General features: G+C 45.0%; 4 protein-coding genes across 6 annotated transcripts in view; 2 read left to right on the top strand and 2 right to left on the bottom strand.

Moving 5' to 3' along the window:
* The window catches only part of SIAH3 (siah E3 ubiquitin protein ligase family member 3), a 76989-nt gene extending 41204 nt beyond the window's left edge, over positions 1 to 35785 (top strand). Inside the window, exon 2 of the mRNA XM_082435445.1 lies at positions 29529 to 35785. Within this exon, the coding sequence (XP_082291571.1) occupies positions 29529 to 30200 (672 nt within the window). The 3' untranslated portion in view covers positions 30201 to 35785. The remainder of the gene's footprint in view (positions 1 to 29528) is intronic.
* A 47892-nt stretch (positions 35786 to 83677) lies between these two features.
* Positions 83678 to 100641, bottom strand: CBY2 (chibby family member 2). Of its 3 annotated transcripts, XM_082434557.1 has the most exons (3): positions 94898 to 100641; positions 94507 to 94587; positions 83678 to 84915 (listed from the first exon to the last, which is right to left on the bottom strand). In XM_082434557.1, exons 1-3 carry the CDS (start codon positions 94970 to 94972, stop codon positions 83755 to 83757), a joined length of 1317 nt encoding a protein of 438 aa, XP_082290683.1. In that variant the 5' UTR covers positions 94973 to 100641; the 3' UTR covers positions 83678 to 83754. The 3 variants fall into 3 exon arrangements, with proteins under 3 accessions (XP_082290683.1, XP_082290684.1, XP_082290685.1); XM_082434558.1 differs by lacking the exon at positions 94507 to 94587; XM_082434559.1 differs by lacking the exon at positions 94898 to 100641 and having other exon boundaries at positions 93785 to 94616.
* Positions 100642 to 144343: 43702 nt separating this feature from the next.
* On the top strand, positions 144344 to 205892 carry ERICH6B (glutamate rich 6B). Its single transcript, XM_082434987.1, has 13 exons — positions 144344 to 149554; positions 159011 to 159384; positions 164804 to 164849; positions 168840 to 169163; positions 177500 to 177590; positions 178676 to 178999; positions 182594 to 182645; positions 182866 to 183049; positions 185296 to 185464; positions 193470 to 193555; positions 193707 to 193859; positions 200362 to 200587; positions 201238 to 205892. Exons 2-13 carry the CDS (start codon positions 159060 to 159062, stop codon positions 201544 to 201546), a joined length of 2289 nt encoding a protein of 762 aa, XP_082291113.1. The 5' UTR covers positions 144344 to 149554; positions 159011 to 159059; the 3' UTR covers positions 201547 to 205892.
* A 1715-nt stretch (positions 205893 to 207607) lies between these two features.
* Positions 207608 to 275156, bottom strand: COG3 (component of oligomeric golgi complex 3). Its single transcript, XM_082435373.1, has 23 exons — positions 271972 to 275156; positions 262514 to 262660; positions 260238 to 260299; positions 259023 to 259188; positions 258164 to 258238; positions 256947 to 257039; positions 256154 to 256279; positions 254800 to 254880; positions 250884 to 250927; positions 250291 to 250417; positions 249112 to 249203; positions 247888 to 248027; positions 246299 to 246459; positions 243571 to 243682; positions 235151 to 235275; positions 232089 to 232178; positions 229005 to 229125; positions 226094 to 226182; positions 225850 to 225984; positions 219970 to 220045; positions 215320 to 215447; positions 214404 to 214502; positions 207608 to 209558 (listed from the first exon to the last, which is right to left on the bottom strand). Exons 1-23 carry the CDS (start codon positions 272143 to 272145, stop codon positions 209529 to 209531), a joined length of 2493 nt encoding a protein of 830 aa, XP_082291499.1. The 5' UTR covers positions 272146 to 275156; the 3' UTR covers positions 207608 to 209528.
* Between the last annotated feature and the right edge of the window lie 13202 nt (positions 275157 to 288358).

Here is a 288358-nt window from a genome sequence, read left to right as displayed (position 1 = left end):
TGGTCTGCTTATACTTTCTATTTCTTCCAGGTTCAGTCTCGGAAGGTTGTGCTTTTCTAAGAATTTGTCCATTTCTTCCAGGTTGACCCTTTTTTGGCATATGGTTGCTTGTAGTAATCTCTCATGATCCTTTGTATTTCTGTAGTATCAGTTGTTACTTCTACTTTTTCATTTCTAATTCTATTGATTTGAGTCTTCTCCCCTTTTTTCTTGATGAGTCTGGCTAATGGTTTATCAATTTTGTTTATCTTCTCAAAGAACTAGCTTTTAGTTTTATTGATCTTTGCTATCGTTTTCTTCATTTCTTTTTCATTTATTTCTGATCTGATCTTTATGATTTCTTTCCTTCTGCTAACTTTGGGTTTTTTTTCTTCTTCTCTCTCTCTAATTGCTTTCGGTGTAAGGTTAGGTTGTTTGTTTGAGATGTTTCATGTTTCTTGTTTCTTGAGGTATGATTGTATTGCTATAAACTTCCCTCTTAGAACTGCTTTTGCTGCATCCCATAGGTTTTGGATCATTGTGTTTTCATTGTCATTTGTTTCTAGGTATTTTTTGATTTCCTCCTTGATTTCTTCAGTGATCTCTTGGTTATTTAGTAGTGTATTGTTTAGCCTCCATGTGTTTGTTTTTTTTCCAGTTTTTTTCCTGTAATTGATATCTAGCCTTACAGCGCTGTGGTTGGAAAAGGTACTTGATATGATTTCAATTTTCTTAAATTTACCAAGGCTTGATTTGTGACCCAAGGTATGATCTATCCTGGAGAATACTCCATGAGCACTTGAGAAGAAAGTGTATTCTGTTGTTTTTGGATGGAATGTCCTATAAATATCAATTAAGTCCATCTTGTTTAATGTATCATTTAAAGCTTGTGTTTCCTCATTTATTTTCATTTTGGATGATCTGTCCATTGGTGAAAGTGGGGTGTTAAAGTCCCCTACTATGATTGTGTTACTGTTGATTTCCCCTTTTATGGCTCTTAGCATTTGCCTTGTGTATTGAGGTGCTCCTATGTTGGGTGCATAAATATTAACAATTGTTATATCTTCTTCTTGGATTGATCCCTTGATCATTATATAGTGTCCTTCTTTGTCTCTTGTAATAGTCTTTATTTTAAAGTATATTTTGTCTGATATGCAAATTGCTACTCCAGCTTTCTTTTGATTTCCATTTGCATAGAATATCTTTTTCCATCCCCTCACTTTCAGTCTGTATGTGTCCCTAGGTCTGAAGTGGGTCTCTTGTAGACAGCATATATACGGGTCTTGTTTTTGTATCCATTCAGCCAGTCTATGTCTTTTGGTTGGAGCCTTTAATCTATTTACATTTAAGGTAATTATCGATATGTATGTTCCTATTACCATTTTCTTAGTTGTTTTGGGTTTGTTTTTGTAGGTCTTTCCCTTCTCTTGTGTTTCCTGCCTAGAGAAGTTCCTTTAGCATTTGTTGTAAAGCTGGTTTGGTGGTGCTGAATTCTCTTAGCTTTTGCTTGTCTGTAAAGGTTTTAATTTCTCTGTCGAAACTGAATGAGATCCTTGCTGGGTAGAGTAATCTTGGTTGTAGGTTTTTCCCTTTCATCTCTTTAAATATGTCCTGCCACACCCTTCTGGCTTGCAGAGTTTCTGCTGAAAGGTCAGCTGTTAACCTTATGGGGATTCCCTTGTATGTTATTTGTTGCTTTTCCCTTGCTGCTCTTTAATATTTTTTCTTTGTATTTAATTTTTGATAGTTTGATTAATATGTGTCTTGACATGTTTCTCCTTGAATTTATCCAGTATGGGACTCTCTGCCCTTTGTGGACTTGATTGACTATCTCCTTTCCCATATTAGAGAAGTTTTCAACTATAATCTCTTCAAGTATTTTCTCAGTCCCTTTCTTTTTCTCTTGTTCTTCTGGGACCCCTATAATTCGAATATTGGTGTGTTTAATGTTGTCCCAGATGTCTCAGATTGTCCTCAATTCTTTTCATTCTTTTTTCTTTATTCTGCTCTGTGGTAGTTATTTTCACTATTTTATCTTCCAGGTCACTTATCCGTTCCTCTGCCTCAGTTATTCTGCTATTGATTCCTTCTAGAGAATTTTTAATTTCATTTATTGTGTTGTTCATCATTGTCTGTTTGCTCTTTAGTTCTTCTATGTCCTTGTTAAACGTTTCTTGTATTTTCTCCATTCTATTTCCAAGATTTTGGATCATCTTTACTATCATTACTCTGAATTATTTTTCAGGTAGACTGCATATTTCCTCTTCATTTGTTTGGTCTGGTGAGTTTTTACCTTGCTCTTTCATCTGCTGTGTGTTTCTCTGTCTTCTCATTTTGCTTAACTTACTGTGTTTGGGGTCTCCTTTTCGCAGGCTGCAGGTTCATAGTTCCCGTTGTTTTTGGTGTCTTCCCCCAATGGGTAAGGTTGGTTCAGTGGGTTGTGTAAGCTTCCTGGTAGAGGGGACTGGTGCCTGTGTTCTGATGGATGAGGCTGGATCTTGTCCTCCTCGGGGGCAGGACCAAATCCGGTGGTGTGTTTTGGGGTGTCTGCGAACTTATTATGATTTTAGGCAGCCTCTCTGCTAATGGGTGGGGTTGTGTTCCTGTCTTGCTAGTTGTTTGGCATGGGGTGTCCAGCACAGGAGCTTGCTGGTCGTTGAGTGGCGCTGGGTCTTAGTGTTGAGACGGAGATCTCTGGGAGAGCTCTCACCGACTGATATTACGTGGGGCCAGGAGGTCTCTTGTGGACCAATGTCCTTAACTCGGCTCTTCCACCTCAGACGCTCAGGCCTGACACCCGGCTGGAGCACCAAGACCCTTTTGGGAAGTCTGAGGTCTTCTGCCAGCATTCAGTAGGTATTCTGTAGGAGTTGTTCCACATGTAGATGTATTTTTGATGTATTTGTGGGGAGGAAGGTGATCTCCATGTCTTACTCCTCCGCCTTCTTGAAGGTCCCCCCCATCCCTTTTTGTTGCCAAATTATATGCCATTGGATGGATATACTACATTTTCTTTATCCATTTATCAGTTGATGGGCATTTGGTTTTTTTCCAGTCTTTGGCTATTGTGAATAATGCTTCTGTGAACATCTGTGTGAAACTTTTTGTGTGGACTTAAGTTTTCATTACTCTTAGGTATGTACCTAGGAGTGGGTCATATGGTAATTCTATGTTTAATGTTCTGAGGAGTGGTCAGAATGTCTTCCAAAGCAGCTGTACCATTTTACATTTCCACACACAGTGTATGAGTGTTCCAATTTCTCCACCTCCTCACCAACACTTGTTATCTATCTTTTTTATTTTAGCCATCCTAGTGGGTGTGAATTGGCATCTCATTGTGGTTTTGAATTGAATTTCTCTGAAAGCTGATGACATTGAACTCTTTTTATGTGCTTATTGGCTATATATCTTCTGTTGAGAAATGCATATTCAAATCCTTAACCCATTTCTTAATTGGGTTATTTGTCTTTTTGTTGTTGAGTTGTAAGAGTTCTTTATATATTCTGGATATGAGCCCCTTATTGAATATATGATTTGCAGATAGTTTCTCTCATTTTTTGCTTTATCAAATATCTTTTCAACATCAAGGAAGATAATTATGTAATTCTTTTTTATCTATTTATATGGTAAATCATATTAACAGCTTTCTAATATTGAATCATTCTTGCATTCCTGATATGAATCCTTCTTAGCCAAGGGGTATTATTCTTTCAACATGCTGCTACCATACTCTATTTGTACTATTCTATTTAGAAATTTACACCAATATTCATAAGTGAGATTAGTCTAAGCTCTCTTTTTGTGCTATCTTCATTAAATTTCATTATTAATATTTTGATGGGTTTCTAAAAATCAGATTTCCTTTTAGTCTGCTTAACAATTTAAATATGATAAGGATCATCTGTTTGGTAAAGATTTGGTGGAATTCCTCTGTGGAGCCACCTGGGCCTGGTGGTTGCATCTTGGGAGGGTGTGAGAGAGGAATGACAGCTTCCTCTATTGCTTCTTAGATTTTCCATCTCTTCTGAGATTACTTTTGTGAACTCATCTCTTCTAGGGAAAATATACATACATTTGCATAGGCTGAAGTAAAACAGTGTTTTATAATTTTTACAAATTTCCTCTCTGCTTATTCTCATTTCATATTTGTACACTGTCCTTTAGTAATGACTCAAGGTGTTCTCTGGGGGAGAGGAGACCCCTCTGTGTGTCCCACCTTTGCCCAGTAACCCCAGTGGATCAATTTAAATGTGAGACAAGAAGTTAGATCCTGTTTGATCAACCCAGTCTCTCCATGCAGGACACTTGGTACATGTTCCACCAAGTCAAGAGCCATTTTCCTCTCCTTCTCATGAATGTTCTTCTCATTTCCCCTTATTCCCTTTGAGTGATTCCCTGAACAAATGTATGCTAATCAAGACTTAGGAAGTAGCTTATTGCTAAATTTGAATAAGGTCTGTAATTTGTTAAGAGCATTGCACCAATTTTATTTTCCTGATTTTGACAATTGCAAGATGGTTATACAAATTGTTAGCATTAGGTGAACCTGGATTCACGGTACATAGGAAATCTCTGAAATCTTTTTGCAACTTTTCTCTAAGTCTAAAATGAGTTCAAAATAAAAATATAATTAAAGAAAATACCTGATAGTGTACACAAAACTTGAATGTATGACTTTACAGCCTAAGATGGAGTATGTGCAATATAAAAAAAGTCTTTGCTTTTTACAAATAGATTCGTTTTAATTCATATGTATTTATAGAATATTAATATATTAATAGTAGGAATGGTAATAATGAACTTACCTAAATTACATATAAAGTGATTTTATTTTTTAAAATGTAATATGTAAAACCATTCTATTTGTAAAAGTTCCAACCACAATTTGCTTTCTAGGAATCGATCTGTTTTCAGTGTACAACTATATGCATCTCTAAAAAGGGGTGTATATAATTAGATAAAAATATACATTTTAACTGCTACTAACCTTATATCCCTCTTTACATCCCACCCCATCTATGTGTCAAATTTTTAGTAAGAAATTTGCTTATGTCAGCCTCTTCCCCTTCCCCCTTAAAATCCTTTAGTGGACCCACCAAAGCCTTCATGACAAGACCTGAACTCCTTAGCAGGGCATCCACAGCTCCATTGCCTCTTCTGTGTCATTTCTCATCATTCCCACCCACCTTGACCTTGACCACCTCAACTTCCCAGGCTGGCTGAATTATTTGTAGCCTTCAACTCTGTTGACATGTCCTTGCTTTTTGTCTACCTGAATGTCCTTTCCTTCTCCCCACAACCTGCCCTTTGCCAAGGTAGTCCCCACTTGTCCTTCAAGGCTGGGCTCAGCTATCAACTCCTCCATGAAACTTGCCCTGGCTGGACTTCTCTCCTTGTCTCTCCTCTGCTCCCACCACTTCCTGGCTGTATTTCTACCATAGCACTGACCACACATGTATTGTAGTTGTCTATTTTCTAGCCTGTCCCTCCATCAGACTGTCCTCTCTTTAGAGGGCAGACACTAGGCCTTATTTATCATTTTATCATCAGGATGTATCACAGTTCCTGGCACATGGAAGATGGTTGATAAAGTGTGCTGAGTGAATGAATGAATGAATAAAATGAAATCCATACACTCCAGCTTTAGGCAAATCAACAGACACTCTTGATCACCTCTACATACCCACCAGTGACCTGAGCAAGTCAGAGTTGTATAAAGTGCAGCCCCCATTTCAAACTACTTCAAAGAGTAAGTTGCTCCTGCCCAGACGCTACTGAAGAGGCTTTGTGATCCAAGGCTGCTCAACCCAGAACTCCTGGTTCTGCCTTCTTTCGCTTGCCTAGTGCATATTAATTGGGGACGGCAATGTGCTGAATGCAGAACTGGAGCTAGCAGGGCACTTCCATGAAGCTCTCCAAGGTCTCTGCTCTCTGTTTTAAAATAGTGCATCATCCCAGAGAACCCCACCCCCTATCCCAAAACATGAACCGTGGCTCCTAGTGACAGCCAATGTGACTCCCCAGTCTAGTGTTTGAATACCTTGGCTGAGAATCATACTAACAATCCAGAAGCTTTTCCCACTCTCCTTTCTGCTCAGGGACCATACTCCAAGATGCAAAAGAAAGATTAACTCAATAGTTCCTTCCCTGGCTCACCCCACTTTGCTCTGTAACCTCACCACCCTCATCATCAGGTCAGCGCCTAGTGGCTGGGAAAAAACTAGACTCCTGTCATTCTGCCACTTTATTGAACCTTAAACTCTTTTTTTTTTTTAATCAATTTTCTGGCTGATTCTTGATACTGGGACATTCTGATAATGTCCCAATCTCCATGAACAGCGTTTTCCCTTCCTGCTACCTGCATCTTGAAGAGTCATTATGGACCAGCAGAATCTGCTCCAAAACTCTCAGCCTCTCTGCCACTGTGACACTAGGCCCGTGTCTTTTGCTGCTGGCCTAGACCAATGCCTAGAATGTAGGGAATATCAGCAAATGTCATCAACTGGGTGACAAGTGCACTTGACCTTCCCTATATTCAGGATTACATGAGACACTAGGCATGAAAACACTTTCAAATGCTAAAGGGATGGTTTAAGGCAATAGTTCTTGACTGAAGAGAAGGCAAAACAATGAATAATGTAACGTGTTATTAAGTATCTGTTGAGCTCCTGCTGTGTGAAAAGCTCTACGCACACTATTTCCGTTATAATTTTCAGTCACTAATATTAGAAAGCATGGCATATTCAATACACCCTGTGTATCATGATCATGTATCCAGGATATGAAACCAATCCAAAGTGAATCCCCATGCTACCCCCGACCCCATCTTGCTCTCAAAGCTCTCGGTAATGTGGTCACACCTTTCTAATTCGGCCTTATTTCTCATTATTCTGCTAAGGCCTCACCAGTCCATGAAAAGACCAGCTCCTCACCAAGCTCACGCTGTTCCCTGGCCTCCACGAGCACTCTCTTCCCAACCCTCCACCATCCAGCTCTCATCCGTCATTTCTGGTCCATTTCAAGGGCCAACCCCTGCACAAGCCTTTCCCTATAACTCAAGCCATTTGATACTGGAGGGAACGCGGCCTGCATCACTCCACGCTCTCTTATATCACAGAAACATATGGCTTCACATATGGCTTGTGCTGGCAAGCCCCCTGATGGCCAAAACAGCGACGTCTCTGGGCGTGTCCCCTTCAACACATCACATGGTGTCCAGCATACTCTAGTTGCTTCACAGGCGCAAGCTGGTTGATAAGGACCCTGGGAGAAAATGGCCCTGAGCCTACAATCAAAAGTGGACACAGGGGCTTCCCTGGTGGCGCAGTGCTTGAGAATCTGCCTGCCAGTGCAGGGAACACGGGTTCGAGCCCTGGTCTGGGAAGATCCCACATGCCGCGGAGCAACTAGGCCCGTGAGCCACAACTACTGAGCCTGCGCATCTGGAGCCTGTGCTCCGCAACAAGAGAGGCCGCGACAGTAAGAGGCCCGTGCACCGCGATGAAGAGTGGCCCCCGCTTGCTGCAATTGGAGAAAGCCCTCGCATGAAGACCCAACACAGCCAAAAATAAATAAATAAATAGATAAAATTAAAATGAGTGATGTTGCCTATTAGTGAACTAAGGGTACACTTTAAGAGTTATCACCCTTTAAAAAAAAAAAAAAAAGTGGACACAGGCAGAATTGGCCCTTCTCGTGGGAGGGTCGCGGAAGCGAGGCCCCATCCCCCCTCCCCGCTGTGAACATGGCACCGGGAGAGGTCACCCACAAAGACAGTGTTCTACCTCATTACCAATTCAGTCCCCGTGGAGACCTTTGCCAGGGCCCTTAATTTCTTGTGTTAAAACAACACACGAGGTGACCCCAGCACAATCTCTAATAGGTAGCATGGGTCAACAATTATTCATTTGTACTACAGCTTTTCGCATGACGGGCTGAGATGAAAACTTGTCCTCTTCCTGGCAAGAGCTATAAATTAGTTTTATGCTACTGTTAAACCCAGAGGCAAAAAGGGGAAGGGATTGGAAGGGGTGGGGAGGGTCAGTGAATAAGGCCTGGCTGCTTCCAGGGACAAAGCTACTTCTTGGACCCTGTGGACAAGGGCGGAGGGGACAACAGAGGACAGTGAGATTGGGCCACAAAAGAAATTGATGCAGAGACTCTGAGACAAGACAGTGAACTCTTTGAAGATCTGAACTGAATCTTAGTTTCCTTTTTATGCCCAATATCTGGCAGGTCTGCTGAATGAATGAATAAATGATTGGATGCATGCAACTGTATCTCTCAACCAGATGTGCACAAAACCAATTATGCCACCCTCCATATGAGTCTTCCGTGAGTTCTCTGAGGCCAATGGAGCCAATAAAAATGCTGGTGCTAATCAACATTGTTTGACATGTACTGTATTGTTCCATAAGCTCTCAAATGGAAAAAACAGTGTACAAGACCATACATATAATATTTAGGTATTTATGTTGAAAAGGCATTGAAAAAAATACCCACCAAAACATTAACAGTGGTACCAACAGGATAGCACCCTTCTGAGTTTTCTATTTTCTTCTTTATACTAGGCAGAATTTTCTGAAATTTCTTTGACCAGAATACATTCCCTTCTGATCAGAGAAAAAAAAAAGTAAAACAAACAAAAAAAATCCACCACCAAGCCATAGTTAACTGGGCTAGAAAAAGAGAACAGTGGTGTAGATCATCTAGAAGATGGGGAAAGTCATCCACGCTTGACTTCGGAATATGTTACATGCATTTTTCCCCCAGAAGATTTATCTTCCTAATTATGCTTTGCTCTTTACTTAATATCAGGATTAGTTCTAAGTCCCTGAGTTCCCTTGCCAACTAATGAGCTGAACTGGATGGCAAGAAAAAGTCAGCTTGGAGTCAAATGAAATACGAGCTGCAGATAATCCACAGGCGGATACTTGAGCTTTGGCTGCACACAGAGAGGGGGTAGGAAGCCCTGGGGGGCTCTGTTCCCCGGCTCAGAAGCCAGGTTCCCAAGGATCAAAACCCAGCTTCACTACTGCTAACCCCAAAGTTATAGGGAGAGACCCTATCCTTTTTTTTTTTTAACATCTTTATTGGAGTAAAATTGCTTTACAATGGTGTGTTAGTTTCTGCTGTATAACAAAGTGAGTCAGCTATATGTATACATATATCCCCATATCTCCTCCCTCCTGCATCTCCCTCCCACCCTCCCTATCCCACCCCTCTAGGTGGTCACAAAGCACCAAGCTGATCTCCCTGTGCTATGCAGCTGCTTCCCACTAGCTATCTATTTTACGTTTGGTAGTGTATATATGTCCATGCCACTCTCTCACTTCGTCCCAGCTTACCCTTCCCCCTCCCTGTGTCCTCAAGTCCATTCTCTACGTCTGTGCCTTGATTCCTGTCCTACCCCTACGTTCATCAGAACCATTTTTTTTTTTAGATTCCATATATATGTGTTAGCATACGGTATTTGTTTTTCTCTTTCTGACTTACTTCACTCTGTATGACAGACTCTAGGTCCATCCACCTCACTAAAAATAACTCAATTTCGTTTTTTTTTATGGCTGAGTCATATTCTATTGTATATATGTGCCACATCTTCTTTATCCATTCATCTGTCGATGGACACCTAGGTTGCTTCCATGTCCTGGCTATTGTAAATAGAGCTGCAGTGAACATTGTGGTGCGTGACTCTCTTTGAATTATGGTTTCCTCCGGGTAGATGCCCAGGAGTGGGATTGCTGGGGAGAGACCCATCCTTTCTGTGCTCTAGTTTCCCGGGATGCAGATTGCTGGCGATAATGGTCCCCGCCTCCTGGAGCCAGAGGAGGATTAAAGGAGATGATGTGGGTAATGCACTTAGCCCAGGCCCTCAGCACGTGTCAGCCAGGACAGTTATGTTGGGGCACGATTTGCATCCATATAATACTTTCTTCCAAATGGATTTCACCATTTAAAACACATTTTAACATCTCCTTTCTATCCTCTAGTTGGAGGGCAGGTGCCAACATTCTCATTTTACAGTTATGGAAATGAAGACCTGGAAAAGTAAAAAGAGTTGCTTTGGGTTTTGGAAGGAGTGGAAGAATTGGGACCACGTCTCATTTCTTTAGGAGCCTTTATGGCCAGGTGCCCCTGTCCCCACCCCACCACACATGGTCGGGTGTTCAACTCTACGCCTCAGTTCCTTTCTTAGCCAACACAAGGAAATTTAAGTTTCCTCCCAAGGCTTGTCCACTAAGACTTGGGAAGATTAGCCAAGAAATTACTGTTAAGTGCTCGGCCAAGATCAAATGCTGTGGAAATGCCGAGTTCCAGTAATGGGGAGAAACTGAAGAGACTTCCATTCACTCTGACTCTTTGTCAGGAGGCTGGCACGTTAGCAGGGCTAGAATGGAGGACTCGTCATTTCTGTGTCTTATGGAGGAAGGCCTTTGTGCCATTATCAATTTATCTCCTTTCCGAAATATTCTCCAGCGTTAGATTCATGGAAGAATTTTCTGGCCACGGTGGAATGGGGGAAGGTACAGGGAGGAAGCTAAAGTACTTCCAAACCCCCCTGCCTTTGCAAGTAATTTATACAGAGACCAGACCCTTAGATTCTAGAGCGGATTCTAGCTTCTTCCTCACCTCCCACCCAAGGCACCTTCTTTTCCCTCTTACCTTCCCTCCCCTCCCCGTGGGTTCGACATTAAGAAAGGAGAAAGCAGAAAAGACAGGGCAGTTTGCACTCAGCTTCTCTCTGCAAGACACCGCACAGGGTACTGCCCTGATCATTCTCCTACAAATCCCTGCCTGACCCCTGTGAGCACGTGCTCTCCCTGCTAGGAAAGTCTGCTCTGTGAAGACTGGGACCACATTGTCTTGTGCACATCCCATGGCACACAGTAACAGCTCAATATAGATTTGTTGAATGAATGAGTGAGTGAATGAATGAATGAGTTCACTCCGTGACAGCAGAACGGCATGGCTATCAACGGACACTGCCGAAGAGGGTGATGCTTCTTTGTTTCTGTATTACTACTTAAAACTCGGAGGAGGAAGCTGCTTCTAAATTCTAAACATGAAAACCCAGTTAAACTAAATAGTAGGAAAAGTACAGGCAGCCATAAAAAATGAAGAATTTGTTAATTAAAGCTAAACTCGCTCCTTAAAAATGAATTGAAATACTGTGAAAAGAAAGAAGATAAACCAACTTCCCATTCTGTGCTTAAAAATTCCCTCAGAGCATGACATAAATCACAGCAAGATCCTTTTTGACCCACCTCCTAGAGAAATGGAAATAAAAACAAAAATAAACAAATGGGACCTAATGAAACTTAAAAGCTTTTGCATAGCAAAGAAAACCATAAACAAGATGAAAAGACAACCCTCAGAATGGGAGAAAATATTTGCAAATGAAGCAACAGACAAAGGATTAATCTCCAAAATGTACAAGCAGCTCATGCAGCTCAGTATCAAAAAAACAAACAACCCCATCCAAAAATAGGCAGAAGACATAAACAGACATTCTCCAAAGAAGATATACAGATTGCCAACAAACATATAAAAAGCTGCTCAACATCACTAATCATTAGAGAAATGCAAATGAAGACTACAATGAGGTATCACCTCACACCAGTCAGAATGGCCATCATCAAAAAATCTACAAACAGTAAATGCTGGAGAGGGTGTGGAGAAAAGGGAACCCTCTTGCACTGTTGGTGGGAATGTAAATTGATACTGTCACTATGGAGAACAGTATGGAGGTTCCTTAAAAAACCTAAAAATAGAACTACCATACGACCCAGCAATCCCACTACTGGGCATATACCCTGAGAAAACCATAATTCAAAAAGAGTCATGTACCACAATGTTCATTGCAGCACTATTTACAATAGCCAGGACATGGAAGCAACCTAAGTGTCCATCAACAGAGGAATGGATAAAGAAGATGTGGCACATATATACAATGGAATATTATCCAGCCATAAAAAAAAATGAAATTGAGTTATTTGTAGTGAGGTGGATGGACCTAGAGATTATCATACTAAGTGAAATTAAGTCAGACAGAGAAAGACAAATATGATATCACTCATACGTGGAATCTAATTTTTTAAAAATGATATAAATGAACTTATTTAACAGAACAGAAACAGACTCACAGATTTCAAAAACAAATTTATGGTTACCAAAGGGGAAACGTCGGTGGGGGGAGGGATGAATTAGGAGCTTGGGATTAACATACAGACACTACTATACATGAAATAGATAACCAACAAGGACCTACTGTAGAGCACAGGGAACTCTAGTCAATACCCTGTAATGACCTTTATGGGAAAAGAATCTGAAAAAGAATGAATACTTGTATATGTATAACTGAATCCCTATGCTGTATACCTGAAATTAATGCAACATTGTAAATCAACTATACTCCAATAAAATTTAAAAAAATAATAACACACACACACAAAAAATTCCCTCAGAGCTATGCCTCCCCCCTGCCCCTCCTGTGAAGTGGGTCCATGTTACCAGGCTCTGTCTGGGTACTGGGGACCCCATACGACTGACAAATCAAGCCGTTAACCTGCAGAATAGGGGAGCCAGATCACCTCTATTACGAAGATGCCCTCAAAGTTTGTTAAAGAATCAGAGACTTAAGAGGAATATCTGAGGTTCTTAAGGACCATCTATTTGATTCCAAAAGAGATGCCCAGTAGGATCTAAGCAGGCGGGGAAGAGCGGGCCTAGCCCCTTGCTCCTCAAAGTGTGGTCTGTGACCCAGCAGCTTTGGCATCCAGTTAGGAGTGCAGAATCTCAGCCCCGGCGCACACCTGCTGAATCGCAGTCTGCGCTTTCACAGGACGCCCAGGTAATTCGCATGCACGCTGCAGTGTTTGAGGACGACGGGTCTAGCCCACTCTCAGCGGAACAGTGAAAGGAGAGTTTTGCGCCTTATGAAACTGCAGGGGATGATATAGGACAGGGGTCCCCAGCTCCTGGGCCGCGGACCGGTACCGGTCAGCAGGAGGTGAGCGCGGGCCAGCGAGCGAAGGTTCACCTGCCGCTCCCTATGGCTCGCGTTACCGCCTGAACTACCCCGCACACCCACCGTCGGTGGAAAAATCGTCTTCCACGAAACCGGTCCCTGGTGCCAAAAAGGTTGGGGACCGCTGCTATAGGAGATTTATACAAGCGCAGGGCACGTGCCTTCCCTTCTACAACATCCCCTGAGAGCACTGGGAATGGCAGAGAAATAGGAAGCCATCCCAACCTCCTGGGGTGACCCCAGAGGGGACCCGCGCTGCAGGCGCTGTTCAGGCTGTTGCCATCCTAGCCTGCAGAGGGCCGAGCCAGAGCCTGGGGACCATCTCCTTCCCCTTGGGCCAGCTGGAGAGTTTGGGACCCTTGTAGAAAGTGACCACCCTCCAATGGGGGAAACGGGACCAAAACAGGACCGATGTTGAAATGCAGCCACGGTGAAGTCTGGAAAGAAATACGCCTCTGGGGACAATTCCAATTGCCTTGAAGTACATCGGGCTAATTATCTTTGCGGACACGAATAAACGTGTTCCTTAGAGACGCACGGTGACTGTCATAACTCAAAGATGATTATTGGATGAATGAGTTATTAGGGACCAGCCAGACTGCTAACCTCCCAGGCCCAGGGGGCAGCAATTCTCCTTTCTGCCTTCCCATGTCTGCCCCCTTAAGCCTAACTAAGATTTGCATTAAATATGTACGCAGCTACTGGGAGAGCTTTAGAGTCAATAAGACACCGGCCCCCACCTCGCTTAAGGGGATTGATTTGGAGCCATCAGCAGGGGTGGGGAGAGCCTCGCTGCAGAGACAGGAAGAGACATTTACTCAGCCAGGCCTCAGCCCGCAGCCAGGGGTTAGTCTCCTCTAATCCTTGGTCCTGCTGTGGTATTAGTTTCAGCCCTTAGCTCCCAGCCTAGTCTCAGGGAACGGCCTTCTGCCCCGAGGACCAAAGGGCTAGGCTTGCCAAACTCCAGGCACAGCTGTGAACACCTTCAATCCTTTCCTCTGGTTTCCAGTCTCCCTGGGAGTGTCAGCCAGACCCCATCTTTTAAGAGCAAGGATCTCTAACTCTCCCTGGATACTCAGAGCCTGTCTCAGCCCCATCCTCTGATCGCCCTAGTTATTAGCATCCGAGGCAACCAGATCACTAGAGGATCACATGAACACATGGGAACACGAAAGCAAAGGTTTTCTGGGTTCTGCCTTAAGCCCCGTGCAATCCGCCCATTTAACAGTGACCTGGAGACAAGAGCCATTCACACCCACTCTCCCACTCTCTCTCTTTTTTGTTTGTTGTTTGGCTTTTGTTTTTTCACGTATAGCGTGCAGTGAAGTACACAATCTCTAGTATATATCCCGACAGATTTTTACATATATATGCATGCAACTAACCACCACCTGGATCAAAAGTTAAAATATTTCCATCTCCCCCCCTCAGAGGTTCCCTCATGTCCCTTTCTAGTCAATATTCTCCCACACAAAGGTCCCACTGTTTAAACCTGTCACCACAGGTCAGTTATGCATGTTTTTGAGCTTCATACACATAGAATCATTAAGTATGTGCCCTTCTGTGTCTAGCTTTTCTTAATCAACATGTTTTTGAAATATATCCGTATGTGTAGCAGTCTTTCATTGTCTTGTGATAGCTGGGTAGCATTCCATTGTGGGAATATACTGCAGTGTATCCATTGAAAGGACATTTAGGTGGTTTTTAGACTTCTGGCTGCTATGAATTAATCCTTCTATAAATATCCATGTGTATGTTTTTTGATCACACAATGCTCACTTCTGTCAGGGGCTGAATGTAACCAAGACGGGTCTGAGATTTTACTCAATTTACAGGCTCACAAAGTAGCCTGCCTATTTCGTGGATGCTGGCAGAAGACGCAACACTCCTGGGTCAGAGATGAAGGGCCGTTTCTCACCCACAGCAAGAGCAGCAGCCAGAGTATTTGCAGTTTTGCACCAGTTCTTTGAGACCCAATCCCTAAAGGATAATTAATGCAGAGAGGGCCAAATGATGCCCACACACACAGTAGGGTGTATTACAAATGCTTGGGGAACCCAAATTTTTTTATAATGGCCAGTAAGCATGCCTGCCTTTAGTTCTGGAGGGAGATACAATATCTGTGTCCCAAGACTGTAAGCAAATCTGCCTTTTGCTAGGGAGACACTATCTCTGTATCTCAAGACTGTTCAGTATACAAACATCCTCAAAAACATAGTCTGGAACAAAGGACGTTCAATGCCTTGCTTACAAGGTGTACAGAAATGCAAGAGCCCAACAGAGAATTGTTTCCCAACAGGTAAATGCCCAGGAGTGGAACTGCTGAGTCAAAGGGGCTAGCCTGTATTTAGTTTTAGCAGATGCTGCCAAAAAAAAGGGTCCCAAAGTGATTGTACCAATTTACACTCCCATTAGCAGTGTCTGAGGTTTCCACTGCTCCAACACCTAGTATTGTTGATCTGTTTCATTTAAGCCAAACAGCCATACTGATCTGTTTCACTATGGCCATGCCTTTGTTTTTTTCAGGAACTCTTCCACATGGCAGATGTTTAGATGTTATTTATAATAGTGGTTCAGATCAACATGAATATTATTGCCTTTACCAAATTTTCATTTGTCAACTATATATTAACAGCCATATGCCAGGTGAGCAGTGTGCAGTGTAGATATGAGGCTCTAGGAAGCAGACACACAGGGCAAACTTCTCTCAGGAAACACACTTTAAAGACATAGAAAGTAGGATGTGGTTCCTAAGCAGGGGGAGCTGGTCTTAGGGGAAGCACTTCTGTTCAGGCCCGGCCACCATGAGGGGCCCGAGGAGACATGCTTGCTCAGTGGAGGAGAAAGGGGTGTGATGGCGGGAACACGGGAGGGCCAATGACCAGACCTGCTCACAGGATCACCTGAACTTTCTAGCGGGGCTGCACTGACCAGAATGCTAGTAGATGATGATGAAGATAACAGTCATCAGTTATTGAGTACCCCCTATGTTCCAGGCACTAAGCTAGGCTCCTTACACATATTAAATTACTCTGCACATTGCAGCCAGCACCCACTGGCCAGTGATGAGATGAAAAGATTTAGTAAAAGGCTTTCTGCTAGTGAAAACACTGGTCTTGGAGGAGAGCTGTCAGGGAGGTTTAAGAGAGATTTGGAAGGGCTTTGGTGTTTTTATGATTCCATCCAATTCAGTTACGTGTCTAGAAGTTACGTAGGGTGAATTTCCTTAGCTTACATCTCGATTAGCTAGCTATTCAATAACAATAATAACAATAATGATGATGGTGATAATAGTAATAACATCTTCTTACTCTGGGCTAGGCATGATACAATGTACTTTGTATTTCATTCAGTCCTTACTTCAACCCTATGAGATATTACAATTCCCATTTTACAGAAGAAGAAACAAGTATGGAGAGGTTAATTAATGAGTCCATGGTCTCACAGCTTTTAGTAGCAAAGCCAGGATTCATACCCCAGTGGGTCTGACTTCAAAAATGTTTTCTTTCTACTCTGCAGCACTGTCTTTCCATCTATCCTTGGTCAAACGACACGCTTCTTATTTTAGGGACAGGTTTATAGGAAGGCCTAACTTGCTAAGGATGATTATTGGGAATTAAGCCTGCCGTTGGAAGACGGATTTGTGTGTGTGTGAAATGACCTGGTTCTCTGCTCTAGATTTGTGCAGCTCTGGTTTTAGTGCATGGATACTAAGTTGACAATCATCCTGGGAAGGGCTGCTACATCCACGCCTGGGGGTAGACACGGCATTTCCTGACAGTGAGGCCATTCCCAGTCCCAATCATCCTCAGGCAAGTCCTCAGGGAGGAAACCAGAATTCTGAGCAGAGGTCCTAAGAAGACAGAGAGGGACCCTCTGCTTCTTTCACAGCCTTGTCGTCTTGGGCCTAGAAGATTTAAAGGAATACAGGTGTGTAGGCATGAGTTTGTCAGCGCTGGGAGATGTGGAGACAGACTGGGAACCAGGATGGGACAGTCTTGAAAGTCCTAGAGGCCAGGCCTCATGTTTACACAGTAAGCTAGGCCTGATCGCAAGCACTGGTCCAGGGTCAAAGTCTGGTCAGAGTGAGCTCAGGTTTGTTTTTGCTGCATTTACTTTGAATCTGCAAATCAGCAGGTCAAAGATACACCCAGGGTCAGGGACACACGTGAGTGAACACTGCTCTCCAGTGCCGCCCTAGTTCCCTACAGACACCAGAAGTTCATGGTCTCAGCAGCCGCAGGCTATGAGAAATTTGCCAGGTCAGCGTTGGACAAAACTCTGATGGGGAGACCTGGGGGCAGGGGATGGAGGGAGGGGGGAACGGGGAGACTCCCTGTCATATCAACATCCCAGTGACACGTGCACTTTACCCAGATTCTCTAAGATGGAAAAGTTTAAGACCCAAAGGAACTTATCCATTCATTCAAAAACAAAAAAACCTACTGAGCTCTTTTAGGTATCAGATAATGTTCTAGAGATACAACGGTGAACACAACCAAATTCCTAGTCCCAAGAAATATACATTGCAGTAGGGAAGACAGACGGTACACAAATAAATATATGACCTATACTATAATATAATGTTATAATTGTATAGAACTGATAAATACTAGGAAGTGAAATAAAGCAGAGTAAGGGGATTGAGAGGGTTTCTTTAATAGATAAGTGAAGGACAGCCTCAGAGTAGAGGTAGTTGTGGAGCAGAGACGTGAATGAAGTGCGAGAGTGAGCCATGTGGGTATCTGGTATTGTTCCAAGTAAAGGGAATAGACAGTGCAAAGGCCCTGTGGCAAGTGTGTAGACAGTGTGTTCAAAGAACAGCAAGACGCCAATGTGCTTAGAGCAGAGTAGCAAAGGGATGCAGGGGAAAAAAGATGAGGCAGAGAGTTAGCTGGGGGTCAGAGGATGTTGGTTCTTTTTTTTTTTTTTTAATTGAAGTATAGTTGACTTACAATGTTGTGTTTGTTTCAGGTGTATATCAAAGTGATTCAGCAAAGTGATTCAGTTATACATATAAGAATATATATATATATTTGTTTTCAGATTCTTTTACATTATAGGTTATTACAAGTATTGACTATAGTCCCCTGTGCTATACAGCAGGTCCTTACTGTTTATCTATTTTATATACAGTAGTGTGTATCTGTTAATCCCAAACTCTTAATTTATCCCTCCTCTTCTCTTTCCCCTTTGGTAACAATAAGTTTGTTTTCTATGTCTGTGAGTCTATTTCTGTTTTGAAAATAAGTTCATTTATATCACTTTTTTGGATTCCACATATATGTGATATGATATTTTTCTCTGACTTACTTCACTTAGTATGATAATCTCTAGGTCCATCTATGTTGCTGCAAATGGTATTATTTCATTCTTTTTTTATGACTAATATTCCATTGGGTATATATACCAAATCTTCTTTATCCATTCATCTGTTGATAGGCATGTAGGTTGCTTCCTTGTCTTGGCTATTATAGACAATGATGTCATGAACATTGGGGTGCATATATCTTTTTGAATTAGAGTTTTTGTCTTTTCTGGGTATATGCCCAGGAGTGGGATTGCTGGATCATATGGTAGTTCTATTTTTAGTTTTTTAAGGAACCTCCATACTGTTTTCCACAGTGGCTGCACCAATTTACATTCCCACCAACAGTGTAGGAGGCTTCCCTTTTCTTCACACCCTCTCCAGCATTTATTATTTGTAGACTTTTTGAGGATGGCCATTCTGACCGGTGTAAGGTGATACTTCATTGTAGTTCTGATGTACATTTCTCCAATAATTAGTGATGTTGAGCATCTTTTCATATGCCTATTGGCCATCTGTATGTCTTCTAGAGTATGTTGGTTCTTGATGGCATGGATAGGGAGCTTGTGTTTCATTCTGATACTGATGGAAAACTATTAAAAGATTTTGTGAGAAAAGTTACAGTCTGTACGAGGCCAAGAATGGATGCAGGAAGACTTGTGTATTCATTTCTCAGGGTTGCCAAACAAAACCACAAACTTGGTGGCTCAAAATAACAGAAACTTATTTTCACACAGTTTTAGAGGCCAAGATGGTAAACATCAGGTTGTCGGCAGGGCCGTGCTCCCTCTGAAGGCTCGAGGAGAGAACCCATCCCTGCTTCTGGTTCTGGAGGCGCCAGGCATTCCCTGGCTGTGGCAGCTTCGTTCCAACCTCCACCTCCATCTTCACATGGTCTTCTCGTCTGTGTCTGTGTCTTCTCCTCTTCTGTCTCTTCTAAGAACACTTGTCCTTGGATTTGGGGCCTACCTGGATAATCCAGGATGATCTCATCTTGAAATCCTTAGTTTATCTAGATCTACAGAGACCGTTTTCTCAAATGAAGTCACATTCTCAGTTCCAGGGGTTACAATGTGGACACACCTTTTGGAGGCCACCTTTCAACCCACTACATCTAGTCAGGAGGCCATCATAGTAGCCCAGAAAGGCGGTAAGGGTGACTTGCCTTAGAGTGGTGGCAGCCAGACGGTGAGAAGTGGTTGGATTGTATTAGGGTGACAGCTCAATGGAGAGGATTTACTCGTTCATCATCTCCACAAATATTTCTCGGGTTCCTACCATGTTCCAAGCACTGCCGGCACTGAGGATACAGCACGGAAGAAACAGATGCAACACTCAACCACCTGAGCTCACGTCACGGTCCAGCAGCAAAACACATAAGTGTGCTATGTGTCACAAAGGAACACGCAACAGACAGAGCTGCCCTAGTCAGTACAGAACACCGGAGGAATACAACTTAGCCAGGTCAAAGGGTACCCCGGGGGCGGGAGATGGGGAGGGTTGAGAGCCCTGGTGGAGAGAGCTGAATTTGTGGAGTTCCTGGTCACAATGTCTTTAAAGAACCAGACAAACAAGGGTGGCATGTGGCCTTGGGGCAGCCTGGCCATCAGAATGTCTCAGACCACCCAGGACATACCACTGTCCACTCGTAGCCTGCGAACATATCTACTTCTGAAGTTTGCATTTGCATGGATAACCATTTTAGCAACCCACCCCCTCCCTAACTTTATGGCCCCGGATCCTACCACAGCAACACCAGGTACATGAGCAAAATTGTTGCCCACAACCCGAGGTTACCCAGATCAGGTGAGACTGCTCCCAGCATGCGACATACGCCACCCTTGAGTCACCCCCAGGGTCCTAAAGTAATCCTACCCAGATCCCTGCAGTTAATGGGTCTTCAGGTAATTAAATCCTAACCTTTAAATTGCTCATACAGACCCTGGGTTTCACTTGCCAGTTGCAGATACAAAAGTCTGACTACTCAAAAAGTTGCTTTTAAGGAAAGGTCTTTCATCTGCAAGATTCATAAAACTCATTAGCATGCTCAAAACCTCGCAGATAAAAGGCAGAGTCAAAGAATAAATGGAAATGGAGCAGGATTCCTCTGCTGTGTGGTCTGACTGCAGGCCCGCCCCTAACGTTTGCGGGGCTCAAGGCAAAAGTGAAGGCGGAGGCCCACACGCTGCATGTCTAAACACTTAAAAGATCAAGGTAAGAGACTCTTAAAATGTGGCGTACCCTCCTCCTTTAACAATTACCCCTTCATAACGATCTGGGTGGCCACAGCCCCCAGTCCGCAACCTGTCTCACTTTCTTCCTAATGAGGCTTCATCCTGCACTGAAATGAGTCCCAGGCAAAGGCAAGTGGACACCCTAGCCCACACAGCCAAGCCCCAAATAGTCCCCCATGGGCCACACCTCATGTCTAACGGTCCGCCTTCTGGATGATGGATGCCAGAAATAGCACAGACTCCCGGAAGCTGACTCAGAGCCATTGGGTAGGGAATTCCAGGATCCCAGTTATCTGGAATGTGGTCTGGAAGGGTCAGTTCAGGGCACTAGGTGGGCGCAACCCATTAGTCTCCCCATCTTATGGGGAAGGGGAAAACTGGGGGAGGGCCCATAATCTTTGGTTGGATTGAAGTTATTTCCTGCTGATTGTTAACAGAAACTGGAAGTATGGGGGCATCCAACCTTTAGTTAGGTCACTGGTCCTGCTGAAGTGCCAGAGGGGAAAGCGGGCCTCGATCAATCTAAGAGGGTTAGATTAAGACAATCTAAGACAGTCTGCTGGATCCAGGGTTGATCAGACAACCTGTTGAAGGACAGCAGACTATCCTTCCCAAACAAATTGTAAGAAACAATCTGCTATTGATAAAGGGAATGCCTAAGACTCCGAATAATCTCTATACAAAGTAAAAGCAAAGAAAGTACCTCACTGGCATGAGAAGTTCCTTCTTCGAGGCTGTTATTTTACTTCCCATGATGGCAGCTGGGTACATATCCGTGTCCTGCTCCTGGTCAGGTCCCATTGTCCCATCACTGTCGAGTTCTGGGTGAGAAGCCACCAGGAGACCTACTTGATAAGCCAACAGCTATGGACACACGTGCACGTGCACACACATACACATACACACACCACGCCACACATATTTCTACAGGAAGGAAGGGTAGAGAACAGAGCCTCTGACTGAAGACAAGCAGCCTTTCCATGGATACAGTGCAGCACACGGTTCCATTTATGAATCGTTCATTCATTCATTCAAGCAACAAATACTCAGGGAGAGTCTAGTAGATGCCAGACACTGCACGGTGCTGGCATTGCCCATCACGGGGCTAGGCACTGGGAAAACTAAACCCTGTCTCTGCCCTCTGACTTCCAACCTAGCTAAGAAGAGAAAGCCACGCACTAGTGATTTTCAAAACGAGTTGAAATAAGAAATGAATTGTACAGACAGATCTTGACCACTGCTTGACTTCGCAGGTCAGGGAGGGAGGCAGACTCCCCGTCTTACAGGGGCTGATGGTCTCAAAGTGACAATACCAGTTGGGACCATGATGGAGGCACGCTGGGCGGCCATGGGCCAGGATCTAGGAACTAAAGAAAGGCCTGGGGTGCTTGAGGACTGAGTCATGTTTTTTGTTTTCACAATGTCGTCCACACATTTCTTCCCAGCCTCTCACACAGCCAGGGTCTGAATTTATAAGACGACCAGCTCAGTCACGAGCCTTTTGAGACCATAGGACCAGTGCCTGTGTAGACATCTGTATGAATCCCTTTCATTGTTTTTCACCCATGGACCTTGGTTTCTAAAAATTTGATCCAGGCAAATTTTTTTAATTAATTAATTTATTTATTTATTTATTTATTTATTTATTTATTTTTGGCTGTGTTGAGTCTTCGTTTCTGTGCGAGGGCTTTCTCTAGTTGCAGCGAGCGGGGGCCACTCTTCATCGCAGTGCGCGGGCCTCTCACTATCGTGGCCTCTCTTGTTGCGGAGCACAGGCTCCAGACGCGCAGGCTCAGTAGTTGTGGCTCACGGGCCTAGTTGCTCCGCGGCATGTGGGATCTTCCCAGACCAGGGCTCGAACCCATGCCCCCTGCATTAGCAGGCAGATTCTCAACCACTGTGCCACCAGAGAAGCCCCAGGCAAATTTTTATCTTCCTCTTTTCACAGTAATAACTCACTTTCCTCTTTTTTATTTATGGCATATATAGCTCAGGACTCAAGGCTTCTGTGTGTTTGCTAACAAGTGTCTCCTTGCTCAATTTACATAATTTTAATTGCCAGTGAGGAAAGTTTGTATGCAGTGATCTACCAGGAGCAAGATTCTGATACTCTTAGAGATGGTACCAGGCCATGGTGAGTCCTTGACTCAGTGGCCAGAGTCAGGAATAGTCAGGGAACAAGTTCCCGGGCTCGTCCCTAAAGTGCGGAATTCCTCTGAAGTGTTTTAAACAATCTTCGTAGCTTGAAAACCAGGAATTTCATCAAGGAGAGTTCATTTCTACCATCTACTATGCTGATTAACAAACTACTACTTTCACCAGTGGAAACCTCTGCGGAAATGTTAATTAGCAGCATCTGGTGTGGATCAGAAATATGGATACTAATTGAAGCAACTGTAGTCGTTATCTCTGGAGTGTGGCCTTTCGGATAAAATGTTAGGTGATCACCTTGAAGTGAGAATTCCTGATTAGGGAACTGACAGCCCCTGGAGTGTAGGTTAAAAATGTACACATTCCTATCACATTCTCTCTATGAAAGCGTTTTAAAGAAAATTACAGACATTATCATGCTGCCCACACGAAGCTCTCATTCATTCTGTGTTCTAAGTATAACCGTCCGGGGGGAAAGGAGCAGGAGACACATTTTCTAAGGAAGACAGTCTATCCCGGGCGATAAAAGCCCCGTTGTTGTTTTCTATCTCCGTGTAACTTATTTCTCAGCTGTTTGCTGGAAGCTTTCCAGAGTCCTCCTGGGTTTCGTGTGCACATGCACCGTGATGCTAGGTTTTCCGGAAGAGGGGTGGAGAGGTGGGCGTCCCAGGAACACTAAACCTTCAGCCTTGACCATCCTTCCGAGAAACGGAGGGGATTTTTAAAGACTACAGAGTGGGACCTGGAGCGGGTACAGATACTCTCCCTTCTCTGCAGACCTGATTCCCAACTAGGTTCCAGCCTCCCTTCTTTTTTTAACATCTTTATTGGAGTATAATTGCTTTACAATGGTGTGTTAATTTGTGCTTTTTAACAGTGAATCAGCTATACATATACATATATCCCTATATCTCCTCCCTCTTGCGTCTCCCTCCCACCCTCCCTATCCCACCCCTCTCGGTGGTCACAAAGCACCGAGCTGATCTCCCTGTGCCATGCGGCTGCTTCCCACTAGCTATCTATTTTACATTTGGTAGTGTATATATGTCCATGCCACTCTCTCACTTTGTCCCAGCTTACCCTTCCCACTCCCCATGGCCTCAAGTCCATTCTCTATGTCTGTGTCTTTATTCCTGTCCTGCCCCTAGGTTCTTCAAAACCTTTTTTTTTTAGATTCCATATATATGTGTTAGCATACGGTATTTGTTTTTCTCTTTCTGACTTACTTCACTCTGTATGACAGTCTCTAGGTCCGTCCACCTCACTACAAATAACTCAATTTCGTTTCTTTTTATGGCTGAGTAATATTCCATTGTATATATGTACCACATCTTCTTTATCCATTCATCTGTCGATGGATACTTAGGTTGCTTCCATGTCCTGGCTATTGTAAATAGAGCTGCAATGATCATTGTGGTACATGACTTTTTGAATTATGGTTTGCTCAGGGTATATGCCCAGTACTGGGACTGCTGGGTCGTATCAGCCTCCCTTCTTTGCAGACCTGATTCCCAACTAGGCTCCAGCCTTGACATTATCCCAACGTTCTGATACCTGCCCTGAAATGTTACTCCTCCCCGCTCTTCTCTCCTGTGTGTGAGATACATTGATAGCACGCTGCCTTTCCCCTTCCCCCCGTACTGAAAGCTTCACTTCATTAACTCTCACAAATAAGGGCATGAGCAAACTCAAAGCACTATGCCTGTCGTTTTTTTTTTTTAAGCTTTTTTTTTTTTTTTAATGTGGACCATTTTTAAAGTCTTTATTGAACTTGTTACAATACTGCTTCTGTTCTATGTTTTGGTTTTTTGGCCGCAAGGCATATGGGATCTTAGCTCCCCGACCAGGGATCGAACCCACACCCCCTGCATTGGAAGGAGAAGTCTTAACCACTGGACCACCAGGGAAGTCCCGCACATGCCTGTCATTTGAAATTGGGTGCAAAAAATCTGCCTTCAGCTGAAATGCATTGATTAGCATGGCACGGTTCCTGGAATCAAGTGGAAGGAGAGAGCAGTCCTCCAAGTGAGCTCGCTGACCAGAGGGAGCAGATGCTGGAGAAAGGGTCACGTGATTTTCCAGGGGCAGGTTTCCTCTTTGGATGCCAGGATTTGGAGGGATAGCCATTACCAACCATGGGAGTGTGGCTGATGAAATTAAGGGAGGCATTTTTAAATTCAATTACACCCTCAGTGGAAATGGTCTCACTAATGCTTGGGGAGAGAATTATACCCAGTCCATAAAGCCTAACATTTCTAAACCCAATTTTGCGAATTATTCTAAAGGTTAATTCAAGATCTCTCTTCCAAATGGGAAGTTAAATATGGCCAATGGAAGGAAGACATCTGCAGACTGGCTGAGGGGTTTATCAGCCTGTAAGAGTTTTAATTAATGTAATCACTAATGTTGCATTAACAGTTTAGGGAAGGAAAGTAATTACTCACACATCCACTGTATCAGATGGGAAGATTAGAATTCATTTTCCAAAACGATTAGCATTTTGCCAATTAAAAGAATCCCTTCTCCCTGCCAGCAGCCCTGTGACCTTGCTCACCCGAAGATCATTTAAATGAAACGTATTTTGCATCAGAAGATAGAGCAGGAAGAAATGGAGAATTAAGGCTGTGTTTATTCTTAGCGCCTTCTCAGGGCACAGCAAGCGCAGGGGTCTCCGCGAGTTTATAATGTCTCGCTTTATTTGCATAGTCATTCACTTCAGTCACTTTGGATTATGCCACTGGCTGCTCTGTTACCCTGCAGCAATTAAACAACGGAAAGGCCAGTGGAAGACGAGGCCAAAAGAAAGCAAGGGGAGAGTCTGGGTGGAATGACCAAGCCTAGGGTCCAGGGGTTGGACATGTGCCAGGACTCACTGTTGCCCCATCCTGAGTGACAGCTGGAACCGGCTATGCCGGTGGGCTTGGGCCATCATGCTGCCCGCAGGGGCTCCCTGAAGTGTGAAGCTGTGTCCCTTGGGCCCTCCTACGGACGGTCCCTGAGTGCTAGGTGTCATCTCCGTGCCAAGACTTTGGCAATATGGTCCCACTGCTCTCCAGCCTTTCTCCTCACCATCTCTGCCAGATCCTCTAGTGACAGCCACTTGGAACTTTTCATTTCTTAAAAATCCCATGGGTTTCCAGGTCCAGCTCCTTGGAACCTGTTATTCACCCCATCAGCAAACCTTTTGCCTACTTTGTTAGGCATCACCCTTCCTGCTTCGCCCAGGGTAACTGGCACTTGGCACTGACTAGAATAGCTACGGCCGCCACTCTGCACACTCAGAGCCCCTCTGGTCCTGCATTTTTGCAGTGTGTTGTATTATCCTAATCACAGTGAGCTACTGAGACAGGACCTGGGACCGTACTCTGCTCAGTATTCTCAGCCTGTGCTGAGGCGGTGCACATGTCAGCTGCTGTATCCATTCTTGTCAAATGGCTTAATGATTGTGTCCATATATTAGCCCTCCCTGCCTCCCCCCTATCAGCCTCATCAAAGCTCAGCCTAGGAGGCCCAGACTGGTCGGATCAGCTAACATCACAAAAGAGGGAATTGAGACATTTGCATGCAGGTGGACATTCCCTCTTCACATGTGCTCCTCACTGGTGAAGCACCATTTCCAAAGGGCGCTGACCCTCACTGAGTGCACCTCCTGGGCTTCCTGCTGGTAGGTCTCTGATTGCGTTTAGCCAATGGGGGGCACTGGCAGGAGATTGGAGTCGGGGAAGAAAGGGAGGTCGAGGTGTTTCTTCCTCATGCCCTCCTTACTCTGATTTCACGTCTCTGAGACTAGCTGCACAGAACAGGATGGAGAAGATGGAAGATGGATCTGGAGAAGGGCAGAGAATAACTAGCCCAGAGGCCATTTCTGAGATGGGAATTTCAGGACATTCCGTCATCATGCATCGGCATTGGACAGGAGGCCCCAGCCCAGTGCTATGCTGGGGTCTCCAGACCCTTCTGGTGGCCTATGTTCAGCCCAGAGTGCTGCCCAGGTGGGAGGGTCAGCTGACCCGGACCAAGGCAGGCAGCCTGAGGGGGAAGCCCACCGAAACGCTTCCTCCCAAACCGTATCCAAATGGAAATGCCATACTGATGTAATACTTGATGTGGTTATTAAAGCTGTTTGACAGGCACTGTTTCACTTGATCCCTTAACAACCCTATGAAATAAATATTTTGCTGATGGGGCAACTGACTTGATCAAGGCTGCCGGACAAGTAAACAGTGGAACAGACCAAAGTTGGCCAACATCCAGCTGGTGATCTTCCCAGGCTATGATCTATATCACCTTTAACTGATCTGGGCTCCATTCCCACCGGCACCCCTTATAAGCTGTGTGACCCTGGGCAAGTGACTCAACCTCTCTGTGTCAGTTTCTTCATCTAGAAGACACACATAGCATGTTTCTCTCGTGATTGCTGTGACCTAAATGAGGGTGGGGGGCTTCTCAGAGGCTGGGAGAGGGGACAGCGTTTGGGGCTTTCCATGAGAAGCCAACACCAGGTCCTCTTGAGCGAAACAGAAGAGGCTGATCTTCTGCCGGGCCTGTTGCGAGGACCTGGGAGGGGTCCTTGCACCTGGCTGGTGGAGTGTATGAGCCTGGGCTACTTGTATAATCCCAAGGGATCCTAGGAATTGGCCCCCCCCTCCTTCACCCATTGACTAAATGATATCAGCCACCAGCAAGCAGGTAGGAACTAAGCCAGATTTAACTTTTTTTAAAAAGTAAGAAAATTGATCTTTTCCATGAGAAATTAAATGAAATAATGACACAAAAAATATCTACCTTCCACAGCGCCTAACACTTAGTAGATGCTACATACTAGTTAATTCCCTTCCCCATATTTAACACTAAAGGCTGAGTCAGACTCACCACTAGCAGGATTCTGGAACACAGCCTTTCCATCAAGGGGAAGACACTGTCCCCCTTGGGACAGGTGGCTTGGCGGGTGTGCAGGATGGGTGACGACAGGCTGCCCAGTAGCTGCCACGCAGGAGCTACTGGAAGGGCCCTGTAGCTCACCCTCCAGGTCGGCTGGGCTCCCGGCGGAGGGGAGAGTGGGGCAAACAACTCCAGAACAGAGCTAGTCGGGCCCCCAGTGCGTGTGTATGTGTCCCTGGGTGCTCTACAGAAAGGGAAGCTCGCCAGGCCTCCATTCTCAGCCACTCTCTGAGCCCGGGGAGACAGAGACTGGCCGCAACAGTGGTGAGTATGAAAGACAGACCATCACCCATCACCCTGGTCCTCTACATGCTGGGAAGGAACCGAAGCGAGGAGGCAAGTGCCCAAAGGCACCCGAAGTCCAGAGGGGCTTGGAGAGCGAACCTGAGGGCAGCCCAGAGAAGGCTGCCACGTGAACGGCTAATGCCTGGAGCATCCTGAAGACCGGCCACCTCCCCTGCACAGCCCAGATCCCACAGACTAATTAAAGAAAAACACCTCAAAGAATGGGGGAGGGAGCTGGAGGTGGGATTATTGAGGGGAGGGCAGTTGCTGTGTTCAGAGTCATGAGGCGTGAAAATGAATCCCATCTTTCACTTCCCAGCTTTGTAACCTTGGGCATGTTACTACTGAGGACTGTTTCTTCAACGGAAAAACAGGAATCGCAGTCCTCGTGCCAGGGAGGAGCCTTTTCAAAACCATAATTAATTAGATACGTACTAACGTCTGTACCACCTACACGGAGAAACGCAGTGTTTATTTTGCTCACAGCTGTATCTCTAGGGTCTGGTCATGGCAGGTGCTCAGTAAATGCTTACTGATACCTGATCAGAAAGTGTTGTCACAGGTCCTGATGTTTTGAGGGCATTGGTGGGCACGCTGTCGTGAGGAACAAAAGGTCAAGAGAGTCTCAGGGTGGAAGCTGGCTAGTGGTGAGCCGCTGGCAAGCTGTTCTGGAACAGTGAGCCTAAAGCAGGACAGAAGTGTGCCTGGTGGGGCAAAGTCCCAGGAGTCATAGCTCAGGCTCCCTCCCTGGGGACTGTGGTCCAGCTGCACACAATCAGCTCGGGGTCCCATGGTTGCCTTACTACCCAGAAGGGCACCGCAGATAGCACAACCCCTGGCAGTACTGGAAGGACAAATAGGTATTTACCAAAATTTTGTTCTAAAAATAATAGTAATGATAAAATAGAGGGGAAAAAATCCATTGAGTTCCAGTGCCTGCACAAAAATATCAACAGTATCCAAAAAGCACAAAAAAATTAATTTCTTTGTTCTTTATGACTAATGACCATCCATGCAAGTTATTTGAAGGGGAAAATTGCCTATTTGAGTATCTAATTAAAGAATCAGAAAGGCATAAATACTGCATTTTCTTGGACTGAGTTTTCAGAATCTCAAACACCCAAAGCATCCACCATGTCCCTCATTGTTTTAAAGTTTTGGTTTTTTTTTTTTAATATACTAATACATTTGGAAAATCTCTTCTTGCAGGAGGAATCTCTTGAAGGAGCTTCTATTTCCGATTGGGTAAATTTACATTCTATACTGAAATGAAATGACTTGGAGAAGACTTCAGCATCTAAATCTGGCAAAACATTCAAAACAATGAATTTTGTCTCATTAAAGTATTTGTCAAAACAGATAATAACAAGTGTTGGCAAGGACGTGGAGAAACTGGAACTCTCTTAAATGGCTGATGGGGATGTAGAACGGTGCTGCCGTTTTGGAAAACAGTCTGGCAGGTCTCATTTTTTTAAGAAATAGAGCTTTCTCTACCTGTACGGGAGAGTCTGCTTTCCACATTCTGAACACCGCGGGGGAGTCTCAGCCAGGCTGAGAGACTGATCTCACCGCCACTAATGCTCTTCTCTTTCGCCTACAGTATGTGTCCGGCCGACGCGCCGTCACCCAGAGCGCCCCGGAGCCCAGCAGCTTCCCCCCTCACCTCCTCCCCCCACTCCTCCGCCACCACGCCCGCCAGCCCCACCTCCGCCACCACGCCCGCCCTCACCACCCCCCGCACCAGGAGGCGGGGCTACACGCTGCCCAGGTGACGCCCTGCACGTGCCCCTTGTTCTCCTGCCAGTGGGAAGGCCACCTGGAGGTGCTGGTGCCCCACCTGCGGCAGATGCACCGAGTGGACATCCTGCAGGGCGCCGAGATCGTCTTCCTGGCCACGGACATGCACCTGCCGGCACCGGCCGACTGGATCATCATGCACTCCTGCCTCGGCCACCACTTTCTGCTGGTGCTTAGGAAACGGGAGAGGCACGCAGGGCACCCCCAGTTCTTCGCCACCATGATGCTCATCGGGACCCCCACCCAGGCCGACTGCTTCACCTATCGCCTGGAGCTCAACAGAAACCACCGGCGTCTCAAGTGGGAGGCCGCCCCCCGGTCTGTCCTGGAGTGCGTGGACTCGGTGATCACTGACGGGGACTGCCTCGTCCTCAACACCTCGCTGGCCCAGCTCTTCTCCGACAACGGCAGCCTCGCCATCGGGATTGCCATCACCGCGGCGACGGAGGTCTGCTCCTCGGAAGCTGAGATGTGACACAGAGGCCCCGCACGGTCACGTGCAGCCGCCCCTTCCCCGAGGAACTCTGCCTGGGCCCTTGGATCTCCAAAGGCCAGGACTCCAGGCTCCTTTCTGTTCTTCTCCCTCCTTCTCTCCTTCCTTCCTTTCTTTTTTTGTCTCAGGTACTTTGTGGTATTTGGTATTTGTCTGCCATGGGCATTATATTACGTAAACATCTTGTGATGCAAGATGTTGGTGTGAGGTTTGTCCTGATTTGTTGGCATAGTTTTATAGAACACTTTTAATCGGATTCAGTCAGAATGGTGATTTCTCGCCACCCTCTCCTTGCAATTCCCTTCTCCGCTGCTTCTAAATTGAGCAAAAGTCACCAAGGTCACAAAGCAGACTCTTGGGGTTGAAAGGAGACTTAGTGTCCAAATCATTTCTTCCTTCTCTTTTTAATCTATTTCAGAGTGAGCTAACTCTGAAATGCGTGCCGACAGCAGATTAGGGAACGGGACCTGGCCAGCTCAGAGGTATGTATTTCAGACCAACTAGACACAAGTCTGCCACCTTCCCAGGAACCTCAGGGGCCACGCTGCCTGGACACAAGGAGATGGCGTCTCCTCCGAAGCCCAGGGCACCGGGCTGAAGGCACCATCACGCCATGTGTCCTCTGGATTGATCCCGGGGCTCTGGGGAGCGGGCAGAGGTCAAACCCTCTTTTGGCAGGCTGTTATGAGCTTGCTTTCAGCCCGGGCCATCTTTTCCTGCTCCGAAATCAAAGGCCTCAAGGGTTTGGTGCTTTCTGGAAAATCTCTTTGCCCTCTGTTGAGCAAGTCATGGAAAAGGATGGGCAAGATGCAGAGGAAGAGAAGCAGCCGAAAAAGCGAAGGATAAAATTAATCTCCCACCTCTGGGAGGGCGTTCTCTCCTGAGAGAGCTTTATGATCAAGTTATAAAATCCATCAGTCCTTTCCCTGGGGTGGAACACTTTTGTATCAGGCAAAGAGCCCTCTGTGCTCTTGACGGTTCATAGCCAGAACCACGATTCGGCGTCAAACACGAGGAACTTGAAGGGTGCAACCAGGTCCCTCTGACCTGAAGGGCTGTCCCCGTCACTCAGACACCTGAGAGGGTCCTCTTTCCTTCCCTTACTTCTAAACCGCTCCGAGGGCCCCGTTCAGCACACACACGCTGTCACTGGTCAGCATGCATCCGGCGCCCCGTTGCAGTATGAATGAAGAGGCCACGAAAATTCATACTGCCTCCAGGTAGATGGCCTTCTCTTATTCGGCTGTCAGAACAATCTGCCAACCTCTTCTTGTGGAAGTCTCTCGTGTTTTTGAAGAAAGTAAGCATGTTTAGTCGACTTTGTCTCTTCTGATGGAAGCTGAACACCTGTAAGCCTTCCCAGTAGGCCCTCTTCCCCCTCCTTTTTGTCATTTTTGTTCTCCCCTCGGCCAATCCCTGGTTGCAGCAGCTGCATGGGGCCCCCAAACCCCACACGACGCTCACCGGTGGACCTTTCGCCAAGCAGACGTTGCTCTCGGTCCCGTTCCCTCACCTGGCCATCTCGGCTGGGTCCTGGCAGGCCTCCCAGTGAGGATTTAGTTTCGGGCAGCTTTTGCCCTGACTGGCCATCATCAATCTTTTCTCTGCCAAAAATAATTGATCCAGAAACACAACACCCTTCCCCCAACAACTGGGTAATCCTGCAGCCACCTGAGCTGCCAACCCGCAGCTCCAGCTCTGCAAGGGCAGGGTCAGTCGATAGAGGAGCTCCGAATGCGGCCCCCTCTAGTTACACAGTAACCGCTGGGGCCTGGGATCTGAGGTTGTGTTCTCTAAGAGCCCTAAGGAGACCAGTAAACATCGTGTCACTGATTGAGGCAAAGGTGCGCAGTTCCAGGTGCGCAGTCCCAAGGGAAGAGTTGTAAGCTCTTTTCTCTTAGTGCTGTCAGAACATCCCACAGGGCACCAGCGTCCCCCGCCTAGAACCGCACCGCCGGCCTGGGAACAAGCTGAGGCTGGTTGGTCCATGTGAGGAGAGACTGGCTCCTTACTTTACCCCCCGGCCCTTCCCCAGAACCTAAGACCCCCCTTGGCTGTAAGTCTGATGCCTCCAGAAGCTGCATTTCTTTCATGGTTCCTGATTCTCCACCACTTAGAAAACATTTGTGTAGCGTCACAGGTGCCCCAGATAAACAAACAAACCAAACCTCATTAAGAGTATAATTACCATCCACAGGGCCTTAGGGCTCGTGCAGACACCACCTCTGCCTTCCTGTGGTGCCAAGTTAGGAGAGCCCAACTGAGAATAACTTCAGGCTATTAGTAGTGCACACAGGACTGTATTATGAATAAGTGATCCCAGGTAGGAACGGATATTTTTGGTTCCTAGAGACCTTTAGATTAAAGGGTAGAGGTGTGTTGTTTTCATCCATCTATGGTGCTCCCAAGAAGCCCTTCCTCTCTATAGCCATGTGTGAAGAATTGAAGAAAGAGGAGCAAACTAGAAACAATGAACAGGGATTAGAAAATGGTACCAACAAAGTGTGCTGTGTTGAGCTTTACAGTCACAAAGGGCTCCCTCATCTGAGTCTCTGTCAGATCCTTATCAGCATCCTCAATATACTAAACAAACAGAAGTTCAGAGACATGAAATGACCTTCCCAAAGTCACACACCAAGTGGCTGGGACCACAGCTTGAACCTGGCCCACCGACCGCAAACTTGGTGTTCTTGCCAGAGGAAGACGAACACAGAGCAGTCAGCATGTTCCCACCTCATCAGTGGACTGGGGTCCCAAGGGTCCACTGGGTCTTGGTTCGGGGAGCAGGGAGAGTCTGAAGTAGCTTTGCTTTTCGAGGCATCTCAGCTAGAAGAACTGGTCAACCTGGAAGCAGGGGGAGGGGTGGGAGGGACTCAGGCCCCTTCCTATATCACATCGCCCACTGCAGGTTCCTCATTTTTAGATTCCCAGGAGTCCGCTCAACGCAGAGCCCTGGGATCTGACTGCCTCATACACACCCAGGTGCTGACTTGATACCCACCCTCTAAGGAGTACAGTCAGCCCTCTATATCTGCAGGGGACTGGGTCCTCGATACGCCCCACCCCTGGACACCAAAATCCACGGATGCTCGAGTTCCTTATACAAAATGCCATAGTACAATCGGAACCCACAGATGCAGAGGGCCAACTGTATTTGCATTTAAAAAGTAGGCCTAGGGATATATGTGAAAAGAATCTTAAAAAAGAGTGGATCTATGTATATGTATAACAGATTCACTCTGCTGAACACCTACACAACATTTTAAATCAACTGTACCCCAATAGAAATTACAATTAAAAAATAAAAGTAGGCCTAGGGAGACAGCAGCCCTTAACAGCAAGAAATGAGTTACCAGCATTTGAACTTGAGGCAGGAGGTGTGAAGAGAAGGTCATTCCTGCCCTTGAGGCTGAGCCTGCATAAATGGTCAGTGCAGAATGGAAGTCAGGCCATGCAAAGATTGCCTTTAATTATCCTTCTCTCCATGTACTTGCAGCTGGGCTAGACCCCATCACTACCTGTGGCTATTGTGGACCTTTAAGAAACGGATCAGGTTAATAATAATAATAGTACTCATGGCTACCACTTACTGAGGGTTTACTATGTACCCTAGTGAGCTAAGTACTTTGAGCATATTATCTCATTTAATCCCCATAACAACCTTATGAAGCAGGTACTATTATTTCACCCATGAAGAAACTTAAGCTAAGAGGGATTAGACACGTTTAAGGTCACACAGTAAATGGTACAGCTGCGTCTGGAATTCAGCATGTCTTGCTCCAAAGTCCAGGCTTCAGACCAATACCAACTATGTCATTTCTAGAAATTCATGGACCCAAGGCTCAGAAGGACCAGTCATAAATTCTGAATGGCATACAGGCCTTTTAGTAGAGTTGTATTAAATGTGCCCTTTCATTTCTTCCCTTTCTCCCTCTTTTCCCAGGCCAAGACAGAACGGTGTGCTAGAGCTGGCTTGTGTAACAGTTGTTAAATTTTTTAGGAATTTTACAAACTGTTAAGCACAGCCACTATTAAAAATTAAATTATATAAATTTACACTTAAATAAGTTCTATTAAAAAGAAGGTAATAAATACTCAGAACTCATCACTTCCTAATTATTTCACTACTCTTTTATTTTCTATGCTCTCGAGATTATTTACCCTGACCATATGTGTGTGGTGAACATACTATATAATGATGTGCTACCAACCCCATGTTTGGTGACATCATGGTAACAGCTTGAAACTGGCCACGGTGGCAGTGTTTACCGCATGGAAATTGTCAATGTTATAAGCCAGGGTGTTTCCCACTTGGAGAACTAGCTGTGAAAACATTTACCAGCATACCACTGCCTGGACAGTTCTGATGTACATGGCAGGGTGGGGAGAGGGGACTTTGGAAGGAGAGACAAGATCCTGGTGGCCACACTGACAGGGACAGAGATAACAGCCAAGCTAGCCAAATAGCAAATTTTCGGGAAAACACAAATTGTTCCGGAGAAGGGAGTCTGAGGCCTCTAAGCAACTTCAAGGGCACTCCCTGCCCTATTCCAGATCCTTCCCTATTGCTGTTAGCGTGGGAAGTTCTATCTGATGACTTTCACGGAAAAATTGTGGCTTCATAAAACCAACCTACTGCAATCCCAATCCCAAAAGTAAGACCAAACGCTACAAAATTAGCATATCCCATTGCTTGTTCTTATAGGTCATTTTTCTTACCTCTGTACATAGACCAAAACCTAAAGAAATATTTTACTTTGCAATTAGAGATTGGAAATATCCAACATCTGAGAATGACACAGTGGGCAGTAGTTGCAAACATCACATAAAATGTATGACCACAGAAATAGAACCCTCACATCCTCAAAGCTGAAGGACAAAAAAGGGAACAGATCAGGGGATGTTACATGAAGAACAGAGCCTAGCGCTAATCTGGCTACTTCACTGCAACCCAACAAGTAGCCTGTTCACAATCCATAGCCTACCTAGACCAACACTCTTTCCAGATTAAGGGTATGGTTCCCACTAGGATAAAAGTCACAAGGAACTCCAGGCTGAGTGCCCTGTAGCAGGCAGAATCTCCAAGGTCAATAGTGAATCAGTTACTCTGATCCCAGTGGCTTCAACGTAAGTGAAAGAAGTGAGGCTTGTTGAAGCCTCCACTTGGATGCAATTTCTGGTGGAAGGGGAAGGGATCGTGGACTGGACATCAAAGAATTACGCTTCGATTAAAGTTCAGCTACAAATAGCATCAAGAGTAGAGTCTCCTAGTAGATTGTTAGACCTTCAGATTATTTGTTCTGAAGATTTCCTTTAAGAATTGGTGAGCTCTCTAGTGTGTTAACCTGGAGAATGGCCAGCCAAGAAAAACTTCACTCGAAAAGAGATCCAAGAAATCTGTCGTAGATAAGCATTGACTTGTTTCCCCCAAATCAGATTATCACATGGGTTACCTACATGGATTAGGGATTGTGTTTTCCAATATTGTATGAAAATATTTTACCTTGAGTACTGTACTATAAACACCCCCCTCCCCTTTTTAACCTTTTTTTAGGGTATTGAGATGAGACAGAGAAAGGAAATCGAGAATCACTTTACTTGATCTGAATTGATGTATATATAATTTTCTAGGCTTTCTTATGATGTTAAAGACAAGAATCAGCAGCAGATTTAGAATTCTACTTTATCTCTATTCTGTCTCCCATGAAAAATGTCATTAAATTGCATTTGATATTGTTTCCTTGAACCTTTGGAGTTGTTTGTTGTTGTTGGGATTTTCTTCTCTCCATAGGCTACTGTGCGACGTGAGGGAATAGAAATGAAACAGTGCAATTATCAGAAATTCACCAGCTGCCACGTTTGACTTATGTTTCATTATCTTCCTCCCCTTTTCATTTTTGCCTCCATTTTAAAGTCATAATTGGATGTAAGGGAGAAAGTACGGCTGAAGGTGAATAAACGCTGTGGCAGCTAATTTGCCCTCAGTACTATTTCAGCATTTGGTGCTGCCCTGAGAAGAGAGACCAAAGCCTCCCTCGCTGGCCTTCACTGCCCACCCCCTTCCTCCCAGTGCCCCTTATCTCAGCTCTCCCCTGCCTCTGCCTGACAACAGTGTCCCTGAAATTTACTTCTGGGCCTATCAGATCAGTTGTCAAGGGAGCCTTCATGGTTTAATTCTTTAGTTTCAGGCCACTGTTAGTTACTCGCAAGATCAAGATTGAGCAAGAGTTTTAATCCTATTGCCTGTCAAGTCATCTTAACCTCTATCTTCTTCCCTACGTTCTTAGTCCCAGAACCTGTTTTCTGCTCTCACAAAGGGTTTATAGAAAGCGCCTTGAATTGATCTGAGTGATCAAAACTGACCACAGGGTCAGCATGAATATTCATGAGCCGGGTTACTTTTCAGGCCACGGCCTTTCTTGGGACAGTTCTGCACACCATGGTGTCCCAAACACTTGCCCTTGCCCTAAAAATACACTCAAACATGCACAGTAAGGTTGCTGAGTGCCAGAGAGACACTCCACTGAAAGAAGGGGGAAACTCACCCATCGGAAAGTCAGCGGGGGAGGGAGGCCCACCCCGAACCCACTCTGGGATGCGAGGTTAGTTCTCAGACTTGAGTGTGCTTAAGAATGATCAACAGAACTTGATTTCTGGGCCCTAGAAACCAGAGATTCTCCTTCAGGAGGTCCAGAGTGGAACCCAGGGTTCTGATTTAACATTCTCCCCCAGAGGATTCTGCTGTAGGTACGTGGCTGAGGATTAGATTCTCAAATCCAGAACCGAGCACACTGGTGCTAACAGGGGCCACAGGAGACAATAAAGGAGCAGATAAAGCCACATGAAGAAGAGAGCCGGTCTTTCTGCGGGAGGACGGAAAGCAGGAAAGGAGGTGACGGGAAGCGATCACAGTTACCTTCAGATGGAGAAGCAGGAAACACTTAAATGGAGTCCAAAAAGGAGAGCAGAGGGGAATTAGGTAGGGGTTCCCTGTAACCGAGCGGCAGAGGGAACTCTATTCTCCTGTCATTTGGGGGCAGAGATGGTAGGTACAGAGGAGTGAGAGAAGGCTGGGCAGGCAGGATGCCGGAGCCGTGACCGGGGCTGGCAGACGGAAGCCAGCGTGGAAGGGTCCTCAGTGCTGCGTGTCACGCAGTGACAATCCCGGCAGCCTGGTGCTGATGAAGGGACTGTGTAAATCTTCCCCAGGAGCACAGAAGGGGCTTATCTTGTAAATCCCTGCCAGGTTGGGATGGTAATTCGTATTTAAATCTCTGCCCCCAGCCCTGACAGGGAGGTACCTCGCAAATCCCCAGGGAGGCATTTACTTATCCTGCAAATCTCCCCAGGATGCCTGAACAGGGGTCACCGTTTCAGGGACCTCTGTAGGGAATGTAAATTATCAGGCCACTTTTGGCAGCCACTCAGAGCTAAGCCCCATGTAAGCCTTGCCTACGGGGCGAGAGAAAAGGAAATCACTGAACTAGTTTCTTACTAGCCTAGAGGTAGACAAGATAAACTCTGTACACCCTCTCTGTAAGGGGGCCATTGGGAAAAGCATCTATTAAGGATAAAGTTGGGGGCATGCATTACCACCCATCCATGAGGTAGTTCAATCTTCCCTTCTCTCTGCCTCTTCCTGGGTTCCAAATCAACTTTTGTTAATACACAGAGATAGACATTTCTTGATTTTTACATCTGACTTGACACATAATTCTGGCAATTACAGAGTTAAAAAACAAAACACAATCAAACAGGAAATCAAGCACCCCAATACATCGAAATGTTAGGGAATCGTTGACAGAAACCGCTCGCCTTGGCCAGGCATGGTGATAAGCGCTTGAAAGACCTCATCAGGAGGTCGCAATGAAGAATGCTGTGCTGCCCAGGAAAGCTAACCAGGAGAATTCGGGAGGGGCCGAAAGGAGGAGGGAGAAGACAACATGCCTTGCCAACCTCCCAGAAACCCTCACGCTGGATCCATCTTGGCTGAGAGATGCACGCGGCACCGGGAAGCACCCTGAGTCAGACCAGCTACGGGCCAAGCAAGACGATTGGCCAGAGACAACCCGGAAACTAACCGCATTACCATAAAACCTGAGACTGCGAGCCGCGTGGAGAGCAGTTCTCCTGGGTTCCCTTACCCTGCTGCTCTCCGCTCGGGTACCCCTTCCCAATAAAATCTTTTGCTTTATCAGTACGTGTGCCTCCTCGGACAATCCATTTCCAAGTGTTTGACAAGAGCCCACTCTCAGGCCCGGGAAGGGGTCGCCCTTCCTGCAACAGAAATGCTTCCAGATCATTCAGAAGGTGAGCCCACCACCTACCTTGTGGTCCTGCTTCCTGCAAACAATGACAGAAGGTCGAGGTCAGTCAGCAAAACTCAAGGAAGGTCTCCTGAAACTCTGGGTCCATCCCCTAAACATTCAGATCTGCATCTTCACCAACCCGGGAAAGGTGCTCTGTAAAGAAAAGAGAATCAGGAAAACCACTGTCACTGGGGCTGGTTTAGTGATGTGGCCACATCCCGAGGGCGAGGCTCAGTTGGGGAATGGGCTCTAGAGGGGAGAGGGCAGAGGATAAGCCTGCTTAGTAAATAAAATAAAAAGTATTTTTATTGGCTAAATCTGGCAAACCTAGGAGGAAAGAGTCCATAAAGTGCATTTGTTTTATTGTGGGTGCAGGTTACTATCCACAGCAGGCCCTCAGGGGCAGTGTCCCCATCTTGCTAATTCTGCCCCTAATCTGGGGAGCCAAGTGTATGGCCGATTCTCTCCGGCCACAGGGCTGGTGGAGCTGTATTCCCTAGGCCCCGCTGCCGCATCCACGGTGGGCTGTTCTCTGGGCTCTCGTGGGCTGGAACTCGCCTCTGCTTCTTAACAAGCCCAGGATGGCTTGAGATCCCAGAGTCTCAGGGGCACTTGGGCACAGGGAAGCCATGGCAATTTAGAAATAGTAGCAATGTGCCATTAAGAAGAGTGCTTCAGCGGGCTTCCCTGGTGGCGCAGTGGTTGAGAATCTGCCTGCCAATGCAGGGGACACGGGTTTGAGCCCTGGTCTGGGAAGATCCCACATACCGCAGAGCAACTAGGCCCGTGAGCCACAACTACTGAGCCTGCGCGTCTGGAGCCTGTGCTCCGCAACAAGAGACGCCGCGATAGTGAGAGGCCCGCGCACTGCGATGAAGAGTGGCCCCCGCTCGCCGCAACTAGAGAAAGCCCTCGCACAGAAACGAAGACCCAACACAGCCAAAAATAAATAAATAAATAAATAAATTTATTAAAAAAAAAAAGAAGAGTGCTTCAGGACAGGAGGTAGGAGTGCCTTCAGCCTAAGCAACAAAATATTACTGAATGCCTATGTACGTTGGGCTTGCTGGAGGATACAAAGGGAAAAGAAGGTCTGGTCCCTGCCCTCAGGAACGTCTTAGTGGACTCAAGGAGCCAAAATAAATGCATTTAAATGTGCATCAAGCAACTCTCAAATAGTCCAGCAGCTCCTAAGCAGCAGCCCAGCAGCACTGGTTGGGTTGGATACATGCATCCATAGATTTGGCCAGAAGGAGACAACGAGCCCAAATGGGTTTAGACGATTTACTGTTCACAGTGAGAAGAACATTTTAGTCCAGGTTCCCTGAGCCCCAATTCCAAAAGAACAATGAACAGGTGTTGACTGTGCACAGAGTGGGGATGCATTCGGGGGAGGAACCCTGAGATCAGGAGACTCTGATCTTATACGGGGTTGCTAGCAAACCTGCCCATCCTCCTTTCTGGAGAGAGAGATTATTTTTATTCCTCTGGAATATAAGCAAATCTCTCTGAGGAGGGAATACCTCTATTTTTTACCACCCAGGAATGTAAATAAATTTGTTCTAGAAGGAGTCACTGTCTCCAGGCTTACACTGATATTCCTAAAAAGATAGTTCTAGAGCAAACGGGCTCTTCATGCCTAGACGAGTAGAAACACACAGCCTTAGATAATAAAGAGCTAATGAAATGATTAAGACTTTAACTGGGGCTTCCCTGGTGGCACAGTGGTTGAGAATCCGCCTGCCAATGCAGGGGACACGGGTTCGAGCCCCGGTCCGGGAAGATCCCACATGCCACAGAGCAACTAAGCCCGTGCGCCACAGCTACTGAGCCTGTGCTCTAGAGCCCGCGAGCCACAACTACTCAGCCCGCGTGCCACAACTACTGAAGCCCACGCGCCTACAGCCCGTGCTCCGCAACAAGAGAAGCCACCGCGGTGAGTAGCCCCCGCTCACCACAACTAGAGAAAGTCCGCGTGCAGCAACGAAGACTCAATGCAGCCAAAAATAAAATAAAATAATAAATAAATAAACTTTAAAAAAAAAAAGACTTTAACTGACATGGTTTGAGGAGGAACTTGATAGAAGCTTATATGATTTAAAAAAAATGCTTCGGGCTTCCCTGGTGGCGCAGTGGTTGAGAGTCTGCCTGCCAATGCAGAGGATACGGGTTCGATCCCTGGTTTGGGAAGATCCCACATGCCGCGGAGCAACTGGGCCCGTGAGCCACAATTACTGAGCCTGCGCGTCTGGAGCCTGTGCTCCGCAACAAGAAAGGCCGCGATAGTGAGAGGCCCGCGCACCGCGATGAAGAATGGCCCCCACTTGCCGCAACTAGAGAAAGCCCTCACACAGAAACGAAGACCCAACACAGCCATAAAAATAAATAAATAAATAAACCCAAAGTTTAAAAAAAAAAAAAATGCTTCATGGAGGAAGAAGAACTTGCTGTTGTCCCTGAAGAACTTGTAAATAATGTCCAGGACTCCAGCCCATTCTATCTGCTAGGACAGGGGCTGGCCAGATAATAAATATTTTACGTTTTGCAGACTGTATGCCCTCTACGGCAACTATTTAATTCTGCCATTGTGGTGTGGAAGCAGCCTCAGACAATACGTGAATGACTGAGTGTGCTGTGCGCCAATAAAACATTACTTACAAAAGCAGGCAGCAGACTGGATTTGTCCGATGGGCTACAGTTTGTCAGCTCCTGCACTGGAATACACAACAATGAACTTTAACACAGATGCAAGGGGATGATCAAATGTTGGAAATGGCAGAAAGGATTCATGCAATGGGAAGAGAGTTGGATGAAGAAGCACTGAATAATGAAGACAGTAATAGAGGAAATATCTAGATAAGGTAATTCCTAGGGTCCTTTAACACTCTGAGATTCCATAATTGTTTAGGGTCTTGGTAGAGTAACTATAAACTCTACAGGCATTTTGAGTTTTCTTCCAGATATAAGAATGAAGTTAGAGTCCTATTAGGATCTTAATCTATATACTCACCTCCAAAATTCTAGAAGAGCTAGAGATTCTAGAAGGCCACAGAGAGCCTTCCTCATGATAGCTCCTAGGTTCTCTGAAATAAATGATAAAGGGGACTTTGAGTCTGATGGTCAGTGACCTGTCCAAAACACCAGGATTACTGCTTCATTATAACAACGAGGGGGAATCCTTCAAGTAACTTCCCGGAAGCAGAGGACAATCAAAATACAAGGGTGCTGTCTTGGGAAATCCAGGTTGTCATAAGACATAAAGACTTTGGAATATAAGACTATCTAGTGCCACTCAAATACTTTCTTTCCCAGTGTTTTAAGATGCCCAGGATTTGTTTTAATCAGATATGATAAGATGGTAGACACAGAGACAACTACCTTTGAAAGAAAAGCTTATTACTTATAATTCCCCAGAGGAGGGGGGACCCACCATGCCACACAGAGCCACACAAGGAAGCACCAGGGTTGATCAGGAGGCAGGAGTGAGGGGAAAGCGTCATGGGCAAAAGCCATTTTTGGTACTTTTCTTGAGAAGGAATGGGTGAGGCAGAGGAAACACTGAGCAGGTTTAGAATTAGGTATTTGAATCTCAGTGGCCTCTGGGCTACAAGGATGGTCCCTCATTTGTTGGACACTTGGCCCCTGGGGTGATTTAGATGGGGGGGGCCTGATAAAAGGAGGAGGGTAGGGGTGTGGATTCAGGATTGGTTGGTTTGCATATCAAGGGCCTGCTCTCAGGCAAGTTGTTTGCTCTCTCTAGGAATTATCTATCTAACCTTAGGAGGGGCTGTCCCTCTTCTGGGTCCTCAAGGCCCCAAGATGTCAAAACATCATAAAAAATAAAACACATGATTAATACAATTTTCCAGGCCCTGGAAAATTTTGTTCTAAATGTCTGGACAGAAGAAACTATAGACTAAAAGAGTTTTCATTCCTTGGAGAAGGTCATGTGGGCTGAAAGAACGGTCATCTTTGTAGAAAATTCTCCCTTCACACTTGGGTGGCTACAGTACCAGCTGTGGAGTGAGACCCAAATTAAGGCAGTGGGAGCAGCAGAGCTTAGAGACTGACAACAGCCTTGCAGGAGAACAGCAGTTCATAAGGAAAAGGTGTTCAGCCTAGGTGAACGGTGCCCTCTGGAGTTGTGCAGTGCACCACCTGCACAGCTGTACACCAGAGGCCTGAGTGTGAACCACCCAGGACACACAGGAATGGGAGAGTATATCAGTCAAGATTTTTAGTTGTGGACAATAAAATCTACTGCAGCTAGTTTAAGCAGAAAATACATGAGGTAGTTCACAGGCAGGCCAGAGAGTCACAAAGTCAGGGACAGAGCAGCCAGAGAAAACACCCAGCCACTGCACAGAATTCTTCCAGCAGAAATACCATTGTGTTGACTTCTGCTTCTCGATACCTTGATGCTAGGAGGCCGGATGCTACGGTCAGAAACTCTGCCACAGCTGCTTCAGAAGGGTGAAGGCACCCCAAAGCAGAATACGGCACCCCAAAATGTGACTATAGGAGTTCAGGACATGCCACCCCAAAATATGCCACTTTGGTATATTGATTATTTTGAGCCCTAGGCACTCAGAAAATCCCAAACATTGTACAAGGAAAGGCTTTCTCTGAACTCCCCTTATCTGCCTAAAGAAGATCCCCCAGAAGGAACTCAACTGTCATAAATCCCCTCCCCGGGAGTTTCATCAACCAGGGAAGATGGACTCATCAGAGGAGAGAGAACTAGAAGTCGGCACCACACTCAGACAAACTTCGTCACAAACTACCACACCTCCCATCTGTTCTTCTAAGCGTCCATTCAGCGTTCCTAAAAGTCAATTTCTCCCCCTCCCGCTGCAAAGTTCTACACCCCCCTCTCCCTGTCCCTATTAAGATGGTTTTTTGTTTTTTTTTTTTAATAATTTATTTATTTATTTATATTTATTTTTGGCTGTGTTGGGTCTTCGTTTCTGTGCGAGGGCTTTCTCCATTTGCGGCGATGCCACTCTTCATCGCGGTGCGCGGGCCTCTCACTGTTGCGGCCTCTCCTGTTGCGGAGCACAGGCTCCAGACACGCAGGCTCAGTAATTGTGGCTCACGGGCTTAGTTGCTCCGCGGCATGTGGGATCTTCCCAGACCAGGGCTCGAACCCGTGTCCCCTGCATTGGCAGGCAGATTCTTAACCACTGCGCCACCAGGGAAAGCCCTAAGATGGTTTTTAAGCCTGAATTCTAAGCCACCTCTCTGAGTTACTCATTTTTCCTGGGTGTCTCCCATGTATACATGAGGTGTACATGTTAATAAACCGCTGTTTGTTTTTCTCTTGTCCATCTGTGTTTTATTACAGGGATCTCAGCTAAGAACTCAGAAGGGTAGAGGGAAAGTATTTTTCCTCCCCTACAAGGGCCAGATATCCCTGCCACTGTGTTTGCCAGGAGATCAAATCCCTAAATCATATGAGGAGTTCTAAATGCCAGGGAAACTAGGCAGAATTGGTCTTAGCTTTCAGGCTCTCTAAGCTCCAGAAATCAAACTGAAAGGGACCAGAATCTGTACTACACAAGTCAACTTACACTACCTGTCACAGTAAAGAATGAGAGGCTTAGAGTTCCAGGAACACAACTGGGGATTCAAAGCAGCTACCACTGGGCTGATCGCCTGAGTTCTGGCTTGTCCCAGTGCCGGTGTGGGCTGGGAAACAAGGGGTGAATAATCTGAAGTAAGAAGCACCAAAATCCTTGAAGCAGACTGCATTTTGCCAATAGACCTATTCCTGAAACAATGAACTAAATCACATACTAAGTGCCACATATAATATTTACTATTTAAAGAACCCCATTGTGCATCCTCTGCAAAGTGAATAACCGTACTTCTATATTTCTCTCACGCGAAGCTGGATTTAATATATTGAGCTTTCTTATATCAAGGTATACTATCCTCTTGGAGCCTTTAAAAGAACGGAACGTTACAAATCTCATGAAAGGAGGCCGTAAAGAGTCACAGTTTTGACATAACAGGCATGACATAACTGCAAAATGGAAACTGGCAGTTGGCAGTGCCGCCGTTAAGCTCCCTGCCTTCCAAATTAGGAGCTGGAACTCATCAGCTTGGACACGGAGGAAACGATCTGTGTGATCCTAATACCTGGCTGTGCCCACTTAGTAGCTAAAGTCCTCAGAGTATCAACTCGAACGCAGATCCTGGGTCCCACGTGCACATGTGTGCTATAAATACTCACTCAGGTGCTGGATGGGAGGCATAGGTGCTTAACGCTCTCATAAAAAGCAGCACGCAGATGGTAATTAACGCCTCACACTGTCCCCAACACGCAAAGCAGATTTGCTACAGTGGCAGCAACTCTGATTTCTGATTTCTTTTTTTTTTTTTTTTTTTTAATTTTTGCCCAGACAGCCGGAGGCCAAAAGCTGTACATTATGAAAGCTTTCTCTGCCAGTTCCCTCAAATCTCAGCACATAATGGAGATTGGTTCTCCTTAATAGATTCATGTACTCCTTCCCCAGTGCCTTGTCAAATAATAGCACAGTCCAAGCAATAAGAGAGGAGTCCACACTCACAGCCGGCTCATAAGTGCAACAGTGGGGAGGGGGCTTGTTTATTACCCTGTCTGGAGCAGAATCAAATTCTTTATGGACCATTTAGATGCAAATGTATCATTTCATTCAGCAAACACGCTGCATATGCAGACCGTTTAGCCAAAGAATGGATCTATAAGGACATCCCCCACTAATCTTCGAATATCAACTGTGCCTTTTCAAAGGGGATTTGGATTTTCTCTGAATTGATCAAACTTGACAAGTAATTTCTACCTAATGTCCTGGCTAGGCTCTTCTCTCTTCACCGGCTGTAGGTGAGAAATCCTATTGTTTGTTAGTGACGAGGTAATGAAAAAGGCTACAGACGCAAAGTTAAGGAAGAGGAAGAGGTGTTTGTGCCCAGGACTAGGTCATGGCAGAAAGTAAAACCTTTCTGCAGGATCTGTTTTGTTTGGTTGCCTTGAAATGACAAAACCTTTCCATTCGACACATGCCCCATCCCCCAATCAATTTACGCTTCCTGAGCTGTTGCAGGAGAGGAAGCTGTGAAGAAACCTAAGCCGTCTTTGTACAAAGGGAGACAGTATTCTCGCACACCGGCTCACAAGACCGCCTCAGTCCCTGCCTGGGAATTGTAAACCAGCCACTGCTGTTCCAACAACTCTCGGAATCAATGAAAACCACATTAGGGAAAAAGACACCAAATTTGAAAACTCTCCTCGTCCTGGAGTTTATTACCGAAACACCAGCTTGATTCAGTTGTAGTAAACAATTGGGTGAATAGGAGAAGACCAAGGTAATAAGCCCAGCAGGTCAGAGATGTAAAATGGGATTAGAAGAATTTTTCTACCGAGGGCTCGAAGGGAGGGGCTAGGGGGCTGTGTTGCCTTTGAATGAGCTCAAAGGTCAGCCTCTACGTATTCTAATCTCATGACTAAAACCTACATGAGTTTCTGTCCTGGTACCAGGCAGGTGACCTTTAAAAAAAAAAAATCGCATTTTTCTTTGTCCATGTCCAAATGGAAAAATACTTGTGATCTGCCCACTGTCTCTTCAAGGAGCCTTAGCCCCACAGAATCTCCTACCAATCCCAGGAGATCCTTTGGCTTGGTCATTAGAAAACAATAATTAAATTGCCAACACATCCTTTAACTACCCTCCGTTTTACTGGAAGGCCAGTCAACGCCTAGATTCAACTGACAATGATAAAGTGGTAATGATGTGTACCAGGAACATGGGGCCAGATGCCTTTGAAATTTTTTTAAGGAAAAAAAAAAAAAAAGCCTTGATATTGTTTTTTATTAATTCAACAAATTTTATAAAATGCTGGCTAGGGTATAATTCTCCAAATGCTAAATAGAACACATGCCAAATGAATAGTAAGTCCCCTTATCTATCCCACCCACCCCTAACACTAGACACACACACACACACACACACACACACACAAACACACACACTCTCTGTATCCAAACTAGTTTCCCACTCACCACTCCTTGCAACAATTCTTAAAACCTGCTGCTTTACTTCCTTAACCGCTAATGTCATCCTTTATCTGTGTTCTAGCTTCAACCCTCACTGCTGTAACTACCTCGGCTCTCTCACATCACAAGCTACTGCTTTATTGCCAAATTCAGTGACCTCTTGTTTTAGAGGGAGCGCTCATGGATTTCCGGGAAATTCCTGAGCCCTACCCAGAGAGGTCCACTGCGCGTCTCACACCCAGCCTTTTCCCAAAGTCAATGCTGACCTGCTTCCTCTACCTGCAAGGGAGCCACCCCACCAAACCTTCCATTCTTGAGTTCCCTCCTCCCGGTCACCTAGACTAGAAAGCCAGAGGCATCTTAACACCTTCCCTTATCCTCCCCTGGCTTTTCCAGTCTCCTTGGTATCCACTGATTCTTCCCCTACATGACTGGCTCTCCAAGAATTGTCCTGCACTTCAGAAAACCCCTCCAGGTATTCAAATCGCATGTAAAGAGCTCCACTTCACATCATGTTGTATTTGTGGTTGTCACCTCCACAGTGACTTTAGTGTGGGTGAGAATATCCGACTACTTCATACTGAAATGCATGTTATCTGATTATAAATGAATTTCTTGGTGTCTCTCCTTTATATTACACTTAGTGTATTACAATTTCTGAAATTATGAGAGTAGGTTGGTTAGATTATTTGTGAGCTTTATTTCAGGAGAGGTTGGTAAACACCTCTCTCTTGTAGAGCTAGTATTTAATCTTTCCTTTCCAGGCCCACTGGTCCTTTCCAATTGCTTAGCCAGATACTAAAATTTTCCTCTGTCCCCTACCCCATCATATGTCCAACTTCTTGCCTCTCCAATCCTCCCTCTGATCAGAAAGGTGATCATTATATAGCACACATCAGACTGTGTCACTACCCTCCTTCAATGCCTCCCCACTGTCTCGAGAGGCAATTCTAACTCTTGAGCACAGAGTGTAAAGCTATCACGAGGGGGTCACTGCCACATCTCATGCTGTGTCCCTCCACACATTCTATGCTTCTGACACTGGGGTGTGTTGACTCCTCTGGTCCTTCACTTATGCTGTTCTCTCCGCTTCAACTGCCTATCCCTCCTCCAAGCATCAGTACAAGAGTCACCCCTCAGCAAAACCTTCCCTGCACCCAGGTCCCCCACTCCTCTAAGCACGTTACTTAAACCCATTAGAGCACACAGTTCCTCCCTGCACCATGGTTCTGGTGATTACATACCTCTCCCCTAAGGTGTGGTCCCCCGAGCCAGGACTGTCTCATTTACCTCTGTAGCCCTTCTGATATAGTGTGTGCTCGAGAAATACTTCTTGAGTTCAGTTGAAATAGCAAGTCCTGCCAGAGCTAGAAGCATTTTTGGACAAAGATCATCAGTTGGGCAAGACCCAGGGGAGGAAAGTGTACATAGCCCTATTAACAAGGCTAAATGCAGGGCTTAGAGCCCCCCAGGAAAAGCTTCAGATATTTCCTTCCTGTTATTTTAATTGAAATTAAAGGCACATGTCAATAAAATAATAAGGAATAAATGCAGCATTTTCTTGGGACTTCCCTGGTGGTCCACTGGGTAGGACTCCAAGCTCCCAATGCAGGGGGCCTGGGTTCAATCCCTGGTCGGGGAACTAGATCCCACATGCATGCCGCAACTAAGAGTCCACATGCCACAACTAAGAAGCCCGCATGCCACAACTAAAAATTCCACGTGCCGAAGCTAAAGAACCTGCATGCCGCAACTAAAGATCCCACATGCCGCAATGAAGATCCTGCCTGCTGCAACTAAGACCTGACACAGCCAAAATAAATAACAAATAAAATAAATAAATAAATAAATATTTTTTTAAATGCAGCATTTTCTTAAAAGCCCATACTATCAGGACTTCCCTGGTGGCGCAGCGGTTAAGAATCCGCCGCCAATGCAGGGGACATGGGTTTGAGCCCTGGTCCGGGAAGATCCCACATGCCGTGGAGCAACTAAGCCCGTGCACCACAACTACTGAGCCTGTGCTCTAGAGCCTGCAAGCCACAACTACTGAGCCCGCATGCCACAACTACTGAAGCCGTCACACTTAGAGCCCGTGCTCCGCATCAAGAGAAGCCACTGCAATGAGAAGCCCGCACACCGCAATGAAGACCCAACGCAGCCAAAAATAAATTAATTAATTAATTTTTTAAAAATTAAAAAAAAAAAAAAGCCCATACTGTCAGGCCAGCTCGACTTCCAGAGCTCTGCTCCATAGCAACCCACCACCATCACCGTTTCTGCCCCAGAAGCCCCTCCCGGTGTTGCTGTTGGAGCTGGGGTGACTCTCCCGCCACTGCTCTTCCAGCCAAGCATGGAATCCACGCTCCTCACTCAGCGGTGGGCTTTGGGCCGATGGGGGAAACACTCCGTGCAGTCAGGTCTAAGCAACACTGAGGCACACGCATCTGCAGTGCCCAGCACGCAGCTCTGCCGTGTGCCCCCACGTGGACCTCCACGGTCACCCAACCCTGGTCTGGATCCTTCCCCCCACCTGCTATCCCTTCTGTCTCTGTCGTCTCTGTCCACCTGGCCCCCTCTGCCTTCTCCTCACATCACCCGTCTTCCCCTCACTCCATCCTCCTACAGCTCTGACCATCTTTCAGGCTCTGGGACCTGCACGGTGCCCCCTCTCTCTTCAAAGTCTTCATGTTGTTGCTTCTGCCTGGAACACTCTCCCTCCTGCCCATTCATCTCCAGTTATCTGGGTAATTCTCACTCTGCCTCGAGCCTCAGGGAGGGCTTTCCTGGCACCTCTGATTTAACGAAAGGCTCGCAGGGCTTTCCTGGCACTTGTAGTGCTTTGCATTTGCCTTCTTGTGTGTGTCTGTTCGCCACAGTATCCCCAGGGCCCAACACAGGGTCTGGCACACAGCAGCAAATCAGTAACTATTTGCTGAATTGAAATGAGCTGCATGACTGCGTGGGTCTTCAGGTTTCAGGGGAATATCTACCACAGACCAGACATTGTTCCCAAAGTGTTGGAGAACAGCTCTGAGCAAGGCGGGCAGAATCTCTGTTGTCAAGGGTCTTACACAGCAATGGGAGGAGACAGATTTTAAAAAGACATAAACAGATGAAAAAGGAACATGATTACTTCCAACAGTGATGTTTTTGAAAAAGTAAAAAGTAAAATCCTCCTTTTCTCTATTAACTTGCTCAAGTTGCCAAGGTTGCATACATTCCAACTCCCTTGAAGGCCATGATCACCCAATACCTGCACAATATTAGGGTGATGTCAGTAGGGAAGAAGCAAGACCGACGGCCTAGGGGTTGACAGCCAGGGGGCGGGCCACCTTCCCCCATGCCAGCCTCATCTCTCCTGTCCTCTCTGTGTCTATACCACAGCTCCAGCTCAGGTCCTCTTCGATTCCAGGGATTCACAAGCGTCTCTGTCTCCATTTGTGAACAGGAAGATAGGAACCATCACTTCCTCAACCCTGCACACTGCCCAGCCTACAGTAGGAGCTCAATTAACATCTGCTATCTTTGAAAAAGCTGAATTGGAAGGCTAGTGTGCAAAAGTTTAAGTATGGAGCACGTTGACTTTTGCAAACTCTGAAAAAATAATTCCACACCTCTTGGCCTTTCTGACAGGATCTACTGGGTCCCTGTCTGCAGATTTGAGGATTGGCTGCTGTGACATCAGTGCAGTTCTGTTGTCGCTCAGCTATCCTAGCTCTTTGGTCCACTGTGCTCCCTTCTCCAGGCCTATCCCCAGGCCCAGCGCCTATGTTGACAATGTGTCCTCTAGGGCCCACCAGGGACATGTTCTCTACTCATGCAGGTTTGAGGATGAGAAGCTGGTGACTCTGCTTCCACATAGGCAACCACCATTCCTCTATACGTCAGAGTCAAGCCTGGTGGTATGGGGACATTCAGAATGTGAGGCAAGGCAGGAGCACCTTGAGAGCCTAGATAAGCAGGCAAGCAACTTCTCCAGAACATGGCATCAAGTTGTCCTATTTCTCTGCCCCATATGGGAGGAGGGCCACCAGAGGGAAAGGAGAGGGAGACCTCAACCTTAGAGCTATTATTTTCATCAGCTACATCTGCAAGGGATGGGACACATTTACAGCTGCAAAAAGAGGACCAGAGAGACATGGCTGACTGCTCGGCCAATGGTCAGCTCAGGCAGGACAACACGGTCAAGGCCCTGCATTGAAAGTGACAGTAGGTTGGAGAAGACCTTGAAAGCTGGCACAGGGCAGGAATAGGGTGAGGAGAGTGAGGCATTCACTTCGGGAGCAAAATTTAAGGGAGTGCCAAAAATTAGTAATCGAGATAAGTAATATTTTAATGCAATATTATTTTAAAAATCAAAATTGATGCCCAAAAATTCCACGCAGAAAAGAATTATCAGTATTATAAATAAAGACCAGATGTGACCCTGAACTTTGTACAACCCTGAGAGTGAGTTCCTCACCTGGTCCAGCCTTGATTAGCTGGGCAAGAGACCTAGTGCCCCACATGTGGTGTAGGGACAAAAGGAGGAGGTGTGGTTCCCACCCTTCATAAACTTACAGGTTTATCCTGGTGAAACTAGGGTGCACTCATAACAGTACAACTGCTTGCTGGGCCAAAGGAAGTTGGAGCAATATTTAGGGAGGATAAAATGTCAATATCGCTCAAAGCCCTTCAAAATTCACATGCACTTTAACAAGCAATTCTGCTTCTAAGACATTATCTTAAGGAAATAATAACAGATATGTGCAAAGACATTCATCACAGCATAGTTTATATGAGAGAACTCTTAGAAGCCTCTTAAATGGCCCAAAATAAGGAATTGATTTTAAAACAATAACGAGATATCCATATAATAAAATATTGGGTTGGCCAAAAAGTTCGTTCAGCTTTTTTCCGTAACATCTTATGGAAAAATCCGAATGAATTTTTTGGCCAACCCAATACCATTCTGCCCTTTAAAACAATGCTGTAGAAAAATTGTTGATGACATGAGGAAAAGCTCATGGCACACTGTCAAGTGCGGAAAGTAACTGAATATGTATATATGAAAACCCTTGTTAAAGAGCTAAAAATGATTACCTTTGGGGGCAGTGGGATATATGGTGGTTTATATTATATTCTGTATTATCAGCATTTTCTGAAATGAATTGTTCTTATAATCGGATCTCAGCATACTCTATTTTTTAAGAAGCAAGGATCTATTTACAGATTACTAGAGGCCTGAGAGGAAGGAGACGCATCATTCCGGGGACGGCGATGGGCACAGGCAGTGGGGTTGGCCAGGCTGGCTGGAGCCGGGGACGTGCCCAGCTAAGTATGGTGTCCTCGGAGACACCCATGGAGGAACAGGGGGGCACAGAGCCTGGAGTGGAGTAAAGGTTCGCCAGACTCAGAGCAGGAAACAGCTGCCCACGTGGCTGCCAATTCCAGAAAGTCCTGATAATCCTAGATCCTGCACACAAAGGATCCAGTCAACCTGTTCCATCAGACAGGGAAGGAGCCACGGGCATAATTCAGAGCCGTGATGAAAGTTCCAGCAGCTCCTCTGATTAAAACTGCAAATCCACAATTCTCCACCTAATCCCTTGGTGAAAAGGGAAGATTAGCACAAGTCCGCAGCCCTGATAACTCCTACTACCCCTTTAAGTCCCATGTAAAATTTCAGGCATCTCCCTGGAGACCCCAAGCTGGGCTATTGCCATTGCTTTCCCACTAATTGGAAAACTATAATAAGAAAGGAAACATTGCCGATTCCATAATAACCTCAATAATAGAGCAGCTTGCCTTGTGCTCCCTGATTACTCTATCCGTTTACTAAATACACTTGCAGGGCTTGAAAGGATGAATGATGGAGGTTATTGTGAGCCCCTGATGTCACTGCATTTTTCATTATATTAAAACAATAACATTTGTACTGGGGGAGATCATTTGGTCCAGAAAACCTTCGGACTCCTGTGCGCTGGGATGGAGGCTTTGCAAATCTGAACGACTCCCTTTGGGGACATAAAGACATGCAGCTTTCTGTGCCCACACAGAATCTTTAAACCACAGCGGGAGGAGGGGGCGGCATGAGCACAGTGGCCTCAGTGAAGCTGTCGCTTCTTCCTCCCTTTTTGTTCCAAACCACTTCGCATCCGGCATCTCATGGTGTCTTAAGAGGCTATGGCTCTGAGCAGAGCAGGCGAGGGGGAGTCCACGGGGCAGGGAGAGGTTGGAGCAACTCCATGGGGGAGTGGACGATGCGTCCCCACCCCGCCGGCTCCCAAGCCCGTCACAAGGTCCAGAGAGCTGTGCAGTGGCTGTAGCCCACCTGCTGCTCCTGGGGAAGACCCAGCCACCGCCATGCCCTCAAAGAAACTGCATTCCCAGCCCTGGGTGGCCCTTATCAGTCAAATGACAACACAGGGGCCCAAGGACCCCGAATGCAGAATCCACTGACTTCCTATTTTCCCAACACTGTCTCTAAGGCTGTCCTGCTTTCATTGCTGAGTTCTATGGACTTAGTGAAGCGAGAGAATGGGACACGGCGGTGCAGAATACTGCAAAGTACGAGGATGTTTACTCTTCTTCAGTCATTCGACATTGCTGCTTCTTGCATTCACTGCACAAAGGTATTAAAACATTCCAGGGCTTGGTGGCACAGTGGTTAAGAATCCACCTGCCAAGGCAGGGGACACGGGTTCGATCCCTGGTCCGGGAAGATCCCACATGCCACGGAGCAACTGAGCCCGTGAGCCACAACTACTGAGCCCGCGTGCCACAACTATGGAAGCCCGCGCGCCCAGAGCCCGTGCTCCACAACAAGAGAAGCCACCGCAATGAGAAGCCCGCGCACCACAACAAAGAGTAGCCCCCGCTCACCGCAACTAAAAGAAAGCCCACGTACAGCACTGAAAACCCAACGCAGCCAAGAATAAATAAAATAAATTAAAAAAACAAACAAACAAACAAAAAACATTCCAGGGCTACTAAAATAGTGGACAATATTACTGGAAATACAATAGAATGATATGCTTTCAAAAGTATCTGATTCAACACACTAAGGAAAGGCATTAATGAAGTTTTAATGAGACGTCATCTTGCAGTAATTTTACAAGTAATGATTATCTTCATTCCAAAAAACCGTGTGAATAACTGTCTCCACAAGCGATGCAGGTAGTTAGGGAGGTATGTATTACTAAAAGAACCAGTCCACTACTGTATAGCAGAGGGAACTCTACTCAATAATCTGTAATGACCTTATGGGAAAAGAATCTAAAAACGAGTGGATATATGTATATGTATAACTGATTCACACTGCTGTACACCTAACACTAACACAACATTGTAAATCAACTGTACTCTAATAAAAATTTAAAAAGAACCAGTCCACAAATAGGCCACGATCGTTATTTTTGCACAAGAGTGGCAGAGGTGTTAACTGTGGGGCTGTCTCAGGCTTTACACAAAGGAATACACTTGTAAATGGGCAGCTGGTTTGAGAAAAAATTACAGGTGCACTTACAGAGGTAGCAAAGGAGGGTGCCTCTGACAATGTAAAGTAAATCTGCATGGTATGAGATATGGCAGATGACACCACTTCCTTCATCTGGAACAAGCACTGGACAATGGCCACACTTGTACTGCAGAGAGGAATCAGGCCCAGAAATAAACCAGGAGCCACGTGGGCAAGGCGTGCATTAGCCTGAAATGGAGAAGAGAGGCAAGGCTGAAGGATGGAGTATAGCGGGGCCAGGGGAGAAGATTCTGCTGGACAAGTGTGTGGCGGCCCTTGGCACTGTCCTTCGTTTGGCCTAATCCCCAAAGCCACCTCACTCTGTAAAACCCTGCATGTTGGGGCAACACACAATTTTTAGGAAGGGGTCTTCCCCATGCATGACAATTCTTTTCCACACCATAATAAGAGCTAAGGCTTACCAAGGCAGTCTTTCTCAAGTTTTTATAGGCACATGAATCACCTGGAGATTTTGTTAAAATGCAGATTAGGATTTGCTTGGTCTGTGTTGAGGTCTGAGATTCCTGCATTTCTAACAAATTCATAGATGTTGTGGATTCACCTGGTCCACGGACCACACTTTGAGGAGCAACGTTACGTTGTTACCGTGAGCCAGGCAGGCACTGTTACAGGCGCTTCATGCATAGTGTGTACTCATCACAACAAACCTCTTAGGTAGGTACCATTTTGTAGATGGAGAGATGTAAGCATAGGGAGGTTTTGCAACTTGGCTAAGGTCACACAGCCAATAAGGAACAGAGCCAGGATTTGATCCCTGGCAATCAAGTGCTAGAGTCTGACTTTTAAAAATCAGTGTTCATTCTTAGAGATATAATTCCTCATACACCCCTATCCCACAGTGAAGTCATATACACAGGTTCTGCTTTCTGCCTGTGGACATTTCTTCAACACGGTTATCTGACGACATTTACAGACCGAGTGTTTTGAGCCAGGCCCTGGGCTAAGCTCAAGTTTGTAGAGAGCCGGCCCTGCCTAGAGGAATGGGGGGAGGCAGGCAGGGCAGTGGGACAAGTGATCTGACAGCTCTAATGCAGAGTGACCCACCCTGGGATCACAAAATGCATTGGATAAACTCGCATAGGTTACACTGTTTTCTTCTCCCCAGGGTGGAAGGGAAGGGAAGGGAAGAAGAGGGAAACTAAGATTTTATTTTTCAAAAGCCTAATACATGATAAGCCTTGTACATGTATTACCTCATTTAATCCACACGTCAGCCTGAAATATAGGTGATATTCTCCCCTTTAAAGCTGTAACAGACCCTGCCCAAGGTCACAGAGCTAGCTGAGTAGGAGCTGGCATTTGAACTTGTCTATAACTGACTCCAAAGCTGGTATTTTTCCCGTATGCCGTTTTTCCTGTTATGTACGTATTGCTGTGAAACTACCCCAAAACTTAGTGGCATGAAACAACATCCACGTGATAATGCTCAAGGATTCTGTAGGACAGGAATTCAGAAAGGGCACAGCGGGGAAGGTTCTCTGCTCCACAACGTCTGGAGGACTCACTTCCAGGGGGCTTCTTGGCTCACAGGTCTGGTGCCCGAGTCAGGAAGGATGAGCTTGTCCAGCTGGGACCGTCACTTGGAGTGCCTTCCATGGGGTCACTCATAGCAGTCTCAGGATAGTCAGACTCTACACAGTGGCCCGGGGCTCCAAGAGTAAGTGCTTCCACCAGCAAGGTGGAAGCTGCATGACATGTAATGACCTAACCCTGGAAGGGTTAGGCATCGCTTCACCTTTCTCTGTTGGTACACCATGGTCACGGAGCGCCCCCGGATTCAAGGGAGGGGACATAGACCCCACCTCTTGATGGGGAGTATGTCAAAGCACTTGTGACCGTGTTGTAAAACCACTACAATCACTTTCACCCAGAGGAACCACCCTCACAGGTGGCCCTTGCCTTTTGGAACCACATCGAAGACTTTTAATAACTCAGCCCATGAGGAAGTCAACTAGCACAACATGGGTCTACTTGGACCCCACCCAAAAGAGTGAGTTACTGATGGCTGGAAGACATCAATGGGATGAGCTCACCTGTAATGCACCCTAGAGGATAGCTTTAAGGACTGCATTCACAGCGAATCATGGGCCTGGCAATGGCCACAGACCCTCCCCCATTAATGCCCAGCACTGCTGTTGAATGCTAGTGCAGAGGACATGGGTGATGAGCAGCAACGGTTTCCCACCCACCCACATCCTTCCTGGACCCACCTCCTCACCACAGGCAGCAGTGGCTCCTAGGTCAGCTGTGATGGTTTAAAGGCTTCCACATCGGCTTGGCGTCATCCAGTACCCCCAAGAAGGCCTCGGCTTCCAGGGGACACTTACAGTGGGGACCCTTGCCACCAGTAAGGAGATTCTCTCAATCTCTACAGGATATGTTCGCCTTCCACCCTCCCTGGAACTTTACGTCACAAAACCCGTGGCTCTGAAAGGCCAACAAGGAGCCACAGGGAGCCGTGCACCATTCAACATGGCGGACAGGCGAGAACACAGCAAGTAACTGATGGGGAGCTGATTAGACAGGAAGCCATTTAATCGACCTGAGCAGGCACTGCAGACCACTCACACAGAGCTCAATCAGAAACAGTCGGCGTGCGAGAAATACCTCCTTCACTGATCATCTGGTGCTCTTCCCCCACACAACATGGACTTGTATTGATTTCGGCTTAACAGCCTCGATCTAATATTTAGGGCTTCTAACAAAATGGAGTCTGTCCTCCTTCCTTCCTCCCTTCCCTCCTTCCTTCCTCCCTTCCCTCCTTCCTTTCTCCCTTCCCTCCTTCCTTCCTTCCCTCCTTCCTTCCTCCCTTCCCTCCTTCCTTCCTTCCCTCCTTCCCTCCTTCATTCCTTCCCTCTTTCCTTCCTTCCTTCCCTCCCTCCTTCCTCCCTTCCCTCCTTCCTTCCTCCCTTCCCCTCTTCCTTCCTTAACAATTTACTAGATAATCTAGGCACTAGGAGAAGATCAGTGACCAAAACAGACAAAAATCCCTGCCCAGCCCTCATTCTGGTTGGGAAAAGATAAGACCAATGAGTACACTAAACAGTTTATACATTATGCTAAAATGTGGTAAACGCTATGGGAAAATTAAGAAGACTGCAAACAAGTGTTGGTGGGATGGTAAAGGGTTAAATTGAGTGGTAAGGGAGGGAATCACTGTGAAGATGGTATCAGAGCAAGAATGTGAAGGAAGCAAGGAGGTATCCACGGGGCACAAAAGCATTCTAGGCAGAGACAACAGCCACCTCCGGGCGTTGGGGGAGGCCTGGCATGATTGTGGGACAGATTGAGCAACAAGTCATTGAAAATGAGGTCACAGAGGTATAGAAGGGCCTAATTATGGATTTTGGCTTTCATTCTGGGGGAAGTAGGGAAACAAGGAATTGTAGGGTCTTCGCAGCAGAGTCACATAATGTAACTTTTCAGAGGTTTACCTTGGCTGCTGTATTGAGAATGGACAACAGCGGGTGAGGGTGGAATCAAGGAGACCGCTTATGAGGGCACTGCAGAAATGCGCGCGAGACACGACGGTGGCCAAGACCAGAGCGGTATCCGTGCAGCTGCAGAGATGTGGTCAGATTCTGCATGCATCTGTTGAGTGAACAGAATTGACTGCAGATGGAGATGGGATACGAGAAGAAGAGTGGCACAGAAGAGGACTCCGACGTTTTGGACCAGAACGTCTGGAAGCATGGGGTTTTCATTCCCCAAGAGGGGAAGCATGGGGATGGAGCAGAATGGAGAGAAGATGAGGAGCCCTGTTTGGGGGCACGTTCAGTTAGAGACGCCCACGGGACATCCAAGAGGAGATGTCAGGTAGGCAGTCAGATGGTGTGAACGCTGACTTCTGGAGGAACCACCCAGGAAGCAGCCTTTCCTAAAGATATGAAGGTAATGATCAAGATCAGACAGCAAGTCAAGGTCAATCAGTCAATCAGCATGCATATCCTGGCCACCTGCCCTGTGGCAGCTCTGTTCCAGGCACAGGAGGGACGGAGCAGGAGACTCAGACATGGCTATTTCCTTCAGGGTATCTTTAACCCCTTAGCTGAACTGACACTTGAGTTGCACCCAAGTCGACGAATTCATAGATCTCCATAGAGCACAGATCATGTGCTGGGCACTGGAGGAAACACAGAGAAGTAGCAAGACACAGCCAAGAGAGTCATCCATAGTTAGAGGGGAAAGACATAAGCCTATGAAAATTTAAGGAGAGATCTAGGAAAAGTCACAAAAAAGTCAATGAACTAATGTAAAATAAAGGTAGAAAATGCCTAGCAAATGACTTCTTATTCTGGAGGCTTATTGGAGTTCTGAGTATAAATGTGGAGGAAGTGGGTACCTGCTTGAATTTCAGGAAGCTCTCTGCCCATGGTCAAGCTGTAGAACACTCCACCTCTGGTTTGCACAAGCCTTCAAAGGTGTGATGCTTCTCTTTGCCGATAATGGAGTTTAGGAACGATTTCATATGTGGACTCCACGTCAATGGTTTTCAAACATCAGTGTCTTGGGAATTTATAAAAATTCAGTCCTGGACCACACCTCCAGGGATTTTGATTCATTAAGTTATCTTTAGTCCGGTAGTCCCAGGCTCTGACAACTCACCACTGCAGCCATAGATGGGAATGAGCAGGAAAGCTACCAGGTCCCCCAGGATTAGACTTGGGGAGGGAGCAGTCAATAGAATCTAAGGGAAAGCCTTTGCTTTGATATTCATCTATGATACTAGTGATTCACTGATTTACTCAGAACTCATGAGTTCTGTTTCAACCACATATTGTTATACTTTTCACTCTAATGAAACAGAAAACAACAAATATGGTTTAAATCCATTTTCTGCAAAATGCAATGGAGTATATTCACCCAGCACTGCATCAATAACGAAGGAATAAAAGCAACCACTTTGGTTGGACTCTTCCTACTTTTGATGCATTCGGGTGTTGTAATTTTTAAAATCAGGCTGCTTACACTCAGTAACTCGACAACATCCTACCCCAACCCAGACTATTTTCATGTATCTCTCCTTGACAGGTTTTTTCAGTAGTGAGCTCTATTTTTTGACCCCCTAAATACGAACCACACATTGAAATATTTTAACTATGGTCCTTTGAAGGGGTGGGGGGGTGACAAGTTCATGTAAACCTATGTCTCCTGGGCTCCACATATTGCACCGAAGCAGAGCCGTATGGGTTCACTGCTGTAATAACCCTACAGTTTCTAAGATGTCAGAATCAAAGACAAGGTCATGGCAGCCTACTGCTTTCCTTATTTTATGTCTGTTTAAAGAGATCAGTTGACACTGAGTTGTTTAAGGATGAAGATCTGCCCAAGATCACGCACTAAAAAGTGGCACCGCTAAAATTTGAATCCAGGTCTGTACGACTCCAAAATCAACTCCCTTTCCCTTTTTCCCTTGTGGAGGACACACCCAGATCAACCACGTTTGCGACCAGCCTTTTCCCACAATCAGTCAAACTGAGAAGCAGTGACAGTTCTCTCACCTCCTCTGCTTAGGTCAATCCAGAATCAAATTTGATGGCAAGTTTCTGTGTGCTGAAGAGCTCTTATCTTACACACACCAAAAATAGTGCAGACGATATTAAAGGACTCCACCGCATGAGGGGGAGGGAAGGAGTCCCACAGAGCCCCCTCTGGTGAACACTTCATCAGCGGATAGTACATAAAATGTTTACAAATACATTCTTATTCTTCACCCTTTGCAGTCATGGTTTCATGCAACCCTCTAAATCACTATCAATAAAATCAGCTGAACAGCATCACTAGTACAATTTTGGAACCTGGCAGGTGGATGGGGGAGGAGGGGAGGAGGGAAGCAGAGAATAATGGATGGAGCAGTCGCTGAAGTCAAGAAAACAACAGGCTAAATTGAGTGCTTTCTAATCTAATGTATTTAAGTCAGACTCAATAAATCTTGGCACTGATCCCTGCTCACTGTGCTACCGCGATCTCAGCAGATTCTGATTAGTGTATTGGGCGCTTTCTGAAATCCTCTTTCTCGTGGTGGTTCAGACTGAGCTTCATGCAGGTTGTTAATGCTGTTTGGCAGTGATTGCTTGTTCTCCCCCCTTTCAGCACATATAGGAATTGCATTTCCTGGTCTCCTGTGCTTGGGTGAGGCCGTGAGACTAGTTTGGGCCCATGAATTGTGTTTCTTCCAGGCAGAAACTTTCATTGCAGGTGCAAGAACTTCCCAGGCATTCTTTTCCTCTGGCGTGGCAACTGCCAACTTCCAGAAGGTGGCTGCTCTGTCATCCTGGGTTCCTGAATAGTCGCTAGGAGCAGAGACCCCTCGGCAACCTGGGTTAGGCACGTAACATTCGAGTATCTTCCTACACGCCCATGACCTATGGCATGTATCATGCATGAAAAATAAACCTTTATTCGATACACATGAACTTATCTGCAAAACAGAAACAGACTCACAGACGGAGAGAACGAACTTATGGTTACCAGCGGGGAAGGGTTGGGGGGAGGGATAGTTAGGGAGTTTGGGATTGACGTGTACACACTGCTATATTTAAAGTGGATAACCAACAAGGACCTACTGTATAGCACAGGGAACTTTGCTCAATATTATGTAACAACCTAAATGGAAAAAGAATTTGAAAAAGAATAGATACACGTATATGTATAACTGAATCACTCTGCTGTACACCTGAAACTAACACAACATTGTTCATCGGCTATACTCCAATATAAAATAAAAAGTTTCATTAAATAAATAAACTTTTATTGTTTTAAGTCACTGAGATTTGGGAGTTTTGTTACTGCAGCATACTCTAGCTTATCTTGATTAATTCAGCAACCAAGCTTTTGAACCAGGAACAAGCAAGGAAACCGGGAGCTTTGAGATTGTAGGAAGGCTTTGGTGGCACCACCTTTGAGGAATTATGTTTCCCTAAAATTTTTGGTGTTCCAAGAAAACCTCTATTTCTGGGGTGCTGCAATATGATGATCTTAAAGCCCTGTTGAAGTCTATTTGAGTTTATAAACCCTCTCATGATTCTAGAGGGTATGACTTTCAATACGTGATATATACCCCGACTCCCTGTAGAGATACTCAATAGACATCATACAGACTGAAAAGCTGGGGCAAAGATGGGTCCAGCCCTTGCATCTGTGCCCCCCACTTTAACACAGTGTCGGGATTGCAAAAATGCACTCAGGCTGAACTGCTTTGAACTGGATAGTTTAAATCCCAACCCCATCATTTACTAGCTGTGGGCAAATTGCTTAATCTCAGTTTTCATCTGCAAAGAGAAAATCATACTACTGTCCACTCATAGCGCTGTTGTAAGGAATTCATGAATCGGTATAAGTTAAAGGCTTGGAAGAATGCCTGGCATACAGTAAGCACTATATATATATATATGTATATATATATAATTAATATTATCAATTACAATTGTATATTAATATACAATTAATATTATCAATTTATTGTTAATATTATCATTAGTCCATTTTTTCCACCATCTGTGAATTTTTTTTTTATTAGACAGGTAAATCTGAGGAAGCATATAAAGCTTTTTCCTGGCTGTAAAAAATATTTTTTAAGTGAAAATACGGATTTTAAGCATATTTTTTTCAGTCCCTAAGAATTTGCTAGCCATTCTGCTGCAATCATTCAGATGGTAATGCCTTGGCAGGCATCACTGTAAACACCGTGCAGCCATCAACAGGACACATGCACCGGCCCGGGGGTTTCTATGATTCACAAGGCCAATGTTCGTTATTGGGCTATTGGCCATAAGTGGCTATTATTTCTGGCTCCAGACACCATCATTTTAAGAGTTCTCCTTGCTGCACAGTATTCACAGGTCCCCATGAATATTGGGACATACTGAAACGTTCAGACCTTTTGAGATGGAGGCTTAATTTTTAACTTCTGATTGAACTCAGTGTTCCATTTTGTTGAATGATGATGGGCTTAAGAGTCGTAGGGAAGGAAGCTCAAAGGACAACCAAATGGTGCATCGACATTTTTCAGGGAACGTTCGGTCCCACTTGACTTTCTGTGTAGCTATCGCCAAAGCACCTAATACACTTGGAGGAACTCCCAGAGCTCAGCGTGCTCACAAACACAAGCGCTTACAGAACATCAAGCTTCCCTTGCTGGCCCTCCAGGTGCTCTCCGAGGTGCTAGGGACCCATCGCACGGCACTCAGAATGTGAAGCCCGTGGCAGCCCCATCCGTGCAAGGAAGTTTGGGCAGATAATCATGCCTGAGCCCTCAGTCCCACTCAACTCCTCCAGTTTTGGTCTCTTGCCCAAATGTGAGTCTGTTCTATGGGTTACACTGAAAAAGGAAGAAAATAAATTAACCCTTCTTTTGTCCCTGGAAGGTTTGGAGAGCTCTGCTTACTCATTTTTTTTTTAAGTCAGATGGATTGAGGTAAAATGTATATCCAGTAACATTTACCCTTTTTAGGGGTACACAGCTCTGTTGCTTTTAATCCAAAGATCCACAAACTTCTTCTCTAGGGTCCTCCTGGGGGTGTCAGGGAATCCACTTCAGTAGCTCAGATGCACAAATACAGCTCTGGTCTCTCACTTCTGGTCTTGCATTCTCACCCTTCAATCCCCCAGGCAAGTGATAAAAACCACTTCTGAAAACTTACAAGTAAAGGGCATATAAGCTCTAGTTTTCTATTAGGCCCCAAGAGACTGAAATGGCACCTTCCAGCTCAGCAGAGTCATTTATATATGCATTAATCATGCCTTTTTATTTTCTGTATTTCTGATGCTTTGACATCTGGGGTCTTGCTAACCCTAGAGGGACTGCCCCTCCCAGGGCTAGCCAGTTCCTAGAGACAGTAAAACACTTGCCTGCAAGTGTGCCTTTTACATGCAAACTAACCAATCCAGAGCCCACAGCCCACACCTCCATCATCTCCTCTACTGGGCTGTCACACACTGAGCCTAACCCCCCAGGACCAGGTACCAGACAAATAAAGACAGCACTTGCACCCCGGAACCCTAGTCAACCCTAACCTGCTTAACCTGCCTTGCATTTCCTGTGAAAACCCAAGTAAAGGCTCTTGCCCACATTTTCCCCTCACCCCCTCTGCTCCTGACCTACCCTGGTGCTTTCCCACGTGGCCCTGAATGGCATGCCCCCCTCCTCCTGGGAACTGTGAGTAAAAAGCTATCTTTTCAACTGTAACTGTCCCCGAGCTTCTGGCCTCACCATACCTGAACAGTAATAAAATCTACATTTAAAACAATAGACATCTGCATATTACAGACATTTCACAAAGTACATGTCCAACTGACTGTGTGAAAGGCTCTCACTGAGAGGCATGCCAGTGGCTACCTGAATGACCTTCAACACCACCTGCACAGCTGACACATGGGCCAATTCTGACTCCCAGTCACGGTGCCATTAAAAATATAAACAGCTCAGGAAATGGTGTGGTAAAAGTTAACATAAAATTCATTCATTCAAATATGTATTGAGCATCTACAATGTATCAGGTAGTACTAGAGGTTCAACAATAAGTTGTGGTCCAGACCTCCAAGAGCTTCTAGTATAAAAAAAATGGTACCCATACATCACCTCATATTCTATAGAATATAGTAGATCGTCAACGTGCTCCTGGCCTCCTAGTTGTGGTGTCATGAGTGGTAGGGGAGGGAAGCTCGGGGGCACCAGCAACAACGCTGCCAGAAAGGAAGTTAAAGTATTGGCAGATGTAAAAGATGAATAAAACCCTCCTGCTCCATGAATACCTTCCCTTGATTCCTGAAACTCTGGCCTTTGGCCTGCCCAGTTACCTCAGTTTTTAGTATTTACCTCAAACTTCCAGGAATTTCTTATTCAAAAAAAAAAAAAATGTGACCCTAGTGATGTCTTCTGGGTCATAGCCTACAAGATTTGGCATATCTGCCTTCCATTCTTTGGCCAAGCAAGAAATGAAGTCAAGCCAAAACAGACTGCTGGCCCAGAAGACATTCATACCAGAGCAGGTACCACTCGATGGGATGTCCTAGCGAAGGGCAGTGGTGGCAGAGGAGGGCTTGCTGGTCATAACTGCTGTATATCAAATATTCCCATTTCTCTGTGTTAAGGCGTAGGGAAGGCTTGTCCTTGCTGGCTCCCTGTGGTCGGATGGAGCCATGTGACAAGTTTTACCCAATGAATGGTAAGCAGAAGAATGTGTGTTAGTCACTTCTAGACCAAGCGTGTAATTGTTGAAGAGAAACCCTGGAGCTGCACTGCCCACTATGGTAGCCACCAGCCACGTGTGGTTACTGAGCACTTGAAATGTGGCTGGTCCAAACTGAGATGTGCTATAAGCATAAAATACTCTTGTGGAAATTATAACACTGGGCTAGATAAAATACATCATCAAAATTAATTTCACCTTAATCACTTTCATTTTGCCTTTTTAATGTGGCTACTAGAAAATCTGAACTTATATATGCAGCTCGTGTTACATTCCTATTGGACAGCGCTGCCCTAGAGCTTTTCTCTCCTCTTCTGCATGACTGGGAATGTGCCAGATAAGATTACTCCTGATGACCAGGGTCCTGAGGTGGGAATGACAACGATGTGGAGAGAGCCCTCCAGCTACCCTCAAAGGACATACAGCATAAGCAAGAAATAAACCTTTTATTAATCTAAGCAACTAAGATTGTGTTGGTTCATTACCACAGCAGTCTATTCTACCTGATACAAGAACGATGAAGACATTTGGAGCCAGTCTGGGTAGAGGTGGGGTAAGACATACAGTAAGAAAGGGACACAGAGGAGATGTTTCTCATGTCGTGTCTTGCCTATAATCATCCCTGCACGTGTGCAAACACACACACACACACACACACACCTGTTTATGTCCTATGGAAGAGGAGCCAGGACATGAAACACTCTTTTTGTCCAGTGACATTTCAAACCCACCAGTAGCAGACAAGGCTGCATGGGTCTTATAAAAAACTTGTCTTGTAAGAATGGTTGACGCTGGGGTTTTGGGCTTGGCTGTGTAGCACCCGCCTGTTTTTACCTCATTCCTGTCCATGGAACCACCTCTGATATTTTACTTCTAGGGCTGACAATCGTCATAATGCCTCATTCAACCTGCATCCTTGATTCAGTCGGGACCCATGGTGATAGTGTAGGGAAGAATAATCCTGGGATGAACAACTGAAGGGAATTCTGAAAAGGGTGCTATACCAAAGGTGGACTTAGACATTTGGTCTTCAATGAACACTGAGGAAAGGGGATCATAAAGACCTGTCGTAAAGGAGGTGTGAATGGTGTTTCCAAAAATGGGCTTGCCAAGAATCAGAAATCTAGATTCCCCTACCATTCACCTATCTGCTACCGCCCTCATTCCCTGCTTCCATTACAGGTGTTTATGGCTGTAACGGAATATTTAATTAACAGTGGTTCAAAAGAGGAAATTTCTTTTTCACATAACAAGAAGTTCAGGGATAGTCAGTCCAGGGCAAGTGTAGCAATTCAACAATGGCATTAAGGACCCAGACTCCATCCATCTTTCCTTTCACTTTCCTAAGCAGGTTGGTACATTGCCTCATGGTTGTAAGATGGCTGCTTTAGCTCCAGCATCACGTCTACCTTCATGATGGGAAGAAGAAAAGGGGAGGAACTAGCTTCAGTCCCAACCCTGTGGTACAAAAGGTAGGGCAGATGCCCAGGCCTCACACTTGGGGAAGAAGGGGCATACTTTAGAGAGGTGGGTATGGGGGAGATATACCTTTTTCTCCTAAATCCACAGGCCTTGACTCAGGGTTTCATCAGCTGGTCACCGTTTTGAATTTTTTTTGCTCAGAGAGGTCTCCTTTTTGTAATATGCACAAAAGCGCTATTTATGCTGGTAGACTTGGACCTAGTACCCTCAGTTGAAGGGCCTCTGCTTCTCACCCTCCAAGGATGCCCCTAGCCGGCTGTAATGCTCATTTTTCCTATAAAAGTGACCAAGAGTTTGGAAAACAGTGCCTTGGGGTGAGAGTGTGTAGCCCACGACGGGTCATCCCTGCAATATCTCCAGCCCCATGTTAATCTTAATCCCCACCTCTTTGCCACACCATCACCGCCACCACCAGCAGCAGCATCCAGAAACACACAGGTTCTTACCTCTCCTTATGGCAGCTGATTGGCTATTCATTCCCACCAAAATCTTAGCAGATAATGACCAAGCATTAGGCCCCTGGGAGCCCCTCATACTAAGAGGCTACCATGGAAGTAGCAAAGCTTCTCCTAGAGCTCGAGGGCCAAGGGCAGTTATGGGGCTGAGAGAAGAGGGCAGCTCTCTGGAGGCAGGCTGTCTGACTCCTGCAATCCCACTTCCGGTTCCGGTTCCGGTTCCGGTTCCAGAGGCCAGATGGGACTTTCTGCCACCCCCCCACTCGGAGAGGGAAGCTGCGCCCATTCCGTAAAGACAACTCTCACAAGTGGCATTTCTGGCTGGGAAAATTGCCCTGCAGCAGAAAGAGCTGGGGCTAATTTAGTGTTCGCTTCTCATCAGCTGAAATGTTTTTATTTTTGGAGAGAATTGGCGAGCCATAATTATTATTGATCTCTGTGACAGCAATCAGAGAAAGCTTTCGTGTACCCTCAAAAGAGCAGGACCAGAAATAGATGCCAACCTCTCAGCCAATCAGAGCTTCTTCTTGCTCTAAATTGATTTTAGAGATGACTTGCCATTTAAAGAAAAATAATAATAATAAAGTTCTACACAGTGAATCTCGATGTGGCAATCACTCCCCTGTCAGTATTTATGGAGCATTCACTGAGGTCCTAGCCATATAGTCTTAGAGAATGTCTTACCTGACTTTCAACAGATGGATATTAATGGGATATTTATTTACAGACTAAAATTAAATTGGAGCTGCATCTTAATGTGCAATTTACATAATCAGCTTTGTTCTGAACTGACGAGTTGTTTTCAATAGCTCTTGGGAGCCTTCAGTCACAGCTGCCTCAAAGCCACAGCCACTGAGAATGCAGATTAAACAGTTTCCTAAAGCCAGAAGTCTTGATGAGGATCTATTATCCCATCCTGGAGACCTCGTAATTTCTCTAGACACTGGCAAAGGATCAAAGATCCATGTTCGCTTCTTGCCGTCATTCGGGATCAAAAGAAAGACATTCAATTTGCATTTGGAAACCATTACAGTCATGGATAATCTTACCCTCACTTCTATAAAGTTTATGGCATTTCAATTTCTTAATGCCTCACATTCCAAACAACACACATAATTACCAACGTACCACACCATGTGCTTGGAGAGCCTGGAGGAAATCTTCCTAACGATGAATTTCATTGTAATACCTGTGCACATAAAGCTGGTTTCCAGGGAGAGCTGATCACAGGCAAGGCACGTTCAGAGCCTGGAGGGGTACAGGGAGTAAATAAATGCTCAAGGGGAGAGCCCAGTTGGCAGAACTGGACCCTCAATAAGGAACTGTTATCTCCTTATCCCGACCCCCGCCCAGAGGGCAGCACATTGACCAAATACTTCCTGTCCTTCCAACGCATCTGATCTTAACCAGCTCCCTGGTGAACAGCATTGCTCCTGCAAGAAGTCACAGCAGATGAACACTTCCTGAAAACTCAAGCTCTTTAAGTTTACTTTGTCCATTCCTTCAGACAGCCTTAAGAGACAGCAGTTATTACTGGCCCACCACCCTTTACAGATGAGAAAACTGAGTCCTAGAGAAGTTAAGTAATTAGCCCTCAACCCCCTAGTGCATTAAATCCAGTAACCAGAATTTCAACCCAGTCTGTCTGGCTCCAGAATACAAAGGGCTTACCCACCGTGCTCTACACAGTCTCCTGGAGCAAACAACACGGAGAGTTCTACTAGTAAACCTGAGGGTCCCAAATATTAATAGAAATAAGAAGAGGCTTAAAATGAGACTTCCATAACCCAGGGCTGTATTTGCTAACCTTGATTCTTACATTGGGCAAACAAAAAAATCCTTAAAGGAAAGGTTGATGTAAATTATTTATTCATCCATTCACTCATTTATTCATTACAATAGGGCTTGTAAGCTATAGTTAAGATAAAACAGAGAGGTCAAAATCATACCCCACGGGGAGCAAGCAACATACACCACTGGAATCTCTACAAATTGGGGGTTTTGTGATGTCAACTGGTTATCTAAATAAACTTCAATTCTAACAGAAGGGTTCGTATATGTGAAACATATTCCTAAAATTCACTGAGCTCATTAGAGACAACAAATGCGGTAGGAGAAACATACACCTGGAGGAGGGTCTGTTGATTCCTCCACCTGCTAAGCACGCAACCCTCAGCTCGTGGACCTATGTTCCATGATGGGATAAATGGCTACTGACATCCTGTTCACTCCTAAAAGCCTAACTCAGGGAACTTCCCTGGTGGCACAGTGGTTGGGAATCCGCCTGCCAATGCAGGGGACACAGGTTCAAGCCCCGGTCTGGGAAGATCCTACATGCCGCAGAGCAACTAAGCCCGTGCGCCACAACTACTGAAGCCTGTGTGCCTAGAGCCCGTGCTCCGCAACAAGAGAAGCCACCGCAATGAGAAGCCCACGCACCACAACAAAGAGTAGCCCCCGCTCACCGCAACTTCGAGGAAGCCAGTGTGCAGCAACAAAGACCCAACGCAGCCAAAAATAAATTAAATAAATAAATAAAAATAAAAATTAAAAAAAGCCTAACTCAGTTCCACTGCAGACTCCACGCTTGCTCTGTAATGATCCAGGAATAAATAGATGAGAGCAAGAGAGTGGTCTATTTCCCCATGGCATCCAGGAAGGTGAGCTCCGCATACCTAAGATGCAAAATTAGGAAAGGTCAAACTCTGACTTCTCACTCGGGGTGCCCTTTCATGGTTTCAGTCTGCAGGGGACCCAAGGTCTTCAGCTAAACATAATCCAGTCCTTTATCCTGTAATGCTCCATGTACCAGACCATTCTTGCCTCTTATTGCTTTACTAAAATTGGCCTCATCTGTCCCCTTCCCCTAGGATCCTGCTCTCTACCCTGTGCTAATGGGCACTAAAAAGTTCAGGTGACCTTTTGCAGAGATATTTTACTTTTAAATAGGAGCTCTCTAGAGGTACAGCGCTTAAATTTCAGTTGTGTTTCTAAACGGTGGCAATTTCAGGCCAAGGCAACAAGTTGAGAGAGAAAGGGGTGGGGGGAGAGATGACCCCTCTAGGGGGTTGGATGGTGGCCCCCCAAAATATATGTCCATATTCTAACCCCCGGAAATTGTGAAGGTGACCTTATTTGGAAAAGGAGTCTTTATAAATATACTTAAGTTAGGATCTCAGGATGAAATCATCCTGGATTACCCAGATGGGCCCTACATCCAATAACATGTCCTTATAAGAAACAGGAGAGGAGACATAGACACAGAAGAGAGCACCATGTAAAGATGGAGGCAGAGATTGGAGTGATGCAGCCACAAGCCAAGAAGCACCTGGAGCTACCAGAAGCTGGAAAAGGCAAGGAAGGATTCTCCCCCTTGAGCTTTCAGACTTCAGACACGCTCTTGGAGAGCTGTCTCCCAGGTTGCAGCCCAGTATTCTTCCTGGCATTCTTCCCTACCAACCCACATGCTTACACTGGGAAAAAGGTGGGGAGCAAATGCCAACATTCTTGAGACCCCAGATCGGGAGGGTGGATCATGAGGAATAAAATCTATACCATCAGGACAGGCTTAAGAGAGAAAGTCACAATTTCCTAAGATATTGAAGAAAGGTTTAATATAACAAAGGGAACTGATGGGATAAAGAAATAATGGAATTAAAATGAGAAAAGAAATACTTGGACAAGTTCACAAGTTCACCTCCCTGGTGGCGCAGTGGTTAAGAATCCGCCTGCCAATGCAGGGGACACAGGTTCGAGCCCTGGTCCGGAAGACCCCACATGCCACGGAGCAACTAAGCCCGTGCACCACAACTACTGACCCTGCGCTCTAGAGCCTGCGAGCCACAACTACTGAGCCTGCATGCCACAACTACTGAAGCCGTCACTCCTAGAGCCCGTGCTCCACAACAAGAGAAGCCACCACAATGAGAAGCCCGTGCACCGCAACAAAGAGTAGCCCCCGCTCGCCGCAACTAGAGAAAGCCCATGTGCAGCAACAAAGACCCAACGCAGCCAAAAATAAGGGAGGGAGGGAGGGAGGGAGGGAGGGAGGGAGAGAGAGAGAGAGAGAGAGAGAGAAAGAAAGAAAAGAAAGAAAACAGGAGGAAAACCAGGTTAGAGCAAGGACTACTGTTCTCTATTAAAAAAAAAAAAGAACTAAAATTAGAGTGCAAAATGATTTCTATAGGTAGATGATGGAAGACTTGTCACTCAGAACATTTAAAGCTAAATCAGTCTGCAGGATACACATAGGAGAAGCGAGATGCATCACCCAGGCCATTATTCAAATGATTCAGGAACAAAGAGAAAAATGCTCTTTGGGATTAAAAGAGTTCTCTTGTCTGAAAAATCTGCATTTGATCTTCATGGGGATTTAATTTACCTGGCAATTGCTTGTCTACTTCTCTGTATACACCCAGATTTTTAAATGCATTTAACTTTCTTAGGAGTACCTAGTTGAGATTAGGAAAACATCCTCTGCCAGCAAGACAGTCAAATTACCGTAAAGACAATTTCAACAGATTCCAAGAGTTCTGGAAACCAAAGGTCTCCACCTAGGTGCTCTGAGAGGTGAAATGCAGGGGGAGTTTGTGAGCAGGGCCTGTGACTCCTGCAGCCCCACCATCTTTCTCCATCCCCCTCATCTACACACAGGGCAGATTATTCTGAGGGCCATGATGTCATTGCTTGAAGGACCCCCTCCCTGTGGGGTCACCTAACCAACCTCGTCTGTAGAAGAAGGAGGCAGGAGGGGGCGCTCTCCATCCTCCCAGAACTCAGTCCCAGTCAGCCTCCCCCATAAGGCCCAGCCAGGAATGTACTCTGCCTTCCTCGAAAATCAGATTTGACCCACGCTTTGCACAAGTTCCTTTACTGCAATGAGCGATTCCCATCAGCACTGTGTCCTCTTCCATTCTGCTTGTTTGGGTCACGTGTTAGCGTTCCAAGAGATGCATGCAAAAAGGAAGTGAGGTGGGCAATAACTACTGTAAATTTTCTATCTCTATAGTATGTGTAGAAGTAATCAGGAGCGTGCCATTTAATCTTTTTTACTTATATCGCCAAGATAAATGTTTCCATTTAAAAGGTAAAACCTGGGATTTCCCTGGTAGTCCAGGGCTAAAGGCTCCACGCTCCCAGTGCAGGGGGCCCGGGTTCCATCCCTGGTCAGGGAACTAGATCCCGCGTGCCGCAACTAAAGTTCCCACACGCCGCAAGGAACCTCCCACGTGCCACAACTAAGACCCGGCACAGCCAAATAAATAAATAAATATTTTTTTAAAAGTAAAAATAAAATGCAAGACCTTCCAGTCTCCCCATGTGGCCCCGCAGATGCCCCGTGATCCAGCCCTTGCCTCCATCCTGAACCTGCCTCCTCTCACCTTCTGCCTTTTTTTTTTTAAACAAGTGAACAGTTTATTAAGAAGTAAATGAGAGTAGGGAATGTGATACAAGACACTCAAGATGGATACAATAGTACTACTCACACAAAAAGTTAAATCTCTTTTTAAAAAAAAATCACAAGACAAAAGAAAAAGCAATTCCATCATCATAAAGTAAGGTATTTCATGCAAAAACTTCAAAGAAATCCCCAGTCCCCCCCCAAACCCCCCCAAGCTCCTAACAAAAAGCTATCTGAAATATTGCCATGCTAACATATTAACCACAATATAATCATTCATAGAAAAGCAACACGCTAATGAAGCAATGGATTAGATGAAACAACACAGGCTGCAATATCGTAAACTCACAGACCACGATGATTTTACATGATAAGCAATTCCAGAGTCACTCATAGTCACCTTCTGCCTTGATGCTCATTCAGCCACACTGGCCTCCACACCAGGCTGCTGCTGCCTCAGGGCCTTTGAACATGCCACTCACCTGCCTGGAAAAGTGCCCACACCCATTCCTCCCTCCACAGCTCCTCCTCTTCATTCCAATCTCAGCTCAAGACATCTCAAAGGGGCCTTTCACTCTGGTTTCCAGTCAGCATGCGAGGATCCTGCAAGTTGTCATTCCCATCCATCCTCACAAGAAAAACTGTTTACAACCTGAAAATCAACACGTCTTCTTAGACCTGTCAGAGAATTGAGGTCGCAGGGAAAATCACTGCCCCCAAAATTGGAGAGACAGGAAGAGGGTAACAGAATCACAAATTACTGGAGCAGAAACTTCCGTGAGAACGAGTGTTGAGGTAGGAAACTCTGAACTGTAACTGATGAATTGCTGGAGGCTCCGAGTGTACAACTCTGAAAGGGACCCAGCCATGGGGGAACCATCACACTTTTGAGAGTTTTAGGAGCTCCATCAGATTCTCATGGTGGAGATCAGAGAAAAATCCCCTCTCACTTTCGGCAGGGGGAGGAGAAAGGTAGCCATTTTGAAATACACCAGAACGCTCTGTTCTTCTTAACGAGGCCTGCCTTGAGGAGACACTTTTTCACCAGCACCTAACCTGCTGGGGTTTTATCAGAGCTCAGCCTACCTTGGGGAAGGGAAATACCCAACTCCAGCCCCCTCTAGCCATCCTGTCCCACCTAAAGAGGGCGAAAACTGAGAAGCACTCGTGAAGGTCACAGCCCAGAATCACCAAAATGCTGACACCATAGGACAACAGACCGCTTCCCCTCCCCCACACCTTTGCAACACATCAGTATACATATGACATCACATCACATCTTCCCACATCACATCGTATCACATATCACATCACATATCACATCACACATCACATCACGTATCACATCACATATGACATCACATCACATCTTCCCACATCACATCATATATCACATCACACATCACGTCATGTATCACATCACATATGACATCACATCACATCTTCCCATATCGCATCACATATCACATCACATATCACATCACAAATGACATCACATCACAAATGACATCACATCACATCTTCCCGCATCACATCATATCACATATCACATCACACATCACATCACGTATCACATCACATATGACATCACATCTTCCCATGTCACATCATATCACATATCATATCACATCACATCACGTATCACATCACATCTGACATCATATCACATCACATCATACCTTCCCAACACATCAGTACACATCCTGTATAAAAACAGGGCAATGCAGTAAAGAACTTCACATCTCACACCTTATTTAAGCAGTCTCAAAGAGGCCTTTCCTGACAATGCTGTCTCAAACCGTACACACCTTCCCGTCCAGCAGCCCATTTCCTATGTCTTTCTTCATAGCATTTAGCATTACCTAAGATCATCTTGCTTACATGATAACTTGTTTATTGTTTGTTTCTCCTACTGGAATATAAACTCCATGTTTGCCCTGCTCCTCAGTGAAACTCCAGTACCTGTAACAAAGCTGGAACAGAGTGAGGTGTTTAGAAAATATTTGGTAAATTACTGAATAACTGAATAAACACAAGCCCGTTGGTCTATGCATCAGTAGAATGACTTTCACACTCAGAACATATATTTTGATCAGTTCCTCTTCTTTGTCTTGGATATTCTTAAGATGCTTTACATTTTTCTTGAAAAAAAAATATATACACATATATGAAATGTGTGTATATATGCATATATTTTACGTGTACACTCTACTCCAGCTCTTTATGATGAATGATAACTTAATATAGCTATGCATACACATATCATCAAAAGTGTTTCCATATTGAAAGATGTCAGCCACAGCCACTGGGCAGTCGCTATCCGTTTCACAGACATGGAGAAAGCGGAATGTTAGTAGCTGGGAGTAAGACTTAGGGTTAGAATAAGACTTCAGTTCATTTCCCCCCTCATATCCATAATAATATTTTTTTTGTCATAGTGCCACTTGCTCTATTTCAGACAGATTATTTTTTCACTACATTGTAGTATATCAGTTCTTGGATATTAAAATTTGTTAGCGTTGGAGAATGCCTAGCTCTTTTGAACATTAGCAAACCCCTGGAGCCCACAAGATCAGGAAGATGAGTTAGGCTGTGATGATCAAACGTTCCCTTGCTGACACTGTTAAGGATCTGCTGAACCTAGCAGACGGTGTACAGACATGCTCTCTGATTATACCTTCCCACGGTTTGTAACACCCATCCAGGGAAAGCTAACTCCTCCCTACCAAGAGGGCCCCTTTATCAAAAATCACTGCTGTACTCTGTCCTCTTTCTTACTCAAATATCCAGACGCATCACTGCCTTCCTCCCTGACCTTTGCTCCACTAAGAAAGATCAGGAAAGAAAAGAGGCCATTGTAACTTAACCATGGTGTCCTATTAAGGACACCAATGGAGAACATCTCCATCTTGAAGACCTCGGGACACAGAGCCCTAGGTGAACGCTTCTGTAGCTGTTGGGCTCCGCAAATCATATTTCTACAGAGAGCACGTCCTCCGAACTCAAGTGTGTGTGTGTATTTTCAAGATCAAGATGTGAGATTTCTACAAACTTTTGGTCTCTCCAACTGGCAGCATCATTCTCTAGTTTTGACCCTGTACCAGTCTCTTTACACATATATAATCCAGGAAGTGGTTATTTTCTACCAACTAATAGTCTACAAACCCTAACAACTAAAATAACACTAAACTCTCAGGGCTGCAGAAATGGCAACATAAGACCACCGTGCATCTCAGCATCTGGAGGTTTCCTTTCTAATGTAACAATTCTCACTTCTCTGTCCCCACCCCTCCATCTGCTACTGTTAAACACAATAAGACTGAGATTAGAGAAGAGTATTCAACTGTATCTGCTTTTGATGACATTGACTTCAGCATTCTGATATTTTGGACTTAACACCTCATAATCCAGTGCTGGTGGACAATTTCAATCAGACCCCATTAGCAAAGGGCAGGAAAGCATTGGGTTTTTAGCTAAACTGTGAGCAGATGAATGAGCAATGTAGCTCTCCTCCACATTCTCTCTTGAGTTTCTTATTTACTGAGCACCTATTGTGTGCCAGGCACTGCACCAGGCAGTAGGAATTCCTAGATGATTAATGTTGTCTTGAAGGAACTCGCAGGCTGGGAGAGGGGACACATACAAAACCAAACTACTTCTTGGTAGTATGGTGAGTGATCTGGTAAAAGAATACTCATGGCCAGAGGTTTGGGGGGGGGGAGACACAAAAGATGGCCCATTGGCCTAAACTTGAATTTCCAAGAAGGCTTCCTAAAACAGATGATTCTTGAATGGAGTCTTGGAGGATAAATAAGAATTGCAAGATACACAAGTGTTCAAAGAATGTTTCAGATACCGAGAACTGTGTGGGCAAAGAATGATACCAAGAGGGCTGACGACAAGAGCTTGGATTTTATTCCGTAAGCCTTTGTGCATCGTGGTACACATGGTAAATGACACCTGTGTGGGATATGGAGGTAGATAAATGAAGCTGCTCACACCCGGGCCACCCCTGGAGCCAAAGGGATCAATATTTCCATACACACGTAATCCAACCCAGCATCCTGGTGGGGAAGGCCCACTGAAAGAAATAAGGATCCATTGAAAGCGCTGAAGGAGGGTTCTTACACAGTCAGAACTGTAGTTTAAATGGCTCACGCTGGCTGCAGTGCAGAAATTGGATTTACTTAGGATTTGACCACAACAGATTAGGCAAAAGCTGATGAGGATGGGAGCTGGGTCAGTGGTCATATGGATAAAGAGAAAGGGACAAATTCAAGAAACATTAAGGAAGAAAAATTGGCCTAATTTGGTGATTTACTACATGGAGGAAATATGGGAGAAAACATGGTCTAGAGCAGCTTTCTGGTTTCTAGCCTGGATATTGAATGAATGTGTAAATACATAAATCTACTTTGTCCAAAAGATTAAGATCTTTCCCCGTTAACCACATCACACGTAGAGAACTAGAGGGCCTTCTTGCTTGTTTTTTAAGACATCCTATTTCAGACAAGCAAAGAAAATACTGAGGGCTTTTGGCATCCTCTCTTCCTTCCCCAAGTCCTATCTGACTACCAGAGCCAATACCCTTAAAGAAGGTGGGACGAATTGAGAGAGTAGCATTGACATATATACGCTACCATGTGTAAAATAGATAGCTAGTGGGAAGCAGCCGCATAGCACAGGGAGCTCAGCTCGGTGCTTTGTGACCACCTAGAGGGGTGGGATAGGGAAGGTGGGAGGGAGACGCAAGAGGGAGGGGATATGGGGATATATGTATACGTACAGCTGATTCACTTTGCTGTACAGCAGAAACTAACACAACATTGTAAAGCAATTATACTCCAATAAAAAAATAATAATTAAAAAAAAAAGAAATTTGGTTTCCTGTGTGACAGCCTGATATTAAACTCTCTTTAGCTTGGGGACAGCTCGCCATCTGTCACCATCTTTGCTTCCATTCTTCCCAAGACTTCAGGTCTCAAGATAATGGTGTGGGTCTCAAATCTTTCAGATGACCTTGAGATTAATAAAGTTAGTCACTTAGGCATTATTGACTCATCATGTCATAGCTCTCGAGAGCACATTTCTGAATAGTTCTAAATCAGGGTGTCTTTAAACACACCAAATGGTATCATCAACGTTTCCTGGAAGATGCAGAAAAGAGTTCCGAAAACCACACTGGTACATGTACCCTGGGTCCATTAGGCCTTTTTCATGTCCCTGGCAGGCTGGACCTCAAATAACACTAGCCAATTCTGGATGCTCCAAGAACTGCACAAGATTCTCCTCCTATAAAACAAACTTATGTTTCTTACATAACAACAAATGCAGTGTGTGGATCTTGTTTGGATCAGACAATGGGAGAGATTTTATTATGGACTGGATATTAGATGATATTCAGGAATTATGGTTAATTTGGATAGGAGTGATTATAATATGGTAATTATATTTAAAATGTCTATCACTGATACATCCTGAAACATTTATGTGACATCTAGGATTTGCATTAAAAAACTCTACCCAAAAAAGAAAAACGAAAAAGAAGAAAGTTGGGGAGTAAATGAAGACAGACCCACTGATCTACAGAAGATGCATAATGGAGGTATGGGGAATTATTATGTTTTCTCTCTACCTATGTGTATGTGAGAAAATTTCCACTTTGTTCTGCTTCTACTTCAGGCATTGATCACCTATTAGATTTCTCAGCATCATGCTTATGCCAACTTGTATTTGTTTTAGCAGTGAAGTGGGGCTGTGTAAAAGGCAGATTCTTTTCCAAAGCATTAACCTTGTTGCCATAATATAATAATCATAGATACCATTTAGTGTTTATTACCTTCCAGATACTGAGTTAATCATTTTGTATACACTAATTTATTCAATCCTCACAATAAATCTGTGTTTAAGAGCATAAAGAAGAGGGACTTCCCTGGTGATCCAGTGGTAAAGAATCCGCCTTCCAATGCAGGGGACGTGGGTTTGATCCCTGGTCGGGGAACTAAGATCCCACATGCCATGGGGCAACTAAGCCTGTGCGCCACAACTACAGAGCCCACGTGCCCTAGAGCCTGCGTGCCACAACTAGAGAGAGAAAACCCGCATGCCACAACTAGAGAGATGCCCGCGCGCTGCAAAGAAGAGCCCATGCGCTGCAACAAAGACCCAGCGCAGACAAATAAATACTTTAAAAAAAAAAGAAAAGAGCGTAAAGAGGAGCTCAGGTGCTGACTTTAGATAGCTCTTCCAGGACTACAAATAAATTTTTCTAAACAAACTAAAAAATCCTCAGGAGTCTTTGAGGTAGTTTTCCATGAATTGCTCTAATTTCTATCTATATTTTTAAAGATACACACAAAAAAATATTATGATAATAATGCGTAAAACATATTGAGTGCTTACAATGTACTAGTCTCTGTTCTTTTTTTTAATGTATCTATAATTTTTTTTAATATTTATTTATTTATTTTTGGCTGCACCTGGTCTTCGTTACGGCATGCAGACTCCCAGTTGCAGCACGCATGTGGGATCTAGTTCCCCAACCAGGGACTGAACCCAGGCCGCCTGCATTGGGAGCACGGAGTCTTACCCACTGGACCACCAGGGAAGTCCCTACTAGCCTCTGTTCTAATAAGCACTTTGTATGTACTATCTCGCCTGATTCACACAACAACTTATAACGTAGTATAGTGGATGAAGTGCACTGGGGGTTCCAACCAAATGCTTCCCTGCATCCACGTCTGTCACAGCTCTTGCCATCAAGAGGTGGAATGCATTTCCCATCCCTTGAATCTGGGCTGACCTTGTGACTTGCTTTTGCCTATAGAAAGTGGTCAGTAGAAGTAAGGATGGGCCAGTTCCAAGCCTAGACTTCAAGAGGTCTTGCACATTGCTGCTGTCTCTCTCTTGGGCCTCTGCTGTGAGACCATGCTTGAGGTAACTTGCTGGAGGATGAGAGACCCCATGCAGGAGAACGAAAGGGCCGTAACTGACAGTCAGACAATCACCGGGAGCAGAGCCACCTAGCAGCCTGCCAGCCAAGCGCAGGGGCATGAGTGGACCCAGTTGCAACCAGAATTGCCCAGCTGAAGCCAGCCTAACTAAATAAGTGGTTCAGCAGCCACTAAGTTTTGGAATGGGTTTATGATGCAACAAGAGTTAACTGATATAGCAGGTGTCACTGTTTTCTCTAGAAGAAGAAACCATGACACAGAATAGTTAAGAGGCTTGCCCAAAGTCACACAGTAAGTGGGGTAGCTGAGACAGACACCCAGAAGTCTGACTCTGAAGTCCATGCTGCTGGTGCACGGCTGTTCGGAGCAAGGACAAAGGAGCAAGGTGAGAGGTTATTGGGCTTTGACACCCAATGGCCCAATCATGGCCAGGAAAGATTCATTACAACCACCTGACAACAGAGGTGTCTCCATCCTTCCTCACTGCCCTGAGTACATCTTCCCTAGAGCTCTGCCTGCCCTTCCCAGAAGAAGGAATCTCTCGTCTCTGGATGTAACCTCCAAGAGACGAGGCGGACATCTGATGAAATGATACTGAATTCTGAAGGAGCCCACTGGGGACCCTGAGAAGCACTGACGTGTTCAATGAATTCAGTATATTCAGAAGACTATAAAGGAGCATCCACACTTAAGCCAGAGACCCATAGTAAAGTGTTATTGTACCCTAAAGACCGTGGAAAGCTAGCGATGAATTTTAAATAAGGAAATAATACAACATGCACATATATAACAAAATCAGTCTGGCTGCAGCATGAAGAATGGGCTGAAAGTAACCTTGGTCATATGGAGATAAACTCAGACTTGGAGCAGTCACCCAGGTGATGACAGTGGCCGAGACCTGGGTTACACCCATGGGAACAGAGAGAGGTACGATTCAAGGGCTATTGAGGAGATAACACCAACAGAACCTGACGACCGGATGAACGAGTGAAGGAAAAGGAAAAGGTAAGGACAACCCAACCATAGGTCCACGAAAAGTAACTGACAACCAGGAAGTTCTATTCCATCCCTCACAGTGTTTACCGAGTGACAACTGACCAATTTCTGAAAAGGGTTTAGGACTTAGTCTTCCCATGGTGCAAGGATTCCTGATGGAGAGCTCTGAATCACCCTATTTGCAAAGAATAAAGGCGGGCTTGGAGAGAGAACATGTCATCAATTAAACAGCCACTTGTCTTGACAGCATTAAAAATAATCTGTCACCTGCTCCTAACTTTGTTTTTGGTCACAAAGGCCATTGTTTGAATGAACAAAGAGGGTAAGGAATCTGGAAAGAAAAGAGCTCAAGCTGAAGAAGACTTGCATGTGAATGAGGAGGGCGGTGGGCGGCTCCAAGCACAAACGTGCTGTCTGCTGCAAATAACTCAGGGACTCAATATTATGAACAGAAAGAATGCAGTTTCCAGTAGCTGCTCTTGGCATAGCCAGAATATTCTCAAATTGACTGGTTTCTCGGTGGAAGCCATTTCCCATCTGATGAATCAGAAATTCAACTCAGGGGACAATATAATGATGCTTATTGATAAGGCTCTCCAACTTCCTCCATCAGACACTTTCCCCTAACGCGCCCAGCTCCCAGCTGCTTCCCATGCTGCCCGACCTACCATTTGGCTCCTGCAAGCATTCCCGACAGGCAGGTGGAGGTCACTCCACTTTACGAAAAGTCCTTAGAAAAGAGAAGAGTTCAAGAACAGAATCTGAGCATACAAAAGCCTGCCAGATTTTCTCCACAACTGTTTTGATTCTGATGCCTATGGCCGAAGGATTAGTCTTGCACAGATGATTTTCCTATTGAAAAAATTCGTTCTAATTCTTTAGTTTCAATTAACTAAATACTAGTTTAAGGTTGTGAGTGTTCCCTATTTGACCTGACCCTCAATTTACAAGCACAAAATAGGCCGATGGCCAGAACTCAGGCAATTCAATAGGAGGATTATAGTTGATTCCAGCAACCAAGAGTGCCAGCCAGCCAAGCCAAGGACCACATGAGAGAGGCTAGGAAAGGTAGAATGCTTAGCTCTCTGAAGGCAAATCCTAGAAGCTTGGAGCCAAGACCTGACTTGCATAGAGAAAACAAACTTGGCCGTTAGAGAAGGACTTCAGGGTGGACCAGGAGGCAACAGAAAGAGTTGGAAAAGGCGCAGAGATGCTTAAAGGAAGCTCTCCACGAAGAATGAAATTTCACTCCGTTCTCCAAGAGGTTAGCTGCCGCTGGATGTTAGCTAATCTATGACAGGTTGCACTACACAATGAAACATTGTTTTGAAGTAAAGTTCCCCCACTCCATAAAAATAACATTTTATGGTTGGTCTTGCTAATTTTTCACCCATTTAGATCCTGCATGACAGAGAAAGTTGACAGTGTTAAATAGTAGTAAGTCCTCCGAGCTCCCTCAGCTTGCAAGAAACACTCCGACTGCTGTTAGATAGCTTACTCCAAGTTAAATATTTGTAACACAAACACGGTGACAGCGTGCCTTCCAGTTGTCTAGAATCACAGAAATCAATTTGGTTTCATCAAGAAACAAAAATGAAAAAAGCCCTACACCCTGGGGTTAGTACATTGACTTAAATGAAGTATGGCAGTGGTCCCCAACCTCTTCGGCACCAGGGACCAGTTCATGATGCCCGGCATGACGCATTTACCAAGTTCAGAAGGGAAAACTGCAAATAGGAAGCAACAGCTTCCTGTTTATCAGATTTTGGTGGCAATAGGGGAATAAATGACGTGGCCTCTGCATGCCCATGCATCATCTCCCACCCTTGTGTACGATTAGATGTGTTGTCACTGCCTGGAGAGAGGAAATACTCTGTTCTCCCTCATTTGGAATTTCTGATGCTATTCTGGATAAGACTCAAGTTCCTAAATCTGCAAAACAGGCACCAACCCATTGTTAAACTTCATTTTTTTGGAGACCAGGTTTACTTGGCAATGTGATCTAATAGGAGTTTGAGACCCACCATCATTAGGTCTGTGCTGAAGTCCCAGTTCGGCGCTTCCTAGCTGGCTAGCCTCTGGCAGATCATGTAGCATGTTAGTTTCAGAGCCGTAGGAGGAATGATAAATGCCTACCGTGCGGGTGCCGAGGATCACACCAAGTGAAAAGTGATAGGCGAAGAGCTCTGCAGGTGTGGGCTGCTGCCTTTGGCTCACCTTCTGGAACTTGTTCAAAGCTCAGAAATCGAGCCAGCGTGAACAACGGGTTAGGAGTAAGGACATTCCAGTCTCCGGCTCACATCCGTCACAATTAGTTTTCCAGCAGCAAAGTGAGTAAACTCTTTTCCCTCACAGGCACCTGCTCACTTATACCCATGACTAGAGAATAGAGCATTCTATTGAGAATCAGGTGTCTTTGCTCACCTTACCATGGTGATTCCTCAACTGTGCTGCATATTGGAACCACCTGGAGAGCTTTTTAACCCTCCCAACGTCCAGTTCTACCCAAGACCATTTAAGTCAGAACGTCTGGGGGTGCAGTCCAGGCATCAGTATTGTTCAAAGACCCTGAGGTGACTCTACTCCACAGCGAAGTTTGGGGAACCTCTGTCCAACTCCCTCCCGCAGTCCCCTGAGGGTACCTTTCAACCTCTTGGTTCTAAAGTATGTCCGCCTTTGAAATGGGAATTGGGGCCCAGGACACCCAGTCTTGAGCCTCTACTCGACAGGAAGGCGAGTCTAGGGGTCGGGAGTACACAGGACACCCCTTCCCAGACTGGGTGATCAGCAGGGCCACATAAAAAGAGGTTTCAAAGAAAAAAATAAAAAAGATTTCAAGATCAGATAAAATTGGCCAATTCTGGGTTCACCGAAGGTAAGCGGTTTCCTTCATCGCAGGACCTCTCAGACCCTTTAGGTTGGAGTGTGATCATGAATCTGCCCGAAAGGACTGTCTTCCCCTCATGGAAACCTTCACTTTCTCAGAGCATGTCAAGGGCTGTTGTTTCAAGGAAGATGCTCTGAGAGCAGTGTTGGGAGTGGGGCAGGGGTTTGACCTCCCACCCCCGGGGGGCCATTTGACAAAGCCTGCAAACACCTGCTTGTCACAGCTGGGGGTCAGGTGGCTGTTACTGGCATCTAGTGGGCAAAGGCCAGGAATGCTGCTAAACATCCTACAACACACGGGACAGCCCTAGACAGAGCTTTCCAGCCCGATGTCGCCAGCAGCCCAGGGGAAAGGTCCTGGCCTTGAGTGAGCTCTTCTCCCGCATCCTCTCCTCCACACTAGGACTTCATCAGATGAGAGAGCAAGAAGGACAGGAGAAAGAGGAGGAAAACAAGGAAGGAAAAAGGGAGGAAATGAAAAACAGATGATAATGAAGGCTGAGGTAAGGAAGAGACAAGAGAAAAAAGAAGAAAAGGAAGCCAGATTCATAACTGCCAAAACTTGGCAGTAGCCAAGAAGTCCTTCAGTAGGTGAGTGGATAAACACACTGCAGTAAATTCAGACAATGGAACAGCGTTCAGCATTAAAAAGAAACGAGCTATCAAGCCATGAAAAGACATGGCTTAGACTTAAGTGCCTGCTGCTGAAAAGCCTGCCTACTGTTATGATTCCAACTATATGACACTCTAGAAAAGGCAAAACCATGGGGACAGTAAAAAGATCAGTGGTTGCCAGGGGTGGGAGGGGGGGGAAGGATGAACAGGCAGAGCACAAAGGAGTTCTAGGGCAGTGAATATACTCTGTATATGCTCTGCTCCGTCCCATAGAACGAACCCACCCAGAGCAAACCCTAATGTGAACCATGGCTTTGGGTGACAATGATGTGCCAATGCAGGTTCATCAGTTGTAACAAGTGTGCCCTCTGGCGGAGGATGTTGATAGCGGGGAGGCTGCGGGTTGGTGTGTGGGGTAGAGGGTATGTGGGAAATCTCTGTACTTTCTGCTCCATTTTGCTGTGAGCCTGCAAGTGCTCAAAAGAAAGAAAAATGAGAAAGAAGGCAGAGCAGCACGCGCGATTAGGCCCGAGCCTCCTCACGCCTTTATTGCTTCTCTGAGTTGACCAGGCCGCTCGTTCTGCTCTTGCACGGGCACCAGCTGGTGGAGGCAGGCGAGGCGACAACGGGAAGGTGGGCGATGCCGTTTGGGGACCCAGCTCGGGGCTTCGGTGCGGCTCGGACGGGGAGCCTCAGACCCTGCTGGGCTTCTTGGGGTCGTTGTTCTTGGTCGGCATGAAGGCGTACAGCTCCTCGATGAGCATCTCCATCCGGGCGGTGACCTCGGTCACCGTGTCGATGACCAGCTTCTGCTGCAGCTTCAGCTTGTTGTTCTCCCACAGCGCCTTGCTCTCCTCCTGGAAAATCCTGTGCTCCTCGCGCAGCACGTGCAGGGCCCGGTTCTCCTCCTGCAGGGCCCGGTTCTCCTCCTGCAGGAGCCGGTTCTCCTCGCGGAGGGCCTGCAGCGCCTGGCTCATCTCCCGCAGCAGCTCCAGGGACTGGCCGCCGTCGGGCAGGCCCGGGCCCGCCTTGCCCGCCTCCTCCCTGGGCTGCGCGGACAGGTTGCTGAGCATCTCGCGCAGGGCCCGGAGCGTCTTGGAGTCCTCCTGCGGGGCCTGGGGGCCCTTGGGCTCCTCGAAGGGGGAGGAGAGGCCAGCGCCCTGGTCCGGCAGCAGCCCGTGGGGCGCCTCCTGGGGCGAGGGGGCCGCCTGCTCGTCCGGCTGGGCCCAGCAGGCCTTTCTCTGCTCCAGCAGCTGCTGCAGGGCCTGGTTCTCCTCCTGGAGGAGCTGCAGGGTGCTGCTCTCCCGGCCGCGGTGCACCTGCAGCTCCGGGTCCTTCTTCACCGCCTCCAGGGACGAGGCGTTGTCCCTGCGCAGCAGCGGCGCGGAGGCCCGGCCGTCCTCGCGGCCCAGCGCGGCCTGGCGCTCCTCCCATAAGACCTGCAGGATCTGGTTCTCCTCGCGGAGCGCGCGGTTCTCCGCGCGCAGGGACTTGGTCTCCTCCTGCCGCAGGCACTCCTTGGCCAGCCTCTTGTGGTGCAGCTTGTGGTGGAGGGACGAGGCCGGGGAGAAGTAGGGGGACTGCAGGCGACAGTTCTCACTCACCCACCGCCCGTCCTGGAAGACGAACGTCTCGTCGCTGAGCTGCACGCGGGGCGGGTCGCAGTCCAGCGCCGGGTCCGCCTGCGGGGTGGGGCTTTCCATGGGGTCCAGGGGCACGGAGGGGAAGCGGTCCGGCGGGTAGGAGTGCTGGCTGACCGCCCGGCGGCTCAGCCTGGGCAGGGCGGCCTGCCTGGCACAGCGCGGGGTGGGGTACAAGTTGTGGAGCCTCAGGAAGGGCTCGGCTGAACCCCTCTGCGGGAGAGAACAGGGAAGCCCAGAGTTAGCAAAGGAGCAGATGCACCCGAGGCTGGCTGACCACATGAGAGGCCGGGAGACCCCACAAGAAACCCAGTCTGGGGGTCCGGACTGGCCCCAGAGGGCGCTTTTGCACTTGGCCTCTTGGGTTCCTCGCGAGGAAATGACATTGATCCTCGTTATTCGCGGTTCTATAAAGTCCCGCGAACCCAGAATTCGCGACTACTGTACCATTGCTCCGAAGAGACGCACGGTGTTAAGTTCCTGCTAGCCTCTGGTCACATTTTCCTCAACCAATCAATAAATAACTTTGTCTGCTGTTGAAAGACACCTTATTTAAAATGTACTTTTGATTCATTACATTGAACTTGCGGTCAACAGCACTGTGCCTCATGCGGGAAGGAAGCTTACCTAGCAGGTGTTTTCTCTGTAAGGCACATCACATCACTGCCTTCTTGTGCTTAGGACGACTAGACAGCACTGCAGCGCTATGCTTGAGGGCCATGTTAGACAGTGAAATCACCAACAAAAAGCACAAGAGTGTGAAAACAGTGACACTAAATCAACTGTGAAAAGGACACTATTTTACAGTCTGAGAGCTGAAACAAGAAGTCACCTCCAACTGGAAACGTGTGCATCAGGTAACTCAAATTTTTCATCATTCTGTGCGTGTCTATGAATAATCACGAAAGTGAGACGAGTATTGATTTTGGGGTTGCAAACTAATTTTAGTGAAGAAAATTTAGGCAAATTCACAAATATGGAATCCATGAATAATGAGAATCAAGAATATATCATGGAGGATAAAGGTCGATATTGGAGTCAACCGTTTGAGTCCTCGCCCCATTATTTGATTAGTTACAAGAACACGGACAAATTATGTGAGCTTTAGTTACCACGCTTTCAAATTGGGATAACTGCACCTACTGCCTTGCCTCATAGAAATATTTCAGGATTAAAAGGGGTAATGTATGAAAGCACTAAGCATGGGTTCTGGCACACTTCTGTCACCCTAGAGGAAGAATAAACACTTTTCTCCAGCTACCGGAGTTGTAGATGTGTACCCACAATTGGCATCACCCAACAGCCACTCACATTGTCCCAAATGGCAGTGCTACTGGTAAGTCCCACCTTCTTCCTGGCCCCATTCAGGCTTATCCTCCACTCTTAGCCATCCCTGATAGCAGACCCTTTAACACCAACCAACATGGTGCTAAGCTTAAAACAGAGTCCAGCTGATAATTTTGGAAAGGAAGGGCACCATCACAGACATATCACCAAGCAATGGGAGTTCAACATGTGGCAGTGAAGACATCAAAGGATACCAAGGGATTCATACAGAGGAATTCATGATGGTGGCCATGCACCTCAAAACCACCACATAAAAAGAGGATCAGAGCCACAGAGCTTAAACCCAACAAACCACTGTCACACTTCTCAATATAGAAGAAGAATCTGAGTGAGTTTTAAATGCAGATTTTGGAGCCTTTACTTACAAGACTGATTCACTCATTCACTCATCCATCTGTATTTCTAACCAGCTCCCTCAGGTGATTCTGGCTTCCGGTGGTCAGAACTGCTCTGAGCCAGGTAGAATGCAGTTTGCTCAGATGAGGGTTACACCAGGGCTGAAGGCCAAGGGGTCAAGACTGGGGTCCACAGATGCTCATCCTGGTTCTGTTGCTGATGGGCAGTGTGAAATTAGAGAGCTGTCACCCTCTCTGAGACCCAGATTTTCACTAGTACAAAAGAGAGTCAGACTCTGTGATCTTAAAGGCATCACCTTCCAACACTGAAAGTCAGCAAATTGTACCTGTAAAATGGAAATAATAACATGTGCCCTGCTTAGTTCATAACACCGTTGTGAGGATTAAATGAGATAATGAATGCAAAAGTGTTTTTAAAACTGCCAGGTGCCATAGAAATGTAAGTGTTTTTAAAACTGCCAGGTGCCATCTTACATGTAAGAGATGTAAATGTAAGTTATTGTTACCAAGAAAAGGAGATTTCACTAATGCAGGAATTCTGAGATGAATTCAAAAAGCAGTGAACAAGTGGGATGCATCCTGGAGAAGAGGTAACAACTGCAGCAATGAATTTAAATAAAAATAAGATCATGAGAGCTGCTTCTAAATACACCAAAAGCATTTCATCCAAGTACATTGCAATGCTCTCCAAATATTAATTTCTCGTTTCCTAGGTTATTTTCAAAATTTTACAGACAGAGAAGATAGAAAACAAGTCAGATTATTCACATTATATATATAGGCATATATAGAGATATATAATTTGTACAGCATATAAAGTTGGTTAGAATTCTTTAAGACCCAAAGAGCTAGATAAATAGAAGGCATGATTCTCTGCTATTAACTTTCCAATAAGCACGTCATTAACTTTGTAAGGTTGTGCTTAATCTTCCAGAGAGCGAGGGTGCAGGGATATTCTGCAATCAGAACCTTATTTACTTTAAATAAATCCAGCCTCCATGGTGTTCATCCTTCTCAATGGGAGAAGCACAATGGCTCTTGTGGCTGAACCTGTGATCAGAATGAACCCCACTGTGAAAAGCCCAGACCGTTTCCTTATAAATTTAAGGTGCCTTGATCCCAGACTGGGAAGATTAGCCAAGGTCAATAAGGAGTAAATCTGGAGAGGTCCTCGTCATCCTCCAAGGATGAAGCACTACAGGACTCCATCTAAGCAGTAATATCCTGCTCTTGAACATATTGCTATGGAAAATGTAGTTTTAGTCAATGATGTGTATACCCGTCAAGAGAAAGAAAGGGAAGAAGTTTTGCGCTACTGAATTCATTTAATCTTCACAACACTGATTTAATAAGGTGTTATTATTCCCATTTTACAGATGGAGAAACTGAAACTCAGAGAAGTTAAATAACCAGCACCAGTTCACTCAGTAAGTCACAAATCCAGTTCTGGCTCCCTGAACTTATGTATGTGAAGCACACATGTAGGAAATCTCCATGAATTAAGCAAAGGACTTTCACTACTTAGGGACTTTTTATTATGGAAAATTTCAAACATACACAAAAAGAGAGAGGATAGTCTAATAAATTTCCATGTACCCAGCTTCAGCAGTTATCAAATCAAGACCACACTTGCTTCAGCTATACCTTCATCCAATTCCAGAACCACTCCCCTGCCGCTGGGTTATTTCAAAGCAAAGTATAGACATTGTGCTGTTTTATCCATAAATACATCAATGCGTATTTTTTTTAACAAAACCACAATACCATTATCTTCCCTTTAAAATTTAACAATGATCCCTTAATATCAACAAATACTGATTCAAATTTCCCCAACTCTCTCATTTCTTTTTTATGATTGATTTCTATCAGAAAGATACTCTTCCTGATCCAGGTGAACAACCAAAGAGAAACCTCTAGTGCTTTATACCTGTTCATAGTATCCTTGATGGCCTTTAAATCATCCTACTCAGTCAGCCACCTTTATTTTATATCCATATCCTGAATTGGGTACCCAAGGGATTTTCAACTATCCCCTCAACATAAAGGCACTAAATAAAAACTTAACATGTGGGTGGCGGATCCCTAGCTATGGACAATTTGGGTATTTGGGCCCTTGTCCTTAGAGGATGTACCTCGGTTACATCTTCTAACCCTCTGACCTTGGTTTCCACTTCTGCATAATGAAAGGTCAGTAGCATTATCTCTAATATCCTCTTGTCTAACTTCCTCTGGTTGAAGGGATCCATGTTTATAAACTGGCACCACTATGGCCCCAGCAGTCCTCTTTTATCAACCTAGCTGACATCATGTCCCCTCCCTTAAATGACCAACACTTTCCAAGCAAGTCCTGTGCTGTCTCTGTTCCGTGCCCACGCACCTAATCCAGAAAATACTGATGGACTGATAGGTCTCCTTTACCTCCTTAACCAAGAGACCAAACCCTCCTCTTATGACTAAGTCCTTCTATCCTTCCTCTTATCCCCAGACAGGACCCAGAAAGTGGCCAAGTCCAGCATTGCCTCATGGCCTAGTTTCTTAGATAAAACACTTAAATACTGTAAAAATTTTAATAGTCATATATTTATTTTAATGGGTATTAGAAAAATATACCTATTTTATCAAACCCACAATCCTGTGGATAGGATTAAGATGAGGCTAAAGTACAGCAGCATCTTTTCTTTTTCTGAAAATGAGACCATCTAAGGGAAAATACTAAATATACAGGATTTCAGATATGCCAAGAATCATGCTTAAACTCTGGGAAGGCATTGAGGCAAGACAAATTCTTTCTTTCCCATATTTCCCTGATTCCAATCAGACCTAGCTGGACTTAGTCCTCCAAGGAAATCCCTTTCTTGGCCTTGTGAAAACTTCTCACCCTAATCTATTCCCACTCTAAACATTCTTGCGCCAAATCACATTTATGTCAATGAATCAACTAACATTAATTTGGCATCTGTTCTCAGGGAACTTCCAATCAATTTGAAAATCAGTGCATAGCAACCATTATTTCTTGGTGTAAGTGAGGGAGGTTGACGTGCAGCAAGCATTAATTCTGGCAGTAAAGTATGGGGAACAGGGGACTGGACATCATAAAACTGAAAAGAGTCCTGGGTCTGTGCTGTATGAGTGCATGGCCTTTACTTAATCACTTAAGCACTTAATTTCTCTGCCTCAGTTTCCATATCTAGAAAATGTGGATGCTAGCATGATTCAGAGCCACGCCCTATGTTTGTGCAGGCTGTACATGCCCAACTCTGGAGGGTGCCATTCACAACTGGTGTTGCAGTGCACAACCTGTGCAACCATCCACAGCAGTTTTACTAACACCTGCCCTATTTATTTCAGATGCTTTGTCGTAAAGTTCAAAAATAAAAGGAGAATATGTGACATCTTCTTTGTTTATAGAGAGCTACAGACATGCAAGAATGGTTACTGTGGATTCAGAAGAGAAGTTGCTTAGCATTTCCTTCGATTGTATAGAGCAAGGAAAAGGAAGTAACACTGAATGACTATTATGTGATCATATGCTAACTGATTTTCATAGTCATAAGTAATACCTTACTGAAAAGAGCTACCATGGTTCTACCAAAGATCACATAGCCAGCAAGGGTTTAAAACCAGGATATCTGACTCCAAACTGCAGGCTCATTCTAGCTCTTTATAATGCCCAGATATTTTATTTTGCATGTGTGTTGTTATCATTCCTTTGCAGTGATTCTCGTATATCTTGTCCCATCTTGTCCCCAGATGAATAAATTGTAATTATCTGAGCACAATGACCCGTCCCTTACTTTTTTTGACATCCCTAGTCCTGGAAGTTAGAACAACACATTTCACATACAGTGGAGGTGTAATGAGTCCTTGCCAATGCACTAATCAACCAAAGTGCGCTGAAAGGTAAGGAGGAGATATCAGATTGAACTACACAAAACTGTTAACATTATACTATTTTTGGCCCTCAAAAGTGGTGATTTTGTTTACCTTAATATTTTTAGTCTATTTAGGAAAGCCGTATCCACATTTCAATTCACATTTTTAAACTGCAGAGCTGTTACATCAGGGGGTTTTCCCCATGTCCACCTACACAGTCCCTAAAGGAAGCTGTCCTCTGCACACAAGCATGCTGGTTTGTCCACATTGCCATCTTGAACCTATAATCCAATGAGGCGAGAGGTCTTAAATTCCCAGTAGCTTTGGGCTTAAAAGTCCCATCTTTGACTGCTCTTGTGAAAGTCACTTAACTTCTCTGAATGTCACCTCTAAAATGAACCCCAATGTAGCTGCTCTGCCTACTTCCTGGTGTTGTTGTGAGATGCTAAGAAAGTGGTCGGTAAGCTGTCTTAAAGGCCAAACAGGGGCTTCCCGGGCGGCCCAGTGGTTAAGACTCCGCACTTCCAATGCAGGGGGCGCGGGTTCGATCCCTGCTCAGGGAATTAAGATCCCACATGCCGCGGAGACGAAAAATTAAATAAAAAAAAAAAAAAGACCAAACAGACGGCCAGTTCTACTAGTAAAGCTTAAACATTCCTGGCCTAAAACACTATAGCAAATGCTGAATGTATTTCTTTACAAAAGGACTTTCTGAAAAGTGAGCATCTGAGCTAAGCAAACCCTCGAGGTACTTGAGGTAAAAAATCCCAGGCCCCCTTAGCTGATGTTTGAAGCCAGCTCCTTCTTGGTAGGTCTCCTCAACCAGTGGTATCACTGGGTTGGTTTCATGGGCTAAACTAATCTGTCCTAGGTGTCGCTGAGCCCCGCCAAGAGGTCTGGGCCAAGAAAAAGCCCCAGGAACACCCCCGAAAGTTCTCTTCGGCCTAGGAGGCGGAGTCTACGGCAGCATGATCCAAGCCCCCAAAGAAGCCTGGCCTGGTTTCCCCATGAAGGAAAGGACGGTCTCTTCCTTGACCTGTGGGAAATGCCCTCACATGTGGATGCAGACCCAGTAGGTGGGAGAGGAAAAGGGGGGCTTCCTCATGAAAGAGTGGGATACGAGAAAGGATGCAGAAGGGGAAGACAAATGGCCACGGCGCTCATCATACCTTCCATCTGGCTTTGTTAGGAAGGTGACCAAGAGACTCTGCCCTCAGGAGCAATATGCTCCCAGTTGTGACCTAAGTAAGATGCATTAGTGCTGAGGGTCCAGGAAGGGCCCTGGGCACCAACATCTCCCTCACAGGTGCCTGAATCCCACCTATGGTCGGCAATCCGTCCTTAACATCAGGCCTGGCCTTCTCCCTGGCACCTCCTTTTTAAATGCATTTGGTCCTAGAAGGAAAATGCATGAAATCACCAACGATGTGCTTCTGTCAGATCACCAGCCTTGTGCGTGGCAAGTGGAGACCGTGGAGGAGGAGTAACCAGTGGAAGGGCGGGCAGGGCAAAGGCAAAGGAGAGGTGATAAGACCAAAGTCTCCTTCTGATGCTAAGGGGTGCCTGAGGAACAGGACTCGGAGTGGGACCTTCTGGGGAGGAATTTCTGGGGTTGCAGGCCTCCCACCTAAATAGTTCGGGAACAGGGCTAGACAATGACTAGCCAGTTTAGCTGACATGCGCTGAGGTTCTCTCCACTCCTGGAGAAGTATGACTACCACAGACCAGAAGAGATGTCCAAATGCTCCCAGCAGACTTCAAGTCTGTTGACCAAGTTTTTTAAAGTCCTACTTTGCCAGCATTACTGAGGGTTACTGTCAGAGAACAAACATTCAACCATCTGGGGTTACTTTTCAAGCATGTGAAGCTGAGAGGCCCAGAATGCTGGAAGGAAAAGCCAGATCCGCCACTAATTTTCAGACCAGGTTGACAAGGCTGAGTCTCATTATCATATTTTTAAATTAACTCCGTTCCCGAGCACCATGAGAAAGTCAGTGTTGGTTTTAATAAATGCGAACAGATAAGAGGATAATTCACAGGTCAGTGTGATTGATTTTGATAGAATCATAACACTAACAGCAAAGAGGACAAAGATGTCATCTGTCATGTATCTGGTAGTTTTAGCTGATTGTTTAACACACAATCTTCTGAAATCTTCCTCCTAACACTTATTCAAATTGGTAGAGATACAGGCATTGTTGGTGGATTCCATAGCTTCTGAAGAACAAACCCAAACAAAGGGGACCGAGAAAAGGCAACAGCGAGGGATGAGGCGGGCCCTGGAGGGTGCTGTGGGAGCTCATTCTGACCCGGTATAGATCCTTCATTAATGATCTCACAGGAAACAGTGCCTTTATGAAACTCACAGATAGCGCTCACTGGGGAAATGGGAATGCTGGTGAGAACTGAATCATTATGTCCAAAAGGAACCAGGAGGGCAGAGAGCTTGGGCAGGAAGTAACATTGATGGCTGGCAAGTTAATGTGTTGGAGGGAAATAGATCAGAAAACACAAATGTTTAATGTAAGGAAGAAAAACTGGAAATCAATAAGACTTGAAAAGACCTAAGGGTGAAACAAAGAGTGAATCATAGGCATTTGCAATGTAAATGAGAAGCGCCAGGCATGACTGGGAGCTGGGAGGCCAGAGGTACTTTCTGGAAACACAGAGCTGCTGCTGCAATCCCTTTCCCCAATGAACGGGCTCAGCCTCAAAACGAAGCAGAATGTGGCAGATACACGCAGGGAGCTCACGGTAGGCGGTGAAGATGGGCGGAGAAGAGGCACCATCTCTTAAGAGCAAGGGAAGAAGCAGGTGGCATGTGCCCAGCTTGCGGCACAGCAGAGGAAGTGGGCACTGACCTGGCTTCAAGGCTCTAACTCCAGCTCTGCCATTACTAGTGGGCTTCCTAGGGTTCCCAGTTCCCGTTCCTGTACAATCTCTCCCTCGCAATGCATGGCCCAGTGCCGCCACATGATCAAATCAGTGCTCAATCTCCCTTCCTCCCCTTGTTGTTTGTTTTGTTTTCTTTTTGTTTGTTTGTTTGGCCACACCATGCAGCATGCGGGATCTTAGTCCCCCGACCAGGGATCGAACCCGTGCCCCCTGCGGTGGAAGCGCAGAGTCTTAACCACTGGACCACCAGGGAAGTCCCCCTTCCTCCCCTTGTTAACCAGATCAGTCCTCCCAGTGCTGCCAGCTGTAACCATCTCATCTGGGGAGGTCCAGTCAGCACACTGGGCCCTCTCACAGCTCTAGCGATGGCCCAGGTCAGATCCTCTAAACTTATAGACGCCCCCTTCACCCCGAGCACCAGCCTAGAGTACCCTGCCGGGTGTCTGGAACCTGCCGCAGGAACCTGCCAAGGGGTGTACCCATGAGGCACATCTGCCCATGTGCCCAGGCAGCAGGTGTCCTCTAATTTCATGCTCTCCAAGATCCCAGGATGCCCACTGGCGATCAATCCTGTTCCTACACATCCCTGGACAGAGCTTTCAGGTAGTTACCTCTGCAGTGGATTCCTCCACCCTACATTTTAGCCCCTCTGGTTGCACCGCCATGATCTTCCAACAGGGCCTTAGGTGACTCTGGAGAAGCAAGGCTGCCCCCTTTGTGACACAGCAGTAGGAACAATCCAATCGGGAGGACCCCCTCCCAGGAAACAGCTGCTTAGCAGGAGGAGGACTGAGAATCTCCAGCCTGTCATCCGTTCATTGGCCTCCATTCTGAACCCCTCAGGCCCACCCCTCTTACACTCTCTCTGTCTTTGGTGTACAGCAGGCCTTCATTCTCTTGACCCCGCCGCATGACCCTGTACCCCTCAGCCCACATCCTAGGTTCATGGATTCAGTCGTAGGCTTTTGATTGCAAGTCTCAGTTCTAATTCTGCCCCCGTAAATCCAGAGTAGTTGCACAACAGCAAGCACCAAAAGATCTAATTTTGAAAAGACTGGCTTATTTCCGAGAGTCACAGAAGCTTCAAGTGGTAGGGCTGGAAGGTCTTCCCAGATCACCTAACCCACCCCCCTCATTCGAGGGATGAGAAACCCAAGACGCAGAGTGACGAAGTGGCCTCCCCCAGGTACACAGCTGGCTGGCAGCTGACCTAGAACTAGAATCTGAGGCCCTGACTACTCTGCTCCTTCTATGACATCCTGCTAGAGTTTTGACAGAGGCGGGCTATTCTGGCTAAAACTGAGAGGTTGCATCCTTCTGTGATTATCCCTACCTGAGGTAGAACCACATTGATTGGAATTTCTAGGCTTTCAGATCTGGTATCTCTTTTTCTTGTAAAATTTGGCCTCGAGTGCTGTGGAAAAGAGAAAATAAGTAGATTTCTGCTTCCCAGCCAATCCCCTGGGCCTCAACTTCTCACCTGAAAAACAGAGGACTTTTTACTACTCACTTATCCCCTCTTGTTAATTATGTACGTTATGAAAATCTGAGTCTGAAAGAATGTGAAGATGATATCTGATACGACGCTTTATCAGTCTCTGAACAGAAATTAAGACAGGTATTATAGTTGATGGAAAAGCTTTCTGAAAGTCTGTGGAGCAGAGATACCGATACCTACTACCTTTTCTAAAATTATTATTTCTATCTCAAGTAAAAAGCCATACCAATGTTAGGTGCCAGGTATAGGTCCTATGCAGAAGTTGGTCACCAAAACACTCAGAACATTCCAGGGGTGACATCACAAAACAATATGGTGTTTTTCAAGGCTCATGGTCTCTCTCTGAGCATCACAGGTGGGAATGAGGCATCTGATGGTCAGCAAGAGCTCACCCTGGTTGTGTCCACATGGCCGGTCAAGGTCGGTGTGACACACAATAGCCCAAACACGGGCCCCCTGTTTGGTCATCCTGGCTGACATTTACATCCCCACTGCCAGGCTGGGCCGAGACCCCTATCCTCTCTCCAGGGGTGGCATCTTCTACTTGGATTACTCAAGAAGGAAGAAACCCAGACCAAGAGAAAGAATGTAGTCTGAGATGTTTTTTGATACCAATCTATTCTTCAGTTCTCTGACACCAGTTGGATGTCCTATAATTCAATTCTGACACACCCCACCTGGAGTTGGGGCCAGATCCCACGAGTTAAAGGGCTCAGTCCCACAAAACTGCTCCCACTTCAGATGCCAGTGACAAGTCTTGGGCCACCAGTACTTCTAGCTACCCAGCTATAAATCAGAGGCTCCCAGTTTTGATGATTTGCTAGAAGAGCTCAAAGAACTCAGGAAGACACTTTATTTACAAATGCAGGTTTTGGGTTTGTTTTTTTTTTTACTAAAACAAGCTCAGGAACAGCCAAATGGAAAAGATGCCTAAGGCAAGGTAAGAGGGGAGAGGGAGGCGGAGCTTCCATACCCAACAGGGCCCACCACCCTCCCTGCGTCTTCATGTGCTCGCCAACTCGGAAGCTCTCCAAACCCTGTCGTTTAGAGGTTTTTATGGAGGTTTCATTATATGGTCATGATTGATTATTTCATTGGCCTTTGGTGATTGAATAATAAAAGATACATCTATCAGTCAAGAAATCCCAAGGGTTTTAAGTTACTCTGTGCCAGAAACTGGGAACAAAGACCAAACATATATTTTTATTAGACCATATGTAGAAACTGCTGACACCTGGGCTTCACGAAAGGGACAGCCTAGTTCCCTGGCCTCAATTCTGTCAAATCATTTGCCCCTAGAGGCTGTCAGTGGGAGCCCTCCTATGTACCTTAAGTCTCCCGTTAGGGGGGGAACTCCAACCCCACACTATTATGCCACATGCAGGGAAAGAAGTGGTGGACCAGGGTCACTGTAACAACCCACCGGAAGCTCCGGCATCCAAGTTACATGCAAGCCTCGCTTTAAGAAAATCCAGTGTACAAAAAAATCAAAGACATACATATGCAAAAACCAGGAAAGTAATTAATCACATTATCAAAGAATTTCTCATTTTCAATGGGAACTTCTCCTAGGGCTTCTTTTTTAATTTTTATTTTATTTCTTAATTGTGGTTACAAACACATAACATTAAATTTTCCATCTTAGGGACTTCCCTGGTGGTGCAGTGGTTAAGAATCCGCCTGCCAATGCAGGGGACATGGGTTCGAACCCTGATCCGGGAAGATCCCACATGCCGCAGAGCAACTAAGCCCATGTGCCACAACTACTGAGCCCACATGCCACAACTACTGAAGCCTGCGTGCCTAGAGCCCATGCTCCACAACAAGAGAAGCCACCGCAGTGAGGAACCCGTGCACCACAACGAAGAGTAGCCCCTGCTCGCCGCAACTAGAGAAAGCCCACACGCAGCTACGAGACCCAACACAGTCAAAAATAAGTAAATAAATAAATAATGTAAAAAAAAATTTTTTTTCCATCTTAAACATTTTCGAGTATACAGTCCAGGAGTGTCAAGTACATCCACATTGCTGTGCAATGGATCTCTAGAACTTTTTCATCTTGCAAAACTGAAACTCTATGATCATTAAACACTACCTACTCTCCCACCTACCCCCAGCCCTGGGAAACCACCTTTCCACTTTCTATTTCTATGATTTTGACCTCTTTAGATACCTCATATGAGTGGAATCATATAGTATTTGTCCTTTTGTGACTGGCTTACTTAATTTAGCATCATGTCCTCAAAAAACCTCCATTTGGGGGCATGTGACAGGATCTCCTTTTTTTAAGCTGCATAGTATTTCTTTGTGTTTATATACCACACATTTTATTTTATTTCTTTATCCATTCATTCACTGATGAACATTTGGGTTGCTTCCACCTCTTGACTATTGTGAATAATGCTGCAATGAACATGAGTGTGCAAAGATCTCTTTGAGATCCTGCTTTTAATTCTTTTGGATATATACACAGAAGTAGGATTGCTGGATCATATGTAGTTTTATTTTTAATTTTTTGAGGAACCTCTATATTGTTTTCCACACCAGCTGTACCATCATTCCAACCGACAGTGCACAAGGGTTCCCATTTTTCCACATCCTCACTGACACTTGCTTTCTCTTTCTCCAAGTGTTTCTATAAGTGATTAACTCCCACACTGCCTGAAAACACAATTCGGTTTTTCCTTAAACACACACCTCACGGAAGCACCTGCACATGTACCTCTGAGGCTGAGCTGGGAAGACTAAACAGAGAGGGAAGTGGCTGTATTCATTTCCTAGGGCTGCGCAAAGGACCATGAACCGAATGGCGTAAAACAACGGAAATGCATTGTCTCCCAGTTCTGGAGGCTGGAGGTCCAAAATCAAGGTATTGGCAAGACCAGGCTCCCTTGGAAACCTGTAGGGGAGAACCTTCCTCGCCTCTCTCTGAGCATCTGAAGGTTGCTGGCAGTCCTTGGCCTGCCTTGATTGCACTGCAGTGCTTCAGTCTGTGCCTACGGCATCAGATGGCGCTCTCCCCCGTGGGTCTGTATCTGTTCTCATCTTAAGAGGGCACCAGTCATATGGGACTAAGGCACACCCTACTGTTGTATAACCTCATCTTAACTAATTACATCTGCAATGACCCTCTTTCCAAATAAGATTACATTCGGAGGTACTGGGGGTTCTGCCTTCAACATATCATTTTGGGGGGACACAATTCAACCCATAACATAACCTAATATTAACCGAACATATAATAAACACCAGCACTGTGCTAGGTACTTTATGTTATTTTCACTTAATCAGAGTCACTGGCAAATATGCAGATCCTACCACCCTTGGGATACAGCCCACCCTTGGGGTCCCTAAGCCCATCACCCTGGCCCATCTCCAGCAAGTTCAGTTGATCCCCTTTTTTCCCACCTCTAGTGCCAAGGAACACAAGCTCTGCCCTGTAAGGCTCCCCATGAACAAAGGAACCTGCTAGTAAGCCTGATGTATTTTATTACTATTACACATCTTATATATTATTCATATTTATTATCATTTCCATTCTATTATTTTGCCTGCTCTTAGACCCCCTGCCTTCTCCATAGTTTTGACCATTTGTCCCCTAGTTCCCTCCGGGGTGAGAAAATCCTTACCCCAATCCTGCCCTGAGGCCATATCTGGAGAAAGAAACAGACCACCCATTTAAGTTACTCAGTGGTTTGCTAGTATGACCCCAAAGTCAGACCCATGATATCAGGGGAGCTCATGGTACAGTTCATTCCTAGAAAGGAAGTCCTGCTACTGGATGATCACAGAGACTCCCTGGGTCCAGACCATGGTGCAAATCACCAAAGACAGCTGCTGATAGATTTGGATATAGGGTAAGTGAGAAAGGAGCTAGGGTACGACTTCCCTCCTTCCTCACCTCTGCCATAGTCCTTTGCCTTTTCTCCGCAGAGGCCTGGCTCCAGGGCAAGGGGCAGTCACCAGATCTGTGGCCGACAGTGACGGCCCTCACAGCACGCAGCTGACACATTATCCACCGCTATCTGGTCAAAGCCCCTCCCCACCTCATCCTAGGAGGGGGAGTGCTGAGGGAAGGAAACAAAGCAAACAGGCACATGGACTGGCCTGCCACGTTAGCATGAAAAGAATTTCTTTTACTGAACCCAAAGGAAAGGCACCGATAAGAATAAATGAGGCTGCAGATAGCAAGGTCACGGACACTGGCCACAGAAGACCTGTGTGCAAATCTGGAGGCCCAGAAATAGTTATTTGCTATGTGTCTTAGTCAGCACTGTCTGCTGTAACATCCACAGACTGGATGGCCTAACAACTGACTTTTATTTCTCGCAGTTCTAAAGGCTGGGAAGTTCAAAATCAAGGTGCTGGCAGATCTGGTTCCTCATGAGGCCCGTTTCCAGGTTTGCAGATGGCCACCTTCTCACTGTGTCGTTACACGAGAGAGAGAGAGAGAGAGAGAGACACAGAGAGAGAGAGAGAGAGAGAGAGAGTGTGTGTGTGTGTGTGTGTGTGTGTGTGTGTGTTCTAGTCTCTCTTTCTCTTTTATAAGGACACTAATCCCATCCTTAAGACTTCATCCAAACGTAATTACCTCCCAAAAGCCAAACCTCCAAATACCATCACACTGTGGATTAGGGCTGCACAATATGAATTTTGGAGGGACACAAACATTCAGTCCATATCACCATGTGACCTGGGCAAGTTACCCCACCTCTCAGAAGCTCAGTTTACTCATCTCCAAAATAAGGAAATTACATCTAATTTGAGATCACATATGTAAAGAAGCCAACAGTAAGCTCTCAATAATCACTGTTTTGGTGCCTTCGGACAAAACTGCCTTGCTCCCTTTGACTTAAAATCTCAAGCAGCTGACACACAACTGGTGCTGCTGTTAAAATGGCTTGATACTATAGCTTGGGTGAGGGCTTGTTTGTTTGCTTGCTTGCTTGATTTGCCTTTTGTTTTTAAGAGAAGAGCATTTTGAACTGGGAATCCTGGTACCGGTTTCTGCAGTTGCCCATTACTTGGGTCTCTTCCTCCTCAGCAGGACACACACATCTGTAAGCCAGTACTGAAAAACTTCCTTGAGATTGTGCCCCAAACGTCATTACTCAGATTAACACCGTCATCAACCACCCACGTTCCATGAGCATCCACAGTTGGTGGGTACTGCACAGAGCACAGAGGTAGACATGCCTCGTGGCTTTCTGATCTAAACAGACAGGTAGAACAGAGACAAAGGAAAGGGCAAGCACGCATCCAAGACTCTCCCCGCTGTCCACGTCTGCAGCTTGTCTGCTGATGAATCACAGGGGGCAATTCAACAAGCAGGAGGGTCCGTTAGAGAGCACGGGCCCCCTGCCCTTCCCCAGAGAGCCACAGAAACTGCAGCTCTTGGTCCAGGAATCAGAGGTGGGCGTGGGGCATATGTTCTGACTTTTCTCTCCTTCTCATTTGTGGAGAAGGGGATGGGGAGTTGCGTGGGTGTAGTAAATTATCATGATGCCTGTCCTCTCCAAATCGCATGACATGTTTGGGAAGGTTTGTTACTTTTGCTACATAGGGCAGAGGGCAGCTCTACTCTGGAGCCAGAGGAGCAGCCCGAGCCCAGCCAGGCTTTGGGCCAAGCTGCTCCTGGGACAGGCTAGGAGCTCTCACCTTCTGAGGAAGCAGGAGGCAACGGCCAGGAGGAGCAAGAGAGCAGCAGATGAGTCTGTCAGGCAACAAATACAGACCAACTGTTGGAAAAGTCTGGGCGGGAAGGAAGTAGAAAAATACAATGTCTGCTCTCAGAGGTGGCTGGTTGAGGTGAATAGTTGTTGTTGAATCACTCACATTTGTGGGAATACTGAAGGAACCAACAGAAGTGGCAGGTGTTGGAAAGCAGGGCAACTGACACACCCAGGTTCAGAGATAACAGGATAGCAAATCATTCTTGGTGATCACCCTGACACCAAAACCAGACAAAGACACTACAAAAGAAGACAATTACAGACCAATATCACTGATGAATATAGATGCAAAAATCCTCAACAAAATGCTAGCAAACAGAATCCAACAACACATTAAAAGGATCACACACCAAGATCAAGTGGGATTCATCCCAGGGATGCAAGGCTTCTTCAGTATATGCAAATCAATCAATGTGATACACCATATTAACAAATTGAAGAATAAAAATGTGATCATCTCAATAGAAGCAGAAAAAGCTTTTGACAAAATTCAACACCCATTTATGATAAAAACTCTCCAGAAAGTGGGCATTGATGGAACGTACCTCAACATAATAAAGTCCATATATGACAAATCCACAGCAAACATCATTCTCAATAGTGAAAAACTGAAAGCATTTACTCTAAGATCAAGAACAAGACAAGGATGTCCACTCTCACCACTATTATTCAACATAGTTTTGGAAGTACTAGCCATGGCAATCAGAGAAGAAAAAGAAATAAAAGGAATACAAATTGGAAAAGAAGAAGTAAAACTGTCACTGTTTGCAGATGACATGATACTATACATAGAAAATCCTAAAGACGCCACCAGAAAACTACTAGAGCTAATCAATGAATTTGGTAAAGTTGCAGGATATAAAATTAATGCGCAGAAATCTCTTGCATTTCACACTAACGATGAAAGATCAGAAAGAGAAATTAAGGAAACAATCCCATTCACTATTGCAACAAAAAGAGTAAAATACCTAGGAATAAACCTACCTAAGGAGGTAAAAGAACTGTACTCAGAAAACTATAAGACACTGATGAAAGAAATCAAAGATGACACAGGACTTCCCTGGTGGCGCAGTGGTTGAGAATCTGCCTGCCAATGCAGGGGACACGGGTTCGAGCCCTGGTCTGGGAAGATCCCACATGCCGTGGAGCAACTGGGCCCGTGAGCCACAATTACTGAGCCTGCGCGTCTGGAGCCTGTGCTCCGCAACAAGAGAGGCCACGACACTGAGAGGCCCACGCACCGCGATGAAGAGTGGCCCTTGCTCGCCGCAGCTAGAGAAAGCCCTCGCACAGAAACGAAGACCTGACACAGCCAAAAATAAATAAATAAATAAAAATTAAAAAAAAAAAAAGATGACACAAACAGATGGAGAGATATACCATGTTCTTGGATGGGAAGTATCAATATTGTGAAAATGACTATACTACCCAAAGCAATCTACAGATTCAATGCAATCCCTATCAAATTACCAATGGCATTTTTTACAGAACTAGAACAAAAAATCTTAAAATTTGTATGGAGACACAAAAGACCCTGAATAGCCAAAGTAATCTTGAGGAAAAAAAAAAAAAAAAAAAACAGAGCTGGAGGAATCAGACTCCCTGACTTCAAACTATACTACAAAGCTACAGTAATCAAGACAATATGGTACTGGCACAAAAACAGAAATATAGATCAATGGAACAGGATAGAAAGCCCAGAGATAAACCCACACACCTATGGTCAACTAATCTATGACTAAGAAGGCAAGGATATACAATGGGGAAAAGACAGTCTCTTCAGTAAGTGGTGCTGGGAAAACTGGACAGCTACATGTAAAAGAATGAAATCAGAACACTCCCTAACACCATACACAAAAATAAACTCAAAATGGATTAAAGACCTAAATGTAAGACCAGACACTATAAAGCTCTTAGAGGAAAACATAGGAAGAACACTCTTTGACATAAATCACAGCAAGATCTTTTTTGACCCACCTCCTAGAGTAATGGAAACAAAAACACAAATAAACAAATGGAACCTAATGAAACTTAAAAGCTTTTCCACAGCAAAGGAAACTATAAACAAGACAAAAAGACAACACTCAGAATGGGAGAAAATATTTGCAAACGAATCAATGGACAAAGAATTGATCTCTAAAAATATATAAACAGCTGATGCAGCTCAATATCAAATGCAGCTCAATATCAAAAAAAACAAACAACCCAATCAAAAAATGGGCACAAGACCTAAATAGACATTTCTCCAAAGAAGACATACAGATGGCCAAGAGGCACATGAAAAGCTGCTCAACATCACTAATTTTTAGAGAAATGCAAATCAAAACTACAATGAGGTATCACCTCACACTGGTTAGAACGGGCATCATCAGAAAACCTACAAACAACAAATGCTGGAGAGGGTGTGGAGAAAAGGGAACCCTCTTGCACTGTTGGTGGGAATGGAAATTGATACAGCCACTATGGAGAACAGTATGGAGGCTCCTTAAAAAACTAAAAATAGAATTACCATATGACCCAGCAATCCCACTACTGGGCATATACCCAGAGAAAACCATAATTCAAAAAGACACATGCACCCCAGCGTTCATTGCAGCACTATTTACAATAGCCAGGTCATGGAAGCAACCTAAATGCCCATCAACAGACGAATGGATAAAGAAGATGTGGTGCATATATACAATGGGATATTACTCAGCCATAAAAAGGAACGAAATTGGGTCATTTTTAGAGACATGGATGGACCTAGAGACTGTCATACAGAGTGACATAAGTCAGAAGGAGAAAAACAAATATCATATATTAATGCATATATGTGGAATCTAGAAAAATGGTAAAGATGAACTGGTTTGCAAGGCAGAAATATAGACACAGATATAGAGAACAAATGTATGGACACCAAGGGGGGAAGGGGGGGTGTTGGTGGGATGAATTGGGAGATTGGGATTGACATATATACACTAATATGTATAAAATAGATAACTAATAAGAACCTGCTGTATAACACAGGGAACTCCACTTCGCTGTACAGTAGAAACTAACAAACATTGTAAAACAACTATACCCCAATAAAAATAATTAATTAATTAATTTTAAAAAAAATCCTTCTTGGTGAAGTCAGAAAGGCGACCATGTGCAGGGCTGGTCCCCATAGGTAACATCGAAGCTTGGGGGTCTCGAGTGCTGCATACCATCCTTACAAACTTCCCTTCTGAATCTGGAAGCCATTAGAAGTCCCCCCAAAGTTCAGACTTTTTCCTAATACTAGTTAATTTGTTCACTCCATCCAAGAGTGAGGCTGTATCAAAAGACATCCTGTGGAAAAGACTATCAGTCTCTAAGAAATTCTCTTTTTTTTGGGAAAAAGTCAAAAGAGGTAACTGCCTGGTCTCTGGCCCCATTCTGAAACAAAACTTGACCTTGGTCACAGGCAGGCAGATGTCCTGGGAGTGGATGCTTCCAAATGAAGAGGTGGGTGGTCCCACTCCACTTCCAACCAGGAGGGGCGAAACTGAAGCCTTTGTTTATTAGCACAACTCTAATCCTGATGTATGTGATTCTGTACATTTCAGTCTAAGCAAAATTTTTTTTCCATCGTTTCAACTTTAAGTTATTCTTGATGCTTATTTGCACTTCTGATCTTGAGAGATCCCAACTTCTTTTAATTATTTCTCTTTTTGCTTGAGCTAGTTAAGGCAAGTTTTTTTATTTTGTTATTAACACATCAGAAAAGCCAGGAAAACCGTGACAGTGGAAAAATGGTCATTATATTAAATATGGGATTAAAGAGTCTTGAGATTCAAGACAACCACTTCATCTTTCCAGTCCTCAGTTTTCACATCAACAAAACGGAGGAGGTAAATTAGATGATCTTTGTTGTACTCAAAAAATGTTGTTCCACTTCCATCTGGCTTTCATGGTTTCTAATGCAAAATCCACAGTCATCTGATTCATTGTTGCCTTGTAAGTAATATATCATATTCTCTGCAGCTGCTTTCAAGATGTTTTTCATTGTCTTTAGTTTTTAGCTGTTATGATGTGTCTAGGCTGGGATTTCTTTAAATTTATCCTGTCTTGGATTCACTGAGCCTTTTATATTTTCCATCAGATTTGAGCATTTCAGCCATTATTTCTTCAAATGTATATTTTTTTCTGCATCACAGTCCTTCTCCTCTTTTTTTTTTTAAATTTTATTTATTTATTTTTGGCTGTGTTGGGTCTTCGTTTCTGTGCGAGGGCTTTCTCCAGTTGCGGCAAGCGGGGGCCACTCTTCATCACGGTGTGCAGGCCTCTCTCTATCGCGGCCTCTCCCGTTGCGGAGCACAGGCTCCAGACGCACAGGCTCAGTAGTTGTGGCTCACGGGCCTAGTTGCTCCGCGGCATGTGGGATCTTCCCAGACCAGGGCTCGAACCCGTGTCCCTGCATTGGCAGGCAGATTCTAAACCACCGCGCCACCAGGCAAGCCCCTTTCTCCTCTCTTTCTCGGACTCTAGACACAAATGTTAGACCTTTTTTCATATTTTCCCATAGACTCACCCTGCCCCCCGTCTTTTCAATCGTTTTTCTCTCTGTTGTTTAGATTGGATAGTTCTTTACTGATCTATCTTCAAGTTTACTGACTCTTTCCTCTGTCATCTCTATTCTGCTACTGAGCCTGTGGTAGACAGAATGGCCACCCAAAGATGTCTACTTCCTAACCCCAAGAACCTGTGAATATGTGGCCTTAACAGCAAAAGGGATTCTGCAGATGCTAATTAAATTAAGGACCCTAAGATAGGGAGATTAGTCTGAATTGTCTGAGTGGGCCCAGTGTAATCACAGGGTCCTTATAAAAGGGAGACAAGAATGTGAGTGACAAAAAACGGGACATCTACAGCAGAAGCAGCGGTTGGAGGGATGCACTTTGAAGATGAAGGCTGCCATAAGCCAAGGAATGCAGGCAGCCTCTAGAAGGTAGAAAAGGCAAAAACATGTATTTTTCCCTGGAGTCCCCAGAAGAAATGCAGCCCTGCTGACATCTTGATTTTAACTTTGTAAGATTCATTTCAGACTCCTGACCCTCAGAACTGTAAGTTACTATGTTTGTTTTGTTTTAAGCCACTACAGTTGTAGTAATTTGTTACAGCAGCAATGAGAAACTAATACAAAGCCCAAACAGTCATTTAAAAATTTTTGGTTATTGTATTTTTCAGTTTTAAAATTTCCATTTGGTTCTTTATACTTTCTATTTCTTCACTGAGACTTTTCATCTTTTCATTCATTTCAAGCATGTTCATACTTATTCATGCCTTTTTTTTTTTTGGCAGGTAGGATCTTAGTTCCCTGACCAGGGATTGAACCCGCACCCCCTGCATTGGAAGCGTGGAGTCTTAACCACTGGACCACCAGGGAAGTCTCCCTCATGACATTTTTATAATAGTAGCTTCAGTGTCTTTTTTTTTTAAACATCTTTATTGGAATATAATTGCTTTACAATGTTGTTAGTTTCTGCTGTATAACAAAGTGAACCAGCTATACATATACATATATCCCCGTATCCCCTCCCTCTTGCATCTCCCTGCCACCCTCCCTATCCCACCCCTCTAGGTGGTCACAAAGCTGATCTCCCTGTGCTATTCAGCTGCTTCTGACTAGCTATCTATTTTACATTTGTAGTGTATATATGTCAAAGCTTCGTCCCAGCTTACCCTTCCCCCTCCCGGTGTCCTCAAGTCCATTCTCTACATCTGCATCTTTTTCCTGTCCTGCCCCTAGGTTCATCAGAACCATATTTTTTTTAGATTCCATATTTTAATTAATTTATTTGTTTGTTTGTTTGTTTGTTTATGGCTGCGTTGGGTCTTCGTTGCTGCACGCGGGCTCTCTCTAGTTGCAGCAAGCGCGGGCTACTCTTCATTGTGGTGCGCGGGCTTCTCATTGCGGTGGCTTCTCTTGCTGCAGAGCATGGGCTCTAGGCACACAGGCTTCAGTAGTTGCAGCATGCGGGCTCAGCAGTTGTGGCACGTGGGTCCTAGAGAGCGTGGGCTTCAGTAGTTGTGGCTTGCAGGCTCTAGAGCGCAGGCTCAGTAGTTGTGGCATATGGGCTTAGTTGCTCCGTGGCATGTGGGATCTTCCCAGACCAGGGCTCAAACCCATGTTCCCTGCATTGGCAGGCGGATTCTTAATCACTGCACCACCAGGGAAGCCCCCCTAAGCAAAATTTTTAAATCAGCAAAGTAGTTAAATGTGTAATTCCTTCAACTAATTATCCATTAGTTGCTCCTTAATGATAATGGAATGCTTACCAAATAGCATGTGATCTCTGAATAGTGCCAAATAAATTGATTAAAATATTTCTTCAAGAAGTAACAAGGGTTCCGTTTGGTCGGCTTTCTCAGTGAATCTTAATGCATTCAGACCACTGAAAAGTGGGTCCGAGATCGGGCTGGCATTACCGTAAGGAAGGACAACCTCTAAAGGTAACCATGTCAGAGAAACACTCGCCTCCACACTCAGTAATTGAAAAGGCAAAGTCAGCACCTACATGGGACCCCTTTTCCACCCCCAGCTGGTGGTGTGACCTCTGTCACTTACTTTTGCTAAGCCTCAGTTTCTTTGGTGATAGAATGGGTGTGATAGTCCTTAAAATCTAGGGTTGTGGTGAGGATCAAATTAGATAACATAGGAGATGAAAGACTTCAAAACAGTGGTGAGCAGACTTCGCCCATAGTGGCGATCAATAAATATGTACTGATTGACAAGTTCAGGTGACTGAAACTAACACAACATTGTAAATCAACTATACTCCAATAATAAAATAAATAAATATAAATAAATTTTTTTTAAAGTTATAATTATGAGGGAGGAATGGGAAGCTATTGTTTAATGGATACAAAGTTTCAGTTTTGCAAGATGGAAAGAGTTCTGGAAGTGAATGGCAGTGATGGTTGCACAACAATATGAATGTTCTCAGGGCCACTGAACTGGACACTTAAAATGATTAAGATGCTAAATTTGAAGTTATGTATATTTCACCACAATTTAAAAAATATAAAATAATTCCTAAAAAAAAGTTCAGGTGAACTGAAATCATTATTAATAAACACGTGAGCATCACCTCTGAGCAAGACACTGCACTTGGTAGTGGGGATAAGGAAGTAAAGGAGGGAAAGAAAGGAGAGGAGAAGAAATCAGATACCATTCTTCACTCTCAAAAAGACTGTAATCTAATTAGAGAGCAGAATTTGGGGAAATAGGAGATATGATGATCATAATAGCCAACATATATTGAATGTTCACTTGTATCACGCACTGTTATAGCCCTTTAAGCATCACTTAATCTTCTCAACGATTCTGTAAGGTAGGTAATGTAACTTTCAGCCCCATTTCACAGATAAGGAAACTGAGGCCCCAAGTTAAGTAACTTGCCTAGGGTCACTCAGTAAGTGCCAGAGCTAGGATATGAGCTCCAATTCTGCACCCTTAATACTGCCTGTAGTATTGGGGGCAGGGGGTGGTCCTATACTTAAACTTGGAGTTCTAGATTTGAATCATCCATACCATCTGTGTAGTCCTAACTACTTCAGACTTCGAAACAGTGGAGTTTCAGAGTGGGAGTCTCTTCGTCTGTAAAATGAATTAACAGTCCCCACTGAGTGGTTTGTTGTGATCATGAAATTAGGTGAGTATAAGTGCTCTGTGCAGCGCCTGGCATGTGGTATGTGTCTAATAAAGTTCAGATACATCTGATCACTGTTTATAAACCAGAGTTTCCATCAGCTAAAAATTCCCTGATCCCCCCAGATAAAACCTGGACACTAAATATGCTTCCGATCTTCTCATAAAGTTGACCCAGACTATTTTGAACACTGTATCAAGGAATTACAATATGAACATCGCTAATCTACAGTCAGTGAGCTACAAAATCTTTTCATAGTAAATCCTACCAAAAAAATACTTTAAGTGCAAACTGCTAAACCTATGTTTCTTATTTTATAAATTTGATGCTTTTTCTAACCAACTATTATGGTATGCATATTATAAAACATACCCAAAATTGAAATTTTATAGCATAAACAAAGAAAAATAACTGTTTCATAATAGTGCTATTTTATCTTATTCATTAAAAACACAAAACAAGTTTTGCTTCCACAAAAAACAATTATCGATAGTAATATTTTTAGTGAGCACAGTGTGATTTTAAAAAGTGTGGTTCCCTCTTTCTTAAAATCTTGGTTTAACACAGTGAGCCAAAAGTCAAGTTCTAAGTTCAGTTTACTTATGTTTTTGGATTTAATGACTGTCCTTGCTGAAGAGGGTACCTCACAATGATGTATAAATCCAAGTGGAAAAATACATTATTGACTGCAATTTCTAAACAATATTCAATATTCAGTCCTATCCCCAAATAATGCAATGGTTATTGCTAAAATTTAAAATTTGCATCCAAAATGTTCTTTTCATTGAGTGAGGTTTTTCAAAAAAATAAAAAACACTCTAAATTCTCTTGCTTACTGTTAAAACACCATCATTTCCATGAAGGGGGAAATATATTTTTTTAATCTTTCAAAAAATGGCTCCTATATACCACACTGTTAACAACCACTTGTCACCACAAGAAAAGGTTAGCAAACTTATAACACTGCTCTTTTGTAAAAAGAGACAACTGCAAAATCTCTGAGACACAACAGATTTTTATGGTCATTCTCCATCCTGGTACAAAGTACTGCAAAAATCCTGGCATTCTGTACAGCTCTCTCACTTGTTAAGATCAGATCAACTGCACCCATGATATCATCTAGTTCACTGCGCACTTCTTGGCTTCGATTGCTTTGCAGCCGTAGTCTGACTATGAATTACTCTACGGTGAATAAATCTCATGACTGATACTATCCCTGTACCCTCACCCCAGCATCCTCTTGATATTCTAAAGCAGCCGCTCCATCACACGTTATTTTAAACAATTGTTCCATCAGAACATTATTTCTAGTAAAGTTATTTACAGTTGAGATCTTTTCTGACATGTTTTTCTATAATTGGTTCACAAAAGAATAGCACTCTGTTTTATTATTGAAGGGGAAGCTACATCTGTACTTCACTCAGCTGTACAACAAATACTACTTGATTTGTTTCAATACTTGTTTCTTCAAAGTTTCCTCTGCATCTATCAGCAGTTTTGCCGGCTAAGGAATGAGTATTCATTTCATGCAATCATTCAGAAAGGATTTATTGAGCACTTGGGCTGTGCCAGTCGCTGTCCTAGGTGTGAAGATGTCATGAACAAAATTAAGTTCTCATGGAGCTGTGTGCCTGTGCAGGAAGACAGATGGTAAGCAAATAGAAACCCAAGTATAGGTCAGGGTAAGCACTCTAAAGAAAAGTTCAACAGGATATTGGGACAGAGAGTGGCAGAGTGAGCTATTTCAGGTGATGAGGAAGACTTCCTTGAGGAGGTGACATTTGACCAAAGGTGTTGCGGGTAAGCTACGGAATATCTGGGAGAAGAGCACGTCAGCAGAGGGGCAGCTGGGGCAAAGGCCCTGAGGCAGGAGCTTGATTGGTGCAGCCGAACCACAAGGAGGCCAGTGTCCCTGGAGCCAGTGAGGGTGGGGAAGCGAGAGGACCAGAGGTCAGAGGATCGTTTTCCAGCTGAGATAGGAAGCCACTGGAGGGTGCTGAGCAGAGCGTGGCATGATCTGACTTAGGTTTAAAAAGATTTCTGTGGCCACACCATGGAGAACAGACTGCAAGGTAGCAAGGCAGGAACGGGACAAATTTCAATTGTCCAGATAAGAGATGGACTCAAATGGCCATGGTAAGACGGTGAGAAATCATAAGATTCTGATATAGAACCAACGAGAGCTGCTGATAGATTTGGATACAGGGTAAGTGAGAAGGGAGCTAGAGCTCTTCACCTAAGCCCTTGGAAAACGTAGTGGTCATTTACAGGGGTGGAGAAGACTGACGGTGGGGCAAGGAATGGAGATTAAGAATTCATTTAGGGACTTTCCTGGTGGCGCAGTGGTTAAGAATCTGCCTGCCAATGCAGGGGACACGGGTTCGAGCCCTGGTCCGGGAAGATCCTGCATGCCGCGGAGCAACTAAGTCCGTGAGCCACAACTACTGAGCCTGCGCTCTAGAGCCCGCGAGCCACAACTACTGAGCCGACGTGCCACAACTACTGAAGCCTGTGCACCCTAGAGCCCATGCTCCACAACAAGAGAAGCCACCGCAATGAGAAGCCCGCGCACCGCAACGAAGAGTAGCCCCCGCTCACCGCAACTAGAGAAAGCCCGCACACAGCAACGAAGACCCAATGCAGCCAAAAATAAATAAATAAAATAAATAAATTTATTTTAAAAATACATAAAAAAAAGAATTCATTTAGACACGCTAAGTTGAGAAAGACTACATTCAAGGGAAGGTGTCAAGAACCAGCCACTTATAAGAGTCTGGAGTTACAAGAGAGGCATTTGGAATGGAAATATAAACTTGAGACTTGTCAGTGTGTAAATGGCATTAAAAGCCTTGTCACTATATTTTCCCATGTATTATTTCAGCGGTATTTATTGCCGTGGGAAGAACAAGTATTTCCCCCAGCAGTATGCAGCTTTTATTTTTTCACGACTAAGTAAGAAACCTCAAAAGTGGCTTTTAAGCACTTTCTATTACACTAATTAAAATTTTTTAAGATATTACATTGAACACTACATTATTTTAAGTCAATAAAAAAGATAGTAGACATCTTTATTGTCTGTTTTTCCAATCTTAAAGGCGTCATACTCTTATTAGATAGTATTCCAAGACATACCACAGTTCAGGTGAAGGTCATCATTAGCGATAGTGGGTGTAAATTTGTATTTGTACACATACTTAGTAACTTCACTGAAAAAGAGATAGTTGAGGCAACCATGATGTCCTTTAGTAGGTGACTGGATAAATAAACTGTGGTACATCCAGACACATTATATTATTATATATTATATTTAATTTAGTGCTGAATATATATTATTCAGCACTAAAGAGAAATGAGCGATCAAGCCATGAAAAGATATGGAGGAACCTTAAATGCATATTACTAAGTGAAAGAAGCCAATTTAAAAAGACTACATACAATATGATTCCAACTGTATGGTATTCTGGAAAAGGCAAAATAGTGTAGACAGTAAAAATATCTGGTTACCAGTGGGTACGAGGTATGGGGGACGAATAGGTGGAGCACAGAGGATTTTTAGAACAATGAAAATACTCTGTATGACACCATAATGATGAATGCATACCGTTATACATTCGTCCAAATCCATAGAATGTACTACATCAAGAATGAACCCAGCCATCATCAAAAATATCTACAAACAATAAATGCTGGAGAGGGTGTGGAGAAAAGGGAACCTTCATGCATTGTTGGTGGGAATGTAAATTGATACAGCCACTATGGAGAACAGTATGGAGGTTCCTTAAAGAACTAAAAATAGAACTACCATATGACCAAGCAATCCCACTACTGGGCATATACCCTGAGAAAACCATAATTCAAAGTCATGTACCACAATGTTCATTGCAGCACTATTTACAATAGCCAGGACATGAAGCAACCTAAGTGTCCATCAACAGAGGAATGGATAAAGATGTGGTACATATATACAATGGAATATTACTCAGCCATAAAAAGGAACGAAAGTGTGCCATTTGCAGAGACGTGGATGGACCTAGAGACTGTCATACAGAGTGGAGTAAGTCAGAAAGAGAAAAACAAATATCGTATATTAATGCATATATGTGGAATCTAGAAAAATAGTACAGACGAACCTATCTGCAAAGCAGAAATAGAGACACAGACATAGGGAACAAACGTATGGACACCAAAGGGGGAAAGGGAGGGTGGGATAAATTGGGAAATTGGGATTGGCATATATACACTACTATATATAAAATAGATAACTAATGAGAACCTACTATATAGCACAGGGGGGAAAAAAAAAAAAAGAATGACCCTTAATATAAACCATGGACTTTGGGTAATTATGATGTGTCTATGTAGGTTCATCAGTTGTAACAAACACACAGCTCCGATGGGGCCATCGATAGGGGCGGGGCTGTGCATGTGTGAGGGCAAGGGTCATAGGGGAAATCTTTGTACCTTTCCCTCAATTTTGCTGTGAATCTTAAACTGCTACCAAAAAAGTATCTTAATGAAAAAAATTAAAATTAAAAAAGAGATATAGTTCTAGAAGTGGGACTGCCACTGCTGCTTCTCTTCTTGTGCACTTATTCTTGCCTTATTATTACCTTCTACCCATGATCACTGCAGATATCTCTTAAAGGCACGTGTTCACATTATGTGAGACTAGATATCATCCACAAATCCTCTCTCCCCGACACATGAGAACTGCCATCCACCATCACACCACGTATCAAAGAAAGGGGTCACCACAACCCCTTGAGAAACTCCAGCTTTCCCTTAGGACACTTCCCTTCTCCAACAAGAACGTGACACTGTTCAGGCCACAGGAAGGGGCCCGCGCCAGTCCATGCATTATGCATTAGTAGAACTCAGTTTCTTTCTAGTTTTTCTAGGGAAAGTAAACATAAATAGAAATTGGAATAGTTTCTCCACCCACCCTCCCACCCCCCATCCCCCTCCTAGCGCATCTTGTGTGTCCTTTGCAGTACGCACACTCTGCCTTGATCGGGTCCATTTCAATGTCACAGAAGATGACAATGACACTGCTGCAGAGTCAGAATGAGACTGGCCCCAGCTTCTGAATAAACAATTCCTGTTAACACCTCCATTATCACACGCCCCCGGGGCACCGAACAGTGAACATTGTTCACATTGAGTTCCCAAACTTAAAGAAGAAAACACTAAAAAGCCACAGCAACTCTTGCGAAACTTTAAAGGCTTGCCTATAGTCTATTAAAATGATAAAACTATGCTGACTTTCTTGCCTGAAGTAACTGGTGTTAAGTTATCTTTGTAGGTTGGTTAGAAAAAATTATTCTCGCATGTTTTCACGGCCTCCTGAGTCAATTTGGCTATTCAAGGCAGATTAAGAACCTGAACTTCTTTCCCGAGGAAAGTGTTACATCTAATGTATAGTCAAAAATTGAGTGAACTTTCTTTTAGGCTCTATCTGAAACTGAGTTTCACTCAGCAACAAACTAAGCAATGTTCCCTCCTCAGAGGAAACTAAGAAGTCAGTATAAGATGAAACACCTTTACTTCTACAGTAAGACTGAGACTTGAGGTGACGGCAAGGTGGCTCTCAACCACCTGGTTCCAGACTACCCCGGGCGCTAATCGACAGGCAGGGCCCCAAGTTCAAGGCCACATTTCCCAGGCCTCCCTTCCTCTCCCTAGAAACCCAAACCCGACAAGGCAGCAGCCATCCAGCGGGCATTCTCTTGCACTGTTGTCAAACAAGGTAGCCAGCGTGCAATCCCTTGAAAGGTGTTAACCAGCACTCACACCGCATCAGGGTAATAACACCAGTCACGTGCGTCTGGGTGACACTTCCCTGTAAAGTGGAATCAGCTGATTGGACCCCCAGAAGAAACCCTGCATGGGTGGCTCGAGGTTTACCCTGATCTCGACTCCACGTGGAGGAGGCTGCTGATCTCCGAGGCCTCCACGGAATGATGGGAAACCTACAACAGACCCAAGTGTGGTGCTCATAAAAGGGAGGGAGAAGCAGGAGGGCAAATGTCTGGATATTTTTCCAAGAAGCAGAGACATCAGTCACTTAGAGGAGTTTCCCTAAGGGTAAATGAAGCATCTCAAATCCACTGAAAGGAAGTGATGGCTTCATGCCTTGCCTGGCATTGCAGCACTGCCTCTTGCAGGGGAATCAGGCTTCCTCCTGGTTCTCTCACTTTCAGCCCACAGTCTGGGCTTTACAAGGCACCTTTAAAGAAGCAGTAGCTCTTTCAGAACATGAAGCCTGACTGAGAAAGTCAAGTTTTCTAGTGATTCCTATACCATTCAAGGTCCCAGCAGAAAGCAGATGGCCACTCAAATTTAAGATAAGTTCAGAATGACCTCATATTTACAAGATGGTGGGCAGGGTGCAGGGACGCCCAAGGGCATAGTGCAGCCCCTTTGGGCTACACATAGGCCAGTGCTTCCAGCCCAAGGCCCAAGGAGGTGAGGAAAGGGGGCGGTTATGGGAACGTGGAAGAAGACAGTATGGCGGACTGCCACCGGGAGAGGAGCAGTGTCTTCAGTACAGGCCACAGCTAGCCCAAGGAGATGCCACAGGCGAGTCAGGAGAAAGCATGCCCTGCCTGCACCACCTTCCTGCCCTCCTGTCTCCTGATCAAATTCAAGCAGCCAGAGAGCAAGAGAGCTCTTCGATGGGGTCAGCATCCTGGAGCAAAGAGAAGGGCAGAGCCTGGACCTAAGGAACAAACAGAATAACCAACACGATTCCCAAACGGAAGGAACCGACTACATCAGAGTGTACTTGAGGCACATTTTAAAAAATATGTGAATTCCCCAGAGCCACCCCCGTCCCCGCAAATAATTCAGAGTTAGTATATAGGGGTGGAGCCTAAATAATCTGTTTTCTTTTTTTAAAAAAAATTGCTTAAATGATTCCAATGCACAACCAAGTTTGGAATCTCAAATGACCTCGAAGATCTCAAAACAGGTCACAGCATCCCTTCTCACCGTAAGTCCAAGGCAACAAGACCAAATCACCATAAGAATCTTCTATAAAGGATTGCATTTTGTACTACTACAGTGTCAGGTCTGCAGCAGCACTTATCAGTCAAAGAGAGAACTGTGTCACTTTCTATCCTCAAGTACCAATCCTTAGGACAGGTGAGCCAAAGGATAAGTTTTGTACACTCGAACATGATTGTCCCTTTACCCCCTGAGTAGAAAATACAAGCAATAGCTCCAAAAGAAAGACCCGGTTCCTTGAAAACTTTGTATACGAATCTAGACCATCAACTTTAAATGGCTGCAGGCTCTAATGGCCAAAAGGGACTGTATTTCCACGAGGACCCTCCATCGGCAAGGCATGTCATTCAGAAGTTTCATTTAAAGATCATTCTATCTAAAAAGATCATTCTTTCTATTATGGTCATTGAAGTGAAGCCAAGAGGGGAAAAAGAAAGTTGACAGTCTGAACTCTAGACTCTTGACTTCAGAAACGCCTATTAATTCAATACAATAAAACTTACAAACTCCCCGTAATCCTCAAGGTGCTCTTAAAATTGAAATTGATTCTGTGAAACTGCTTTCACCAACTATCATTAAAGAAAGTTCCATTTTAACTCAACTCTTAATAGGGAGGGCATGAAGAAAAGTGTTATGTCCAGGAATACAGAATGCTATTTATGAACACTGGACCTGGAAGGAGGGGAAACAGAAGACGTACACCCAGCCGGGACCGTGCGTGTGCCTGCTATGCAGGTTCTGGCTCTAGCCACTGTTCATTTTCCTAGGGAATTACATGGAGGAAGCAGCTCAGAATTTCCAACCACACAGCACAGTTAAATGGCAAGTTATTTTCTGCAAAAGTAATGCAACCCAATATGAAAAGAAGCTTGGGAGGCGGGGCAGGGGGAGCAAAAGGCATTTATTTACTTACATGGCCAGAGTCACAAAAGGACTTCCTTTGACTGCAGGTGCCGGAGTTGGAAAGTGGAGCCTAGCTTTATGCACGTAGTGAATGGGTCCCCAGGGCTGTGGTTGGCATTGGTAGACTCCTGGGTCCAGCTCCCGGACAGTCTATTAATCTGCCATGTAACCTTGAACCAAGGCTCTTAAATGTCTTCTATCAATTTCCCAGATTGATAAACAGGAAGAAAAATATGCCTACCTTACAAATCCTATCAGAGCCAAAACTCCTTTTTCTACAGGTATGTCCCACTGTGCCCAGCAGATATGTCCCAAACTGCAATGAAATGCTTGCCATGAATGAGAGATCAGATGGTTGTCAAGTGGTTGTTAACTACTCCCAGAGAATTGACTTTAAAAGCACTTATTTATGAGGGTGGCTAAAAGGCCAGTTTCTAGAGACAGACAGCTCTGTTTATTACTGTAGCCAGATGTTTTCGGTAGATTAACCTACATTTTTTTTTCCTTTCCCCTTAATTCCCATTATTCCGTGACTCTTGGACCTTCTGCATTTCCTACTTTTGTCAATGACAGCTTACAGATCACCAAAGAAGTGTGTTCCTGCACCTCCATGGAATGAACATGTCTCTGGGAAGTGACAGCCCAGCCAGGACCTGCACTTCCCAGCCCCCGTGAGCTAGGGTGAGGCCAGGTCGCTGAGTGCTATCCAACTCTGTGGGTAGAGATGACACGTACTACTTCTGGACCATCTCTGCCGGGTCATTAGAAAGACGAGGAATGGAAGAGGATGTCTCGTTCAGGACAGAGATCCCTTAAATCAGTTCGAGAAAACAGATGTGGGCCTCTTCTCCTATGAGTCCTTTAGCAACACATCCGTCCCTGAGAATCAATGTCGCTGACTCCTTTTCCAGGATGCACACGTGCCCCTTTAAAAGTCAGACCAAGGCACCTATTCCATGCCTATGATATGCCAGGATCTTTAACATGCAAATGCAAAATCTCATTTTTAAGAGTGGTAGAATTATCTCCGTTTAACAGAGGGGGAAACTCAGGTCAAAGAGACGCAATAACTTGTCCAAGGTCATTCAAATGCAGCAGTGCTGAGGTCTGAAGCCAGGTGTTCTGGCTTTGAAGGCAGTGATGGTGGCACTAGTCCACAGCTTCCTCTTTTAGACAGTGTGCCCAAAGGGATCCCTAACTGTCATTCAGCTGTCACCCTCAAAGACCCATGCATCCAGCACAGGATCTGAGAATGACTAATCAAACCCACCTGTCTCTAAGAGACATCCTATTTGAGATTCTGAGCAAAAAAAAACCTGTTTCCCCCAAACTCTGATCCACATGGATGCATGGGCCATAGGACCTGACCATCTGTCCACCATTATCCTTGTATGACTGACCACGACCAGATGTCACGCCAGCCAGCATAGATTAATTAGTTAGTATAAACCAAGTTCAATGTAATTAATCATGCAAACATAAGTCCTTAATGTCCAATATTACTAAGAGCATACCATAAACTTGGGACACTATAAAGGATTAATGACCAACATGGAGGCATGAATAAGGCCCGGAACAGACTTGATTCATGTTTGAATCAAGTCTGATCCTCATTGCCCAGAAGGGACTCTCCCAACTCAGTACTGTCACCAATAAAAAATTCATGTCGCCTGAACACATATGGATTTCTGTTCATGTGACCCACTGGAGAAAAGCCTCAGACAATCCTTCAGTGAACCCTTCGCTTTGCTTGTTCCAACCAATTAGGCCAATACATTCCAGATCTACTTGCGAGACACAAGGAGCACGCTGCCAAGGTTACCATGGCAGCCCCTCAATGTCTCCCTTGAGAAGGGCCTCCATTCGCAGACCCCATCCCCTCCATTATGGGCCTACAACACATTTATCACCTTCACTTCTCAAGGGGGCTTCCAAACTATTTGTGCCATTGATTGTTTCAGCAATTTACCAGGTAGGGAGTTAGAGTTACGGGCTAGTAATTTCCTGTATACTTCTTCCTTCACTTCTTAAAATTTGGTGTTAATTTAATCCTTGTAAGAACACTGTGCTGCTTGGATGCCCTGATGGTGACTGGAGAGCTGATTATTAATCTGCAAGACTTATCAAACCTCACTGACTGGCAATATGTCCCTGGCTGATGCAGACACAAGATCGGGCACCAGGAAACCTGTTCAGCTAAAAGAAAGGACTAAGGACAAATTGAGGACCCAACCAGACAGAAGACACCAAAGGCGGGGAAGGGAAGCTTTGCACTGTTTTCTGAAGGAGCCCAGAGCTGGACTTCGCCGGGCAGTGGGAAGGATGTGCTTAAACTCCTGCAAGGGAGACCACAGGAGGCATGCATTTACCTCCCGAATTTCTGTTCCCAAGACAGTGTTCTTTATCAGTCAAGTGTGTTCAATCACAGAAAGCCAAGAAAGAGGGGCAAATGATCTTCACAGGAAAGCAAATTCCAGTAAAGTCACAGCTGCTTCTGCTGCTTCTTTTTCTTCCTCTTCTCCTCTTCCTCTTCTTTCTCCTCCTCCTTCTTTTCTTCCCAACGTCTCTTGGATGATTCTGAAATTTTTCAATTCCTGGGCAGGAATAACTCACTCACTGCACGATGAATTCTAATTGTAACCCTAGCCCCACTCACAGATGACTGAGACAAGGCAACGGTTCTCAGTAGATTTCTTCAATCTCCTTACCCCCAAAAGAAAGACTGGCAGAGTCTTGTGGAAGCATTGGCCGTCTGGGAAATGGCCGCTTAATTTAACTTAGGCCAAAGCCTTTCAATCTATAGAAGTATTTTCCCACCTTATTTTCAGGATCTCACTCCCTCCCATTCCGGAGCCTTAAACATTTTTTCCCTAATTGCCCCACCCCGCCATCTACGGAATTTTCATGCCACAGATATACAGATACTATGAATCTGTTTGTGCACTGTATATCTATCTGAGCTTTATACATAACAAGAATAAGGGTTTTTTTGCCTCCCAAGAATAACTTTTGGCCCTCCTGGGAGTGTTATCTCCCTCTTTGGGAAGGAAAATACAGGCTTAAATTCACACTAAAGGAAACGGAGCAGGACCCTATGGTCCTTCCCTCCACCCCCAATGTCCTCAGCCTGCCTTTTGTCTGTGGAAAAACTTTAGCCAAACAGTAAGTTTAATCAAGGAAGGAGAAAATGCAGAAACAAAGGAAAACAGTCAAACCAGACCAAATAATAATAGTTTAGTCATGAAGCAACGTCAAGGACCTTTACTTCCTACTCAAGGGCTATAGATAATATTCTGAGCCGTCTCCTGTGAGCTGTTGTAGATACTGAAACCCCCATCAGGTGGAAGAAGTTAAACTACGTGATGACCAGACTGTAGCCATGACATAAGCTGCCACGATTCTGAGAACTGGCCTCAAAGAAATGGGAACAAACCGGCCCTGGAACTGAAGACTAACTGTACTTAAAACAATCAAGATGAAGCTGGTCAGACCACCGCATGACCAGTATCAAGGTGACTGTCAGAGCTGACTGCACCGTTTCTGCATGGAGCCCCCTCGCTCTGGCTACGAAAGCTCTTTCCCACGGGTTGTCGGAGGTAGGGGGAGGGGAGGCCTGTGGAGTCCGCCCCCTGCCACCCCGCCACCCCGGTTGCCAGCCTCCAAAATAAAGCAAACTTGCCTTTCCACCAACCTTGCCTCTTTACTGGCTTTTTTTTTTTTTTAATAAATTTATTTATTTATTTATATTTATTTTTGGCTGTGTTGGGTCTTCGTTTCTGTGCGAGGGCTTTCTCTAGTTGTGGCAAGTGGGGGCCACTCTTCATCGCGGTGCGCGGGCCTCTCACTATCGCGGCCTCTCTTGTTGCGGAGCATAGGCTCCAGACGCGCAGGCTCAGCGGTTGTGGCTCACGGGCCCAGTTGCTCCGCGGCATGTGAGATCTTCCCAGACCAGGGCTCGAACCCGTGTCCCCTGCATTGGCAGGCGGATTCTCAACCACTGCGCCACCAGGGAAGCCCCTCTTTACTGGCTTTTGAGTGGCAAGTAGCCGGACCTCACTTTCGGTAACGTAAAGGTGTGATGGTTTGCTATCAAGGCGTGTCCTGTTGAATGGAGAAAACTGACAGCCTAATGCAAAGGGGGTCAATTAGGGGGAAAAGGGTAGAGAGGAAGCAGGGGACCAGTTTACATCCTTTATAATACTGTCAAGGGCCAGGCGTGAAACTTGGCCTTATTTACCGACACAGTGTCCGTTCATTTCTGAAAGGCATAAATATTGCCTCCAATTCTAAATTTACTGGCTTTCCCCACACTTTGGCAGGTTCAGTCTTTACAGAAAATGTTATGCCAGGACTGACTGTGAGTAATAAGAAATGCTTCGTCGGGGCAGACAGGGTCCTTTCCTCTGCCCTGTTCTCTGCCTCTGCCCTTGTCCCCGCTGTGACACTAGCTCTCCAGCAGCTCTCCACACTAGCCTCGGCCCCTCTCCGTGGTGCTCTGGGCCATTCAAAGTTTATTACAGCATTTTGTAATTAGCCAGGAGTATTTTAGACCCATATTTTTATTCCTCATCTCCCTGATTGATTTTCTAAGCTATGTGTCAGCACAAAGGTGTTTGAAAAAAACACTTAACTCAGCAGCAATTAACTGCAAAGCTTTTAAAGCTTAGTTTTCATTTCATAGGTCTTCAAGAGACAGAAATAATATCAATAATACTGAAATCAAGTTGTTTTTCACCCCTGGTTATAAAGGCGGCAAATGGCTTGAGAGGCACTATTATCTAAGGCGACATTAACTAATCTTTTCCTTTTCTGCTCCATTTCTAGCTGTCAAATTTTCTTACACACACACACACACACACACACACACACACACACACACACCCCGTGGGCAGGATTTAATGGAGGGGGCATTGCTCATGAAGATGACATTTGAAAGAATGTTTGAGATCTCCGAACACTGGGAACATCAGTGTTTTGTTTGGGCAATACATCCTCATCCATTTTCTAGAACTGAAAAAGCTAAGCCTCTAAAAGCATAACCCTCAAGGTTATTCTCAGACAGTTCAGCGTAAAGAGCATATACAAGAAAGACAGAACTGCCCAGCTGCCTCTTTTTTAAACACTGTTTAAACAGCCTCCAATTTGCAGGGAGTTTGGAGACCTGGTTATATTTTGCAAGGTGTCCTTTCTGGAATTTGGTATTCATTTGGAGAGCAGAGCTTGCCCCTAGGGTATATGTTGATATAACTGCCCCCAAGGGTCACTCACAGTTGGAGATTCTACACAAGCAAGCAGTACTGCAAGTCAGCGAGAAGGAAACTGAAAGAACTGATGTAAGAAGAATCCATGGTTCATCATGGAATATTGCAGAAAGATGGAGGCTGGCAAAACTGCTTCCTCCAATGCCTTCCACCCGTCAGTCACCAAGCGGCCACTTACAGCCTTCTAATCCCATTGCCCCTTTCAAGTCTGCCCTTGATGCTAATTTTAACCACAGGAACACAAGGGTGCGTGTGTGGTGTGTGCCCACGCGTGCGTGCACGTGTGGTGTATCGGGGTGAGCAGCTGCTCTTTGTGATTTGGCCTTAAGATGCTCCTTCATAAGGCGCAAAATTAAACTTTTATTCCTAGGCTAACTTGTCTGCTTGAGCTCACACACCTGAACTCCTCTCGTCTCGCAGCACATTTTATTTTATTAGATAGAGACCTTCCTATGTTGTCTAGCTTTCCTTTTAGCCTTGGCTGCCAGGAATCGCAAAGCTGAATGTTACACTCAGTTGCACGAACCGGCTTTGGCACGCATTTTCCGCCTCCACCATCTCACCCCTGTCCCACCACTGCCCCCCACCCCGTGCCCAAGGAGGAAGTGGCCTGTAGAATTCTGACCGAGCTGAAAGTGATGTCGAGTGACAGCAGTCAGATCACAGAAGGGAGAGCAGTCTCCGTCAGGAGGCAGGTGACAAAGCTATGCCTTTGTTCTTTTACCCTTACGTGGATATAACTTTTACAACAAGCTACCCTATAGCTTGTTTCGTGAAAATACAAATAAAAGAAAAAGAACTGAATTATCTTTAAATGACTTTGCATTGTGGAGCAAAGTCTTTGCGATATGCCTGTGATGACATCCTTCTGGAGAAAGGCTGATCTAGGGCGGCGAGGGGCGGAGGGGTGCGTTTTAGCGAGGCGATTAGCGCGCACGTCAGAATCCATAAAACCTCGCCACCATAACCTGCTCCACGTGAACGGAAAGTCATTTCTGCCTCCTTTGGTGAAGTGTGCCATCTATAAAATGATGACAGCGCTTGCTCCTGCCCATTATACTCATGTTATGAGGATCAATGCCGCAGCGTCCAGTAAGTGCTTTGAGCTCCTCAGGGGCCAGGGCTCTGTAACTATAATTACCATTATTGACGGCGGCAAGGAACTGCTGTAGGTTTTCCAATGAACAGCCAAGACTCGGGCACCTGCCCGGCCTTTGACTGGAGCTGCAGCTAGGCTCATGAGTTTGTCTTCTGCGAGGGGGCATGGATATCACTAGCTCCAATAACCCAGACAAAAAAGAGTTCTCAAGATGCAGAAAGACTCCAAGAAGGCTGAAAACAACACATCATCACCACTGCCACTAAAAGGAGGCCTGAGGGACTTCTCTGGCGGTCCAGGGGTTAAGACTCTGTGCTTCCACTGCAGGGGGCACAGGTTCAATCTCTGGTTGGGGAACTAAGATCCCACATGCCACCAAAACAAACAAACAACAAAAAAACAGCAACAAGGGCTTCCCTGGTGGCGCAGTGGTTGAGAATCTTCCTGCCAATGCAGGGGACACGGGTTCGAGCCCTGGTCTGGGAAGATCCCACATGCCGCGGAGCAACTGGGCCCGTGAGCCACAATTACTGAGCCTGCGCGTCTGGAGCCTGTGCTCCGCAACAAGAGAGGCCACGATAGTGAGAGGCCCGCGCACCGCGATGAAGAGTGGCCCCCGCTTGCCGCAACTGGAGAAAGCCCTTGAACAGAAACGAAGACCCAACACAGCCATAAATAAATAAATAACATTTTTAAAAAAACAGCAACAAAAAAAGGAGGCCTGAAACACCCAACAGCACAGCAGGGTAAACAGGTATATGGTGAAGAGAGCCAGTAGCAAGTGACACGGGGCCCAGAGGCATTCCCAGTTTGTCCACACAAAGATCATCCTTTTCCTACTTAGGAAATGCTTTTATAGGATCCCATTCTTTATGTTGGAAAAATATATATGTGATGTCCACATCCATCAAGCTGTCATGGCTTTTCATGACCCTTTTAAGACTACACCTTCCGGAAGCCTGCATTATCTATCTCAAGGAGACGCCGGGCTCCAGCCCATAACTTTGTCACCTGCCTCTGATGGCGACTGCTCCTCGCTCTTCTCTGATCTGACTGCTGTCACTCGACATCATTTTCAGCTCGGTTAGAATTCCACAGGCAAATTCCTCCTTGGGACAGCTCTGATTCCTCCTCTGATCTGAAACATTGCCCTTTCTGCCCAGTGGCATTTTAAGACTGTATTTCTAAAACATATCTTCTGATTTCTTCTCAAGGCCCTCTCTTTTGAATATTGTCTTCGAAGTCTTTTCTGACCCTAAAGAATGCCAGGACAAATCCTAAAATCAGACATTATTTACTCGACTCCAAAAAAATACATTTGCCTCCTATTTTAAAAGTCTGAGTACAACTCATGTGGTAATGTTGGTGCAGTAGCAATGGCTAAACAGAAACTTCAGGAACTAAATGAGATGGGATGGTGTCTGGGTCAGGAGACTGAAAAGCCAAAGCAAAGAGAATAATTGAAGAAAGATATATACTATGGATGTAGTTCCAAGATTCATTTTGGGTGCAAAAGAAAAATATACTGTACTTCCCACTCTGCTTTCAGTGTAGCATCAATGAATGCCAAGAAGGAAACACAATTTCAGAATATCTGAAATTCAACTGCAAACTTGCATTCACACTTAGCAAAAAGGAGGGGAACATAAAGTGACAAATTTACTTGGAGTCTTGCAGACTCTTCTCTAGCCAAATTGCTGGTTCGACACAGCTCAACATCTCTGTAAGAACAGGAACTGCAGACTTGTCACTTTCCCCGCTCTGTGCTAATACAAGCTGAGTGATTATGCGTCTGCCCTCCCCAATCAGCAGCGCGAGTCCCATTCTCTGCAGTTCGAGCCGAAGAAGAGCCCTCTCAGGGGACTAATGAACGACCGACCGTCACCAGCACTCTGTGAATGGATGATGGTGGAATAAGCGTTACGGACCAGCGGCACCTTCGGGTGGGAAGCACAGTCTCACTAACCAAGAGAACTGGCTCGGGGATTGGAGGTCCCCAAACACAGCATTCGGGTAACAACACACTGCTGTTAGTTACGTCTGTCCCCTGGCCTGTCCTGGGGGGCTGCCACCCCGTTGGCCCACGTGATCAGGCTCATTACAGTTCAGCCAATCACTGATACCGGAAGCACACCTCCGGTGAATGTTCCATGCTCCCAGCTGCTTCGAGAAAAAACTAAGACCACGGGTCATGAACTCTGGAGGTAGGGGTTGCCCCTGATCTGACTGTCAATGTCCAGAAGGAGCTCAATAAATGCTTGATGAGAATCAATGAACATATGAAGTGGCTTATTAAATACTTAGACTGTGATGTGCCTGGAATACTCTATTTCGTATGAAGATTTAATTGAATCGTCACATAACCCTATGAGCATGTCACTGTCCTCATTGTAATGGATGAAGGAAGAGGAACAGAGTAAGTGACTTGCCCAGGGTCATGCGGCCAGTGAGAGGCCGGCTCTGGACCCCATGCTCTTAACTTCTACACTTTGCTTCTCCTGCATGAGAATAGAGGGCTCCCCTCCCAGCACTCACTCCCTGAAGCCAGCGATACAGGGCAGACAGCTACACAGAGGTTCTTTCTACAGGAGACAAATGCAGTAGGGAGCTTTACAGGCTCATTATAAAACCTCCTTTCTGCCCTCCCTCTGGCCCTTCCGCATCCAATGCTGGCAAAGGAGAGTAAAGAGCAAAGGGCGGGCTTCCCTGGTGGCGCAGTGGTTGAGAGTCTGCCTGCCGATGCAGGGGACACGGGTTCGGGCCCTGGTCTGGGAACATCCCACATGCCGCGGAGCAACTAGGCCCGTGCGCCACAACTACTGAGCCTGCGCGTCTGGAGCCTGTGCTCCGCAACGAGAGGCCACAACAGTGAGAGGCCCGCACACCGCGAAGAGGAGTGGCCCCCGCTCGCCACAACTGGAGAAAGTCCTCGCACAGAAACGAAGAACCAACACAGTCAAAAATTAATTAATTAATTAATTAATTTAAGAAAAAAAAAAAAAGAGAAAGTCTCTCAACAAAACCACTTCCCGATGCTCGTCTGACACTAAAAACCTATTAAAGTCATAAACTTCTCCTGCAGAACACGTCTCAAAAATGTATTTAAAAAAAAAAAGAGAGCAAAGGGCATGGCAAGCACCCTCAAAAACCCGTCTTCTTGTCCCAGATGGGGCAAGGGAGGGACCTTTCTCCCTCCATTCCCACCACCCCTATACACACAATTGTACACATGCTCCCACACCAAGGACTGCATTTCTCCCGACTTCGGCTACTGTTTTTGTCACTCGTCCTAGCAAAACACTGAGAAGGTAGTTGCCCCCTTAATGCAGGTGGGACAAGATAAATTCTAGAGTCCCTCCCGTGTCCGAAATTCCAGGACTGAAGTCCTCCTGGCTTTCCAAGAAAGCGCAGAAGCCAGTCTTGTGGCCAAAATCTCAGCTGAGCTGTGATACCAAGGCCATCCTGCTCAGGGACAGAGGATCCTGGGGTGTGCTGACATGGTGGTCTGTAAACCCACCATCAAAGAAACCACAGAAATGGGGCTGGGAGGGGCTTCAAGATCATTTATTCCAAACCCCTGCCAAGTGGTGGGAGAACTTTTTCCAAACCAACTCTTTTTTTTTTTTTTCCACTGAAGTATAGTTGATTTACAATGTTAATTTCTGCTGTACAGCAGAGTGATTCACTTATACATATATACATTATTTTCTATATTCTTTTCCATTATGGTTTATCATAGGATATTGAACATAGTTCTTTCTCTGTGCCATTCAGTAGGACCTTGCTGCTTACAAACCAACTCTTAAAACTTGGTTTTGTTGTATCAAATCCTATTTACTTGTGGTGGTATTTTTTTTTCTTTAAAAACAAACACTAAGGGATTCCCTGGTGGTGCAGTGGTTAAGAATCCGCCTGCCAAGGCAGGGGACACGGGTTCGAGCCCTGGTCCGGGAAGATCCCACATGCCGCGGAGCAACTAGGCCCGTGCACCACAATTACTGAGCCTGCACTCTAGAGCCCGCAAGTCACAACTACTGAGCCTGCATGCCACAACTACTGAAGCCCGCACACCTAGAGCCCATGTTCTGCAACAAGAGAAGCCACTGCAGTGAGAAGCCTGCGCACTGCAACGAAGAGCAGCCCCTGCCCACCGCAACCAGAGAAAAGCCTGCGTGCAGCAACGAAGACCCAACACAGCCAAAAATAAAATAAAATAAATAATTTATTTAAAAAACCCAACAACAACAAACACTAAAACAAAGCACTCAAAATATATAAATCTCAAAGAAATTACTGTTCCATGTCCTTTAAAGGTGGCTGGGTTTGATAGGTCTAACTCACTCAGTGTATTTTATTCCCGATTCTTGCTTTTGTTTCACGGAGGGCAGAAGAGGGAGGTTGGTGCCCTCCCTCCCGCCACCGTGGCTGCCAAGCTGGCATCTGCAAAACTAGCGCCTTTGTTGCACCTCTACAGCCTGGAGCCTGGGGACATATGTCCCCACTGTTCCTTCTTCAAAATTCATTGTTACATCAGCATGATGACGTCATTAACTGATGAAATTATTTTCGCCTGCAGACAAACTAAAAACTAAACCAAAGTTTCACTTAAGTAGTTATCAATAAGTCTACATGCTGATTTGAATGAGATAATAGATATCAAACTGCTTTGGAAAAGCTAAAACACTGTGCTTAAGTATAAGCTATGCCTGTATGTGTTATGAGATTATATATATATATGCCTATATATAATATATACTTAGGTGAAGCACTATTAGAGTTGGTCAAACTTAACTCCTCTCCCCAAAAACTCCTCCACCCATTTGATGGGTCATGATTTCCATATATGTTCATATTCTCAGCCATCTGGGGCTGAGAGCAATTTCTTTCCAATTGGCTCCCTTGGCTTTTGTGTGAGGGGATGGCTGAGTGCTCAAGGGCCAGAGGATTCACCAGAACGTTCCACCTGGGCTCATCTCACATTCCCCGCCCACACTCACTGACCAGGCAGGGACTTGCTGGTGGAGGCTATTAAACACTTTTTTTTTTAATTGCTATGCTATTCAGCGATCCTTCTTTTAAATGATTTCCTTCTCACAACAGCTGGAATGATCAATCAAGAGAGGTTTTCAGCAGAGCAAAGAAGAAATTTCAATTCCAATGAGGACCAGTTCTCTCAAATTGTAGCAGAGGCTCCCACAGCTCACGGACAGAGGTTACAAGAGCTCATCAGAAGGCCCAGCTGTTCTGGGGTATTCTGTGGCAATGCCCTAAAGACCACAGTTGGCCAAGAGCAGAGGCTCGACACAAAGTGATTTAGTCAGAAGAATCCAGGTTGACGGCCCCAATCAATTTTTAGGTGTCCAGGCCACTAGGCGATGACCATGACTTTTAGGCCTCTGTTCTGCCTTCAGAAACTCCAAGCCTAGAAAAGTGATTCAAACAGAAAATTCACCCGCCTTCCTCAGCATGCACATGCTTCCAACCACCACTAGCCAACTTACTCACTCCTGCCACGGGGCAAATGCCCAGCACCCTCTAGCGATGATTGTGGACAGAGCTGGAGGTGCCATTGGACAGGATCTTCAGCTTGGTGTGGTCCTCAATCATAGTGAACAGAAATTTCTAGGCCTTTAATTATTTTTCATTTTTCCTTAATTTTTTTCTAAGTTCACAAGTCATACGTTCATTGTAATACATAAAACAAAACTGTATGAAAAAGAAGTTATTCATCTCAGCATGCCCCCTCCTCCTCTTCCACGCCTCCACCCAACAATCCCTACTCTGAGGAATTCAGAGTCCAGAAGCTGGTGTGTATTCTTCCAGACCATTCTCCTCACTCATGCACATGTATTCATGCAGACATGCACATATACAGCGGGTTTCTGGGTTTTGTTTGGAGTTTTTTGCCCCAATAAAGAGAATCACTCTATACGTTGTTCTGTAATTTGACTTTTTCACTTGACAGTAGCATGGGCATCCTTCTGTGTCAGTTAGCAATTGCAGCACAGCTGACTAATTTAGTGTGGTGTTGCCGAACTACAGCTCTGAGCCAGCCACCTGCCTTTGTAAATAAACACTTTATTGGAGCAAAGCTACACCCATTCATTTCTGTGTTGTCTACAGTTGCTCATGCCCTACAACATGAGAGGTGATAAGTAGTTGTGACAGATCGTATGGCTCACAAGCTGAAACTATTTATGTACCATCTGGCCCTTTAAGAAAAAGTTTGCTGACCCCTACCCTCAAAATATCAACCATTTATTTCCTCATGATTCTGCAGGTTAGCCATATGGGCAGAGCTCAGCTGGACAGGCCTTCTGTTGGTCTCACCTACAGTCCCTCATGGGGATACAGTCATTAGGCAGCTGAGAAGTCCAAATGGCTTCGCTCACATGTTGGCAGTTGGTGCTGGCTATCAGCTCAGCAAAGGTGTCCAGCAGATTTCTTCATATGATGGCAGCATTCCAAGAGGGCAAGCCCAATGCACAAGTGCAAGCATCTGCTCGCATCATATTTGTCCCATTGGCCAAAGTGAGTCACATGACCAGGCCCAGGGTCAAAATGAGAGGGTCCACACTTGGGTGGAGATACAGGAGGGCTGATTCACTGGGGACCATTCCTATGGCAATTTTTCCATCCTCCAAGTCAGTAGATGTAGACATAATAATGAGATATAGAGGTAGACAATGATGGGTGTTTACTTAGCGGCTCAGCAAAGTCGGGAAGGGAGTATCTGTGGCTAGTTTGGTTTACCCCTCATGCTTGTTGCCTCATGGTTGCAGAATGGCTGTCCTAGCTGCAGGCTATCACAGCTATGTTCAAGGCTGAAAGAGGGAAAGGGACAGCACCAACTGTACTAATCCCTTTTCATCAAATTAGCAAAAGCTTCATCAGAAAACTTTTATCGACTTCAGATAACACGAAGTCACATGGCAACTTCTAACTTCAAGAAAACAGTTATTTAACTCATCCAGCCTCAATAATGGAACCAGTCCCAACAAAGGAGACTAGGAATGGGTCAGGATTAGCCAACCTCAGAATTTGCCAGATATTCTAAACCAATTATACATCGTTTTTGTCTAGAATGGGTGCTGAATTCCATCTAAAGACTTTTCAACATTAATTAATATGACCATTTTTCCCTTCATTGATGTAATGAATTATGCTGATAGATTTCCTTTGTATCTCATTATCCTTGCTCTCTTTAGCTAAACCCTACTTGATCATAATTATTGTTTTTTCATTGCTGGATTCCATTTGCTAATATTTTTTTTCAGAATTTTTGCATACATATTAATAAATAAAATTAGTCTATAGTTCTCTCTCTACTATCATTATCAGTTTTCGATATTAAAATTATGCTGGGTTCACAAAATGGAGAAGTTTTCCCTCTTTTTCCTTGATGTGGAATTGCTTATATAATATTAAGTTTTCTGGTCTTTAAGGATTAGATAGAATTCAAGAAACAGTTGAATTCATCTGGTCCTGGTGCTATTTCCATTCTCTTATGGTAACTGTTCAATTTCAAATTCCGTCTTCTTTGGTGAATTTGGGTTAAATTGTGATTTCTTCTGGGTCAGTAGCTGTGCTTTCACAATCCTATCTAGGATTCATTCTCTTCTGAGTATCATAGAATTGAGCAGTCCATGCTGAGGTACTCCTTCTCCCCATCCCAATTTCTAGGTGTTTCTAGGATAGTTTACTACTTTATTTTCCAGAATATTACTAGAATTTTCTTTGCAGTAGGTCTCTTCTATTTCAAGAGTAGTTATTCATCATTCATAGTACACACTCCCAATCTAGCATCCTTCAGTAATTTGTATCAGCTAAGGTAATGCCAACTGCTGTAACAGATAAACCTTGTGATCTCAGAGGCTTAAAACAACGTCAATTTATTTTGTACTTAGGTAAAGTCAAACTGGAGGCAGGAGGCTCTGCTCTGTGCAGTCGCTCTCAAACCTAGACTGACGGAAGCCTCTCCATTTTCAACTCTTGCCTTCCATGGTCGCCATAAATATCAGCATCCGACTGGCAGGTAGAGGAGACACAGCATGGACCAGGCCTCAGAGTGGCTTCCATCCCTTCCACCACATTCCATTGGCCAGAACTCAGCACATGGCTACCCCAAACTGCAAAATAGATGGAGAACTGTAGCTATGCTGTGTCTCCTGGAAGAAATGGAAATAGATTTCGGTGAACAACTTCTGGTCATTAAATATCCATTTAATCCAGAGACCCTCAGCATCTCTGTAAGAAACACAACCCAAAGTCATCTAATTACTGAATCCAGCTCAAAACCCAGAAGCTCCCCAGTGATGTGAAATTCTCTCCATCAGGTGCATCTGGGGCTCAGAGTGGGCAGTGAGCTAAGAAATAAAAAGACAAGTTAACCTCTACATCACACAGATCCAATCTGGAATGGAAGAGCAGGGATAGAATAACCCCAATACAAATTCCTCTTTTGGACAAAGTAATACTTGAGAGCTGCTCGGTCGTCACTGGTCCACAGAGGTTGTGAAGGCCTGCTTGTCAGGAATGGTGAGGGCCCTGCCCTGCGGTTGGAGGAGTTCCTTTCTGAGATCCTGATCCTGCTTCTGGGATGAACTCCCTGCTCTTATTCTCCACAGCCCTTGGCCTCCATGCCTCTCTCTCAACTTCTCTGAAATAGGAGGTGGAAAAGCTACCCCCTTAATCTGATGTTTTTCCACGGGTCTGAATTTTAATGGAAATTAGTTGTTCAAATATTTCTTAGATTTATCTAAGTCGAGAAGTAGACAACTTTTCCAAACCTGCAAAGTCTCCAATTTCTGGATTCTCTCTCTTCCCCCATCTGCTGTCTGGACACCCCGGGCAATCTCGGGAGGGACAAATTGAAGGCAGCAAAGTCCCCACAGCCCAGGCCAGGACACTGAGTGGAGCAGAGCACCCAGCCTGCCCCTGCTCACCACCACGATGACGGGGCTTTATGAGAGCACGAAATGAGCCTCCAGTATAAGCCGCTGAGGGTTTAACTGTTACAACAGGTAGCGTTTCCTTAACTATATGATGAAGGTTTCACTGCTATTTTCTTCTCTCCTCATTACCTTCTAACTTGCTATTCTGATTTCTCACTTGTTTTGTTTGTTGTTTTTTATTCAAATCTGCTCTTCAGATGCAGGTTATATAGTCCCTGAGTGACCACATACTTGCACACTTGTAAATATCTTTCCTTCCACGTGGTGGTGTAGGGACCATATTTCCCTGGATCCACGATTCCATCTATGTAAGATGCACCATTATTTTATGTACCACTTAGAAAGAAAAAAAAACACTTCCAATAAACTATAGCGTAATGCTTTTTTATAACTTAGAATGTTATTTTATACTTACTGAAAGGGCTTTTTTCAGGCTTACAGATTTTTTATCATTTTTTACTCTTGCGCATTAATAAAAAGGAATATATAAGCACATTAAATTGGGTAGAAACTTCTAAAGCCTCTTCTCATACAGAGTTTATAGATAAACTACTTGTCAACTCAGAATTGTCAACGTCCATGTTTTCCCACATATTATTTTCTCTACCATCAAGAAAGTTCTTGGGCTTCCCTGGTGGCGCAGTGGTTGAGAATCTGCCTGCCAATGCAGGGGACACAGGTTCGAGCCCTGGTCTGGGAAGATCCCACATGCCACGGAGCAACTGGGCCCGTGAGCCACAACTACTGAGCCTGCACGTCTGGAGCCTGTGCTCCGCAACAAGAGAGGCCGCGATAGTGAGAGGCCCGCGCACCGCGATGAAGAGTGGCCCCAGCTTGCCACAACTAGAGAAAGCCCTCGCACAGAAACGAAGACCCAACACAGCCATAAATAAATAGAAATTTTTTTTTAAAAAAAAGAAAGTTCTTGAAAGAGCACTCCATTGTTATCTCCAAGATTTTCATCCAAGCTACTAACTCCCATTCTGCAAACTTTCATGCAGCATTTTCTTGATCTTTTCAGAAGGTGTCAACACGTCTTTACACAACAGTCCCAGTACTCGTGTTCCTTCCTGGTCATTAATGATTCGTTCTGAGACGCTCCCCCAGTCATAAGTGGGCTGTGAAGACTCTGCAGGCCCCCAACTGAGGCCTCACTCACACGGAGCTGCAGACCTGCCCCATCAAAAAGGGGAAAAGAGCTCGAGCTAGAGACAGAAGGCAGGTGGGACACAATTCAGGCGCCACTTCCCAGAAAGTCCCCAGCTCTTTAGTTTTATAAAAGATGGTGAATATCTGAGTGGAATATAAAAAAGCGCTCAGGCCACACATACTGTTCCATCCGTTCCTACCATTGGAACGTCTCCATTGGGACTGTTCTCCCAAACCACAAGAAAGAGTTGTGCATGTTAACAATTTTCTGCCTACGAGGCGGGGTAGAATAGATGGTACGAGAAAAGAGGATTAGGAGCTAAAGCCTAGGAATGGTTTTGGTACAAACATGCTCCACCTCCCCAGAGGAGAAACTCACATAAGACCAGCAAAAAGGTAATCCCAACTTCTCAGAGAATTCATTCACCCAGAATGAGGACCAGCCAGCATGGCTTAGAGGCACCAGTGCCCTCCATTCAAATGTGGTCACAGCTTAGCCACTGGCAACTTACTTTACCTTAGTATCAGATTTCTTATTAGTCAAACGGAAGAGGTATTACCCACTTTGAATGTGCTGTGAAGATTAAGTGAGATCACATTAAGAGAAAACATCTCACCCAGGGACAGGCACAGGGGCGATTCTCAATGAACGTGCATTCCTTTCCTACCGCTCAAGATAGTTTCGAGTCAGCTAGCGGGCGCTGTGGTGCAATCTGGCTGGGCACCCAGCCTGACCCAAGGTCATTCTTGGCCAAACTTGAACCAATTCACTCTCCACTGCGTTACCCTCAAAGGATTCCAGGTTCCCTGTTGAATGCAAGGATGGCGGTCACTTCTCATCAAATTTTAGTGACAAAATATCTATAGTGCTTAGCACGGTGTCTCTCATCTAAAAGTACCCAGTAGATAGGAGCTGTTATTCTCTGTCCATTCCTCCCTCCAGCTCTCCCCAACCTTGCCCATTTCTACTGTATAGAGGAGGGAGGGTAAAGTGCTCAGAAGAGTCATGAAGCCAGTGAAGGGGAGCAAGGGGACAAGGAGAGGAAAGAGGTGGAGGTGAGGGTGGGTTATAAAGAAGAGAGAGAGAAATCCCTCTGATGCAGAGGAGAAAAAATCGTGCAGCATTTCCTGGAAGACAACCACATGAAGATAAGATTTTGATTTAAAAGCTTTAGATCACGCTGAACCTGCAAACCTTAATGGCAGACTCTGAAAATCACAAGAAGTCCACCGTGTTACTAGATGATTGTGCCCTGGTGTACGCCGGTCCACTTTAAGTATGAAATCTCACATTTAAGGAACAAATGAACAGAACAGGTGGGCACTGCCACTCCGAGACCTAGGAATAAAGGTTCTCTAAGATGTGACAGCACCGGATCCTACAGGCCTGGAGCAGAAGACAAGTGTTCTTCCTCTGCAGTGGCTTCTCTCTAATGGGATGTGGAAAGCCAGCCTCTGGGGCTTCGAAATAAAATCTCTGCTTTCCCAGGAGCCCAACACTCAAAGTATTTATGTTTAGCATCAAACACCTCAGGCAAAAATAACAACCCTGGCTCCTGCGGCTTCCTCGGGTATTTCAGAAAACGACTCAAGCTACAGCTCCGGGGCATCAGGCTATCATCAGAAAGGGGCGCAGATTAGTAACCAGGAGGTGAATTATCTCTGGCTGCTACACAGCTTTGAATCAAATGAATCAAAGTTTTCCTTCCTTTGATTAGCTCGACTGGGTAAAGGCTGAGTTGCTCAGAATTCTTTCTTACCCCCTAATGGAAAAGTAAACCAATTCTATCCAAAATATTTGGAAAACAAAAGCCTCACCCAGGAGTCTCAAAGTTAAATCTTGGATTGAAATAAAATATATTATATGATTTGTCTTAGGAAAATCAGCTTCTCGGCTGCAACGTGAACAAGCTCCAATTTTAATGGTGCCATAAAAGTGTTTTCGCGTTGGACTCAGAGACGAGACCTCATAATTCCTTTGTAAACTATGAAAGAAATCTATCACTGAGGCCCTGTGGCCAGGAACACAGATTTAGGGGGTCAAAACACCAAGCCTTCTCATTCATGACCTCACCACATGAACCCCTAATTAATTATGGGTGTCCTAATGTGAAAAATACTTTCATAACTGGAAGGTGACCTATCCCCATTCATAAGCAGACCACAAATAAGTCATAACTCCCCAAACACCGTGAAAGAGCTGCTCAACTGGTATCTGTCTTGGACTTCAAGTGTTGCATAATTTATATCTAAAACCCACTCTCATACATCTACTGAAAGACCCACTCTGACCTTCGCTCCCAATCCCAACTGCATTAAAAGTGACTATAAATCACTGGGACACGGGCACCCAATTGCAGCCCAGCTCTCTCAAAGCCAGGCAGCTTTCTTCCCTTGATGAGTTCATCAACCCTTCCCTTGATGAGTTCATCAACCCTTCCCTTGATGAGTTCATCAACCCATCAACCCAACCCAATTGGTTATAAAACCTGTTCATATTTTGAGATAATAACTCAAAGCCTCTTTTACACCATGGTTCACTGTTCACCCAGGTGGACCAACTGAGCAAGCAGACAGAAGGAACCACCCTCAGATCCACACTCAGCCCTGCACTGGACTGTCCTCAGTTTAACAGAGCTCTAACAGACTTTATATCCAATGGTGGCGCAAGATATAAAGCTCTGACCCTTATAGCTAAGAATCCTCCTGACTGTGGATCCAAAGTAAGAATTTTTACAGGAAGCCCACATCGTCCTTTCATTACAGCACAGCTTTGCTTTGAAATACAAACATTTCTCGATTCCTAAGAGATAAGATTTTCTTTTCTCAGTTTTTCCAGGGAAGGAAATCTTTGTCAATTTCTCTCAATTCCTGGATACAGTGAAATCAATTGTGTGGATAAAGCAGATGCTGTGACGTCCACCCTGACCCCAAATCACTACAGAGAACCAGGAGCCCTGCAGCAAACAGGTGCAGCCAAAGGTAGCTTCTTCTAGCAGTTTCCAGGGAGATTTTCCAAAAAGACTGAGGAAGAAGTGTAAGGAAGGCTTGCTGGCACCTGCCACCCAGCAGTGTGGCAGCTTGGGATACTCCTTAGCCACCTTGGTGTCATCTGTGTCTTCAAAGGGGTTGGTCCATCCAGAGTGGCAGCAGAGGGCTGGGAGTCTGGGACAGTGGCCAAGCCTGCTTCACACCAGGCATCCATCGAGTGTGTCTACAGAGAAGCAGTGTTCTTGGAGTTGACATTTGTCTGTCCTGTTCAAGGGACTCTGGTGCGGTGTTTCACTAAGGCCCTATCCCCACAGTACACAAGAAACACATGCTTGTTGGCTCCTTGCAAAGACACACACAACTTGCAAGTGTCCTGAATGCAAGGTGGCCACCCTGTGAAGAAGAAGATGAGGGGGCGTGGAACGTTCCTCGTTACCCCTCAGTTTATTAAGAGGTTTGAAGTTTCCCAGGTGGGATCTAACACAAGAAGAAAAATCTTCCAGATGGGCCACCATATACAGCAGAATTAGACCTGTCATAGTGAGAGGCTCTTACATGGTCTTGATTTCTTTTCTTTTCCCTTTTCTTTTTTCCTTTTAAGCTATTTTTCAGTGATTACTTCCTTCTTGTGACACCCTCAGCTGTGGTTAAGGGCTCTGTACAGTAGAACCAAGTTAGCAATGTGCCGATTTGTCTGTTCTTCCTGTGCTTCTAAGCCTGGAGCTCTCTGCCTGACCTCTGCTCCCCTGGGGTACAATTCCCTACAGCAGAAATGCATAAGAAGGTGCATGAGAGAGCTGCTGGACTTGGAGGATGCTCTTGCATTCTACAGTTAAAGAAGGAACAAGGGAAACACCGCCCTGGGAGAGGAAAAGTTGATTGTCCATATATAAAAAGGCAGGATTTTCAAAACATTTTTTTTACCCCTGTTGTCTTTCAGAAAAAAAAAAAAAAAGAGTTACCATTGTTGAAGCCAGCTACCCTTGGAATGAGAAGGTAGAAATCCAAATGAGCATAAAAACTAAGAACGTGTAATAACCTATAATGGAAAATAATCTGAAAAAGAATGTGTGTGTGTGTGTGTGTATATATGTATATATATAAAATACATATACACATATGTATATAACTGAATCATTTTGCTGTACACTTATAATTAACACAACATTGTAAATCAACTATCCTTCAATTAAAAAAATTAGAAAAGAGGGCTTCCCTGGTGGCACAGTGGTTAAGAATCCTCCTGCCAACGCAGGGGACACGCCTCCGAGCCCTGGTCCGGGAAGATCCCACATGTCGCAGAGCAACTAAGCCCGTGCGCCACCAACTACTGAGCCTGCGTGCCACAACTACTGAAGCCCGAGTGCCTAGAGCCCATGGTGTGCAACAAGAGAAGCCACTGCAATGAGAAGCCTGCGCACCGCAACAAAGAGTAGCCCCCGCTGGCCACAACTAGAGAAAGCCCGCACGTAGCAACGAAGACCCAACACAGCCAAAAATAAATAAATAAAATAAATAAATTTTTTAAAAACTATTGAAAAAAAAAAGAAAAGATTTTTTAAAAATTAGAAAAGAACTACTACCTATCACTAGACAGGGTGTGATAAACAGGACCCAGTAATGAGTAAGACCCTGGTGAGGTCTTACTCAACCAAAGCCCCCGCGCCTGGATGATAAAAGAGGATGAAGGAAAGGTGCCCTTGGCAACTGCAGAGTGTTCCCTTGAACCGTGATGTCTGGAGGGATGTTAAAATGGATTCTGCATGAGTCCATTTGCAATCACCTGTCACCGGCGTGATTCTGTGGAAAGCAAATTGCTAGCCTAACTTCTCCTGGCCCCGTGGTAGATGCCAGGAAGCAATAAATGTTATCTCCAAAAACCTCACCTAGGCTGAGTTCTCTTATTGCCACCAGAACCTAAGGAATTGGCCTTAATGAGTGATTCTGAAGGCTGGTGGCTGGAGAGGGCAGAAAGCCGGGTTTGGGGACTGAAGGGGGACAGAAGGCAGGGGTCTCCCCATCAGGCAGAAGAGAGGTCAGTTCACCTCCATCCTGCTTCAGGGATGGACAAAAAACAGACCCAGGTCTGAGAGGAATTCAGGGGGCTGCCTGCAAAAGCAGCTGGATTTCTCCGCGGTCCAGGGTTTCTCTCTATTTGGTACCCTCTGCTTCATCCCTCTGTATCCTGCTGTATTTGCTGCTTCCTCTTTTCCAGGTTTTAAAACTGCTCTGCCAAAGTTAATGTTGAGGAGAGAAGTAACAACAAAAGTCAACCTGTTGATTGAACTCTTTTCTAACACAGAGGAACGTGTCCTCATTTGGTGCTGGCGGTGGCTTTTGTTGATCCTGCCAAAGGAATCCACTTTACCTATGCTTACTTTTCTGAACTTGAGCCTATATTAAATATTTACTATTTAATAAATATTAACCATTGCTAAAGTGCTCATTTGTCCTAGTTTGCTAGGAGAGTCCCAGTTGATGTCTGTTGTCCCAGGAAAATTACTCATCTCTCCCCTCTCACCATCCCAGTCGGGATAATCAATCCTACACTCACCCCAGCCGTGGGGCACGTGCAGTGCTTCTTTCTTAACTAGCCCATCCTCTCCCAATAACCACTTGTTTCTCTCTAGCCCATTACTTTTTAGTCATACCAAAGATCATTAATAATTTACTACTCATATCCCACTTACTTCCAAACAGGATTAAAATGGCATACAGTGCATTCACTCAACAAATATTTACTGCAAGCCGAAAAGTTCCATGAATACTCCCTGAGGATACAGATACATACAAAGTTGTTCAAATAAAAGTTAAAAGTGAAGGCAATGAAAAACCACGTAGAGGGGGAAGATCACTGAGTCAGAGACCACAGATGCAGCAGTCATTGTAACTCCCTCTATATTTGACTTTGAACTACCTGGTAGTAAAACCAAAAAGTAAAGTACAATGAATAACAGCTATCATATTGCCTAAGGAAATACACCTTTGACGCAAAAGATACTTTTTCTCTGACACTAATAGAAATTAATCATTCATTCAATAAATATTTACTGACTACCTCTTATGTCCCAGGCAGTGTTCATTGGGTGAGATACAGAAGTGAGCAAAGCAGAACAAACAGATAAAAGTCCCTGCCCTCAGTGAGCTTACATTCCAGTAGGTTGAGACAGAGAATAAATACCACATAGAGTGTGTCAGATAGTGATAAGTGCTATGGAGAAAAATGAAGCTGGAACAGAGAAGAGAGAGCTCAGACAGTGACCTGCAGTTTTAATAGGGTGGTTAGGAAAACCCTCACTGAGAAAGCGACATTTGAGGAAAGACATGAAGGGGAAGAGGGAGGGGTCACGTGACTATCTGGAGAGGAGTCTTCCAGATAGAGACCCTGCGATAGGAGTACACGAGACCAGTGTGAGCCCCGTGATGTAAATCAGGACATTATGAGGACACCGGGTCAGAGCTGGGAAGGGAGGGACAGGAAGTGGAGATCTTGGGCTTTTTTCCTTCTGATAAGACAGAAAGTCCTAGGAAGATTTTGAGCAGAGAAGTGCCATGACCTAATATTTTAAAGGATCATTCCAGATGGTATGTCGAGTGTGGATGGAAGGGAACAAAACACAGAACTAGCGACCAGTTAAGAAGCCTGTGAAATTTTCCATACAACAGAAGGTGGTGAGAAATGATCCGATTCTGGATGTGTGTTAAAGGTAGAGGCAGGATGTGATAACGGGTTACAAGTGAGGTGACACAGGAAGAAAGTGGCCAAGATGGTTCCGAGACGCTTGGCTGAGCAGTGGAGCCGCTGTTTGCGGAGCAGACAGACTGAGGGAGGAGCAGATCGTTGGGGAGGACGGGAGTTTGGTGTTGACCTTGTTAAATGGGATACACCTGCTGGACACCCAAGTAGAAAGGTCAAGTCAAGCAGGTGGTCAGATGAGTCTGGGGCTCTCGTGAATCCTAACTTAAAGGACATGGAGTGGTAAAGTGAACGAGGTCCGTAACAGTTATTTTTGCCAAAAGTACAGAAACATTTGTTTTATGACCATTTTTATATCAGTCTGCAATAAAAGTCAAGATCTTCAATCATAGCTAAGTGAAGGTATTTCCAGAAGAACCAAGTTAGCATAGTAAATGTCCTCAAAGATGTTGCCCTTGGGAGTCTAACTTAGAGCAAAGGTAGAGCTTACGAAGCTGAAGGAATGGGCAGTTCCCATGGACCTCAGCCGGCCTCTCTCAACTCTGATTTCAGATTTGCCTTTGGCAAGAGCGAGCTCTTTGACTGCACTTATTCTCTGGGGTAGATGGTCAAGCAGCAGAGTTGATATTTCGCTGTGAAAAGCAGAAGTGTCTGATAAATTCTACTCAGATCAAGGCCCACCTCACTTTACTTGGAGGCAGGTCACCAGGATATCTGAGAGACCTGCCAGAATTTTTCTTTAAAAGGGAGCTGCGAATTTACTCAAATGGGCAGATGAATCACAAGCTGAGGCCTCGGAATGATAAGCTGGTGTTTGGCAACAAGTTGTAATCATCCAAGTTAAAACTAGTGTTTTCCTGGCAAAAAGGATATACAGACAGATACACAAAGTTAACACACAGACAGATAAAAGTTAATCCTGCCCCCAGGCAAATAAGAAAAGTGTCTATAGTTCCTCCAGGCCACACCCAGCCTGGAGGGGAAAATAAAGTGTGCAACTGTCAGAAATGTAGCAGAACTATCAAGAGTATATACCAGCAACATAAATGGGGAAACTTACATCACAGTTGAGTTTTGCCTCTGAAAGTGTAAGAATCATAACCTTTTAAAATTCCTTGAAACCTGGGACTTCGTCTGTTTTGTTCAGTCTGTATCCCCAGCACCTCGTAGAACAATACTAGCACATAGTAGGCATTCAATAAAACACTGACAAAGGAATGAATCAACATTAAAAAATAAAGTGAAAACAAAACCCATCAATGCCATCTTGTGGAAGGCCTTACCATGATGCATCCAAGGTTCCAGTCACCAGGCTGGGGAACAGACACTGAAATTTCTGTATGACAGGGCCTTAGGGGCAACAGACTGTTGCGAGTGCTAGGCTAGGAAACTTGTCTTGAAGCTATGTTTGCAAACCATGTACACTTTTGACTTAGATTCAGGTGAGGTAATGGAGATTATGGGGGCAGGAGGGCTACAAAAGTTCCCCCAAGCCAACCCTTGACACTGCCAGGGTATAAATGAGAGACAGAAATCTCAAAAGTAGTCTTTGACCAGTTCCCCCGCCACACACACATAGACACATACACACAGCAAAAATTGTTGTAATAACCTAGCCTCAAATTTTCCCTGTGTCCTTCAAGAGATCCTTGGGAACCAAATATTCAAAGAGCTCTCTGGACACGTGGTAACATCGTCTGTCTTCCTATTTCCCTCCTACACCCCTCCCCAACTCACTGAGGCTCCTGCTGTCACCCCTTGGTAGTAGTGGGCTTGGCTTCTCTCTGCTTTTCTTCCTCTTTCTCCACATGGGGGGAAGGAGGGCCCAGAAATCGCTATCTGGTCATCTTCCACTTGCTTACCTCCTATGGGACCACCAAACAGAGGTGGAACCACCGACAATCACCAAGGTTCTCTGTGTCTCTGTCTCCCACTGGAGCGCCCTTTTCTGTCATTCCCACTCCCTTCCCAAGAGCCTGGCACAGGGCCCCGAGAGGCACTATGAAGAACCCCAGTGGCACACACTCTTGGTATGCATGTGGTACTCAGGATTCTTCAGGTTTTGTGGATACCTAGAGCTTATACAATCTGGTGGACCCTCTTTGAGAAAAAGGATAAAACATTATAAATATGAATTTAGGTGCAGAAGTGAATATTTATTTAAAATGGGAAAAGATATCACAGAAAATTACTGGCACCTCAGAGATCTGAGTTCTTTTCTTCTGGCTCTCTGTGATAATTGGCCAGAAATGCCTACACAGAAATGGATTTCAACCTGGCCTCCTGGCCCACCTGGGCCTCTCTGCACATCCAGCGAGGCCACTCAGAGAAGCCAGAGCATATGAGCTTTGCTGGCTTCCTCCTACCCTTGACTCCAGACCAAGCCCGTGCACCTGGACTCTGTCCCCTCAGGGTGGCTTCTTAGGCCCCCTCCCCCCTCCAAGAGTACTCCAGAGGGGGCAAAGGGGCGGCCCTCCAGGATGCTTAGGGATCTCTGTCCTGGGGGCCAGCCCGAGTGAGTCCACTCAGGGTTCCTCATGTGTTACCACCGGGCCAGGCCACCTTGCAGCCTCACACACCTGACCAGCTAAAGGGTCTCAGCTCTGGGAGCCCCAGACCTGTCTCTCCATCTTAGCAGCCGCCCACCCACAAGCTCAGCGCTGCGCCCCGGGATTCAGGAAAGGAGATGCTGCGTGATTTTCTAATTAGAAAAAGTTATAAAAATTACGTACCATTAAATAAATAATAAAACAAAATAAAAATCCGCCCGGTCTTTGCCGCCCCTCCTCTGCCTGGGAGCCCTGTCTGGCCTGGAGGCGCCAGCTGCCTCCAGGTCGTGGCCGTCTGTGGTCCACCGTCCCCATTTCGGGGAACACCTGACGCAGGTGGCCCTGACGCCATAGTGAGCAAACATGCTGGCCAGCCACTGCCGCTTGGCCCCAAGATCTCCCCGGCCAGGAGAGAAGGTGGGAAAGGGAAGCCGAGGGCAGGTCCAGAGGCTTGGAACTCCCGACGCCGAGGCGCAGCTTCTCTGGAAACCGGGGGGGGCGGGGCTCCGTTCCCATGGTAACCGAAAGACAAACAAACTCGGGCGCCAGGACCCCGCGCTGGAGCCGCGCGGCCGCCGAGCTTGGGTAAGAGCCGCGGGCAACCAACGCCGCGCGCGGGGTGACCCGACTCCTCCTCCTCCAGCCCCGCCAGGGAGTGGGGAGCAGATCAAGGGGCTGGGGAACAAAGAAGCGACACCACGCAGACATCTTTGTTTCTCTCCCTTTCTCCGCTCTTCCTCCCTTGGCCTTCGTGTTCCCGACTGTGCCGCGCTTCTCCCCTTCGTGAAGCACGGTGTCGGGTCCATACTTCTGCAAATAAAGGAGGACTGGGCCCCTTGCACTCCAGACAGCCCTGGCCCTGAGTTCAAGGAAATACTCTGGGTGTGACAGTATGACTTCTTCCTTTTCAGCCGGCATAGACCAGTCAATTAAGCAGGAAAAGAATCCCGCGCATCCCAAGTTCCAGCCTTGGGCACACACCGGCTCCTGTGACCCAAAGCGAATGACTCAGTTTATCTGTGTTTCTTCCCCCCGCTCCCACCCCCACCCCCTCTAAAATGGGACCAAAAAAGCGGCCCCAACCTTACAGGGCGATGGCACGGAGTGGCCAGTGCTAGCACTCCACAGGTGCTCCTGCCACGTGACGGCTCAAGGTCACCCTCCTTGAGAGTTCAAACCTGAATACATCTGAAATTCTATTTATTTTTAAAAAGGCCGTAGGAAATTATGTTCTAATGAGTGCACTGGGGCGTCTATACTGCTAAAAACTGCACTGATTGGTCTAAGGGGAGGAACGTAACTTTTTGACTTCAGCGCTTGCCCCCTGGCTTTTCTTCACGTGGGTCCCGATCAGCACAGGCACGGCACCAGGAATCGCACTGAAGGAGGCTGTCAGCCAAGAATCCTGCCACTTAGAGAGATTATAAACAGCCACTGAGGACGATTACAGCAGCAGCCAGAAGGCCTTGAGTTTGCAGAGCACCAGGGAATACCCCGGATCCTTTACAGAAATGACACTTCTCCCAGAGCCCCAGCTAGGGTTTCCAAGCCTGCGCTGGCAGCACCCGAGCGATACCCGAGGGTCCTGTCCTCTTCATCAGCTACATCTTCGCTGTCTGAGCCCTCCCACAACCCACGTCTTGGGTTTTTCCTCCATAACACGAAAGAAAGATAAGTGGACGGGGGCCTGAGAAGTCCAAATCAGAAACTTGATATGCAGTCTCCTGTGCGCCTTTCTTCCTATGGGTCATACATTCATTCGGTCCACAGGCTCCAGCTGAACTCCTGCTACATGCCAGGCACTGTGCTAGACATGCAAACACACACGCACGGTGCGGGAAAAGAAGAGTTGAAAGAGCTGTGGGAGGAAGAGGACAGGCTCTTTCCAGAAAAGCTTGCACGTCCTCACGGAGGAGGTGACTTGGAGTTAGGTTTTAAAGGATGAATAGACTCGCTTTCAAGTGATAAGAAAATTCAAAAGCAAGGCCGGCATCCCAAAAAGAAATCTCCCTCTGGAAGGGCTGGTGAAAATGTATACAACATTCTCCAGAAAATAAAGCAGGGCTGTGACTAGCAAACCAAGAAGGGGCTCGAAACACGGGCCAGGAGGAAGTCCAGGCAGGAGGGCTGCTCAGTAGACACATCCTTGGCCTTAGCTCTGAGAGAGGCCTGCAGCACCTGAGCTGACCAGCTACTCCATGACTAGCCCAAAGGCCTGGCCTCTTTGTAAACTGACTCCTCATGTTAAGCAATGTAACTGTTAACAGGGCCTCCTCCTGGGCACATGAAGGATTGACAGGAAAGACATGAGTCCGACAGGTAGAGTTTTCAATACACTGTCCTGTTCTAGAATCAAACTTCTCTCCAGTCTCTTATTGGAAGGAAACTATCTATCTGCTGTCTACCAAATCTCCAGGCTTCTCTTGAACCGTGAGACAGTGGAGCCCTGCCGTCTCATCTGTGCTGATGTGTTTTGGGGCTAATGGATACTGTTAGGTGGGGCTTCAGCAGCAAATTGCTCATCCTTCCCAGCCCTCAGCCAACGACTGCATCCACTGGTCCTCCACCCAGCACCTGCTGGTCTCCTCCGGGATCTTAGGGCTTTACCTAGCCTCTTCACTTTGGGCTCACGGAGCTCACAATCTCTTAGTCTAGAAATATTTGCCTATTTTCATATTTAATCCCTCCAAACTCCAAATGTGGGGCCAGGCACCTGTGCCATTTTAGACTGATGTCTTAGCCTTTTAGAAGAAAGGGGGGTTTAGGCAGCACGCCCCAAGTCCTGAGCCTGCCTCTCAGCTCCAAATCATTGAAGACCAGTCCTGCTTCCACCAGTGGCTGTGATCAACTTCAGCTTTATGTCGGTTCTCAGCTATGAGCCGTGCTTTTGGAGCTCAGCTGTATGTGTGTGGTTTGCACCCACTCATGGCCACACACTCAGTGCCCCGGGGGCTACCCCTGACCATGTTCATGGTCACGCTCTGTAAGGAAATAAACACGATCAGCACTCCTCACCCAGATCATGATTTTCTGAACTCCCGGCAACAGGTGGAGCCCAGCAGCCCTAATCAAATCAGTGTGTGCAAGAGGCTTTCTACCCCCTTGCAGGGATTCTAGGAAGCCCGAGGAGAGGTGCAGGGCCAGTTCCCAGGCGGCGGGTAGCACGGGCCCAGAACCCACTCATTCCCAGGACTCTGTCGCCTCTTGGCTACAGAGGTTTCTTCCCTTAGGAGGGGCTCATTGCCTCGAGGTATCCCTCTTTGAACAAGGACGCGGGTCCAACATGGGATGACGGGTCTACCAAGGTCACCTATTCTCTGTCCTACAAAATTCCTAACACCTGGGAACCTGCACGCTCCCAGCACCATCCTGGGGTCTGCAACGTGGGCAGAGGAGCCCTTCTGCCTGGACTCCTGAGGATTCCAGTCTTCACATGGAGGTCGGCCTCTAAACGACAGGAGAATTCCTCTTGGAAGAACCCCACGAGCAGTCATAACAAAAAGTCCCTTTGCTCTTGGTCTTATCAGCCTTCCCAGTGAGTAACTGGGCATTTTCAGATCACAAGTGACCCCCTTCCTCTCTCATTTTGTCCCTCCCTGGTCTCTCATTGAAATCCAAAATGCCCCCTGAGAACTCTGCTCAATATTATGGAACAACCTTAATGGGAAAAGAATTTGCAAAAGAATAGATACATGTATATGTATAACTGAATCACTTTGCTGTACACCTGAAACTATCACAACATTGTTAATCAACTACATACTCCGATATAAAATAAAAAGTTAAGGGGCTTCCCTGGTGGCGCAGTGGTTAAGAATCCGCCTGCCAATGCAGGGGACATGGGTTCGAGCCCTGGTCCGGGAAGATCCCACATGCCACGGAGCAACTAAAGACCATGCGCCACAGCTACTGAGCCTGCGCTCTAGAACTCGCGAGCCACAACTACTGAGCCCACATGCTGCAACTACTGAAGCCCACACGCCTAGAGCCCACACTCCACAACAAGAAGCCACTGCAATGAGAAGCCCACGCACCACAATGAAGAGTAGCCCCCGCTCGCCACAACTAGAGAAAGCCCGCAAGCAGCAACGAAGACCCAACACGGCCAAAAATAAAATAAATAAATAAAAAGGTAAAAATAAATAAATAAAATGCCCCGATTCTCTAGTCTGCCATGTGAAAACTTAGCCCCGCTAGCCAAGGCAGTTGAACTTGATTCTTTAGGGAGGCCCACGGGGGTGGGGGGGAGGAGCCCCACTGGACAGGCAGGTAGCAGAGAGGAGCAAAGGCTGTAACACCGGGCAGTAATAGCCCAGCCCCCTCTGTAAGTAGGCGCCCCTCACCTCCATCCTCTTTCCATTCCTTTCCATTTCAATTCTCTTTCCAGCTCCTCATGGTGGCTAAAGCCTCCCCCCTTCCCCCAGCCCTGGGACATCCTCTGGCTAGCTTTGAATTACATGGGGACAGTCCCTGTCCCTGATGGGTCCCACACCCCAGAAGCCAGAGGTGGTGCTGGCATCTTCCTAGCTCCCTACTTTCCCCCCTTACCGATGATTACTCTTCCGACTCCTGCTAAAATTCCCTCCCCCTCTTTCATTCATGACATAAGCACACTATACTGTACCGTAATTTATTTTTCTGTCTGCCTGCTTAAGCAAGCAGCTTTCTTGAGGTCAATAGGTGTGCCTTCTGCAAAGTTGCAGCCCCCGTGCCCGACAGTGTCTGGCACATAGAAAGTCCTCAACAAATGTCTGCAGAAAGAAAGAGGAAAAGAAGAAAGGGAAAAGGATAGGAGGGAGGCTTGGAAGCTTATCCTTTTCAGCAGCAAATTTTATAAGGTCTGGTTAATGCACGGAATGACAGAATCAGATTCACAAATATTTGAGCAGCCTGGAAGGGGGAGGCAAAGGCAGCAAGCTGAAATGTAATACTGACCCATATAAATTCCTGCATCGGGTTCCAAAACTAAACCTAAGTTTAGCACTAAAAAAAAAAAAAAAAAAAGTAAAGAACATAAAAGCTACCTTCAAATATTTGCAGCCGCTGTGGAGCAAATCTGTTGTGTGTAGCTCCAGACAGCAGACCTGTGGGGGCTGGTTAAAATCCCGAAGGAGGAAGATTTAGCAGCAGAAGTCTGTGTAATTTGTTACGTGCTAAATACAGTGCCTGGCATGTAGAAATGGTGGCTGAATAATTCCACACTTATTGTGGTGATCTTTCTTATCATTATTATTACTAGCATCATCGTCATTATTTATTATTTATAAGAGCTGTCCAACAGTCTGCCTCAAGAAGCACTGATCTCTCTTCCATGGTAATCCAAGGTTATCACGGGGTAGCCACCTGTCCGGGGAGCTTGTCGACCTGATTCCTAACCCCTGGCCTCGCCTTCTCCATAATCCTGTGATTCGAAGAACAGTATGTCCTGGGTAGATACAATTCCTGGCTGAGCAAACTGTCTTTTATACAAAGAAGCTTTTGCAGTGCCTGCATTTGTTGCAGTGTGCCTCCTTCCAGCAATCCCTCGAAGCAGCTCTTTGATGTTGAAAAATAAAATTGCTTTGTGTGAAAGCTCCTTTAATCTTATATAGATACAAATGCCTTGTATCTTTGGGGATATGCCAAATCGCTCGTAGTGTTTCAGAATTAATCTTATTAAAGAAAGCTCTGTTTAATCCCTATTGCTGTTTGCCGGAGATGCTGAATAATTCCACACCTATTGCCGCTTCGCCATGCCCCCTTCCAGGATTTAGTGTTGTCCAAGAGAACACATCTGCGAGTTTAGGCTGGACAATGGCATTCCCACTTTGAGTTTAGTGCTGTAGTTGTAGAAATGTTCCTTTATACAACTTTATCTCGATTTCTTAATGAAAGAAAAGGAAGGGGTCAGTGGACTTGCCTGTTGTGAAGAATAACAAATGGAATAATGAGATGCCTCATTGACCAACTCAATATAATTACATATGATAAACCAGTGCTGCTAATATTGCTAAGAAAAATGGAGTTCATATAAGGTTACTATCTGTTGCCTCTTCCCAAAGAATACAGGACACCGGTGATTAGACTACCTAGTTTGTACAATGTATATTTCCATATAAATGTATATTTTATATACCTATATATCAGTATGTATATATATATATATGTATATATATACACACATACACACACACACATATGTATCAGTCAAATGAAATTACAACTTCCTCCCTCCCAACAGACTTCTGGATCTTCTCCATTAGGAGCCATCAGCGAGTGATCCAAACATGTAACCATATGAAACAATTATGCATTTATTAATTTCAACACATATTTATGACCTCCTACTATGTGCCAGGCATTATTCTAGGTGGCAGGAATACAATGGCAAACAAGAGAGCAAAGTTCCTATTCTCAGATATACAGATCAATGAATGTGATACAAATGTTATGAAGAAAATAAAATAACATAATGAAATATATTGTGCCTGGGGGATGAGGGGCTATTTTAGATCAATTAGGGCCTCACGGAGGAGGTGACATTTGAACTAACACTTGAGGAGGAGGAGCCAGGCATCTGAAGATCCAGATGAAGAACTTTGCAGACAACGGGAAGGACTAACGGAAGAGCCCTGAGGCGGGAACAGGCTGTAGTTTGGCACTCAAGGGGAGGAGTGGGATTCCAGGAGGGCCAGAAAGGAAACGGGAGCCAACATGGCAGGCCTTGGAGGCCTTTCAAAGTGAAGTGGAAGCCACTGGAGGGTTTCATGCAAGGTCATTAAGACACGATCTAATTTACGTGTTAAAAAAGGTCACCTCTGAAGAATGATTAGAAAGCAAGAGCCAAAGCAGGGAGGCTATTGTAGAAGATGGTAGATTAGACAAGAGTGATCACAGTGGTGATAGAAAGAAGAATGGATTCAGGACAATTTTTGGAGGATAGCGTGGAGAGGACTTATTGATTAGCAGGCTTGGGAGGATGAAAGAGAGAGGAATCAAGAGGCTCCACGTTTCTACGTCTGAGCAACTTCATGAATTATACCAGAGGGTCCCAAACTTTCTCAGTTCACAGCACTCTCAGTATCTCAGTGAATTTTTCATGGTGCCCCCTAAGCGAAAAGAAATCCGCAATGGTTTTCATTTATTAGTTATATCCAAATAACTTAATAAACACTTGTGTTGCATCCTTATGTCATATATTTATGTCACAACTTAATACATAAAAATTGAAAGAAAAAAAATAATGCTTTTACTTCATTCTTAAATAGCCACAATTAGTTACTAATGGAATGTGTGTGTCCACTGGGCACTGCACGACTTCAGTCTTGGAATCAGATTGCACACAGCCACCTTTGTTTCCTGTTCCACACTGATTTTTGCATGGGACTTGCTTTTTATCTCAACAATTGCCAAAAATCCAACTTTGCAAAATATGCCATCTGTTGAAAGGAATGCAGTGTAATCTAAATTAGTAGTTCATACAATATCCAACAGATGTTGAGTATGGCTGTTTTCCTCAAAAATTTTAGGTCCACTGCGGCATCCCTGGGGGTTCTCTGCAGTACCCGGAGAGCCACAGTGCTCAGATTGGTCAGACCATTTAGTGACAGGACAGGGGTGTGGAATGGCAGGAGAGGTATATAAGCGACGGCTGCTTGGGTTGGATTTCCATGGTGGATGTTCAGGGAGACCTATTGACCAAGGAAGGTTAAGGAAGAAACACGTACTACAAAAACAAATTCCATTTAATCTTAGCCTAGAAAAAATATCCATTATCCAGTATTCTCAGGAAATGAGTTCTCTGGCTAATTTTCTGGGTCACTAAGAGCTAACCAGGAAACTTTTTTTTTTCAGCTGTTATTGTTGAAGAATCTCTTGGCTTGGACTCACTTCACTCCCTGACATTGTAAGTATTGCGCATGAGCGTAACTGGGCGTAACTGCTGCTGCATCTTCCAGGTCTTGAAGGCTGCAGTCATGACTGCAAATAATCCTTACTGCCCTCCCTGTGAGCCACACTGAGATCCCAGAAACAGCAATGGCAAAATGGATCTCCATGAAATGAACTTTATTTTAAATGCATTGCTGCCCATCAAGAGCATAACATTAGATAAGTACTAGATGTGACCACCAAAAGGGCATCCAGAGAAACACAGACATAGGATTACAATCCCTGATGCACAAAATCTGTAATCCACAAAGTCCTAAAAACTGAAAGTCTTCATGAGAAGTTTGTGGCAAACTCATTTGGACACAAAATCTGACCTGCTAGAACTCAGCTGGAAGCAAAATCCGGCCTAAGCGGATGGAGGCTATTTAAAGTTTCTCTTTATCCCACTTATTGCAAACAGTTACATGTTTTGCTGCAGAAATACTAATAAGATTCACTACAGGGTGCTGCCCCAGACCCCTCTAGGGTTGTTATATATCTATGATATATTCACCATAAGGCCAGTCTAAATCAGGAAAAAATCTGAAATCCGCAACACTGGCCCCAGGCGTTTTGAATAAGTGATAAGTTCATCTTTAGAAACATAGTTCAGGAAGGAATCCGGATCTCTTCTAGGTCAATCCATTAATATTAGAAGTGAGAAAAGAAGCCTAGACACATGTGTGGGAGGAGCTGGGAACGTGTTCCAAATCACATATTCAGTTTGGAGCTCAGCCAAGACCGTGCTATTTCTCCTGCCACCTGCTGCCCCGGAAGGCAGCCTGTGCATGTGCTCGTACGTGTTGAGAACACAGGTGCCTCAGCGTACCGTTAGTGTCGACAGGCACACCCAAGATACACGCTTCTATTGAAATGCTCACCTGAGCCATCTGAAAATGAATATGTCATCGATTATAACAGTTACCTGCTTTGTTGCAGACAATATTGAAGGTTTGAAGGAGGTTAATTCCAAGCCATTCTATATGACTCTTGAAAATTAGCGCAGTACACTTTTAACTAGCGATGTCTTTTCATCTGAATAAATTTCCTTTTAGCAATTAGAAACGCTAAATATTATTTCTTTGTTCTTTTAAATAGTTTCTTTGTTCGTAGAATATTTGAAGGAATCACTAAGAACCTGAGTTGTAAAGGCTGGAAGGATGACATCTCTTGCTCGTCCCTTCTGTTACAGGGTGGTCTAGACTTGGAACTGGAACAGTCCTTGTCTGAATTCCAAATATGGTGCTTAGTAGCCATTGCCTAAGGCCAGTTATCCAATTTCTATGAGCCCTGGTTTTCTTCATTGAAAAACAGGATAATAATACTTTACCAGACTTTTGTGAATCTTTAAAGTTTAAAAAAAAAAAAGTAACATGCTTTGTTTTAGGTACATAGTAAATGCTCAGTAAATGACAGAAGCCCAACTTTCCCCTCCCTCCCTCTCCTCACCCTCCTTCCTTCATCATGGAGAAAGCGTGTTTAACTAGAGTGCAAGGAAGAGGCTAGTGCCCTAAGAGCTCCCCTCCAAACAATGCCAGCCTCTCAGCCCACCCTCTCAGTAGCCGGTGTTTGAGGACAGCAGACCTGGGTCCAAGTCCTAGCTTGGCCGCTCAGTAACTGTCTGACTTTAACCAAGACATTGGATTTCTCTGAACCTCAGTGCTGCCATCTGTAAATTGAAGTGAACAGTGTTTGCTGCACAAGACGGCTGTGATGCATACATTCAATAGGGCACGTTTAATTGCTTTACAACTCGAAGTCTTATACAAATCGCTGAAGCCTAGAGAAGACTGAGAGTTGGACCCCAAATCTGGAAACAGGAGAACATTTTCCTGATTTAAATAAAAGGAGAGGAGAAGGCAGATGTGGAAACTTATAACCCAGTGAGTCTGATATTGGTGCCGGGCAGAATTCCAGGACATTTCCTGTGATGGTTTGGGAGTACTTGCGAGAGGTGACAGGCTGCGTGGATTCCTGGAAGGGCAGGTCATATAGGGTGGGACTTCTCCATCCACCCCTTAGAGCAGCGGTCCCCAACCTTTTTGGCACCAGGGACTGCTTTGGTGGAAGACAATTTTTTTGGTGGGGGGGCGGGGAATGGTCCAGGCGGTAATGCGAGCCATGCGGGGGGATGCAGAGCCGCAGATGGAGCTTCGCTGGCTAGCCCGCTGCCCACCTCCTGCTGTGCGGCCCGGCTCCTAACAGGCAGCAAACCGGTGTGGGGTGGGGGAACCCCTGCCTTAGAGAAGGGGGTAAACCTTGAGGGGGGCATAAGTCTCAGGCAGCCAAAGAGGAGGGGCCGCAGAAAAGTGAGGGGGGAGGGGCCTCATGTGTCAAGGGGGCGGGGCTCTGAGAGCCAAGTAGGAGGAGCCTCAGGGAGCTGAGAGGGAGGGTCTCGCAGAGCAGAGGGGAGGGGTCTCAGGGCCACGTCCTCAGGGCTCTCTGGCTTGACATTTGCATCTATGATTTGGATGAGGACCCAGTTAATCGCAAATGGCTGGCTGTCCGATCAAAACGTACTGGGAGGAGCTGGAGAAAATGTGAAGTCCCAGTTAGAGGGGAAAGGAACGACCTGGCCCTTTGGACTGGGTGCTCAGAAAGCCTTAACGGAGCCCACAGGGTTGAGTGTTCTCGGACCCGACACACGGTGCCGGGAAGATGGCCGCACGCTCAGGCCGGGCCTCGGGCTCTGGGCTAAGCCATGCGTCTTAGGGGGCTCTTGACACCCTACAGCCCTTCAGAGAAGGACCTAGAAACCACACCACCTACTGAGTGGGGGAAGGAACCGCAAAAGGGAGGGGCCATGATTCACTCCTTCATTCAATAAATATGTATCATTACCTACTATGGTAATTGTTCTAGGCACTTGGGCTAATCAGTGAATAAAACAAAGATCCCTGCCCTTGGGGAACTTACATTCTAGTGAGAGGAGACAGACAACACATTAACAAATGAACAAAGCATTCAGTATGTTAGGAAAGTGATAAATGCTCTGGATAAAAAGGGAAAGTGGAGAAGCTTAAGGGAGATGGGAAATGCCATGACTGGGCAAGTGACAGTAAACAGCTTAGTGGGGACAGGACTCATTGAGGTGGTGGTGGGAAGGAGGTGAGGGAGTGAGCCAGGCGGATACCTGTGGAGCAGGCCCACGGGACGGGGAGAGCAAAGGCCTCAGGTGGGACATGCCTGGCATGTTAGGAACAGCACTGAGACCAGTGTGGCAGAAGTAGAGGGAGGGAGGGGGAGAGAGCAGTGGGAAGGAGGTGGAAGAGGTGATGGGGGCCGATCAGGAAGGACCTTGTAGGTCTTGGCCTTTAGTCTGAGAGGTGGGAGCCCTCGTAGGGTTTGCCTGGGGGAGTGAGGTGACTTGTGTTTTGAAAGCTGGCTACCCTGTGAAGAACAGGTGTGCTAGGAGGCCTCCGCAGTAACCCAGGCAAGATGTTATGGCGGCTCGGACCAGGAGGGGAAGTGATGGGATGTGGAGAGGGTGAGAAGTGAGGAGGTCCTTTGAACCAGCCAGATTTGCCGGTGGACTGATGTAAGGTGAGAAGGACAGAGGAGTGTCACATGACTTCAAGGGCTTTGTCATCAGCCGAGAGGCCCGGGGAGGAAGAGCAGGATCTCATTTTGGGCACAGCGAGTAGATGTCCGAGCGGAGATGCTGAGAAGGCAGTTGGAGAGCTGAGCCTGGAGTCCTGGGAAAAGGCCTGATCGCTACCTTCAGACAATAAAGCAGCTGTCAAGTGGAAGAGGAGTGAGAGCTCGTCACTGAGGTTCCCCCAGGGCTGAAGAGGGCCGACGAAGGGGTGGGAGTCAAAGTGAGGAAGGCTGTGATTCAGTGCGAGGACTTCTGAACCATTCAGAGACTGAACAAGCAGCCTTATCCAGGCTGTCTCACAAGAATTGACAACAGCTTCCGGAAATCAGGGCTGAGAGCCAGGAAACAGACTGATCCATTGTGAGAGAGGCTCTGTCCCAGCCAGAAAGCATCACCATAGAATTCCCTTGGGCCAGGCAGCTTCCCAAGGAGGGGTCTGGCCTCCTGAGGATACGGGCGCTCACTCACCTTGGGCACTCCCTGTGGGCCATCACCTCCGCCGGGGCCCAGCCACCAGGAGCTGGACCGAAGGACACTCAGGCCTGAATATCTAAACCTCGCACCTAGGCTGCCGTCGGTACCAGGGAGCAATCTTTTTCTTTCCCTCATCCAGGCTGTCTTACACTCACTCTTCAGTCTAGTCGTCAAATCAGCCCTTTACAGAGGGAGTGCTCTGTCTGTTTGTTTGCTTGCTTTAGTTGCTTGTGTCTTCCTCTTTATTTCAAGTAAGAATATTTCAGGGATCCTGGCCTCAGCCCCTCAGAATGACAAGTGGGATCCAAAGAAAACCTCACTGTAGGGAATTCAGTCAGCCTCTCACTCACAGCACCATGCGGAAGGAGTCATGCAGATAGAAATCTACAAGACTAGGGTAGATTTCTGTGTTGACCTCTGGCATAAAGTGTTACCCCTCTTCACTAAATAAGCACATCCTCAGTAAGTATACTTGGCAAAGCACTTAGCACATTATTAAAGCTCTTCTTCGCTCATCCATGTATTCATTCAGCGGGTATTACTGAGTGCCTATCACGTGCCAAACGCCATGCTGGCTGCGGGTGCGCAGTGGTGAACTGTGCAAACGCGGTACCAGCCGCCACCAAACAGCCTCCATCAAAGGCCCCACCCTCCACAGGGGCCAGAAAGATCAAGCCAAGGCACGAGGAGGCCAGGTGGCAAGAGCACACCTCTCGGGGTAGCTTTTGTTTTCCTGCTTTGGACAGAGAGCTGGCTCTATTTTCTGACAGAGACAGAGAACGGTGGCTTTCCTACAAGAAAACAACAGGACACGTGTGATGATAAGCCCGACTGGGAATCAAGCAGGTTCCAGCTAGTGGTGCGGACAGAAGCAGCAATGGAGAGAGCGGTCCCATTCAGAGAGGGCAGCCTGCACTCAGCGTCACTGTTCCCAGGTGGGGAAGCCAGCCCAGGGTCCCCGAGACCCCTATTTCCAAGAGAAGCCAGAACTCTTGATTTTTTGTGTGTGAATTCTGCCAATTCTAAATATTCACTCTAATTTTTTTATTTTTTTTATTTTTTTAATAGAAGTTTTTAAAAATTATTTATTTATTTTTGGCTGCACTGCACAGCATGTGGGATCGAACCCACACCCCCTGCGGTGGAAGCGTGGCGTCTTAACCACTGGACCTCCAGGGAAGTCCCCACGCTAATTTTTCTTTTTAATTATTTAACTTGAATAAAATACATCTGGCAGCCTGCTTTGATTGAGGCAGCCATTTCGTGAAGCTAGTCTAGGGATGAATGAGCTATAATCGGCTGATTATAATCAGCTCTTATAAAGTTGATGTTTCCTGTGTGACCACAGAAATTAACCTGCAATCTCTCAGAAACCAGGGTCAAAATGAGTCAAGATCTGAATCACAAGTCAAAACGGAGACGTTTGCCTCAGACACTGGGTATCAGGTTGCCATTACCGTTTATTTCTGCCTGACAGCTTTTCTTATAAATTTCTAGGAGAATTAAAGGGACAGCATCTAGAATGTAGTTTCTTTTCTGACCTTTAGAATGAGAATGCAAACTGCCTGGAGCCTTTTTACAAGGCCCGATGAGAAAACAGACAGAAAGACTCTTAACCCTGAGTGACAGCATGCCACTGATAAACGCATTCTGGGCTGTCCAGGGGACCAGCTGATTTTGATCTTTTATCTTGAGCAGCTAAAAACTATGAAAGGCAGGGGGTCTCTGAGGTGCAAGCAGACCTTGGACGGAGTGGCTGGTGTCTGGGTGTGCGCCTTCACCGCTCCCAGGGCACGGCTGGACACACAGCCCTCTCCTCGGGCTCTCCCCATCCCCGACCTCTTCCTCTGCCTCAAGCATCAGGAGCAAGCAGGGGCTCGACACGGACAGCTATAGTAGGTAGTGTGTTTAGGTTTTAAATCAAAATAAGGTTGGAGAGGTTCCTTTAAAACAGACGAGGCTCCCAAAGACATATATATATATAAGCCCCAAAGCTTTCCCACGGCTCACGCTTTGCCGCAAAGGCAACGTCCTCCACGCTCATCTCATGCATGATCTACACTTAACCTCCTCCAAAAACCACTCGAGGTAGCCTATATGTAAGCACTTGTGTAAACCACAGAGCTGTAGAGTGATGGAGACAGAGCAAGTCAACTGCAGGCCGAGCTCCCAGGCTCTACTTCCTAACTGTTCGTGAGCGGCCACCAGAATCCTCCGGCTCCGGAGTGACTTCAATCATACCGCCTTCCTGGTCGCCACCCAACACAAGATGCTCCATATCGGGCCCCTAGCTCTGTCTTTACTTCTACTGCCTTGTCATCCCTCTGCCAGGTCAGTTTTCCCTGCCCCGGCAGGTCTAGTTACTCCTCACCCTCCCACCCTCTAAACCATCAAGCTGCCCACCAGGTCCTTCCCCTTCTCTTTCCCGGATCTCGCAATCTTTTTTTATTTTTAATTTATTTTTGGCTGCGTTGGGTCTTCATTGCTGCATGTGGGCTTTCTCTAGTTGTGTCGGGCGGGGGCTTCTCACTGCAGTGGCTTCTCTTGTTATGGAGCACGGGCTCTAGGCACGCAGGCTTCAGTAGTTGCGGTGCATGGGCTCAGTCGTTGTGGCTTGCGGGTTCTAGAACGCAAGCTCAGTAGTTGTGGCGCACGGGCTTAGTTGCTCCGCGGCACGTGGGATCTTCCCGGACCAGGGCTCAAACCCGTGTCCCCTGCACTGACAGGCGGGTTCTTAACCACTGCGCCACCAGGGAAGCCCTCAATTCTTTTCCAGATTTACATTTTGTGAAGCTGCCTGTCAGGAGCTGGGTTCTCTGCAAACAGACTCTAAGGTGCAAACTGTTGAGAGGCAACCTGTTGAGACGTAAAATGTGTATTAGGGACAAACCCCTGAGAAAGGAAGGGCAAGGATGCAGGACAGGCCGAGGGAGACGGTGCAGCGGAGCAGGCTTGGTGAGCCCGGCCCGCCTGGAGGAGGCTCGTGGGTGACTACGACCTCTCAGAGGGGTCCCGCCTGGGCTCAGCTGAACTTTTACACCCCCATCTTGCTTTGCCACCAGATGTGGGTACCCCAAGGAGGGCGAGGCTTCCAGAAGGTGGCTCCCGGCAGATGAGGCAGACCCTGAAGGCGCTGGGGCCCGGGCCCGGGACACCCCACCGCTGGGCAGCTAGCCGTTCTCGGAAAAGAGCTCTGGGCAGCACACCACTATGTTCACCACACCGACCCAGGCTAATCCTACGGGAATCCGGGAATCCAAGGGCCCTAGCAACCCTGCAGGTGCACAAATACGGACAGTTATTGATACCGACCCGTGTTCTTGGACTCTTTAATCAGTAGAAATTGAGACAAGGCCAGACGAGAAATTCAGGCAAGACCTTACTGGGACTCGTGCTGCAGCGTGAGGAGCCAAAACAAGCAAGAGGGGCCCCCGCTCGCCCCCCGAGGCAGGGGTGAGCTGGTGCCTTGAATGGAGTGAGGGTCGGGTGGGAGGGGTGGCTTACATCGTCTGTCCACCCCTTGGTGGTGCTGGGTGTAGGGATCATGTGTGGTTCCCTCCTTTTATTCCCGGCACCTCAGCAGTGGCAGCTGGGTTTTGACCTTTTTGTAGCTTTACTATTCATAATTTGCCCCAACTGCACATGCGTGCAATTATTTTTAGTCCCTTATAGTTTCTTTGTATTCTGTTGCTTGAGGAGACGTTTGTCCAGGTGTAAGCACTGCAGTAAAGGGTCCCAGGTCCCAGCCTGTCTCATTACGAATGTCTCTGACCTCACACCCAGGCATCTCAGGCATCAGGTTGCACATATGCTACAGAGTGATCCTCATGGTCTCATCTGGCTGGTTCCCTAGAACAGAGCTTCCCAATCAGAGATCTGGGAAAAGGTAGGTCAAGAGATTTACCTCTTAAGCCCTCAGAGCAAACAGGAGGATTCTGGGCCAGTTATCTGCAGTTTATCCCATTGTGCAGAATAACTATTATCATTTTTAAAACTTTGGGATGCCCTGCTCTAGAGCCATCTATTCTTGGTCCTTCATTCACTCGCTGATCGTTTACTTTGGGTGTCTTTATGATGCATCAGGCACTGTGCCAACCATGGGAGAGCGAGCGGGGAACAGGCCACATAAGGTCACTGTCACTGAGACACGTAGATATAGTGGAAAAGAAATATTGAACAAGTAAACATGGAAACAGAACCATAAATAGAAACAGGGTAAGTGCTCTAGGAGAGAATAACAGAGTGGGAGAATAGAGAAGGAACAACAAGAGAGGAAGTCAGAGAGACTGGCAGGTGCCAGATCTCCAGGGCCCTGGGAGCCCTGGAGTGGGGTTCACATTTTATTCTCCGTGCCAGAGAAAGCCATCGGGGGAATGTTAAGCAATGCATATCCTGATGTGATTTCTATTTTCCCAAGAACGCTCCTCGTGGAGAACGACTACAGGACAGCAGCAGTGGTGACAGGAAGGCCAGTTAAGAGCATGTGGCAATAATCCAACTAGAGATGGTACAGTTCACTGCGGGCAGTCACAGTAGAGCAGAGAAGAGAGGAAGGATTTGAAACAGATTTGCAAACGAGAAGCAATCCTTCCCGCCCTCGAGACGTTCACACCCTGTTGGAAAGGCAGATGTGCAAACAAACTATGTAATATAGCAAAATCGTTACTTTAACGAAAATATAGAAGGTACAGATGGAGCATAGGGTGGAACATGGAAGACGCCCCGGGGGGGGGGGGGGGGGGATGTAGGTGCTCACAGCTGTGCTAAATCTGGGGAGTAAAAATAGGTGTTTGCTGAGTGAACTAACACTTTGCCGAGTGGGTGGTGCTTCCAGCAGGGGGCGTGGCCAGGAGCACGTGCCTGGCAGACGTCCAACCACAGGGACCTTCACTGACCAAGGCCCCACACGCTGTGTCTGTACCACCCTGCCTGGACCTCTTCCATTGTGCTTGCCACTCTGTGTACAGAAATCTGTTCGAATGTCTGTTTCTCTCCCCACTTTGAAGCTCCTGGAAGACAGCCTATGTCCTGATTACTGTAGCGATAAATATTTCTTGATGAGTAAGTAAAAGTCTTCTCTAAGGATTGCACCACTAAACACCGATGGCTCCTTCACTTTCCAGCTCTCCTCGCTGACTTCATATTGTGCAGTCATTTCAAAGGCGCTGCCTTCACATGTGGTCTCTCCAACCAGCTCCTGGAGGGTAAAACCTCTGCCTTCTCTTTTTGTCCCTTTTCACAGGCCACCGTGTACTGATATGCATACTCAAAGGGCCATCCCGAGACCACGAATGCAATGAGTGAACAACATGCAGTAGGTAATTTCTACTAATGGGGTCTTATTCCTTTCTCGGTTACCAGGGTGATGAAGTGGTGACGCTGCCAGCTGCAGAAAGCTCTCCTCTGCTGAATGCCTCCCAGCATGTCTGCTAGAAAGCTTCAGCCATCGGGGACATCGCCTCCTCACCCTTCCACAACTTTCCACCACTCCACGCAGACCTTATCTTCAGAGGAAGAAGGTACTGAGGGAGATGAGGAGAGTTCAATGGAAGAATTTTTATTTCCTCAAGAGGAAGAGAGCCCAGAGGAAGACCAGTACCTGGAGGAGGAGGAAAATTATCTGAAAGGAAAGGAGTATCTGTATGAAAAGGAGTATCTGAAGGAGGAAAAGTATCTACAGAAGAAAGAGCTGTTGGAAGGAAAAATGTTTCTGTATGAAAAGTTTCTGGAAGAGGGTGAGTATCTGGGGAGAACGTCCCCATAGATGGTAGTTCTAGTTCATCACATGTCTGGGAAAAAAGAACCGGCTTGAGATACAGCCAAACTGCAAATGATCGACCCTACGCACCGCGCTGGCAGACTCATGAATCATTTCTGACCAAGTTCTACTCACAACTTCAAGAGCTGCGCCCCTTGGTTACATAGATGTGTCTGCTTTGTTAAAATTCAACAAATTGTACACTTACCACTTAAAGTCCTTTTGTCTTTTTCTATATGAATACTGTACTTCCTAAAAAGGTTTTTTGACTTGCAAAATTAAAAGTAAAAATGAGTAAAAAAAAAAAAAAGGGCTGTGCCCCCAAGCACTTAACTTACGGAGCAGACAGGGAGACCTGATGAACGGGAAGCACCTGTTCGTAAAAAACAAAATAAGACAAACAGAGAACACCCCCTAACTTGTATCTTTTCTTTTTCCTTGTTGCACAAGTGATACATGTGCATGGTGGATGTGTGAGAAACTGTATATTCGTAAAAAGAAGAAAGCAAAAATCACTCCCATCCAGAGATGATAATCGCTTTTACACTTTGGTTATGTCCTCCCCAGACACTATATAGTGCTTGCAACCTGCCCTTTCAGGTATATTTATTTCTATATTTCTGTATTATAATTACATATAAATATTACATACTTATAGGAATATCATTTCATGCTTTCAATTTTCTACAAATCATTTTAATGGCTGCATCACATTGTATTATATTTTCAAACCATAATATTTTAATTGATTTCCTATTATTGATCATTTATTGCTTCTGATTTTTTTTGTTACTTTTTAAAACAGCACTTTGATAAACACCCTTAGAGCTAAATTTTATTAATGAGCTCTAATTATTTCCTAGAATACATTTCCACAATCTGTTACTAAGTCAGCAGAGACTAGTATGCTTCCCAGGGTGCCCGTTCAGCCCCTGGAAGGCATCATCTTACCCTGCTGGAGGGTATTTAACTTTGGAGTGATTTCTCTCATCCTAGAGCTGACATTCTTCCAATACTGTTTCTGCAATTGGAGACTTTTCCTGAAGTTGGGTTTTATTATTTGGCAGTGGTCTCCTTGCGCTGTTGCTGCAAGTGGCTAATATGCATTTATTCACAGGCCCACACAGTGTCTTCCCTCGATGTTATGACTGAATGGACATATCCAACCAGGAACGGAAAGTTAAAAATCCAGGTCATCTGCATCATCTTAATGTTGACCTAGAAACAGAACTAAACTATTTTTTCTGGATCCCGTTCTGTTACCAACCGCAAGCATCTCAGAGAGCTTGAATTTTTAAATCCCAGTCTGATTGCACACTACCTACATCCTAAAAGCTGGTTGGTTTTGGCAGCTACACAGGTGTTTTACCTTTACCTCCTCTCCATCAAATCAGATGTATCATCCTACATTCCTACTGCCCTCACAAAAGTTAGTACGTTGGAGAGCTCATTCCTCTGTTGCTGGGAAATTCTCTTTTCTATGTGCCTCTACCACTGAGCTCCCTCTCAGGTTCCTAATAACCCTGCTGTTCAAGTACCAAGTGTAATTCTAATACTGAAAAATAGCATTCAAGCCATTTCTTTTGCACAGTATGAATCAAGCATCCTTAACATGTCCCTGCTATGTGTCGGACCTTTGTAAATATACTACCCACTAGAATAGGACAAATACAGTGCTGTCAAGTGAATGGAACTGTGTATAAAGCAAAAGCTTTGAAAATAAATGCCCTGCTAGCAAAACTTGGAGAGGCACTGAAAAACCTGTAGGGGAATACTAAAACGCCTTTGAAGGCACGTGGAAGCATGTCTTAGTCTACAAAAACCCAGGGTACCAAGCCAGACTGTACAAAACAGATTAAGTTAAGAAGGGGTTTACAAGAGGATCTTAAATCTTCAAAAGAATTTACATCACGATTTCTTTATGTATAATTTCTCCCCAATACCTTTATGATGTAACTTTGTTTATCTCTTGTTTTGAACCTCAGAGCCGGACAAGAGTGCTTTCCTGACTCAGATCCTCAGTAAATGCAAACTGAATCAAATTCAATTTCATTCATTTCACAAAGCCAGGAATATATATAGACACACACATGCACACACACACACCTTTTTTCTTGATTTTTGTTTTTGTTTTCTGTTGTTTTTTTTTTTTAATTTTTATTGGAGTATAGTTGATTTACAACGTTGTGTTAGTTTCAGGTGTACCACAAAGTGAATCAGTTATACATACACATACGTCCACTCTTTTTTAGATTCTTTTCCCATATAGGCCATTACAGAGTACTGAGTAGAGTTCCCTGTGCTATACAGTAGGTCCTTATTAGTTATCTATTTTATATATAGTAGTGTGCATATGTCAATCCCAATCACCCATACTTATTTTTAAAAACAGCATTATGAATTAATCGGCGCCTATAAAATGAGCCCAAGAAATGACAAATGGGCTTCCATCTCGCATGCTGATGGATTAATTATTAGAGGTTAGTGGTGAAGCATTGTAATGAGAAGGGTTCTGAGACCTCGTTTGGGCTCAGCAGGAAAGTGTGCCACGATCCACCAGTGATGTCTGCCACAGGATCAGGAGAGGAGAAAGGAGCATGCACGCTACTTACTTGTCTATTTGGTGGCAGATATGAACCTGTCACAAAGAACACTTTTTTCTTCCTCTCTCAAGACCTTGACTGCATAGGTTTGCACACCAGCTCTCTCCCACTTATTAGCTGCATGAGCTTGGGCAAGTCACTTAACCTCTCTGTGTCTTAGTTTTCTTAGCTGTAAATTAGGAATAACAGTAGGCCTAACTTATAGGATGTTTGTGAGGATGAAAGGGGTTAAATTATGTAAAGCATTTTGAGCTATGCCAGGCATATAGCATTTTAAGACTATGTAAGTGTTAGCTATTATTGTTGTTATTATTATTATTATATTATATTTCATTATTTCCTTACCATTGACGTGTGAAGGGTAAATTACATCCCCTGGCCACATTTTCCTCTTTTGTGAAATGGACAGAACAAAAACACAAGAGAAGATGCAACGAACTAGGGTGTGGGAGGAATCTATGGCCCCCACCCAGCTACTCTGCAGGAAGGTCAGAGTCTCCCATTGCCCTGGACCAATCAGGGTACGTCAGACTAACAACCCTCACCCCCTCTCTTCTTTAAAAGAAGGGATGATCTTCTCCATGATTTGTGAGAAAACCCAATAAAATTAGATGAGCAACTTGAATGTAAATGCGGCATTGATTGTCACTGAATATTCAATAGCCACATGTGACTGATCTCCCCGGATTTGAACTGGGAGGTTCCAAATCATTTCTGTGAAACATGGGTGTAAACCCTGTGGTGTCAGAGTCAGAAGATCCAGCACAAGGGTGGGCCTTTGACCTTGGGCATGTCAATTACCTGCTGCAAGTTTCCCTTTCCCCACGTGAAAAAATTCCTTGTGATTGTGGCAATTAAATGAAAGAACATTCTGAAAATGCTTTGAAAGCTCTCCCACCCCATACAACTGTCAGGTGTAAAAATGCTTCTCTGATCTCACAAGGTGCAGGAAGGCTCTAGAAGGAAGAAGTACGATCTACATTTCTGTCATGCTGTCATAGAACAGGAAACCACCCCACAATGAGGCCCCTTTTGTTTATGTAGAACCCAAGACCTTCCTAAAGATGAATTCTGCTCTGTGGCAAATCATGCCGTAGAGGTGTCACAGTATATTCATTTTGATTCGTAATGTTTTTACCTAAGGGTATTTTGATACATATAATCCACTGGATTTGATTTTCTTTCCCCTTGCTAGCTCCTCTTTGGCGGCTCCGAATGCTCTTTGGCCTAAATGCTATAATTTGGTCACCATTTCCAGTTGAGAGGTGGTGCCCCGACGACCATTTCCAAATGGGGAACCTAGCAATTCTGTGTATTTAATAAGAAAGGTTTGAGATACACTGATAAGGCGGAGATGGGAGAGCCAGACAACCTGTCAAGCAGGAAAGTTCACAGATACTGGCAGAGCTTCCGCATCGGGGTGCCATGAGTCGGCCACTATTGGGGGGAGAGGCTGAGCCCCGAGACCAGTCGCCCCAGCCTCCACTCTGCTCCTGTACAAACGGTATCATTTTCCGTGTGTGTCTTGCCCTGAAGGTCGGGAGCACAGTCCAGTGGCATAGGGTGTATAGTGTATATTTCGCAATCTGTTTCCTTCAATTTTCCAGCCACTCTTTACCCCCTGCCCCCTTCACAAATGAGGATCCTGGAGTTTGAGAGAGGGTATGTGACTTCTCCAAGGTCATGGAAAATAATCAGAGGAGCCAAGACAGGCTCCCAAGCCTTCTCTTCTTTCTCTTCTAGTCACTTCTCTTTCTTTTCTCCTTTCTTCCCTCCTTTCATCTACTTTTGTTCATTTTTTTAGTGGAAAATTTGAAAAGTAGAAAAATAACACCCAACCTACCAACATCCAAATATAAGTAAAGCTGATTCACATTTTATCATTTTTATTCTGTTCCTCCTGCCCTCATTTTTTGCATGTTTGGCGGTTGTGGTCCTTGTTTTGTCCTGTTTTTACCACTTTCAATATGCTGTATATAAAATAAGTTTGTCTTTTACTTTTGTAACTTAGTATTGTGACTTCCATATTTGCCCAAATTGCTTAATTTTTATAGACCTCATTTTAATAGCCAAGTAATATTCCTCGATAATAGTCTGTCTCATGGGTAAACTATGGATAAGTGTTGAACATTCAAGTTTCAAGTTCAAATTTTCTGACTGTCATTTCTTTACTACTTCCACTGTGCCATTCTCTAGAATCGATACTCTATTTTATCCCAGTTGGACCTGAAATTCTTGATGTCATATCATTCAAAGCCAACGGTCAGGTGATTAAATGACACAAATAGAGTCTTTACAAGCAACTCATGCAGCTCAGTATCAAAAAAAACAAACAACCCAATCCAAAAATGGGCAGAAGACCTAAATAGACATTTCTCCAAAGAAGATATAGACTGCCAACAAACACATGAAAAATAATTTTTAAAATATTTATATCCTATGAACCTCAGCCACGTCTCCTGTATAGATAGATGTCTGTCATCCTGTGACAGAGGGAGGCCTCTGTAATAACTCAAAAGATTAACAAAGCAAACCTAAATGTCCCAAATCCATGATTTCATGAAAATTACCTTCTTGACTTCTCTCTCATTTTATCAAATTTCCACCTCATAATTTCTAAAGGAAACCATTAAGAGAGACAACACTAACGAAAAGCAAAAATAGAAAAATTCTGTAAATCAGGGCCTCTCCACCCCAATCCCAGCATCATATACTTAACAACAGATTTTTTAATAGAAAGAAAAAGATTCTTTTTTTTTTCCAACATTGTCTTTCTGTTCTTTTTTCCAACAGAATTCAAGGCTCGTTCATCGCAAACCCTGCCTAGTCTTAAAGCAAGGTAAAAGTTTTTGATTTTTTCTTTTCTGATAAGTCAGGTGGAGATTCATGCTTAGGGATGATGCTTCAGGAGCCTCTGCAGTCCCAGAGGAGGGAAGTGGGGGTGAGAGTGGGGTGGGCTGCAGGGAGCAGGACCCCCGAGGAAGGTGCAGTGCAGGCGGGGGTCTCCTAGGAGTCGCACACAAAGGACCTCCCGATACTGCTCCCCTCTGCTGTTCAGCCACTCACAAGCTGAGGGACGGGTCACAGGATCAGCGTCCTGGGCGCCCAGAACTACGGAGAGGAAAGGGCAGGGGACAGCTGAGTCTGGAGAGAAGGTTGAGCTGGGGAGAAATGGCCAAGGGCCCTGGGCAGCGCTCGTGGTGCAGAGATGAGTGAACACCCACAAGGAAGTTGCCGTCTTCCTCGCTCACGCATATTCCAAGCTCTAAATAATCACGCAGTGAGTATTCATGAAACTCCCGCCACAGGGCTCGGCCCACGCTAGACGGTCACTGACACAGCCGTGGACAGAAGCCTCCGTGTGCTCAGCTCTGTGGAAACCCATGTGGGGCAGGGGACACAAGACCTCTGATTCACAGTCCTCGTCCCTTACATCTGCCCCAAAGGATGACTGGGGGAAGGCGGTCATTGACCTCCACTGGTGAAGTGGGTTGACACTAGCTACAAAGAAAGCCCAAGGCCAGGTGGGTAACGCTGAAAAGCAAGAATGAAACCCCAGCTCTTCTGTGCAGGAAAGACACAGGCTACAATTTGAGGGCACAGTACTCTGCACGGGGCTCCCCCTCCACCTGCTGAGGCCAGCTCCCCACTCCCGCCCTCTACCGGCCCCTCCGTTCCACGCTTCACGCTTCCAGAGGCTCAGCACCATGTATCCGCCAGGTCCACCCCTACTAAGGCAATCCCTAAGAGGGAGTGCCGGGGCTTCCCTGGTGGCGCAGTGGTTAAGAATCCACCTGCCAATGCAGGGGACATGGGTTCGAGCCCTGGTCCGGGAAGATCCCACATGCCACGGAGCAACTAAGCCTATGTGCCACAACTACTGAGCCTGCACTCTAGAGCTCGTTAGCTACAACTCCTGAGCCACGTGCCACAACTACTGAAGCCCGTGCACCTAGAGCCTGTGCTCCACAACAAGAGAAGCCACCGCAGTGAGAAGCCCGCGCACCACAACGAAGAGTAGCCCCCGCTCACCGCAAGTAGAGAAAGCCCGCGCGCAGCAATGAAGACCCAACACAGCCAAAAATAAATAAATAAATTTATAAAAAAAAAACAACAACAACAAAAAAAAGAGGGAGTGCTTTCCCGAGGCCCCTCCACCTCAGCTACTGATACTCACAGAGGAGCAAGCAACGTGGCACTGAAGGGGCCTGATGGTGAAGTGACCCTCTGGAAGGCTGTGATGGAGAACAGGGACCCTGGAGCCAGAGATCCACACCTGCCTGGGTGGAATCGCAGCTGCCCCACCCAGCCAGCTGTGTGCCACAGGGCAGCCACTTAATCTTCTGCCTCAGTTTTCCCATCTGTAAAATGGGGACAGGAAGAGTTTCCGACTCCCGGGGCCATGGTGGGAATTAAATGTACTAACTGACAGGGCGCACGTGGAGCAGAGGTTAGCACACGGGGCACGTGCAGTAAGGGCTGTGGATCACTGTTATCCTTCGTTCTGCCCCCACGAGCCACCACGTGGAAAACTTAGCACATGCAGAACAAGGAGCATGATTCCTGGTCAGCTTTATTCCAAACACAAGCACCTGTCCAATCTTTTATTCGTATTGCAGCTGAGTTTGTTTCCTGTTCTTTCCCGGGGCCCTGCGGGGAGCCTGGGGCCTTACCTGGGTCTGTCCCTGTGCAATTCGGCTTGGCTCCCCCGAGTCCAGGTCTGGGCCTGGGCGTGCTCAGAGAGGCCCTGGATTTTCCTCACACAAGGCTGCTGAGAGACCAAACCCTCCACAAACCCCTTTGGGCAAGAAGTATCCCACTCGTGTTTCTTTGCTAAGGCAGGGGGGATGGGAGGGGAGCAGATTCAGGTCAAGTGTTTCATGGGTCCCTTGTAAACAGGAAGGCCCCCTCTTCCGCATGCGTGCCCAAGGTCCCCAGGCACACGCCAGGCCCCTTCCCCGCTCTGAAGCGGCTGCAGGAGCAGGCCTGGGATCTCGGGACAGGGGCTCCTCCTTGCAACACCTCCGCATTGCCAACGGGGCAGGGAGGCGGTGTTTGGCCACGCAGGCCGGAGCCCCAGTCCTGCTTCCCGGGTGCTGAGGCCACAGCAGAGCTCTGGCAGGCACCCCAGAAGCCCTGCCACGTCCCAGCCTGGGGCAGGCATGGCAGGGAGGGTGCTGGGCAAGTGTACATGAGCATGGAAATGACCAGAGCGGCCCTCCATGACCTTAAGTATAATCCCTGTGTTTGTCGACAGCTTTGATTTGTCAAAGTCCATCCATGGGGACCTGCATTATCTCCTTGGGTCTCCGTGGGCACCTGGTGAGTGAGGTAGGACAGGCATTATCCCACCAGAAGGATAAGGAAACTGAGCCCCGGGGGGTCTCCTGATGTGGCCTTGAGGCCTGGAGCAGGGCAAGGATTGACACTTGCCTAAAAAGCTCACCCTTCTCCACTAGTTCTTGAGCCCTGTGGTCACTTGACCTAAGACCAGAGCATCTTGCCACTTGCCCCCCGGGGCCCCTTTCTAGTGGTGCATCCTGAAAACACAGCTGCTCTGCCCCAGCCCGCAGGCTGGCACTGACCCTCCCCCGGGGCCCCCAGAAGTGGCACAAATCTGCCTGGAACTCCCACCGACGCTGAAGGGAGAACAGCTTCCCGGCGGTGCCTTCTGGCTGGAACAAGCCGCCTCCTCCTCTCTTCCTCAACTCTTCGCCCCCAGCCTCAGACTGCGGCCCCTCTGCCCCCGATCCCTGCATCAGGGAACGCCGACCCCGACAGGGAACAGGCCCGTCTCATGAAGGGCCACTGAACTTCTCATTTGCCCTCTAAGAACGACGACAGCCAACACTGCCCACTCTCGTTTTGTCCTCACCTGTGCGGACCTGGGGGCAGAGGTACAATTAGCGAAAAGGTGCGGAAAGCGAGGCACAGAGAAGTTAGGTGGCTCACCCAAGGTGACTCCACTCTAGCGCAAGAGCCAAGACTTCAGCTCGGACCACCTGACGCCGAAGTCTAGGTTCTTTCTGCCGCCACAGTCTCTGCCCACTGATGGGCCGGGCATTTCCCCTCAGGCCTGTCTCTGCCAACTGGGCCAGTTTCGACGAGCTGGCTTCAGGGCCAGAAGCCCCTCTCATCCCTCTGAATCACAGGTTCTTGCCCCAGTTAAAAGGCAGAGATCCCTGAGGAAGGACATGATGTAGGTCGGGGTGCTGGGTCACCCCTCTTGATCCTGAGCTCCCGGGTAGCAGGGCCTGCGCCTCACACCCAACGCCCTGTCATCAGGCCCCGCGGAAACCTTTCTCGAAGATGGTGGTGTGTGCAGTGGGCAGACTAGCGGCGACAGACCTCGGTGCTTGGTTTTAAGCGGCTGCTGATTTTTTCCGCTCTGCCTGAGGCAGCTCTGAGGCAGGAAGGACGACTGGAATGAGCAGGGTGGTGAGCCAGCAGGGACACAGAATGTTCTGGAAGGTTAGACTGTCCAGCACAGAGGCCTGGCCCGTTGATTGGCCTTTGAAGGCACCCCCAGAGCCTGTCACTCTAAGTGAAGCTGCGGTTGGCACCCAGGATGGCACACAGGCCTATTTTCCACGGTCCACAAGCTGGTCCCTTCCGACCGGGGACAGCCACCACCAGGGACAGGCCGACATCCGCGGGGACCGGGAAGCAGCCGCCGCCACCCCAACCTCCCCGCAGGCCACAGCTCTGGGCTCTTAACCCGGCCCCTGTCTGGAGGTGGACCGACCCCTTGCCCCCCTCTGCTGCTGGCGTCCCTCGGGTGACCACGTTCTTTGCTGTGCCTCCTCCCACCCCCTGAACCTGCCAGCAGCAGCCTTCTCCTCGGTGACACGATGCCGTCTACATCCTTGGTGAAGCGCGATGGAGAGTTCCTGGGCTTGCAGGACCAGAGCACGCAGACGGAGTGGATCTGTGAAAGCCGGCAGGGTAAGGGACCCCACATCCGGCATCCACCTCGCGGCCGGGCTCCTGGGGGCTTGGGGAGATGTGGCCTTGCGGGCGTCCCATGGATGTGGAATACGGAGGCTGGAGTATTCTCCATCAGGCTGATGGTGCATACTGCTTCCTGTGCCATCCGAACCCTGGGACCCCCTTCCTCGTCCCACACCCCCCTCAGAGAAAGAGCATCAGCGAAGTGCTAAGACAAACACCTTCTTCGATCTTCCCCTTGTCCCTTCATTAGTTTTCCTGTTCTTGTTCTACAGGAACACAGGCCCTATTTCCCTCGGGGACACAGGCCATTTCCTTCCCAGATTACAGGCTGGTTCCCTGCGGAGAGAGGCCATCTCCGAACAATCACATGGTGAAGGGACTGGGACCCACCCCAGACTCTCCATCTCAGCGTGCAGTCAAAGCCAGCCCTGGTTCAGAACGAGCCAAGACCATCCACAGGGGGAACTTCTGTGGCCACAACTAGGAGACACTCAAGAGACAGCTGGGCAAGATTGCACTGAGGATCTTAAACCTCTGCCCAATTAAGCCCAAAGGTTCCTCGCCCTAGGATCCTGGGGATGCAACACTGAATGGCATTTCTCGCCATTATTAATAATTTAAACCCAGTCTTAGTGAGACTGATCCACCACAGATCCACACATGCGTTTCACATCTGTAGTCATGGCAGCGGTAAATTAGATTCCCGACCAGCACCTCACTCCCCTGGCCCCATCCGTGCCTGCTAAATTTTGTAGCTCAAATGTGGTTAAATGAAATTAGGAGTCAGAAACCCTATGAGGGAGAATGGAGCGGCAAGAGGCAGGCCCACACAAGCCAGGCGTTCCACGGTGCCGGCTGCCAGCACGTGATGAGGAGTCTTTTACAGGCTAAATCGGTTCATGTGGGATTTTTATTAGTGTGTGTGCTCCGATGGAGCCCTGAAAACAGGAACCATTTCAGAGTCAGTAAGCATGACAGCTGGAAAAAATCTGAGCATTTATCTAAATATTCATAAGCAGGATTCTGGAAGTCATTTACCGGGTAATCGCCTGTAAAGTGCCAATGCTAAGCTTGAAAGGACGTGGGAGAGGAGAAAGAGATAGGAGAAGCCTGGGGTGTGGGAAGGGCCTGTTCACACCACTGTGTGCCCACCTCCAGAGAGAGACCCTCCGGAAATCACTGCTTCATTTGCCGTGTTCATTCACGATCCTTTTGGTCCCCAAGCTTAATTTACAGAGCCAGTCATGTCTGGATCTAATTTAGGTTTTAAGCGCTCTGCCTATTTGGTCTGTAGGGGCATGTTTTGTAGCTAAGTCTTTTTCAGTACTGAGTTCCTTAAAGCCAACATGTATTTAGTGTTTAGCAAAAGTCTAGCCACCCGCAGCAGTACCTACTGATCAGATCCTGTGATGCTGGTGGCCTGGACCAAAGGTGTGGACAGTGTTGGAGCATCTAAAGCCAGGGTCAATGTCATAACCCCAGGCTCCTGCAGAGACATGAGGGGATAGTGGCTACAGCAGAGATTGGAACACAAGGAAAAGTAAGCAACTCCCTACAATTCGTGAAGGTTTTTCTTTTCCCTTCTGCCTATGGTTTACAATCAATCTTTTGGAGAGTGTTCATAATAATTGGACAGCATTGGCTGGCAACAGGTAACTGATTGTGTCTGGACACTGGAATGGGGCAGAGAGGCTCATCAAGAGGCTCTTCCTCTGGAAGAGTGAACAGTTGTAAGAGGAGTTAACCGGGGCGGGGGCAGGGGTGCAAGGGGAATCCAGGAAGCATGGAGCCCCAGGAAGCAGCTCAAAATCAAGGTAAGAGGGGGCAGAGGGCCCCTGCCACGAAGAAAAGCCAGTCCTCCTGCAGCTGGAGGACAGAACACTAAGGGTTCCCGAGCATGGTGGATGCAAAGGAGAATCTGCTTTTAGCCCAGGGCAGAAGCCACGCATCCGCTTGTTGGAGAAACACAGTGAATCAAGGCAAAAGCGATTCAAAGCGCTGACTGTGTGGGGCTGAGAGCCCCCAGGAGTGAGCGGAGGGCGAGTGTTGGCCTTGCTGCTCCTCGGGGTCCAGGACTGAGCATCCCCGGCACCCGGGGCCCGTAGAGATGCAGATTCCCAGGCTTTCTTACCACGATCCCTGCCTCATCCGTAACAAGATCCCAGAGGATTCCAGGCACAGGAATGGTGGAGAACCAGAGAACCTCTAGGGTAGAACAGATTTCATGGGTGCTAGGTTCCTATTTCTAAAGCGTTTTTTATTACGGGACTATTCAACTCCAGTGCGCCAGAAACGGCATTTTACATGGACTCTACAAACAGCACTTTGAACCAAATATGGAGGTATAACACCCAGATAAATAAGTCCTTGAAACCTATTACTGCACAGAGTGGCAGGTCTGACATGGAAGGAAGGCTAAAGGCACCGGGAATGCCTCGTGGCTCGTGTGAGGACGCAGGTGGAAGACCAGAAAGACTATTTATGGCCTCAGGTGTCTACCCAGCCAGGCACAGAGCAGGGTCAGAAACAAGGTACACCAGAAATTCTAACACAGAGCATTATAACCCTGCTTGTAGAAATCCTCCAGACTTGGTGTCCCGCACACAGTAAGCGCCTATAAATATTTGTTACATCCTTGCGAAACTACTGCTGAATCTTCATCAGACTCAAGATCAACTATGGTGATGAGAAGGTATATCCTTCTCCCAAGAGACGGTCTTGGTTGGAAAGGAGCTGTGTATAGAAATATGTACACATGGAGACGCCATGTATAGAAACGTGGGTGAGGATAAACAGAGAGGGGCAAGTGCTATCAGTGGAGTAGTTACTTCAAGTCACCTGGCCAGATGAGGAAGAGGGTTGGAAAGCTCCCCAAAGTGGAAAGTAGTGTTTGCACAGAGTTCCTTTCAGTGGACTCAGATTTTGAAAGATCACAGGCAGAGGTTAAAAAAGATATGATTGTTACCTACGATAAAAGTAGGAAAATGTCTCGAACTTTGAGAAAAGTGTCAGGAGAGCTGAAGTCCAGGGTAAATGTATTCTTACCAAAAAGTAATAATAATAATACTGCAGGCAGCAACAAAAGAAGGGGGGGCCCTTTTAAAATATGATTGGGGCAAAAAGTAGATCAAGGCACACAGAGCCACTGTTTAGTGCCTGTTGAGGAACGAGTCAAAGAAAATCATGTTCTTCCATTGCTATTGCATTTTGACTTCTCTGTGAAAGAAGTTGATCTTCGGATTGAAAAGGGTACAGCAAAATTAGGCAAGAAATAGCAGACACCAAAGATTGGTGAGAAGATCAGAAAAGAATGGTAACTGCTGTGTCCTGACCGAGATCAAGTACACCCCAGAATATCTACAGAGAGAGAATAGCTTAATCATGTTTATGGTTTTTGAAGAATTGGGGAAATGAGTCTGTGACCAATCTGGGGCAAATACTGAGAGCAAAATGACCACAGGGAACCAGCATAGGATCAATAAGAACAGATCAAGCAATACTGGCTTTGAGGTCACTTTTTGACAAGGTTATTAGATCAGGGAACTGTGGAATTTGGAGGCCCGAATTCCAAAACACATTTCTTTTTCAAAGCCTTCCTCATGTTCCTATGGACAACAAAGACAAATACCAGGTAGATGCTAGTGCAAGACAATGGCATGAGCGCTACTGAATAACCATCCAGAGATACTGTTTAAGGATCAGAGTCAACCCAACTTCCGGTCAGGAGCCACAGGGCTCTGTCCAATCTGTATCCACAGACTCGGATACAGAGGTAGGAGGAATATTTGTATCTGTACATGACTGGCAGCTGTTGGGTGATGACAGTAATGTGATCAGATTCTAAAAGATCTTGACAGGCAGAAACACTGGATTGGGACTGGCTAGATAGAACAGAATGGTAATTTAGATTAGACCCTGCTCTTAGGCCCACAAAAACAGGATGGAAAAGGACAAGGGGGGAATGCCCTGTCTGCTGTAGATGATTTACTCAACCACAGGCTCAAGAAGTCAATGGTATGACTGGTGTGACTGCCAGAATAGTTAATATAACCAAGAACAATTAAAAGGTTATATAGAGGGAGACGGGTCCTGCTCTAGCCTGCACGGCAGAAGCAACCCTGGGGCCGCTGTTCACTTTGGGGGATCCCACACTCCATGAGGGTTAGAGGCAGACTGGCCGGGGCTCGAGGAGAGGGTGGTGTTAGGCCAACCTGGAAACCACATCATACAAAGAACTGCTGAAGCAAATGAGGGCGTTAAGTCTGGAAGACACGTGACTCTGAGACAGGATAACTGCCTTCAAGTATCTGATGATCTGACACACAAAACCAAGACCTGACCTCTCCATCTGCACGGAAGGGCTAGAACAGGGCCAGCTTGAGGAAAATTAGTTGAGAAATAGACATGATTCCCAACAGTCGGAGCCACTTATGGTAGGATGCATGTCCTTAGAAGTTGGAGAGCTCCCTGGCTGTGGAGGGCTCGGGCTCAGCTGATGGGCTGGCAGCAGTGATTCTGCCCAGGTGGGGGGGCTTCTCATCGCAGACCGAGCTCAAATCCTGCCGCCCCCATGAGAGGGGAGGGGAGGGGGCAGCTCGCCTCTGCTTCCTTGCCGTTAGGAATGGGGTGTGTGTGTGTGTGTGTGTATTAAGATTGGAGGGTAGGGCTTCCCTGGTGGCGCAGTGGTTGAGAGTCTGCCTGCCAATGCAGGGGACACGGGTTCGAGCCCTGGTCTGGGAAGATCCCACATACCACGGAGCAACTGGGCCTGTGAGCCACAACTACTGAGCCTGCGCATCTGGAGCCTGTGCTCCGCAACAAGAGAGGCCGCAATAGTGAGAGGCCCGCACACCGTGATGAAGAGTAGCCCCCGCTCGCCGCAACTAGAGAAAGCCCTCGCACAGAAACGAAGACCCAACACAGCCATAAATTAATTAATTAATTAATTAATTAATTAATTTTTTAAAAAAGGAGCAGGGATCACAAAATTCTAGAAAATATACAACATGGGTAACCAAGAACTTTACAAAAGTTCTCAAAAACCACAGTAGCCTCTCGTGGCATAACCCAGTGCATCTGTACTTGCCAGCCCCCGTGCTTCCCCGCCAGCCCCCGTTATGCACCTCTCCGGGAGCTCTTGACAACAGAACACCAGAGATGCCCACTTCCTACAGCGACAGGCATACGCCATTATGAGTCTACACGGCCTTGAAGCCACTTGGCCTACCGAAGGAGGAATATCCCTAAGGTCTCCCCTCAACCCCAGCCATCCTCTCTGTCCTGGGACCAGAGAAGAAGGCCACAGAGGGCCCACATTTCCCAACCACTGTTCACTGCAGCCCAGAGTAAGTCAGCAAAGCTAAGAGGAGGAGGCTGGCAGAGGGAGCATCTAATAGACGCCAGCAGTGCCCTCCAACCCGTTTTCTCCTCTGTGGATCAGCCTTGGGTGCCAAGAAAGAACCTCAGACCCTAAACGTCCAACATGAACCCCCTGGAAAGTATAAGGTTAAAACTGTTAATGGCCACCCTCTTCTGTCTTTTAACAGTACCTTTAAAATCAAAATCTCAAACAGAGGAAGAATCAACAACAATGCTAACCACCTTCAAGTCTGATTCACAAGGTATCATTTTAATTTTATAGTTTTACGATGATTTTAAATGACTCGCGGAAGCTACGAATCCATCTATGAGACGGTAAGAAGCACAGAATTAGCACGCCCTGAGCCAAAGAGAGTCCTCTTTTGACCATTTTAGATTACGGTAGCCTTCATTAAGGCCAGTGGCCAAGGCATTGTTTCTAGAACTTGGTGTCAGGGGTCAAGGCTCAGGGACGAAACTTGACCAAAGAGTAAAATGCTTTTAATTTTGAATTAAAATTGAGTTTTGAAAGGGGAGGAAATAATATTTACCGCTGGAGTTAGGAGGGAAGACAATGGATTATCCATACTCAGTTCATTCCGTGACATTTACTGTGCATCTACCGATATTTATTGTATACCTACTGTGTACTGGGCAGTAGTTTGTCCATCTTTACATGGACAAAGCCATCCTACCCTCTCAGAACTTAAACTCGAGTGGGAAAGATGAACTATGAACAAACAGAGGGGAATCGATGTGTGCTGAGCATAAGCTTCCAGGCCTCCAACTGCTGACCATCATGGGAGCCTCTTACCCTACAATACGCAGTCTCCACCCTGGTCTCCCCAGACATTTAGGGGTTAACAGTTCACCATACCACATCCTATTCATCATTTTTCCTATTTGTTTTCAGCCTTTGTTCCCACTGAAGAACCGCAAAAGGCAGGAAATGGTGAGAGTCCCACATAACCTATCCAAAGATCCCTGCTCCCCGCAGAGCAGCCGGGGATGGCGTCCCGGGAGGGTGGGCGCCTTGCTGGTCCAGCCGGTGCCGAGTCCTGGAGAGGACCGAGGGACATGCTGGGCACACAGTCCCTGAACCTGGATATGTTTCTCTGTCCTTAACTGAAGAAGGGAGCTAGAACAAGAAACAGAGAGAGGGTCTCGGGAGCGAGACAGAATGACTTGGGAACGGCCCAGAAGTCCATCTCTCTACTCAAGCTCTGTACAGGGACGCCCACATTTAAAGAGGGTCCAGTCGGTCAGTTGCTAGGTTCCCTGAAGTCTGGGCAGCAGGGCTTGACTGGGATGCATGGGCCCCTCCAGACAGACTCATTCGATGGTAACTTGATAGGGAACGAATTAGAGCCCCTCAGATGGTACCCTTAAAGCCTGATTAAATTTTTATTAAGGAGGGGATAGTTGAATTCCATGAGGGGGAAGGACAGGGGAGAAGCCTTTTGGCGGCAGAATCCCACCTGCACACATCACTCCACAAAAGCCCTGCGATTAACCAGACCCATCCTGTTAGAAACAACGTAGGGATGGTCACCTGCTTGCTGCCTGTCAGCATGGGGGTGGGGGAAGAGGGGAGGATCAGGGTTACCTACACAGGTGGCTTATCAAACTCCTTCCAACTCTAGACTATGAAATCTTCTTCATATTATTTCATTTCCGGGTGTGGGGGGGGTAGGGGTAGAGCGGTGCTGCTCGGACTTTAATGTGCAGAGCGATCACCCGGGCATCTTGTTAAAATGCAGATTCTGATTCCGTGGATCTGAGATTCTGTATTTCTCACAAGCTCCTGGCAGCAGCTCGGGCCGCTGATCCTGAAGCACACTGAGTGGCTTTAGAACAGATTACAGATTTGTGCCCATAGCAGCTGCCAGCCCAGCCCATCATTTATCCTTGATTTAAGGACAACAAGGGATTCACTACGTGCAGGGCGGAGGAGGTGAAAACAGGACTGAGTTTCACCTGTGTGCTCTTTTCTCAGAGCCCGCCCGGGGCCAGTCTCCTACTGCTTGTCCCCTCCCTTTCCTCGTCTATAACGTGGGCATCTGCCCTGCAGGGCAAATACAGCGGACTCAAACATCTACCCCAATTCAGGAAGTATGCTTCTGGCAAGAAAAAACGTTACAGGAGAGTCACTGATTGGATGGGGGAGAATTTAGATTTGTTCTTCATCAGCCCGGGACAGGCACACTCCACTTCAGGGAATGCTGTGTGCCCGGCGTTCACTGCATTAGCGCCGGTCCCCTGAGCCACCTTCAGAGATAAGCCACCTTATCTTCAGAGATAAGCCTTATGGTCCCCATTACACAGATGAGGGGACCAGGGTGCGAGGGGACTGAGTGACAAGCTGGGAGGGGCCCGGGTGCTGGGTAACAGGGCGGCCACTTAGGAACCTGGCCTGACACCTGCCCCCTCCCCCAGTCCCCCCATAAAGCAACTTCAGGGGAGGATAATGATCTCACTAGAACAAAGGTAGAGGTTGACAGAAATCCCCAAAGGGAAAGTTAATTAGGAATAAAGCTCATCCTTCTCCTTCCGCCCCAGTTATGGCTGTGTAACTGCGGATTTACTGGGCTCCTGTTGACACGCAGACAGTGCCTGTTGATGTTAATAAGCTTAATGATCATGTGGAACCGAATGCCTCTGAACACTGCTGCTCTGTATTTGTTCAGTCCTGCCGACTCCCCTTCCTCCTTTGACAAACACCTACTTCTTTTTTTCCCTCGAATTAACTAGCTATTATTCAATAAAGCTTACTAAAATACAGCACTCACAAATCATGGGGATTTGCTAAGCTATCAGGACCAGAGCCAGACTCCCCCATGTTGGGCCGGCACATCCTCAGAGACCCGTACAGGGAGGCTCTGCCACCCGGTCTCCCCAGGCCCCTGTTCTACCAGTTCCATTTCTCTCCAGTGACAACCAAACGGAGCTTCCTGAGGTTCTTGCCTGAATTGCCAAGGATTCTTGTGGGGTTATCCCAACAAGAAGTTTTAAAACTTCTCTAGGCCGCATCCCTGGCAGACAGTCTGGGGACACACAGTGTTTTGGAATGAGCGGAAAGGGCGCGGTGCCTTTGCCAGTTGTGAGCTCCCCAGCGGGGTGGTGAGGGCCTGGCGGGTGGAACTGGCGGGAAAGAACTGTGGGGGGACTCCCACCACACAGGGGCCACCGAAAGGAGGCAGGTTTCCACCAGGAACAAGCCAAGGCTGGGGTAGTAGGTCTGCAGGCAGAGAGGCCCCTGGGCCTGGTGTCAGTACGGGCAGATGCAGCTGAGCGGGGTTCTGCATCCCTCCAGGGGCCCAAAGGAGTCAGCGTTTTCATCATTGAACCAAAGTTGGGAAGAAGTGCAAAAATAACGTGCGTGTATGGAGATCACAAAGAAAGCCCCTTCTCTGGCCCCCGAGGCCCAACAGGGACACACATCAGACAGAATCGGTCGGCCCAGTGCCAACCCGGTGGATTTTCAGGGCCCAGCGTGGAGGGGCCGGTGTCATCCTGAAGCTGAGACAAAGGCCACCGTAATTTCCCCGGGGGCCCAATTACTGTGTGGGAGCCCTTCCCCCCAGCTCTGCCTCAGGAGCCACACCTTCCCGGGAGCAGGGACTCCAGGCCCAAGTTGTAATTATCAACTCCTCTATTCGGTCTGCACCCCGTCGACACTGGAGGTTTCCAGCCCTCTCCTGGCCCAGGGTCACCAGGCTGTGGTTGACCTTGAGAACAAAGGCATCTGTTATCTCCGAGAGATTATTTTTTTTTTTTTTTTTTTAGCTCACTGGCTTGGCGATTCATCTCTTAGGCCCTGATTAGCAATTACGAACCATGTGCAATTCTAGAAATGGGCAATTTTTGACAAAACTGACGGGCGCTAGGGACATTCCTCAGGATTTCCAAGAGAAAAATCACACTCAGAATAGATCTCTCTCGGAATAAAATCTAAATTCCTTCCCACAGCCTACAAGGTCCTCAGTAAGGTGGCCCTGCCCCTCCCCATCTCCCTCCTCTCCGGGCATACCGTGCCTCTTCCAGTTTGTCAGATATGTCAACATGCTCCCACTCTCTCTCGCCTCAGGGCCTTTGCACCTCCTTTGCCCCCTGGCAGGGATGCTCTTCCCCAGCCATCTGCCTGCTCGCTCCCTTGCTTCATGCAGGACTCATTCAAATGCCACTTTGTCAGATGAACCTTCACTGGCCATCAGAAACACACACTCACTTTCTTAAGTCCGCCACTGAAACTGACCCTTTTATTCCGATTTTATTAATATCCCCAAGTCAAATTTTAAGTGATTTGATGAATTTATTTAAAGTCTTATTGATGACATATGCATTGTTATTTAAAAGTGCAAGTGTAAATGCCATAAATCTATTTCTCTTTTTGTTTTTGTTTGTTTCTTGTTTTGGTTCCATTTCCAAATGCCTCTCCTTTTGCTGTGCCTTCCAAAATTGAAAGCCGAGGAGTTTGTCTCTAAAGAGAGCTTTTGGGATCGTATGTTAAGTGATCCCATTGGCACACTGGAAGCCGACGACTTCGAAGCCAATGTAAGTTGGATAAAAACTGGAGAACACCTGGCTCTGAACGTCAGAGCAGAGTGGCCCAGGGCCAGCCGGACAATGCCTCTTGAGCCCTGGGATTCACCGCTTCACTACACTGATAGCACAGCCGAAGTGAGCTTTTCTTAAAACAGGCCTAAGCGTAAATGACACACATTAAACCAAAGAGGGTCAGAAGAAAGCCAAGTATGGCACCACAAGGCCCTGCTTTCAGTAATATGAGTAAAAAACCCTCAAGATTGATTTTGAAGGCAGCAAAGCTAAAAACAAATCATGTAAGCTACCTAGATACCTAGATATCAAGGCAAATCGTCCTTTGCAGAAACCCTATGTAAAAATGAAGTTGGGACTTCCCTGGTGGTGCAGTGGTTAAGAATCTGCCTGCCCATGCAGGGCACACAGATTCGAGCCCTGGTCCGGGAAGATCCCACATGCCATGGAGCAACTAAGCCCGTGAGCCACAACTACTGAGCCCACAAGCCACATCTACTGAGCCCGCATGCCTAGAGCCCGTGCTCCGCAACAAGAGAAGCCACCACAATGAGAAGCCCGCGCACCGCAACTAGAGAAAGCCCACACGCAGAAGCGAAGACCCAACACAGCCAAAAAACAAAAAAACAAAAAACAAAAATGAAGTTGGATTCTGGAAAGGTAGACTAAATGTAATTTTCCCACTAAGTACAGCTTAAAACCCTATACATTATATATAAAACAAACACAAGAAGCTTCTAAAAGACGGAGAGAAGAAGGCAGACTGGCTAGGGACCTTGGGACCCAAGGAACGACATGTAGGTGAGTTTCCTGAGTTTTCTTTTTGCTTCATTTACCCCTGACTGGGTGCTGGAAAAGACAGCGACCAGAAACCCCAACAAGCACAAACAAAAGCCGCAGGAAAAGCCTGCTGTCTCCAACTAAAGGACCGGGCATGGGGCAGCCCAGCAGGACAGAAACTTTGGACAACAGCGTCTGCAGTGCAAACACCGCCACAAAGGGCGGTGGAGCCTCTCCCCCAGATCTGAGTCTTGCTCCCACACTCTTCAGAGGGGCACAGACCGGCCCTGGGGGTTTAGTGGCCGTCCTTTCCCAGCTGTATCCAATAACCAGAGGCACCGTGGGAAGTCCCAATTGTTTGAGTAAGCCTTACATCTACAGAATGTTGCATTGTCTTTACTGCACAATTTTTTTTGCCTGCCTGTACAGGCTTGTGGCTCTAATTTCCTGTGTCAACTTACCTCTAAGACTTCCAACGCATGTTGATCCAGGTTATACAACGTTTCTCCTACAACTAACAAACTTTCTCAGGACTGTAGGTATTAACTACAATCACAAGAGTGAAATCTTGTGTCCCTGGAACTCGAGATTAAGCAGATACATTTTTCTAAACTTACAAAAGAAAAGGGGAGAAAAAAACCCTAGGCATTTATACAGTTTTTGCTTTTATTTTAATTGGAAAAAATTCTCTGGTCTCAGTTCCTATTTAGCCCTAAATTCCTTACTTTCCAGACATGCTCCTATACACATTATATTAATAAGAACTGCTTTTCAAATATTGAAATACCATGTCAAAGGGAGGAAAAAAGATTACTTGAACTTTGATTCACCGCAATGGATTTACTAAGACAGGAAAGTAAGCTCAGGCATTTTAGAAAGATTTTTCAGCAAGAGTTGAAATTGAAAGGAATTGTTTTAATTAGAAACTTAAATTATTCGGAAACCTTCGGCGTGCCTGTCAATTGAGGTTCTGCTGTGTCTGGCGGAGCTGCAGCCACAGGCAGAGGGAACATCCCCCACGGAGCTGTGCAAGGTTCTGGATGAGACCAGACGCTGGGAGGGTTCCGTGTGACAGGCAGCCTGTGCAGGTGAGCCCTGGTCACAAGCACCATTCCTTGCCATCTCGGGGGCTTTGCCATCTCGGGGCTTTGCCCAGGTGACAAAGTAAAGGCAAAGAGTTGGGGGATACTTTCCCCCTGGCTGTCTATACCACTCTGCTTCCAAGGATCGGATGTTTAGGAGGATAACGAGGCAGCACCTGCGGCCCAGCTAGTGGCAATCTGCGGACAGGCAGCTGTCCAGCTCGGGAAGCACTGCTTCTCGAAGCAATGCCATAGGCGGCAGGTGTGGACGAGTGGGGCCAGAGAGCAGGACAGAAGGAATGGAGTCAATGCCACGTGGTACCTGCAGCTGGGAGGGGGAACACCACAAGCCACTGGGAGAGGCAGCTGAGGTCCGTGGATCGGGATGGGGCTATCACCCTAGACTTCGGTTACTTTCACAATTCAACCTCTTGGCTGTTTTGAGTTCCCTATACATGTCTGAATTGTTTGTAGGATACACTCGTGCATCACACACCTGCTATGCAAACCCTCTTGGTTGGAAAAACCAGAGGCTCACCCAGGAGCAGTCACAGGGCATGGGAGAACTCATCACTTGGGGGCCCAGTACCCCTACCAGGACCATGAGGAGAGCGGTCCAGAGGCTGGGGAAGCAAACGGGATGAACCCCCTAGGAGGGCACATGTGCTGGAGTGGGGTAGCACAGCCTGGCTGGGACGAGACCTTCAACCAGGCCCCACCAGCGGGTCTGCTGGCTGGTGGACCACAGCGGGAACCATATCTTCTGGTGAACATATCACGGAATCCAAAGGGGCTGGTGAGAGACCACGGGCCTGGGCAAGCAGGCCATCACTCCACCTCAAGGGAGGGATGGTCAACACGGAAGAACCTAGAGGCAAAGGTAGCCGCACCAGAGCCTTAAAATCAGCCTGCCCTGAAGCACTGACTCATTCCCCTATGAAAAGATAAACCGAAGCCTATTAAAAATTTGAAGAGTTTATCTGAGCCTGTGTGGATTCAAATCTGGCAGCACCAAACCGGAAGTGGTTAAGAGCCCTCCACCAACAGGAGCTGGGGAGAGACTTACAGGGAAAATGCAGAAGCAAAGCAAGGAAATTACTGATTGGCCGTAGCTTAAAGCCTAGTTGGCTGCTTGTGATTGGTTGTCCTCGGGTTTTGATTCCCTAACCTTGAGGCATTTATGGCCTTAGGTTTTGGTTTGCTTACCTAGGGCACCACGGCCTTAGAGCCTCCTCAGTCTGATGGCCTCCGTGTTCAATTAACTGAACACCAGCAGTGCGGAAAGGAGCATGCAGAGGCTGGGAATCAGACAAGGCAGACCTGAGACACCCCAGCTTTTCCCCAGCCTAGAAAAACCAGCCGATCACGAGCTCCATTCTTGTATCTGCCCCAGGTCACATGCAGCTTCGGATCTGTGGGTCTTCCACTTACGACAGGAGGCTTGTAAGTGAACGGCAGACTGTACGTTATCAGAGGCAGAACAAGCACCATAACAACCTCGACCTGTAGGTGAGCAGGGCAACACGACAGACCCGTGGTTCTCCTGCACAGCAAGTCAAACTTCACCTTCTACCAAAAGGGATCCAAGAGAAGAAACTCTTGTGAGGAGCCACCTGTGGGTTAGTCCTGGCCAGCATCACGGACTTGGGATAGAATGATCAAATTCACAAAATAAAAAAGGAGCTTGCAATGTCATTACTTTGGAAGAATCTTTAAAGGCAGACTCATCCTCTACAAGAACGTGCTAGGCGCTGCCCTGCTTTCCTGAAGACTGTTATCCTTCACAATGAATAAATAACCAACCACTGAGAGCTTGGCCATACCTGGAACTCAAAAAGGCTGTTATGCTCTTAAGGCATGGAAGCCCTTTTACATTCTAGCGCCACCTCTACATTTGGAAGAAGAGGGTAATTTTATGCTCTCAAACGATTTCTTGGTATGCTACTATTTAAAAAAAATTCTTGAGGGAATTGGAGAATGAGAAAAGGGTGTGATTGTAATGGAAATAGTCTTTAGAACAAATCTTGCTATAGCCACCCTACTGTTGCCACTGCTTGTCTTTTTCGCATAACATGTTGCAATCTCCTCTGGCAGCTTAGGGATTCAGAAAAGTGATAATTAACTAAGTGTTCATTCCCATTTTCTGGCAATTTCATTCTGTGGTCCTTTTGCAGGTTGTGACCAGCTCCTATCAGTCAGTGTTCAGGACCATGCTCAAAGAAATGGCAGCTCGCAATGAACTGGAGGAGGATATGAACATTCCCCTGACTGGTCATCTGGAGAGTGAGACCAGAAGGAAACTGGGAATTCTGTAAGTGACTGGAGAGATGGAGCTATTGGTCAGTGGGTGCAGGTAGGCCAGTGGTAGCAGCAGGGAAAGTGTAAATTGGGTCACCAGAGAACAGAGTAAGGCCAGGGTCGGACAGGTCCCCTGAGTCAAAGAGCAGGGACAAGCCAGGCACAAGGACAAGGGTAAGATTAGGGGTCATGGGGTCAGGATGATCCAGCTGCCTGCCAAAACTCAAGAGCAAAGAAATCTATGAGCAGGGGATGTGCAGGACAGGATCAAAGGTGGGCAGTGACAGAGGTTGGAAGTCCAGGGCAGGCAAAGTCTTGAAGGGACCGTGAACTTGGACGAAAGTCTGGGAAGCAAGGCTCAGACCCCTGGGCCTTTGAAGTGAGGGGACAATGGAGGATCAAGATCCTGCTCCCTGAGGGGGGAAAAGCCCTGAGCTTCCCTGCGCTGGGGTTCATGGCAAGAGCCCCTGCTGGGGATGGGGAATGATAAGTTTACTGCAGACTGCTGCTGGCACCAAATCTTTCTAGTTGGCATGACTCCAGGTCTCAAAATGTTCCAGAACCCCATTTGTACATCCAGACTGGGGTACATGGAAGCCTGCACTTGCACTTATCCAGCTGTCAGAAACCTTGGTGAACAAGGTACCTGGTCAGAGTCTATGGCAGACGCTCCAGCAGTGGCACCAAGGAAGAGGCTGTGGGGATGGGGTGCCCTGCATAACCTCCTTGGTGAATGGAGACTCTCACAAAAACCAGGGAGAGATTGACTGCCAGCAACTTCTGCTCTGGGCTCAGTAGAGTCCTAAGGCCAGAGACCCCTAAGGCTTCTCTAGGAAAAGGGAAGGCAAAATACACAATGCAAAACACAAAGAACATCCAAGCTTTCAGATCCTTATACAGCAGCAAAAAACAAATCCCAAATAACATCCCTGTAAGTTACCCTCTCTCATAGGTTATGTTTTCTCCCCTTCTTTCCCATTTAAGCCTATAACCGAGGCTCATTCTAACCTAATTGCACTCAATGAATATTTCATGAGCACCTCCTGTGTTCCGGTCTGTACAGTAGTGTGTAACCCAGTCTCTACCACTGAGGAGCTAGCTAGTAAGGATTCCACTAGCTTGCAAAGGTGGGCAAAGAGCCAAGGGAGGAAACTTCCCCAAAGGGCCCTGGATGCCTCTGGCTGGATCCCCTCACTGGAATTTAACTCTTGTATACACGTGACATCCTGCTCTCAGCCGGGACAGGCTTCACCCCACCCCCTCCTCGGTCCTTACTCTTTCACAGGTGATGGTAGGCAAGGTAACTGCTTCAAGTCCATTCAAAGTGCTTGCAAATAAGTAACACTTGGTACAAATGGGCCATGAAGAGCTCATTCTCCAGTTCCGCAATTGCTGCTAAAGTACAAGAGCAAATCTCTATTTTCTGCCAGGCAAAGCGGTCCAGCCCTTTCCAGCAAAGGGTATTTGCTTCCTAAGGTTGCTTGGGGTTAAATTATTATGCTCTCTTCAAGGACTCTGAACTGAGAACTTAAAATCTGTCTTGTCAAAGGCCTTCTTCTCTGATCCAATTAAGCCTGGGAAGCTCGCTCCTTCCAGCAGATTCCCTTCCAAAAGGGCTCTGATCTGAGAACCAGGAAAGGCAGCTGCCTCTGGAGACCACCCTTATTTGGAAGTAAAACAGTCCAAGCCACTTTAATGCCAGGATGACTCCCTTTGTATATTGACATGAGAGGGGGGTTGAGGGCTTGATCATTTTGAAGAGCTGTGCCTTAATGTGGCTTTCATGATAAGTCATTTTTGAGTGAGTTTATTTGAAATTTTCCTACTAAATGCAAAGGCGTTTCAGGTGGCTCTGTCCGGTTCGCAGACAATGCTGTTTCTCTAAGCTATTGCCAAATAGCCTTCGCTGAAATATGCACAAGCCACAGAAAAAGCAAGCTGCACGAGCTTAACTCACAGAGCCAGCCCTGGCCTCGCTCCCAGAAGGACACCCATTGAATTCATTTTGAAAGGTCTGGGGGTCAGCCCAGGTGCCCAAGTTGAAGGCCAGTTAGAGGCCAGGAGGGACGCACAGCACCGTGTGCTGGCCCTTTATCCCTGAGTACAGACTGGAAGAAAGCTGGGTCCAAAAGCAGAGCCATCCGGCCAACCCTCCACCTATGAAAAGGCTGAGCAGGCCCTAGCACTGTCTACTGTGTAGCATGACATGGAAGCATGAACTTAGTCTCAGCTTCTAAAGATGAGTCACATTCTTTTTAGGCTGAAGAAAAATTTTGGAAAATATAAGGAAACAATCCTCTGGATTATGAAGAAACGTGAAAGTAAGAACCCTCTCCCACCTTCCACCCCCTTGCCCGGCTCTCCTGGGTGCGTCTCGCTGTCTCCCACCTTCTGCCGTGTCCGTAAGGGAGGGAGAAATGCTTGTTTCCTCACCTGAGCATCAACTGGGCTAGTACGGTCTCAGCTGCTGGGGATAAAATACAGAGCAAGCCAGACAAAGGATAAACCTCGAGGGGTTCATCCTTTGATTGTGCTGGGGGTGAGAGGGAGGGCAGGAGGTGAAGACAGCCAAGAAATCAGGGAATTTGCACATAAAATGGTTAAAGATATGGTGGGAAGGGGATACTATGAGACCACACAAGAAGGGATCTAACCTAGATTTGCCTGGGGTGGGGGAGGTGTCCAAGAAGTCATTGACACAAAGTTTAAGAAAGAGCCCCTTTACCAGATACTGAAGGCATTTGAGGTCCAGCTGTTAAGATGTGCCAATCATGGAGGTTGCCAGTTTTTTGGGTCTAATCAAAAAAAGTTTGAGCCAAGAGCCTAAGCTATCGGGCTACTTAATTCAGAAACTCAAAACCACCATATGGAACATCTTTCAGACGACCAGATCCAACTAACGTAGAAATGGCGGCAATACCCACGGCAGACACACCTAATCAATCATGGTGCTTTTTCTTGCTGAGCCAGGACACAGCCCCAGATCCCTCTCAAGGAAGAGCTCCCATCCCCATACCAGTGTAGGCCCCTGACCTAACTCCTACGGAATAACTGCTGCGGGCCAGTTATCGGATTCAAATTAATCTTCAAAACCACGTGAAGTCGGGTAAAGAAACTTAGGCCAAGAGAATAAGTGACTTCCCTGAGATCACCCAGCCATTGTGTGGGCGTGAACCACACTCAGGCCCGAGACCCCTCAGGTCAGACCCAGGGCTCATCCCCATGACATGTTCAATGAGCAACAAAAGGCAAGCGTGTCTGGGGAAGTAAAGGGTCTTCTAAGCCTGAGTCTCATGTCCCCATTGGAGTTAGAAGGCAGGAAGAAGAAGGAATTACCACCTTCAGTTTCTAGAGAGGGCAGGCCTACCTCCCACCAAGACTCACACAATGGGGTACCCCCCAAACAAGGAGGGCGTTTCAGACGTTCAACAGCCAGAAACACAACAAATGCCTGTTACTATGTTATTTCTGTTCCCTTTGGGCCAAAGACACCTGTGTCTTTCATTCCTTGGCAAGGCACACAGTAGGCACTCAATAAGTATTTTTTAAATGGATACAGGTATGTGTGAGTTTTTGCTCCTTTTGGGAAATGAAGGCCTTTCAGGATACTCTATGTCACATGCCCCGGGTAGGACTTCTAACGGGAGAGTGAAATTTGACATGACCGGATTCCCCATTTGTGCCTCACCACCACCCCTGCCCACTCCCTGCTCCTCTGAACACCTGAGGCCTACAAGGTTTGAGCTTTTTATGCAGAAAAGCAACACATTTCTAATTGATAAGAGGCATCCCCTCCGTGTTCAGGTTGTAGCCAGTCCCAAAGAAATCTCCCAGCCTCCTCTGAGGTACGAACTCATTTACTTCCAGGATCCAGACCACTATCTGACACCCCAGGCACACAGCCCCACGTCTCTGAACTCTCCGATTTCCAAGCCAAGGCTGGCGTCGCAGGCACATGACCTGCAGGCACACAGGCCCTCACACTTAGGGCCCTGCACTTGCTTTTAATGCTCTGCTGTCACTGCCTTGAAATCCTTAACAATTTTAGAACAAGGATCCCTGCATTTTCATTTTGCACGGAGACCCTCAAATGATGTGGCCTCTCCTATTCAGAGACATCTCGCCTGGTGAAAAGAAGTGGGCGATCACTACACAGCTCGTGTCATGAGCCATCAGAATCCAAAGCTCCCCGTGTGGAGGACACAGGTCTGTTGCCCTCCTATGGGGCAGTGGGCTCCGTGCAGCGTCATTGCAGAGTAACCTGATGGGTCTCTGCAGGCAGCATGATCCCACTTTAAGAAAACTGAGGCTCAGAAAGGCAGCCTAAAGCCTTCCCGCTAATAAAGACAGAGCTGGATATAGAGCACAAACCAGAAAATCCATGATTTTAGCATTCCGACAGGAGAAAAACATGAGCATATCCATGTCCTCTTTTATCACTACCAGTTCAGAAATGCTTTATACTAATTTCTAATTGATACTCAGGAACAGCAGCTGGGCTCACATCAGCTCTTTCCCCTGGACAAATCATTTCCACTCTGGAAGCAAGCACTGGAGGAGGACTCCTCGGAGGGAGACTGAGGCCCGCTTCCAAACTTCTCACAAAGGTCTTTTATTGACTCTGCCCCTGCCCACCTCTCTCTCACTTTCCTGAGGAAAAGCTCCCCCTGTGAGCTCTAATGAGCGGCCCCTTTAGTTCCTCAGGTGCGCACAAGCGTGGTTCTCCTTCCCCACCCCCACCTCTCCATCCTCACTGACACCACCTCAGACACCTTCATCTCCCTAGTGTCCCTGACTCCCATCCTCTCCTTTCTCAGTCCTTTCTTCATATTGTTTCCAGCAAAATCTTTTTAAAACTCTTCACTGGCCCTCCATTGCCTCCAGGAAAATCCCACATTCCCCATGTGGCTTAGAAGGCCCTCACTTTTTCCTCTCCAGACACACTGGCTTTTTGGTTATTCATCAGGGCCAGGCATCCCTGCCACAGGGCCTTTGGACGTGCTGTCCTCTGCCTAGACCACTCTTCATTCCAATACCCTTGTGATTTGCTCCCTCACTTTATTCAGGTCTCTGCTTAAATGTCACCTTCTCAGAAACAGTTTCCTTGGCTACCCTTTACAAACCAGTGCACACGCTTGCACGCACATGTGTGCGTGCACACACACACACAAACACATTCACGTCATTTTCCATCCTTCTCACCTGCTTAATGTTTCTTCAGGGCACTCCTAGCCACTGGCATGTGAAGTTTTTGTCTGTTCACTTGTTTAACACCATCTCCCCTACTAGAACAGGCAGCAGGGAATGTGGCATCCCCAATACCTAGGACAGTTTGTGGCACACGAGTACACAATAGATATTTACTGAGTGAGTGAATAAAGGAATGCTCTAGCCCAGCCTGCCTCTCCTGAGTCGCCTGTCATCACTAAGCCGTTCCCAGACTAGCCTTCAACCATGTCATGCTTACGCTAGGAATTCTGCCTGGCATACTAGAGAAAACTTCCACCAGGAGTGTCCTCCACCGCCAGGCCTGGATATGGTCCCTGTGAGCTCTCGCGGCACCCTCTGTGCTGGTTCGCAACTTCGGGGTTCCCCGGGTGAAATTCGAAATTAGCCCCCGTAAGCAGAGGGCAAGGAGAGACCGAAGAAAGAGGCAGCCCGCTCCAGATTGGTAGGTGGCAGGTTTAATAAGCAAGAGAACTTAACATTCGACGCTTGTCTTGGGCGGCGCCAAGACTTGCAGATTTCCACCTCCGCCCACGAGAATCTTAAAGTTTAGATGGAGGCCTTACCTGGCTTCAGGCACGTATCCCTCCAGATGGGCTCAACAGCACACTGCTCGCAAAGCTGCGTCCTTGAAAAGGGCTCGCACTGTGGGAACCACGGGCAGAACGTACATTCCAAGGACGGGGAGGGGGTGGGGAGCCTTCCATTGCCCCGGCCAGCTCGCTGGTCAAGAAGCGGTCACGTTCTCTCCGAGACCTCCTCCAACACTGTGTTGGCCCCAGTGGTGGGACAACCAACCTCTCTTAACTGACCTCCCCCAAACCTAGTTGCCGAGGGAACCGGGCCCTCTTCCGGGGAACAGCATCCTGGCTGATACCGACCGCGCCGGAAGCTCCTCCTACCGCTGCGCCCCCTGGTGGTCGGACACCCGCCAAGGGTCCCTGGGAGCGGGGACTGTTCCCGGGGGTCCTTACGGGTTTACTCCCCAAATTCAATTGTTATAAAAACGGACCAAAATGAAGATAAAAAGAAACTTTCTGTTGCTGTGAAAACTAAGTGCAATGCTTTTAAGATGTCTCAATAAGAAAATAGCTTTTAAAAAAACTGCTTTGAACAAGATGTGGACCAAACATACACAGAAGATTGGGGCATATACAGAAATTTTTTTTAAGTCTACAATTCTGCACTCAGACTATGTAGAAATTGCCAAAACTGAAAGTTATAGATAATAAATTATGAATGGGGTTTAAGCAAAAATGACCACAGAGCCCTGCACTTAAAAATGGTGTTAGTACACATTTCTGCTTTAAGTTAAAACAAGCATGTTTAAGGCATGTTTCCTTTTTTTTAATGACTCCCCACTTTAGCCTATTTTTTCCCATTAACAGAATCAGCAGCCACACTTGTTACTGGCATGTGGATGGTGTGTCACCCCTCACATCCCCGTCTGGACCAGGTGGTCTTCACCGTGGTGTCTGGCATCTGGCACTGAGCTGGCACATCATAGGCCCCTAAAAAATGTCTGTTGAATGAATAAATGAAAAAAAATGAGAGAGCTTGACGGAATATGGCCAATATCCCAAATCCTCAGGCTCTCTTTGGTGCCCTGAGAGAAATAGATCTAAGTTTTCTTTCTCTTTCCTACCAAAGACTTATTTAACCAAAGGGCTACAGAGACCACTTTCACATTCCACTTATGTAATCTACCACCACAAGATGAGGAGTCTGAGAAAGAAGTAGTCGAACAATCTCATCGTCTTGTTCGCCGTAAGAAGACGCTAGAAATACACACAGACTGGATAAAGAGCAATATTAAGGTAAGTGTGACAGTTGGTGTTTGCACTTTGCACAGGGCTTTTTTTTTTTTTTTTTTTTTGGCGCAGGTAAGACATATACACACACCATCAGGGAGCTGTCAGGACCAATATGTACAACATGAGTACAAACAAGAAAAATATGTCCCATGTATAGAGGCACACCTGAGTGTGTGGGTCATCACAGACTGACTAGGACTTGTACTAGGGGTCGTTGAGATTCTTCTCCTTGTAGGGCCTACGTTAAGCAATTGGGTGGGGTTGGGAGTAGAGGAAATATATATTATAATATATAGGTCCCTCCCCTAACAAATTTAAAATCTATATCGAAAAGCAATCACATAGGGACTTCCCTGGTGGCGCAGGGGTTAAGAATCCACCTGCCAATGCAGGGGACACAGGTTCGAGCCCTGGTCCGGGAAGATCCCACATGCTGCGGAGCAACTAAGCCTGTGCGCCTGTGTGCCACAACTACTGAAGCCCACGCGCCTAGAGCCCCATCCCCCACCCTGTCCTGCCCTGGAGCTTTTGTTCCTGGAGCATCTGTCTCCTAACCAATTTTAAATGTCCTTCCTGCAGCCAGGGGGAAGGTTCTCCCCAAGATCTCTAAGCAAAGGATCCTGCCTAACCCACCATTCACGTAGGCTGCCCAAAAGGCCCATGAGGAGTGGGACATTTGGTTGTTTTTTGTTTTTACAAATGGGCGATAAATTCCAAGTAGTTTGCTGAGTCAGGTAGCACTGTTTATAAGTGTGTGCTGGTGTTCAGGCAAAATCCAGCCCAGCCAGCATCTCCGCAGCAGTCAGGGAGAGATCACAGACAGACAGGAGCCAAGGAGAGCTCAGGGGCAGACAGAGAGACAGCAGTAGGGAGAACTCACAGACAGAAGGCAGCTGTCTCATAGCCTAGGGTCCTGCCTATAAGGCACTGTTTTCTCTCTAGTAGAACTGAAGGAAGGCCAGAGATGTAGTCTCTTCTCTCTTAACTTTTAGCTCTTAACCTCATACTTTGTCCCCAAGCCGACAGTGATGAGATTTGGGCTTTTAGATGTGCTATTTGTGATATATTTCCCAGTGAGAGAAAATGTGACAACTCTACCTCTGTGTCAGAGATTTTCCTTTGCCCATGGGGTCCTTATCATTAGGAAAATGTCATTCCATGACAAGTGAATTTGACAAGAAGGAAGCGTCTTGAGAAATTCTGGCTTTCAGGTGGCTTTTGAAAATAAGACCTAAAATACAAAATCCTCTCCCCTGAACAATATCTAGAAGCTTCTTACGAGCTATCAATAAGGAAGAAACCAACCACGGATGTCCTTATAAAGCACTTTTTTTTAGGTTTGAAAAAAAAGAGAGAGAGAGCAGTGATTTGCAGAGTAAATGTGCCAGGTGGCTGGGAGCTTAACGGCTAGAGGCAGTGTGTTTCCATGGGGGCAGGGGGGAGGGATGGGAGGCAGACCGTGGGAGTCTGGCTGCCCTCTCACTGGAGAGCCTTGTGTAGGTCAGGTAGCCTCTCTTAAACAGGGATTAATGACAGTGTCTCCTCCATTGGGTCACTGTGTCATGGAAGTAAGGTGCTGAGCGCAGTGCAGGGTAGGGACACAGCAGCTACCTCACAGCGAGATTCCTGGGCATTTAAAGGCCACACCCTGCAGGGCCCATAGCGGCTCCTCCTCAACCAGCTGCCCCTCTTTCTTTCATTGTCTGAGATTTGGGCATCCTGCTGTGAGCTCTCTTGAACAAAGGATTCTTCACCTGTTAAAAATCAGAGCTCGAAAACCACTGACCTGACATCTAGTTAGAGTAACACGGGACACAAGATGACTTCAAAAGGCGTCCTGCTACAAACACCTGGGAAATTTAGACAAAACGTAAAAAGCATCCTTTTAAACGCAGAGTGTATAAGAAAGTGCGGGAGGTAATACCAGAAATAGAAACTGGAAAACGAGAAGAGTGAGAGCGAGAAGAGTGTGGGTGAGGTGGGTGTGTCCTGGTGGAGGGGAGGGGTGGGAAGCAGGAGAAGACCTGTTATCCTGTCCTGATAACCCAAGGGCTTGGGTTTTAATGCCCGATGGGGACACGAGGGAGTTGGAGGACAGGCATCCTTCTCAAGCACAAGTGAAATAGCTACAATAAGTGACGACACACTGGGCCACAAAACAAGTCACAGAAAACACTAAAGAGCTGATACCATATAGACTCTGCTCTCTTAACCCTGTGGATTTTAATTGGTAATAATAATAACATAGCCAAAAGCAACTTGTACATGTGCAAATTTTAAAACACTCTTGTAAATAACCTGTGTGTCAAAGAAGAAATCATATCGAAAATTTGAAAGGAGTCAGAACGAAATGAAAGGTAAGTATCTACACTTGGAAGAAAGAGCTAAAACAGTATTTTGAGAGAAATGTTAGAGCTTTAAATGCTTATATTAAAGAAGAGGAGGAAGAGGATTGTGAAGAAGAAGAAAGATGGAAATCGATGAGCTCAATGGTCAATTCAAGGAATTAGAAGAAAAACAGACTCATATAGAAAACCCACAGAAAGAAGACATGGGTAGAAAATAATGATAGGAACAGAAATTGATACACTAGAAAGCAAAGAAATAGAATAAGCAAACCAAAAAGCTGGCTCTTTAAAAAGACTAGTAAAACAGGCAAATCTCCAGGCAAGGTTGATCCAGAAAAACAAAAAAGAAAAGGTATAAATACTATAAAGAATGAAGACAAAGACATGACTAAGAGACAGTAGAGGTTTTTTAAAAACATTATATCGGGACTTCCCTGGTGGCACAGTGGTTAAGAATCCACCTGCCAACACAGGGGACACGGGTTCAAGCCCTGGTCCGGGAAGATCCCACATGCCGCAGAGCAACTAAGCCCATGCGCCACAACTACTGAGCCTGCGCTCTAGAGCCCGTGCGACACAACTACTGAGCCCACGTGCCACAGCTACTGAAGCCCACGCGCCTAGAGCCTGCACTCCGCAATAAGAGAAGCCACCACAATGAGAAGCCTGTGCACCGCAATGAAGAGTAGACCCCACTCGTCACAACTAGAGAAAGCCTGCGTGCAGCAACGAAGACCCAATGCAGCCAAAAATAAATAATGAATAAATTTTAAAAAATAAAATAAAATCTGTGCACACACATGCACAGAGAGATCCATTTCAGCCTGCTCGTCACATAGACAGGTAAACCGAGGCCCTGAGAAGATTCCCACCTGGAATCTCCAGCAAGTTGGTGGTGGTTATGGGTGGGGGAGTGATGGGTGAGTGGCATGCGGGAATCAGAGAGTACGTAGACTGATCTCAAGCCTTCTAGTGACAACACCATGCTCTGATTAGGGACAATCAGCCCCTGCGAACTTTTCACAGGCTTGTCTCTTCTTCCTAGGTACATCAAGGTGATGGAAAAATCATTCTCTACCCCAGTGAGACTGTCTTCCAAATTCTCTTTCCCGATGGATCAGGCCAGATATAGTATCCACTGGAGCACAGGGACACATATGATGCCTGAAAAGTCTGTGATTCAGGGCCGGGGCATGGGTTTTACTGGGGCCTGCGTCCTCCGCAGGGCTCTGCCCTCTCCAGGGGACCCCAAGGGACTACTTGTGCCTTAACCATCTCCCAGTTATCCATCAGGACACCTGGCTATGCTCATCCTCAGTATAAAAGAGGGAAAGTTCACATACATCATTCTGGAAGACAGTGAAAATATGTGTGTCCGGGCCCTTATCAACAACTCTGGCCATGCCACCTTCTATGATGAAAATGGAAACATCTGGTAAGCTTGGGTCATGAGTCTCAAACACCCCTCCCTGAGGAGAAGCAGTGGTGATTAAGGTTTTGATTCCCAGTCTGCACAGCTGTCCTCTTTCTGGGTAAGCCTCTCTTTCTCTCTCTCATTCACTTATGAATTCATTCATCCGACTCACACCTGGGGAGATGGGTATCATGATGGGCCAGTAAGACAGGTCCCTGACCTCAGATGGCACACTATCCTTTTTGCACCATTGCTTCCCCACCAGGAAATAGCAATCACGGACTCAAAGCTGGAGTAAGGTGGGACCCTTTTTGTTTCAGCTCTCTATATCATTTAAGAATCAAACTTCATGAGAATTACCTTAGAAAGACCCAGTGACCCTCTGTTCCAGGTGCCTCGAAGAGAAGGGTATGGTGAGTGCTTTGGAGGGGCGTGTATTGTATTTTTAAAACATAACTTCTAAATATTTCATTGTAACTAACTTAGATGTTATGTTCCCATTTCCGGTAATGGTGGGAAACCTCATCTTACCAATTCGAGGTAATTCAGTCACTTCAGAATTTTTCTCCACCTCCTTGGTGTAAGAACTCTGTCTTTTCAGGATTTCTCCCTTGCCTTCTGTTCTAAATGGTCATGGGGTGGGAAATGCATATTGTCTTGAACCAACTTTATACTTCTTGATAGTCAAAGCCAAATTTTATTTTAATTCCAAAAAAATATTTTCATTCTCCAAACCTTGGTTTTTAAGAATATTTTCTCCGCTATGAGGTTTTTCAACACCATTTCCTAGTTGACTACTTTGTTCTCAAGGGTATCTGCCCTTCCTGAAGGGCACTTTGTATAGAAATTGATGTCTGAAATACTACAAAGCTACAGTAATCAAAACAGTGTGGTACTGGCACAAAAACAGACATATGGATCAATGGAACAGAATAGAGAGTGCAGAAATAAACCCACACACCTATGGTCAATTAATCTTCAACAAAGGAGGCAAGAATATACAATGGAGAAAAGACAGTCTCTTCAGCAAGTGGTGCTGGGAAAGCTGGACAGCCTCATGTAAATCAATGAAGTTAGAACACACCTTCACACCATACACAAAAATAAACTCAAAATGGCCTAAAGACATATATATAAGACATGACACCACAAAACTCCTAGAAGAGAACATAGGCAAAACATTCTCTGACGTAAATCATAGCAATATTTTCTTAGATCAGTCCCCCAAGGCAAAAGAAATAAAAGCCAAAATAAACAAATGGGACCTAATCAAACTTATAAGCCTTTGCACAGCAAAGGAAACCATAAACAAAATGAAATGACAGCCTACAGACTGGGAGAAAATACTTGCAAATGATGCAACCGACAAGGGCTTAATATCTAAAATATACAAACAGCTCATACAACTCAATATCAAAAAAATAAACAACCCAATCAAAAGAAGAAGACTTAAATAGACATTTCTCTAAAGAAGACATGCAGATGGCCAATAGGCACATGAAAAGATGCGCGACATCACTAATTATTAGAGAAATGCAAATCAAAACTACAATGAGGTATCATCTCACACCAATCAGAATGGCCATTATTTAAAAACCTACAAACAGTAAATGCTGGAGAGGGTGTGGAGAAACAGTGCAGTCCCTCCTGCACTGTTGGTGGGAATGTACACTGGTGCAGCCACTATGGAGAACAGTATGGAGGTTCCTTAAAAAACTAAAAATAGAGCTACTGTATGACTCAGCAATCCCGCTCCTGGGCATATATCCGGAAAAGACGAAAACTCTAATCCGAAAAGAAATATGTACCCCAATGTTCATAGCAACACTGTTTACAATAGCCAAGACATGGAAGCAAACCAAGTGCCCATCAACAGACGAATGGATAAAGAAGATGTGGCATATTTATACAATGGAATATTACTCAGACATAGAAAAGAATGAAATAATTCCATCTGCAGCAACATGGATGGACCTAGAGATTATCATACCAAGTGAAGTAAGTCAGAGAAAGACAAATATTATATGATATCACTTATATATGGAATCTAAAAAATAATACAAATGAATTTATTTACAAGACAGAAACAGACAAAAAAAAAACAAACTTATGGTTACCAAAGGGGAAAGGGGAGGGGGAGGGACAAATTAGGAGTACTGTATTAACAGATACACACTACTATATATAAAATATATAAACAACAAGGATTTACTGTATAGCCCAAGGAACTATATTCAATATCTTGTAATAACCTATAATGGAAAAGAATCTGAAAATATATATATAAAACGGAATCACTTTGCTATACACCTGAAACTAACACGATATTGTAAATCAACTCTACGTCAATAAAAAAAATTTTTTTAAAGAAAGAAATTGATGTCTAAAAGGGGGAAGAAAGTACTGGATACCAGAAGCATCAGGGAGCGGGGACCAGAAACTCAGTCAATTATCTCCAATAGCATCTGCTACATACAGTAGGGCCTCTTCTCCCTAATGACACTTAAATTTTATGGCCACAAGAGACCTAGGGAAAATCTACTTTCATATTCTTGTTGAGGAAACTTAGGTGCAGAGAAAATGATGAGTCATTCGCCCCAAGCCATATGTAAAATCACAGGCGAGCAGTTTTATGGAATTTTGCCTCAGCCTGAAGTAAAGCATTCTTTTAAATTATCAAATAAAGTTTGCAAGATAAACAACATCTTATCCCAGCGCATCGAAACCCAAGGGGAAGGATGGTGCTCAGAGCTGGGGAATGGCTGTCCCCCGCCTCGAGATTCTGATCCTGTAGGTCTGGGGCGGGGCCTGGAGATCTGCATTCTTTAAAAGCTTCCCAGGGGATTGTAGGGGTTGGCTGGTGCTGGAGCCCAGGCCGGCGTGCCCACCCGTCTCCCAGGGCTGTGGCACCCACTCGGGGCTGTAAGATAAAGACAGGGGACTCCGAGGGAGCACATCCTGTCCCCTCCAGGGGCGGCTGTCGTGTGACACCACAGACCGTTCCTGGGACTCCAGGAAAAGCCTCAACTCCATGAGGAAATGGGCCCAGAGGTCCTGTCCTGGGGGAGAGCAGTGACCAGTGGTTCAACCTCTCTTCCTCTGGGCAGCCCAGCTTCCAGGCCCAGGCACTCGCCTCGTGGTCCCCTCCTGGCCCGGGAGCCCCTAACTTCTCATCTCCCGTCTCTTTCCTCGGGACCTGCAGACCTCTTGCCTTGGAAGTTTTTCGGAGACTGTGTTGACCCCTTCACAGCTCCTGATTCTCCAGAGTGGGAGACACACCTCCCTTTCTAACCCTGGACTCCTCCTTCACGGGGAAACTGGGCAGCTTACAACCAAGAGGCTGTGGGAAGTTGAAAGAGAATCGGTTCTGCTCAGAGTGGGCCCCGAAAATCTTAGCAAGGGGCCCGGGGAAGCCTCCTGCCCCCAGGGCCACAGGCCAGGGCCCGGGCCCCCGAGGGCCTCCGCTCTCACCCGCCACCCGTCAGGGGCCCCCACGGCAGGAGAGCCTCCACAGACGTGTCACTGCTGCTTTCTCTTGCCCTTCCTTCCTGCTGCTGGCCGGGCAGACTGAGTGGGAGAAGAGAAGCGATCCCACCCCCGGCTTCCCTGGCAGGGCCCGGGCGCTCTGCACACAGGCCGGGAGGCCCCAGGCGGCCCCTCCGCGCTCAGCTGTAAGCAGTTCATTGCCAAGGCTTTCTTACTGCCTCTCCCAAGGGCAGCTGCATCTTCTCTCTCTGGGTCAAGCTCTCATCTCATTTGCCTTCAACCAAAGCGGCGCCATGGATGGCATTTCAGCCATCAGAGACCTGGATGGGAGAGGGACTGTCCCTGTGTAAAGCCTCACACCCATCACACCTGAAAGTTCACACCACGGGGCAGAGCGGGCTCCCCAGGCCCAAGCTGCTTCCGCCCTCGGGGGTGGCGGCACCGGAGAAGACTGCTCCCACCACAGAAGGACTCGGCCCCTGACCGACCTCACGGTCAGAACTGCAGGCCCTTCGTCACTGGGAGAGAGATCCTGTGGCAAAGGCCCTCCAAGCCATTTGGGAACATTCGGCTGCTGCACCAGGGCCCCGCCGACCCTCATCACTGCCGGGAACCCCGCGGCTCCCCTGGTCCAGCCCCGCCTCCCTCCTCCTTTGCAACACAGGCCCTGGGAAAGATGGAGCACCAAGCTGATTGGAGGACTGACTATTTCTTGGGTGGTTTTTTGATTCCATCTCCTCAGGGAAGGCAGAAGGCACGGCTGAAGTTTGCCGGCTGTGCGGAAACTAAGCATCACCTCCACCCTCCAGGCCCACGCTTGAGGAACCGCAGAACAGGCCTCCCTCCAGAGCTCAGGGTCCCACACAGCAAGGGCCCCAGACCTGCCTAAACTCGGGGTCCCTAGTGGTGGGTCCCGCCAGCTCCGCAGTTTGGGTCTTTACACCCCCTGGGAAGAAGCCTTCAATTTCACACCATTTCTGGGTGTTCTAGACCCCAATTTCTTGAGGGAGCCTTAGCCCAGAACTGGATACCTCCAGGCTGAGACAGATCCTAACCCTAGAAAATGGGGAGAGCCTCGTGCAAAAATTCTGATGGGAGCCATTTAAAGGGTTAGAAGCTAGTGGGGATCCTTTCCCCTGCAGAGTGAAAGAAGATTCCTCTTTGCCCTCCTCTCCATCAGTGATAATAAGGAGATCCTAATGTTCACCGACTTATTGCTTTGTACGGGCATTTAATCCTCACAAATACCCTATGAGTAAAGCACTGTTATTATCTGCATTTTACTGAGGCACAGAGAGGTTAAGTAACTGGCCCAAGGTCACACAGCTTGCAAGTGGCAGAGCCAGGCTATGAACCTAGAAAGTCTGGCTCCAGAGCCCAGGTTTTTAATTCATTACATGCATCACAGCCACTTGTCTAGGTAAAGAGAGATGTGGTTGGACAGGCTGGGGGGCCCCATGGTGAAGGGACTTAATAGTTTGCACTTGGCTCAATGGGCAGTGGGAAGCAACAGGAGGACCCAGCGTTGGGGAGTGACCAGAAGAAGTTCTCCTTATTGGAAGTGAACAAGGCAGCCGTTAGTAGGCCTGAGCCGGCCTCTCCCTCCCAGCATCCTACAAAGCCCCTGAACACCCCAGACGAGGCCTGGCAGGTGGTCTGATTAATCCGGGCTCCCCCAAACCCTACCTTCTCCTGACTAACCCAGGTCCCAGATTCTCTTCCCTTCTGCGTTTGGTTCCCGAGAGAAGTTGCTGCCCGTCAGCACCAATTCTCAAGACAGCCCTGGCGGGACTCAAAAAGCAGAAGCCAGGGCAGAGGGGTATGGTGGGCTTGAAATGCCAGGAAAGGACGGCTCGAAGGAGAGCAGGGCCTGGGCTGGAAGAGGGAGGAGCCCACCACCCCTCACTCACCCACAGCTGTTTACACGGGCGCCGGGCACAGCGCGGGGCAGGGTCCGCCCGGGAGCCAGACAGAGGGGGACCCTTCCCTCCCGACCACAAGTTACATTTCCATTTTAGTGGGACGGACGGATGATAAGCAAGCCCAGTCGATTCTCATTATTCAAGATAGTTCTGTTCTATAAGGTCTCCAGAACATGAACTAGCAAACCCCGAACCATTGCTCCCAGGGGAAAGATGCAAATGCATACATTGCACATAGAGTCACAAACACGCACAGAGCACTGAAGGATTTGAGTTGCCTGATGTGCACATTCCCAGCTGCTTTGCCTTCTTAATTCAGCTCTTGACGAGGGAACCAGAGGATGGAGCCAGGAGGAGCAGGGCACGTGATTCCAGGAGCTTCAGTTCTGGGGCCGCCGGTTGGAATCTACCAGGATGGGTTGTTTCTAGTATGTAAGGTTATCTATGTGTGATATATACACACACCTATTTCTCCAGGGAGCAATGGTTCAGTATTCGCTAACTCTGTGTTTGAGGCAACTTTATAGAACCCAACTACACCAAATAATGAGAATCAATGTGCATTAGTAAATTATAGGAAGGAAATTAACAAAGAGATGGAGATAGTCATATAGGGACTCAGGGGGGCTTCAGGAAGGGCTTCTCTGAGGAGGTGACATTTAAGCTGGGACTTAAAGCATAAGCAACCACGCCAAGCAGGGTGGGGAGTCGTCTCCAGGCAGAGGGAACAGCACGGCAAAGCCATGAGGAGTTCAAAAGCATGCGTGACCCGGGAACTGAAAGGAGCAATTGGGCGTGAGGGGCCAGGGGCACCAGAGCAGACTGAACATGGACAGGCCAGGGCTGAAGGGCTGCGCCTAGATGGGTTCACCTCCTTGTTGGCATTTCTCCCACCTGCCAAGGCCCCATGTTGGGGGGGAAAGAGCAAGGGTGGGAGGGGAGGAAGGAGGGGCGGGCTTGCATCCCTGGGAGAGGCTGTGCCCTCGCCCCCATGTTGGAGGAAAAGAGCAGGGGTGGGAGGGGAGGAAGGAGGGGTGGGCTTGCATCCCTGGGAGAGGCTGTGCCCTAGCCCCCAGGGCCCAGTGCTGTGGCTGCCTGATGCCTTCTTGGTCTAGGTTGAACCTGAGCCAAAACCTGGGCTACTACTTCGCCAGAGACAAGTACCAGAAGGCCTGGAACTGGTGGGATCTGAACCTGCACATCCACGCACCCCCCGTCCAGCCCATCTCCTTGAAAATCAACCAGTACATCAAGGTACAAATAAGGAGCCAGGATAAGATCACCTTCCGCTTCAACCACAAAAAGAAGCACATTTGCTTAAACCTAGGCACCAAGTACAAGGTAAGGTCTCAACTCCCCACATCTTCTGCCAGGTGGGGAACTACGTGCACGCAGGCCACTGCTGGCTTGAACTGGTCCATGCCCAGGCCTCCAGGCCATGTTCTTCAACACTCCAACCCCTAGGGAAACGAGGCCCCCTTCCCTGACCCGATGCTTGACCATATACAAAGCAGTCATTTAACTTCCGAACACTTATCATTTAACATAAGATTCGGAGCTGAGGAAACTGACATTCTCATCCCAGCAAGACCCAGACACGCTCCAAGGGAGCCCCAGATGGATGTGGGGCTCATAGGCAGACACCGTGAGGGCCTCACTCTCCTGCTGTGCTAGGGAATCCAAGGGGAGAAGCTGGACGCCCCCAGGAGGGCACAGCCTTTGGAAGGCAAGTCACACCAGGGCCCAGCAGCTGGCCACCCTTTGGTTTGGGGTCAGGTTGGGATGTGGCCACGGGCACAGGCCAAGTGAGTGTCTTAGGGAAGCAGCAGAAAGGTTGCTGGTGGTAGTAGGGCTGGGTTCACAGATTCGCCCTGGAGAGTGACGTTTCCAGGGAAGACTCGGTCATGGCCACAGGGTCCTAATCCTGACGCGGGGGAAGCTTGGTGCCCAGGTAGCATTAACCCTCACGAGCCGCCTGTGAATTCCCACAGTACATTACCCCGGCGGTGCTGAGCAAAATGAAGAAGAAAGCAGTCCTGGAGATGGAATTCAGTTCAACGGCTCGGAAGATCCAGATCCTTCTGGGAAAAATGAGTAAGATCCTGAATATACTGACCATCTCTGACTTGGAATGCTTCATACAGGGCATCAAGATCTTTCCAACAAGACAATATGAGTTGGAGGAGGAACTCTCATCTTCCAAGCTGGGGCAGTCACCAAATTGTGCTGCTTCGGCACGTGCTGAATGTTTGGGCGAGGTGGAGGTGTCCAAAGCCCCGAGGAAACTTCCAAAGCCCTAGCTCATATCTTGTGAGAGCTAGTTTGTAATTTGGGACCTATCACAGCTCCTTGATTTGGAGGAAAAATAAAAAAGTTTTTCAGGGGCAGAGAGGGGCTGACAGAGTCTGTGGCTGGGCACAGAAAAGACTTAATCATGCGCCCTGCCAGCATTAGAAGCAAATTGTTTCAGTAGACAATACATGTCAACACCTGTCCCACTTGCTTCTACTGATCACTTGAATGCAGATGTTCTTTTGTGACTTTCCCATGCTTGGGTTGACTCAGGACACAGACTATCTCAAAGCCTAGCTCTGCCCACTGTTGGCTGTGTGACCTTGGGCAAGTAGCTCTCTGCCTCAGTTTCCTCATCTGTAAAATGGGTCTAGAAATAGTAGCTTCACAAACACCCCCTCTTCCACCCCTGCCAAGACAGAGGGACGCCCAGTCAGCAAAGCAGCACCAGCCTGCAGCCAGTCCCCCAAACCAGGAGCCCAAAAGGACCCACACTTAAACTCTCTTCAATAGCTGGGCCCCTTTTGGTCACTGGTTACAGTCACCGACTCAAACAGGTAAAGCAAAATGGGAAACGTGTAATCTGGATGGAAGATGCAATGGGTCTCAGAAAGGACTGGCACGTGGGAGGCCTCCGGGAGCCAGGAGGGCTTTCGTTCTCAGCTCTGCGACACTGGTCTTGTTCCAAAGACGTGTTTTCTATGCATCTCAGTTCACATGGCTTTGTCTCCTGGTCTTTCTCAAAAGATCGCAGGGGTCTCTATTGGCCTGGCTTGATCAGGAGGCCACCCTTGGTGTGATCCAGTGTGGTAAGGGAGGGTGGGGTTATGTCTTGGCTCCTAGTTGATGTCAAGCATGGAGAGGGGCAGTAGTTTCTAGAAAAGGGGGACTCAGGAGCTGGGCAATCCCTGATAGCATGCCTTTCATATGTCCCTGGGACCCTGCAAACTTCCCAGGATGGCCTCAACTGCAGCCTGAACCAAAAGAGTATAGGAAACGCCTCCTTCCCGGCTCAGCCTAGCAATTAGCCAGCTGATCGCGGCTGTGAACAGACAGCGCAGCCCCACCTTCGCGGCCCCGCTCTCCTGACGATCCCACACTGCCTGCCGCCAGCCCTCACCAAAGTCCCGTCCTCACCCAAATCCCGACAACTGCGCGCGTGGGGTGGGACCAGGGTGGTCAGGCTGGCGGTAGCGGGGTGTTGCACGGTCACTTCCCCGGTGTGACTATCACACCTCGTTGGCAAGTAGCATCATCAGCTAAAACAAGTTACTTTGTTGCCAGGTAGTGACCGCTGGGGAGCAGACCATCACAGGCCACACAGTGCTTGGGTTGACTCAGGACACAGCCATTCTAGGGACCTTGTTAGTTTACACCTCCGCTCGTGTGGGCAGAGGTCCCTTCTCTTACCAGGCCCTGGAGACAAGAAGCTCCGGAGTCGCGTCTCGCAGCAAACAAATCCTCCCGAGGCTGCATGCATCTCAGAGCCCCGACGTTTCTCCCACGTGTGCCCTGGAAGCAGACAGCCCTGGTGGGGGTCTTGGTGCCACCACCCGCTAGCTGTGCGACCTTGGCCAAGACAGTGAGCCCCTCTGGGACTCCGTTTCCTCCTCTGGAACAGGAGGGCAATCACCAACACACCTCGCAGAGTTAGAGTGAGGATGAAAGCAGGTGGCGTCAGTGAAGTGCTCAGCGTGGCACTTCACAGATGTGGGCACTTTATTATCATCCGCCAGTGCCTCTCCCTGGTCTTTCTCCTTCCACAAAACCTGAAGACATGACTCACCCCATTAACGCAGAGATTGTCAGCAGGTGGCCTCGCAGAGGCATTGTGTTTGGTCAGCTCCCTGTTTTAAACATTCTATTGCCAACGTCTATATAGACACAGTATTTCACGTAGATTTTAGGCATTTCCAGCCTCTCTTGTAGCTGCTGCTCTGTTCGAGTGTTATCACCGGCCGGACAGAATTACCCAGCACCCAGGCACTGTTTCATAAGGCAAAGGGAGTCACCTCACAGATTGTGAAGGAAGTAGTGAAAGTAGCCAGATGACCAGGAACTATAAAAATCCAGCCCCCACCCTCTGTATTAGTTTGCTAGAGCTGCTGTAACAAAAAGGACCACACACTGGGTGGCTTACACAACAAAAATTTATCATCTCACAGTTCTGGAAGCCCTAAGTCCAAGATCAAGAGCGTGGGAAGGATGTGGCCCAGGCCTGTCTCCCAGCCTCTAGTAGTTCCTTTGTCTTTGGCAGTTTTCACATGGTGCTCTCTGTGTGTGTGTGTGTCTCTGTATCAAATTTCCCCGTTTTATATGGACACCAGTCATACTGGATGAGGGGCCCACCCAGCTCCAGTATCTTAACCAATTGCACCTGCAACAACAAGCTGGTTCACAAGACACTTCCTGCTTGGATACCAGGAAAACTCACTAGAGAGCAAGTGCCACCAGACACCCCCCGACACACATACAGCTGCCAGCGCAGTGTAGAAAGCAAAACCCACACCAGAAACAGAAAGAGACACCCTTCCTCTGTGCCTTGCAGTGTAGCACCAGCACCCTACAGAGCCTAACTTTGCATCAGCTGGCAATGGAGAAATGTTCTCAGGGTCCAGCTCCGGAATCTCAAAGCAGGGCCCAAAAGGGTGGATTTGGAGCTGAGAGGCACTTTATCGAAAACTGGCGCAGAGAATCTTCCTCCTCCCTGCCCCAGCACTCAGTGAAGCATGGAAAAATCACACACACACACAGGAAGTCAGCTTGGCCAAGATGAGAGCAGCTGCAGTGATGCCAAGTCTAGGACACTGCCACAGCAGTGGGCCGACACTTTCTGCTTTGAAAAAATAAAAACCTGCATCTGTAATGCTTCCTGTTCTCCTTCCTCTGGTCCTCCTGCTTCTGGTCTGTCCCCTGCACTCCTATTTCCTTCCAATAAAGCCCTTTCCCGCTCAAGTTAGACATGATGCCTTCTGTTGCTTACACTCAAGGACCCTGAGAGATACAGAGGATGAGTAGTAAGGAGACAAGTGTGGGCAGATAGATATGCAGGGGCCTGAACAGCCCATGTGCTTCAGGAGTTGAAAGTTTTAGCAAAGGGCAAGGAGAGTGTTAGTAAGACTAGGTTCCTGGGGACTTCCTTGGTGGTCCAGAGGCCAAGACTCCACGCTCCCAATGCAGGGGGCCTGGGTTCGATCCCTAGTCAGGGCACTAGATCCCATATGCTGCAACTAAGAGTTCGCATGCTGCAACTAAAGATCCCGCATGCGGCAACAAAGATCCCGCGTGCCGCAACTAAGACCTGATGCAGCCAAATAAATAAATAAATACATAAATAAATATTAAAAAAAAAAAAAAAGACTAGGTTCTTGTAGTAAAGATACTTCAATATTCCCAGCAAGGAATATTGAAAACAAGGGTTTTGACCCAGGACAATGGCATTGGAAATAGCGGAGGGGAGGAAATAGAGGAGGGCAGGAGGGGGTAGAGAACAGGCAGGACTTGGTAGGAATGGGATGGGGGAGGGAAGGCTATGTGACTTGGGCCCAAGTGGATTCTTTCAACAGATACTTACTGAGCATCTACCTCAGGCACCGTTCTAGGCACTAGGTATACAGCTGTAAACACGGCAAAGCTCCTCCCCCGGGCAGCTTACAATCCAGACTGGGGGAGGCAGAAAAAAAAACAAGTAGGGACTTCCCTGGTGGCCAAGTGGCTAAGACTCTTTGCTCCCAATGCACGGGGCCCGGGTTCGATCCCTGGTCAGGGAACCAAGAGTTTGCACGCCGCAACTAACACCTGGCGCAGCCAAAAAAAAAAACCAAATAAGTAAAAGACATCATTTGTTGGTATGAACACAACTAAGCCAGGTGAGGGGATTGCAAGTGCTAGGAACTGGGGGTTGTTGTATATATCACAGGGTTCTGCAACCTTGCCACCATCCACATTTTGGACTGGGTAATTACGTGTAGTGGGAGGCTGGCCTGTGCATAAGATATTTGGCAGTTCTAGTTGCTTCTACCAACTAGAAGCCAGTAATACCACACACACACCTGTCATGACAACCAAAAATGTCTACAGACGTTGCCAAAAGCGCCCTTGGTGGCAGGAGGCAGGGGTCATCCCTTGTTGAGAACTACTGTTGTAGATCACGTTTGGGTTGTTTTGTTGTTTTATGGCCCAGCATATATCTATCTTGGCAAATGTTCCACGTACTTGAAAAGAATGCAATCTGCAGACTCTGGTCCATTCTATAAGGAGTCCACACATTATTTAAAAAGAAAAAAAAAGTCATTGCCATGAAAACAAGCAAACAAAAACTTTACGAATTGTCTAAATTAAAAGAGACTAAAGTCGGGCTTCCCTGGTGGTGCAGTGGTTGAGAGTCTGCCTGCTAATGCAGGGGACACGGGTTCGAGCCCTGGTCTGGGAAGATCCCACATGCCGCAGAGCAACGGGGCCCGTGAGCCACAACTACTGAGCCTGCGCGTCTGGAGCCTGTGCTCCGCAACAAGAGAGGCCACGATAGTGAGAGGCCCGTGCACCGCGATGAAGAGTGGCCCCCGCTTGCCGCAACTAGAGAAAGCCCTCGCACAGAAATGAAGACCCAACGCAGCCAAAATTAAAATAAATAAATAAAATTTTTAAAATTAAAAAAAAAAAAAAGAGACTAAAGAGATGTAACAACCAAGTTAACATGTATGAACCTGGAAAAGTAAAAGCTATGAAACATTTTTGGGAACAATCAAGGAAAGTGGAAGGCTACATAGTAGATATTACTGATTTTTTTTTTTTAGGTGTGATAATGGTATTAGGGTTATGTAGGAAAACGTCCTGTTTGGAGATGGATGCTGAAGTATTTAGGGGTAAAATGTCATGATGCCTGCAACTTACTTCAAATAGTTCAGCAAATCAGTGTGTCTTAAGCAATGATAATTAAAACTCACCTGACTGGGAATTCCCTGGTGGTCCAGTGGTTAGGACTCGGTTTTACTGCCGGGGCCCAGGTTCCATTCCTGGTAGGGGAACTAAGATCCTGCAAGCCGTGTGGCACAGCCAATAAATAAATAAATAAATAAACTCACCGGATTAAGAAAAGTGTAAAAGAGCCCAATCTTGTAAGAAAAGTTATTTTAGAATATACATAGAAAAAAATCTGGAAGCTCTACAAAAATCTGGAAGCTCTACGCCAAACATTTAACAGCAGTTTACCTTTCAAGGTTCATTTATGAAAGACTTTCACATTTTATGTTGAAATTCAAACACTACAGAAATGTCTAACAGTGAACATATTTTGATAACCAGGAAAAATGTTTTTTAAAACCCCCCAATATGTATTTATTGGATGACTATTTAATGGATGCCATTATACCAAGTTTCCAGCAGCTGTCTCCTTTCTCTGGGGGTTGGGTGCTGAGGAAGAGCAGACAGACAAGCTAGTGGAGGAACCACCACCGGAAGAAAAGCACGCCAAAAGGAATCGATGAAGTTCCTCTTTTCTGAGAAGTAACCTTCTCTCCACCAACACACCCCCAGTTCCTTTAATAAATGGACCCTTTTTAAAAACTAAGGTTGACTATTCTTTCTTCCTTGTAAGGTAACAGCAGAAGAGAATTTAAAGATATGGGGTTGTGAAAATACAAATTTGTTTTTATTGTGACTTCAGTAACACTAAATTTCAGCACAACTATTTGTGCTGACAGTACTCAGGAAACTGGCAGTTTTGCAAATAAAGAAAAATTATCTGTCACCTAATGAAGCATTAAGATGCTTCAAAGTGTCTTTCCACAATAAATAATCATCCTGCCAAAAGAATCCACATAGTACAAGTAAAACCGGGGAAATCAGAATAACGTTGGTGGAGGGTAACACCGTCAATATCCTGCTTGTGACACATGTTATTGTTCTGCAAGATGACACCACTGGGAGAAATCCGGTAAAGGTACACAGGATCGCTCTGTATTATTTCTCACAACTGCATGTGAATCTAAAAGTTATCTTAATAAAAATTTCAATTAAAAAATTTTTTTAAAGAATCCACACACATAACAGACCCATGAGGACAAAAAGTAGGAAGCAAAAATCTTTATTTTTTAAAAAATTCACATTTATTAAAAACAGCAAATTCTAGCCAAATAATATAAAGCATTTTAAATTAATTATTTGAAAGTATGTACACTCTTTGTATAAGTAAACACTTGAAACTGTACAGATTTAAACAGTCATTTAGCAAACAAGATGGATCACTATCACCTACTCAGCACTTTTGTAAGGTGTTTGTTTCAGAAATAAAAGACTCAAAACACAAGAACGAGTGCCATCAAATATTTTTATCCTTAAGAACACACTCTGCTCTGTACATCAAATTAAATCAGTCAAGTATTGTACAATAATCATGCCCTCATTTCTTTGGAAAGGCTATTTAAAAATCAAATGTACATATAATATACAAAACTGGATTGTACAGTTTATTTCATTAAACACATATTTAAAATAGTAAGTGGAAGTAAATATAATCTTCCTAATTCATTCATTTCCTGCTGAAGAATGAATATGGACCCTCTTTACCTTCTACCTTCCCAAAATATAGAGTATTAAGCTCTATCAAGCAACATCCATCACCAAGTTAAACTGAGCTGAAAAACAAGTGACCTGTTTAAAATGACAGACATCAGGATACGTAACCTATCTACACATGGCAGGAGTCTGCTTGAAGCGGATGAGAAATGCTACAGTCTCACAGAATGAGGTCTGCTGGCTACATTCCAGAACCTCTGTCAGCATTCTGTCTCTAAATTAGTGTCTGAATAACTCAAACTTCATTGTGAACCAAAGAGCAGGTTACATTTACTATAACATCAGAGGCAAAACCAATCCGATCAGGAAACAGATATTTGTAGGAAAACTCAGAGATGCGCATAATTTTTTTGATGATCCCTGCTATCGTGTGGTTGATTTTAAGGGATGGCTGGCCTCCGTCATCCTCGTCTCTGTGAGTGAAACGTCTCCTGCTGTCGCAGGGTACAGATCCACAAGGCAGGCTCGCGGCACAGCCACCACGAACCTACAGGACATGAAAGTGTTCACTTCTCAAAGAACTACGGAAATGGAAGGCAGTGTGCAGAAAGCTGGTTAACCCTAACCTTCGTGCACGAGACACACTATTCATCAGGCCTCCTCTCCTCCTGTATGTGCCAGATTGAAGACGCCCTAATTGGCACCTCCCCCTCACCGACACTGCCTATTGTACCATGAAGATTCTCATTAAAGATACGGCACGTATCTACCATGAGGACGCTGCAGCTACCTGCCTACTTTTGAACGCTCTGCACCTAAGCAATTCATGGAGTACAGATCCTGGGACCTTACACGAGGTCCTTGCATCTTGAAACTACCTCACATCAAACACACAGAAAGATAACACACTGAATTCCCAGGAAAGCAGAACACGTTCTCAGAAGCATCCAATCTATCCCAAACTAAACTTCAAAGTGATAGGAGAAACATTAAATAGGGTGTAGAAATAACATTTCTGGAAGTAAAAAAGTAGTCACTGTGGAATGCTCAGTGGTTAAAAGGACTGCAGTGTTTCACGCTTTAACAAACCCTTCTCTTAGAAGGTTTCTAATTAGCTGTTATTACTGTAAAGTTCTTTGCACTATTTATTGTAACCTATTTTCATTGCACATTTTTCTTAAGAACCATTTCACTGCGTGCCCACCATTGCTTCCTCTTAAAACCTTACACTGCTTGTGACCATTTAAATGAGGCAGTAATCAGCGCTCATAGATTATAGCTTATCTTTGGCATTTTGATGTTTTCAAAACAGAAACACAAATCATGTCACACTTTGCTTCCACTTCATTCTGCGGTCAGCCCTGTGGTTCTCGGGAAGCCCCTCGTACAATTCCCCGGTGTCCTGCAGGCCGTGGGACTTGGCAGCCGGCTCCTGCCGGACCGGCCATTTACGCACACAGCCCGACGGGCCTGGTTATTTAGAAACTGACAGTAGGAGGTTCAGCTGAAAAGCAAAGAGAAAGGCCTTGTTAGTTCTGCTGTGGAATACCATACTCAAGATAAGTTGTTTAGATCCTCAAAAAAGAATGAGAGGAGATGTCTGATTTTTAAGAGACCAGTAAACACAGCTGTAAGGTATAAACTGGACCTGCGGTGCTGATTCCAGAAGCAGCCCCGGGCGCAGCACATCGTCGGGGCCTGTGGGGAGGTATCGCCGAACCTGGGCGCTCAATTCATTAAGAATCCAATCAGGAAGACAGAAAAGAACTACATACCAACACTAACGAGGGCCAGAAATGGCCCTAAATAACCGACTTCACCTGCCTCTATGCAGAGTGCGTTTTGAGGAGAGTTGTAAGTAAGCTGAATTCTTTAAATGACTCTTAACTGCACAAGAATAGGCACGGCAAGTGAGCTTCACCTCATATGCTAACTCGGACCAGGAGCCCCCTGTCCCCTCTGTAAAGGAACGCGAGACCCGGAGCCAGCCCGGGGAAAACCAGAGAAATCGCCACTGCGACAGGAGAGGATGGCAGCCTGCGCTCTGCAAATCTGTCACCCTGGCCTGGAGAGACCTGGGGCTAGATGAGCCTGGCAGTGTGCCCTTCTATATAGTAGGGTTTTGGTAATCAAAATAATCACCCCCTAATCTCGTCTATAAATCTGTACTTTCAGTGAGAGGTACACAAAATCACCTCTGTGTTTTTCCTGCCAAAAATACAAAACCTGAATCTAATCATGAGGAAACAGACAACACCAAACATTCTACAAAATAACTGGCCCGACAAGGTCAAGAAAGCCCAAAAAGGCTGTGGAACTGCTCCAGGTTTAAAGAAACTAAAGGGATGTGACACCTGAAAGCAACACTTGGACTGGATCCTGGACTGGGGAAAACAATTTGAATACGGATGGGGGATTAGGTAATAGTATCAATGTTACATTTCCTGTTTTGATCATCGTGCAGCGTGTAGGGTAAGAGAATTCCTTGTTCTGGTTCCTACTCTATGAGCCTGTGGCCAAGTGACTCAGTCAGCAGTCAGTAATATCAGCTGTTGTTATTAACTAGAAAATGTTAAGAGTTCTGAAAGAGGAACAAGGAACAGTGAGCATGATGGTCTCTATTAGTGTTTTTCTTTTCTTTTTTTTTTTTAATTTTATTTCTGGCTGCCCTGGGTCTTCGTTGCTGCACATGGGCTTTCTCTAGTTGCGGTGAGCGGGGGCTACTCTTCGTTGTGGTGCACGGGCTTCTCATTGTGGTGGCTTCTCTTGTTGTGGAACACAGGCTCTAGGCGTGTGGGCCTCAGTAGTTGTGGCACGTGGGCTCAGCAGTTGTGGCTTGTGGGCTCTAGAGCGCAGGCACAGTAGTTGTGGCGCACGGGCTTAGTTGCTCTGTGGCATGTGGGATCTTCCCGGACCAGGGCTTGAACCCGTGTCCCCTGCATTGGCAGGCGGATTCTTAACCACTGCACCACCAGGGAAGTCCCTCTATTAGTGTTTTTCAAACTGTCGGCTGCAAGCCATTGGTAGGTCATGAAAATAATTTAGTGGTTCATCAACAGGAGAAAGAAGAAAAGCAAAGCAACTGAGCTGCACATAGTGTGTGTGATTATTATAAAGCTTTTAAGTTACAGACACACGTACACACACTAAACCACATATCTCACTGGCAGGAGTCAAGTGGGAGCCCAGTAACTCTGCATGTTCTCAGCCAGACCCCTGCCTCTCGTCCATCAGAGCTGCTCTCCTCACACCTTTATCCATGTTTACGTCACCCACCACAGGAAGCCCAGGCCTCCCAAGTCATTCCTCTACTACCTCAAGGCTCTTTTCCCACCTCAAGGCCCACCCCTCTGGAGTCCTGAAGCCCTGCCCCCCACCCCTTTGCCAGGACAAGCTTCCCCTGCAGCCTTCTCAAGTGATGCGTGTTTCTCATCCACATGCCTGGAACCACTGGGCCTGGAGGCGGGGTCAGTGTCCCCTCTGTTCCTCACTGTCATTTCCAGACCATTCTCCTTCCCTCTCCCAGCACCTTCCCCCAGCTTTGGCTTTCATCATATCAGACCATGCGCCGCTTCACTCCTCCATCTACAACCCCTCCGCCATCACCCAGCCCTGCACCTCCTGCAGGTCTCAGAGCACTATCACTCTTTCCTAAAACTACTCCTGCAGGACTTCTTGGTGGTTTCAACATCCAGATAGCTAACCTTCCAGGGTCCGCCTCGGCTCCTCTCCTCCAAGGACCTCATCTTCCACCAACCACGTCAGCTGCTCAGGCCGCGGGCACATCCCAGCCCCGTCATCACCTCTAACTGCAACCCCTCCACAATCCCATCGTCAAGCAGCTCACTCTTTGATCGCTGCAACCCATCTTCCCAGCTCATTTCCCTCTCACATTCCAACGCCAATGACCGTTTGACCCCACCAGAACCTGGAACCCACGGTTCCTCCTGCCTTCTCACTCCCTTCCCTCAGCCCCCTCCTGCTCCTCGTCTGCTTGAGTTCCACGGCAATCACGACAGTCACTCCCCTCTTTAACTCTCCTGCCCTCACCCGCCCCGCCTTGTCCCTCCTGGCAAAAGCACAGCCCTGACACAACCCTCCAGCAACTCCACGTCTACACTCATGCAACTGACGATGACTGGAGGAAAAAAACATGAGACAACTATGCTGAATGCTTTTTCTTGGACTCATAACCAACCACCGAACTCAACAGAACCTTCCTCCGGAATCTTTAGCACCTCCTCACTCTCAGTGGTGACCCTGCTTCCTGTTCCCCTCACAAACGTAAAGCAGTCAGAGGAGAGCTTCCGTGAGCTCCCAACACGCGTGCCAGCTCCCTGCACGTGCGACCACACGCTTGGCCTTCTCTCCTCTCTCCACGCTGAACCCTGCAGGCCCCTGACAAAGGCCCCACTCTCCAACTGCCCCAGAGATCACATTCCCCCTTCTCTTCTCAAGGACATTTTCCCAGCAGCAATTTTTCCCTCTCTTTAGATCTTCCCCACGAATATACAAACATACATTTCCCCTATCTTTAAAAAAAAAAAAAAAGGAAGGAAGGATAATCCAATAACAAATAAAAATAGCTATCTAAAAGGGGAGAGAGGGAAAAGGCTGGAGGGACTGGAAAGGGAAGCAAGACTTCTCCAAATTTACCTTGTTCCATAATTCTGACTTGGGAATCATGTAAACATTTTACATAATTAAAAACAAAATTAAATCAAAATGAGGGGGAAAATCTCTAAATATTGAAAATAAACTAACTACATGTCAAGTCAGTGGTATAATCACATAGAATATAATTGCTTCAAATGACTTATTAAAAAGTATCCTCACTGGGGCTTCCCTGGTGGCACAGTGGTTAAGAATCCACCTGCCAATGCGGGAGACACAGGTTCAAGCCCTCGTCCGGGAAGATCCCACATGCCGCGGAGCACCTAAGCCTGTGCGCTACAACTACTGAGCCTGCGCTCTAGAGCCCGCAAGCCACAACTACTGAGCTCACGCACCACAACTACTGAAGCCCGTGCTCCTAGAGCCCGTGCTCCGCAACAAGAGAAGCCACCGCAATGAGAAGCCTGCGCACCGCAACGAAGAGTAGCCCCCGCTCGCCACAACTAGAGAAAGCCCACGCGCAGCAATGAAGACCCAACGCAGCCAAAAATAAATAAATTAATTAATTATTTTTTTAAGAAAAGTATCCTGACTGTCTACAACCCTAGTACTACAGAGAAATCATTTTAAAATATGACCCATAGAGCCATACAAAGAAATTCATACAGCCGTAAGAAAGAATGAAGTTCTGATACAAGCCACAACATGAATGAACCTTAAAAACATTATGCTGAGAGGAAGAAGCCAGTCATGAAAGGCCATGTATTGTACGATTCCATTTAATGCACTGTCCAGAACAGGCAAATCCACAGAGACAAAGGTAGATTAGTAGAAGAGGGGGGAATGAAGAATCTGCTAACAGGTAGGGGTTTCTTTGTTGGGGGGATGAAAGTGTTCTGAAATTAGATAGTGGTGACGGTTCCAGGACTTACTGAATATACTAAAAACCACTGAATTGCCTACTTTAAAAGGGTGAATTTTATGGTATCTGAATTATATCTCAATTTAAAAATGACCCCATTTCTTCTCCAGCTACCACCCCATCTTTTCTCTCCCCGTGAAGTAAAACTCCTCAAAAGACTTACCACACGCACTGCCTCCAGTCTCTCTCCCCGCGGGCTCCACCCACAGCAATCGGGCTCTCACTAACCTTACCACTCTCCCCCAGTCTCTCTCTCTAGTCCTTACCCTACTAAACTCCTCAACTAAACTTAAAACCAGAAATAAAATACCCTCCATAGCACCAACCTACTTCTACTCAACAAAAGCCTGCTGACTGAATTGAATAAATGAATGATAATAAACACAGACTGAGCTCTCTACTTAGTTTTTTTAATTTAGGAAGAAGAGAGAAAACAGAAACACTTCTAACATCTATTCTAATCCCTGAAACACTTTTTTTTCCATCTAAAACATGGGCCTCCTATTATACAGACTGCAAACAAAATTATTCAGCAATCTCAATACCACTATTTGAGTCTTCCACAAACAGTTCATTCATCTTAAACACAGCAACCTTCAATACCAGAAAGCACTGAAAAGCAACTGAAAATTCTAACGCCATCACTAAATATGTGAGAGAGCAATTCAAAGCTTGAACTCCTGCTCATTAGAATAAAACAACGTACAATTTTTAAAATTACAACTAAAACACAGTTACTCAAAGACATTATCTACTCAAGTAAAATAACTAAAAGGTTATAAAAGTAACAAGGATCTTCAGACTTTGGATTACCTGTTCCATAGAAGGACAAGCAATGATCTGGATATCTTCAGGGCTGAACTCTTCCTTTAACAAGACATGGAACTTCTGGAAGACTTGCTGAATATTATTCTTAGAAAGAAGAAGAGGCAATCATATTACATGAGTCACTGAAAACATATTCAGTCTTCTCAAACATGAAGAACTAAGAAAGTTAAATCTTACTATTTGCCAAAACAAATGGAGGAAATGTATCTTCTAGGGCATTACCAAAGACGTTCAATTTGCATTAATATTTCACATGCAAGCACTACCTGTCTAAGACTTATCAGATAATACTTACCGGAAAAACTAAACTCTAGCAAGCCTTGTCCCCCGCAGAGAATAGTAACAGTCTTCTGCAGCAATTTCTTCCACAGAAGATAATAAAGTTCCCAAACACATAAAATGTACTTTAAAAATCAACCAACGCCTTGGGTAAAGATGTGAGCTCAACACAGAGCTGGAAGCTATGAGTACTAAATTTGCTCTGACATTTAATCCCTCCATGGCCGCTGCAAGCCATTTATTTCCGCTACTCACCAGTAAAATGCGACATAATTCCTGAGATGCTGTTCTTTCACAAGTGCTGGGCCCCATCTCATGTGAGGGTCTGATTACTTATTTATTCATTTACTAATTTCTACTTTCAGGTAGAAATTACCCTTGTGCCACAGGTAACCATAAGGAAATTAAGACAAAATGAGCGCTGGGGGCGATGTCGGGGAGATATCATCAGACAGATGCATGCTTTGTTAAGTCTTTCAAGAATCACAGTGCTTTTTAAGTCAACTGTACTAGAATAGTAGACCAACATTTCAAAATGTTTACAGGAAGAGGAAAACGGTACACAAGGCAAGAATACTCCAAGAGACCGGCCAACATTCAAAGAGATGATCACGATACTCACCCTAACTGGTTTAAACAGGATGAACTCAGTATCTTTATTGGATAGGTACAATGACATACTTCTCAATGTCAGGGGCAGCTTTGCTTTTATTGTCTTGTAGGCACTTGTCACAAGGTCACTGACTTTTGCTGGAAAGAAATTAACCTCCTTAGTATCAAAAATAAAAATAGAAGAAACATTTCTATTTTAATTCAGAGGGGAATAAAAGGAGAGAAAAATAGCAAAAGAAGACTCTTTACTTCCCCAAAGAATTTCTTTCACTTTTCTTATTTATTTATCAAGTTTAATCACAAGCCCTATAAACAGTCATTAAGTATCTACCGCATACAAAATTCTAACCCCACGGGCTAAACAGCAAAAGAACCCCCCAACCCCCCCCACCCCACCCCCACCCCCCACCCCAGCATGGCTCAGGACATTCACAGGGATAGTAATATGGTGCCTTCGGAATTTGGAGATAAGACGTAAGGTAAAATAAAAGGCCATTTGCAGAGAAGCACTAGTAAGAATTACTTCATAATGAATGAGCTTATTTATTTGTAGAACTGACTCACAGTAAGAGATGCTCTCTGTCTTATGAGATCGTTCAGAAAATACCCACACATATTTAATGGGAACTAAAAATCCATTTGTTATGTTCTTATATTGTATTATCAGAAAAGGAAAAGAATTCCAGAAAATTGTAACTGAAATAATTAGTAGCCCAGGTGTAGTGTCTGAAAAGAAGTACAAATGGAAAAGAAGAGTCGTAATCTTTATGAAGTATTTAAAAGAGAAAATTACCTAGAAAGCTATAAAAGAAAAGACTGATTAATAATTTCAAAGATGCTTGACCTCACTCATAATTAAAGAAACGCATATTAAAACAACTGAGATATTTCATATTGGTAAAAATTACCAAGGCTGTGAATATCCACATTTGGCAGGGCTGTGGGGAAACAGGCACCCTCATCCACTCTTGACGGGAGTATAAACCGTTCAGCCTCTTGGAAGGGATATTAGGCAATGTCTAGCAAAACTGAAAATACACATACTCTTTCACTTAACATTTCTACTGCTAGAAATCTGCCTTATGGACATATTTACAAAATACCAAGATATGTGTGTTTATTAAAGAGTGTAAGGAAAAACTAAAAATAATTCAAATATCTATTAATAGAATTATTAAGGAAATTATGCTTTAGTGATATATTCTACGTCCATTAAATAGAATGGGTAGAGCTGGATATGCTGGTATAGAAAGGGCTCCAAGATATAGAATATGTGGTTAAAAAACAAAATAAAAGTAAGGGATATTTTGTAAGCAGATAGGGTAAGAGGCCCCCGAAGAAGGAGAACCAGGACTGGCTTTCTTAACATAAGAGAAGCCATTTTGGCCTAAACCATTTTGTGATCTCAGCCTGGCCACAATGCTTGCCCTTGAACAGGTCTCAGTAATTGATGACCTTAAGGGAAGTGAGGGAATGCAGGAACACAGGGAAAGCAGTAAGAAACAATAGGTCGGTAATGAAGCAGCCCTAGTTCCTCCTCAAGGGATACAGAGAACAATCTGATACACGGCTTTGAGTTCTGCAGGAACTAAGGTCCCCATTCGGGTGGAGGATGGAGTGATGCTGTTGACCCCCGTGACTTCAGTCACTAAAGCTTGGATTCTGTCAACCACTGTCCCAGTTCAGTGCTGAATTCTCCTCTCTTCAAGCCCCTTCACGAATACATGTACCCTTAGCTTAAATTTCCCCAATTTTGCCATTCGGAGAGACAATGCTTTGGGAAAGACCCCCAGTGTTCTCCTTCCTTGCTGCAAGTAATAAATCCTTCCTTCTCCCACTCTTTGCCTTGGTTGTGTCTTTTGGCTCAATACCCACCAAGAGGCAAACCCGTTTTTTCAGGTAACAATAGTATAATCTTATTTGTATAACACGTCTCAAGTCCATATATGCTAGAATACACATAATTTTGGGAAAGCAGCCATTAATAGTGGTTACCTTTGAGAGAACTAGTTTAGAGGTGGAGGACAGAATTCTCATTTTATACCTTTCCACAGTTCAAATTTTATACCATGTTAAAAAAATTTTTTTAATTGAGGAGGGTTGTATAAGAGCAGGGTGAGAAAGTGCCAATGCTCTCAAGAAGAAAGAACAAACAATCCAAGAATTCCTTATTTTTCATAAACAGATGAAAGCTCCTTTAAGACAATTAATTCCATAGGCTCTGGTCCTATGGTCACTAACACACTTCAGGGCTCACTGGTCAGTCTTCAGAGCCCAGTTTTATGTGGAGCCTTGTAAATAAAGTATCCTAATTCTTAAAAAGGTATATTTTCCAGAGTAATTAACAAATTGGCATCCTAACTATAACTCAATCTCGTGAGTTTAGCATGGAATGACCCCAAGAAGGTGATCAAGTCTGCATGAACCACTAACCCTGGGTTCTAGGGGCCCAAGATAAGTTTCTAGACTGTCCCTGGTACTCCCACCCCAAAGACTTAAAAATCTTTGACATTTAACTGTGGGCTTCTCAGATCAAGAAAAAGCAAGAAAAAGCAACTCCATAGCTCCTTGAGGCTAAATGAGACGGAAGATACAACAACTAGGTAAACTGAACTGTCACTGCTCCATTTGCCAGGATCTCCTCACTTAGAAAGAAACAAAATGTTTTAAATGACAAAACAGCAAGTCCTATTTCATCTAGTCCTTCTGTCGGTTTCCTTTCATCTACTCCTGCTTTACTAATGACAATTCTAGTAATACTTAAGAGCACAATACACCTAACACTGGGAGATCTATTAGGACTCCACTTGAGAAAATGACAGCGCCTATTTTGAGCAAAAGAGAATCTTCCCAAAGGGGAAAGAAAATACATTAATTATGCATCAAGCCCCTAGGCTTAGCTGTACTAACTATACTTATGACAATTTGGTGGTTTCTACCTATTTTAAGAAAGATTTATTGCACCCAAGAGTTTCATTTACATTAACGTTCAAAATAAAATCAGGTCCTATTTCTAAATAAGCTCTGTAAATGACAAACCTTGAGCCAATAGCCCAATTAATCCAAAGATGATCAGAATTCCTTCTAGAATCAGTGCTGAGTTACAGCCTGACAAGCCTGCTCCTGACCCTGAGGGGTCAGAACAAGTGGTTACCACCAGGCTCACTATGGTTAGAATTTCCAGTATTGTCAGTAAAAGACTGGTTTTCTGTCTCTTGACAGAATACACTACTGCATGAAGGATGCTCTCGGTCCTTTAGTAAGATGGCAAAGATTTCAATCTCATATACAACACAAAGGTTTAAAATAATAAAGCCAGTATAACATTCACTGTCTCCATCACAGTAAACAAAAGGCCTAAAGCAGGTCACAAAGTTTATTTGCAAAATAAAGCAAATCAATGCAAACCTATATTGACATCATCGAAGTTCACATGACAAATTTTTGAGATAAAATCCTGCCTTCCATTCAAATACCAGTGATAATTCTCTACGCTTACAAATCTTCCTAGGAGATACGTAGCTACTCTTACAACTTCTTTGTTCTACTTCAACTTCAAATTAACCTGAGGCACTAATAAAAATAACTGAAAATTTTAGAATGGCCTCAATTATTTTTCCCAAAAAGAAATAAATACCTGACAGACGCACTCTTTCATTATGGGAAACCAATCATGTTAAAAACATAATTCCAGTTTTGGGTGCCTGTAGACAGTCAATTTTTTATGGATGCTAAACCAGAATCAGTCTTTGGCTCTCTCTCATTATGAGCAAAAAGCTTCCTACCAACTTGGACACAGCTCACCCATCATTAGAACACTGATTCTTCCAGCATCTTGCCCTTCTGAGTTTCAAAGGATCTCTATCAGGCATCTTGCCCTTCCGAGTTTCAAAGGACCTCTATCACAATACGGGCCAGGGAATGGCCACAAGTATCAATCTAACAAAATGATTTATTCTGGTTTAATGACAACTTAAAATGTCACAACATGGACCAAAAATAACCCACAAAACTAGTCATGATTTTCAATGTCTAATGTTAAAGAGGGAAAAAAACACCTTCTAGCACAAAAAAATTTACATTTAGGAAAGAGTTAAGACTGGAAACATCTCCAGCACTTCTGCCAATCAATGATGGAGGCTGCCAACTCCTAAATGACACCACATTCTTATAATTTTTTTCAAACACTCTAAAACATTAAAGAGGATGCAACTTGCTTAAAATGTAATAATGTCCCACATTTCTTCATATAATACTTGGAAACAGTAGCATTCTCTCCATTAATTTCATACTATCAAACACAGTATTTTCACTCTAAGACAATGAAAATCAAGTGTACAGAAACCACCGCACTCAAAGCATTTCCATCTAAGCCATATTTTATTTTTAACTGGGTGTGTGTGTATGTATATGTATGTATTTATGTATGTATGTGTGTGTGTGTATATATATATTTTTAATTCTTCCTTTCTTGTGATGCTTGTTGAAATGCAAGTCGTGTTGGCTCAATTAAGACCTGTCAGCTCCAAAATGAATCTTGCATTAACCTAAACCACAGCATGAGTAGGAAACCAACTTCAAGCTGTCGGAGCAGGACTATATAAATGCAAATTAACTGACATCCTAAAAAAAGAAATCCCAAACAGTAAAATGTGGGTACCTGGTTGAGCCCAAGGCTGCTGAGAGAGAGTATACTTGGGTCCTCCCTGACTGGCCATTGTGTTTAGTGCTGAAACCTAGTAGCGGAGACAAAAAGAAAAAAGTTTCATTTCACTGATGACAAATTAAACTAGTACTGCTCTCAAAAGATACACCATTTGAACGTATGAAAGCATAAGGATAATCAAATGTGCAGCCCTAAAAGAAAATGCATCATACCTCATAGTCCTTTACAAGCAATAAAATATTTTAGCAAAACTTCTTCTGTGATTTCAAGGCATACACTGTTTTGCAAAAAGAAAACCATACCAATGTCCTGAGGCATTCAGCCTGAAACATTTCAGGGTAGGAAGACAAAAATGAAGACCGAGAGAAACGTCAACACAAAACAGGTCTCTCTTTCAGTGGACTGTTAGGTTAACATTAAATTACTATCGTATGTTATTAGAAAAATGTCACAGCAGTTGGACAAAATCTCCTTTATATACCTAGAGGGTCCTTTTCTTTGTTACAGACAGAGAGAATGCTATTAAAAAAAAAAAAAAGATTTTCAGATAGCATCAAAAAGCACATTTGACTAGCCGGTGTTCTAGGTACAAGAATTGGATGCCCACCCTCTATTCACCTCTCTTTTCATTTCTCAGCATCAGTACAGAGAAGCAAAACCATACATTTAGCTTTCAGACAAGAATGTTCTTAAGATGGCAAATTACGGTACGGCTAGGCTGTAGCTAGGGAGGGTGAAGGACAGAAATGCACAAAACATCTGTAAAAAATGGACTGCTATGTGCCAACGGTCCAGACCATAACCCTGGCCTCAGCAGATAGTCTCATTAGAAAAACCTGAACACCAACTTTTTAGATTTCTCATAAAGAAGGCCACACAAATATTTAGGCAGAGGATGGGCACAGATAGGATATAATGTTAACTCAGGCCTCTCCAGACCTCTCTCTATTTCTACCAAGTTCATATTCCTGGACCACTCTAGGCCTTTGCTCATGTTGCCATGTATATAAAATCACCCTTTTCCACTGTCACTCAATTCCTCTCTATGTCTTTATTTTTTATTGTGAGATGCAGCTTTTAAAAGTGAGTCATACATACAATTATAGGTTAGACAATGCTAAAGAAAAACATGTTCATGTTTAGTGTATATTATCCCAAATATTTCCCAACGTAAATATATAAACATACTAATGTGTCTACATTTACAAAAGTAGGAACACAGTGCCCGGAAAACTTTTTTTCTCCACTTAAATCTAAATCCTAGACATTTTTCTGTATCTAACTGTCATGCTTTAATAGTAATGGCTGCCTGTTATGCCACTGATTGTTCCAGAATTTAACCAATTTCATAACGACATATATTGTATATAACTATTTTTATACTAAAAGCAAATACAAACTTGTATACTCATCTCTATTTACTACCTAGATAATATACTTATCTTTAAGTTAAACCTCAAGGAGCATTTTCTTCAAAAGTTTTCCCCAATTAGCCCTATCTTTATTAAAACCCTACAGGATGAAGACAGACCCATTGTCTCATAATGACATTGCTGTATATACACCTTAATGTTTACATATTTTCCATCTTGATTTCCCATTAGGTTATAACTCCTTGTGAACAGAAATTAAATTTATAGGTCAAATTCTATTACACACACTATGCCGAGGAAAAAAAATTAATTTATAGTGTTGCTGAGGAAATTATGTTCCCTTCAGAGGGAACATTAAGAATAAACTTGCAATACTTTAGCAAACTGCTTGAGAGGAATACAAGTCTGAGTTTTCAGCATAAACTGGTTCCACCAGGGGAAACACTTTTAGCTTCGCTATAAACATGAAATTATACTTCCTTTAAAATGCTTTCATTCAGATTTTTTGCAAAAGCAAAATCTTCACTTCAAATTTGTCACATTTTACTATAAAATAACACTTCTTCAAGCACTGACAAAGTATGTTTATATATATAATCATCTTTTGGTCCTCATAATAACCTTAAGTAGGGAGGAGGGATGCAATAGCTATCTCCACTGTAGAGACTAGAAACTGAGGCTTGGAGAAGCTAAGTGACCACTACCACCCCAGTCAGGAGGTGCAGAAGGAGGTCCAGAGCTCAGCTCTCCTGCCTCGAAATGCTATGCTCTTTCTACTCCACCCATGACTATTCCAAGCCCTACTTAAGAGTTTGTTTCAAGCAATATGCAGTACAATAAAATTCTAGGATATAAAAAAAAGTACGGACAGTGTTTTAGTTTTAGAAAATAACTGACCCAAATGTTTTGATATGAACCGCCACTCCCAACACTTAGAGAACAGTATTACACTCCCTAGGGCCATTCAAATACTGAGAGGAAAGGTTATTTCTCAAGGAGCAAGAAACAAGGCAATAGTTCTTCTAGAACCAGTTTCTTGTTCTCAAGAAATTTCATTATTTTATAAAATAAAATTTTATAATTTTATTATTCTCAAGAAATTTCATTAACTGTACCAAAAAATCAGGAAGGATGTTTACACCAGACAGATTAAAATGCTGTAGAAATGCTTATCTCATGTATACAGGTCACACTGCAAAACTTTAGTTTCTTAGTCTGTGAAATGGAGATGTTTACTTACTCCAGGTACCAGGCATGTAATGAGAATTAATGAAAACAAAGCATCTCAAAAAAGAGAGCCCAAGGAAGGAGCTACATAAACAAAAAAGCCAATTTACAACAGGTGAAAGGGGACCAGAATCACACCTGGAGTCTTCAGGCTCAAAAAACAAGTCTTCTGACAACCTAAGAACGTTCTCTATACACTCTCACAGCTTGTTTTATTAGGCAAACCTATATATATTTTAAAAATCAGTCCAAACTTAGAAACAAGCTGAGGACATTTTGTTGATGAAGCTTACATCCAAATAGTAAATACTGAGACCTACAAGCATACATCCAAATGAAGGATGAAATACTGCTTCCTTTCTGCATCTATGGATACTGCTTTTCTTGTGATCATTTATCAAGGTACAAGAACTGGCTGCCTTACAATGCCAATTATAATAAAAGGGGTATAAGATTCTGCACTTGCACAATTACCTTTAAAGAAAATTATTTTAAGGTTTTAAAATCATTTACTCTGTCTCTGCTATTCAGAATACTAGTAACATTGACCCGGTGAAACGTGAAAAACGTTTGGTCCACAAACTCTAAGAAACAATGTCTTAAATGATCACGTATATCTGTACGAACTCTAGTGCTTACAATGCACGTGTGCGTGCTTGTGCGTGTGTGTGCATATATATCTTTACCTCTGACCCACTCTATGCCAACAGGACAGGGGAAGAAACCTAAATTTGGAATAAGATAACATAAAAGGGATGCCGGGTCCTCTACGCCATAGTATCTACTAAAGAGTCTCACTGAACAGTGAGGAGCAGTGAGGGACCAGGGTTGTAAAGGGAAAAATGAGGCAACTGTGAATGATCCGAGTAAGGTCAACACAGAGTGAGCAGGCAGAGGCGGGTGAGGGAGAACGGCTTCTCAGTGACGATCAGGGGCGGGGCCTTTCCCTCCCCAGTCCCACACTGAGAGGAGTATAAAAAGAGGTGCATGAACAGCTATACAGGGGTCCCTGCTATAGATGTGTAGTATGTCCATGGAGGGCCATTACATAATTCAGACTTGGAATACATATTTTCTACATAAATCTCTAATTTTTAAAGAATGTTTGTAGTGTCCAGAATCTTCCAAATGCCCAGAGTTATACAAGATTTACCAAATTTATACTAAGGTCAACTTGGACAACTACCGTCAGTGAACTTTCATTCTCTTGACTTCCAGGAAAACTGTGCTTTTCTAGAAAAAACCCTTTAATGGCACATTTCATTATAACCAACTTGCTAATATCAGAAGAGTCGTTCTGCTGCTCTGTTACTGCAAAATATTCATCTACGGCATTTCCCACCAGGACTGATGTGGGTGCGCTCCCAGAAATACTACAACCTGCAGACTAGTTTTCCACGAGGACCATTTCAGTAAAAACTATGATGACTGGTTTGTAACTTACAAAATATCCATACTTGCACCATTTTTTTTTTTAATCAAAAGCTGGGAGAAAACATGTACACCACCCTCCTTTTATATTTCTGTGGTGGGGAAAAAACACACACACACATTCCAAATACTTGATGAATGGGCTAAAAGCCACTAAACAAGTAATATACCTCAATGTTAAATAATAGTTTAACATTTCTATATTTGCTTTTTCGGTATCATTTCTTACTTTCAAAAACTAATATCTTCTGTCTTTATCACAGGACCCAGCAACAAGTTACCAATGTCTCCCCAGTTAAGGCTTAGATAAGTAAATCTGAGAGAGAGGGCTGTCATATTTTTATTCTTTTTTAATGTCCTCTAACACAAGTCTGGACAGACAGTAGAGGCTTAATAAATGAAAGTTCACTTCAAGACTTCTTAAAGATCTTTATGAGGTAAGTCCTTAGTAACAACACTTAGGTTTTTTTAAAAAATGATTATGTTGGAACAGGAAAGTCAAAACTGCCATGATCTGATTTTTCCTTTGCTGGCATTTGCCAGTTGATGGATTCTAGCTAGGAGACAGAGAAATAGATAGATTATTATAAATCCATGTATCTGGGAATTAACAATGCAATGATATAAAATCTTCAATTCTCAATCACCTACACAAAATGAAAGGGAAAAATAGCATGTAAAACAAAGAGGAAAATAAATCACCCATTTAAGTAACAGGAAACCCTGACAGACAGGACTGTGATTACTGCCATGCAGGTCCTCATCCAGGAAAAGTGAGAGTCCCGGACCACATGCAGATCCCTACAACGTGGATAAAGAGAACAGAGCTAACCAGAGGTCTGCTATAACTAACTTCACAATATTTGCACACTTTCTCTTAAAACTGAAAAACTCTGCAAGCATACCTAAAAGTCCAAACCAAAAAGCTTCCGTAATAGGAAACACGGTGATTTCTTAGACAGAATCATTAAGACATGGGTTTACTGTCTCCTTCTTTTTTTTTTTTTAATAAATTTATTTATTTTATTTATTTATTTTTGGCTGTATTGGATCTTTGCTGCTGTGCGCAGGCTTTCTCTAGTTGCGGTGAGCGGGGGCTACTCTTTGTTGCAGTGCGCGGGCTTCTCATTGTGGTGGCTTCTCAGTGCGGAGCACGGGCTCCAGGCGCGCGGGCTTCAGTAGTTGTGGCTCACAGGCTCTAGAGCGCAAGTTCAGTAGCTGTGGCGCACGGGCTTAGTTGCTCCGCGGCATGTGGGATCTTCCCGGACCAGGGATCGAACCTGTGTCCCCTGCATTGGCAGGCGGATTCTTAACCATTGCGCCACCAGGGAAGCCCCTACTGTCTCCTTCTGCCAAGGTTTTCATAAGAGAGTAATTCAAAATGCAATCTAGGGGCTTCCCTGGTGGCACAGTGGTTAAGAATCCGCCTGCCAATGCAGGGGACACGGATTCGATCCCTGGTCCGGAAAGATTCCACATGCTGCGGAGCAACTAAGCCTGTGCGCCACAAATACTGAGTTTGCACTCTAGAGCCCACGAGCCACAACTACTGAAGCCCACGTGCCGCAACTACTGAAGCCTGCGTGCCTAGAGCCCATGCTCCACAAGAGAAAACCCGGCAATGAGAAGCCCACGCACCTCAACGAAGAGTAGCCCCCGCTCGCCACAACTAGAGAAAGCCCATGCACAGCACTGAAGACCCAACACAGCCAAAAATAAAAAAATAAATAAAATAAATTAAAAATGGATTTCTATTTAAAAAAAACAAAAACAAAAAAGAACAAAAACAAAATGCAATCTAGGGAAGAATTCACAATTACCAAATATGCACCAAGGTTTATACCTTTGTCAGGAACTCCTCCAGCTGCTCTACGAACAGCTTGGTCTGTTGCTGAATAAACTGCTCACAGGCCGATTTCAGATGACGGTCTACGTCTTTTTTAGAGTCAAGATAATGTTCTCTTATCTCAGGAGTACCCTTAAAGAGAAGATGACAATTTCCTCCTGTTTTTATGTGCCTAGAAATTACCAGACATGTAAAGAATATCGTTTATCTCCCACCACCAAGGAAACAGACTCCTTCTCACCTCCAACAAGAACTCTATCAAGGCATTGTTGCTATTCAGCCTAAAAAATCTTGGAACAGTCATAGGATTCAGGATTTTAAATGCTGCATCTGTGAAACAAAATTACTCATCCAGTGAACATGTACAGTTTCAACAAGAAGCCAAGTTACTATTTCAGTGTGTAAACATACACTAGTTCTCTACTACCACAGAGCAAGAGGGGTTTCATTTCCACCAAGTCACCTCCATGAGTGGATAAGGTTAGTGCCAACAATGGCTACAGCACTCACACATAATCATCTTCTAGAACTCAGAATTGCAAAATGACTATTAATCACAATTATTCATTTATAGAAAAAAAGAAAAAGGATAAATGGTAATCAACACCTTAAAATTTCACTGCTTTACTTTTATGATGCAAAATAGGTTTTTTAAGAAAGATTCATATACTTACCCAGCTTCTTTTGTTTAAGATCTGGCTGGCACAGAAATTTATTCATTTGAAGCAGAGAGAATAAAGTAATGTGTCAGCCAGAAAAAAAAACACCAAAAGGACATATTTACCCCTTAACCTCCAGACTAATTAGAATCTATGCAAAGTACTAACAGGTCTCATTGATGTTCAAATGCAATAAGGTATAATGTTAGTCATGAGAGGTTAGAGGCTTAAAAGTAAAGATAGCAAGTATTATTAAGTGATAGTCAGAAAAGACCATTTCTTTGCTTTGCCTTGGCAGGCTGGAGAAAGCAAAGCATGAAATGCTTCCAACCCTGGTTTTACAAGTACACACCAGACTGTACTCCCTGCCTTGACCCTGATCTTACTGGGAAAACAAAAAACAAAAAACACACCTCTCTATCAGATTCAGAGTAAAGCTTTAGTAAATGACTCTTTGTTTTTGCTGTCTTTTCTATAAGAAACCTGAACAATTGTAGGTGATCATATGGCAGGATTACATAACCTTCATAAGGTTTTAGGGAAAACATACTTTATACCAAAATTTGCCAAAATTTTAGAGTATTTCATTTTCTCACACCTCAGTGGATCTGTAGTAGAACGAAGCAGCAACAAATTATGAATTAGAAAAAATACGAAAGAAAATAGATGAGCCCTGCTTCGTCCCATTACTTAAACAAAGTTAAGGACTATCAGCGCCTGGCATTCCTCAAGGTTAAGGCACTATTTCCACACTTCACACTGAAAGGAAAGCAGGAAATCAACCAGAATGGTTGGGTGATGGAAGCTTCTGATGAGAATAAACTAAAAAAATTATGCATTCTATAAAGGCAAAAGCCAGGAAATCTGGCTGCTGTTTAAAAAAAAAAATTACAAAGTATATGAATAACATACAGGCTTACTATCTAAATACCACCAGAGGGCTTCCCTGGTGGCGGAGTGGTTGGGAATCCGCCTGCCAGTGCAGGGGACACGGGTTCGAGCCCTGGTCCGGGAAGATCCCACATGCCGCGGAGCAACTAAGCCCGTGAGCCACAACTACTGAGCCTGCGCTCAAGACCCTGCCAGCCACAACTACTGAAGCCCGCGTGCCTAGAGCCCGTGCTCCGCAACAAGAGAGGCCACCGCAGTGAGAGGCCTGCACACCACAGCGAGGAGGAGTCCCCGCTCGCCACAACTGGAGGAAGCCCGTGCGCAGCAACGAAGACCCAACGCAGCCAAAAAATAAATAAATAAAATAAACAAGTTTTTAAATAAATAAATAAATACCACCAGAACCAAAAGGTATTCTTTGTGGTGAAAAGGAGAGTGCATTAGGAAAAGAAAAAGAACACGCTGTTTTAATATGACTCATGATGAGACGACTTGGCTCTCAGGTGAGTTAAATCAAGTCCCCTATTTTATAAGCACAGTCATTAGGAAAGTAACAACCCGCTCCTCTTGGAAATTCTATTATGTGGAGTTCCTCTAAACCACAGAATACAGAAAGTAATTTGAATGGCTATGAATTTTCTCAATCCCCCAGTACATAAGCGAGAAATTCATTCATTCCATAAACAGATGGCTTAAGGTGTTAGAGCTTAATTCTCTTGGAAATGGTTAAGAAAAGACAAAGCTTAGATAAATTTGTAAGTAATCAAAAGAGATGAATATTTATGGTATATCCTTAACTGTTTAAGATCAACATCTTAGAAAGTAACTACTTTGATCTTTTAGAAATCATCACTTGTTAAATCAGTCAGAAACAAACCACCAGGACGGATGAAGCACCTTTCCCAAGATGATTCCATGTCTATTACCAACTCAAAGACCCTCTCTACATGATTACTTAACAACCAGCTGATTTAATCATAATACAACTTGAGTTTATTTAAGCACCTTAAGCTTACAAAAGCACTTTAGTATGTATTTTCATTTATTTTCACTCTTAATGATCTTGATACTCTGGTGAAAGCATCATGACAAGTGGATTCTGCTCGTTTTACACAGGGTAGGGAAGCTAAAACACACATTTAAGATCACAAGAGCCAGGAAATGATGGGCCAGGAACAGAACCTGACTCAGACTCTTAGATAAGTACTCTTCCTATTTTACCCAGCTGGCTGTCTCAGTTTCTATGAAATAACAAACCCAACTCAATGTTTAAAATCACTCCAATGAGCTGACACTCTTAAGTAGTTATTATAGGGATTTTTCATTTTTTAACTGGTTATGGTAATATGTGGCAGAGTCTAAGAGAGGTAATACTCTTTTGCAAGTTGAAATGCTCAGATATAGTTCTCTTCATAAAGAAAATACAGCAAGTTAGATGTAATTAGGATGCTGACAGCTCAGCTTAGTACGGACAAGTAACATGCTCAGCAAGCACAGCATGCAAACAAATTGCAGATGAACATAAAATAAACCTGTAACCTGTGCTGACACATTTGGACAGGTCAAACACACCCAACTGGGCCAGCCAGGACAATGAAGTACCTCTAGTTTTCTTGAGGTCCAGGGAAATTTCCTTAATGGTGAATTCAGTGTGAAATGGAGCAATTTGTTCACGAAGAATCAAAAGGTGCTTTATTAAGAAAAGTTGTCCATCAATCTGAGTCTAAATTGAAAGACAGAAAAATGGATATTATCACAGATTAAATAAAAATAGGAGCACATAAAACGCATGTTATTAATCAACATTAATCTATCTAGGTCTATGGCCCTCAGCCTAACTATATGGTACCAATACTCCTTTGTTGTGCAATGAACTCTTCCCATAGTTCCATGTTAGAATTATCTGGAAAAATCTTGCTTCAAACTCTTAGTAACTCTATCACCTGTTCTATTTAGTAAACCCAAGAAAGTAAATCAGACAAAAGGTTGTAAAGCAACACATTTAGAAAGAGAAGTCAAATCTATTCTAACCTGGTGCAGAAATAGAAGAAACCATGTGGTCCAATATCAGCACAGAGCAGGAATTAAAAGTTCCAAGTATGAGCACGACTCTGATCTCTCAGGGCTTCCTAGTTTCTCTCAGGAACCTGGTTTCACTATTTGGTCAAAGTGGTTTCAATATACAGAGTATCAGAAATACTCATATTTATATAAAAGTACAAAAGGAGCCTCCAAATGTAAAATGACTTGGGGTTACCATTTTGGATTATCCTGCCAGCAACAGAGCACTGACTACCTACACCCCTGAGAGTCCCTGCATTTCCTTTTACCCTCTCAGGACTCATCCACAAGAGTCCTGTGATTCAAGCTTAGTTCTCAAGCTCTGACCCAGTCCCAAAATAGTGAATAATCATAGCCCTCATTTCAGAAAAGAGTCTGTATATTAAGAAGAGCTAGGCTATGTTTGCTCCTTCTTGCTGCTACTCAAGACGGAATCTTACTTTGAAAATAGTTTTAATGAAATTATACTGCATTAGGAAAAGAATAAAGTTGTCCTTCAGTAAGCTATACAGGCATACCTCAGAGACATTACGGGGTTGCTTCCAGACTACCGCAATAAAGTAATTATCACAACAAAAGCTAGTCACATGAATTTTTTTGGTTTCCCAGTGCATATAAAAGTTACATTTAGGGCTTCCCTGGTGGCGCAGTGGTTAAGAATCTGCCTGCCAATGCAGGGGACACGGGTTCGAGCCCTGGCCCGGGAAGATCCCACATGCTGCGGAGCAACTAAGCCTGTGAGCTTAGTTGCCTGCCTCCCTCCCTCCTAAATAAACACATAATCAACATATAAGTACGATTTATTTGATGGAAACTCACTTTGTACTCTGGAACACAGAACATTAGGTAAGTAGGAAATGCTACACATTCTGAATGCTTGCTGTATTTTCAAAAGAACTAACAGCTCCGATGGAGAAAATGGTATAATATAGATTGAATTTACTGAAGCTGTTGTGATCCAGCTTTGTGTTAGTTTACTGATATACTAGGTACTCAATTTAAGTATGTAAGAAGAATTTCTTGCCTTAAGAAATTCTCTAAGACATTAAGCCATTTTCATTGATCACTTTTTTAAAAGTTGAAAGGCCAAAAGCATATAAACTCAGTCATGAAAATAAATTAGCTAATTCTTACCAAATTGAGGGCTTCCTCATACATACTTAAGCACCTTATAATACGAAGGAAACCGAGTTAATAAAAGAGAATAGCCTTACAGGCAATGAGGGCAAAAGACTGGATAATCAAAAGGCTTTTCACTCCCCCCTTTAAAAAGAGGACAGTGGTACAAGAGGACATAAGCATATGAACTTTTCTTTTTCAATTAGGTCCTTTTTTTCCTCTGATAATCTAAGAAATACATACTCACTGTAAAAAATGTGGAAAGTAAAGAAAGTGTAAGGAAAAGAAAGAAAAAATCATAAGTCACCCAAAAGCTTTCACTGTTACTTTTTTTTAACACATATGTTCATTATATAAAGTCATAGTGTATATCTGATTTGTATCCTGTGCTTTTTTTTTGCCTTAACATATTTAAGTTAAATTTTATTATTTCATTTCTTTAAATTTAATGTCTGTGTAATATTCCACTATATGGAATATACCACAATTTACTTAACCATTTCCCTAACATTAGACAAGTGTTTCCTAATTCTACCTACCATACCATAAAAAAATGTGAGAGCTCAGACTTGAAAATACTTTTCAAAGTTCAACCTGCCTGGCTATAACTTAACTTTCCATTCTCTTCTAGTACCCCTGTCAAAATTTCATTTCAACTCTCGATTTCATGAATGGGAGCATATGGTGGTCACAGACAAAGATAGAGCTTTTCTAGGGTCCCAGATTCTTTTGTGAAGAGATTTCTGTTTTTTTGGTTTTAAATTATCTAAAGTCTTGAAGTTAGAAACCAAGTTTATAAACCTGGACGTCCAGAAAGGTTCACAGGTTTGAAAACTCCCAGCAGCTGTGAAATTCTGGCTGGACCCACCCCGGACAGCTTCTTCCCTACAGGTGGCAACAGGTATTCTAAGTGGAGAGCAAGGCAGAGCAGCACTCTGAACCACACTTTCTGAGAAAAGTCTCAGGGGCCGCGGGAGAAGCACATGTCGACAGCCTTCAGCCCCAGATCCCTTCTTCCTGATTAAAAACTCTAAGTTACAAAATCATGGCAACTACTTCTAGTGGCATAACCCACGGGCCACAACTGCTTGTCTTCCAAACTGACTGGCTGATTTCCTCCAAGTGAGGCCATTCAACTATTTAAAATGTCATTGCAGGGATGATTATAAAGTGCTACATTTCCTTGAAAACACTGTTTTGGTATTCGGAGGAAACAGCAGTCCAGTACCTCCCAGTTGCTAAGGCTAGAACAAGAAACCTTCATCCTATAGAATTTATAACCTAAGTATCACTTCTGGTACTTTAGCAAAGCTGGCACTCTCATATAGAGCAGTCCTTATTGAGCACTAAAATGAAGTACTAGCTTCTCTCAAAGGGCCTCAACATTAAATCATATTAAACAAATCCTACTGCCAAAATGGCTTTAAATTTCTGTGCCTGTAAATTAATGCTGCATCCCACAATATTACTATAGGTGATAAGATTTCATCTAATACTCCATCAAACCTTCTTTTTGCTGATAGACTCTGATGCTCCAAGTAACGACTGAATGCAGGCCGACAAGGCTTCCTGTGATAATCCTTGGAATACTGCCCTCTGGTGAAATAAAAGAGAAACATCACCTTGCAGCACTTCAAAAACAGAAAAAAGGAAAATCGTAGGCTGTGAGTACAGCTTGCTTGCCCTCATCTGATGGATTAATTTATTACTACCAATATTCTTCCTAGAGTTTCCTATTCCCACGCAACCTTTCTAGACCAGCACATAGTTTCCTAATTTGCATGTCCCAAAACACTCATGTGACCCTTCAACAATATTTCCTGAGCACCTATTTCATGCAGCTCTGTGTTAGATGCTGGAAATACAGTGGTAGTTTCACAAGGCAGATGTGATTCTGACCTCATGGAGCCCTCACTCCAGCATGATCTCATGTTACAGGCTGTTTTTTAAATACATAAAACCAACTTTATAACAAGGCCTCAGTAGGAATTCCCTGGCAGTCCGGTGGTTAGGGCTCTGAGCTTCCACTGTAGGGGGCATGGGTTCGATCCCTGGTCAGGGAACTAAGATCCCACATGCTGCGCAGCACAGCCAAAAAAAAAAAAAGCCTCAGTAAATCCACTTCTAAAAATGTACCCCAAGTAAAATCAGTACTGTATTCTAAGATTCATGCACGTGGCTCTTCATCACCATATTATTTAAAACAGCAAAAAAACCTGGAAATAACTTAAATGTTCAGTGATAGGGGGCTGACAAATAAAATACTAGTAAATCTAAATTATAGAACACTGTGCATGAAATCAAAGAATGCTAAATAGGAGGTGGTGAAATTCTTATAAAACGTAATTAAGTAAAAACAAAATCAGGTTACAAAATAGAATGTGAAGCATGATTAATTTAATTCTGCCATTTCTGTATCTTCCTAGAGGTGTGGGATGTTGGTCTGAGCAGGGACTCCTGTCAGTTCCCTTGGAACTGATGGATGGGTAGGAGCAAAATTTTTATTATTAGGCCCCGTTCTGGGCTCTGGTCTCATACCTGACGCTTTATTCTCTTTTTGTACTGCTTCCCTATCTTCTGTTTCTCATGAGGCTACTGTATAGAGTAAGAAGAGACGAGGGCTGCCTCTTGCTAGGAAGACCGAATATGCGCAGGTTAGGTTGAGGCCCTCTCTTCCTCCTGCTCAGCCTTAATGGGGTTTTCATTGGATTTGTCTCTCCTCACCTTTGACTGGTAAGATAGAGAGGGAGAAGATTTGGATGTAAGCTAGGTGAAAATGTAATGGGCAGGCCTAGGGCAGAAAGTAAAAACAGGCAGAGTAACGTCCTTGGGCCTACCTACTGTTTGGCTAAAATTCCTGTTAAGCACCTAAGAGACTTCACCAGGGTCTGTGATGACAATGGGTTCCATGTGGAATGTGGCTCCGCGTTATTTCCCTTGGGATCCTGGCTCCACTGTAGGAAGTTTCTGAATCCCAACCTAACACCATCATTCAATACACCTCCTGGGGGGACCTGGGGAAGAGAAACTGCCAATGTCCAAACCCCCCTCTGGAAGAGATCTCGGCAGCTGGGCAGAAGGCTGAGACATCTAACTCCGCAGAGGTGATCTGGCCTCACCCCTAAAAGTCCCAGAACTGAGCAAAAGGCACTTCCTGGTTGAATTTCAAAATCTCCAAGCACAAACTCCAGTAACGATGCAGTTTAAAATAGACACAAGTCGTGAGCACTCTAATGAACCAATGAGCCGACTGCGCATCTTCGCTCGGGCCCGAGGACTCTGAGGAACAGGGCATCTCAGAGTGGAGGAGACACACGTACCCTTCTGAACCATATTCTTAAGAAACAGTGGCATCTGGACAATTAATTACATGACCATTATATTTAACCACTTCTCTCTTTATATGCTGTTTCAGTTGTAACAATCAAATTAATTTTTAAAAAGTGAATTAGGGAACTTCCTGGCAGTCCAGTGGTTAGGACTCCACGCTCTCACTGCTGTGGCCCGGGTTCTATCCCCGGTCGGGGAACTAGGATCCCACAAGCCGTGCGGCATGGCCAAAACAAACAAACAAACAAACAAACAAAGTGAATTAAAATAACTGATTTTTATAAACTATTTTGGTTTTAACACTGTCAATAAATAAATGTAGACAAATCTGATCATTCAGGGATTGATACTCATATCATTAAACTGGAATGCTTAAAATAAATGTTACCTAAAATAAATGCACAGTATAAATTGGGGCTAAAAAAACTAAAAGGGTACTGCTAATTTCAGCAAATAATTAAAATTAGTCCATGGTTAGAAACATGTAATCCGACAACTACTTGTTAAGGAAGCTGATTTAAATTGAGTGCAAAACTAAATTAAAGTAGTTGCATTTAGTACTAAATGTATATTATACCTATGTGACATTGGACATAACCTTTCTGCATCTCTTTTTCTTCATCTATAAACTAAGACAGATGAATTAATCAGTAGTTTTAAATGTATTTGTAGCCATAGATGCCTATAAGAAACAATAAAAGCTACAGGTCTTTTCCTCAGAAAGACACAAATACAAACATACAGACAAAATTTTACACACAACTTCAAGGTGTTCACAGACTACCCAAAGCCCATTAGAGCGGCGGTCCCCAACCTTTTTGGCACCAGGGACCGGTTTCGTGGAAGACGATTTTTCCACGGACGGGATCGGGGGGGTTGGTGGTTCAGGCAGTAACGTGAGCGGTGGGGAGCGGCAGGTGAAGCCTCACTCGCTGGCCCGCTCACCTCCTGCTGTGCAGCCCGGCTTCTAACAGGCCATGGACCGGTACCAGTCCCGCTCCATGGCCCGGGGGTTGGGGACCCCTGCATCAGAGGATTCTGAGGGTCTACAGAATGCTCGGGTTAAGAATCTCTAAATTAGATTGATCTTAAAGTTATCTCTGTATCTAAAAATCTTATTATTCTCATCTAATACCAAACAAAATATATTATATCAAGATCTTAAAATTTAAATTAAAAAAAATTTAAGTGAAAGAGCAAGCAATTTACAGTAAAGATACAAGAATTTACACACGTACATCTATACATCTGTACAATTTGGAGAGACAGACGAGAGTTCGTCGAACTGTAGGATACCACATTCCATGAAGATCTGCTGGAGAAATTGTGGTCTGTGCTCTAGGACTGAGAGATTCGACTGAACCTAAAATCCCAAATGGAGAAGAAGACATTTCACACACGGAGGTCTGTCTTATTTGCATAGCAATTATAAACTGTTAGTTCTCACTAGCTATCAATGGCTGGAGGTACCCACTTTCTCTAGCCTCGCCTTTAATCAAGAATGCCAAAGGAAACCTAAATCAGTGACAGGTGAGATTTAACACACTGAGAACACACGTGACTACACACATATGTACACTCCAGCCTCACACGCTCAGCCCAAGTGGCTTTCTCCAAACTGTGATCAATAATCTTTACGGACTACACGAGCAGTATACTCATACTGCAGAATACTATGCAGCCGATAAAAAGGAGACAGATCTAGAGGTAGTCACGTGCAAACAAGCGGGAGGTGGGGGAGTGACAAGAAAACAAAGCATGTTAAGCAGGAAGATTAATCAAAGCTGGTCTGCCTGACAGCCTGCCTTCCATGTGGTGAACTCCATCACTTATAGGCCTACTTAGTATATCTAATTCCCAAGTGACCAGAGCTGAGTGTCCATCCCCCCCCCACCCCACCCAAAAGGCAGCCCCAGAAAGTGTGAGGAGGAGCACATGGGTAATGTGCCTGAGCAGAGACACCTCTGTAACGGACGCACCATCACTCTGGTGGAGGGACCAGAGTTCACATGAGCCATGAAAGTGCAGCTGGGACCATACTTTGGGACAAGAGGGGATACTGAAATATGGACTGGGTATTAGAGCACATCAGGAAACATTACTAAATTTTTTAGTGCAATAATGGTTTATGGTTATGTGAAAGATGCCCTTTTTTTTCTTTGGAGAGGTGCTGAAATACTCAAAGGTAGAGTGGCAATGATTGTCAATAACTTACTTTAAAATGATTAGCAAAAATATATACATAATACGATAAAATGTTAAGTGTTGAATCTGGGTGGTGGGCACAGGTGTTCACTGCATCATTCTGTTTATTTGAAGTTTTTTTAATAACAAAAAAAGAAAAGTAAAGCCAAGCAAAACAGAATTCCTTTTTTAAAAAAAGAGCTAGAGGGAATTGCCCTGGCAGTCCGGTGGTTAGGACTCCGTGCTTCCACTGCAGGAGGCCCAGGTCTGATCCCTGGTGGGGGGAACCAAGACCCCACAAGCCACGTGGCGTGGCCAAAAATTTAAAAAGAGCTAGATCTGCATATGCTCAGAAGGAGAACTGGGGCCTGCGGAGAGGATTTATGCAGGAAAAGGCAGAGGGCAATGTTGCGGGCTGGTGCTTTCACTTCACAGTTCTGTGAGCGTAGTTGTTTTTCAAAAGCATGTAATACTTGTGGAATTTTAAAAAGCTCTTCCATAAGGCCTTACTTTAAACTAAGATACCTACGTTATAAAAAATTTCTTAAGGAAAAAGAATAAACTGGACAAATTATATCACGGAATACTCAGGAGGTTAAGTATCCTTCGTTTTGCTAAGAATTAGGATATCTGCGGGATTCCTCCTTCAAAAGAAAGAGCCAAAAAGGTACTCCGAAATTAAAGTTCAGTGAAATAAATGTATTTATGTAGTTCAAAGCCAGAAGTCAACTTATTTGTTCATTTTTTCACTTTCCTGAGAAGAAAAGTTAATGGCTAAAATAGCTAACTGGGGAGAGTTTACTTACACAGCAAGTCGCCAAGTAAGGTGCCTACTGGCTGCCTCTTCTGAAGAGCCGAGCAAACCCGGTGGCAGGGCTTCTGCATCGGCTCCCGCCGTGGGCCCCCGCCACCCTCCCTCCGTGGGCCTGCCGCCGCCCTCGCTTCTCCACGCAGAGAACAAGGCCCATGTGTTCTGAAGACACTCACCCTCGGCCTCCTGACGCAGTGGGCCCTCCAGCAACTCGCCCTGACACCACTCCCACGTGAAAATCACCACTTAAAGGCCTCACTCCAGAGCAGTCTCATTTTCTCACTTCCGACACACCCTGGGACCAGGACAAGTGATGACGCTCTTTCTTTTCTTTTTTGCTCCCCTTGCCACCAGACTCAAAGCCTTGCTTCCCATCCCACGTTCCATCTCGATTCTGAACAGCGTCGTAACCACAGGGATGACCCATCTGTTACCCCTGCCCTTCTCAGCTCCGAAGGCCTTCGCTTCCATCCCCGCGCCAAAGGCCTTCGCGTCCATCCCCGCTCCAAAGGCCTTCGCTTCCATCCCCGCTCCAAAGGCCTTCGCGTCCATCCCCGCTCCGAAGGCCTTCGCTTCCATCCCCGCGCCAAAGGCCTTCGCGTCCATCCCCGCGCCAAAGGCCTTCGCGTCCATCCCCGCGCCAAAGGCCTTCGCGTCCATCCCCGCGCCAAAGGCCTTCGCGTCCATCCCCGCGCCAAAGGCCTTCGCGTCCATCCCCGCGCCAAAGGCCTTCGCGTCCATCCCCGCGCCAAAGGCCTTCGCGTCCATCCCCGCGCCAAAGGCCTTCGCGTCCATCCCCGCTCCGAAGGCCTTCGCTTCCATCCCCGCGCCAAAGGCCTTCGCGTCCATCCCCGCTCCAAAGGCCTTCGCTTCCATCCCCGCTCCAAAGGCCTTCGCGTCCATCCCCGCTCCGAAGGCCTTCGCTTCCATCCCCGCGCCAAAGGCCTTCGCGTCCATCCCCGCGCCAAAGGCCTTCGCGTCCATCCCCGCGCCAAAGGCCTTCGCGTCCATCCCCGCGCCAAAGGCCTTCGCGTCCATCCCCGCGCCAAAGGCCTTCGCGTCCATCCCCGCGCCAAAGGCCTTCGCGTCCATCCCCGCGCCAAAGGCCTTCGCGTCCATCCCCGCGCCAAAGGCCTTCGCGTCCATCCCCGCGCCAAAGGCCTTCGCGTCCATCCCCGCGCCAAAGGCCTTCGCGTCCATCCCCGCGCCAAAGGCCTTCGCGTCCATCCCCGCGCCAAAGGCCTTCGCGTCCATCCCCGCGCCAAAGGCCTTCGCGTCCATCCCCGCGCCAAAGGCCTTCGCGTCCATCCCCGCGCCAAAGGCCTTCGCGTCCATCCCCGCGCCAAAGGCCTTCGCGTCCATCCCCGCGCCAAAGGCCTTCGCGTCCATCCCCGCGCCAAAGGCCTTCGCGTCCATCCCCGCGCCAAAGGCCTTCGCGTCCATCCCCGCGCCAAAGGCCTTCGCGTCCATCCCCGCGCCAAAGGCCTTCGCGTCCATCCCCGCTCCAAAGGCCTTCGCGTCCATCCCCGCTCCAAAGGCCTTCGCGTCCATCCCCGCTCCAAAGGCCTTCGCGTCCATCCCCGCTCCAAAGGCCTTCGCGTCCATCCCCGCTCCAAAGGCCTTCGCGTCCATCCCCGCTCCAAAGGCCTTCGCGTCCATCCCCGCTCCAAAGGCCTTCGCGTCCATCCCCGCTCCAAAGGCCTTCGCGTCCATCCCCGCTCCAAAGGCCTTCGCGTCCATCCCCGCTCCAAAGGCCTTCGCGTCCATCCCCGCTCCAAAGGCCTTCGCGTCCATCCCCGCTCCAAAGGCCTTCGCGTCCATCCCCGCTCCAAAGGCCTTCGCGTCCATCCCCGCTCCAAAGGCCTTCGCGTCCATCCCCGCTCCAAAGGCCTTCGCGTCCATCCCCGCTCCAAAGGCCTTCGCGTCCATCCCCGCTCCAAAGGCCTTCGCGTCCATCCCCGCTCCAAAGGCCTTCGCGTCCATCCCCGCTCCAAAGGCCTTCGCGTCCATCCCCGCGCCAAAGGCCTTCGCGTCCATCCCCGCGCCAAAGGCCTTCGCGTCCATCCCCGCGCCAAAGGCCTTCGCGTCCATCCCCGCTCCAAAGGCCTTCGCGTCCATCCCCGCTCCAAAGGCCTTCGCGTCCATCCCCGCTCCAAAGGCCTTCGCGTCCATCCCCGCTCCAAAGGCCTTCGCGTCCATCCCCGCTCCAAAGGCCTTCGCGTCCATCCCCGCTCCAAAGGCCTTCGCGTCCATCCCCGCTCCAAAGGCCTTCGCGTCCATCCCCGCTCCAAAGGCCTTCGCGTCCATCCCCGCTCCAAAGGCCTTCGCGTCCATCCCCGCTCCAAAGGCCTTCGCGTCCATCCCCGCTCCAAAGGCCTTCGCGTCCATCCCCGCTCCAAAGGCCTTCGCGTCCATCCCCGCTCCAAAGGCCTTCGCGTCCATCCCCGCTCCAAAGGCCTTCGCGTCCATCCCCGCTCCAAAGGCCTTCGCGTCCATCCCCGCTCCAAAGGCCTTCGCGTCCATCCCCGCTCCAAAGGCCTTCGCGTCCATCCCCGCTCCAAAGGCCTTCGCGTCCATCCCCGCTCCAAAGGCCTTCGCGTCCATCCCCGCTCCAAAGGCCTTCGCGTCCATCCCCGCTCCAAAGGCCTTCGCGTCCATCCCCGCTCCAAAGGCCTTCGCGTCCATCCCCGCTCCAAAGGCCTTCGCGTCCATCCCCGCTCCAAAGGCCTTCGCGTCCATCCCCGCTCCAAAGGCCTTCGCGTCCATCCCCGCTCCAAAGGCCTTCGCGTCCATCCCCGCTCCAAAGGCCTTCGCGTCCATCCCCGCTCCAAAGGCCTTCGCGTCCATCCCCGCTCCAAAGGCCTTCGCGTCCATCCCCGCTCCAAAGGCCTTCGCGTCCATCCCCGCTCCAAAGGCCTTCGCGTCCATCCCCGCTCCAAAGGCCTTCGCGTCCATCCCCGCTCCAAAGGCCTTCGCGTCCATCCCCGCTCCAAAGGCCTTCGCGTCCATCCCCGCTCCAAAGGCCTTCGCGTCCATCCCCGCTCCAAAGGCCTTCGCGTCCATCCCCGCTCCAAAGGCCTTCGCGTCCATCCCCGCTCCAAAGGCCTTCGCGTCCATCCCCGCTCCAAAGGCCTTCGCGTCCATCCCCGCTCCAAAGGCCTTCGCGTCCATCCCCGCTCCAAAGGCCTTCGCGTCCATCCCCGCTCCAAAGGCCTTCGCGTCCATCCCCGCTCCAAAGGCCTTCGCGTCCATCCCCGCTCCAAAGGCCTTCGCGTCCATCCCCGCTCCAAAGGCCTTCGCGTCCATCCCCGCTCCAAAGGCCTTCGCGTCCATCCCCGCTCCAAAGGCCTTCGCGTCCATCCCCGCTCCAAAGGCCTTCGCGTCCATCCCCGCTCCAAAGGCCTTCGCGTCCATCCCCGCTCCAAAGGCCTTCGCGTCCATCCCCGCTCCAAAGGCCTTCGCGTCCATCCCCGCTCCAAAGGCCTTCGCGTCCATCCCCGCTCCAAAGGCCTTCGCGTCCATCCCCGCTCCAAAGGCCTTCGCGTCCATCCCCGCTCCAAAGGCCTTCGCGTCCATCCCCGCTCCAAAGGCCTTCGCGTCCATCCCCGCTCCAAAGGCCTTCGCGTCCATCCCCGCTCCAAAGGCCTTCGCGTCCATCCCCGCTCCAAAGGCCTTCGCGTCCATCCCCGCTCCAAAGGCCTTCGCGTCCATCCCCGCTCCAAAGGCCTTCGCGTCCATCCCCGCTCCAAAGGCCTTCGCGTCCATCCCCGCTCCAAAGGCCTTCGCGTCCATCCCCGCTCCAAAGGCCTTCGCGTCCATCCCCGCTCCAAAGGCCTTCGCGTCCATCCCCGCTCCAAAGGCCTTCGCGTCCATCCCCGCTCCAAAGGCCTTCGCGTCCATCCCCGCTCCAAAGGCCTTCGCGTCCATCCCCGCTCCAAAGGCCTTCGCGTCCATCCCCGCTCCAAAGGCCTTCGCGTCCATCCCCGCTCCAAAGGCCTTCGCGTCCATCCCCGCTCCAAAGGCCTTCGCGTCCATCCCCGCTCCAAAGGCCTTCGCGTCCATCCCCGCTCCAAAGGCCTTCGCGTCCATCCCCGCTCCAAAGGCCTTCGCGTCCATCCCCGCTCCAAAGGCCTTCGCGTCCATCCCCGCTCCAAAGGCCTTCGCGTCCATCCCCGCTCCAAAGGCCTTCGCGTCCATCCCCGCTCCAAAGGCCTTCGCTTCCATCCCCGCTCCAAAGGCCTTCGCTTCCATCCCCGCTCCAAAGGCCTTCGCTTCCATCCCCGCTCCAAAGGCCTTCGCTTCCATCCCCGCTCCAAAGGCCTTCGCTTCCATCCCCGCTCCAAAGGCCTTCGCTTCCATCCCCGCTCCAAAGGCCTTCGCTTCCATCCCCGCTCCAAAGGCCTTCGCTTCCATCCCCGCTCCAAAGGCCTTCGCTTCCATCCCCGCTCCAAAGGCCTTCGCTTCCATCCCCGCTCCAAAGGCCTTCGCTTCCATCCCTGCTCCAAAGGCCTTCGCTTCCATCCCTGCTCCAAAGGCCTTCGCTTCCATCCCTGCTCCCCTACTCCAGACACAGTTTCTTATGGCTTTCTTTCAGAATTACTTTCTTATTACTTTCTACAGACCTTCTTATGACTCCAAACTATTCCACCTCTTAATCATGAAAACTCAGCGTCCCACCCTCTGACCACGATATCCTCACATTTCCCATTTCTCACCTCTTTACTCAAATTACTCTGCCAACCCCTCCTCCTTTGGCTTAGTCACACCCTCTCCTCTGGCGTGCTTCTGACCCCTCTGGCTGTTCTTTCCCTGTCGGCCCAGTACACCCCTCTCCCTCCAGCTGCTCCTTAATGTCAGGACCTGCTAAGATTCTCTCCCCAGGCTTCTGTTACTGTCACTCTACTTCTACTCTCTCTGTCCTGGGTGATCTCATACAAGCCCGAAGCATCAACGACTCAATCTCTACCTCTGGATCAGCTGCCTCTTTATAGCTCTAGAGCAGTGCTGTCCAAGAGGACTCCTGTGTGAACCACAAATGTGACACATTAAAACGCCACATTAAAAAAGGTAAAACTAGTGGGACTACTTTGAATATGTTTTATTTAATCTAATAGATCAAAAATCTCATTATTTTAACATATAATCCATATAAAAATTACTAATAAGATACTTTTTATTCTTTATTTCATACTAAGTCTTTGAAATTTATTGCGTATCTACACACAGCACATTCGGACTAGCCACACTGCACATGCTCTATGGCTACCATATTGGACAGCATAACTCTAGATCTATTTAATACAGATCTCTCAGTTGTTCCACATGGACCTTACTCAATCTTCCTTAGCACCCATATCTAGTGTGTCACCAGATTCTATTGATTCAAACTTCTAACTATATCCCTCATCTATACACTTCTCTCCATCCCCCACCGTCCATCAACGCCCTGGTTCAAACCACCTTTACCTTTCAGATAGAAAAACACAGCAACATCTTAATCAGTCTCCACAGTTCTACCAACAACACCTTAATGTAATGCCAGGTATGCGTTAAAGAATAAGCTCTACTGGGGAAAGGTACAAGGCCAGGGTTGGTAAGACAGATTTGTACTCTAGTCTCTCCAGTAACTCTTCAAGAGGCGAACTAGGACCAAGATGTATATTAGGACATGGCATGGGTTCTATTTCAGAGGAGGAAATTTCAGCTCCCTATGGGTCTCTCTTCCTATAGGGCAGGCATGATAAAATGGCTTTGTCAGATGGGGAATACTGAGGCTGTTTGGCAGTCTGGATTTGCGGTGTCAACTGTTACAGAGCTGACGCAGAATAAACTGATGATGCACTAAGCTTGGGGATTTGGGGGCAGCTGGGGCTGTTTAAAGCCCATGGAGTTACAGCACCCCCGACTCCCAGTCAGTCCCACATGGAGCTGAGTTTGAGTGTTACTCTTACAGCTGAGGGGTGAGGAGAAGGGGTGCCCTACTTCTCATCTAGCCTGTTGTCTAGATAACTCATCAGTTATCCAGGGTGACTCTTGGATAATTTTGTTCCTTGCATAACAGGTACCCTAGTCCAAGCTATCCCATACGTTTCTGTCAATTTTTTACCTGAGTCCTAGGCACTCAATCAATACATTTTAAAAAATGCAAATCTAATGGTAAAATTAGGTAGAATTTCAAAGTCCATGAGATTATCACCTGACACCTATCACAATCTGGCCTGTTTTGCCTGCTCCTTCCTACAGGAACCTGTACCCAAACACAGCAAACCACCTGACATCCCCAAAGCAACTACGGTCTTCCATTCCTGTATGCCGTCCTCCATGTGATTCTATCTTAAAACAACCTTATTTCACCTGGCTCTCTCATACTCATCAACACTACAGCTTTCAGACTCCACACCTCTCACTGAATCAGCCTTCCTGCACTCAAAGTTCATCCCCCTTCACAATTCTGATGCTCTTTTCCCATGGCCCAAGAGTGCCCTGTGCCTACCTTTATCCTGTCACCCCTGAATTACGCCTGTGGCTTGCCAATCTCCCCCTGCCAAAGTGTGGGCTCCTCAAAGGCACAAGATGTTTTTCTTGCCTGAGACATGACAAGTCCTCAATAAAAGTTTATTAAATGAATGAATAAAAGCTGGAAGTTAAAACATCATAACATACCAGATTTTGTTAGATTATTAGGAGGCTCTGCTTCTTCTAACTGAACATCTGAAAACAAAGCTTCTGAAGGTGGTACCTTCTTCTGCTCATCTTTTAAACTCTGTGCAATTTGCTGTATAAAGAAATCAGAAGGAACATTAAAGTGTAGTTTTCAGCTGTGTTTAGCAATATGAACACATTCTTTCTATAAGGTAAAGAAATATATACTAATTAATGGATAAACGAACTAATTAAGAGAACTATGCCAAAACAACACATGGAGATGAAAAAGTTAAATTGGTATAGAGTGTCTCTATTCTCATAAAGGCATACATAGCCTTCTCTGAACCACTAATTTCAGAACCATTACAAGGTATCTGCTGAAGAGAGTCAAATATACAAGGCTCAGATTAGAAGCTTAATTTTCAATTTTACATTTAGAAACAAAGTATTCATATTTAAGATTGGGTACATTCTAGATGTCAGAAATGCTTTTATCAAGGAGTTGGCAAACTCAAACTACAGGTTTTCTCTTTAAAACCTGTGAGAACAGCTACAGTTTGTTATTTTTTAAGCAGATTTTAAAAAATTATCTTATGGACTGAGACTATTTAAGTCTTTTTCACTACCTAAAGAATACCATCAAATATACACAGGTCACTAACTACTAAGTTGGCAATGAAAATCCTACTAATTTACATTGGTTTTAAAGGTGGAAATATACAGAAATGAAGGCCTAACACAGCGGTCCCCAACCTTTTGGCACCAGGGACGAGTTTCGTGGAAGACAGTTTTTCCACAGATGCAGGGGAGGGTGGCTCAGGCGGTAACGCGAGTGATGGGGAGCGGCAGATGAGGCTTCACTCGCTCACCCGCCGCTCACCTCCTGCTGTGCGGCCTGGCTCCTAACAGGCCACGGATGGGTTGGGGACCCCTGGCCTAACAGACACCCACCTACTGCCAAAAAGAATAGCCAGAGAACTGTTTAGGAGACAGGCTCTGTATCAGTCAGGCCCGTCCTTTCATTCTGCAAACAGAAACCAGCAAGTATAGCTAATCCCTAAATGACACACAGATGTCACAGCCAGATCACCTTAAACCCCTGACCTTCACCAAAAGAAAAACAAAGCAAATAGATTTACTGGAAGCAGTACACTTAAAACAAGAGGTCTACACAAGAAAACACTCAGGGGACTTCCCTCGTGGTGCAGCGGTTAAGAATCCGCCTGCCAATGCAGGGGACACGGGTTCAAGCCCTGGTCCGGGAAGATCCCACATGCCGCGGAGCAACTAAGCCCGTGTGCCACAACTACTGAGCCTGCGTGCCGCAACTACTGAAGCACGCGTACCTAGAGCCCACGCTCTGCAACAAGAGAAGCCACCGCAATGAGAAGCCTGCGCACAGCAACGAAGAGTAGCCCCTGCTCACCTCAACTAGAGAAAGCCTGTGTGCAGCAACGAAGACCCAAGGCAGCCAATAAATACATAAATAAACAAATTTTGAAAAATAATAAAAAGAAAACACTCAGGACACTGGCCATGTGTTGACTAAATAAACATACCAAATGTATCACTAAATTAAACTGGGAGGGGGTATATAGCAAACTCAATCACCTAACATCCTATCAGACAGCACTATTAAAACAGGTATTCTGTCTAGAACGTAAAAACTGATACTCACAAAGGAGACAAGGAGAGGAGGGGAGGAAGGGGAGAGAGCACAACTCCCTAGATCGGGCTGAGAAACAGACCTGTTTATACCAGCCTCCCAAGAAGCTGGAGCTGCTGAAGGCCCCACCAAGAAGAAGGAGGCAGCCTCCTCCTCCACCAAGATACCCTCCTAAGGATGCAGCCCCAGCAGAGGCCATCTCCGCAGACCCCTCCTCTGTGCTCAGACCTGTGCAGGTGACCCCACAGGGAGGAGGGACATGCTCCCCAGAGCCTTGGCTTGTGCCTCAAACTCTACTGTGGGCCTGGCCCACGAGCAGGTGATCAGCAGGTCTGAAATGCACTGACTGGCTGGCTTCCCAGGGTGCCGAGAACTCAGCATAGGCCAAGGCCGGGGGGATGCCTTCACCAAGTTCCTGCGTTCCCCCCTCACCCTTCCCATATCCAGTCTACACTGGTTTAACCTGGAGCAATAAACCTGATTGTGTCATTCAAAAAAATTAATAAACAAATAAAAAGAATTTCCAGGTTCTAATTCTGTTTAAGCACTAATACCCTATGCATTATTTTAACTCTGTACAGCACTCAAAGAAAATGAAGATACATATGTAACTGAAAGATGAGTGAGATACACCTAAGTCTTCAAACCATACATTGGACACCAGCACTGTGTAATTTTGAGGAGACAACCACCAGAGTTTTTAATGGGAGAAGACGACACATGGTTATGTGACCATCAACTCTGGTGGCTTATATGTTATTAATCCTCTTCTATGCCACTTACCAAAAAAAAGAGAAATCATAGGAAGCACTAATTCTATTTAAAAATTGAGAAGACACACTTCCTGGAAAAGGACAGAAAACCGAATAGAATGTTTATAAAATACAACTTGAAGGAAGGACACTCTAACAAATTATTTCTGTTCAGTTTTTTAAAATTTTTATTTCCTACGATTTCATGGCAAGTTTATCTTGATTTTTGCATCTTGAATGAGAATTAAAAAGAAAAATCCTATTTTCACCAGTATAAAATATCCAAAAGTTATGTGGGGTGGGGGAAGATCAAATAAGAAGACCCTACCTCCATCATTACTAACTTATCGGGATACGCTAGATCTCCAGGAGCTGGTTTATAGCCCGCAATGTCTGTCTGAATGTAGATGTGGGTTCGGTAGACAAGTCGCTCTTGTACATCTTCCAACATCTGCTTTACTCCAGCTGCAAATGCCCCCAACTGTTCAGCTGATAAAAAAAAAAAAAGGTCAATCACCCATTCCTTTAGATTTAAAAAATACTTTCTTTAAACAAGCAAAAATATTACCAAATTGTCTAATAATAGTATAAACCACTCTTGCTTCAGGGATATTTTGGTATGACTTGATGACCTTAGAAAAATTTAATAAATGTCTTCCAATTTCCTCAAATTTAAAATTGGAAAATAAATTTGCCCTTACATCTTCTTCCTGGGACTCTGTGAAATAATTTCCATTATTAATATGAATAATAATCTTAGTTTTAAAGTGCTTTGTGTTTTTTAAAAGGTATCTCACATAGCTTCATACCAATCCTGAGAGACAGCTAAAGCAGCTTATTAATTAGGTTATCACCTCCATTTTACATATAGAGTCCCACAGATATTAAATGACTTTTAACGTTCTCACAAAGAAAAATGAATAAAAAAATAAAATGAAATAAAAATAAAATTCCTCAGCGGTCCAGTGGTTAGGACTCCACGCTTTCACTGCCGAGGGCCCGAGTTCAATCCCTGGTCGGGGAACTAAGATCCCACAAGCCGCGCAGGGCAGCCAAATAAATAAATAAATAAAATGAGATACAAGTTTGTATAGAATTTCTTCATTTCTAAGATGCCATCAATGTTAAGACACACCAGTGATTCAGTATCAGCTTTCCAAGGGCTGGGGAGTTGGAGGCATTACACACTCATATAAATATTTACATTAATTTTAAAAATCATCTTTAATTCACAAGCATTAAAATGGGAGAAATGTACATCTTAGAATGAACTAAATGCAATAGAATAAGAAGCTCCGGAAGAGTAACAAACCTATAGGGTCTCTTAAGGAAAGTCAAAGTAAGGACAATAATTTCTGCCAGTAAAATGATTACCTGAAGGGTATTTTTTAAAGGTACCTAAGTATCACTAGGAAAATCATGTATTTTATGACAATCAAACCAATTGTTAAAGCATGTATTAGATGAATAAAGTAGAGCTACTCCAGAGAATTGCTTTTCTTTATTTGTAATTTCAAAAAAGATGAATTATTACTATGTATGTATGCTAAAACAATTTCTGTTTTTTAAATTAAGACTATGCAATGCAGTCAATTACTTTATGTACTCTGGTAACAGTGTACTAGAAATACCCAACCCAAAACTGATGGACAGTTCTCTATGGATTTCAGATGCCAGAAAGAATAGTAACTATAATTATTTTATTAATAATTTTGCCCAGATTTAAAAATTCTTTCCCCATTATTATTTAGTCACAGAATAAGGTGCATCTTGATTCAAAAAGAGACAAGGCATCAACCCAAGTTTTAAAACTATTGTTTATATAGGGATGGGGGGGAGGTACTAATCTTCTTCAAATTCATTGAGCCACAGATATAATTTAAAAGACCTCTGAAATGATCATTTCTACTTATTTACCATTATTCTGTACATGATCTTCAAGCACCTCATTTTTAAGAATCCCACAAAGTTCCGATAAAGTCTCTAAGTGAATAACATGAATGATCAATGGCCTGAAGACATCATACAATGACACACACAGTTTCTCCAAAAGTTCACTAAAATGAAAGAATAAAACATGGTTATCAGTAGTAATCCTTTCAGTATTTCCTAATAGTTTAAAAGTCACCCTTGATTACTTCCAGCCAAAAAGAATAATACAAATCTACTGGAAAATAGTATGTGGGAACATTATATAATGAGAAGTGAAAGGCTGAAAGTAATTCTGTGAACTGTTTTTGCTAGAATCAATAATCAAGCTCAGAATTAATAAGCAATCCTCAACAATTAGCTGGCCCCAGCCGAATGTCAATTTATTACAACTTCTACTTATGTTAGCAATAATTTTGTATATGTCCTTTCAAAAACAATAAAAAATATTTCAGTAGACTTAATTTTCCTTTTATAACCTACACCACTATGAATCAAATGGTGACATTTTCCCCAGGAAAGACAGGTTCAAAACTCTTGAATACTTACAGACTTAGATAAACAAAACTCAAAATATTCTGGACATACACCAAGTATTTTGACAATTTTAAACATTTGAAAAGAAAAACATTAGGTTGTCTATACTCTTTATATTGTCAACAGTACTCTTCTATATATAGTATTTCATCAAAACCGTAAGATACATTTGCCTCTTCCCCTTTACAAGAGTCATAATCTTGGAATTTTTTAAGAGTCAAAATCACCAATATGAAGAACCCAAAAGTGACTGACAGTGGGTTTGAAAGACACTTTGAGAAAAATAAGGAAAAGGATTTTAAATAGTATCTACGTTTTTATGTGTCCTTCATTAGTTAGAATCATAGAATTCTTTAAATAGAAGGAATTATTATCCTTAGTGTAGATAAAGGGATCTAGATACCAAGACAGTTCCCTATACAGGATTCTTACTATCATAACTTATTGTCTCCATAATTATATTATAAACAATATGAAAGCATGTTGGCCTTTAAGCTGCACATTTATTTCAAAATAAATAACCACTGTCCCATCCAACAATATTCTGTTCACATACCCACAAAAGTTAAAACACTCCACAGTTAACTTTAGAATACTCCTATAATATAATAAGCCATTACAGCCATTAGCGAATTAAATCTTAAAAACAAGAGTTAGATTCCGTGTACCACCTACTCTAATTTTGATGTTGGTTTTGTAAAAAATTCGTTATAAAGTTGGTGCTCATCCTGGCATACATGAACCATAAAGGCACAGCCACTGCGAATCTGCGGGAAACAAACACACACCATCTACAGTTAGAGACACACAACAACTCCAGCGTTTATGAAATAAAGTCAACATTTTATTGACAAAGAGACTATGCATACATAATTCATAAAACAACTCCCTGAAGAAAAGAAAATGGTTTTCTGCACAATGGAACTATCGATGATTTTTATTTTCTTCTTTATGCTTTCTAAGCTTTTGACAATGAAAATTACTCTTCTAGTTGAAAAGCATTTAAAAAAAGAATCGTTTCTGTGCGAGGGCTTTCTCTAGTTGAGGCAAGCGGGGGCCACTATTCATCGCGGTGCGCGGGCCTCTAACTGTCGTCAGCCCAAGCCACTTTTACCTCCTTTGCCCACATCTCTCCTCTCTTTACCCCTCAACTAGGTAGTATGACCTCTCTTCATCCCGAAAGAAAGGAATCCTTCCTCTTTTATTAGATGGAAGATAGCAATCTGACCGGGCAATTTAAGGAGTCATTTTCAAGCTGGGGTAAGGCAGAAGACACTCAATAATTCTGTACCACTACATATATATTTATTCTTTCTGCTTATGAAATTAGTTGAAGAAAATTTTGAAACCAGACAATTTTAAACTAAAAAATTAAATTTTATAAGATCATGAGTGGATGTAATAATTTAAACACCCTTCTACGGATGACATTTAGATTCACTCCTGTTTTTCAATACTATAAATAAACAGTAAACACACACACACAAAAAAAAAAAAAAAAAGAATCTTTATGTATTTTTCTATAATCTGAATTAAAATCACACTAAACCAAAAAGCACTTCTGCAGCAAAAGCTAAGATTAATTTGTCTACATAAATCCAGAAACTTTGAAACTTCATCTTTCAAAAAACAATACTGATTTGTGAATCTTCATACCTCAAAAAATCAATCAAAATGAGAATATTTTGCCAAATTGAATGCTAATTACTAAACTAGATTTGTCATAACAGAAAGAAACATTCTGTAAGTTTGTTGATATGGGGACCAAAACTTATTTATCCAAGTATAGTTTCTAGGGTATCGTAACAGCTCAAAAGAAGGCTTAACATTAAACCACGACAAGCAGAAACTCACCAAGGCACAGTGGTCTCTGTTGTTCTGGCTGGTTAACTCTGTTACAGTACAAGTAATACTAGGGCCCAAAAGGAGTTCCCGCTGATCAAGGTAACACTGGTGGATGTCATTTAGCAGTTGTTGGTATCTGATGAAAAGCAAATGAGATTGGAGTACTGTATAAACTTCTGATTTCAGATATGTAAATTAAATCCTATCTTAAATCCCAAAATAGGTTGCCAAGCTCCAAAGCTATATGGTTACTGCTCATTTGACCACATTAAATACTAGAAATATTTATGTATATAAAGAAAAAACAAACCATCATGAACGACCATAACCTTTATCTTTTAAAGACAGATTTATCTTCCACGAGCAGTGATGTTGCATCTACCTAAATGAGAAGGAAATCCTGCTATATGGGAAAAAGATGCCTTACAAACTCACCAAGTCAGGTCTGTGACCTTGCTCCCCAAACTGAGCTGTGTGCTACAAGAAAAAGCTTGTATAGCATGCAAGGTAATTGCTCAGAAAATATCAGGGACATAACAGACTTGGCAAAATAGCACTTCAAGGAAGGTAATTTGGAAACTGAAGAACCGGTGGGTACTCACTCAGGTATTTTTTCAGATCGTTGTTCTATTTGTTCAATGAGAGTCTGTGGAATAAAGAAAAGTCCATTAACTCCATCTGTTTTAGCTATATTTTCAATTGCTTTCTGATTATAATAGTAACACAAGCTCATGTTAGAAAATCTGTGAATACAAAAAAGTTGAAACATGAAAATCACCCAAAACACAAAAAAATTAATCACAGCATTTCAGAATATTTTCTTTCAGTTTTTGTATGCACACAGTTACATTTTTCTTTTTAAACAAAACTAGAATTATACTACATATTCAGCTTTGTGATCTGCTTTTTTTTTAAGATTTTTTTTTAAATTTATTTATTTAATTTATTTTTGGCTGAGCTGGGTCTCGTTGCTGCGCGTGGGCTTTCTTCTAGCTGCGGCATGCGGGGGCTACTCTTTGTTGCGGTGCACGAGCTTCTCACTGCGGTGGCTTCTCTTGTTGCGGAGCATGGGCTTTAGGGGCACAGGCTTCAGTAGTTGTGGCACACGGGCTCTAGAGCACAGGCTCAGTAGTTGTGGCACATGGGCTTAGTTGCTCCGTGGCATGTGGGATCTTCCCAGGCCAGGGATCGAACCTGTGTCCCCTGCATTGGCAGGCGGATTCTTAACCACTGCGCCACCATGGAAGCCCTAGATGTACTCTTAAGTCGACCATTCTTCTACTGTTAGACATCTAGGTTGTTTCCTAAGAATATCAGTCCAGTGGTTAAGAGCCCTGAGCCTGGAGTGAAACTAGAGTGCATGCCGACCCCTAGTAGTTGTTTGCGCCCAGGAGAGCTGGTTCACATCACTGAGATTCCACTTCTTACCTCGTAAAGCTGGTATAATCATAATACCTACTTCCCAGCCAGGGGCCCCCAACACTGGGTCAGAAAAGATAAATATTTTTCGAGACTTTTGTTCCATTCTCCTAAAATGTCTTTGAGAAAGAAATTAATTACATTCCTATCAGCACTATTACCTGTCTCACCAAATCCTCAAAACCACTGACATTACACCTTAATTTGCCAATTTCTAACTGATGAAAAAATGCCACCTAACCTTAAATTGAATGTATTCTCCACTAGAGGCTGAACATGCACTCATATTTATTAACCGTTCATATTTTCTGAGCAATCTGGTCATTTTTATATGAGATATTCATCTTTCTGACTTATAAGCTCTCTTAATATATTAAAAATATTGGGACTTCCCTGGGGGCACAGTGGTTAAGAATCCGCCTGCCAATGCAGGGAACATGGGTTCGAGCCCTGGTCCGGGAAGATCCCACATGCCGCGGAGCAACTAAGCCCATGCGCCACAACTACTGAGCCTGCGCTCTAGAAGCCCGAGCCACAACTACTGAGCCCGCGTGCTGCAACTACTGAAGCCCATGCGCCTAGAGCCCGTGCTCCACAACAAGAGAAGCCACCACAATGAGAAGCCCATGCACCGCAACGAAAAGTAGCCCTAGGTCACCGCAACTAGAGAAAGCCCGCGCGCAGCAACGAAGACCCAACGCAGCCAAAAAAAAAAAAAAATTAACCTTCTTACTTATCTGCTGCAAACATTCTCTCCAATTTCTGCCTTTTTTTTTGCTGTTTAAAATTCAGAAATTTTAATTTTTATATTCTTAATCTTTTATGCTGTAATTTTTTTCCAAGAGATTTTTTGTTTTTTTGGGTCTGCTTATCATTTTTGCATTTAACTCTTTAGCTCCTTAAAATGTATTCTGGTAGGGAATTCCCTGGTGGTCCAGTTAGGACTCCGCACTTTCACTGCCCAGGGCCCAGCTTCAATTCCTGGTCGGGGAACTAAGATCCTGCAAGCCGCACAGCGCAGCCAAAAAAAAAAAAAAAGTATTCTGATAATGTTACAAAGTGAAGAGCTTACCTTTTTCCCCCTCAAATACTTAGCAAATCTTCCCAAACAATGCAGAAAACTCCAGCCCTTCCTCTAAGATTTGAGAACTTTCTTTACATACAAATTACAGAATTTTCCATTCCAATGATCCATCAGTAAATTCTTGAATCAGTATCACTGTATTTTTCAAATTCTTCTTGCTTAGTCTTGCTTATCTACTATACCAGATGAATTTTAAGATTATCCAAAAAGAAATTCCATTGGAATTTTTCCTAAAATTACACTTAACCAATAAATTACACTAGGAGGAATTGACTTTTTTTTTTAATAAATTTATTTATTTTATTTTTATTTATTTTATTTTTGGCTGCGTTGGGTCTTCGTTGCTGCACGCAGGCTTTTTCTGGATGCGGCGAGCGGGGGCTACTCTTCGTTGCAGTGCGCGGGCTTCTCATTGTGGTGGCTTCTTTTGTTGGGAGCACGGGCTCTAGACGCACAGGCTTCAGTACTTGTGGCACATGGGCTCAGTAGTTGTGGCTTGCGGGCTCTAGAGCACAGGCTCAGTAGTTGTGGTGCATGGGCTTAGTTGCTCCGCGGCACGTGGGATCTTCCTGGACCAGGGCTCGAACCCGTGTCTCCTGCATTGGCAGGCGGATTCTTAACCATTGCGCCACCAGGGAAGCCGACGAACTGACATTTTAAAAATTAAGTCTCCCCCGCCAGGAACCTATTGTGATAGGTTTACCATTTATTCAAACTTTTATGATTTTCTTTCTAGTTTTGTTATTTCCTTCATCCTTATATTTCCATTAAGTTTATTTCTAGGTAAATATTTTATGCTTTCTGTCTCTAATATAAATGAAACCCCATCATATATACTAATTGGTTACTAATGATATGTAGGAAAGCCACTGATAATTATATAATCATTTTATGTTCACCCACCACTGAGCCCTCTTATCTACACCATTTCTTTTCTAATCAAAATTTTATCATTGGGCTTCCCTGGTGGCGCAGTGGTTGAGAGTCTGCCTGCCGATGCAGGGGACACGGGTTCGAGCCCTGGTCCGGGAAGATTCCACATGCCGCGGAGCAACCAGGCCCGTGTGCCACAACTGCTGAGCCTGCGCGTCTGGAGCTGTGCTCCGCAACGAGAGGCCGCGACAGTGAGAGGCCCGCGCACCGCGATGGAGAGTGGCCCCCGCTCGCCACAACTGGAGAAAGCCCTCTCACAGAAACGAAGACCCAACACAGCCAAAAATAAATAAATAAATTAAAAAAAAAAATTTTATCATTGCTAATTTGACTAACAAGCAAAAGCAACCAATCAGGCACAATCTAAACCTCAAACCATCAACTAACCACTGTATCTTCTCTAAACAAGACCAAGTTCCTACTTCAAAAAACAAAAACTCCTTTCCACTGACTTTCAAGAGGGAAACAAGGAAGAGAGTGAGGTCAGAGTCAGCAAAAGCAGACTACTCTTTCTAGTAGCTTCACAATAATAAAAAAAAGATACATGTACCAGCTCCAGTCAGCTGTATCTGGGATTACACTGATTTAAAATATTGCACTGGCTCTCTACTTTTCCTGAATTAGCATGACATGAAACATCCTCTGTGAGATGGTCTTTGCCATCTTTCCTTTCTTCTTTCCTATCACACCCTACTGAAAGTCTTGTGTTCCAGTCTTAAATGAGGTCCTCCCAAAATACAAGTCTTTTATGTCTCTACAACTTTCCCTATACATGCTGCTCTCTCTGTATAAAATATCCTTATCAATCCCCTCAAGTCTGCTATAAATCTACGTTTTTTTAAGCTCAAATATCACCTTCAACTGGAAACCTTCCCTGAGCATCACAGGAAGAGCTAGGTGTTTCCTGCTCTGTGGGCTTAAAGCACCACAACATATACTGCTATAATGTGGAAGGACAAAGCCTACCTTTCATTCAGGTTCATTTTCCTGGTATAAACAAAGGATCTAACATACATTAGCATTTCAAAAGGGCTGGCTAAATAAATTTCATAGCATTATCTTATTTATGTCAACAGACTTACTCTGACTTTGGGGGCAGCAGCTCGAAATTTCACATAAAATAATGTGAAGGCATTGTCTGCATTAGGTACAGATGAAGGATCCTAAAGAAACATGGGGGAGGATAGGGAAGGAAGATAATTAGCGAACAAATAATTACTCAGAAAATATAACACAAACCATTTCATATGGCTACTGCTTGGCCTATATACCAACCAAAAGCTTACAGAGAGAAAGATTAAATACTGTTATTGCTACAAATGAGAAATAATTATGTGGAGCTGTCATCTCTCTCTACTTTATAATTAAAATTTATGCTATGTTACATGAATTTTGGTGGTAAAAAGACTGAACTCAGATTCATACTCAGCCACTTTCTGAGTGTAGGACTTTGGTCAAATTACTTAATCTCTCTGAGATTCAGTGCATCCATTAAATGGTGATAACACATACGCACAAAGGTTTTACACTGCTCAATTATAAAGCACTAACACATAGTAGGTACTAGTACTTATTAGGTATTAGTTTCCTAAAATAAAATTTTGCAAAATAGAAAAATTATATAGTCTGTTATGTCAGCTAAGAGCAATGTGAATGGTAAAATGCAATATAAAAATCAGCAGTTTTGAACTAAAAGCTCAAGATATTCCATATTCTTTAGAAAGTAAGCTGAAAAAATAAATTATCTTTAAGGTTTTATTTTCTTAGGAAAGAAATGTGATCAATGACAATCTGATCTAGCTCCACTCTTATTTTCTAACCTAACACGCTGCTAATTTTCCACCTAGCATCTACTAAAATCTGTAACTGATTAATTTGTCTTTTTCCTTCTTTACTGATTATTTCTCCTGAACATAAGCTCCATGAGGGCAGGGACCTTGTTAGCTCCTTTCACTATTGTACAGTTCTTAGCACAATGCCAAGCATTTAGAAGGCATTCAATAAAAATACATTTGCTAAATACAGAAAATTAAATTATCCATCATTTGTAAAGAAAGAAATTCAAATTATCTATCATATGTAATTCTACCACTCAGACAGAACCACTTTTATTATTTTGGTGTATTTCCTCCTAATATTTTCTTTAAAAAGATAGGAAAAGAAAAAGTTTAAGTGAGAAATAGTTTGAATCTTATTTTATTATTTATCATATAGTACTGAATATTTTTCACACTGTTATATATTCTTTGAAAATAAGACTGTGACAGACATATTTAATATGTCCTATTATAAATAAAATTGCAACGCATATTTATTTAACAAAAGGTAAAAAAAAAAAAAAATTGAAGTTACTAGGTACTAATCTCAGACTAACATTATGGAAAATAAATGAATTAAAAAAACAAAAACAAAAAAACACCTCACCAGTTAACTTACCCTTTTTAATAATTGACTTGTGAGGTTCTGTAGTGTGTTCACAGTATATGTCTTCATGAGGTGCAAAGCTTTAGAAAGACACTGCTTAAACTTCAGTAAATATACAGGATAATCTTTAAAACTTGGCTGTAAAGGAAAGGGAAAGATTTACAAAGATGAAGCAAACTTTTAATGAAAACCAACCTGTCCTTTATGTAAAGCTATACAGAAAGTTCAAAAGAAGATCTTATGTAGATTGTAAGCTCCTTGAAGACAAATACTATGACTGTCTTGGTCATAGCCAAATTCCCTGTGCCTGGCACAAAGCAAGGGCTCAATAAATATTTGCAGTTTTTAGCAAAATATATTTTCAGTACCCCACAGACTTCAAGGCTAATATGTGAGGCCCAACTAAGAAAAGAATAGGAGTTGGGTGAAATAAATACAGCTATAAATCCTTGGAGGGCAGAAAGAGATGGTGATTAAACCAAAGGACTTGTCCTTTTATTTCCCCCCCTAAGTAATACTTTTTGTTTCCAAGGAAGTATCTAGCAAAACAGTAAGTCAACAGTCTAAAAATCACTAGTCCTTTTAGATGGGATAAAATTGTGTCAGCCAGCCCCTTTTTCTATTCCAGGGGTTGCTGCAGCAGCAGCTGAAAGCACTTTTTACATCACTACTGACAATGACTAAGAATTTACTATAGTTTTTCTTCAAGTATATTACAGAAAGAAATAATTCGTTTACTGCATAAGAAGTGTTATAATAGGGATGTTAAGATTTCTTTAAAACATACAGAAATACCATGACTTACATGAGATGATATGTATGTAATACAATCATCTAACTTGGCCAGCATTGGTATAAATCCTTCACTATTCACAGACAGCGTGGGAGAATTCAATTTCTTTAAAGGAAAAAAAAATTTTTACATTTTAAGGGTTACCAAATATACTCAAATGCAGCCCATGTGTAACAACACAATAAAGAAAGGACAAATTAAAAAGAATATGGATTGAATTCAGTTTACTCCTAATGACCTTTAATGGGGCTCTTCACGAATTAGCAAACACTTTATACTCCATTGCACAATGTTATATTAAAATAATACATCATGTACCTAGATTTCCCACTTTCTAGTACTTTACAACATAAATTTTCCACTTTCAAACACTGGCGATCTTCTCAAGGTTAAAAGATTAACTAGCAATTATCATGTTCAGCAGTCATACTGAAAGTAAAATATAAGTAAACATATACAAGTAGTACTAATATAAGGTAATATATAATATAAACATGATATTTAATATTTAATATAACAGATAAAATGATAAATATTAAAATATATAAAACTATGTAATATATATAAAATATAAGTTAAATGATCCAATTATTTCTTGTCTTGATATACAAGTAGTTTGGCAATGATTTATATTTCCCATTGCATTCCACTGTTAACTGGCTACTGGTTTTATTTCTAATTCTTTAGTAAACTATAATAATTTAGATTAATTTAATAATTTTAATAACATGATTTATATGCAGTTATTATGATTAATTTATGAGCTAGAACACAGAGAAATATAACTTACACAGAAGTCTTTATTGTGACTACCTCTTTGGGATCCAAGAATCCGTTTTGAGGACTATACTTTTCCTCAAACTAAACATGAGATTAGTTTAAGAAATATTTTTTTTACTATTATAGAAGCACAACCACAGCAAGATTTAAAATGGAATATTTCTTCTTATAACCTTCACAGCTTACAAATATGATACTATAAGAGTTAACCAACAAAGAGATTTTAATAGCAAAAATACAATTTAAGAAGAACTATTATTTAAATCATATTTGGAAATCTGAACTGGTAATGGTATGTCCATCACTCACAAATAGGAATATCTTAACAACAAGCAAACTATTAAGCTAAAATATCACTCAAGCCAGTTTATAAGGTTAAAGATTATACTCAGAATGGGAAATATAAAATAAAGCCACTAATTCTAGAAAAAATAAAAAACAATGCTTACTGTGTTAATAGTTTCCAATTCATTAAAATAGGAAAGCTTTTGTTGAATGTTTTCAGCCAGATCAACAAGCTCCGACTTGAATTTTTTAAAAGAGAAAAATCAATTATTATGAGAACATAAGAATCAACACTCCAGTCTCAAAATTACATCAAAGAGATTTATACTAGACATACAGGTTTATATTAGATATATGATTTTAGAATAATGCCCAAAGATTTCTGCAATCATGGGCTAAAATAAGCAATGATTATTACAGTAAATTACATATGATCTTTTTATAAAATAACAAATGATTACCTTTTTAAAAACATACAAAATATACATAGATAAAATTCTGAGATAAGTATAGTAACTTAAATATTCTATCTTTAAATCACAAGTTTAAGTGCAACCTAGATCTGTTCATCTTTTCATAAACCCCACCATTAGTATAATCACTATGCCTTGTTTGAAAAGTGTCAATAGGGAATTCCCTAATGGTCCAGTGGTTAGGGCTCGGCGCTTTCAGTGCCAGGGACTGGCTTCAATCCCTGGTCGGGAGCTAAGATCCCGCAAGCCGCGCAGCGCAGCCAAAAAAAAAAAGAAAAGTGTCGCAAGTGTGAATATACCCTCTTCACTCTGAAACTGTACTGAGATCTAACAGCTCAAAACATACGAAAGCTTGCCCGTGCCCCTGCTGACATAAGCTTAAAAGCAGGCTGTCAAAGTAATAATTTGCATGCTTAGCACAGGGCCTCATACAGAGAAGTGTTCAAAATATACTTGGAGAAATAAAGGAAATTAGAATTAAATTGTATTCACCTATTTAAAAATAAAATATTAAACACAGTCACTGACACTCTCTCCTACTCCAAATTACCTGTTCTTTCAGGAGCTGTTCACAGGCTTCATGCAGGGTTCCTGTCTTATTGGACACAAAAAGATACTGTTTCTGCAATGATTCCAGATGCTGAAGAGCACTGTTGACATCATTCAATATAGCATCACACTGCTCCTGAAACCCAGACAAGTAATCCCTCATCTGTCTAGAAAACAGAACCAAAAGGGGATTGGCAATAATATTTTCCCCCAATAAGCACAGACAATAAACAACAAAGTCTCGTTTTCCCCCAAATGCTTGCATTTCAGAAGGAAAGTCTGACCTATTCACAAAAGTTTATTATATTCAGAAATATAGCAAAAACTATGTCACAAACTGTTTCAATACTTAAGAAGGAAAATGACTGAAACTATGAGCAATAAAAGGAATCAGCCTTAAAGCCATAAGCTGGCTTTTCACATGTAGGGCAATAAATCATGGGCTCAACTTTCAAAGACTGGGACACCAGGCCCATCCCAAGGTAACAAGAAGGTCCATCCTTCAGGTCATGTCTGCCTTTGAGAGATGGTGTGATGCCATGGAAAGAATTTTGGACTTGGAATTGGAAGACCTGAGTCCAAGTCCCAGCTCTGCCCAAGTCTCCATGACATTAGGCAAGTATTTAATAGTTCCAGGCCTCAGTTTACTCATTTGTAAAATGGGAACAATAACACCTTTCCTTATAGAGCTGCTATGAAGATTAAATGGAATCATACATCAAAGAGCCTAACACAATGCCTAGCAATAGTAGTCACTTAATTAATGTTAAATGAATACAAATGTTCAACCCACAGTCCCCAAATCAGCTAGAAACAGTACAGTCACTTCCCCCATGCCGTCAATATACACAAACAACATAGTTCACACCCAGCCTAGCTGGCCATCGCTGAAGTCTCTTGGGTCTCTCCCTCTAAAGAAAGGCAGCAAACACCTCTTAGAGTTCCTGACAAAACTCCCACTTGATTCCAAGCCTTTCTAGACTTATCTAAAATCAACCTCTGCCCCTCCTAACCTATTAATTACAATGTGACTTTTTTTTAAATCACACAACTTCCAATACCAGTTGGAATGACCCACATCCTTTCTAGCTATTCTTAAAGAAAATGTTGCTGTTCAAGTTTTCTTTGTACCTTAATTTTGTTTAAAGGCACAGATAACGAAATGCTTAAGATGATCTAAGAATTAGGACAGCCAACAAATATAAGAGCCACATACCTATATTTAGTTCCTTCATCCTGATCCATCTGAGTTTGTAGCTTTGCAAACCATGAGAAAAACTGGAAAAATAGGGTATTATGTTGTCAACAAAACTAAAACAGACAAAATGAAAAGTGGCTACATGCTAAACAGCAAGTCAAAAGGGTAGACACTAAGTCTTACTGTTTGGGTCTCAGACATTAATAGCTTTAAGCCAGGAGATGATAATTTAATTGCATGGTCAGTGTCTACATTCCAGGAAAAGCAAAGTATCTTAAAAACACGGGCCATTTTCAGAGTTAAATAAGAAAGAGTATTAACACGATAATATGTAGAAATAAACATTTCTTCCTAAGAAGCTAATGCCTACCTGCTAGTTTGCCAAATTTGAGTAGGTAACATACGGCTTTGGGTAAATATTAATGTTATCTAATAATAATTGTGAGAACATAAGCTCAGAAATAATAAAAAGGAGTGGTTTAGAAACATAGCTTTTCCATCAGCTAAACCTGGGTTTGAATTCTGGTCTTACCATCAAGTTGTATACTTAAAATGAGTACATTTTATTGTATGTAAATTATAACAAGGTATTAAATCTTTTTTTAATTTAAAGAGAGATATGCAAGTGCAAATTTAATCCAGAAGATTTTTTTTTTTTTCAAATAGTCCAAGTAAATTCACAGACATGGTGCAAGATTATCTTCTATAATTCTCAAGTGGCATTCGAAGTCAAAGGTATGCTTTATTCTCTCAAGATACTACTCTTGCCAAGTAGCTTGGCTTTCATTTCCTGAACACTGATTGTGTGCTTGGCACACACTGTATTTACATGCATTATCTAATTTAATTCTCATAAAAGTCCTATGAGATAAGTATATAATTATCTTTGTTTTACACATTAGGAAACAAGAGACCTGAGAAGATAAGTAATTTGCCTAAGCTCACAAGGATGGTAAGTGATAGAGGTGACCTTCAGATCCAGGTTAGTGTAACTCAAGAGCTAGAGCTCTTCATCACTTTGCAGCACTGCCTCTCTTGACTTAGTGCAGAGGTCCCCAATCTTTTTGGCACCAGGGCCCGGTTTCATGGAAGACAATTTTTCCATGGACGCGGTGGGGGGGCAGGGGGGGATGGTATCGGGATGATTCAAGTGCATTACATTCACTGTGCACTTTATTTCTATTACTATTACATTGTAACATATAATGCAATAATTACACAACTCACCATAATGCTGACAGGAGGCTGAGCTCAGGCGGTAACGCGAGCGATGGGGAGCAGCTGTAAATACAGATGAAGCTTCGCTCGCCCACCGCTCACTTCCTGCTGTGCAGCCTGGTTCCTAACAGGTCACGGACCACTACCGGTCCGTGGCCCGGGGGGTTGGGGACCCCTGACTTAGTGTATATGCAATTCAGCACATTTGCTTTATGTTTCACTTGGTAAATGCCTTTTTTAATTGAAGTATGGTTGATTTACAGTGTTGTGTTAGTTTCAGGTGCATGGCGAAGTGATTCAGTTTTATGTGTGTGTGTGTGGGTATCTGTTCTTTTTCAGATTCTTTTCCCTTATAGGTCATTACAAAATATTGAGTATAGTTCTCTGTGCTGTACGGGAGGTCCTTCCTCAGCTTTGATTCTTAAGAGGACAGAATGATGAGACAGAGGAAGCAGCAGAAGAAACTACTGTACATTTACGTTTATAGTTGGGAATAAGCAAAAACCAAGAGATTTCACATGCTAAATATCAGAAAAATAACTATAAGCGTTCGTCTAAAGAGCATATTGAGGCTTTTAAGAAAGAAATTACCTAGCAACAAGCAGTGAGGGGTGCGGCTGGGGGGTCTGCATGTGTGCACGTGTCCACGCACATGCATGTTGGGGGACACATTAACACAGACACATACTGGGAGGAGGTCTAAAGGGCATAAAATATCAAAACCTTAATAAATATAATAGTCTATCCAAACTTGGAATAGCACATTTTTATCTGTACTGCAAATAAAACTGGGCAACAGGTTCATTTAAAACACTTAAGAAATCACCACAACTAACACAAAATCAAATATGTTCTAGAAAGAGACACAGCTTTGGGAAAGATCACTGGTGTTCTCCTTACTTGGTGCAAGTAATATATCCTTCTTTCTCCAGCCCCCCCCCCCAAAAAAAAAAAAAGATGTTCTAGAAAGACTTTATTTTAACTACAGTTTCAAATGTTCAGAACTTTTAATTAGGACCTCTGTCTTGAGACATTTAAAACAATCAAATATCCTTAGAAATAATGCTGCCATTCACCTGCTGTGCAGTTTCAATTCTTTCTTCTTCCATTTCTAAGGAGGTGAATCCCTTCAAGAGAATGTCTTCTGTAGATTCAGGCACTATTGAAGCCTGTGCAATGGGCAGCGACTGGGATGTTAAATTGCACAAGTCTTCAATTGGGAGCTTGAAAAAAAAAGAGCCACAAAGATATTCAAATAACTTGAAAATTCTCTAAACTTAACTCAACATTGGTATTCCATCTCAGGTGTTTTGAAAGAGAAAGAAATGTTTTCTGTTAAATCATCTGATGTTAACAAGTGCCATATAATACTAACACTTATAACTAGGTTCTCTCTATATTAAATGCTGGTCTCAAAATATAAACATGACACCAATATCCAACCATTTGCAAAGTATGGTTTTTGAGTTACCTTTTGAAAATTGGTGGTGAATCTGTACTAATCCACACACCTTTTCCTACTGGAACCTCTTGTGACCTAGCACCAGTCAAAGGCAAAACCTGCGTGCTAATGAAAGTAGCCGGGCCTCTCCATTATCAACACACAAGCCTCACCTCATTCATACGAACCAACAGAAAAAAAATCGTACCCAAGAATCAACTACCAACAACTATATCCCCTTCTACTATTTCTACACTGCTGCCACACTTCACCCACATCTTCTTGCTGACAAATTCTGAAATTACAACTGAAAAGAAAGAATTTCAGAATTTCCCATCAGCTTCAGAAGAGCCTCACCTTGACGCTATCAGACCTACAATACTGTCTAGTTTGTCACTACTAAAGATATTACAGGTGTTGATTTACCTAGGGTCATACAGACAAGCTGTTTTTGGACCTAAAAGAAAGGGAGTGTGAATGCTGGGGAAGCTAAAAGGGTGGAATTATTTCATTTCAATCCCAGTTTCTGCCCTTAAGGCATGACATCTAAGGTCCAGCAATAAAAGACCTTAATCCAAGGCCTTAGGAAATTGTCTCTTGTCTATTTTTCTAGATACAGAAATTTCAGCTGAAGACAGTATTTTCTCTTCAAAGCTAAAATAAGATAAGCTAGATGCAAAATGCACCATCATTAATTTAGAAATACAACCCTTTAAATATGGGGGGAGGGAATTCCCTGGCAGTCCAGTGGTTAGGAGTCAGCACTTTCACTGCTGTGGGCCCAAGTTCAATCCCTGGTCTAGGAACTAAGATCCTGAGAGCAGTGCAGCATCAAAAAGAAAGAGAGAGGGGACTTCCCTGGTGGTGAAGTGGTTGGGAGTCCGCCTGCCGATGCTGGGGACACAGGTTCAAGCCCTGGTCCGGGAAGATCCCACATGGCGCAGAGCAACTGAGCCCGTGTGCCACAACTTCTGAGCCTGCACTCTAGAGCCCGCAAGCCACAACTACTGAGCCCGTGTGCCACAACTACTGAGCCTGCGCTCTAGAGCCCGCGAGCCACAACTACTGAGGCCGTGTGCCTGGAGCCCATGCTCTGCAGTGGGAGAGGCCACCGCAACGAGAAGCCCGTGCACCACAACGAGAAGCCCGCGCACTGCAATGAGAAGCCTGCGCGCCGCAAATAGGGAGGGCCCGCGCACAGTAACAAAGACCCAACACAGCCAAAAATAAATAAATAAATAATAAAATAAATTTAAAAAAAAAAGAAAGAGAGAGAGAAAAAGAAAGGAAGGAAGGAGGGGGAAGAGAGAGAGAGAGAGAGAGGAAGGGAGGGAGGGAGGGAGGAAGAAAGGAAGGAAGGAAGGAAGGGAGGAAGGAAGGAAGGGAGTTTGGTATCTGGGTTCAAGCGGGGTTGCACCTCCAGGCACAGGAAAGCACATTACAGTACGGCCTGGTGTGAACCCTGCTCCTGCTCACGTAAGAAGCTGTGTTACAATAGGTAAATTACTTAATGCTTCCAAATCTCTATTTCTTCTCTGTAAAATAGGAATTACATTATCTGTATCATGAGGCCATTGTGAAATGAAGAAAACACAGGTGTAAGGAAACAGGCCCCTTGGACCACTGGGAAGCTGCAGACAGAAAAAAAGTGTTCAGAAAGGTCCTCAATCTGCTTTCTCCCCACAGATGAGTCTGACTCAAGAGGAGCCAGGAGGGTCCTGGATGTACGGAGATATGTCTTACTAAGGGCATCACTTGTTCAATATAAACTGTTCCTGAATGGTGACGCAATCCCTGAACAGAAAAGGACTGTTGGGCAGGAAGAATTAAGTTTCTGAAATCTGGTGAGAATCTATCTTGACTCTAACGTGTCACCAGCAACTGTGTGCTGCCACCAGAGGTTCTGAGGACAGAGGAAGCCGAGCTGAGCTAAGTCTACCGGCTCAGGCTCTGTGCAACCATTCCAGTTACCAACAACAAGCTGTCTCCTCGGAGACAATGCTACGTGTATTTAGCATAATGCCTGCCATATAATAAACACAATCAACCGGAGCCGCTTCTATTTATCATATTATTATTATTATTCCTACTTATTAGTAGTAACAAAGTAAATTTCTTTTAATTTATTTATTTTTATTGAAGTATAGTTGATTTACAATGTTGTGTTAGTTTCTTGTGTACAGCAAAGTGATTCAGAAATATGTGTGTGTGTGTATATATATATTCTTTTTCAGATTCTTTTCCATTATAGGTTATTACAAGATACTGAATATAGTTCCCTGTGCTATACAGTAAATCCTTGTTGTTTATCTATTTTATATATAGTAGTTTGTACCTATTAATCCCGAACTCCTTATTTATCCCTCCCCCACTTTCCCCTTTGGTAACCATAAGTTTGTTTTCTATGTCTGTGACTCTGTTTCTGTTTTGTAAATAAGTATTTGTACCACTTTCTAGATTCCACATATAAGTGATATCATATGATATTTCTCTTTCTCTGACTGACTTAGTATGATAATCTCTAGGTCCATCTATGTTGCTGCAAATGGCATTATTTTATTCTTTTTTATGGCTGAGTAATATTCCATTGTATATATGCCACACCTTCTTTATCCATTCATCTGTCGATGGACACTTAGGTTGCTTCCATGTCTTGGCTATTGTAAATAGTGCTGCTCTGAACACTGGGATGCATGTATCTTTTCAAAGTAGAGTTCTCTCCTGATACATGCCCAGGAGTGGGATTGTTGGATCAAATGGTAACTCTATTTTTAGTTTTTTAAGGAACCCCCATACTGTTTTGCATAGTGTCTGCACCAATTTACATTCCCATCAACAGTGTAGGAGGGTTCCCTTTTTACAGTAAGTAAATTTACAAATCAGAATCTATACTGCTTCTTGGGAACAGAATCGTCTAAGTTACCTTTACAAAATTATAGTTTATTAGTAGTAAAATTTAGTTATATATGAACAGATCATGACAAAATTCAAACACATAATTCTATCAGCACTGTTTACACAATACCTAAGGAGGAAAAGGGATACCTAGGGAGGAAAAGGGAGAGAGACATGGATCAGGTGCAGATTTGAAAAATATACCAGAAAGCACACGGAGGCTAGGCTAAAAGAATGCTAGACAGGACTTCCCTGGTGGCGCAGTGGTTAAGAATCTGCCTGCCAACACAGGGGACACGGGTTCGAGCCCTGCTCGGGGAAGATTCCACATGCCACGGAGCAACTAAGCCCGTGTGCCACAACTACTGAGCCTGCGCTCTAGAGCCTGCATGCCTAGCGCCGGTGCTCCGCAACAAGAGAGGCCACAGCAATGAGAAGCCCACGCACCACAAAGAAGAGTAGCCCCCGCTCGCCGCAACTAGAGAAAGCCTGTGCACAGCAACGAAGACCCAACGCAGCCATAAACAAATAAATAAATGAATAAATAAATAAATTTATTTAAAAAAAAAAAAAAAAAAAAAAAAAAAAAAAGAATGCTAGACAGAGTGTTGCTTGCACCCTAATAAGAAAAAGACAAATAATCTACAAAATCAGGTTCTTGAAGCCATCAGAGAGTTGAGGTTCCAGAGTAACCAAGTAGCTTAAAATCTAGAAAAAGATGGGTATCTCCAGGCAGAGACAGAGTGAGAGCACGGGCTTACCGTGGCAGATTATGGAAAAATAGATGACAAATGCCACACAAGTAGGTAAGAATTAGGCTAAAATGTCTTTCAAATTACTAAATGCTAGAGGATGGGTGAGTACAGAATGCTTGGAAGTCACAGACACAAGGGGAGTTTGCACCCACTCACATGGTCTTCACGCACCTCCACCAGGTGCTCACGAGAAAGAATGAGGACTGGTGGTGCAGGCTTAGAAGAGGAGGGGCCTGGGGAAAGTGGGGCACAAAGCCCCATCCACACCCTTCTCCCCAGTGGAACAAAATCTTAAGACACTGAAAAAAGGGCAGCAAGCCCTATCAACCCTAGGGCACAGAGGAGAACACACTACAGCCGGGGAAAGGGAAAAGAAAAGAACCATTACCCCTGGAAGAGAGGCAGGAAAGAACCCAAGACCCAGAACATCAGAGGTCTCCTACTGCCGGAGGAGGGCAGAGTCAGTAAGAAACTCCACCCCTGAGTCCCAGGGGCAAAAGGCCTGCCTAAGACTGAGACTGGACACTGATGACAGAAAACGCCCACCTACCACCACCAGGCTATAGAGCGCCAGCAATGCTCTCCTGTGGGAGGGGCAAGAGCACAGACACCCTCTGAACACAGGCGCACAGCACACCAAAAGCTGAGGGTTGAGAAGGAAGGTTAAGAAGACCCTGCAGCAGCCCAGCCCCAATGCTAGGCAAAAAGTAATGAAAGAGAAGTTTGAAGCCAGTGGTAAACTAAAGGCAACCAGAACAAAAACAAAACCCAAACCTAGCCCACTAACCCAAACCTCCACACTAATGACCTAACAGAGTAAGTGTATTCATTCCCAGGCATTCACGCTATTTCCCTCATTCTCAAATGTCCTGCATACAATGTACAGTATTTGACCAAAAGTTACATTAAACAACAAGGAAAAAAACCCAGCTCATTGTCAAGAAACGAAGCACTCAACAGAGCCAGACTCAAGAGATGATCTGGATATTGGAACTATAAAATAAGGAATTTAAAATAACTGCAACTAATATGTCAATCAAAGGCTCTGGTATGAAATATAAATAAAATGAATGAACAGACGCAGAAGTTCAGCAGAAAAATAAAAACTATACATGTCCAACAGAAATGATGGAAATAACCATTACTGTAACAGATGAAAAATACCTGCAATAGACTCATCGGTACACTCAACACAGCTAAGGGAAGAATCAGTGAACTTGAAGATAGGTCAATAAAAATCAGCCAAAATTAAACATAAAGAAGAAACAGAGTGGACAAATAAAAACTGAACACAACATCCAAGAACTGTGGGATGGTATCAAATGATCTAATATATGTGTAATCTGAATCTCAAAATAAGGAGAGAAAGAGAGAACAGGGTAGAAGAAATATTTAAAGAGATAATAGTTGAGAATTTTCCAAAAATAATGGAAGACACAAAGCTACAGTGCTGAACTCAGAAAATCCCAAGCAGAATGCACATGCATGTGTGCGTGTGCACACACACACACACACCACCCCTAGACACATCACATTCAAACTCAGAAAGAAAATCAAAAGTCATAGAGAAAACCTTAAGGCAGTCAGAGAGAAAAAGATACATTATATACAGGGGAACAAAAATAAAAATTAAAGCAGACTTATCAGAAATCATGCAAATCAGGGGACTTCCCTGGTGGTCCAGTGGATAAGACTCCGAGCTCCCAATGCAGGGGGCCTGGGTTCAATCCCTGGTCGGGGAACTAAATCCCACATGCATGCCGCAACTAAGAGTTCACATACCACAACCAAGAAGCCCGCATGCCACAACTAAGACCTGGCACAGCCAAAATAAATAAATTTTTTTTTTTTTTTTTTAAAGCTGCTTTGTAAAAGCTTATCAGGGAGTTCCCTGGTGGTCTAGTGGTTAGGACTCAGCTCTTTCACTGCCATGACCTGGGTTTAATTCCTGGTCAGAGAAATGAGATCCCGCAAGCCACGCAGCGTAGCCAGAATATTAAAAAAAAAAATTAAAAAATAAAAGCTTATGAGAAGATGCCCCCATTAGGTACATTTGCCCAGCTGTCTTCTTTTCTCAAAGCACCTGGAATAGAATGGCAAATCAAGAAGGGTGTGTTGCAGGGAGATCAGCTCGGTGCTTTGTGACCACCTAGAGGGGTGGGATAGAGAGGGTGGGAGGGAGAAGCAAGAGGGAGGGGATATGGAGATATATGTATACGTATAGCTGATTCACTTTGTTATAAAGCAGAAACTAACACACCATTGTAAAGCAATTATACTCCAATAAAGATGTTAAAAAAATAAAATAAAATAAAATAAAATAAATGGTAGAACTGTTAAAAAAAAAAGGGTGTGCTGGTGTCACAAACTTTCCTGTTCTGACTACTCTTTCCCTCCTGACGAGGAGATGTTGACCGAATGCCTCTGGCTTACTCGCACTGTCCTGGCTTCCAGATGGAGCAGACATTTACCACCAGAGAGAGAAGAGCACAGACCTAGGCTCCTGGTTGGTCCTGGATAGCTACTGTCCAGCTTACACAAATGGGGACACTAACATATTAAATACTAATTACAACAAACTATCGAGCCTTGCCTGACCTGCTGAGCAGCTCCAGGAAAAAACAAGCAAATATACCTTTCTCTCCCAAACTTTACTTCTTGCACAGTTCTGGGTTGGAGAAAATCACTTTTGTAATCAATCTAATAAATTCATTCCCTAAATGAAACCTGACGTTACCTACTCTGTTTGGAGCAAATCTTTGAAGAGGTATAGATGGAGTCTCAGAACCTTCCTCCAGGCACCTAACCTCTTCTTTTCTTACCTTTGGTCTGAGTGACACCTATACAGTACCAGCTCAGGATCATAACATTCTAATCTATTCTTTTAAGGTAATAATCATTTGGGGAGAAAAGCAGATGAATAATATAATACTGGCAGGTAGCTTGCTGTGTGCACTTTATATACTTGATTTAGTTCTCACAACTCCCTGTGACACAAGTACTATTATAATCCCCATTTTATAAAGAAGAAAACAGGCTCAGAGAAGTTAAGTATCATGTCTAAGGCCACACAAACTTTAGGAAAACAACAACTGTAACAGTAAATTACAGGTAAATTTCAGGGTAAATTATCTCAGCATTTTATCGGGAATTGCTAAACTCAGCAGAAAGAAAAAGGCCCTCACTACTAAAAAATTTGCCCTGGCTACAAGAAACCAGTCTACCTAATATTCTACTGCAAATTTTCTTATCTAACACCAAATAAAAAGGTATATAAGACTAGTTCTCCTAAATAAAAAGGAAAGCTATAAACAGCTTCATGATATTTGCTGAGAGTTAGCTGGCCTCTTGCTATTCAACTAACTTGCCCAGTTCCAGTTGTTCAGGATGTAATTTATCTCCTGAAAACTGTGAAACACTACAGAAAATCCTTTACAGGTTTTTGTTTTGGTTGGACAAAATGAAAATTGAGGCATTCTTTCTCAGCGCCAGTGTTAAAAGAGTGGTAACAGGGATAAAAAATTCAATTCCAAAGTCTTCCCACCAGACATATAAAGGAAAAAGAGGGCTGTCGAAAGCTGAAGAGCAATGAGAAATTCCCCCTCAAAGATTCCAGGATGGGTAAATAACAGGCTGGTATTTCATTCTCACAGCAATCCAATGCCAAGGTTGCATGTACCAGAAGACCCTCACTGAACCCTTGAACTTGTCAAGCTCATCCCCTACCCAGGGCTTTGCAATGCTTTTTCCTCCAGCTGGAAGGTTATTTCTCTAGTCTTTGCAAGACCGGCTTCTTGTTTTCCATCATGCGTTCTCTCCTTAGGCGGTTACTTTCTTAGAAAGGCCTTCACTCTTTATCTAAAAGGGCACACCTCATTCCTTGGTGTCATACCATCCTGTTTGATTTTCCTTATATCCTGGACGACTGTCTGAATTTACCTTCTTTGTTCTTTTTCACATGCTCATAATCACCGTAATTATGTCAGCTCCATGAGGCTAGGGATCTTGTTTTTCTTATCTTTCCGTCCCCGCATTCCTAGCCCCAGGTAGGAACATGATATATGTTAAATGACTGCATGGGGCTAATGGTAGGTATTATGTTACATAAATATCAAATAACGGGGTGAAAATGAAGAGATTCCATTTACTTCACTCCAAACCCTGTCCTTCATGCTCAGTGGGAATAATAATGTTTTATGACCCAAGACATTAAAAACAAAATGGGTCACTTTTCTTACGGGATACATTCACCACAGGTACTGTGATGTCGAAGCATCCTGCTTTGGTGAGAGGCCAAATCAATTATAAACAGACTGAAATATTTATAGAGCAAACAACTTCGATTGCCCAGAGGATAAAATACTCTGACAGCCATGCCAAAACAAATTTCCAACTGCTTCCTCATTTATTTCAAACACACTTCCAGCATAGAATCCTAGAGGTGGACAGAGAAACCCAAGAAAGAACACCTGTACTTTACGGCAGAGTGTGCAACGGCGCAAAGTGGCGAGAACTTTCAAACCAAAGTTCTTAACCTCTGAAGTGTTAGGGCAGAAAAAGTTTGTCTCTAAACTCAGTCTGCCTTTGGACACAACCGCGTAAAAAGAATGCTTCCAACATCAAAAGTAAGCATCAGCACTAATAAAATAATAACCGCCTAAACCTAGCCCTCAAAACTAGAAAAAGTTTGTCAAACATCTGACTACTCATAAAATGTACTTCTTGCTATTATAAATAATTGAATTGAATCACACAAGCAGTAATAGGGATAAAATTCCAATGGCAATTAGGATTAAAAACGTTGACACTAAAACCGACAACCAGCATTATTTAATAATGTACTGACCCCGCTTTCAAATAAAAATTTTTATTGCTTTGCTATAAGTCAAATATAAATCCGATCTCCCACAACCCGCACTTGATCGAGAGCTCATTGCTCAATGTGCGATCAATGAAGCTGTCACCCGGGATCAACTTTGGTCTCCCCAAGTGCCCCTATGGAAAAAGGAAGCTGGGCTATTCATTAAGGTGGTAAACAAATACCAACAGGAGGCTGTCCTGAAGCAAAGCACTTCGGGTTCAGTGCCTTCTCCTTCCGGGAGAGAGTGGGCAGCAGGACTATGCCTCGCTGACACCAGGGACACCGGGGCAAGATGCCCAGGGCAAGGCTCCCGGACAACCGCCCCACGCCGCAGGGGGCGGGCTTGGTGCCGGCGGCCAGCAGCCGCTGGACGCCCCCGCAGCCGTCCCCACGCCGGAGGGGAGAGTCGGCGGTCCGGGACAGCGTGAGGCCTGACAGCCCGGGAAAGTGAGGGGCCTTTCCCACCGGAGCCGACACTGTGATCGGGGAGGAGAGGAGAGACCCTGGACAGGGGTCTGCAAGGTCGGGGTCCGCCGGCGCGCCCGCGGAATAGCCCAGCCCAGCTCCCGCCCGTCACCTCACCTCGGCGGGCACGGGCAGGTCCTCGGCCGCCGCCTTCAACTCCAGCACCGAGTCCCTCTGCCGGTCGGTTAGCGGCGCCGTCGTGTCCAGTCTCCCATCCCAAAGAGCCAGCTTCTCCCGGGCGTCCCGCTCCGCCGCCGCCTCCGGCTGCAGTAGCAGCGCCGCCTCCGCCATCGCCGCCGCCCCAGCGGCCCGCAGCAGCAGCGGGGAGGTGGGAACCCCGACAGAGAGATGTCCGGGCCACTTCCGGGAGAGCCGGGGCTTCCAGCACGGCACCGGCGGCGGGGCGGGGCGGGGCGAGCCGGAATACCCTGACCCCGGAAACGCTTCCCCCCGCGTGGGCGGGACTTAGGCCAGGACCGACGTGGCTTTAAACGGGGTACAAGTATTTCCGGTTGGGATGTAGCCGGAGAGGGCGAAGGATATAGACCTTAACGGAAATAGACATGCCCCTACCAGAAGTCCCTTCCTCAACATCAATAACTTTATTGTTAATGTTGTTACTGACAACTGTGCTCAGTGACCCTGCCGGTAGGGGCCTTCGTGAGCCCCGGCATCTACTGCCTCTTTCTGTTCACAGCCTGGTAGTCTGGGTTAGGTGTGTGGACTGATTTCCGTGTTGACATGTTGCCAGTTTTCACAACTTTTCCAACATCCAATAATTCCGCTGTTAGAAACCTAATTTATGAAAACACATAAAAACTCAAAGATGTATGTATATCAGACATCATAAATAGTATCAAATAACCACCTGAACGTCCAACATTGACGAACTGGATCAATAATTCATGGCACAGACGTGTAATTGGAATACTGTTCTGCCATTTAAATCATGTTGTAGCTTTCAGCAACAAGATAAATAATGATTGTATTGGGTCATAACCTGTAGAATAGAATAAATACCCATGAGTCCATACTGATATAAATAAATGACTGAATAAATAAATAGGGGAGAAGAGACAACTCCACCTTACTGAAGAATTCCAATCAATAAATGTAGAAAGAATGAGGGGAAAGAAATCATTAAGGATACTACAGTAATGATTATAGCAGGCAAAATCTAAGGATGGATGCTAAAATTAGTGGGTGAAAGTCTGAGGAGAAACAGAAATTTGCATGGTATCTCTCCAAGATATTTATTAATGGGGGGGAGGGGAGGGTGGCTGTTAACTTTACAGTGGAGAAACCTGGAAGACATCCCCCCTTAACCAAATGATCAAGGTCAACATCATCACCATGAAACTCCTCATATGATATATCAAGAACACAATATTTCTTTTGTGATATTCTTGCCAGAAATGCAAAACCACATTCTAATTATAAGAAAACATCAAACAAATTCAAATTGATGGACATCCTACAAAACAATTCACCAGTACTTTTCAAAAGTGTCAAAGTCAAAAAAAAAAAGTGTCGAAGTCATAAAAAATGAGGAAAGACCGAGAAAATGTTACATTTTGGGGATGAGGGAGACATGACAAGTAGATGCAATGTGGGAGCCTGGATTGGATCTTGGGACAGAAAAGGGAGAACTATAGAATAAAATATAGATATCCAAATAAGGTCTACAGTTTAGACGATAGTAGTGTACCAAAGTTAATTTCCCAGTTTTAGTTGTTGTACATGACATAGTTATGTAAGATGATAACATAAGGGGAAGCTGGATAAGGGCACGTCTGAATTCTGTAATACTTTTACAACTTTTCTAAAGTCTAAAATTATCTCAAAGTCAAGAGTTAAAATCCTCATGTTGTAGAAAATATTTATCTCCTTGGAGAAATGATATAATTACGAAGAATGAAACAGTGTATCATCCTACTGACCAAAGGAAACACTTCCAAAATATTCACAGATTGTTAGAATTACTACTAATTCTTTTCTTTTTTTTTCAATGAGTTTTGCATCTAAGCATAAGGGTGTTTGTTTGTTTGTTTGAATTAGTATACCTAAAACACTTTCTCCTTTTCAGGCCAGGCTAATTCCAAAAATCTCAGAAATAAAGTTTATCCTGTTGAGTTTTGTGATAATTCTTCACCAAACATCATCCTTCAATGGCCAAATATAAGCATCTTCTCTCACAAATGTGCTTCTACTGCAGATTTTCCTAAACCTATAATCATGCTACTTTCTTCTAAACATTATGTTTAATTCCTTAAAATATTTTTACCAACTGGTGATTCATAATGCTAAAGGGATGCAGTGCAGGTCATGGTACTCACAGAAAAGATTTGGGACAAGGCTGAATGTCTAATCAGTTGCTGTGAGGACAAATGAGGGGAGAGAAGGGTAGATATTCAACACAATGATGCCTGGACTATTCCTGAATTGAAGAACTGGAGCTAAGAGAGGACAGCAAAGGTCCAGCAGTCACCAGCTGGCCCTGCAGGGTGAGGGAGAGACAAGAGCAATGAAACAGTAACTGCAGTGTTCGTGGGGTGTTTTCATTGCAGAACACTAGCATAGAAGTATATACATTTAAACAATGCACTCGTTGCTCAAAATACAGTGGAAAGTGTAGTATACAATATGCTGAACTCTGTTTCAGACTCTAGGGCCCTTTTCTGTATGGACAAATATTATCTGGTGTGCCCCATCCCCAGAAGAAGTACAAATTTCCTACAATGGATCCACTTTTATACTCTGTATTACAAGTCAAATTTCTTCCTGTTTCCAGCTGGTGATCAGCTTATTCCCAGAAGCACTAGATGTCATGACAAATACAACTGCAGCTTTAATTTTCTACTGTCATTTTTTTTTTGACCGCACCTCACGGCTTGCAGGATTCTCAATTCCCCGACCAGGGATTGAACCCAGGTCACGGTGGTGAAAGCGCCAAATTCTAACCACTAGACTACCAGGGAACTAACTTCCTCTACTGTAATTTTTAACAATATTATTTATTTGATTCAAGTATTAATAAGTGTTCCCATAAAAATGTTCAAGTCGATATAGTAAACACTCATATAGCATGTATCTGTACATATGCATGTACATATAAAGCACACATGTATTCGTATCGTGTGTGCATGAAAGAGAGAGAGAGAGAAATGAGAAGACAGGATTGCATAGGCTATCTCGGGAAAAGGACAAAGATGAGGTCAGAGGAGTCTCATCCCCAAGTGATCAAGGTCCCATATCACAGTAGATGACATTTTGTTTGTAAGGTGTTATTCAGATTTCCCTTTTGATCTCTTGATTGAAACCCTGTGAGTAAGGCAGGTTATTCTCCCATTTAGATTTAAGCAAATAAAACACAGGATGATGAAGTGAGACATCAGACATTTGGGAAGGTGAAGGAAAAGACCACTTTTCTACACTCTTTGTAGAGGGAAACTTGCCAACACCTATCAAAACACAGGCTAGAGAAATGGAGTGAGAGGATAGCTCTTTGATCCAGCAATTCTATATCTGAGAATCTATCCTAGAGAAATTCTTACATATTAAAAAAAAAAAAAGTAGTACATGCACAGGATAGTTTGCAATGGAGAAAAAGTGGACACAACCTAAATGTTTTTCAATGGGGAAATGGTTTAGTTCCTATTATTTATTGCTACCTAACAAACTAACCCCAAAATCATGCCCTAAACGAACCACCACTTTGTTCTTATCTTTCATAATCTTGCAGGTCAGGAATTTCTAGAGGGCACATCAGAAAAGACTCCTCCCTGCTCACCATGTCTGGAGCCACAGCTGGGGAAACACAAATGGCTGCAGGCTGGACAGCTGGGGTCTGGCTGTGCATCTCTGCATCCTCGTGAAGTCTCAGAGCTGGTCCACCGGGTCTCTCCATGGGGTCTCTCAAGTGTGAAGACCTCAGAGTATTTGGATGTGGCTCAGGGCTGGAAGAGATTGTTCCCACTTCTTCTGCCCTTGCATCAGAAGTCACAGAAGGTCATTTCTGCTGCACTCCACCAAGCGAGTCACTATAGTCAGGCCAGATTCACGGGGAAGGATTGACTCCACTTCTTAATGGGGGGAGTAGTTAAGAATGGGCAGCATTTTTTTTTTTTTTAGGCTGCGCTGCCTGGATTGCAGGATCTTAGTTCCCCGACAAGGGACTGAACCTGCGCCCTCGGCAGTCAAAGTACGGAGTCCCCATCACTGGACCACCAGGGAATTCCCTAATTTGTGTTTTAATGTTCCATTAAGAATGCATAATGTTCTACAACATATGTGCAACTATTATTGCAGATCTGTCATAAAGAAACAGAGAAAAGTTTGCTTGTGGGATATATTAAAAAATATATCTTGTGAGGATAGATAGACAATCTTGCAATGGTTTGAGGAGTCTTTCAGAAAAGGGTAGAGGAAAGGAGCTTTCCTGACAGGGATTTGTGACTGTCTGCTGACATTAAGAACATGAGCGTAAACATCACAGAAGCCTGGAAACTGAGCAACAGCTGGGCCAACTGTAGAGGAAAGAAAGGAAAGCTAGAGGCAGGGAGGACTTCAGGGGATTGACCAAGTGTTGGAAACCACTCCACTGGCCTCTGCTCGTATTAATTCCCCACGTGGTGCTCATTCAGCTTGCGACCCCCTGCCAGGAACCAGAAGGTTACACTTGTAGAACATGTAACTGAATATGTGCTAGCAGCAAATCTAAGATAAACAAACCCTGACACAAGGTCTGAAGTGGTTCCCCCCTCCTCCCAAAGTAGGTCCCTTCCTTCTCCTCTTGGCTGGGATGAAGGGAGGGGAGCTATTTGTCACCTTTGGAGGTCTCCTCTGGGTGAAGACAGTGTTTCCAGCCTTCTGTTTTAAAACTAACAGCCTGGTATGTGAGGGGTGTTTTGTTTTTGATGAATAAAAACAAAACAACCAAAAAGCAAAAACACCTCTTCTTCTTCAAATTAAATAGCTTTCATGATTATGTCATGGCATAACGGGCATTCACCCGGAATAACCTAGATCCTACATTTTAAAATTTTCATTTGCAGATTTTTATCAGGTGTGGCTGGCATTTTGTTGAATCCAACCAACAGCTTTAAACAGGGGAAGAAGGAGAAAAAAAAGTTTTGAACTTTTTCCTTCCTTTTTTCTCACCTCCTTACTGGGATGTGAGCTTGCTAAAGAACAACTGTGGGTGAGCCTCAGGGCCAGGGTTGCCATAGCTTCTATAGTCCTAGGTCCTGGCCTCCCTCCCCTCGCCCTTCCCCAAGTGTGAGCATTTGTGGTTGGCGGCTCCGGGCGGGCGCCAGGTGCTGGTGGGCTTGTGGCCAGCTCACCCCAACACCGCGACAGCCCCGCAGAGCCCCGGTCCTTTCCGGGCCGCAGCTGCGACTCGGGCCCCGCCTACCTGGTAACAGGCTGCTTGGGGCCACTCCCGTCCCTGCCGCAGAAGGCAGACCCCAGGCAGCCATGACCCAGCTCCCCGCTGGAGAACGCAGACGGCAGTCAGCACCCTGGCCTAGGGCCTCTTTGGTTTATTCGTTCCACAAGCGATGGCTGGGCTGAACCGTTCATCTCCATGAGGCCGGCCCCAGGGTCAGCGGTCCAGGGTGGTCACCAGCCTTCGCCTGTCCTCGTGTTGGTGCTGACAAGTGTTTAACAACCCGGCCCCCGAGCCCAACCACCCAAGGGTGCCCCCTGATTACCTTCCCCAGGTGAACACGGGCAACTAGAAACTCTGTGCCTCAGTGTCCTGATGTGAAAATGTGTACTGAATAAAATAATAAAAGTACTTGCCCTTAGGATGTGTGGTGAGGATAGAACAAGATGATCTGTGTGAAAGCCCTAGAATGACACAGGGTGCGTGCTCAGTAAGGTTCAGGTATTGGAGAGGAAGAGAGTGGGGAGGAGGAAGAGGAAGTGGAGGAGAGGGAGAGAGAGTTAGGAGGAGAAACTCTCAAGTCGTTTAGATTTTAATCCCTCTGGAATTCTGCAGGCTGATCTTCCAAAGTCTCTAGGACTTGAGTGCAGCTGTACCTCTGGCCTGTGGGGATCTTTAAGAAACATCATCAAGCACGTTCCAAGGACAACTTCCTCAGCTGCTTTCCAACCATTTTTCTGTGCCACATCCCAGATGACTGGATCCACTGCCAGCAGCTACAGGGGTCTATTTCCACCTGGTTCTCAAGTGGGGTGGGGTTCCAGATGGAAGTTCGCTGGATTGAGAAGCCCTGATTCTGATGACACCCCACCTTCCCCAGGCCCCATAAGGAATCGCTGTCATACACCAGGGACATCCAAAGCGTGTGCCTTGTGTCTGAGCCAACATCAGTTAAGGAGGCCCCTTCCTACTCCTCCATGGGGTCAGAGCAGCTAGAAGCAGCTTTGTGGTGATCTCGACAGTCTCTAGCTAAAGTCACAGTGACTTCAGGCTTTATACCCAGAGAACAAATAGCACAGACCAGTGCCTGGCTGTGTTCCCAAATAAGGGCTCTTTGACCTTTTAAGAAGAGGATTCAGAACTGGCTGAGAATCTAAAGATCATATAATCAAACCTTTCATTCTACAGATGAGCAAACTGAGGCATACAGAGAGGAGATGACGAGATGACCAGTTCAAAGTCCTACAGGTGGTTATAAAGTTAGGACTAGAACTTAGATAACCTGACTTCTGGGGCTGGTGCTCTTTGTACTACCCCAGAGTTTTCCCAAGTTGAGTAATGCACAAAGCCCTCTGAAAAAATTGCAGATCCCCAATGTTGATGTAAATAACTATTATGTTGCTCAAGTACAAAAAGAAAACTTGACCTAAGCTTTGTATGTTTACATTAAAATGGATTTATAAGTTACATACCACTAAAAGTATAAAACCAATATTCAAATTAACGAGATGGATGATATTGTCTTGCTGGAAAATGAAATTGCTGTTGGCAGCACGAAGACGGTGCTGACAGCTGCCACACAGCTGCTTTGGGGTTCACGCACTTACGTTACACCAGCAACACGCTCGATCCCCTGACATTCGAATCACCAGCAAGCCTTCACTCAGGCTGTGTCCCTAACATCATCTTGCCTTTAATGGGCTTGTACATACCATTTGCATATAAATCAATCCCTGTTCTTCTTTAATAGCTTAATTAAAATAGTCTAAATACACAAATATGGAGGGTGGTGGGGTGGAAGGTGAAATCACGTGGCAATCCTAAGACAATCATGTTGATGATTCAGAAAAAAAAGAAAAACTATATATATATGTTTAAGTATATGAAATGAAAATACATACTTAAAAAATTGTCCACAGGCTCTGGTTTTAGAAATGCCGCACACTGTATCCTGCTGCCCTAAAGGCATAGATAGATAGTGGTGAAACTTCCCTATTACCTTCTGTAAATGTCCCCAGAGCCATAACTGGGGTTATGAAGTCTTAAGACTTCATCTATTAACGTCTTAGCATAGGCCTGTGGGGGACTTCTCTGGTGGTCCAGTGGGTAAGACTCCGTGCTCCCAATGCAGGGGGCCTGGGTTCGATCCCTGGTCGGGGAACTAGATCCCGCATGCATGCCAGATCCCGCATGCCACAATGAAGATCCCACGTGCCGCAACTAAGACCTGGCACGGCTAAAATAAATAAATAAATACTAAAAAAAAGAATAGGCCTATGGAAAAAATGCCCTAAGGGACAAGAGGCAAGGGTGTTCCAGGTCAGGGATGGGAGGAGAAAGCGGAGGAGATGGAGATAGGTATCCCAAGACCTCCTTACAGTGGGTACTTCAAGTCTCACCTCAGTCAGCCCCACTCAATGACTAAAATCTGACCACTGCAAAAGACCCCTGCTAATAATGTAACATCGCGAGAATAGCTGATGTTGTAGTATAAAGTACCTCTCACCTGCTCCTTACTTTAACCCAGGAGGAAGTTGGTGAATATTATTACTATTATCTTTATTTAATGAGTGAAGAACTGAATCCCAGGAAGGTTTGTGACTTGTTCAGGATAATGGTTAGTAAAGGGCAGACGTGTCATCGGAACCAGGATTCCTGACAAGACCTTCTCTTTCTCCTTTACGCTAATATTATGAAAGGGAGTGACATGAAGACGGACATTTAAACCCATTAGTGCTTTTCTGTAATAGGGCATTTTAGCAAGCATGAGTCCTAAGGGTGAGCATTACAGGCTTGAAGGAATGCCTCGAAGAGGAAAAGGCTTGAAGCTTTGGTACATTTTGTTCTACTGTAAGGCAGGAGTAGTTCAAGCGCCAAAACACTAAATCATAGCCATTGATGAGGAGGAAAGATAAAACATCAGGCTTCCATGCTCCATTTCATTTCATTGCTTACAATGAAGTCACAAAATGAAATGATTTAAAAGAAAAAATTCTTAGGCCACCTGCATGTCTGCAACTCCCTCCTGAATTTTCAGAGCATATTAATTTGAAATTGCTGAACTTCTTCAGGTCCGATCCTCCAACCTATTATCAGAATCACTTCTCCTGGTGTTGGTTTGTATAGCTTCATCAAGTATTTGAAGATGTTTCCCTTTTCAAATTATTTCCTTGCTTACTTACTGTATCAATTTCTCATTCACACATCACTGAACTGTATAAATCACTTTAAATCTTGACAATTTATTTAAAATAGCAGCTTGGGCTCTATTTCAAACAGAAGAATTGCTTCCTTAGATCAGACAAATGGTCCCTCAGCTTAGAATTTAGAATATTTTGAATCAAGGCATATTTTGAAGAAAGGCATAATTACCTGTCAAGATTTCAACCTCAAAAAGCTATGAAAAAATAAATAAATAAATAAAAGTTTTTAAAAAAAGCTATGAACTGCATCTTTGCTAGTAAGAAAATTAAAAGAAATGGAATAAAAAGCATTATTACATTATGGTGATAAAAATAAACACTGGAAACATTGGTAAAACATCTTTGGAAACATCTATCATTAGCTTTATAATATTCATTTTTTTACTTCTTCTTTGGGATTCTTTCAAAAATGATAATCTTAAGTATTTTTTTAAAAAAGCTTCAGGCTCTGCAGTTCAGTTTACCCTCCAGAGCTCCCCTCCAGATCAGGCTGAAAGCAGAACATAACACCACATTCCCATGCAGCAACTTCTCCATCCCTATCTTGCTTTCTTCCCTCCCTTCCTTCCTTCCTTCCCACCCTCAATAAATCATGAGTACACACACACACAAAAAATAAATCAAGTTAAAAAAAATAAAAAAGCTTTACGCAGAAAGCTGTTCATCATAGGCTACTAACAAACATTTGTAAACAATTTACATATAGAACTATGGTAAATTTGTTTGATGGCCTACTAAGACAGTGGTTTTAAATTGTTTAAATTTTACTGGTATTTTCTGTTTTTATATATTTTTAAATGAGTATGTGCTACTTATAATGATGGCACATGTTAATTATTCCTATATATTTTTAAGTTGTTGGCATGTGTATATTGTATAGCATTAGGGATCTCAAAACATAACCAATTACCCATTTATTCATTAGCTCATCCACTTATTAAAATCTTTGGGGTGTACTTACTAGGTGCCATGTTGTGTGCTGGTCTGAGTCTTCAAAACTAAATAAGAACATTTCGTGCCTTCAAGGAGCTTACAATCTAGTAAAACAAGCTGACAAATACTGGAAAGTATATTATGATTTGAGGTGCAGTCCCACTAGAATAAGCATAATTACATATTACAGAAAGCACAGAAGAAAAACACTGAATCCATTCTTGGAAGATCAGGGTAGGTGTCCTGGAGGAAGGGACCTCTAAGCACGGCGTTTGGCATATAGTCAATGCTCAATAAGTGTATTTTGAATGAATTGGCATCTGAAGGAAAATAGGACAAATAAGGAGAAACCCTTTTAAGCCAGAGGGAAACAGCGTGAGCTAAGGCCTAGAAGTGAGAATATAGCACATTTTTAGGAAGTCAAAAATTTTACAATATGGCTGGAATTTGGAGTTGCAGGTGGAAAGGTGATGAGAGAGAAAGCCAAAGAAGTGAGTAGGGATGAGACCAGGAAACCCCTGGGCGCCACGCTAAGGAGTCTGGCCTCTACACTGAGGAGACTGGGTAGTGAGGACACTGTCAGATTGGCTGTAGAAAGGTCCTTGATAGGATGACGTGTGTATTGACAGGCCAGACCGGAGGTGTGGACATAGAGTGGAGGCTGTTTCAGCATCTAGAAGGCCTGAACTCAGGAGTGTTCATGGAGATGGAGAAAGGAGGATGAACGGAAGAGATATTAAGATAAAATCCACAGGGCTTGAGGTTTACTTGAATTGAAATAAAGTGGCCAGAGAGGGGTCAGGGTGTCTGGGAGCAAACGGAAGTGGTGCGGGATAGACAGACAGCATCAAGCATGAGCCGTTGCTAAAGGCGTGAGTACAGGGCTCAGGCTCCCATGGCAGGCAGTTCTACTGCATTACTACCTTGCCCTCAAACCACACCTATGGCATCACTGGGATTTCCCTATGGCCAGTTGACAGAGGAAGAAAAAACTTAGCCTGGTTTATAGATGGTTCTGGACAATATAGAGGCACCAACCAGAAGTGGACTGCTGCAGTGTGCCAGCCCCAGTTAGGAGTGTCACTGGAAAATAACTGGGGGGGAAAGAAAATCTGACCACTCAGACTTCAAACAGTAGCTTTGTGCTACCAGGGCTGGAAGTCTTGAATCTATGACCATGGGCAAGGTGGTGAGTCTCCATTAGCGGCCCCCCCAGAGTTACTACATCTATGCCCCGCTCTATGCTTTTGGGTGATGGCTCCTTGAATGTGGATTGGATTACTCAGGTCTCTTTACTTTCTAGTTTCCAGTTGGGTTATTCAGTGAAAACAGCGGCAGGAAATCGGAGAGGGAGAGAGAACAGGGCATTCCTTCATGCTCTCCCTGTTTCACTGCTGTGTCCCTGGCCATAGCTGTGTCCTTCTATGATCACAGTTCCAGCCCAATGGCCCCTCCTCCACAAGTGCAACTTTCACTAGGCTCTGGTGACTTGATTTCCTAGCCTTGCCTCTTAAACAACCAACGTACCAAAGAAGGCACAAGGGAAATTAGAAATACTTAGAGATAAATGAAAGTGAAACAGAACTTTACAACTTAAGTAACCAGAAAAAGAATGAACTAAACCCAAAGCTAGCAGAATGAAGGAAATAATAAAGATTAGAGCAGAGATAAATTAAATAGAGAATGGAGAAAATAAATGAAACCAAAACTTGGTTCTTTGAAAAGATTAACGAAATTCACAAACCTTTAGCTAGATGGACTAAGAAAAGAAACAGAAGACTAAAATTACTAAAATCAAAAATGAAAATAGGGACATTACTACCAATTCTACAGAAATAAAAAGGATTATAAGAGACTACTATGAATAACTGTACATCAGCAAATTGGATAATCTAGATGAAATGGACAAATTCCCAGAAATAGAAAAACTACCAAGACTAAGTCAGGAAGAAATAGAAAATCTGAATAGACCTATTACTAGTAAGGAGATTGAATCAGTAATTTAAAAATCTCCTAATGGGACTTCCCTGGTGGTTCAGTGGTTAAGAATCCACCTTCCAATGCAGGGGACGTGGGTTCAATCCCTGGTTGGGGAACTAAGTAAGATCCCACACGCCGCGGGGCAACTAAACCTGTGTGCCGCAACTAGAGAGAAGCCCACACACCACAACTACTGAGTCTGCGCTCTGGAGCCCGCATGCCACAACCAGAGAAGACCGAGTGCCACAACTACTGAGCTTGCATGCTCTGGAGCCAGTGTGTGTCACAACTAGAGAAGCCCACGCACCGCAACTGGAGAGAAGCCCACAACAAAGAGCCAGCACACTGCAATGAAGACCCAGTGCAGCCAAAAAAAAAAAAAAATCTCCTAACAAAGAAAAACCCTGGACCTGATGGTTTTACTGGTGAATTCTACCAAACATTTATGGAAGAACTAATACTGATCTTTCTCAAAGTTTTCCAAAAAACTGAAGAGGGAACATTTCCTAACTCATTCTATGATGCCAGCATTACCCTGATAACAAAGCCAGACAAAGACATTACAAGAAAACTACAGACAAATATCCCTTATGAACACTGATACAAAAATCCTCAAAAAAAACACTAGCAAAGAGAATTCAGCAGCATATTAAAAGGATTACACACTATGACCAAGTGGAATTTATTCCTGGAATGGAAGGATGGTTCAACATATAAAACCTGATCAATATAATATGCTACATCAACAGGATGAAGGAAAAAAACCCACATGATCATCTCAATTGATGAAGAAAAAGCATCTGACAAAATTCAACACTCAACAAACTAGGAATAAAGGGAAACTACCTCAACATAATAAAAGCCATATATGAAAAACCCACAACAAACATCATACTAAATGGTGAATGACTGAAAGCTTTTCCTCTAGGATCAGGAACAAGGCAAGGATGCCCGTTTTCACCACTTCTATTCAACAGCATACTGGCAGTTCTAGTGAGAATAAATAGGCAAGAAAAAGAGATAAAAGGCATCCAAATTAGAAAGGAAGAAGTAAAATTATCTGTTTGCAGATGACATGATCTTAAATGTAGAAAACCATAAATATTCCACAAAAAATGACTATTAGAACTAAGAAATGAATTCACCAAAGTAGGAGGATACAAAATCAACACACACAAATCAGTTGCATTCCTATACAGGAACAATGAACAATCTAAAAAGAAAATTTAAAAGAATTCTATTTACAATAGCATCAAAAAGAATAAAATACTTAGGAATTCACCAAGGAGGTAAAAGACTAATACAATAAAAACATTCCTGAAAGAAATTAAAGACAACACAAATAAATGTAAACACATCCCATTTTCATGGATTGGAAGACTTAATATTATGAAAATGTCAATACTACCCAAAGAAATCTACAGATTCAATGCAATCTCTATCAAAATCACAATGACGGTTTTTGCATAAACAGAAAAACTCATCCTAAAATTCATATGGAGCCTCAAGGGACCCCAAATAGCCAAACAATCTTGAAAAAGAACAACAAAACTGCAGGATTCATACTTCCTGATTTCAAATCTTACTACAAACCTACAGCAATCAAAACAGTGTGATACTAGCATAAAGACAGACAGATAGACCTATGAAATAAAAATGAGAGCCCAGAAGTAAATTCTCACATATATGGTCAAATGTTTTTTGACAAGGGTGCCGAGACCATTCACTGGAGAAAGGACAGTCTTTTCAACAAATGGTGCTGGGGAAACTGGATATCCACACGCACAAAAAAAGGAAGTTGAACCCTTATCTAATACTGTATACAAAAATTATCTCAGGGCTTCCCTGGTGGCGCAGTGGTTGAGAGTCTGCCTTCCAATGCAGGGGACACGGGTTCGGGCCCTGGTCTGGGAGGATCCCACATGCCGTGGAGCAGCTGGGCCCGTGGTCCACAATTGCTGAGCCTGCGCGTCTGGCGCCTGTGCTCCGCAGCAAGAGAGGCCACGATGGTGAGAGGCCCACGCACCGCGATGAAGAGTGGCCCCCGCATGCCACAACTGGAGAAGGCCCTCGCACAGAGACGAAGACCCAACACAGCCATAAAAATAGATAAATAAATAAATAAGCAAAATCATTAAAAAAAAAAAATTATCTCAAAATGGACCAAGTACCTAAACGTAACGCCCTACAGCAATAAAACTCTTAAAAGAAAACATAGGACAAAAACTTCGCAACACTGGATTTGGTAATGATTTCTTGGATATGACACCAAAGGTACAGGTAACAAAAGAAAAGAGACAAAATGGACTTCATGAAAATTGTTATAATGTTATGTATCAAAAGACTACCAAAAAGTGAAAAGGCAACCCACAGAGTGGGAGAAAACATTTGCAAATCATGTATCTCATAAGGGATTAATATCCAGAATACATAGAGAACTGCCAAAACTCAACAAAAAGACCAAACAGCCCAATTCAAAAACAAGTAAAGAAATTGGGGGGCTTCCCTGGTGGCGCAGTGGATAAGAATCTGCCTGCCAATGCAGGGGACACAGGTTCGATCCCTGGTCTGGGAAGATCCCACATGCCGCAAAGCAACTAAGCCTGTGCTCCACAACTACTGAGCTTGTGCTCTAGAGCCCGTGAGCCACAACTACCTACTGAGCCCACAGGCCACAACTACTGAAGCCCGTGGCCTAGAACCCGTGGTCCACCACAAGAGAAGCCACTGCAATGAGAAGCCCGTGCACCGCAACGAAGAGTCGCTAGCCCCCGCTCGCTGCAGCTAGAGAAAGCCCGCATGCAGCAACGAAGACCCAACAGAGCCAAAAATAAATCAAACAAGAATAAAAATAAATTTAAAAAAAAAATAAAGAAATTGGGACTTCCCTGGTGGTCCAGGGCTTAAGAGTCCACCTTCCAATGCAGGGTATGTAGGTTTGATCCCTGGTCGGGGAACTAAGATCCCACATGCCACAGGAAAACTAAGCCCAAGTGCCACAACTACTGAGCACGTGGGCCACAACAAGACAGCCCACACGCTCTGGAGCCCGTGCGCCACAACTACAGAGAAGCCCACGTGCTGCAACGAGGAGCCCAAGCACCACAGCAGAGGATCCCGCGTGCCACAACTAAGACCTGACGCAGCCAAAAAAAAAAAGAAAAAGAAATAAATATTTTAAAAAAGAAATGAGGGCTTCCTTGGTGGCGCAGTGGTTAAGAATCCGCCTGCCATGGGTTTGAGCCCTGGTCCGGTAAGATCCCGCATGCTTCGAGCAACTAAGCTCGTGAGCCACAGCTGCTGAGCCTGTGCTCTAGAGCCTGCGAGCTATAGCTACTGAGCCTGCATGCCACAACTACTGAAGCCCACGTGCCTAGAGCCCGTGCTCGGCAACAAGAGAAGCCACTACAATGTGAAGCCCGCACACCATAACGAAGAGTGACCCCTGATCACCGCAACTAGAGAAAACCACGCACAGCAACAAAGAAACAAAGCAGCCAAAAGTAAATAAATAAATTTATTTAAAAAAAAAAAAAGAAATGAATAGAGGGATTAATAATAAATTTTTTAAAAAAGTAAAGAACTTGAGTAGACATTTCTGCATAGAAGATATACAAATGGCCAATAAGAACAGCAAAAGATGCTCAACATCACTAATTATTAGGGAAATGCAAATCAGAACTGCAATGAGATACCACCTCACATCCAATAGGATGGTTACTATCAAATAAATAGCAAACAAGTGTTAGCAAGGATGTAGAGGAAGTGGAACCCTTATGCACCATTGGTGAGAATGTAAACTAGTACAGTCAGTGTGGAAAACAGTATGCAGCTCCTCAAAAAATTAAAACTAGAATTACCGTATGACCCGGCAATTCCACTTCTGGGTATATGATCAAAAGGACTGAAAGCAGAGTCTCAAAGAGATATTCATACACTCATATTTATAGCAGCATTATTTACAACAGCTAAAACATGCAAACAGCCCAAGTGTCCACCGACGGATGAATGAATAAGCAAACTGTGGCATAAAGGTATAATAGAATTATTATTCAGCCTTTAAAAAAAGGAAATTCTGCAATATGCTAAAACATGGATGAACCTTGAAGACATCCTAGAGGCTGAAAGTAGAATGGGAGTTGCCAGGGGCTGGGAGGAGGAGAGAAAACAGGGACTTATTTAATGGATATAGAGTTCAGTCCCACAAGATGAAAAGTTATGGGGATGGATGGTGGTGCACTTAATGCCACAAAACTGTACACTTAAAAATGGTTAAAATGGTAAATTTTTAAATGAGTATCTTACCACAATTTAAAAAAAATTAATATCAGCCTGAACTGAACACTAGCTGACAGAGATTTTGATTTGAGTGTCATAAGAGAAACTGGGTAAATAAAGCAGTCAGTAGGAAATACTACATGCAGTGCTCTCAACCCAATTCTCAGACTCCTTGGTGACCTTAAGATAACATTTACTACATAAGAATCCCAGAAGTAATGAGCAAATCTTAGTAAGTTGCTTCCATTTAACACGGCAAGTATTTTTGGTATTATCTACTCTGCGCAAATTATTATGCTAAAGAAGCACAAAGCAGTGCAGCAAATTAAAAAAGTGATGAAAGAATTCCCTGGCGGTCCAGTGGTTAGGACTCCGCACTTCCACTGCAGGGGGCACGGGTTCGATCCCTGGTCCGGGAAGATCCCACATGCCACGGAGCAACTAAGTCTGTGCACCACAACTACTGAGCCTGTGCTCTAGAGCCCTCGAGCCACAACTACTGAGCCCATGTGCCACAACTACTGAAGCCCGCGCACCTAGAGCCCGTGCTCTGCAACAAGAGAAGCCACCGCAATGAGAAGCCCGTGAACCTCAATGAAGAGTAGCCCCCGCTCGCCGCAACTAGAGAAAGCCCCATGCGCAGCAGCAAAGACCCAACATGGCCAAAAAAAAAAAAAAAAAAAAAAATGTAGCCTGGATTTCATGCCCAGTGCTTCTAACAGGT

The sequence above is a fragment of the Balaenoptera physalus genome, assembly GCF_965194825.1.
Source record: "Balaenoptera physalus genome assembly, chromosome: 18".
Classification (NCBI taxonomy): domain Eukaryota; kingdom Metazoa; phylum Chordata; class Mammalia; order Artiodactyla; family Balaenopteridae; genus Balaenoptera; species Balaenoptera physalus.
The sequence above is the reverse complement of the archived record's forward strand: the minus strand, read 5'-3'. Positions and strand labels throughout refer to the sequence as shown.

Excerpts from the sequence above, each read along its gene's own strand:
- CBY2 (XM_082434557.1), bottom strand. The coding sequence starts at position 94,972 with ATGTCACCCCTGGAATGTTCTGAGTGTTTTGGTGACCAACTTCTGCAT. Across the intron at positions 94,588-94,897 it reads ATACCTGGCACCTAACATTG|CACTCGAGGCCAAATTTTAC; the intron begins GTATGGCTTTTT and ends TCTTTTCCACAG. Across the intron at positions 84,916-94,506 it reads TCAATGTGGTTCTACCTCAG|AGGGGTTCAGCCGAGCCCTT; the intron begins GTAGGGATAATC and ends TCTCTCCCGCAG.
- ERICH6B (XM_082434987.1), top strand. The coding sequence starts at position 159,060 with ATGCCTCCCAGCATGTCTGCTAGAAAGCTTCAGCCATCGGGGACATCG. Across the intron at positions 183,050-185,295 it reads AGAAGGAAACTGGGAATTCT|GCTGAAGAAAAATTTTGGAA; the intron begins GTAAGTGACTGG and ends CATTCTTTTTAG. Across the intron at positions 200,588-201,237 it reads ACCTAGGCACCAAGTACAAG|TACATTACCCCGGCGGTGCT; the intron begins GTAAGGTCTCAA and ends GAATTCCCACAG.
- COG3 (XM_082435373.1), bottom strand. The coding sequence starts at position 272,145 with ATGGCGGAGGCGGCGCTGCTACTGCAGCCGGAGGCGGCGGCGGAGCGG. Across the intron at positions 246,460-247,887 it reads AGATCATGTACAGAATAATG|CTGAACAGTTGGGGGCATTT; the intron begins GTAAATAAGTAG and ends TTTTTTTATCAG. Across the intron at positions 214,503-215,319 it reads TCCTGTTTAAACCAGTTAGG|AATAATATTCAGCAAGTCTT; the intron begins GTGAGTATCGTG and ends CTTCTTTCTAAG.